Consider the following 288,358-nt stretch of genomic DNA (forward strand, 5'->3'; position numbering starts at 1 on the left):
GGCGGGTGCAAGTTCAGAATCAGTGAACATGACTCACTGGCCCAGTTACACCGACAGCGGTTAGCTTTGAACCAAGATACGTTAGTTGGTGACGTGGTGAATGTTTCAGTGACAATAACTCCCTTCAAGTGAAGCAGTGTTAAGCGTAAGTTAAGGGACCGTTGATCTCAGTTCAAATGTTAATCGGCGTTGGTGAAACCGGGCCTGAATCTGAACTTGCACCGTATATGTGACTAAAGTCCGTTGTATCCAGAAATTTCACATCCTCTGGTGTTGTTACATCAGTTATCTACATTACCCCGCGATTTTAATATTTAGAGTCAGATTTTTATAGTAAACATTATATATTTCGCGGGTACTGAAACTCGCGAATTTTTGGCGCTCGCGAAAACGCGAAAAATCGTTCCGCGCGGAAAAAACAAACGCCTTTAGAGTATTTAATATTTTACCACTTTTCAGACGAAAGAAATAGCCAAGTAGATTCTCGGCCGATGCCGAACAATGTTGTATTGGTTTCACAGATGACTTCCCGGATGTGACCGTCCCCTTAAAGTTGAGTCAACAGAACGACTTCCAATCCATTTTAAACGTGTGTAGTTTATTTAAACAACCATCTCGAGCTGGGAAATAAAAAGAACATGAGTTTAAAACACGATGCCTGGAAACACATATTGCATTCAAACAGGGATGCCATTCAGATCCAAGGAAAATGTACAGGAATACAAAAAAAGGGGATCATTAAAATAAACTACTATGTACAGAAATATGTGATGTCGTTGTCATACTCCTTTCTCCGAGATGAATCAAGTATGAAGAAGTTTACTTTCGTTGGGGGGAAGTAAGAGCTAACATTCCAAGTAAACAAATGGCCAGTCTTCTGCGACTGGTCAAGGTATTTCCTCGTGTCGCATTTCTGCCAATAACAATCATAATTAATGCCACTATCGAAGGTGTCATTTCTCCTGGTAAACAACAACAACAACAACAACACCAGGGTGACTTGTAGTGGTTGGGGCAGACTTGTGCATGGATGTAACCTCGTACCATTGCTGTCTTTGTCGCCTCATAAATATGTTATACACACTGCAGGCTACCGGATGAAACCTTACGCTGTACATTATATGTTTGTAACCGCGTCTGCAAGGCTATAATAATGCTCCATATACTCTATCCAAAGGCGGACCCCAGCACAAGTCCACGTTCAAGTCTTTAAGGCTGTAACCCGTCCAAACGTCTGTAACCCATCTACTGATTTGTCTATTAACGACTCTATTGACCTCTTTGGTGACCTATCAAATGACCTGTGTGTAGACACCTCTACTGCCCCGTCTATTGACCACTACACTGAGAACGGCTGACAACTTGGTCAACAATTCTTTCTGCAAGTCCTTCTGCAGGCCCATATACCAGTGCATTCCAGTCCGCCTGTGAGGTGTAATGCAAGTCCTTACAGATGTTCACTTTGACCCAATGGTACGATATGTCGGTTGTCGCAGAGGCTGTGAGTATAACTTGCGTTGAGCATCCTTAGTTCGATGCTATGGAGTGTCTCTGGACGCGCGGGGTGGAGGATGGAGGTCTCCAAGGCTTGGATTGGTGAAAGAGAAGGGAAACGCACACCAAAAGTTGGTTGGAGCAGCCAGCCTGGAAGGAGGATTGGCCACCTCGTGCAGACCTCTTTAGGAGTCGGTGGGAGTGAGCGGGGCGCCCATGCGACGCAAGGCGAGGATGGCGTTGACGACTTTCTGAAAAAAAGATAATTCGTGGCCTTACGTCGTGGGAGCGTTCATTTTGCCCACCCTCTTTAACGCACGCTGAAACCGTATTTACTGAGATGACATGTTGAAGCGATAGACCTCTCCCTCTTTGTAAACAAATGACGTCATAGCAGAGCCGTTCATAGGGAGAGTTTGGCCATTAGGAGGAGCCTAACTTGAAGTGCATCATGCGACGTCACGGCTAAGCGACCTGTCTCGCCGTTCTCTACTGTTGTCCCGTCGGCAGCTGGTCGCCGACACCATATTGATGCTGGTCGTTGTTTACGATGCAAGGAGGGAAAGCCCTTCGTCCTTGAACGCTTTCAGTTTGGCAACAAAGCCCCCTTATCACAGGCTAGAGTCACTAAATAAGCTTCGTTTCAGAGTATCGACACTGAGGTCCAAGGGAGAGCAGGAGCGCCACCTTGTTTCCGCACCACACCGGTACCATCCCCAGTACGCTGTGCAAGTGCGTCTCTGCGCATGAGAGGAGGCAGTGAGAGAGAAGAGGGAGGGCGCCGCCTTAGCCAAATGGGGCTTCCCGAGTGGAGTAACCGGGAGAGGAGATATGCGCAGAACGCTCGGTTACTTGCAGAGCGTGTTGAGGATCAAAGACGACTAACATAATGCTCGCTGTGTCATAGAGAAGCGTGTATAATTGTTGTGCGATAATCCATGTATTGTCCACCAGAGCGTCCCGAAGATGTCAAGGTGAGCTTAAGGCCGTCTACTGCTGCTTGTAAACGAAAGGAACATTTTACCTGCGCACGATAGATGGCATCGTGCGCTACGTGCGCAGTGCGCATGGGTAGCGTGGCGCGGAAACAAGATGGCGGATGCTCGCTCTTGGAACTCAGTGTCGATGTTCTGAAGCGTAGCTTATTTAGTGACTCTATCACAGGTGGCTGTGGGTCATAAGCCGGTTATTCCTGCAGATTACATTCACTGCGACAACAAAGCTGTCGACCAGCTGGCGGACAGCATCAAAATGGCGTGCCCCAGATGGCTGATAAACGGATTCTGCTTGGATTCAGGCTTTTTGGGCGGCGAAACCTTGACTCTGACGTCAAAACAGGCTCCACCCATGAGGCGGCAAAAATCAGAGAATGGCCAAACTCTCCCTATAAATGGCGCTGCGTCATAGTGTCCGACAGCGCCACCAATTTGGTAGAGTTGAACTATGCCTGAAGCTAGGGGCGAACAAGGTCGCACCCGAAAGCCACGGTCTTGAGGGGATTACGATGGTCCATGAAAGGGACGCGACCTTCGGACCTAGTTTTCTTTCAATACGAGGCAGCCAACAAGTGCCCGTACGTGGAACCCAGCTCTCCCCTTCCGGTTTATTTCGGTTTCAGTTTGTCTACCAACGTCATGATGACGTTTCACCGGTAGAGGTCTATTTACACGATACTACTAAATTGCTGCCATCCTCGACCACCTTGGTATTAGTAAGGGACATGTTTCCATTTTCTTTAGTGAATCCCTTTGGTGCGAAACCTGTGATCCCGTTTAGCTTAACATGGACACAAATACTAAATGCCTCCTACATCTGTCCAACAGAACCAATACATTTAAAACGCTTCTCCTACGTTTGCCTATAGACAGTCAGACTCGGACATCTTTCTATGATATTGAGTTTTGACAACTGTCCAAAATGATACAACAAAGTCCTTACCTGCCACCTGCGCCTGATGACGTACCTCTTGAGCTTCTTTTTGTCCAGTTGGGCCTCGTCCTTCTTTTTCTCTCTCTAAGTAAAAGACGACAAGTTTTTGTCCCGAGGTACGAAACAGGTAAAGTGAATTCACTACGTACTTTCCTTAGCCATGGGTGATCCAGACACTGCTTTGCTGTTAGCCGTTCTCTATAAAGAGTAAAATACAGAGTAAAATATTTCATAGCATGCACTGCTGCCAGTGAGGCGGGAGAGGTCGCATGGTTAAGCGAGCCAACCATAGTGGCTCTCTTTGCTCCGACGTCAGAGTTCGACGCCCAAGTTTGCTCAAGGGTTTGTATCTCGTCCCAACTATGGCACATAGAAAACTATGTTTCTTGCTCTGGCATGTAGATGTAATGAGCCGCAGCATCCCTTTAATGTAACTCGCATCTAATGAACCAAGTTGCTTGGCCGGGTTCCAACCCATACTCAGAAAGCAGAGCGTTTTCCGCGCTGTGCTTTCGGAGCATGCTTCACCGACTGACACAACTTCCCAGTGTTATTAAAGGATTGCTGCTGCTGTAATTCAAGGGCAGAGCATTCTTATACTTCGTCCCACTACACTATTCCCCGAAACAGATATCTTTCTTGGCTCTCGCTGTTATTCGAACTCACAGCCACATTGTGAGTCAAAACGTCACACCTTAAGCTTTTACATTTTATGGAACAGCTATAAGTGCTGTCTTATATTCACACATGTGCGGAGGCGGTATAAGAAAGCATCAACTGCGCCTTGTGCATGAGACACTGTATAGGAGTTGACATTATATGCTCACTCCCTGTCTTTCAACAATAGCTTGGCTATAAAGTCTTTGGCCTCGTTGGAAATCTCGTCGAAGCTCTCGTCGTCGAAGTCGTATTCCGCTTTGGTGACGTTGGCCATCGTCTCCAATTCGCTGTTGCCCATGAACGGTGATAATCCAGAGAGCCTAAGACGGAAATTGCAAGATTAATCCAATGTCTGTCAGCTTCAGTTACAGACAACGGGACCTTCATAACCGTTCTCAAAGTCGCACCCATTGTATCGCCCAGGTCACTTACGAGACTCCACCAGAAAAAGCGACTGAGTAGAAGGCTGGCTTTATTCCTGGTTCTAGATCATTGTAAACGAACACAATTGTTGAGCTTGTCCGGTGTAGTTTATTTATTTATTATACCTTAAAGGCCCACAAAGGCATTACATAAGGGGGGACGAAATGATAGCATCATAGCATAGCAACAGTCACTGAAACAACAATAGCGAATGGCACATCAAAGGCACACAAAGTCACGTACACAAAGTAAACGAGATACACAGGAACGTAACGCACGTATGACAAAGGTGTCTCATATAAGTATGTCGCACAGTCCTTTTTTAAACTCCGCGAGGTTGGTTATTGTAACAAGAGATGAAGGTAAGGTGTTCCATTCGGAAATCGCTAATGGGATGAATTACTTCAAAAAACTCCACGTTCGAGAGGGCAGATGATATAACAAGGATATTAGTGCGAGTAAGTCGACGATGAGGATTAGACAAATCAATGTCGACGAAAGTAGCCTGTGAATACTATAATCTGTGAAATAAAGACAGCCGTCCTATTTTTCTGCGAACTATATTGTGCGCTTAGGAAATGTAATAGAAGTTGCGCAGCGCCACCGACTCAAGGCCTGCTGGCGACCTCTCCTGCTTCAAACAAGATTAGGCGAACCTAATCGTTTGACTTTTCATGCAGAGCGACAGTTGTCTCTCGTTTCCGTGGCAACTGACGCTAAAAACGCGATCGTGATTGGAGACTCCTTTTGACGACGTTGCTTGGTGGACAGCAGAAGGTAAATGGCGTTGTCATTTAACTCGTGCAGAACGCGTGTTACAGAGCCACTCCGGCCTTTTTTTTTTAACTTTGAGGCGGCATTGAGTATAAACTGTTTCCGTAAACATCTTGCTAAGCCGTCTGTTTTGGGTGTAGAGTTCGCCGTTGCGCCTTAGTTAGAAGTACGCCATACAAACAAGTCCAAAGGACTACTTCAAGTGCTTCTGTAAACTATATGCTTTCTAGCATTACACATAAGCGCTGCAGCGAAGCTGCACAGTTCTTTTTTTTTAATTTCGTGTTAGCGCCGCGAAGCAACTCTGGCTATGAGCAGCGTACAGACATGGACAGATGGAGAGGACAGTAGGTTAGTATGCGTTCTGGGCAGACATTCGTCTGGAAAGTCTGGCGGAAAACTCAGGGTAAACATCAGACAGCACAGCCGGTGGTAGAATTCGAATCCACCACCTCACAGTCTTCAGCGCGACCTTGGTTACCACCAACTTGCAGGTACAAACCTCGAGGTTACGTCACATTTTTATCCAGAAAAAGACGGATGGCGAACTTACAGGACATAGCAGATGACCCCGACGCTCCACATGTCCGTTCGGTAACAGACTTTGTCAAAGTTGACAACTTCGGGAGCCACAAACTCTGGTGTCCCGAAGAGCACCTGCAGCTTCTTGCCTGGCTCAAAGAACCGGGCCAAGCCGAAGTCGATCAACTTGATACGATTGCCCGTGCGGGTTGTGCACATGACGTTCTCTGGCTGAAACGATTTCACATGATTTGTACGTCACATAGGGTTTTACTCTGCAGGAAAGCGTTCGTAGCGTAGTGGTTAATCAGTTCGAGGAATATTCTACGGAGGTTTTATGAGCCTTCGGAAGAGATTAAGTATATTTTTGTTTTCATTTCATTCCATTGACTTTCAAATAAGTAACATGAAATTCAAATGTGTAGGGCATCACAATGTTTTTAATAAATTCAACTGTAAAGGCGTCACCGCACTTAACCGTAACGCGCGATCGTGTGGCCAGCAGGGACGTCAGCGCCGCCAAGTGTTGACGCTGGGATTAGACGCAGGGACTCAATGTCTCGAACCCAGCTGCAACGCGTGGCGGCGCTGGCGTTTCCGCGAGCGCGCGTTACGGTTAAGTGTGGCGGCGCCTTTACTTGAATGATGCGCGACAGGAAAAACACTTATTTGGGAGCCCGCACTGAGAGGTTGCACCTAACGCTTTTGTGCGTGTGTGTGTGTGCAATTATCATCTTCCGTCTTCTAAAAGAGAACGTTACAGAGAGCGCTGTAGGAGAAAAGGACCTCCTACAGCGTCATTTGACAACTTCCTCAGGCACACTAGCTGTTAGGTTGGGCTGGATTGCAACCTCCTTTCGTCGGACTGACAACGATTGCGATCAAAAAGTCGTCGAGCGCTATGCTCTCGTCGTTCCGAAAGCATGATATTAGGCTATTTATTCGCAAGGGATAGCTCGTCAATATCCCTGTCAATTTGAGTAAATTCGGTACGCTCTTCACATTGGTGGGGTAAAAAAAGTGTCATTGACTTGACAAATTTGCGAGTTCAGCTCCCAAAAATTTACACAATAAAACTTACGTCACATGACATTGATATCAGGAGGTGGCAAAAACTTAGTAAGAACAACCGCATGATTCTAGGTGGCGTAGTGTTTTTTATTATAATTAAATGACACGTTTTCTGGGACATCCTGTATACAGCTGCCGCTGTAAAAGAAACTCAGACAGGTATGAACATTACCTTCATGTCCAAATGTAAAATGTTTTTGCTATGCATGTAGTCAATGCCTTCGCAGATCTGTCTGACGAAGATACTGCAAGCTTTCTCTGTGAGCACGAAGTCGTCGTCGATGACACGTTCGAACAGCTCGCCTCCTTCGATGCTGAAATAAGATAAACCCACATTTCTACATAGCCCCTAATTCACTCTCTGGAAATTGGATAGCTTTATGAAGACCGACCTGTCTGGAAATTACACTGCGGGCTACAAAATTATTACGGTTCGACTCTTTCGGTTAAAATGCAATTCCACTCGATATATACCCCCTGCCGGATACAACAAATTTTTTGCAGAACTGAAAGATGGCAGTTAACAAATAAAATTTTGACATTTCAGATAATTGTTTGGGCGGTGATGAGGCTTAAATATTGTTTATTAATTGTTCCTTCAGCCTCTGCACGTTGCATTAAAATTTTCTCCCAATTGCCTTCTAATTCAGTGCGAATAAAAAAAAAAAAAACACAAAATAGGTGTACAGGACATGACTCAAAGTGCAGGTTAACTGGTGATACGGCTTGGGACAAAAGTTTACGGAACATCAGGGTGTCGCATTTCTCCAATGGAGCGACAACTTATCAGCAAACTGGAGAGGACGCACATACTGAGAGATGGGTGGAATAGCCGACCACCCTTTTCTTATTCGATCTCTTGCTGATAGCTAGCAGGGGGCCGCTCCGATGAAGAAATACGCAGATGCCGTGTTCCGTAAACTTTTGTCCCAAGCTGTACATGACGAAAAGTAACCCTGAGAGAGAGGAAACACACAAACAATCCCTGCGAGTTTCTTCGCGAGCTTGAAATCACCGTCTCGCTCATATCTGCGGCCTCTAGATATCTTCGATCTCGCTTCCAAGATGGCGGACTTTATAAACAAAAAATAACGAAAACATAAGCGCCTCAAGCACAAAACCTAAGGCTATTCTGTATGCTTCGTGCTACTTCACGTCACAGTTTTTGTGTAAATGCGTAAAAAAATTAACTCCAGAATCCGCTAGGCGACACAATGTCGCAGCAAATAATCACTGAACTGGCCGATACTTTTGTGAGTGTTAAACCGATAATAAAAAATTAGGAAATTTGGATTAACTTATAAAAAACGAAAGCAATGCCGTTGTGGAGGCGCGCCGTGTACGGGGCTATGAGAACCAGTGTAGAAGACAAAAGGGTATTAAAAGCTGTCGCTGCAGAACACAGAAATAAGTGCACAAATCTGTGCGCCTGGTAGGTGCACTGAACAAAAGAGAATTCAATTCTTTCATTATCACGTTTGCACCTGTCTCTTATTGTGTACAAAGTTTAAAATATCTACCATATATAAGCCACAAGGTAATAATAATACCTAAGGTAATAATAATAAGCCAGGTATAAGCCATAAAAGGTTGGTACATGACGATGACGAGCTCAGCGACGAAGGTACACAGACGGACAAGAGACAGGTGAACGTCGAACTTTAACCAACGTTTATTGCTACTGCAAAAAAAGAAAAAGAAAAAAAAATGAAACGCACATCGCGATCAAACAACTTTAAAATATCTAGAATGGCATTATGTGAGCCGACTTAGAGGAACTACACGCATTTTGGACGACGTGATGTATACGGTATTCTCCTCCGGCGTTTCTCACGAGACCTTTGGGAACAGAGTCGCTGGACGCGGTGTCGCTCTAGTGATAGCCAGAGGTAGCGAGTCCTCGTCCTCGCGTTGCTTTCCTGCTCTCGCTGTAAAACTCGCTCGGTTGGGAACGTAGCTTTATTGCTACTAAGTACTCGCTTGTTCAGTGGGAATCGTACGTTGCGGTGCGCTAACCGATGACGATTCACATTTGTTACACATTGTCTGAACACGATGTGCCCGGTGTCCATATTGTACAACACTTACAAGCATAACTTTCCGGGACATCTATCTTGGCAGGTCTCACGCCTGCTTGATAGACATGAAAATAACTACTTGCATCAATCACTCAACACGTCAAAGCAGATGTCATTAATCTTCTAACGGCTCCAGTTGTTGATCAGTGACGGCAGGTGTGAGCCAGACCTGTTCGCATTTTAAAATGAACTCGGCACAACATGAAGCGACGCGTGAAGGGTCTCTTTTAGGTGTTCCTCAATGGAAAGCCTTGTGTTCCGCGGATTAAAAGGGTAGAATCACGTGGTTTGTTCAACGAGGAACGACAACCCAGTCGGGCCACTTTATTTTGAGAGCTAAAAGGGTTGCACGTCTAGACTTTTTTTTTCTTCTCTTTCAGTTGTAGCAGATGTCGAGTGTACAAGGAGAGATGAAATGTATAGCTCGTGATGAAAACGTGAAAGGTGTAATTGTGATGAAAATATGAAAAATAAAATGTATATATTGAGTGTTATACGTCCCATTGTACCGAAGGCTAGAGGAAAGTAAAGTGCGGCAGGACGACGTCTATCTAGATTAGATCTAATAAAAGTCGAGTGAAGACAGGAAAAAATAACGAAGTAGGAGATTAGTGAAACTGCACGACGTATTAAAACGGCAAACCTACAGCTAATGAAGCGTCCAAGAAAATTTTTATGCGTGACGAGCTATAGTGCAGAGTCTGCACCTTCACCAGCTGATGAAGTGCAGACTCTGCACTACAGCCCGTCGTCACCAAAAGCTGGTCGTTCATTACAATATTGTTCACTCGCTCTAGTTCTGTTATTAGATCTAATATCCAATTTCAAAGTCAATGGGGTTGAGTATATCGCCCCTGTCGATGAAACTCCCCATTCATCATCTCACAATAAAGTTGTTGTTGTTGTAATAGTTCTCTTATACCGTTCTTCCTAAAATTTCGCGTTCGCACCACGAAGCAACTGTGGCTTACGAGAGTGAGGTACAGGAAACATGTTGCGGGCTGCATGACAAGCTACCGGTGCGGTCCCAGTTCCTCCATCAATTTTATCTGTAGTCTACTTGAAATAAACTGATGAAGGAGTACATCATGGGGAACGGACCAGAACCGCGTAAACCTCGGACAGACCCTAGAATGTCCTCGGAGAAACAACTACCGAGCGGATGCCATATGTTCCACTGGCTAATTGAGGCACTTTGTATCACGTATATAACATGCGCGTTATGCGAAAGAAAATAAGGCGTAAATATTCTTTGCCGAGCACATTGGCGTCGAGTTTGTTTCACTGCAGCGCTTCACTGTTAGTAGGGCAAAGCACGATTTACAGGCAACGTCTGGGCAAGACCCCGGACATGGTGACACAAAACGGTTATGAACAGATAGCGGAAAATGTGTTTCGTATTGGCTGCAGCAGTAGATGATTTATAAATATGTTAACGTCGACGTTTGCGTTTTGTTGCTTCGATATAGATGATGGAGTCTAAGATGGTCATGAAGTCGCAGGAAGGCAGGGTATTGTAGGCGCCTTTACATGAATACGACACAAGCGTATCGTATCCAGTTGTCGAATCGAATCGGCCCATGTAAACGGGTCATTTCGTTAGTAGAGCTTATCGTATTCATTCAATCCGCTAAACAGAGGTTGATAGAGACGGTCAATGCGCATTCAGATAGTGAATGTAAACACAAGACGCGCATCGAGGGAAGAAGAGAGGATCATGGGAAAGGGGCGTTCGCTGCGGATCAGTTGGTCAATCGCGTCGTCTGCCACTGCTAGTCGGGTTGGCAAAATGTGGATAATAGGGGGTTCCAAGCCACGCTTCGTTTGTATGTGTAGGTTCGTCTACACTGACAGGAGCAGCACGGCTTGCGGCGGTACAGCAGAGTTCATGCTGAAGTAAGCGTGAAAATGCAGCGTAGACGCTCGTTTTCGACGTTTTGACTTTTGGTGCGAAGACATCGAAACACCGGAAACGGCAGTATTTGCAGAAGTGCGCCTCTAACTTTCCAATATGACACGGCGTGGCGCAATCTTCGTGATGGACTCAATGCGCGCATAGTCTTCTTTCCGTGTTCGACCCGAATCTATACGCTTGTGTCGTATTCATGTAAACGCGGCCTGTGTGTAGAGGAAGCATAATGGCGAAACGAAGGTTACACAAATGTAACGAAGATGCACAAAGAAATTGCGAGTGACTTACATCTCTAGAACGAGGATCATTTGAGCCTTGCCATCGTCATAGACATCGTACAGTTGGAGTAGACGAGGATGTTGCAGTGAGCGCATAATTTCCACCTCCCGTAGCACATCCTGACGGTCTTCTTTCTTCGGTGTAACGATGAATTTGGCGGCCAATACGCGACCACTTGTCTTCTCTTTGCAACGGAAGACGGTGCCGAACTTTCCCCTATTCAGTGAACAGGAAACACACACGGATGATGCTCCAGCGGTGTTGCGCTATTGGTATATCGCAAAACACGGGTCCAATCCTTTGCACGTTCCCAAAATACTCATCCCAAATATCTGCGCTGCGGCAGCACGGATATTCGCATAAAGCATCTCAACGGATGTTTTTCGTGGCAAGCCCGGTGGCCTCGGCACGGTACCCGTCCATTAATCTCCGCCAAGAATTCCGTGAGAGCGACGGGGAGGTATGTTAAGGGATAGCGCCAAGCACCTCAAGAAAATCCGCCAATATTATTTTTCATGCTCTTTTCTCCGAACGTCGTGATATCTTCGGGATATCGGGATATATCGGGATCTATCGATCGGGATCTATCGGGATATATCGGGATATCTTCGGGATATATCGTTGGGATATCTCTCCGAACGTCGTCTAGGTTACGGTCGCCAGTAAGCTGCTACAAAGTCGCCTTTTTCAGTCCTGTACCTAAGAAATACGTGTCTGCGAGAGGATCATGATATAAGACCGCCCGTATTGCTTACCAAGTCGGTACAAATGTGACGGCAAAGCAAATGTTCCTATCAAATCCTGTTATTGCCGTACAACATTAACAAAGCATTGCTGTACTCAGTAGCTTCACTTTTCCTATCCGCATTCGACCTGCGTCGCCCCGAAAGCAAATGAGAAAATGTGCACATGATGTACCAGCATACATAAATGCCTATTGCAGCGACGTTAACTTATTTTACGTAAACTTATTTTGGTGCTGCTATAGGTATATACTTTATGTCAGTTGAGCGTACAAAACAGAACAGATTCCAAATGTAGGAACATATTCTTCAGTCAGTTATTCTCGACATTCATCTTGCTGCGAATAGAGAGGATACCAAGGTTGCGGGATCGAACCCGGCAGAGGACGTCAACAACTTTAAGGGGCTATGAACTGTACCAAGCTAGCCCGCCGACTGTGTCGGCCCCAAACGGCGATTTTAACTTGTTGGCTGTGACACCTTTTGTATCGATGAATCTGATAGGCCCGTACCTTCTCTACATATAGCACGTTGCTAGCCAAATATCATCCCCAATGACAACGTTCTCGCTCCTGATTTGTTTATAACGGGAGGCGGAGCCTATTATGTGGAGCTATTATGTACTGCATTATGGCTACAAAATAGGCTCTGCCTCCCGTTTTCAACAAATCAGGGATGGGAACGCTGTCATTCGGGATGATGGTTGGCTAGGAGCGTGCCATGTGGTGAAGTCCATTTTGAAGACACTCCTCCTCTCCCACTTTCTTTTTTTTTTTGGCTATAGTCGTGACGATGCCCACTTGAGTGTGGCCAACAACGGCAAGCTACCTCGACCCCCCCCCCCCCCCCATTTTGAAGAGCGTAAAGAAGAACGTTATGTGTACCTCCGCGTTGGCGTCTGATGGGGTGCTTCAATTCTTCAGATGACGTAACAATGGATAGAGGTACCTGGATGACGGTGCGCCAACTCTCCCGTATCCGAAAAAAAATTGCGTTTTTGTATTAACGCTGCGCACGTTACGAAGAAGAAGTATCGAATAATACATTGTAAATAGAATTACGAAGCGTAAAAGAACAATATTACACCTATTACACCGGCAACTAAAAGCATGCAGATAGGAGTTCTTACCTCCTTTAATGTCTGTCTAGGTACTAGGTAACTTTTTCGGGGTTTATCTACATCCGATCACCCACTTACCGATATGCTTTTGATATGCACATCCGCAATGATTATTCGTGCTTTATTCGAATCGGCCAGAATTATGTGGACATCTGTGTGTGGTCCAGGGATTTACCCGTAACAACAAAATAATTTCCTTTCGTCAACCTGTTAATCAGTATTCCTAAGTGGTCACAATCCTTTAGAATAGAGGGATGTGTAAGGTGAGCACCCCCCACTAAGAAGAGAATAGCGTCGACCCTGGAGCTGCACAATCGCCTAACAGACTCCCTAAAATACACAGCGGGCCTTTCCGACATGTGAACCATTATCTGTTTCACAAAACAGAGCCAGAAGCTAAATAAAGACCCTCCCTCTGAAAGAAAGACTCCGAAGGAAAGACTGTGCTGTGGCACACACGCACAATAGACTTCCTGCGGCACGGAAGAAATGTCTTCGTGGCACTAGCTTCCCCAATTGAATATTTAGCACCTTTGACTATCGTGAACACGGGAAGTTTCGGACGTCACTCGAAAGATCCACATGAGAAAAATAGGTGCTAGGGTATCCAAAGATAAATTCCTTCATTGTTATACCGTGTCTTAATTTTCACGGCCAAGCTTGGTTTTCTCCCTCAATTTCAATAGGAAAAACATGGTGGTACATCGTTGTCTGATCAAGCAACTAGCGCGAGTGCCAATTTTGAGCTGCGTGTATTTCGGTGGATAGTACACCCGAAAACAGCCGGCAAAATTGATTGGCGATCTTTGATACAAATCTGCGAACTCGTCGGAGTTTCCGAAACTGTATCGGGTAATGGCTGGCCATATATGAAGCTCGGAAATTAAAATCGTCCGAGTTGCTTTATGTGATAACATTCCAAGCTATTGCCACAGAAAGCTAGATAATATGAGACCTTGTGCGAAGTTTGAAAAGTATTTGGACATTGCAGGAGGCGAAGAAACAACTGTCTACATCCTGTTTGCCTACTGATCGTTGAAGAGAGCCTTTACATGTTTGGTGCGTTAGCGCGACACCAAGAAATTCCGCTTCAACTTAATTCTTCTACAAAGTTTTCCTTCTCTAAATGCGTTGCCGGACTGCGTTCAATGCACGCACGAGTTGCTGCATGGAGTTCTTTGAACTTGCAACGAGCCTCAAGAACAAGGTCTCCCAAAAGGCGGCCTTCATCGGGGATGATGCCAGACGGGCTCTTGTCAAAACAAACTCTCCCCAAGGAGCACAACATCTTGGACCAATATCGGCAATACCGGTCCAATATTGGGCCAATATTGGACCTGTATTGTATTGTATTGAACTGTATTGAGTAGAAGAGCGTCGTTTTGCGCTTCGCCGCGACCAGCCGCGACAAAAATAAGTAAACCGAAACCAATTTATTACTGCAACAAATGACCCGCTTAGTTATCTACTGAAGGTCTCAGAAGGGGTAGTACCCATTTCAATGCCGACGGCGCCCTGATTTAGAAGTTAGCTTTTTTCACGAAACCCATTTGAATTTTTATTTAAATAATGAGCGCCTCCCGCTCATTCACGCGGTGCCCATCTTGTGGGCGATATTGGACAGATACTTGTAAAAAAGAAAGTTATTCGATTGGTGCTCCGGTTCGCGAATTATTTAGCACGGGGATTTAACTGAAACACCCGGTATATATATACAGGGTGTTTCACCTAAGGTGATAAAAAATTATAACAGGCGACGTACTCGCCGGAAGAGTGTCGGACTTTCGGCATTTACCTTCTGGAAACTTTTGCCACCATTGAGGAAGGCTTTGGACAATTTTTAATTGCGGAACATTTATTTTTTTCAATTGAACTTTGAAAATTGCCAAGCGGACCTCACTTTTTTTTACAGAATTATGATGTCATCCACGAGATGAATGTAAGAATGAGAGAAATGTAAAACAAGAGGCGGGAACACTTCCTCCTCTCCCCACAAATACCGTGCGCTGTTCTTTGCGACAATCAAGCAGGCGGGGCTAAAGCCGAGTTTTTAGTAATTTTTAAAGACTATTTCTGTTGCGATACTGTGCATAGTTTTGGTTGGGTCTGTGGTTATCCGTGGAGGACTTTATATTTCTGTTAAAAAAAGTGAGGTTCGCTTGGCAATGTTCAAAGTTCAATTGAAAAAATAAATTTCCCGCAATTAAAAATTGTCCAACGCCTTCCTCAATGGTGGCAAAAGTTTCCAGAAAGTAATTGCCGAAAGTTCGACAATCCTCCAGCGAGTACGTAGCCAGTTAGAATTTTTTATCCCCTTAGGTGAAACACCCTGTATATATGTGTTGTATTTTTTTTTATTACGTGTTAGCGCCGCGAAGCATCTGTGTGCTATGAGCAGCGTACAGGCGTGGACAGACGGAGAGAGGACAGTAGGAAGGAGTGGGAGACAGGGGGTTAATATGCGCACTGGGCCGACTCCAGGGGGAACTCTCTGTCATTCGTCCGGAACGTCTGTCGGGAAACCCAGGGAAGACCTCAGACAGCACAGCCGGTGCCGGGATTCCAGCCCGCGTTACCTCCCACACTGTTAAAACAGAACTTCACCACATAGCACGCTCCTAACCAACCATCATACCAAATGATATCATCCTGTGTCATGATTTGCTCAAAACAGGGGGGAGGCGCCTATCTGGGACAAGATAATCTGTCCCAGATAGGCGCCTCCTCTCCTTTTCAACAAATCAGTGCACAGAATGATATCGTTCGGAATTATGGTTGGCTAGGGGCGTGCTATGTGGTGAAGTTCTGTTTTAACAGTGCAGTCTCGGCGTGAAAAGCGGTTATCCTATAACCACCACGACACGCGTTTCGACAAAACAGAGGACTTGGACAAACTTTTGAGCTACGGAAAGTACAGCGTTTCAGGCAAATACGGGAAGCGTATAATACAGTATATCGTATAAGTATCGTATAATATCGTATATCGTATCGTATAATATCGTATAAGTACAATATGAATGGGTATGTAGAAAGGTAAGCAGCATCAAGCAAAGCAGCTTATGTCACCTGCCGAGTTCATCTTGCAGAGCATAGGCTTCGTTGATGTTCTCATTTCTCTTCAGGGTCACTTCACGGGGTTCGAAAGGGGGCTCAGCCTCTGAAAGTAAAAACATGAATCACATGGCTGTCTCTACACTAGTCATTGTTGCGGTGCTAATGTAAGAAAAAAGAAAAAAAAAGGGGGGGCGCATATGGTATGAAAATGGCAAGGGTCAACGCACCGTCTTTAAATAAATAAAAATATTACGAAATTGCTATTTTTCACTTTTATCAACGTGCTCCGAAGGAGAAGAATGATTGCTGGTATAATTTGTGAAAACAAGTTCTGCATATAGAGGTCTGAGCGCGAAGCGAGAAACCGACTGAAACGCGAAGCGCAATCTTCATTGCAGTTTTCGAGGCTGGTATTTTTGTCCACCTAAGTGCGTCAAACTTAGCAGTATGACGTCAGTCGTTGCTCTAACGTCTTACAGTGACGCTGAATGAAGCCCGCTAGAAAAACAACATCGCGTAGCTCACGTTACATCACACCCCTTCTCCCCCTATACTCTTCTTCAGCCATGCAGGTGGCAGTACACTGAAATAAAGCACTCCATTGGTAACGAAACGAAAAGGCTGTCTGAGAGCTTCACCATGCGTTCGACGAGGACGTACGACAGCCTCCTGGCAGCTCTTTCGAGAGAAGGCGTCCACTGGCAGACTTTGCGATTGCAAAGGAGTACGCAACCCACGCTTTGTATTTCAGACTTCTGAACGCATTGTCTGGACAGCTAGCGCTACATTTCTGGCGGCATGCGCTGAATCTGCGCCGCGAACTCAATAAGGAGTCTTTGTAACGAGTTGTATAGCCTGCGCGAGTGTCACGGCTGTTAGACGCTTAAAAATGTAAAATTTGCTTTCGTTCAGTTTCTCTCCAGTAAGTCGTGCACATGAAAAAGACTGAAAAAATTCCCGACTAAGAAGGCGAAAGAGGCATTTTCATTGAGTATGCAACTGGGCAGTGTTCGACTCAGCTGCTATTGCGTCGCCCTGCTAAGCCGGAGCACGAGGGTTCGTTTAGTTCCATAGCATCATCCTCTCTGTCGCGACATTTATTGTCCCGACAATTTTCGAGTCGCCCCCAAATTTATTTTTCCACTTGCGGACAAAACTATATACGGAAAAGCTCAACTTATTTTCATTTGCACGCATTAATTACTTATTAACTGCTCTCGATGACCGAGTGCCAAGAAGCGAGTCATGTTCGACGTTGCCAACGGCTGCTGGCAACTCCCTTCTTCATGCTTGTAACGGAGTGACAGGCGCTCTTTTCGCCTCCTGTTTGTTATGCTTCGACTATCAACTCGGCATCAATCTTTATTTTCACTGTCATCGCTGTTAGTCCCCTTATGTAAGCAAGTATGACGTTCAAGGTGCATTATTTAAGGTGTAATTATGCATTATATATCTTGCCACTTTGGTCAGTTGATGTGTTACACAGCTTTTCAGTGGAACCTGAATAAACGACCTCCTTACCTTCATCCGGGTCTGTCTCGTCTACGTAAATCATCGTAGCTCTGAAAGCAAAAAAATATCATCAAGTCAATTAAGCATAACGAACGGTTGCGTGTCAGAACGTTCTTACGCACTGCAAGGACATACTAGACACTGACATGCCATGCTCAGAACTTTTGAGTATGGATAGGGAGTATTTTACACAGTGACGTCACTTTTACACGCGGACCGAATGCTTACAAGACACGGCTGAATGTGCGGAAATGGTATGGTTCTTGCCCATTGTCGCTTCCCTGTTTCAAGTGCTGCGTTACGTCACTATCCAGAATGAGATGTGTTCCAGTAAGTTTAAATATGTCCAAAAGGCATCCGCTTTTTTACCTCAATTTTTCTACGCTCGTAATTCCAGCAATACTTGTCATTTGAAAAAAAAAAAAAAATACAACAACAACAAAAAACACATTGCTTGCTTTGCTAGTTATATTCAGAATGTTACCTTCAATTCATCGGATTCTGTGTCAAATAAGAAGGTAAACAAAGACAAAGAAAACCGCGACGCTTTCTCTCCCGCTACACTAGTGACGTCATAATCGGGGCCACATCGTAGGAAACGCAGCACATGTGTCAGAAGCAGGTCCTCACGTGCACCGGCTGGCAGCGGCCAAAAATAGCCAATGGACCATTTCTATGTACGCGTCGCTCTTGGCAGTGAAATGACGAAGTAACACCACGTGGACTTAGCTGGCATTTTTTGAGGCTATAGCAGGATAACATTTCTTTACAATGGTATAGCCTGCTTCAGTGGAAGCACACAACAGGCGGTGCACCCAAAAATGCGCACGAAAGCTTGTTGAGGCATATTCATAACATGCCATGTTTTCATGCCAACGATCATTGTGACGCTCGTACAGTCCGAGGCAACACATTACAAGCATTCTCAATGGCAGCTCCAGGCTTAGGGTTCGGAGCCCGGGATCCCGAAATCCTGGGATTTCAGCATAATTTCATGTCCCGAAATCCCGGGATTTCGTTTTGCCAAATCCCAGAATTTCGAGCTTATAAATGTCGGCTTTTTTGACAAAAAAATGGCAACAACTCGGTGGTACGAGTGAAAGGGAAAGAACGGTGTCGAATCGACTTTTTGTTTCAAGCGTCCCTTCCCGGAAAAATATCATTTGCGATCCGAAACCGAACCAACCTTGTCGTCCACGACACATTACGACGACGTTAGCTGCTGACTCATGTGAACTACGTAAGCCGTAGCGGAGAACAGCCCTCAAGTAGCATAAAACTCCCATGAAATCAGAAGGAGCCTTCCGATCCTCTACAACAAGAAATATTGCAGAAACTCTCTCTCTCTCTCCCTACAGAATCTATTTTTTGTACTTTTGATCCTCACGAATACGCATGTTTTAAACGTCATATGCATATATTTGAAAGTAAAAAGAGAAAATGGAGACAGCCTTTTCAGAAAATTATAGACTCGGCTGCTGCACACTAGAACACAACAGTCACTGTGGTTGAATAAAAGGCAAGACGAGCAAACTGCATTATTCCATGTATTCACACAAGTGACATTCCCCAGAATACTCCAGCGGATGATGCGAAATAGATAATTGGTTTTAGCGGCTGCGTAAGTAGAATTGCTGTACGTCATAAGTATGTATCCTCTCGTGCACTACTAAGTGCTGGTAATATCCTAGGGCTCAGCCAGAAGATATTCCGTAGCAGACGACAAGAAGAGACGCATTTCATTGCAAAGTTGACTTTCCGGCACGGTGTTAATGCTTGATGTAATACGCAGGTTTTGCCCCGTGAGCAGTTTTTTTTCTCGTTAGATTGTTCCGTGGGGATGACAGAAGACGCGACCTGTATAGCAATTCGTGGTAGCATGGTTGTGCAAGTGGACACAGCCCTATACGACATCCTGGGTATAGTTGCGAAAAAATCCCGATCCCGTCCCCGATCCATATTTCGAAATCCCGAAATCCCGGGATTGTAAAAACGGCTCGGGATTCCGAACCCTATCCAGGCTCCAGGCAGCTTCAAAGCGCATGCGCCAACACCGGCAATGAGAAAGCGGTTGAGGACGGAGAGCGTGACACGTAAGTCCTTCGTCACCATCCACACGAAACCATCTTTCTGCATGCGCCGAACGGCGCGAATCCAAAGCTCCCGCTTTCTTTTGGTGATGCTTTTCCGGTGGGAAACCGAACATTTACGCCTTGAATATTTCGGCAGTCGACGACGCAACAATATTAAGGCATTGCGACAAAAAGCTTCGTCAAGTCGCCTCACAACCTACAGCATGTTTTCATGCCAACAAACATGGCGGCAGCCTCCAGAAGTAGCGGCGAATTTGCATACGCGTACCTAGAAATGGTTCATTACTGAAAAACTTGGATAAGAAAAAAAGGAAACGGAAACGAAGCACTGTTCGTATTATAATCAAAGCTCAGTTGCAATTTAAGCGTTGCCCTTCTCGTTCGACTCGGGACACCGTGGCCGGTTACTGACCTCACACCGTCCTTTCCCGAGGCTAAAATCTCTCAACAGACAAAGTTGCTTCTAGTAGTTGCCACCTAAGCATAGTAACAAAATTCCACTTGCTTTGTACTGCGACACGCTGCCAAGAAGACATAGTTTCACAGAGTAGGTCTGAATGTGAGGAGTATTTTTGTATACTGCGGCCGGTTGGAGGGGAACTTTTGTTTTCCACGATCTTGGTCTCTTGGATTCGAGGAGGAACGTGCAGCTGTTCTTCTAAGACAAAGCTGCTACTGAAGGACGCGCAGGAGAATAGCGCATGCAGCGTCATTCCAGGTATAGAGGCTTTGTAGCACGTTTTATAAAGAGTTCGTGCTCTGTGGTCTCTCATCTAGGAAACAGTTACCCCAAGAGCGAACATGGACCGCGGTGAGCATTGTTGAAAGGACGCAGGGTGCGTCCCATTGCGGACCCCTGCCCTCGCTAGGCTACTTTCTGACGACCCTCGCTTGAACCCTCCCGCGAAAGCTACTCATAAGACGTATGAACACTTCTTTGCTCGCTCAACAGATGACGCTATGTAATTCCGGAATACATCCAATCCAATCCAATCCGTCATAATTTTCTTTCCACAGGCACATCTGATAGCCACATAAAGCAAGATTGCTTTTCGCGGCACCCCTGCATTGCATTGATGGTGGTAGTGACGTTAACAGCATGCCGTTGTTGGCCTCACAATTGTGGGCAGTGTCACCACCGTAGGCGGGAGATAAGGGTATTGGGTACCTACTGCGATGCTAACCATTGATTTTTTATACACGGTGTTTTTTTTTATTGCTCACAGGTTTTTAATAAAATATCTGTGAGAGCAACATTGGTGCTTGTTGCAGGTGGGTTATATACGGCCAGGCGGACAAGTACAAAATAACTAACAGACCTCTCCCTGTTTGTAAACAAATGACGTCATAGCGTTCAACAACGCTGGAAGCTAGGGGGTGAACAAGGTCGCGCCCGAAAGCCACGGTCTTCAGGGGATTACGATGGTCCATGATATGGACGCGACCTTCGGTCCTACTTTTCTTTCAATAGGAGGCAGCGAACAGGTGCCGTGGAACCCAGTCGTCCCCTTTCGACTTGTTTCGGTTTCAGTCTGTCTACCAACGTCATGATGACGTTTCTCGGGTAGATATCTATTACCTAAAATTCATTCATGAGCTCTTTAATTAGGGGCTTTCGTGTAAAAGTGAGATAGAGCAGAATCGGAGACAGCCCTCGTTGAAAGCCATTCTAATTTTTAAAACATTCTGAAACGAGCACGTGCGTTGAAATATCCATAGGCGAACAACAACAACAACAAATAAGTTAATGATAATGAATGGGGAAATTCGCCACGTAAGGTGCGGCCCACTACCCCAAGGCACAATGGGGCAGGATGAGATGTGTCCTGATGATGAGGTGATGAACGATGCTAAATAGGGTCGATGGTCAGTGGAGTCAGTAAGACATCAGAAAGGTAGGGAAAACCACAGCACACAAAAACACACACACAGCACACAGGTACGCAAGTACACAGCAGGTACACGCAGGTACACCACATCATAGGGTAGAGAGGAGACCAGTGTCCCGGAGAAAAATGTTGAAATACTCGAGAGCTTGGCGATGGTCAATCTGGTTAGACCAAGGGCCGAGAATGGTTGCCAATGGTGCAGCCGTGATCGACTGCAGGCGACACTGTAGGGGAGGGGGAGCTGCTCTTTGGGAGGTGTAAAGATGGCAGTCGAGGAGCACATGCTTGGTATCCGCCAAAACAGCACAGCGAGAGCAGAGCATCGAGTCGGAGCGGCCGATCAAATGCTTGAAATGGGGGATGAACGCAACCCCAAAACGAAGCCTGTGTATCAGCGACGCAAAATGACGACGCACACGAGAAGGCATGGTGAAGCCGAAGTCAGGGTCCACTTCACGCATCAGAACTCTTGATGGAACGTCCCGAGACCATTGCACATGTACGAGAGGCCTCACCACATCATTTAGGAAAGTTCGCCTGTCGGCTTTGGGGAGGGTAATCCGCACGCTTGATCGGGAATGATACACAGCTGCTGCAGCCTCGTCAGCTTCTTCATTGCCGCGGATGCCGCAGTGTGCAGGAACCCACTGGAAGTAGATAGAGTGCCCGCTGATCTGAAGACGGCTTAGTTCCTCCAGTATGTCCACCACCACAGGCGCAAGTGATCCACGAATACCCATGTTCGCTATACACTGGAGAGCTGCCTTGGAGTCGCAGTATATCACCCAGCTGCTGATAGCGGCGGATGCAATGTGCTTGAGGAAGAACAAAATGGCATGCAACTCTGCAGACGTGGATGAGGTGCCGTGCGAGGGACAGTATGCGTGGCAGGACGACATACTCGTAGTCGGGACTGTAGAGGCAGCAGTGGAGCAGTGTAAGTTGGTCGACCCATCTGTGAATACTGCAGTGTGCGAAGGGTAACGTCACTGCATCATAGCGCAAGTTGTTGCAACACGGGTGCTGCAACGTGATCCCTCTTGCTCTTGAGCCCAGGAATGGTAGTAGAGATCGAAGGTATCGGAAAGACCCACGGAGGGGACCTAGGGACGACTGATCGTCCAACAAAAGCCGGTAGCAAGGGCTTTACAGCAGCGATGCAGTGAGAAATGTTGCTCTGTCTCCACCTTTTGAGCTTCGAAACCAAGGGGTGACGACGGTCTTCCGCGACGAGGCGTAGGTAATGGCGTACAATTTCTCTGAGACGTAAGACCTCTACTGGCAACTCACGGGCTTCTACCGCCACCATGGGCATTGCAGCGTCGCTGGGTACACCGAGGCAGATCCTCAAGCTTCTGGCCAACATACACCGAAGCCTCTGTTCAGAAGTTCTTGAGATGCCGTGTAAGACCGGGAGGCTGTAGAGAATGGTTCCCCGAACCAATGCCCCATGATTCGATAGGAGTGCTTCCTGATCAATCCTCCATGTAGCGCCAGCGAAGTGAGAAATGACATTGGTCCAGCGTTGAACTTTCGCTTCCAGGTACCTGATATGGGCGCTCCACGAGAGATTTGCATCCAAGATAACACCCAAGAATTTGTGGCACTTCACTTGGCTGGGTGTATTATTGCCTAGCGAAAGAGGGAAGGCGCTCATGCGTTTCCGCGTGAACGGGAGCACAACTGTCTTCTCAGCCGAGATGTCCATGCCAGCCTTGGTGAAGTAATACTGAACAGCAACCAACGAGTTTTGAAGGCGGCATTGAATCGCTGGCCTTGATTTACTGGTGGTCCAATCGCACACATCGTCTGCATATACAGAAAGCTGAACTTTGCGAGGAGCGCGGCGCTTGATATCCGCCACAACCAAATTGAAGAGGATGGGACTTAATACACTTCCTTGAGGAACGCCATAGGCGAAGCTTGCTACGCAGATGAGCCGAAACCGAAATCGCGCGCATCAGGAACGCAGATAGGACATGGCTCATGCCACGTCCGAGGGCCACGTCCTTCGAAGCGATGGAGATGATTGGAGTAGGGGCTCATCTACTGGCCAGATAAACCGCTTTGCGGCCCAGATAAGGTCGTACACGCGATGTTTGGTTTCGGCTCATTTCGGCGACAACGTGCTCGTTTCAGAATTTTGAAAACACACTGGGCTTTCAACGATGATTGTCTCCCATTCCACTGTCTCATATTTGCCCGAAATCCCCTAATTAAGGAGTTAAGTAATGATTTTTAGGAAATGAGTCGTACAGTAATTATACGTTTACTCGCTTTAAGAACATTTTCGCCTGGTCGTACAACCCACCTGCAAAAATCTATGCTGCTGTCATGGCTTTTTTTTATTTATTAAAAAACCGCGAGGAATAAAAAAAATAACGATGTATTTTAACCCAATCAAACGCGAATGCCTAAGTAAGGTCCGCATTACACATTAAAAACGACAAAGCACACGGCCCACCGACAACAAAGGCTGCTTGGAATTCAATTGCTTTTAACACTTAAACTCAAACTCCTTTGAATTCAGCGGATTTCCGCAGGCAAACGGGGTTTCCAACGGGGCTTTTCGGAGTATGCTGCTGGATGTATGCGCTTGCACGCGCTTTCCGCACAGATTTGATCGCTCTCTATAGATTAAACAAAACCAGCGTTCATAAAACAGCTTGTGTGCGGTTTTCAGGCGAATTTCACAGACTTCGTACTGTGTTGCAGCAAACTAGAAAAATCCTCTGCTGTCGTCCTGTCCGCGTAATTACTTGCTCTCAACTACGAGGCACGTAGGCCCAAATGTATCTTTGGAAAAATATTCAGCGTTAGCTCCACGATAAAAAAAAAAAGTGTAAACAACGAACTTGACTAAACCGATAATAAACTAACCAACATGCTGTTCCGGCGTGCCCGCGGTGCTAAGCCTAACGGCCGCTAAAGTGTGCCTTTCGTTCGCGAAAATGACTTTGAGAGGCATCGAAAACTCGTGAAGCTGAGCAGTTAATTAGTGGTATCGAATTTTCGAACAACGGTATGTCACCTTAGAAGCAATCGAGTATTTTTTTGTTTTGTTTCGAGACTGTGAATTTCGAAACCAGGAATATCGTGGCCCTCGTCTACCTTTACACCACATACGCTGGCACTCACTGGCTTTTTCGTGAATTACTTGTTAACGTCTTCCCTTGGGCTCTTGGAAGCTGTGTGTGTTGTGTTTGTCCGTAGATGGAGGTCGCTTAGGGTCGTTTCTCTATCAGGAACGCGAGTATGCCAAGCAACTGGACCACATCAGCAAGTTTCATTTTTTACCTGAGACCTCATTCACATTGCGAGAAAGACAGGGAGACATGAAAATAAAAAGATGTCGGCACATTCCATTGTCGTACCTGCACGAATTCCTGCCTTTCCAGGTATATGGGAAGCCACAATGCACTTTCGAATAGCGAACAGGACCCGACGAGAGAGAGATGAGAAAAAAAAAAGATTCTTTTCCTCGAGCAGTGCAGGGTTGTTTGGCCCCGTTCCCAGCGTTAGTTGTTGATGCGTCCTAAACGAAACGGCGTCACGGCGACATTCAAGGACTCGGGGTGTCGAGCCCTCATTTTACGCTCTGGGAGAGGAGAGTGCACGTGCCTAGCAGCACTGAGAAGAAATACTTGTTCGGCTGACCTCGTGTTTGTTGGCGAGGAATGTCATGCAGGGAGACTGAGGCATCTGTTTTTCAGTGTCAGACACTTCTTGTACATCAGGTCTGACATTCCATTACGTTAGATATTTATCGGCCGAGATGTCAGTTGTCTGAAACTCAATTTCTTGCCTTTTAACTTTATGTGTCCTACGCCAAGTCGATACAGCATGCATCTGCTCGTTGGTGTTAGTCACTTGGATTCCTATCACCAGCTAAGGTTTTTCGTACGGCACTGTTCCTCGTGAAGTCTGCCCGGGACATATGCTACATCGCTCCTGCTGTTGCTTCCAGGTGATATTATCGAATAAAAGGAAAAGCGAGCAATGTGACCACCTTGTACAACGCCAACCTTGAACAACCTTGTAATCGACTACGACTTTGTACAAGACAAGGCCTGTACGATCAGGAGCAGGTTTTGTGCTGTTTGGAAACCATGAAAAGTGTTTGAGAATCATAGATTGGTTAGCACGGAGTAGACTGACATCTGTCTAGAAAACTTGGGGAAAAACTCTGGGAGAACAGCATGCTGTTGCGGCCCGTGGACAACGACCAAGTCTCCAAGATAGGGACACGTGCCACCAGAAGAAGTTGCTTCATTTCAAAGTCCTGGAGTGAAGCCACGGTTTGAGAAGCCCTCCGGGACGTTCCACCATCTCCTCTACAGTATCTTTAAGCGTCATCACCAGAGGGTGCTTTATCTACTCGGTCGCTCGGTTGATTGGCTATTGCCGAGCGACGTGCCTACCGGCGGAATGCTGCCCATATCCTTACTGCGTCTGAGGAAAATATAGGCTTCAAACTTGGATCACTTCCCAGCCTCCATTTCGTCGAAATATGGACGTTTCATCGAACGCTGTTTCATCGAATCGGTGGCCGCCGCTTTTTCTTGCGGCAACATGTGAAATACGTAAACGGCTCTCCTGACCTAGCCTTCACTCTTAAAAATGAACTTCACCGCATAGCACGCTCCTATAGCCAACCGTCATCCCGAATGACATCGTTATCTGCTCTGATTTGTTGAAAACGAGAGGCGTACGCCTTTTTGCGACACTTAAGCAGAAATGTTAATTGCCACAAAAAGGCGTACGCCCCGCGCTCTCCACAAATCAAGAGTGACACAGGTATCATTCTGTACAATGGTTGGCCTGAAGCGTGCTATGTGGTGAAGCTTTGTTTTAAGAGTGTTGGTCAGTCTCCCCAACGTGTGAAATACGTAAAGGGCTATGCTGACCTAACCTTGGTCATGCGTCGATGAAACGGCGTTCGATGAAATGGGCGGACACCTCATTTTATTCCTCGTGGATCGCTGACTACGGTATTGAAAACCCCATGCGAGAGAGTGACGTATAGTTTGACTGCTATTCGATGGAATACATGGCAAGAGCAGATGCCGGATGTTGAGAGTATGCCAGAATTCCCTGTCTGGCAAAAAGAGAAAATATCACTCCCTGCGAGCCAATGTGGGCGCGACCTTGAGAAAAGGACTACCGCGGCAGATGCTGGTGTCTCAGAGTCTGGACCAGTATTGGGGTTTGAGGAAACAAAACGAATTTAAATCAAATTCGCATTCTGCAGAAGACGGTAAATTAAATCCAAATCAAGTCGGGATTTAAATTTATTCGAGTAAAGCAAATCACTTTAAATGTGGGTTTTTAAAAATCAATCACAGATCCAGAAGAGGAACTAACACTGCTGAACAGCTGTGAAATGGTTTCGGAGCCGACCGCAAATTTCGAAGCTCGCATTTTTTAGACAGAATACAGAATTCCTAAAAGTTGCGTAACTAAGAACCACAGACGAAACATGGAAGACATCTACTTCAGTTGGGCTAATTCAGTATATACTGTGTCAAAAAGTAATTAAACTTGATTGCAGGACGAATATTAATGTGTTAGCATTAGCTGTGCATAAGTGGAAAAGCTGTATGTGTGTGTGTGTGTGTGTGTGTGTATGAGATGGTGAAGCCTCAACGAGGCAGAGGTATAAGTGGAGATGTAAAAGAGAGATAAGAGGGCAAATGTAAATGAAGGCAAATAATATGAAATCGAAGTAGTTGAAGGTGATTAAGAGTATGACGTAAGAGTAATTAAAGGTAGTTAATTAAATAAATTCCTTCTTCCGTTGGCTCCGTTCGTACATGAAAGGTAGGTCTCTAAGGGTAAAGGTGGGAGACAAACTTAGTTCTGCCACTTTGTTGACCAGGGGAGTCCCGCAGGGCTCCTGTTTAGGCCCCCTATTATTTAATATTTACGTGGACGATATGAGAAGGGCGGTGACTAAGTCTCTCATGTTCCAATGTGCAGATGATACTTTGATAATATCTATCCATTCCTCTTATCAGGAAGCCTCTGATAATTTACAACGTGATTCATGTTCGGTTATGGATTGGATGCATGATAATTCTTTTACTGTAAACGCCAACAAATCAAAGCTTATTTGTTTTTATAACCCCTTGAAACGGCTTGTTTGTAACCACTCTCTTTATCTTCATGTTTCCGACTGTCATGATTGTGCTTGTATGCCGGTTGATTATGTTACTTCATTTAAGTACTTAGGCATCACCTGTGATAGTAATATGAAGTGGAAATTCACTTCTTTCCTATGTTTTAAAAAAAAATACGTGCAGTTGGATGTATCCTATACAACATCAAATATTTCACTCCTTATTCAATACGAAGAACGGAATCACGATCTTTTTCAACTGCTCTTCTAGTTGGAAAGGCAGAATTGATAAATCGTTAAATTCTGCCTTGAAAAGTGTAACATACACTCTTAAAAATGAACTTCACCGCAAAGCACGCTCCTAGCCAACCATCATCTCGAATGATATCGTTATCTGCCCTGATTTGTTGAAAACAGCAGGCGTACGCCTTTTTTGTGACACTTATGCTGTTCATAATTGTCACAAAAAAGGCGTACGCCTCCCGTTTTCAACAAATCAGGAGAGGCAACGATATCATTCGAGATGATGGTTGGCTAGGAGCGTGCTATGCGGTGAAGTTCATTTTTAAGAGTGTATGCACTACCTATTTCTGTTGATGAAGACCGTACTCTTTTCCAAATTACAAGGATGCCAACATTCGATAATCTCATGTTGGAAACAGTAGTTATAAAGAATTACTGGTCCAATGATTATAAAAGAAGACGTCTATACACGAGGCCCGTTACGAAGCCGGAACCATCCTTCGCGCCCAGAATCATCACTAATCATGGGAAAGGCCAACGAAAATAATATGTACCTAAATTTTTTAACTCTTTGCCTTCTGATGTTCCTTCCCTGACCACGGTCAGAGAAATTAAGATTTTCTTAAGTGACTTGTTGTACTAGTGCTTGTGCCTTACTGAGTGGTGAAGTTTTCTTCTTTTAATTGTTTATATTGTTCAGTCTGTTAATTAGATGGTCACTTTCTAGCCGTCTCGAGCTCACAAGCCCCCTGGGGCTTAGGCCGGACGATATGTACAGTATGCCTTGCACCTTCAGTGAAAATAAATAAATAAATAAAGAATGTTGAGTTGAAAGGTAGTGAATGTAAGATATATGTAATTAGGAGAAAGATTAAATGAAATTCACAATTATCGAAGGTAACCGCAGGTTACCGGAGGTAATTAAATGTAATTAACGTCAATTAAACGAAAATTGAGAGTAATTAAAGCACGTAAACGTAATTAAAGGGAATTCAATGAAATTCAACATTACCTGAGGTACCCTGCGGTTACCTACGGTAATTAAAGGGTAATTGGAAGTAATTGAGGATAATAAAAAGGTTAATTAAATGGACTTACATATAGTAATTGAAAGTGTGGAACCGGAAGTCATGTATAGACCGTCGTTCAATAGACAGTCGCGCAAGCATGCACGTCCCAAGTCCCATTTCGCAGGCCAAATTTTTGAGGTACATGGCGAAATAATAAATTTTATTTGTGTTGATAGCGGTGGCAAACTTGAAAACGTATTTTTGGTCAACGTAGGATTGTCCCTCAATTCTGCTACCAGTATAGCTGGCTTCAAACGAGGCCCGTTTATCGGAGACTGCTGCTGTTAATGCTGTTCTTACCCCTCCCCCCCCCCAACACACACATATACATTGGATGATGATGAGGTGGGCGATTCACCACACGCATAAAACCTCCGGCGCGGACTCGAGTGAATCCAAATACGAATCTATCAGCAAGAAGCCATCCAATCCAAATCCAAATCCTGCTCATAACGGAGCCAATCCAATCTAGATCAAATCTGCCAGCTTCTTTTGTGGATTTAAATCAAATCATACACTCTTAAAAGAGAACTTCACCACGTTCACCAACAATTATGAACGGCATAAGTGTCACAAAAAAGGCGTACGCCTCCCGTTTTCAACAAATCAGGGGAAAGAACCGTGTCATTTGGGATGATGGCTGGCTAGGAGCGTGCTATGAGGTAAAGTTCATTTTTAAGAATGTAGATTTCAAACCCCCAACACTGGTCTGGATGGCGCCTTTCCTCCTGTGAGCGACGCCCTCCCTCTCCTCCGTTTAGAGAGTGAAGTCACGGCGCCGGAGATTCCGTAGCTGCGGAAGCAGAGCTGATCGTTAAAATTAGTGTATGTAATATCCAAGCACCTTTCGGACAAAAAAATTAGCTACGTATAGTGTCGACCGATGCCGCCCATATCTGTTTCATATATGGGATCCCGAATGTCCCCTTATCCCGGATGTTCCTTTCCGGATGCGTCCAGAACAGTGGTCACTAATGACGTTTTTAACCCGTAAAATTCGGTCCCAACTTACAATAAGAGTCCTCATTTTTCTTTTAGGAGACCACCAACCAGAGTCCTCAAGTACAACCCTGCTGTTGATAAGTTTTTGTAAGAGAAAACGCTCATGCAAACACTTAACATAAGCCCAAAATCAGCATCTTGAGCAGGGATCGGAACCGGTATTTTTTTCGGTCCGGTTCGGGTTCAGGTGCAGGCATATTGGTTCGGTTCGGGTTTAGCTCCGCTGAACCGAAATTATCAGCTTGAACCGGTTCAGGTATATCGGTTCGGTTCAGGTTCGGCTCAGGGAGAACCCCCCCCCCCCCTCGCACATACACAGACAAAAAAAAATCTGTCAGCGGTCGGGGCATTTACAGGGATTGGAACAGTTACTTTTTTCGGCCTCGGTTTAACCGGTCCACGGGCAGTAATTTCGCTACATGCAAGCAAGCTTATGCTCACCGTACACGATTGTAAGAGAAAGGCGTGAGATAACCGTTCAGGTAAGCAAAAAAAAAGGTCGGTCAGTAGTACAATTAATTCACCTCTGAACCGATTCCCGAACCGGTAACCGTATCAATTTTTTTCGGTTCAGTTCCGGTTCGGCTCCGGACAAGCAAAAAAATCGTTCGGGTTCGGTTCGGTTCGGGTTCGTCAGAAAATAACGGTTTTTTCCGGTTTTCGGTTCGGGTTCAGTTTCGGTTCCGATCCCTGATCTTGAGACCAAACGCCTCAATCGACCACTTCCGACAGTCAAGTAAAGCTTTGCGTCTCGCCGCGTCCGTTTATGTGTTGTAATATGTTCATAACTCCCCATAGACTCAGAGAAATGTTAGCTACACCAGCTTGCCCACATTTCGTTTCGTTTTTCTACAAACTAAAACGAGTTCATTATCGAAGAGGCCATTTTTATTTTAAAGAACGTTCCCTGGAAGACGAAGACAAAGCTCAGAATGGTGTTATTCTTGGCTACGAGAGCAAGTAAAGCGGGAAGTGCTAAGCTGGACGTACAACCGGGAGAAACCGTCCTAACGGCACTCACAGAGAATTTCGTTGGTAGGAGAAAAAAGGGAGGCTCTCCAACTGGTGGCAGAAACGAGACCAAGCCCCTAAGTACAGAGCACGACCTACTCTATAAGAACACGACCATAGCACTTGCGCCTCTCTCCAGCGCCGGGGAAGATGTTTCTCTTTGTGGCCGCAGCAAGGGCGCGGCGCCACAAGTAACCCCCTCATCAGACGCCGCTTCACGTGTTGATACGTAGTTTTCGTTCCTGATCTGGGTGCCTGTTTCTGCCGTATGAAGTTCTGGTTAACCGCACGTTGTCCATTGAGTGGTTTGTGATGGTGTACTGCACCGTCCCACTCTGCAAGTCGAAGCAAGGAGTGTCGGACTCGAGTATTTCGTACCACGAATACCCGTCGGATGCTGCGTTGCGAGAGAAGTGGCTGCGCAACGTATCGCGTGGACCAGACCCAGGTGACTATAGCTTCCTGTTTTAATGCAAGTTGCCCCAGTCGCATTTCTATATCTACGAAAGAGTCTTGCATAATTTCTGCGTATGGTATTTTCTCCTTGTAGGAACGAATCAGGCGTGGCTGCCGGCGGACCGCTCCAAAGTATGCTCTCGTCATTTCAAACCTGAGGACTTCATCGTCGGCGCGAAGTGCAAGCGGCTGAGGCGTGATGCTGTTCCTACGGTATTTGAGGAGTACCCCACCTATAAACAACCTGAAGCAAAGCCGGTACGACGCGCTTTGGTAAAGCACCCGCTAAAACCCCGAAGCCGAACGGGACCTGTTACGCTAGGCGAAGAAGTCGTACCACCTGCCGACTGTGTTCAGCTCGTGGAATCTTCGAGTCTGAACCCTGGCCCATGTTTAGCAGCCGGAAGCGCGACAGCGAACGGCACAACGGAGTTGGAACCTGTGGAACAGGTAAGACGTGCAATATGATGCAAGAGTTTCTTCAAGTGTGCCCTCAATTGTGCTGTTAATAAATTCTTTTATTATAAATTAATTATATTTATAAAAAGTCCTTTTATTACAGGAACCAAGTGCACTTTCTGTTACTTGTCAAACACAGCTGTCATCAGCAGATATATCTCGCTTGTACACTAGAATAGAAACACTGGAAAGGAAATGCAGACGAGAGAAGGCAAAGCTGAAAACCATGGAGAACCAGCTTAGGTCAGCTTCCGATGATGTTAAGAATGCACAACAGAAGTTGTCAGACTTCAATGTCACTGTTTTGGAGCGGAAGGTAACCTGAAATCTTTATTTGGTTAGGGACCACTAACATATAACCACACTTTTGCACAACTTAAGCTTCAAGAAGAAGACCCCCGTGCGCTGTTCCTGAAAGAGCAGCTGATGGTTCTTGAGAAGACAAAACCACGGTGGACAGAAGAGACGATCCGGCACTCTATTCTATGGCATGTGAGTTGGTGACTGAAGGGGAACTCATTCCCGTGCTGCACGGCCTTTCACAACTACATATCCTGTGTTTCTCTCATTTTTCTTTTCCGACGCAGGCACAGTCACCAGCTGCATATCGTTTCGTCCGCGACACGAAGCTCCTGTCATTGCCTTGCCCAGCGACGTTAAAACGTTATGTTGGACCCTGCACTGCCACAGCAATGTCATCATTGATAGAGCAAAGACTTGCCCAGGAAGCCAGACAACACTGTCCACAGGCTCTCCACGGCTCCTTGGTTATGGACGAAATGTCACTGCAACAGGCAGAGTTCTACCAGCGTCAAGGCGACGTTGTTCATGGATTAGTTGATCTTGGTGGTGAAGAAGGAAGACATGGCCTGGAGGGCAAATTAGCATCTCACCTCCTTTGCTTCGTATTGGTTGGACTCTCAACTTCATATCGGTGAGCTTTCCTGGTAACAATTAGTCATAGAATATGCCACTCTAATTGTTTTGTTACCCTTTCATCACTTTCCTACAGAATACCGGTCAGCTATTATTTCACAAAGGGTTTGACTGGTGAGCAGCTGTTTGAGCTGATCATTAAAGTGATGACAGCTGTCGAGAGGGCTGGCTTTCAAGTGACCAGGCTAGTTGCTGACAACCTTTCAGCCAACTGCAAAGCCTTTGCACGGCTGGCTGGAGGCATGTTATCTCCTGTTGTCAACCATCCCCTGGACGAGCAGTGCCCAAAGCGGCCGCTGTACTTAGCGTTTGACTACTGTCACATCATTAAGAATATTCGCTCACAGGTAGGGAATAGTTACCATATTTACTGCTAGCTGAGCAGATTGGCTAATATTGTTCGCACTCTAGTTCCTGGACAGCCGCCGAACTCTGCAAAACAATGGCGAGTACATCAGCCCGCACTATCTGCGTCGGCTCTACGACATTCAAGAAAAGTTACCCAGCAACTTCAGGCCTGTGTCATTCTTGACCAGGAAGCACATTTTTCCCACGAACTTCGAGAAAATGAACGTCAAGGTAAGGTAGCAACTGAAATGCACTGAGTTGGCAGCCCTTAATTTCTCTGCTTGCTATTTTCAGAGGGCTGTAGAAGTCTTTGCTCCTGAAGTCACAAGTGCCCTTCATTATCTTAAAGGCCATGGGAAAGAGTTGGGGATTCATGGATTTGATGACTGTCTCCCCACTATCCAGTTTATGGAGATGATATACACTTGGTTTACACTTCATAACATCAAGAACAGCACAAGGTACATCTTCACACGGGATGCTGCGCGAATGCCCTTTTACTCAGCTGATGATGAAAGGTGGGCTTACACAAGTCATTATAATACAGGTATTGGGAGCATGAAGCTATTAACTGATATGTAACCTCATTCATAGACTGAAATGGCTGGAGGAAGACTTCCTGGAATACTTTCTCACATGGAAAACAGCAGCACCAGCCAAGCTTGCCTTCCTCTCGGACAATACCTATGATGCCCTCAGAGTTACTACAATGTCAACAGTGATGTGCACACGCCACCTTCTCGATGGAGGATTCCAGTATGTACTGACTGGCAAATTCTCTAGTGATGCTGTTGAGTCATTGTTCTCAACACTACGTCAATTGAACGGTGGTAATGATCGAACGGATGCAAGGGCAGCTGTGGCTGCGTTACGCAGAGTGCTGGTGACAGGGATAATTCAGAGTTCACCAAATGGTAATGTTAAGGGGGAAAAGGCATTCCTCACCAGTGACGGCCAGGCTATGTTCTCCAAAAGGAAGAGGGAGACAGGACAGAACGTTAGTCACCTCTGCGCTCATTTCGGAACCTAATGGCTGCAACAGGATAAAAATATCTGATCTGAAATTGCTATTCAACAGGGAGCGACTACACCTTCTGAAGCAGCTAACAATGTGTCAGTGCCCGACAACTGCAAACAGTACCTGCTGCCTTTGGAAAGTTCTGGTATGCATTATTGTTTCGATATTACGAGCACTCTGTACTAAGCCCAGTTTATTTTCCAGTGACACCAAAGCAGAATCTAAAAAGTGCTACCCTAGCCCTTCTTGGAGGGTACCTCGTTAGGGTGGTAAAAGAAAAGATGCCATGTGATGGATGCCTGCAAGGTCTCCTAAGTGAACGCTCACCGTCTTTGCTGACCGGACTCATCTTTAATCTCGACCGTGGTGGTCTCAGTTATCCAACAGCTGCGTTTGTTGGCTTCATTGTGACCCTTGAAGAGGCTGCTCAGAAGCTGCTTCCCCACCTAATGCAGCACCCACACCCACTGAAGAACTTCTTGAGGTGATATACACTGTTTGTCTGAAATGTCATCTACAATGCCTGCCCCCTTCTGTTCCCAGACTTGTGCTTCCGCACGTCACACAAAATCCTCTGTTCCACTGCGTAAAGGATGGCAGCCACACCACACAGCTGGCAACATTGATTGTGACCAAGTTCATGAGGCCATGTATCTCACATGAGTGCAAAGAAAATACCAAGGAGCAAGCCCCACGACGTGTCATTAAAGAGAAACCATCATCGCGAAAGGTCCTGAAGGTGTCGAGTGTATAGCAACATGATTATAATGAAAAAGCAAAGTAGATGTGAGATTTCTGCTAGCAAAATGAAATAGCTGAAATAGCTAGCAGACAAAATTAAATGGAATAAAAAAGTGTCTGTTCAGTTATGTGTGCTGGGTTCTTTGTATAACTTTGAATTAAAACCTACTAACACTGCATGCTGTGCAGTAGTGACAATCAAATGGCAGCTAATATACCCATTCGCAAAGTCAAGTAACTACGGGTCCACGGATAAATGTTGGAGGCTCGCTGCCATACCGATGGGCACGGACGAGCACGATCGCGCATGGAAATACAGCCGCGTACATCAATTACTACCTCGCTTGTGGCGCTTTATGGCCGTGATGCTTTTACGCCACAAAACACACAATCGCATCAATCACTGATCTCCAGTTCAACTTCGTATTATCATCGGTTGAAGCACTGTGTGAATGTTTTACCAACGATGTTCATCAAAAGGGGCCCCCGGGATACCGTACATCCAATACAAGCACCTTCTCAAGCAAGGCGGCTCTAGGCGCGAGAATTCATGTATTTTGCGTAAGGTAGAACTAACTTGCCTTAAGCATGCACATTACACGTCTATCGCATCAGGATACACGAAAAGAACGCGTAGACATACGCATCAAACAATGCTAATAAACATTGCCGATATTACAGCAGCCGCCTCCCGTTCGCTCGTGGGGTGCGCACGTGGCGCCCCTAGCGAGCATGTTGATCGCAAAACCGGTTTTCCCCGCTTCGGGCCGCGGACGGCGGTCCCATAGGGGGATCGGCGAGTGTCATGGTCGTGTTCTTATAGAGTAGGTCGTGGTACAGAGTGGGTTATTTAATCTTCGGTAATTAGTTATCGGGTAGTTACGCCAATGCAGCCAATGTCCGTGTGGCCGCACCAGCCACCTGCAGAAAGAAAGAATCTGTGCGGCTCCCATAGATTTCTTATATATATAAAAAAGAAAGCATGTATCGCTGAGACGTTGTGTAATGAGAGCAGATTCGTTCTCGTGTGTGCACATAGCGTGGTGGTTGTGGCCCCACTCTGATCAGATGAAGCACCAGTGCAACATAAAAAATAAAATATAAGCATTTTGGCAAAAGGAAAAAAAAAGCTCCACAAGTAGTAATGCCCACATAACCGCCCACAATGTTACAAAGTTTGAAAAGCAAAAGTCTTGACTCAAGCTCTGCTATAAGGTTTTGGGATAATCACCGAGCTGTACCAGACTGTTTAGTGAAGCCAGATGGCGAAACATTGATATGCATAATTCCGTATTCCCAATAGAGAGAGAGGGAGAAAAAAAGAAGAAGAAGAAGGGAATGGGGGGATTTATTGGCAGAAAAAAAAAAGAAAGGGGAAAGGTCAGCCATGCAGCACGCCGGTTTGCTATTCCCTGAAAAAAAAGAAGAAAGCAAAGGAAAACTATAAACGCTTTTGTGACTCTCCACTGGTTAGCTCGCTGCACAGGGCCAAGGAGTGTTGCGAGAGAAACGACTGTCTGTCCGTCCGTGCACCCAAGCTCTGAGAGGTGTTGCCAGAGCACGGCCCGCTGATGGTGGTGACGCTGACAGTGGCGGAGTTGATGAGAGATGTCGTCTTCTACGGCGCAGTAGGGGCAAGTGGGAGATGAGACGCGGCCCATTTTGAACAGGAGTGAACGGGTGAGGGCAACGTTCAGCCGAAGACGATGTAGAAGGGACTCCTCCTCGCGGGTACAGCGGCAGCCGATGACAAACTCCAGTGAGGGGTCGAAGTGGTCGAAGCAGTGAGGGGTCGAAGAAGGGAATGTAAATTGCAGTGATAGTGTAGAACGCGACATACAACCTAAATACTTGCAATAAATTAAAGAAGAATCCGCTGTATTCTCGCTCAAGCCATCAGGTATCCTTGAGTCTAGTGTACCTTCAAGGGGCCCTCTCTTTACGCCATACTCTCGCTCCGCCCTCAGGGATCCCTAGTGCCTAGTGTACTTTCAAGCGGCTCTCTCTTTACGCCGTACTCTCGCTCCGCCCTCAGGAATTCCTAGAGCCTAGAGCTGCCTTCTAGGGGGAGCTCTCTTTCATTCTCGAAGTGTACTCTACCGCAGTGCCTTGTTGTTGTTGTTGTAGTAGGAGAAAAGAGATGTCAGCCTTCCCTTGCCGTTCCCTCCCCTAGTGATCTCCAAAGAGGCCGGACGGTAATGGTAATGGTACTGTGATGTTCCACGTAAGGTTTGTCTGCGCAGTGTGGCGACATGTTGCAGGTGCCACAAGGTAGGACTGCGGATAATTTGGACCACCTGGGGTTCTTTTGACGTGCGCCGGAAATCTCCGACACACGGTGCGGGAAGCAATGTTTACCTCCCCCACATTGCTATCGTCCTCGGCCAGGATAGAACCCGCGACGGTCGAGGCAACATTGTGTGTGTGTGTGTGTGTGTAGCGAATTTGATACAAGGTTAACAGAACACAGGTTGCACGACGGATACAGTCAAATGAAAGAAGCAAAAAGAGAGGGTCCCTAATTGAAGCACACCCTGCTTGGAACTCCTGAGGGCGATCGAGAATACCGCGGTACGTCCCTCCGAACAGCATTCTATTTTAATGATGATGCCAATGGTGCGTCATCTGCCTCACTGCTAGAGGTAGCTTCGTGAAAACATTAAATATTAATGAACCTCACAGAATGGACTGCATTCGTATACATTGTCCGCAAAGGTAAGCAGCACTTTGCGTTGATGAGCTTTGTTTGACCATGAGCTTAGGGGTCGAGAGAGCAGCCGATTTAAGGACACCCTAAAAGCAGTTCCGGAAGGTTGGTAGTTCAAACAATAGGGAAGACAGGGCTCCAGACAGTAAGAGTGGGTAACAGACTGAGCTGTCAGGAGGAATATTGTAGCTGATCGGTCAAAGGGACTTTCTCGTGAGCCTTTAACACGCCCAAAACGTTTTGTTACGAACATCCAGAGGCAGTATATCCAGTAGACACCCCCACGGAATTGCAGCGTCCCCGTAGGGCCCACTGAGATGAACGAACGCTGCATTCTGATAAGGCATATCACTCCTCAACCCATTGGTGAAAGACCAGGAATATAGCTGGCCGGGCCTCACGACGAGCACCTGCCCTGGCAGAATCTTCTTCTTCCCGTGCTGTTTTTCGTTTGCGGGACATTCTCTGCATCGGTCTCTACTGGCAACAGAAGACTTTTGTTGTGACGCCTTTAGACTCCCTCCCTGGCCTGAAACAATAGCCGTGCACGGTGCAGTCGTTGGCAGAGACACTAAGCTGGTTCTCAATGCGGACGCCGGTGATTCTTTTTGCCTGTTTGCTTATGGATAACGTGTTAGCACCGCGCAGCAACTAGTTACGTGTGCACTCTAAAAACAGAGCTTCACCGCATTGCACGCTCCTAGCCAACCACCATCCCAGATGACATCGTTCTCACCCCTGATGTGTTAAAACGGGAGGCGTACGCCTTTTTGTGACATTTATACAGTTATGTAATTTTCACAAAAAGGCGTACGTCCCACGCTTCTTGGTTGGCCTTCGGCGTGCTATGAAGTTCTGTTTAAGAGTGTAGGCTCTAGAGATCCCTGAGGGCGGAGCGGGAGTACGACGTAAAGAGATGTCCCCTTGAAGGCACACCTAAACTGTTAAAACATAACTTCGCCATATAGCACCCTCCTAGCCAACCACCATTACGAACGACATCATTAAGTGCCCTCATTTGTTGAAAATGGCAGGGGGCGCCTATCTGGGACATATTAATCACATGTCCCAGATAGGCGCCTCCCCGTGGTTTGAACAAATCAGGACACAGAATGATATCGTTCGTAATGGTGGTTGGCCAGGAGCGTGCTATGTGAAGTTATGTTTTAACAGTGTAGGCGCTAGGAATTCCTAAGGGCGGAGCGAGAGTACAACGGGGGGCAGGGGGTGCGGTATCGTTCTCTGCAATGTTCAAGTTCAAGATCAAGCGTTTTTTTTTTATTTTCTCAGCTTGCACAGGATTAATGTCGTACAGATTTAAACAGAGTAATTAGTCTACATTAAACGGCACGAGCTAAAACAATCAAAGGCCATAAACGTAAACAACAACAAAAACAACAACAACAAAACAGAAAAAGGTTGATGTTCACCGTGTTGTGTGGTGAAGTTCTGTTTTAAGAGCGTGGTGTGCAGAGGAGGGAAAGAACTGCGGGTATAGTATGTCCGTCCTGGGCCTATATCTTGGTAAGGCTCCCAAGAAAACCCGAGGCAACACAGCATGCGAAGGGAGACCGGTACTTTTCAAGGATCGTTACCGACGAGTGGATGCTGCCGCCGGTGACGAATGAGTCCGCCACTTTACGCGGCTCCCCTGTTTTTGAAAAGTAAAGCAACCCAAACAAAAAGCTTAAATTCCCATTTAAAGGGATGGTCTCGTACCCCCTGCCCCTCTCATAAAGTGTATCATTCGATTGCCCTTTGTTGAAAATGGAATACCGCAAATTTGCCCGACAAAGCACGTCACGGTTATTAAATAACCGAATTAAATTGATAAAGATTGCAGACCATGACGCGGTCTCTGTTGGCAACAACTCGAACTGCTACGTCGCCCTGCGGGAAAGTCCGTGACAGAATACAGACGTCGTCTGCTTTTGCGCGAGCCACTGCACCTGCGTGAGCAGACGACTTTCAGAAGTGACTGGGGTCCGCGACAACTCTTGTACATGTTCTTTCAGTTCTCGGGCGAAAAACGCACATTCTAAGAAGTGGCCCACATGGTGGTTTAGAACAACTAGGTTAACCTTCAGAGACAAGTTAAAAGTCGCAGAACAATTCCCACTCACAATCACATATCTGAAGTCGCAGCCATCTGCGCGCCCGGTCGCATTACAGCTCCGACCAAAAATATGTTACGCGCGCTTCCATTACACTCCCCGTTGCACACTGATCGTGTTTCGAAATAAAGTGTCGCTGACGACGTACATGGAGAAGGAGTGCATGTTTATTTAAAAAAACGCATTAAATACTCGGGGAAAGAAAACACGTGACTTAGCTTCTGCGTATCCGATTATGTGCCACATTATCGGAGACCCAACAATCAATGCACGGGCTACATTCTCCGCTCGCGGAGATATATGTCTGAGTTAGAGTCAACTCTAGTCTGAGTGTCCCCATTTTGAGAGCAAGGGGATTATTCAACGCAAGGTCCTTCTGCAGGTTCCGATTGCCATGGCAACTGCGACGTACCCGCAGGGCGACGTCATGCGTGACGTTGCATGAGAGTGAAGCGCATGTTTCGTCGTCTGCTATTACGGCACGTTTCGACAAATTCCTCGAAAACGACTTGGTTATTCTGAATGAAACTTTGACGGTTGTATGTGTACAGTACTCGTGAAGATAGTAGTGGCAAAGTTTCGGAATCGCCCCGGCTGTACGAGACCGTCCCTTTAAGCTTTTTGTAGCTTTTTAAGCACACACGGTTGAACAGAATATTTGTCCTTCCCGCGAAAACGGAAGAAAGCGCGAGTTAACCGACATCCACTCTCGGATGCCGTCTGCTAACGTCCGTCCCCGTTTAATTTTGCAGCGGTAACTGGAAATCGCTGTGCGGGGGTGATGTGGGGATTCGAGCGGTCCGCCTGCCTTCTGTCTCCTTCTTCTACCTGTTGACTGTCGGTTTCGGTGATGCAAAACAAGTTACAATAATCTAATAAAGCTAATAAAAGCAGTTTTGACACACTCAGACGTGGGTACGTTGTCTTGGAAAATGTCCCGATTTTTCGGCGTTTCCTGTCCCGCTTTTGTCCTGATTTTAGTAATATTTTTGTCCCGCTAATCACAACTCTATACATCACAACTCACTTCACAGATCGCAAGGCAGTACTTGTCACTCAAAAGTATTTGTGCGTATATGAGCGTCATATATAAAAGTGTCAACATCCACACACAACAGCTACTGTTGAAATTCGAGTTACTCAATCGTAACCGTCCTGTATATATATATATATATATATTTACTCACATTCCTCTCTCTCCGTACTACACTTAACCATTTATACTTACTGGCTGTTAAAAGTTAGATCATCAGCGCTCGTCACCTTCGGTTGGTATCATTAAATATTTCCCGAGTGAGCGAAGTCACAGACTTTCAAACCAGCTCAATATTGTTTTTGCGCAACGTAAGCCAAACCCGGACAAGCGAACTGAATCCAAACGCAGGAAGGAAGCTCCCGGTACTATTTTAGACCATGAAAATTCTCCAGAGCATTCTTCGCGACTCCACGAAGCAATGTGCTAGGGGATTCTCCTTTCCGACAGCATGAAATTAAGGCAGTACTTGGCGTACCTAAATATCTGACTGGGACAAATCCGAATGGCAACTCGCAGTTGAGGTGATCCTCGCAGTTGACGAGATCGCGTGTATTTTCATCATCTTGAGGTTTATGATACCTTGTATACGTATAACGGGAATCCTGACCAGCAATCCTGAAGCTTCCTTCCACGTTGAAAGGTGGCTACAAATGACGGACCCAAAACCCAGGACAAACATCACGGACTCGAACAGTGCAGTCTCCAGCATGACGTTGGTGGTATTTCAACTGAGCATCAGCGTATAACACAGGAAGCGTCGGTCGAGGGATTCCATCCAGCGAGGTACATGACTATTCGTGCGGCTTCGAAACATGGCCGGTACAGCCATGCAGATAGGATGCATAAGCGGTACCCGCGCAGGATTCTATCTATAACCCGGGGAGAATTTATTTATTCCCGATCGCAAAAGGACGACACTCTCCTGTGTAAACACTCGAGAAAAGAGTTTATGGAACGGGAACTCCGACAAGCTCCGTATGCATGCTTTCTGCGGCGACGGCATCTGTTTGATAGACGTCGGCTGTTGTTTCCTCAGCGATAAGTGTTGCCCCGCTTTCACAATCCGACGATGCGGATCAATTGGTAACGTTTGTTCTTCCATAAAAAAAAAAATTCAAAAACACCGTGGATAGAGCAGGAAAAATTCGATCAGGATGGAGCAGCCAACGGTCAAAAACCACAACAAAACTCCTCCACCCTCACATGGACGGTATTCGCACGCGGCATTTTGTTTAAAAATCCCTCTTATTAAAATATGTTATTGCGACTGGTGGTGTTCCTACTGTCGTCACTTGACAATTTCCCGGGTTCATGAGTCTCGTTACCCACAATTTTGTTTTGTTAGAGCCACTCCCAAGTTGGCTGAGCCCATAACGCTCTAGGATGGTAAATTGCCAGTTCCACTTACTAGCAGGGTAAAAGTTGCTTGGACATGTCGCCCACCGCGAGGGACGTTAACTACAGTGGCGCTCGTTAAAGGACCATTGAAAGCACTCTCCATGTTTTCGCTGCGGAGAACAATGCGACAAATAACGCATGCTCCTGCCCAATAACAACGATCGTATAGCTCACCTCTACGCTCGAGACTTCAACTAAATCGAAGTGAATGTTGACGTCATTTCGTGACGTAACGTGTACCCCAGAAGTAGCGTCACACCGTGTTGTGTATAACAATGGGGAATAAGGCTTCGTGGATGCTCGCTATGCTTACGTGACACTGATCTTATTATGTGATGTCAGGAGATTGAACTTCCAAATGATGGCGCACTGCTTTGAAAATTCAATAGCGCGCTGACAAGGCACCGAAAGTATGTTTTCTATGGTGGGCTCCTCGATGAATGAAGTAGGCTTTCAACCAAGGCTGTCATTTTAAAATTAGAGAGAAACATATTAAAAGGGAACCAATAATCTTATCTGGGACATATCTATATGTACAATATCGGGCTGCTGGAACACAAAAGGGAAACAAAGCACCCATGGGAACGTATCAGCAACCGCCGCACGCATACACGCGCGCGCACAGAAAAAAAGAAGATATTATGAAAACGAATATCAAAGCACTTACATATTTTTTTAAGTAAACGAAGAAAATATTGTCGAAGTAGCAGACACTTTTGGAAGGAATACAACATGAGGCTCACACTCCCGTTGGCGAGAAAGCAAAACAAACGACAATCACATAACACAACAGTCTTGTCATAACAGCAGCGTTCGTACAGTTAGCTCTGACTCTTTATTGGCAGTGGCTCTAAATCTTGCCTCCTACCATTTCCTGCATCCTACGCGCAGAGCCCGGGAAAGAAGCATTCTTACTTGGCGTGGCTCAGAATAGGCTTGGGACGGCTGGTCCAGATTCTTCCTGTTATTTCATCAATGCACTTCGTAACCTGCTGGTTGGCTCGCTTTTATTGCTCGGAGGACGGTGGCGTTTATTTGTGTTACAGGACAGTTCTCCAGTGAAAAATAGGACGGTTTCCTATCTCGCTCGCTGTGTACCGTTCAATACTGCAGAAGCGCTTTTTTTTTTCTCGTGTGGAACTATTTCTCGCCGGCCCCCGAATACATTTTTGACATGACACGACACACTTTCGATGGTAAGTGCCAGAGATAAGCATGGCTTTCTTTTTTTTTTATACTGTTTTTAGTATTGTATAACAGATACAAATAAAGGTGCTTCCCATGGTGTACCAATTACTACTTCACTAACGACTCACTAAAACTCTTTAAAAGAAGGTTTTAGTACGTCGTACGCTATCGCCTTTGCATACGTAAGGGATAGCGTTGATGGTTTTGTACTACGTACTAGGGTTATACTATGTACTAATATATGTACTATGTACTACGATGTACTAAAACTCTCTAATACGATGTCGGAAATTCATTCTACGGAACAAGCAAGCGCTAAACTGCTACGCTTTCACTGTATATTCACAAACACTCCCAGCTGTGTTTCGTCAAGTTTTTCCGCGAGGTATCCAAGTATATGCAATACACAATAATACAGATGGATACTATACAGGGCTGGCACTCCGCCTTGTGACGCCCAGTAGCCAGATCTGTGACGTCACAACTCGCTTCGAGCGCCAGGAATAGTGACACTCCTCAATGGGAAGCGGAATCTATTTTCTTCTTGTTCGTTCCTTTCAATGGATGGTTTCACGAAGTAAACTGCTTTCAGTGCTGCATTTCAGGGTCGTAATCAGTCCTGGCTATTAGCTAAGCTACAAGTTGGCTTTCAGCGTGCCATGTGGTGAAGTTCTGTTTTAAGAGCGTATAGGATTCCATTGGATGTACTCGTGTTGTCTCTCAATATACTTGATGTCGGCTCAGGACGCACATTCTCCAGGGCGTCAGTCGTGACGTTGCCCACATCTGTGAGGCCGACAACGGCGTGCCCTTTCACCATCATCACCACCACCGCCACTTGAGAATGGTGTGTCTTCTACAGGACCATGTCAGCAAGTTCGCAAACTTTTTGAAATATTTCGTACGCGAAATTTTGAGATTCAAGAGCCGATCGCACGAAGTGGACGAACCTGATTTTTCATTGACTGAATTCAAAGCAGTAACGCACCGCGTCAAATCGTCGCCTGGGTTTTCCTCAGACGCCTCAGACGCTTTCAGACATATGTCGGCACAGTTCCTTTAGAAGTCGGCCCAGAACGCACATTCCCCCAGGGCGTGAGTCGTGACGTTGCCCACATACGTGAGGCCGACAACGGCAAGCTTTATCACCACCACCACCCCCACCACCACCACCACCAAATCGTCGCCATCATCGTCGTCGTCACGTCGTCACGTCGCATCGCATGCGTGTTGTTCGAAAGCATTTCTAGTCCTCTCCATGTCAGTATGTCGTGCAGAGGTGACTAAGGCGAGGAAAGATGCCTCTATGAAACTCTGACCTGTCATCCTTTCCAGCGGCGTAGCCAGTAAAATATTTCAGGAGGGGTTCTATGGGGACTTTACATGGGAGAGGAGGGTTTCCTATCGTTTCCCTCTCCCGAATGTACTACCAAATGTACCATCTCGGGGTGAGGCAGGGACTTGAACACCCAGAACCTCCCCCCCCCCCCTTATCCTTTCGTCCAGTTTGCTTGACAAGTTGGCCTGGAGAGGTTTTTGGATCGAATAAAGGGCTGGTCCTTCCCCGTAGAAGGTGCATCGCAGCTCAATACTTTCTAACACCACTATTCAGCCAGCAAAGCAGTAGAGGAACATAGTTATGCAAGTACTCCCGTGGGCCCTGACCCTGAACTTGTCGAAACTGCTCCCGCGCTAAGGCCGATCGCGACGAACGAAATCTCGGCCTACCAAAGCGGACTTCGAGAGAGCCCGTACGACACCGTCAGAAAAGTGGACATCCAGTGGAAGAAGTTTGAAAGCGGGATATATTCAACACAGACTGTTCCTCTACCGCCACCGTCAGTCATGTGCTGTTGCTATTGTTCTTCCATGTCTCCGGTACCAGCCCTCGGTACGCAACTGCTTGTCTGCTCTCTTTCACTTTTGTTGACCGTGACTGGTTGACATTTTGCGTTCGCACGCGGGCCACGCCAGAAACTCACCCATGGGGAACATTTTAAATCTAGAAACCACCATTGGCCTCATGGTCCCGATATTATCGTATGGACTGTGAGATAGGAAAGCAAGACATCGCTGGACTTTCAGCATTCGCTGGGCAGAGTTCCTTCTAACAGAAACGGGCGTGGATAGTTGCAAACAGCAGCGCTGGTCTTTAGTCGGAAAAACAGCTCTTCCGTGATCGCTCAAGCAAGTTTCTGGGTGTCATTCCAGCTTGTCCTCGAAGTCGCTCTTCTTGCCATATACGTCTCTGTATAACCTGCCCATGTTGCATGGGGATTACACAGGTGCAAGAATTCTTGCTTCTGTCTGGGCGTCCTGTGGAAACCACGGAAACACGTTTGGTGATACCTCAAGTATGTCAAATTCATCAAATAGTGGCAAGAATTTGACGATGGAAGCAAAGTAATGTGGAAAAATGTACGAAGGAAGCGAAGCGTTCCCACGAAACCTCCGTGCCAGCTGCCATCGCTCTCCCTTTGGACAACAGTTCTCAAGCAGCTGGCATGACGCATAGTAGTCTTCACTGATGGATCCGTGTCACATGGATACCGTCTCTCACTGCATCGTACATGATCAACGTCGGCAGAGCTCTATGCCATCTTGTTGCTTCTGCGACAAATATGCATAGAGATCGGACGAGGTGCCTGATATTCTCCACAGGGCATATTTTACAGGACTTACATGCTCGTTCGAGTGAATCTTGATTAGTGCAGGCAATTTGTCACTTGGTATTGATATGTTTACTGACACCAAGCATCTGACACGAAACACATTCGAAACCTATAGATAGGGCTATACAGAATAAGAGAAGCATTTCCTCCGAACGAAACTCTCGATGCAAAAATATTCCAGAAGCCAGGAGAGGTCATGATGAGAAAACAACGAAGTTGCACACCGGCTTGACACAACAAATAACAATTTAATGCAGACGTTTCGTCTCCCATGCGGGGGACATCATCAGTGAAAGCAGAATGAGAGACAACCGCAATGTGTAATACCAATGTGTGTAATACTAATCGCGGCCCCCTCCCCCAAGTGTTCGCCGACCTGGTTAAGTAATCCGCTGGTTGCGGTCGTCTCTCAGTCTGCTTTCACTGATGATGTTCCCCGCATGGAACCCCGCACGAAACGTCTGCATTAAATTGTTATTTGTTGTGTCAAGCCGGTGTGCAACTTGGCTGTTTCCTCGAGAAGAAATGGTTTACTGTCGTGGCTGCAGGAAGTTGTCGGCTACAACCTTTATCCCAATCTCGCAAAATGGCAACTCTGCAAACAAGTTGGCAGGCAGCGGCTACAGCGTCCGGGCGGTGAGTTCAACGTACTGACTATAGGTCCTAAAGCTCTTCCGAAAGCAGGATGTTGAAAACTTGAGCACGTAACTACAGGACTCTGTTTCATTTTCCAGTTTGTAATGTAGAATATGTCCTCTACATCGAAATTCTTCCCGCATGGCTGCGTCACTAAACCTTCTGGTCTGGAAGGAAAAACTAGCTCCACCTTCGCAGCACTGGCGCCACCTGATTAAGATTACGAAAACAACGATTCACGACTCAATAAAAGTCACTTCAGCTTGCTTATCCGTCACGCTTCGTATGGGTTGAGTCTGTTTTTTTCGTTCGGGCAAGACCGAAACACTAAATATTACAAAATAATTATAAATAAGAAACACATAAACATTCTGCACTGCGTGTAGTACGTGGCGCTTTGCTACGTTTTATTTTATTTGTATTAACTTTTTGTATACGGAACGTTCTTGATGTATCAACAAACATAGCATGCACCTTTGGTGTTTCGCCTTTCATAAATCATTTAGCCTTCGAGAGTTCTGGTTTTGAAGCTATTTCCCGACAGACAAACGCAGTTTTTATTCATTATTTTTTATTCGACAAAAACGAAACTTGTAACCTGGGAAACTTTTTACGTGATTCTTCAGCAAACCATGTATAACTGAGGAACGTTTCGATGTCTGCGGTACTGCTAGTATGTTTTCACAGTGCAAACAGAAAAGCATTTCAAGTATTTCATTTCAGATATTTTCACACATTTCACAAACCTGAATTATTATTGAAGTCACCGCCATCTGAGGCCAAGAAATTTTGTGACTAATGAAGCGATGCCAAATCTAAAACGCATACCACGGGTTTTCAGAAAGCGTAGAAACATAAACCCTGTAGAGGTCGTTTCACTGCTGAACATACAAGCACGCAGAAAAGCTGAACGTGGAGACCACTCGTGAAGACATCAAGCTATTCTTCTTGCGTTATCTCCAGGTGTATTTAAACCATCAACGGTCATGTTTTTACATCAGGTGAATGAGCTGTTTGCCAAACAGGAAATTTAGCTGGTATTGTTAGAATTTGAAATTGCTGAGAGGCATGAACACATTATTATGAAACTGTGATCGAACTTCTCAATGTTGTGCGGTAAGAGCTACACTGGTATCAGCCGCGATGCCCCCACAAAACAAGCAGATCGTCTGAGATAATTCATATTAACACATGCCAGGCTTCTTACGGCAGCGTTCTACATACCACATGTTAACGTGGAATGCTTTCTTAAATTAATTATCAGCTTCGTAAATAAACCAGCAGCAGCATGTTTCCCAGAGTTCCTTTTGTGCTTCACTATTATTGTCATAAAATAACGTAGAAATTAGACCATGTTCACAAGCCCTGCAACCTGATGCACCAAAATACAGCCTTTCTTTTCTTTTTTACTAAATATTCGCCGCAAGCGAAAGCAGAACTAAATTTAGAGCAACTTCTGCACACACTTCTCAACGAGTTATTCGAACTTCCCAAACTGACAGAAAGAGAGGGGGAGAGGGAAGTGCTCCAGATTCAAAAGACCTTCAGAGGTCACGGCTGGGAAAACGACAACACGGTCCGGGACATTTACCTGATATTAGGTGACCACTGGCGATTATAAAGAAGGCACAACACTCACACCTTTGGCCGGGACCAAGTATCCAGTTTTTGAAACCACTCCACTGGTTGAGGACAGTCGAATTGGCAGACAACACGAGATGGCAGTATCGTCCGCGATCCTCTAGTACGCGCAGTTGACGAGGGAGGGCGCACTCCTGGCTCTCTCTATCTTCGTCGTCTGCCTCGCTTTCGCTGCGCCCGTTTCGGCTTTAGCTGAACGCTTGTCATTTTGTTTGACCCGGGTTCGAATCCGGGCGCCGGCTGTGCTGTCTGGGTATTTCCCCAGGGATTTCCTCAGATGCTTTCAGACAAATGTCGGCACAGTGCCCCTGGATGCCGCCACAGGAACGCAAGATCTCCCCCCCCCCCCTCCCTGCCCTCTGCGATAGTGGTGACGTTGCCCGCCTAGCAGTTCCATCAACACCATCCCCGTTTGTCATATAAGGGAAGATGATACAAATAAAGATGAAAATATTGGTGCACGTATCTATTGGGCGTATCCAGAGTTGTGCCTAACTCGTTACAAGTAACTCGTTACTTGGTAACGGTTACTTTTTTTGGTAACGAAGTAACGATTCAGTTACTTTTTAAAAAGTGGTAATAGTAACGGAATCAGTTACAAAAATTGGTAACTCGTTACTGACGTTACTCGTTCCTTTTCTTCAGCGCGGGGGAGCACATTTCGGCACTCCGTGTGGCGCAATGCGTGGACCTGCGTGACCCACGGCCACGTGTAACCCAAAGTATTATTGCAGTCCCTCGTTGGATGTGTTGTTTACGTGCTGAATCGTCTTAAACGAAGGCCCTTGTCTTTTCTCTTGTTTCCGTAATTTCCGACCATCACTCCTTCCCAAGGATGGGTACCAATTGTGCTATGGCTATAAAAAACGCGTTTCGACTTCTAGCCTTTTCTTGTCTTTGCTAAGCTTCTGAGAGCCCTAAATTATGACGCAGCCCCTCGTCTGTTTTTGGGAACCGTTGGTGATCGGTGGCACGGAAACCGATGTCTTTTCTTGTGTTTTCATAACCTCCGATCACCCCCACTTCGGCAGCAGATGTCATCACACGAAAGAGAACGAAGATCACTGATGTAAATTTCGAGTATCAGCTTCTTGTGAAGTGCAATTTCTCATTAATAATGAGTTGAAGGCAAGTGACGGCATGTTTGTTGGCTCCTTTAACTATGCGGCGGTAACGAAAACGTAACTCGTTACCTGTGAGTAGCGAGAACTCGTTACTTTTGTATGTTGGTAACGAGTAACGTATTTAGTTACTTTTTTCTGAAGTAACGGGTAACGGTATTTAGTTCCTATTTTTTGGTAACGGGCACAAGTCTGGGCGTATCCCACATATATTGTGGTGGGCAATAATGCTATTTTTTGCATTATAATACGAGTACCTAATACTGCACAAAAACACGTAATTTTAATACTAATACAATAATACTTCTGAAGCAGTCCAGTATAATACATTATGGTAATACAATGAACACATAACTTTTTGGAAAAGCTCCGGGTGCGCATCATTTATTTGCACAATTTACAGTGCCTGTTGTATGAAACGATAGATACATTACTGGCTATATTTGACTTTAATAACAACATTTTCTCAAGAATTGAATCTTCGAGTGCTCGCCTGTTTGGTGGAAGCAAAGAACGTCTTGTGCCATATGTGACATGGCTTACGGTTAGGATTGTCGCTTTCGACGCCGAGACAAGGAGGTGACGAGGGTTCGAATCCCGACACTGGCTGTGTTGTCTGAGGTTTTCCCTGGGTTTTCCGAAAACTTTCCAGACGCATGTCGCCGCAGTTCCCCCTGACCTGGCCCAGGACACATACTAACCCCCCCCCCCTCCCCCCTGTCTGCCACTCCTTCCCGCTGTGCACATCTGTCTGTCCACATCTGTACGCCGTTCGTAGCCACAGTTTCGCTAACACGGAATAAAAAAAAGAAAAGAAAAGACATTCAGCCTTGCACGTCGGGCACCGGTACTTCATGAACCACTACGAAAATTTACCCTTCAGAATGGTGGGACTTTCCATGGTGGAAGTGACAGCAAAAATGATGTATTCCCCTTCCCTGAGCAGGTCATGCATGGCAAGTTTGAGAGGTTCACAAAAGATGTATGCAAGACCCCTGACGAGATACTTACTTTGTTATGCATGATAAACGAGTGCAACGAAGACAGGACAACACGACACAGAAGAAGCACTCACTTCCAACTGACGTTTAATTCCAACTCAACGCCCACTCATACAGACCGCGCATATCTTGTACATTCAAACAGGACTAGTACACATTCCTTTTGAGTGATAGCAATCGACTCGTTGCTGATGCAGTTATCTGTTGTTCTGATAAGAGAGGCTTCAACAACTTCCCTCCGGATCGTATCTTTTGATTTATACAACACTTGAGACAATTTTCCAAGACAGGGTGGAAGCCACACACCGAAACATGTTCTTTGAGGGTGACCGGCAAGCTAGCCTCTCAGAAACTTTCGTGCTCTTTGAGTCGTGCTCTTTGAGTCGTCCCTTATCAGGGACACCAATTTGTGGTTAGACTTGAACACAACTTTGATTCCATGCTTAGCTCTGTGGTGTTTATGAGAGACCCCATGTATGTACGGTATAACAGCCATCTTTTGAGGACGTGTACACAGTACCCCGTACCCCAGTACCACAGTACCCCGCCTAGGCACCCCCAAATCCTCTCTTTGAGCATCCTTCTCACAATAGTGTCGGATACGATCATAGGGAAACCCGCAGAAAGAAGTCCGTTGATTTGATTGTTGAAGCTGCCCCTAATCAAGTGTGGACAGGATCTACTACACGCAGCATTTAAGCAGCCCTGCGCCATGCTATTCTAAAAACATTCCGAGTTTCGGGAATAAGCATTTTATTTGCAGTAATCCCACACCGGCAGCACAAGAGTTTAAAAACGAGGCTAAAATTGACCTTTCGAGACCTATACGGGTCTCATAATCAGAATGAGGTTACTCGGACGTCCGCCTTCTACTTAAATAGTGGGGCGTATCTGTCTGAAAGAGGACCCGGATGTTTGTTAAAAACAGTTAGAAAGAATTTGGAATCGTGGTACATAAAAACGAGTACAGATTGCATAAACAAACATCCTGGTCCTCTTCCGGACAGATACGCCCCACACCCTTAGAAAAAAGGGAGTCGGAAGGGAGTGAAATGATGCTCGGACACCGTCGCGAACTGAGAGGGCTTCGCAGCGGCACCCTTCCGTGTCCGTGTTTAATGTGTGCGTGTTGCGTGCATTCCCTTCATGGAGGGGTGTTAGCCTCACTCCCCCATGTTTATGACGACGTTATTCCAGACTGCGCAACAGTGCAGCCTTGTATATTTATTCATTTGTTAAGCCTATCGAGACACACATGCAAATAATGAAAAAAAAGAAAAAAAAAGAAAGTAAGAAAGAGATGAACAAGCCTGTGTCTGACATGGCCAAATTAGTTGTATTCCTGCAGAGGACATTTACTTTTCGCAAGTCCTGGCTGTACAAAAAAAGAAAAAAGAAGAAAAGACGTCGGTGGCAGATATCCTTGGAAAGTGCCCAAAATCACGCCCTGTGGAACAGCTACTGCAACTTTCCAAGCATTCTGGTGCCTACATCCTGTTTTCCTGTGCTCATAAAGATGCCGCCTCTACAATGCAGTCTTTTTTGGTATAATAGACCTCGTATTGCTAACTGTAGGATGGGACAAGCGTAAGCTTTTACAAAACCTTTTACAGACCTTGTATTGCCAACTGTAAGATGGGACAAGCGTAAGCTTGCCCACATCACGCTTCAAAAATACAGCGCCACCTGTGGCAAACCCAGCGCCACCTGTGGCACGCAAGGGCTCATGGGAACTTGTAGCGACACAGACCTTGTATCGCCAACTGTAGGATGGGACAAGCGTTAGCTTGCTCACATCACGCATCGAAAATGGACCACAAAACAGCAACCGCCTGAGATCCCTCAGAAGCCGTTGCCTCAGAAGCCCTCAGAAGCCGATCCCTCATTGGGACCGCAAGCGCCACCTGTGGCACGCAAGGGCTCATGGGAACTTAGAGCGCCTCAGAGCATTACGAGACGGTCAGAGCCGGAGGTAGAAGAAGAGCAACAGCAAGTGCCGGTGTGCGCAGCAGCAGCGTCTGGCGAGGTAAACGGGGGTAAACCATAACCGAAGCAGACGACGAAGCGGTGTCGCTCAAAGTTCCCATGCTGCTTTGCGCCACGCGCTTGGTGGCGCGCGCATCTTTTTACAACTGACTCTCGGATCGGTCGTTCATTCGAGGGAAAATATGCGTGGAAATGCTCTCTAATGACAAGCGAAGCGACAGGTCAAGTAAGAAACGCATTGTCCGATGGAAAGGGATATCTGTTCTGTAACGATAAGTGCCTTAAAGTTACTGCAAATGCACTGCGAGTTCATGAGGCGTATGTCCGTCACGTTTATGAAAGCGTTTCGCTTCTTTGTAATCTAGGAGCGGGTTGTAAAATTGTGGGTAGTGTAGTACTGCAATCCTAATGACGGCTTATGAGGGATGCTCTTCCTCCTCGATGCCAATACACACACTTGGGTAGTTCTGTGGGGCTACCTAAGTTCTTTAGCAATACAAAAACGGAGGGGCACTGCACTTGTTCGTGTTTTGGGGCAAGGGCAACATATCGCTTAATGACTGTTCTCTGCAACGTGCGTGAGTAGGGTAGGGTGAGTAGGAACGCCCTCAGGAAGGGGAGTCAAGGGAGCACCCTAAGCAAGGGACTCAAGAGAACACCCTTACATCTGTCTCATCCTCCTTTCACCGTTTGTTGATATATCCTTTACTTCCCAGTTCTTTTCTTTTTATTTTATTCTTCTTTCTTCATTCCTTTATTAATGACAAAGAAGAACCTCACTAGCTTCATTCTAAATATGGATTAATAACTTTATCCTCATTGTATTTAATTTGGTTGCCTTGTTTGTTATTTTGTAATCTGCTAGTTTGTATATAGTTATTTTGTATTGTTACTGTCATTTTGTACTACTGCTGTACGACGTACATTGGGAGGGGAGCCTTAGTCAAGCCTCTTCTGCTTTTTGCTTCCCATTCCAACCGAAAGGAAAATAAATACTAAATCAAAATCAAATCAAATCATTCTTCTTCTTTTCTTCTTTTTTAGTTTACTCTTCTTTCTTTATCTTCATTCTCCTTCATTTTGCTGCGGAAAGCAAGCCGACGTCCCGTTTGGCTGACCTTTCCCCCGTTTTTTTCCTTTCGTCTAATAAATATATTCCCCTCCCCCTTTACAAGGGAAGTAGCCTAAACACCCATAAAGGAGCAATATGTGTCACGAGCGTGAACACCCCCAAGGGAGTTTCCCATACTCTCTTTTTTCTGAGAGCCCTATATAAGTAGAAGGCAGACGCCCGAAGAATCTCATTCTGATGATGAGACCCGTATACGTCTCGAAACGTCAATTTTAGCCTTGTTTTTAAGTTGCTGTGCTGCCGGTGCAGGATTCCTGCAAATAAAATGCTACGCCATTCTTAACTAACCTAGAATGGTTTGAGGAAAACTGCAACAGAGGTTTTGCTAGGCGCTGCCTATATTCCAAGCGCAGATGACTACTCCCCTTAGAGAGCCCAATGTCTAAGAATTGTACGCCATTTTCACCCGAAGATTCCATAGTGAAAACAATGTTCGTATCACTCTTGACAAACACATCCAACACCTAGACGGGTAGAAATCCAGCGCGAACGGGTAAGGAAGTATACCGGGAAGTGCCTCAGGACGAGAGCCGCCGATATTTCGAACAGAGACTGTTTTTCTTCTGGGCACAGTTCTTATCATTGGCATGGTATTTAAAGGGTGAGGTATGACTAGAGATGCGAAGCCCCGGAAAAAACCCGGAAATTTTGGGAAAATTTTTTTCGTTTTTTTTTCCTCGTCTCCGGAAAAACTGCCCAAAATTTCCAGGCGACAAAAGTCAAAAATGTAAATTTTCGTGCCTTCGATGCGTTCGAAGTTCCAACTTAGAGCTCCGTCTGGCTGCTCCAAGCGATCACCGTCGCGTTCACATAATGTCGGAGTTCTGGTCGGAATGGATGGGTTGTTCCAATTGCCTATAGCTGAGCAGACAGCAGTCTCATGGGATGCTCTGCTCTGCATTTATGCCTAGAGGGTGAACACAACTGAAGTTTCTAGCTCATTGTATGCTGTGGCTTTGCCGGCAACCCTTAGACTCAGGAGTAACCGCGTTTGTTTCCATTTTTGCGATTTTTCGGGAAAAAACTGAGAAACAGTTTTTCTTTAGAGCGATTCAAAATTTCCGGAAATTTTGCATCATAGGTATGACGTGTTAAAGGTTCATGCGAATTGTGGGTCAACAGCTCGGGGGAAGAGGCAAAAACGGACCTTTTCTTCCCCCTTTGTGGGCTGTTGACCCACAATTCGCATGAGCCTTTAACACGTCATACCTAGCCCTTTAAATACCATGGCAATGATGAGGACGGTGCCCAGAGGAACAACAGTCTCTGTTCGCAATATCGGCGGCTCTCGTCCTGAGGCATGAGGGAGAAGAATGAAACCTAGCCAGATGTAAGGATGAGAGCCGTTTATTAGTGGTCAGTGCGACCGACTCTGGGCTGTTAACTGGAAGAATGTCAACTTCGAATTGCCGAGCCCTTGGCGCGCGCGGTAGCGATGAGGATGAGGCTAGCCGCTTTGCATCGGCGTCGGCGTCACGACATGACTCCCCCTCTCTGAATTGACGGAGTCCTCGGGATAAGAGTGGCTGGTCACCAGGTGGGTTGAACAGCGCACGTGAGGTCGCCTGGATTTTTATGGTAGGATGGGAGGTGCAGGGGGAACCAGGTGGTGCAAAGGGGCTGACGAGGTCACTGTAGCCAGAGGCGGTGGGTCGTCGATATAGCGTGGCTTCAGCCGGCCGATAGCGATGACGTCGTGACGACGTCCGACGTCGACGACGTATGTCTTGGTGTTACGCTTGACGACGAGGTGAGGGCATCGTAGCAAGGATCGAGGGGCTTGCGGAGGGCATCCTGGCGCACAACGACATGGGTGTTGAAGATCTGTTGATTAGAGGAGGCGGAAGACGGGGGGACGAACCGAGCTCGCGCTGAGCAATAAACGAGACTTTCGACGTCTGTTTCTCAACCTGAACGAAGGCTAGTTCATCTTACTCAACATAATTTTGGTGCCGAAACCCGGGAGTAAAACTGGCCTCGGCAACTGGGATGGACAAGCTGCGTAAGAATCGGTCTGTAGTCCGCGGCGCAACGACTCGACGGCTGTCATCTGTAACCGACCTCCTGAAACAAGAGATACCGTCTACCGAAGAGTTGCAGGTGGCCCTCGATGACCATCAGGACAAAGACGCGACGCTTACGAGCTGAAACGAAAAGATTGCGGACCTCGTCGACGACGAAAGTTACGAAGAGTAGGTCAGTACAACCTTTGATTACCACGAAAGGATTCTTAGCTGCATCAGTAGGATTCGACTTCGCACGCGCTCCCGTTCCGACGCCACCCTCGTACAGGCCGCCGCCACCGTTTCGCTTCAAGACGCACCAAGGGATAGTACCGAATACGTTACGAGTGGCGCGGCTCCGACCGCTCCGCCTGTTCACGATAATCCTGCGCTTGGGAGGGTCCAACGACCCTCGACGAAACGGGTTGCCCTTCCGTAGTTGCAGGTGCCCGTCTTCTCCGGAGACCTCCGTGAGTGGCATGGATTTTGGGAGCACTTTGAAGCCACGATCCATACGAATCCTGACCTACCCGCAAACGAAAAGTTCAAATACCTGCGATCCTACTTGACCGGAAAAGCGAAGTGCGCCGTGGACATGGAAGACAACGCCGCCGTGCCATCTGTCGCGTAAAGTCGGCAACTGTATTTTTTTTCTCTCCCCCAACGTGACTGTCTCTGGTTGCGCGCCGGCGCTTGCTTCTATGGACAGTTTCACCTCCTAGTCTTCTTACTCCGTGGCCGTGGAATGGATCAGGCTTACCGAGGACAACTACGCAACTGCAGTCAGTGTCCTAACCCAGCGCTTCGGTCGTACAAACGCTCTTGTAGATGAGCACATCGACATTCTGCTTGCGATTACGCCGATCCAGAACTCTTCACAGCTGGCCCTCTCCCTCGACGCAATTGGTATTTCAGACCCTGGGGAACCGCCCAGCGACAAGCCAACGACGGTGGTGCAGTTCCGTGACGCTGTCTACAAGGACAAAGGGCGTTATGTCGTGCCCGTAATGCTAAAGTCGTAAGGCCACTTCCAAAGCACGAATCGGACAGTTGCGGAAATGCGGCTAAAGCGTCGGCTGCAACGCTTCCTGTCCCTACCCGAAGTACTTCAGGAGTACGACAGCGTCATCAGGGAGTAGCCGAAAGATCATGCAGAGGAAGTGCCAGCGAACAACGATTCGAAGATGGTATACTATCTTCCACATCACGCAGTCGCACGTCGAGAAGCCGTCACCACGAAAGTTCGGGTCGTATTCGGTGCGTACTCTCATGAGCTGGGGAGTCTTTCGCTCAACGATGTGCTGGACAAAGGAGTGAAGCTCGGGGCAAAGTTGTTGTAGCTTCTGTTGCAGTTCAGATGCAGCCCAACATCGCCTCACCGCCGACATCTGCATCAGGCCGGAAGAGCGGGTCCTTCTGCACTTTCTCTGGTTTAACCGTTTACCTGCAACGACAGGACCTGGTCCTCCTTTTGTGTCCTCTTTCCGAGTGAACAGCGGATCCGACGCCCTTTTACAGCGACTGTACCCGTTGGAGGCAGCCGTAACCAGCGCCGCGGGGGAGGATGTTGAAGATCGGTTGATTAGAGGAGGATGAAGACGGAGGGACGAACCGAGCTCGCGCTGAGCAATAAACGAGGCATTCGACGTCTGTCTCTCAACCTGAACGGAGGCTAGTTCTTCTTTACAATTTTTTACAAGTCAAAAATACCTGCTTAAGCCAAACGGCGGTGCAAGTCTTCAGGTCTTGGTTGACGAAAACGAGGCTGGCAGATGGTGTCCGTGGGGGTACGGGGCGGAGTTTGGTCATGGTGTCACGGAGGGCCCCGGCGTACTGCTGAACGTCGGAAAGACCGGTGCAGCGTCGCGGTGAAGAGTTTTGGAGGAATTCGCCGGGTAAACGTAGGGTGGCGCCGTACACTAGTTCGGCCGACGAGCATTGGATGTCTGTCTTCACTGCGGACCGAATACCAAGGAGGACCATTGACAAGGTCTCGGTCCAGCGGTGTGCGCGGAGAGAGGTTTTCAACTGGCGATGAAAACGTTCTACCATCCCGTTTGCTGCAGGGTGGTAGGCAGTCGTGCGTACGCGAGTTATTCCTAGGGTCTTCATGAGGTCGGCGAATAGGCGAGACTCGAACTGACGTCCACGATCTGTAGTGATGGTAGTGGGGACGCCAAAACGCGCTATCCAGCCTGGGCTGCCAAATGGGCGGCCTTCAACAAAGAATCGTTGCGTCGTCGTCGTCACGACAGGCACTTCCCTTCATACACCCAACACCTGCTCCTTAGAGAGATAGAGAGTCCTCTCACAAAATCATCTACATACCTTAAGCTTTAAAGAACTTTCGGAGCACCAGAGACATGATGAGTTCAGCGATTTCCCTGTCAGTGTTCGTCAAATAGATATCACATATCCCATTCAATAGGAAGCAATTGAATAGATGCCCGCATTCGGGCATTTATACTCAGGGCGGAATATAGCTGCCGAAAGAATCCGATTTTTACTGAACCATATAAATGCCGATAAACACCCCCCGAATTAGCTTGAAAGAAAATGCCCAATGCCCTACCCATCCCTTGCCGTTGACATACATGTTCTCCAACAATGTTCTTGGAGACATACATGTTCTCCAAGTTCTTCAAGAAACAGAAGGCGCCGTAGTAATGCAGAGAAGAAATTATATTCACACAGAGCACCACCAAGGAACCTTGACAGGAGGAATACTTTAGAATAACTTCATTTAATTCATTTAGAAGGCAATAAATTACATATGCACGACTTTTCGTACGGAGGACAGTTCTTTTTCAAGTTGAAAAACTTGAAACTTGAAAAAGAACGGTCCTTCGTTCGAAACGTCGTGCTTATGTAGTTTATTGCCTTCTAAATGAATGAAATTAAGTTGTTCCAAAATGTTTCACCAGCTAGCCTGCGCCTCGCCCTTCTCCATCTTATTCCAAAGTATTCCTTCTGTCCAGGCTCCTTGTCGGCTCCTTGTCGACTCTTGTCCCTTGTCGGCTCAAGAGTGCCAGCAGAAAAGACGTTACTGATCGCTTTGGCATAGGGCTCTCCGACACCATTCGTGCAAGTGGCAGTTAAGTTCAATGTCACTGAGTCGGCGGCTCACAAGTGTGTATTGCGGGTCTTACATTTCCTGGAGGATATAAGTGGAAATGTCATTACTTGGCCGGAGGAAACGACACACCGCCAGCAGACTGCGGCAAATGAAATAGGCAAAAAGATACCAAATGTAATAGGTGCCATAGACGGGTCGCATACCCCGATCAAAACTCCCCAGGAGTCTCCGGACTCATACTAAAACAGAAAGAAATATCACTATTGTGCTGCAGGGCATCTGCAATGAAGAAAAAAAAATTCATCGTCGTTTTTGTCGGATGCCCTGGAAGGTCCCACGATGCGAACGTACTTAGACAGAGTTTCTTTTACCAAGTGGCACCTACTAAATGCGAGAGTGACAGAATATCTATACAGCCACGCTACTTTTAATTCTGGGAGATCTTCAAAATACAGCAACTCTTGGAATATACTTCATGTAATGCATGTTCTTCTGATAACATTGCTTTAGTGCAGGGAATTTTGCTTACATTTGAGGGCATCTGAGGTTGATAATATACCTTCATATCACACAGGGAATCCAATGAACGTGATGGTCATATTTCAGGTGGGTACCTGCTTGGTGACGCAGCCTACCCGATGCTTCCTTGGTTGCTGACCCCCTACAAAGCGTCAGGACAAGCATTGCCGCAGTGGAAGAAGACGTATAATTATATCCACAGCAGACAACATGTCATTATTGAAAACACATTCGGTCTTCTGAAGCAACGTTTCAGAAGACTGTATGGTGTAGATGTGGACACCATAAGGAAATCATGTCTGATCATACTGGCATGTTGCGTTTTGCACAACCTGTGCAGTGCTGGGACGACATGGAAGCCTTCCAATCGCTCTCCACGAATGCGGAAGATGAAAGTGAAGCGCCCCTCCCTGTGAGTAATGCTGCTGTGCATCGTGCTGCGGAGGAGATCAGGAAGCAAATAGCTGAGGATCTCTTGTAAAATGGTGTTCGGTTCATTGCAGAGCTAGTTCTATTTATTAAATTCATGAGCTACTTTTCTCTCGTGTATTCAGTACAGGTGAATGCCTCCAGTATATTTTGCGGAGTTTGCCTGCAATTCGATGGAATACATGACAAGAGCCGTCGGCACTTTGTATAAACAGGCACAGGAGGCTCAGAGCGCCCAGGGAGAGTGCAACAGAAGTTCTGCGGGAGCTGGTTAATCAACTGAAAACGATCGAGGAAGCCAGGCAGAAGCGCCATGAAGATAAGATTGCACTACTTGAGAAATTTGTGGCATCATCAGTTTGTACTGAATGTAGCTAAAAAAGAACAACATTATAAGACCCCTTAGTCTCATAAACATTCTTAACTTTTGGAAAGTTTGGAAACTTTGCCACTAACGTCTCTCGGAGAAATTAGTCGCTCAACCAGGACAAAACAATTCCTCTCGTAACTAGTTCGGGGGTCCAAGCTTTGTTTTGCTTCTGCGGGTTACCGTAACACGCCCTGTCATCGAAGCGTGTCTCGCAAGTTGCGAGCATAGCATTTTCTGGTTTTGACCAATTACACTCCATGTGATCGTACCAGGCCTCGTTAACGTAGCTTGGCATGCGAGTGACGTCTCACGTTTTTTCATACTTTGCTTGTTCTTGTTGAACGTCAAGCATTATCTTCTGGAGAAGCACAGGAGGACTCAACAACTCAAGACCCGAATCCGAAGAACCAAGACCGCCAACGTCGAAGCGGCACCAGCGATTCAACACCGCAAGACAAGTTGCCTCACGACCGGAAGTTTTCGTAAAGTGCCTTCTGAACTGAGGACAGTTCATTTTTCAACGTGGATGTTGTGTGAGCAGCAGCATTATCATCATCACTGCCACTGAGCAATAATCTTCATCATCGTGGTATCCTCCATTCACAAAAGCGAGAGAGCGGCTACTCGGCCCCCTTTTGGTTCGCTTCTCGCAAAATTGAATCTGAGGACGACGTCCGCGCGTTCCTTCGCGCTGGGTTGCCCATCCTTATCGCTCTTATCCCGACTAACGAGTCGCGCCTTTCGCCCGGGAATCCGCGGCTTATCCACCGCGAGCTTGAGCGTGTCTCTTCCGCTTATATGGATATCTGCGATGTCCGTTCTTACTCCCGTAGCGGCCTGATCTGTCGATCCTCGAACCCTCTGTCGGTTGTAGACCTCTTGAAATGCGATCGTTTTGGCGCTGTCCCTGCGCGTGCTTTCGTCCCTCCTCACCCGACGTGTGCCAAAGGCATCATTCGCGGTGTAGACTTGTCCTTGTCGGCGGTCGACCTTCTCGAGTTGTTTATTCCCTGCGGTGCTGTCTCTGTTCAACGTTGCAGCAGGCTTGTTAACGCCGTCAAATCTCCTACTGGCTCCGTCATTGTTACTTTTATGGGCCATATCCGCCCACCCGAAGTCAAACCTGGCCGTGTATCTTTCCGGTGGATGAATACATTCGGCGCCCTTTGCAGTGTTCACAATGCTGGCGCTTCGGTCATCCCGCTAAGTCCTGTCGTTCTGCTGTTCGCTGCAAGAAGTGCTCCCTTGATCACTCGGACTCTGTATTCCCATTGCCCTTACAACCCTGCTTGCCAAGCTCGTGGAACGTGTCGTCTTCTCTCGCATCTCGCTGCTGCTCACCTCCAGCGACATCCTGTCCCCTGTTCAGATAGGCTTCCGCGCCGGCTTCTCGATCTGGTTTGCGCACGCCATCCTTGACGTCCATCTCTGCAGGGCAAGGATACGGTCCGAGTTCGCTGCTCTTGTCACCCTAGACATCCCCAAGGCGTTTGATTCGGTGGAGTACTCGCTACTCTCGCGATCCCTTCAATCCATTCCTATTCCGGTGTACTTTTTAGCCTAGATCCAGTCTTTCCTCAGCGACAGACAATTCTATTGTACTGACGGTGCCTTCTCCTCCCGTTGCTGCAGCCAGAAAAGGGGTGTGCATCCTGTCCCCTCTCCTTTTCAACTTATTGCTTAGGTCTGTGCCTGCTCACCTGCGCATCGTCACCTTGGTCTACGCCGACGACATCGCCTTTCTGGCTGCTGCCTCGTCTCCGACTGAGCTACAGTCGGTTCTTCAGTCTTACCTCGATGCTATCCGTGCCTGGCTGTCCAGTGTTGGCGTCTCTGTGAACCCTGCCAAATGTGCCGTGCTTCCTTTCGCCTTCCTCCTTCCACTTCCCGCTAACATCACCTTGTCCTTCGGCAGCGCCTCGCTCCCCCAGGCCGCCTCGGTGAAGTATCTCGGAGTGTTTGATGACTCTCGGCTCTCCATGGCGGAACACATCCGGCACATTGCCTCTTGCGCGGCTAAGGCGATCACTTCCCTGTCCTCGTTCAGTTGTAGGCGTAGTGGCCTTCGCCGCTCCGCTCTTCTTCACGTGTACAAGACATATGTCCGTCCCATACTCGAATTCGGTTGGGTCCTCTTTTCGGGTCGCGCCCAGTCCAGGCTTCAGCCCCTCTTTGTCCTCGAGCGCAAAGCCTGCCTCGGTGTCCCACGATTCACGCCAAATTTCATCCTGTACGCCGAGAGCCGAATTGTGCCCCATTCGTCGCGCCTTCGCATCGTCACGGTCCGCTGCTTCCCCTCGCTTTTCTCGAGCTCTTCCTTCCGTCGCCTGCTCTTTCTCGGCCCTGGCATGCGCGGCCTTCCTGGCTTTCTTTGGAGCTCGCGGTCCCGCCCCCAGATGGTCTTCGCTGAAGAGCTTCTGGCTGTCCCCTGTTCTGCGCCGGTTTCTCTTCCAAACCTGCTGCCTTTTTCTGGCGCTCGTCCTGACCTGCTCGTTAGCTCTGTCTCGGCTTTCCCCGGCTGCCGTCATTCCCTCCCTGCCGTGCTTGCTTCTCTCCTCCACTCTCTTCTCTTCTCGTTCCAGCGGCACCTCGTGATCTTCACGGATGATTCTGTAATCGATGAAAAGTGCGGTGCCGGCATCTTCATTCCGGCTCTTGACGTCCGTCGCTCGGTCCGCCTCCCTAACTACATTCCTATTTACACCGCAGAGCTGCTGGGAGTCCTCCTCGCCCTGCAGTTGGTGCCTGCATCTGTGTCGTCTGTAGCTGTGCTCACTGACTGCCTCTCTCTTGTGTCCGACCCCGGATCCCCGACATCTCGCTTTCTGCCTCTCCTGCACTTTGTGTCCCCTTTCCGTACGCGAGGTCGTCATAGCTTGGATCCCTGGACATGCTGGGATTGCGCAAAACGAGGCTGCGGATGCTCTCGCTAGAGCATCGCTCTCCTCTTCGACTCTCGCAGCTATTCCGCTTCTCTCGCACGTCTTGCTTGCAATGTTTTCCCGCTTTGACCTCCTTGCCCGCTGCCACCTTAACTCCCGGCCCCCGCTCTCTGACCCGGCCTATTCCCACCTCCGTCTCTCTTGGGCGCCCCTTTTCGCCCCTTCCCGGCGCCTCAAATGCCTCCTCACTCTGTTCCGCTGCGGTGTGCCTCCGCTTAACTTCTACCTCCACCGCGCTTGCCTGGCGCCAAGTCCGTCCTGGGTCAACTGCTCGTGTGACGAGACTGCCGAGCACTTTTTCCTCTTGTGTCCGCGCTATGCCTCGATTCGCCAGCAATTTCTTTTTGCTGGTTTTCGCGATTGCTCTATCGCTCCCTCCCTTCACGTCATCCTTTCGTTTGGCCGCTGTTCTGTCAACACTGCGCCCCCTGCCATTCTTCATGCTGTGATCTTGTTCATTTCGGCCACACATCGGTTCTAGTTACATAGGCTTCTCCATCTGCTCTGTCCCACTATGACCCGTGGCCAATCGCCTTTGAGCTACGTGCCACTTCCTCTTGGCACTTATTCACTCACTCAGCGGCCAGCGTCGACGCATCAACATTCATGAACTCTTTAGTTCGTCCCTTTACCAACATCTATCTTGCCTTTGGCAACACGCCTGCTGTTCCGTACCTTTATTCATCAACATCTGTCCTGGCCAAATGGGGACGTTATCTGGACCACCACTTCGTCATCACCGGCCGTCAACGACCAGCGGGGCCACGCCGACTTCCCATTTTGTGCCTGACAATTGAGATATGCCTGCTGGCCCAACAAGTTATGGATCATCGTTTCCGTCGAGATGGTTCCACTGCGTACGGTCCGAAGAGGCTGCCCGCAACCTTTTTTTAAGAGAAGAGTTTAATTCCAGTGCTATCGTCAATACCGAAATCGTATGCCAAAAATTTGGGCAAGATTTATGACGCCCCCAATGAGTACTACGAAGGTGTCGTGCTCTATCTTAAAGAGGAAGGGGGTCATATCTGCAATGCGACAGATCCGGCATTGCTATAACTGCCAAAGATTTCGTCATATTGCTCGAAATTGCCTAGGTGTTACAAAATGTGGAATATGTGCTAGGCCTCACCGAAGATAAGACTGCAACCCTAAAAAAGAGCAAAAGTGTGCTAACTGTAAGCCCGGCCATCCAGCATCTTTTCCCTTATGTAATGTGAAGCCCGCCACTACGAAAAGATGCTACGAACTGATGCTACGATCGTAAGTCTGACATTCCCAGGAATGGTAACGATGGGAGTAGTAAACAATGGTGTTTACTACTGCTGTTCACAATTAATTACATACATCTATCGGCACCCGTCTTCAACAAATCAGTGCAGGTATCATCAGAGCTGGTTGTTGCCTAGGAGCGTGCTATGTGGTGAAGTTCATTTTTAACATATCTATTTTCTGTGTTGGATTCATAAAACAAAGTAAGGTTTGTAGTGTCTCTTAGAATGAAAATTGTATAGTGTTCGATTAGATTATGTCACGAAGATGATTTTATGATAGTTAAAATGATAGATTATTCTCCTCTGTTGTTTTGATTAAGAATAAGTTCTTTGTAGTGGTATAGATTTTATTTCCTCTTGTGTTCGTGTCCCATGATCTTCCAGGGTCTGTGTTGTTCACATTTAATTACATACAACTATCAGAACTTCCCGCTATTGCACTGATGGTTCTCACGTATAGGAATATTAGACTTTTTATAATACAACTTGTAATTTTGTTTGTAATCATATTGATTAAGAATATCTTCTTTAAGTAAATGTGGTGTCCGTTTCTCGTTTTGATATGGTATTGTGTAGCTATTATTTCCCTACATGTTGGAGAATACGTCAGTTAGGTTCTCTATTAATATGTGCTGATTCGAATTATTTCCTTATGTCAGCGCTATTCACTTCATAAGAAACTGATTATTTGTGTCATATTGGAATATTAAACTTAGCTATTGTGCTCGAAATTACTTACATCTATCAGGTTCTCACATCTCAGACTTTTTATAATAAAACTTATAATTTTGATTGTAATCGTATTGATTAAGAACATATTCTCTGATTAAATGTGCTATCCCTTCTGCTTAATTGAAAACGCGTGATTACCACTAATAAAAAATATTGTGTATGATGTGTGATACCCCTTCAATGCTATTGCATCATGCCTGTAATAAGTATAATCATTGTTACGTGTATTGTGTTTCTTCTGCGTCAGATTTTTTACTAAGTTTTTCTCCTTCACACAGAGTCATAACATAATTCCTGACACTAATGACTTTAATAAATATATTTTCACTTTTACTTTTGTGTATGGCTATCCTTTGCATGTAAACCGCTTACTGCACACCTGTTGTAGCTGAAAAAACAATTACGATTGAAGTCGGCACAGATTGAAAAATGACGAAAGAAGTCGGCCCGGGCTGAAAAATGACGAAAGAAATTGGCCCAGGCTGAAGGGCAAGCGCGCGAGCAGCCCTCCGGCCACGCGCCGCCCACCACAGCAGCCCTCCACCCGAGCGCCGCCCGCCGGGCGCGGGAAAAAATATGCGAACGAAGTCGGCCAAGGCTCAAAAATGTCGAAAGAAGTCGGCCCAGGCTGAAAAATGTGAGAGGGTAAGCGCGCACGCAGCCCTCCCCCGCCGATAAGCGCGCGGACAACCCTCCGCACACGCGCCGCGCGAGGAAAAATACGCGCAGGGCTCAGGGGCAGGGGTGCCGTAGTTTAGCTATGCCGTAGTTTCTCACCGTATCTTTACTACTGATGGGAATTGGCTTCCCGTCAATTGCCTTGTCTTCTGCGGACTTTGATTGCACCTGACCTGTGTCAACACCGTCAACAGCGCAGGTCACCACCGGACCTGTGCTTCTGGTGAAGTGTAATGGAGAAAGAGCCGCGCCGATGTAAGCATATTGGCGTGGCGCCGCTGTCGCTGATAGAATACCTTTCGGCGCACGCCTCTAGACATCTCTCTTCGCTTGGAGAGCGGCGGAGATCGGACTGCTTGCGCCGGCGGCGTCATGCCCATTTTTACCACCGACGGTGGCGGCGTCAGCGGCGCGAACAAACACAAGTCAAAAACAGCACAAAACCCACAGGGGTGGCATCCAATGTATTGCTCCGTAGACGAAAGCGTGCAGGGCGAACGAAATGCATCCTGGACAGGTTCTGGTCGCACGTCACAGCAAACGTCAAGGCACACGTGACCTTAAAGATGGCGGCGCCTGTGATCAGCGGCCAAACCGTATGTAAACAATGCGGTTGTTGTTTCTGCGCAACGTTTTGGATGTCTTTCGATCACGGTAGTTATTTTCATCCGATAATCTCGCACTAAAACGCGCAGGTTTGCACATAAGGCCTCGTATTGTTGATGACTTCCAAAGATGTGATGACTACCGCGCCTTAAGACTCACTCAGCCGATGCGATGCACTTAAACTAATTAGAAATGGGCTACCATGTTGCGGAAGAAGCACCGCATAGTTTACTCTGGCAAAATACGTTCATCTCTTGGCGTTATGACGACGGAAATATGTCGGTAAGCGGCAAAACGACATGTAAACAAAGTCACATGACCTCAAAATGACGTTTTCTATGACGTGCGACCATGACAAGATGGCAGTTTTGCCAAAAGCACCCGCTTGAGGGTAGTTACAACAATGGCGAATTTGTGTCACCCCTGTGACAAAACCGCAACCTACCGTCATCGCTATCGGAAAATAGGCGAATACGTGCGTGAGCGAGATGTATTTACGTCATGCCTTTAAATCTGAATAGTCTCCATGTCGATACAAACAGAAAAAGCAAATCCGACGTCATGAGAGGGCTGCAATGTGCGTTTTCGCGTCACGCAAGAGGTTCTCGTCACACCGGGTTGGAAACTGCGTCGGCGTACCGAAAAATACCGGCGGCGGCATGGCGGCTGCGCACAAATATATTCCAGCGCACTGATTAGCTGCTCTTGATGGCTACGTAGCTCACGCATAGTGAACTTATTCCGTTTTAGAGCCAGTTTTGTCCACGACCTACTCTATACTAGAGACCTGGACGGCTGGCAATGGCCTATGGGAGAGCCGGGTCATGTGTAAGTTACGCTAGTGGTCGCTGCAAGCGCCACATAGCATTATTGGGGAGAGAGAATGGCACTATCATCCTTGCCACCGTCGTTCATCTGCTACACGCTCTCTCCCTACACGCTCTCTCTGCTACACCCTCTCCCGTACCTCTTCGTCGTTGTCAACAGAGCGGCGGCGGTGGTGGTGGTGCTGGTGAAAGGGCTCGCCGTTGCCGGCCTCACAGACTCACAGAGGTGGGCAACGTCACGACTGACACCCACCATAGATTGCCGCGGTTTCGGCAAATCACATGGTAATGAACAGTGCTAGCTAGCGCCAAATGCCATAGCCAAGCGACGGTTGCCAGAACTACTACCCCGGTTATAGTGAACTAGAATAACCCTAGTGTAGCGAACGGACGCCACTCTCCATGCTTCTCCGTGTCCGCACCGGTGACGAACGTAGCGGTGGCGCTGCTGTAGACAACACTCGAAGCTGCTTCGTTTGCTTACATACGTGGTCTGCGTAACGTGTTCTGTTTCCGTGCATGTATGGGACCAAAACGAAGGCTGAATCACTGCTACGCTCCTCGATGTATAACAGGATATTCCAGAACACCGAGCGATCCCCGAAATGGAAAGATTTCACTGTTCGAAGCTCCCAACGACGAGGAAAGACGGAAAGTGTGGTAGCGAAATCTGCGTCGCGACGACAGGACACTGGATCCTGATTGTGCTGTTTGTGAGCTCCATTTTGAGCCCCGGTTTATTGCTCGCGATTATGTGCACATAATTAATGGACAAGAGGTACGCATACCACGCGGAGCTCCAACGTTGACACCAGATGCGGTACTCACAATTTTGCTGAACTTGCCAGAGAGCCTATCACGTAAGCTCGCACCGCCAAGGCCAGCACGGAAAAGACGTCAGAACGAGCCACAGCAGCCGTCAAAAAGACGTCGCACCACAGAAACAGCTAACAGCAAGACGGCTCAAGACGTGTTCACGTTAGAGGAACTTGACGGTACGTGTTCGGACAGTCAGAGCACTGCGTGCAGCGGGTATCGCCTAACTGTTGCCGACCTGCATCAGCTACAGCATCCGTCGAGACAGTGAACGCGACACGAATTCCGGAATCTGAACAGAGTAGCGTTCACATTTTGTGTTTTTGACGCCGCGACCAAGGAGATAACCGTCGAAAAGGCAGCGCTCTTTATCTTGGAAGAACTTGGAGTGAAATGCCAAATACATGTACTTTCAAAGCCTGTGCTTGACGTCGAAGTGAACACACTAGAGGATGCACAAAGGTTCCTTTCTGAGGCTGACTGCCTGCCTGTCTCTTGTGGTGCGATGAAGCTTGTCGAAATGAAGCAATATTCTCTGACAAAAGCCACACATGCAAGGACGACCACAAAAGGAGATAGCGTATTTGCTGCGAACTGTGGGAAGAGCATGAGAGCAGGTAAACCATTTGGTCATTAGCCATTAAAACTTTTTTGTCAACTTTTCCTTTCAGAGAGCTTATGTTTGACTTCTGTGTTCCAGGTCTTCCATGCTTACACCGCAAGTATCTACGAAAGGCAGTTTTGACACACACTTCGAGGCTGAAAAGGAGGGGTAAAGAAAACGTCCGTCCAACAAGTAAAATTCAGGCACTGTCCCGCAGAGCAAAGCGACTGAAAGTGAAGGTTTCAAACCTCCAAGTTACTGTGCGCAAAATGCAGAGCGAAATCTCAGTGATGAGTGAGTGTTGCCTTGAAGAAAAGTTGCTAGCCCTGCCAGAAAAACAGAAGATGGCTGCTATGCACATCTTTCGGGCTGCTAAGAGGGGGGGGGGGAGATATGTTTAATGCAAAGTTAAAAAAGAAGAGAAGGGAAAGATTAGCCACGGCGTGGACTTGCTGTTCCCTAAAGCTTTCAAGCAAACAAAAGAAGACACAAAGAGCTTGGATACAGAAAATTATGAAAAAAAAAAAAAACAGAGGAAAGAGCTCTTTCACTAATCGTTGGGCATAAGACGCATCAGGGAATGCCCAGGAGTTTAGACTCCCGAAGGAATCGTGTCAGCGCAGACGAACAAGGCGGAGAGGAACAGCACAAGAGGCATGAAGTATGAGAAATAATGGATACTTGAATACATTCTTCTAAAGATGCGAAGCCCAAAACTATATGACGACCTGCGTGCCAAGAGGATTCTTCTTGTGCCAAGTCGTACAACGCTGCGGAAGTACATGAAGAACTACCAAAGTGGATTTGGGTTCAACAAGCAGACATTTGAGATCCTGCAAAGGAAAACTGCAGAAGAAGAACACTCTCTGTTCGAAATATCGGCGGCTTCTGTCCTGAGGCAACTCCCTTCCTACATCTCTACCGGTTCGCTGGATTTCTACCCATCTGCAGAAATTGATGCCTTTCGACGGCATGGTGGTCTCATAATAGATGAGATGAAGCTGTCAGAGAATCTCTCGGTGGATGTGGTTGGAAAAATACACGGATTTGTAGATGAGGGTGGATACTCATCACAAAGTGAGCAACATCTGCTGTATGATCACGGACTAGTACTATTGTATGTGCCCTTGTTGGTGACTGGACACAGATTTTGGATGTATTTGGCACGTCCATGGGGACGTTCTTGCAAAGATGGTTGTCGATGCCACTGCCTTAGCAGAGGATGCAGGGTTGTTCGTCGATTATGTAACATGCGATGCCGCTGCATGGAACAGGAGGATGTGGAAAGCAATGGGCATTGGTGCAACATCGCGACATGTCACTTGCAAAGCTCAACACCCATTTGATGAGGACAGGTCACTTCACTTCATGTCGGATTTTACTCATCTTGTAAAGAATATTAGAAACCGACTTCTCGGCCATGATTTTGTCACTCTAGATGGGATGGTAACACATTATTATGTTACTTTATTTTGTACTTACTCCTATGTCTTTTGTAGGTCTCTCTGTCCTGCATCAAAGAGGCATTCACCTTGGACTCCAATAACCTCACATTAAAAGTGATGCCAAGAATCACACCGACCCATCTGAGCCCAAACAACTTTGAAAAGATGCGCGTTTACTATGCGTTCCAGCTGTTTGGCAATGACGTCCCGAGAGGTCTCCATCTCTACAAGCCTCAGATCGAAGCAAAGCTCTCGAGCATTAGTGGTACTGAGAACTTCATTAGGTAAGCTAGCTTTTTGTAAGCATTACTCCTTGAATTGTAAATTACTTGGTTGTGTATTACTACTCTACTACAGTATAAGTTTTTAGCCTGTTTATAGCCATGTGTTTGTCCTTTGTACCACCAGGAGACTTGAGGCACTGATCTCATTAATGACATCCAGGTACCCAGGAGAGGCTCTTAAAGCTGGGTCCTCAGCTGTGGTGCAGCTAGAATCCTTTCTGCAGTACTTGGACCAGTGGGAAGATTGTGCTACGAAGGACAGCTTTTGAAGTGCATCAACTGCTGAAGGTCTAAGGGTCAGCATCTCGAGTACACTGCAGTTGTTGCAGTATGTCAGCACCAAGCTGGGCTACAAATATCTCCTATCATCGAGACTCAGCCAGGACAATATTGAAAATTTGTTTGGCATAATAAGGCAGTCATCCGGATGCAATGGACATCCCACACCTCAAAAATTCCTAATGACAACAAACTGCCTTAGTTACTACAACCTCGCAAGGACCGTGCGTTGCAGCAACGTCAGAGAAGACATCATAAATTCGTTGCTAGACGTGAAGGACCAATCTCTGCCAGAGAGGCAGGCCTTGACCGACAGCCTAATTGATGATGGTGAACTGGAATCAGCTAACTCTGTTATGGCTGTTTTGCCTGACCACTGCTACATGAAGCGCAGCAGTGATTCTCGTCTAATATACTGCGTCGCGGGATATGTTGCCAGGAAGTGTGTCCTACCTTCAAAGTGCAGTACTTGCAAAGAGCAGCATCTCAAGGAAAAAACCTAAATGCTGCTCAGCTCGTTAATTACTGTGATAACGGTGGACTCCTATATCCCACTGTAGCACTCTACAAGTTCATAACAAACCTTGGACATTTTTACCGGCTGCTTCAGCTCTCATGGGCTACACAGAGACAGCATAGAGGATGTTTTGAAAATTGTGAGGAACAGCTTACACAGCGCTGTAGGGTGTCCTGAACATGTCCGCAGTTTAACTGCCAGTGTGGTGACGTTCTATGTGATCACCCGGCTGCATTTTTATATTAAAGGTATCAACAAATCGGCATCGCATAAACGTCGCCTCGCTAAGCACGGCAAGCTTAGCCGATTGTGATCGCCTCTTTGGTTTGCCACTGGCACTGCCTATGCTTATTGTAAGCAATAAATGACGAAAGTTTTTGTCGTTTGTGGATGGTTTTGTGTTTATGAATAAGCGCAATGGGGCAACAAAGTATGGTCGCTCTTTTCGCTCCTTACCACGTCACGAACCCCGAAAGCTTTACGAACGAAGTACACGGCGATCCCTCAGTACAGCCGCACTGTTGCGTAGCGTCGCTGAGCTTACTCAACCACTCTATGTTATTCCACTAAGCGCGTCACCGTAGACACGTAGTACTGACAGGCGTTCACCTGCAGCGCGCGTTTTCAATGGTGAGCTACCGCAGCGCCACCGCTGCTTTCAGCATTCCGTGAGCCATTCTGCACCGCCGGTCGCTACACTAGGTTTGTTCTAGTTCTCTACACCCCGGTGCTGGGAGCCTTGCGGATGTCCAGGTCTCTAGGTTTTGTCAGCGTGCAATGTAGTTTTGCTGAGCAGTGCGCAGTTGGTGACTACTTCGACACAGCGCGCATGCCCGTAATTTTCAGTATTAATTTCCTAAAGCAGTACGATTGGAATTGGGAGGAAAATTCTGGCGTAAGAGAGCTCCGAGGGCTGAGGTTATCAAATAGATAAAGTTTCTGAGATTGCAGCCTATACTGCTTTAATAATGTGATTTACGTTGAGAGAGCGACAAATTTGCTGTACTTCATGCTTTTATTATGCTATCAAATAAATACAGATTTCTCTGGTGTAATGTTAGTTTTTATGCAGTACTTGACGATATCATTGCGATAACAAAGTATGCTACATATTTGTACAATCACATGCAACGAAATGCAACGTAATTATGTACAGAAAGAGTGCGCCAGAATATGTTAAACAAGTTGTCTGGCATCAGTTGATCGACGGAGTGTCTTTCTTGAGGACCGGCTATATGTGATATCCGCTTTTCGGTATTTGGTAAAAGCTTAAAAAAAAGTGTTGTCTTTCTGGAACACAGCGAAAGACAACACGAACACAGCACTGATAGTTTTCTACCAAATATGTTGGACCACCCAGCCCACATCTCATTATTTAATTTCGGTATCGCACCGTGTGTCGATATATGCGTCGTCTGCAACCATGTTTGCAACACGGGGGATTTCATTAGACCCGGCTATCCTTCCGCCCGTGGATTTAATTTTCCAGACCTGGTCACCCAAATACATTGTAGAGATTATTTATGACTCATAAACGTAACGGCCTCAGTTTGTTGGTGACGATTCATAACAAAAAATTGCACAAGGTCTGACGAAGCCGTGCATATGTAACAGGAATTCAAAAATCCACACTATCCAAACGTCGGAGGCTTTTTCGGTAGTTTCAAAAGGAGCAATATTTTTATTCTCTCTGCTTGAGCACAGACTTAACTTCAAAGCAAGCAAACAAGGCAGAAACACACGAGACAATCACCTCTGTTTAGCGAGTACTCCAGCTGAAACGAAATTCAAAATTGATGTTCGACTCGCGAAGCAAGATTAAATATGAGAATGGATATTTTTCACAACGGTTTATGCGTATGCGCGTGGCCTTGAGGCGCCGGAGAGGGTTACCTCCGTTTTCATTAGATGGCGCAGTATGAAGACGACAGACGTGGGGACCAGTGGGGAGACCGCACGAACGGCGCGAGCTTGTCAGTCCCACTCCGGACCGGTTTTGGTCATTTGTGCGCCCTTCGTGGATTTGTTTTGACGCGCTCCGAGCGTGGTTCACTGGAGAGCCTCTAGGATACGACGTGTATGTGAAAAAGTTCCAATGGACCTTTTTCACATATGCACCTATATGGACCTATATGCATAAGAGTCGGAGCAGTGGCCGGGTAGCCCCAAGGTCAGGCTGAAAACCGACAGGTGGAGTTTTTCCACAGGCTAAGGCTGTGCCTGGATTTTGCGGCAGACTTTATAGACGGCAGAGTTCCTCCGAGGTCGGAACAGAAATCCCCCCACGTTATGGTACACATTGCAGAAATATGGCAGTGCATATACCAACACACGAATCAACAGTGAGTGATTAGTAGACCGTGATAACGTGGCTCCCGGAGTACCGTGTTTACCGCACCCAATCAAGTGATAAGAGTCTGAGTCAGGAACGCTGTCATTGGTTTCGATAGGCACAGTAGCTTAGCGGTGACGGCATCAACGGTCTGCTCACACTCGCTAATGAATGAATTAATCAATCAATCAGTTGCACTGGTACCGAAAAGCCGGTACCATATTGCACGATCCAGCGTAAGAAACAAACCAAGAACAACACATTCTTGCAAGAATCAGAGGGTGCATGATGAACTCTCGTGTAAAGAAAGCTATACGCATGGAATACAGATGAAATACAGTACAGTGTGTAAGCAATTCAATAACAAGCAACAGTCGCTGATGAAAAAGTGTACATGTTCGTGGATTTGTGTTCAGGTACCGGCCATATTATAACAGCGTGGAGGCGTAACAAATGAAAAGCCAACAGTACCAATTTGTGACAATCGAATAACTTATTCCATCACATTTGAATTTGATTATACGTAGACTTACAAAACTGCGTACAAAACTCAAATCAGCGTAACGTTTTGTCACGTTAAGCTTTTTATGCACACTGATCGCAACACCACGTTTAGTATGGTTTACAGTGCATCATAGCTTTAGTGTTTGAATCAATAGTCTTCGTGTGCCACCAGAGAAAGCCCGGTTCAGCATATCTAAACCTGTGTGTCTCGTTTCTTGAAAACATTGTACCACAGGGGCTTTTACTATACCTTCGTTATTCACTAACACATTCTATACCAGGCTAATTAACACATCAAAGCGTCTCATATTTACACTATGAGCACCGAACTGGCTTACTGCTATCCACATAAACATCTCAACGTTGTAAAGGGCAGCCAAAAATAAAAGCAACATTTTAAAAACAAAATTTACTGACATATATGGAGCCCTCTACGTTGCCATTTGTTGTAACAGCTATCAGGGTAGTAGGGATCAATCAATCGATATGAAATCATCAAGTATGCGACGATTTTTTTTCCAATAAATCGTACAGGTTTCACTTTGTCTGATATGGAGAAAGGTGAAGAAAAGGTTTCTTTCGAACTGAATTGCATTGAAGGCTCGTAAAAAGGCCCGCTGGTAAGTTCTAGATAAAGAGATTGGATAGATACAGGCATGAACCAGTAACTGAAGCGTTACTTCCTGAGGAGGTAACAGCTGCGGTGAAAAACAGGTCATGTGACCATCAACGTGCACAGTGCTACTGTATGAAATACACACACACATGTAGCTCTGTTTCCTGCAACCTACAGTATTTACCAGAACGGTAATGCATACATTCAACAGGCATGCATCAACACGTAATGGGTCAAAACTTTGTTGTATGATAGTAACTTTGAGAAACGTCACCTGGTAACTTTGCGTTAATTTTTGCTATATTTTAATGATATCTTTTCCTTTACAGATATTTTGCGTGTACTTGTTTATTGTGACGCAACGACAAGATATGAAACCTCCGTTACAAAAATATTGTTTATGCAAACGCTCATTTACCGGAAAGGATGCAGGCACTTCTATAGCGAGCAAAACAGAGGAAACATTTTTTTACTTGTTTTGCCTGATCTTATCTTGATACTGACATTTCAGAAAACCCAACTGTTGTTGTTGTTGAACCGAGCTTTAACGTTATCTGCTTCTCCTGAACAGAAAGAATACAAGGATCACAATGAGATCACTTCGATATATTGGACGACGTGCAGTAACCAGATTTTCGTGTCCCGGATTTGACGCTAGATATACAAAAACAAAGCAACGCTTAGACTGACTGTGATTGGACGCCGTATTATTTCTGAAACTCACCAACGAACGCGTTTCCGACATGAGCCATATAGCACTGCGCGGGCTGGGGTTCACCCAAAGCCTTTCAGCGGGCCTGGGCCGGGCTTAGGTTTCACACTGACAGGCTTTGATCGGGCCTTGATCGGGTGTCATGCCACTGCCAGTTAGCTATTGTCAGCTTTTACAGGCTGCAGCCCTGTAGCTGAGGCGTCGGGAAGCCTAGAAATTGTTCGGGCTTGAACCCTGCCCGGGTCAGGTACGGGCTCGGGCCGTGCCTGAGCCTAAGGATCTGGGCCATACGGTGCTCTAGACAGTCGTCACCGAAAGGCGCCAAGAGGTGTCCAATCACGGATGAGCTCCAAACGATAGTACATTTACACTTTCTTAACGCAACACAATTCATTACGGGATAGCACTAATATATTTACAGACAGCTAAACCAACAAAATGTCTTTCCGAGCGAATACATACATGTGAAATACATGACAGGTGCAGGTTTCTATACAGTACTAATGATGTTACAATATGTACACGGATATTTGTATTGATAACTGAGCACTATACAGTATAGATAGGTACATAAAATCTTTCAGGCACAATTCTATGTCAAACTTATAATAGTCTCGCGACACATGTACGTACATGTCACTATTCCGTATGCGGGTCGTAATTTTACCCAGTTCTACACCCGGTGGCGTAAAATTTATACACATTCTACACAGCACGTGCAATATAGAAAGTCCGGTATGAGTATTATAAACTGAACGAAAATTATATTTGTGAATTGCAAGATGCCGACGTGTACATACAAAATAAGCAAAGAACAACTTGACATATTAATCTGCGGCCAACAGAAAACTAATTCAGTTTTGGTTCTGAGATGCGTACTAGTGATTCAATTTGATTCTAGTCAAATTAACCAAAGTAATACTTTAATCCTTTAAAGTTCTCCTAGCGGAATGAAAGGTGCCGTTCCTTCCTAACCAAAACAAAAGGAACGGGATTTAAAAACAAAACAAAAAAACGCATTATTAAAAATCAGCGGACTCTGGAGCCAAGTATGATGCTGGGTAAACGGACGACTACCACATCGCAAAAAGTGCATTCAACGCATGCGGTTAGAGATTCTTTAATTTATACCTAATGCATGCCACTGCAGTCTATCGATGTCACATAGTAATATCACAGAATAATGTTTCTCGTAGTGTCGTGGGAGCTATTAAATAACTTTAAAAACTGGTATTGAACTGTGTACGCAGAACACGCTGCAAGGATATTTTATCTCGCATTTCGTGGAATAGGTCATCCGTCTAGCAACACTATTGCTTAAAAGGAGACTTCGCAAGGATTCGAAACACTTAGGTGAGCATCATACCGAACACGGACCGCTGCCTTGATGCCGAATACAACATGCTCATTCATTTTGTGCGAGTAATCAATTCGGAAATGATGACAATACCAAACCGAAACCAAAATGTAAAGCGCACAGCGGTTCGCCCGGAGGAAGGTACTGTGACGTCACCCAGCATTGTCGTCCGCTATGAAGCTTGCATTGTTCCATGCCGGATGGCGTCAGCAGTGTTGCTTTCAGCCCCCTCTTGCCTCACAGAGGCGAAGCACTCACTTGGTTTATAATTATTTCGAATAAAATCTGTGGACTTTGGGAACGCGATATTTCGTATGTATGTTCCTGACACTGCAAGGGTTACTACTATGTCACAATCTTTGTGGTGATTTTGCTGCGGAGTCCCACTTTAACGAGGTCCACGAGCGACCCTAAATGGCTACCAGAGCTGCGCAACTAACTAGAAGAATGTAGTTGAGTTATTTACTGAAACTAAATTAATTCCGTTACAATTACCAATCAAATGTAATTGAGTTACTCAAGTTACTCAGGCTGCGTGCGTTTTAAGCCACACACGTTACGAAGGCCCATGAAACAATTAAATGTAGTTTTTCATAGTAGACATCCGGTATGAGTCGGTGTAGTTGGTGACACGATGCGGGACGATGCAGCAGCAAAACACGGACAAAAGGGTTAAAACAAAGGAACAGAACCGGACGCCTTTCGTAGTAGAACTCTACAATCGACATCAGGCTAGATGACAAATATGTTTATGTGAAGTTGTGAACAACACAGCTCGTATGCGAAAAACAGAATACCTGAATGGAACGCAGGGAAGGACATCAAAAATTCAATTCATGAAAGCTGGAGTTTACATCGTTGACTAGGTGAGATGAGTGTTCACAGCTTGTTTGAGTATATTATTTATTTATTTATCTTACTTGTAAATATTTTATTTATTTATTGTGTTTTACTACTAGCCATCCTTCAACGTGGACTCAGAACACGCCACTTCTAACAAACGGACGCGAGCGCTATGGCGTCACGCACCCTTCCGAAACCGAAACCGTGAAAGCTGGCCGCTTCCTTAAAAAAAAAGAGAGAAGAAAAAGAAAAAAAAGCTAGAAATACATTATTTTTACTCATAGCCTTAGTACTTCGTGTATTGAGTGCCTGACCGACATTGTTTTATAATTCAAAACAAAATAAAATAAGTTTTTTTTTCTTTTGCCCTTGAAGAAGTGATCCGCTACGCAACATTATTAAGCTCAATTTAAAGATACACCCCTCAGAGTGCGACATCAAACTGACCATGTATTAAGATGCCAAGTAGTCTTTTGTACACATTACAACGCCTCTGCCCATACACAAATAGAGAAAGAAACAATAACAAATCGCTAGAAGATGCCAAGCAAGGCGTTTAATTCCTCACTGGTATATGTATATCCATAAACATCACCTGTGTATAACAATAAACGGCTATGAAAAAGTACATGAACAAAGGACTCTTAGAGCCTACGGTATCACAACACCGAGAGCAAACTTGGAGTGCTCTCATGTTTTTGTGAGTCACTCAGGCGGTTTCCTGTTCAAAACACACTGGACGTCAAACGAAAACATAAAAAAAAAGTGAAATCAGGCTGATAACGTATTTAAGTTGAGTATTTCTTTTTTTAGGGGGGGGGGGTACTTTTCAGTTTGAACAATATTGGGACCTTCTGAATACAATTTGGTAGGATATTTTTTTACGACCCACCAAGCACAGTTTGGTATGGATACGTTCACAGGGCTTTTTTCATGAATGAAGCACTGTGTATTTATGACATTTCATGTGTGTCGGATTGTGTGTGTGTGTGTGTGTGTGTGTGTGTGTGTGTGCAGAAATTTTGGACTCGCTTTCGGGTTTGTTACGATAGTCTGGTTAAAGTTTCGTTACAGTGGTGGTTTAGCCTGCAATAACACCATTTTCGACATTGTACTCGATAGAAATTACGCAAATATTAAGACTGCGCACATAAATTTACACCCAAGCCACCACACACACGTTCCATATCCTCTAATTGGAACAGTGGCAGAATTTCGGCCACAGTTATGAACGTAATCTATCTTCTGACGGGCCCGCACACAGTCAATGTAAAGTAATTATTTATGGGTTGGAAGCGTACCTACATGTTATGAAATGAAATTCACAAGTGGAAACGGCTCAGAGGTACCATTCTCCACTATGGGTAGTGAAAATGAAACCCCGATGCCTACAGAGGTGACTGGTTCGTATCACAGATACACACGCTGCTTTGTATGCGCTTCTCTTATCTAGGTACACCAGTGCAAACAGCTACTCATCAGACTCCCAGCGATATTACCACTACGTGACTCAAACATGATACGATATTCGTCACTATATCCCTAGACACAAACGTGTTTTGGCTTTCTCTATGTGCAGGCACTTTCCGCGGCCGAAACGAAACCATTTAATGAAATTTAATGAAATGCGACGTGGTTCCTTTTATTGCTCATTTTATGATAAACTGGGAGAGAGCCGTCATTGATGTGCGGATTTATTTATTAATTAATGTTGACGCGTTGAGTTGACACAATCTTGGAACGTGGTGTAATTTCATGTGAATATTTTTTCTTCCCTTTTTCGTGGATAACCACATACCACCCAACACAACTGACTTATCTGCACATGAATTGTTGGTTAACTCTTCTCCCGTACATTGATTACAGCAACTTTATGTAGGTTGTCCAGAGATAGAATTTGCAATCATTTCTCTACTTCCTGCACCTTTAAAAGTACAGCCACCGTCATACTTAAGTGGACCACACGGTCGTGTGACTCACTATTCTTTGTTCACCTTCAGCTTTGTCACAGTTAGGAAACGAGAAATTTGTCACTCATGTGCCTCGAGTGGGATGGGAGGCAATTTTCGGACTGCGTTAGCCATTGAAATGGCCGTGGCGGAGAATATAACACTATAGTCGCTTTCCAACATGACATCCCACCAGGCCAATAAAATAAACGCAAGAAGAAAAAGAGATATATAAAAACGAAGGACATTGTGCCTACTGTGGGCGTTGGAAGGTACATAGGGTTTGCATGAAGTGCTGATCGACTCGTGGACACCACAGACTTCAATTTTGCAGTAGACAATGTCGCCCTAAACTCAGTCTACAACCTCACTTTAAGCTTCACAAAGGCCATCAAGTCCGATGAGAAGTCGTACATTGTGATACGGGATAACCCGGATATAATGAACTCGTTTATCCGATACAACCGATGGATTTACCCCATTATTATTGAACTGTCCCTAATAGTCACATTCCAAGATATGATGTACAAAAATGAGATTCGTAAATGTCGTAACTTACACAGCAGCAACTCGAGAAAAAAAAGTGAGATTCGAGACAAAACGCAAATACATTTTTTTTCCTGACGCTTAACTACCCGTTGCAGCTACAGCATCTGGAATGCTCCACAATATACTCTCCTGCGGAATGCATACTATAGGTACAAGAGTATAGAGTTGTGTTGGACGTTCTAGTAGTACTAATAAGTCTAGGTCACTCATAAACAAGCATACTACGCTTTTGACAACCATATGCGTGCACATGCACCCACTTGCTATGAAGAAACATTACTAGTCAAAGCACTAAAAGTAGTTTCTCTTCCCAAAGCCTGCACGGCGCTTCATAAAAGGCTATCAGAGCAACAAGACGAAACTGCAGAATGAATTTAACAGAATCTGACATTTTATCGGTTTTGTTCTAAATGACACGTCTTTGGTTACATAAATACGAACATAGTTAACGAATTAAAAAAAGAAAAAAAGAAAGGAAATCTCTGAAAAGAGATGCTGACTCCAGAAATTGAACCTGGGTCTTCTCATGCCATCGTCAGCGCCTCCTTTCCCTGAGTTGTTTGAATTCGTTAATTTATGGGCGTTTGAGGTTTACGTGTCTGTGTCGTACCTAATTGTGGTCTGCCTCAGTCAATTCTCGTTGGTTAAAAACATAGCCTCTAATTATATTAGCTAGATTACGTGTTATTCCACTGAAATATAATTTCTCATACACTACGAGTAGTGAACAGCTGCTGTTCAGGAGCTTTAATAAATTATTTTCAGAGAGTAATTATAAATCAGGAAGAAGGATACGCAGCATGTATTTCCTGTAAAAGTAAAAATATATGTTTAAAATTATATTTAAACCAAATTTGTTGAGAAAGTTATGACAAATTACAAGCTAGTTTAGATCTGAATTGCTAAAAGGAAACAGATATCACTACATCTCAGAAATAATGTAACTGCGAAAAACTGAGCGGAACCCATTCAGTATGTATTCAAATTATGTGATTCATACAGCATTAGCGGCAAAATTGTATTCTTTCTTAATGATAATGTGAATCTGTAGTTAACCCCGATCTGCTCCATGACCTTTCGTTAGCGACATGTCTGGACCTGAACTGTAGCATCACTCCTACAATGAAAACTAAACAGTTACCCGTCCTGCTTTGTCCTGTTTCTGATACACCTGCTTCAACACGTGTTCAACGATTGTACGCGGAATACAGTGTACGGTATCTCCAGATGAAGACTACGTCAGGAGGCAGCTTAAGCATCATATTGTCGTCTCAAAGGTGTACGTGACGTTGAAGGAGGGATTGTCGAATGAGTTCTCACGTCCGATGCCGCCGTTGATGCTGCCATTCTCGTCTATGACGTCTGGCCGTAAAGACTGTTGCTGTTGAGCTGGGCCCCAGTCATCCGTGGGCCGCATCGTGGACTTTATGCGCTGTACGCAATAGAAGACGGTTAGTTTGCGGAATGCAAAGTACCCTGTCAACGTGACATTTACGTTTGTCCACTTTTCTTAAATCGAAACCTGACATCCAGATAGAACAGGGAACAGTAGAACAGGGACCAGATAAAACAGGAAGTTACCTCTAGCAACAGTACACCGGAATGCTTGTAGCCTTTAACTTGTTTAAAGTTAGTTATAGGATGTCCGATAAATTGTTTGGTAGCGCGTATCCATTGTCTCGTCTCTGTCTGTCCGTGTTCCCCCGCCTTAGCGCTCACGTTGTTTAATGAATACAGTATTTCAAGCTTCAACAACACTTTGGCTTGCAAATTCTGAAGTGGCTGTGACTTCACACCAAGATATGCCGCATAAATAAAAAGAAACGGCTATTTCCCCCGATGTGGACCTGCATTTCAATTGCCTACAGCAACGGTGGTGTCTTGTGCGAGATATCGTCATTGGTACCACCTGGTCATGTGCTTTCGTCTTTTCCTCATGCATGAAAGCCATTCATCACAGGTGATTCCGCTGTAGAGTCCAGTTGTCTGCTACATTGCTCTACAGCGGCAATAGAGGCGTGAAAAATCGGCAATGCTAATATCGAAACTGAGACACCACAGCGGACGTCTCCGCCAATGAGGCGGTCGCCTGAGAGATCACATGCTTACAAGCACCAATAGGAACAGCTGATGCTTTCACTTCTCTGATATCAAAGCGTGACGCCAAAGTTTGTTCAAGAGTTTGTATCTTGCCACAGTCATGACAGGTAGAAAGGTAAGCCTTATTTCCTCACTCTCCCGTGCACTTTGGCGCGCAATAGATGCGTGTATCATGCAACGTGCCATATTTCCCACAAGGAACGCTGAACACATGTCGCACTTGATATACGCGAAGGGAGTTCATTCCACGTGGAAAGAAACAATATTTGAAAGAGTTCATTCGTTAGTGAGGTTCTTTGAAAACATTAACATGAAAAAGTCTCGTTGGACGCGGGTTAACAGGTTCTGCATAAGTCTGCCAGTCTATCCCATACATATAGGACACCCTTAAGAATTTGAAAAATTTTAGTCTTTCAATCAATCTAAGTTAGCTATATGCTGAAGTTCCTGTATGGAATGTCTACTACCGTAGGCGTTGTGCATATATAAAAACCACCTGTAAACCACCACGAGGCACGAGACTGAAGTGCGGCCATCTTTGTTAAAGTGCCACTACGGACTAAATCTCTTCTCTTCAGAATCCTACCAAAGTTATGTTACTGAAATATTCTTGTCTCACTTTACATTCCTGTAAAATATTTTGGCTCTACGTGACGTGAAAGCTAGAGAAAATTAATTTTTATTTTATTTTATTTTTGAGAACTGTGACGTCATGTTAGGCTCCGACGGAGCGCCCGGCTCTTATCTGGCAGCGTTGTTGCCGTTCGCGTCTTCCGGGGGCTCACTTTTTGCACTTCGTCTGCGGAGCCCCACCTGACATATCCTCCAACCTTCCAGAAAACACAAGGAGGGAGAAGACATCTCTCCCATTTCCCCCTCTTTCGATCAGCGACGTCACTTCTCCACCACGTGACCCTCCCCGGACGCCGGCGTCGTTGCTAGGAGACGAGTGCATCATAGCAATTTGTGGGCTTATGATTACGTCACCCGCTCCTCATGTCATCGAAACTTGTGGAGGCGCAGCAGATCTTCAAAAATTGACAGAAATGCACAGCGTTCGTAAACAGGATTGACATTTCGCGTATAGAATACTTGAGGCACCTACTTTTCATGGACTAGATCAGATAAACGCTGTTTTCCGAGTCCGAAGTGGCACTTTAAGCACCCACATCTTTTACTTGTGGTATGAAGAGGTTACAACTCACATATAAAAGGCTCCCCTTGGGCACAGAGATGAGCTTCAGGATCATCATAATGAGAATGGCTAGAAGTGGAATTGACACTATGAACCATCCCACCCCAATGGCCCATGGAGGATAGTTGCTGCCTGTGGCTTGTGAATGTTCTACAATGTTGAAGATCAAGATGAACTGCAAGATGAGAGGGGAGGATGTTTAATATGCCAAAAAGGAAAAGTAAGAAAGAACACAAAACATGCTGTATCAATTAGCGCATGAATAAACAAAGTGCAATTGTTGGTCACTGTTCGCAGCTTGCCGGGAAGTTGTGTGTCCCTGAGAAAGTTCATTAGCGCTGCTGTCAACTCCTGTGTTGTGCAGGGCCAAGTAAGATCGGTAGGAGGAGCTTAGTACACCCAAGAGGCCCGAATATGCCTGGCTCACACTACCACTTCTCTCCGTTGCAGGTACGATACAGATCGAGTGCGGATGCGGTTGTCGTACGACACGCTGTTCAGACACATGCGTTCTTGATATACGGAAAACGCCCGTGTTTGACCAATCTACGTCTATCTATCTATATCCTTTCTCCAGTGCGCCTTCGCTTATCGGTCAGCAGCGTAGCCGGAAGTAGTCCGTGCCTCATGGAGTTCGTCGAGCCCAACTCTTGCGGTGCGTATGCTTCGGTGAAACGTAGCGTCAGTGGAGAGGGGTCCTTTCACTCTCGCGATGCGCTATCTCCCCCTCCTTCGTTGCTTTATCGCGACACAGGTTCAGTGGGGAGATTTGGAAGGATTAGAAGCGATTTAGCAGATCGGAAGGTTCCCAAAACATGATAAGCCTGATTCCTTTGTAGTGGCTGGCAGCACGTTGCTGATCTTGAACATGACATATTCCAGCTTGCCTTTTCGTAAAGCGCGTCCGATGTGCAAAGCTCCGTAATGTGTGTTTCCTTGTGTTAGCGCCACACCATGGGTGTGAGCGGCGTATACAGATGTGGACAGCAAGAAGGAGTGGGGCCACAGGTTGGGAACCACTGGCGTAGGCGACGTGCTGCGGAGCCATTCGCGCATGGATATAGTTCGCAGATCTGCTAGATATGATGCTGCGGGAGATGCAGACGCAGTGACCGGAAATGTGGAACGTAAGCAGCGGGCAGCCCATGGGTCTGTTGCAGTAAAGTTTCGTCGGGCAGCCGCAGCGCCAACTACTCTCCTCTAGTGTAGAGCGCCCTTACTAGACGGTCGTGTCCGGCGTGTTCGTTGCCTTACCGACGTACCGAGAACGTCATCTCTTTTGTGGAAATCCTTGCGCCACGATTTTTCAGAGCCGCAGTGTAGGTAATACATGCCTATGTACGGAAAAACCTCCGGCTACACGACCACAAATGGCGCTGCAGAATACGGTTCGGAGTGCCCCCGAACGTCCAAACGTCGGTCCAAACGTCGGTCCACAAGTCGTGAAACAGGCCCATATCGCTAGGGATGAAAGCTTAAAAGCGTGGGGTTAGTCGGTAGGGTTCCCTCACTTGTGTCTTCTGTTGTGCGCTTGCTGTATTATATTTCTATTATAATGCAAGGAAGCGGAGTGCGACAAAGCGTGCCACCATTACACTCGGCCAGATGTTCAGAAATGCGCACGAAAGAGTAAGTGACTTTAACAGGGAGCGAGCGCATTTGCAGGCGAAACCCGTGTTCCAGCACCAGGCCCGTACCAGCGTATACGGTCGGGCTTACCTTTGCGCCGCACGGGTATCATGTACAGTGACAGCATAGGGACCATCGTCCGTTTGCCGCAATGCTATGGCGCTTCGTACGCGTTTGGCAGTGCGCCAGAGAGTACAGTGAATTTTCTTCGTTGCCAGGACAACCGTGCCGCGCCGCAACCGTAACGTGTGAAAATACAACAGTGTGAACCATGCATGAGTCAACAGCAGGATAAAAGTGGGAATTGGGAAAATGGAAAGTCTAGTTGCAGCGAGACTCTAGTGCTAACCGTGTGCCGCAAATGAAAAGCACTGTCCTTCAATCGAGGCTTCAACATCTGAGCAGGGTCAACCCGAAAAAGAGGCGAACCGACCTTGCAACAGAAACTGGGACTTGCACCGTCAACCATGAGCCAAACTGTGGGTATATCAGTTGAAAGACGTTCTCCTGAGGTAGTTTAAGACGGTGACGGCTGCCGGTGTAAAAAGTTGACTGGAACCTTGTATGAGAGAAGGCGGACGACGTTGCTCTCTCCCTGAGAACTGATCATTTCCGAACTTCTGATTGTTGCAACGTAAATTGTAGAGGCGGAACGAACAATAATTGGGAGAACACAAAATCTAAGCCTCACCAACGCCCAAGCGATGATCTAAAAGATGGCAGTCGAGTCCCAGCACTGGGAATCGTCTTTCAGTTCTGGTGTGTTGGGTTCACTGTTTTAAGACAAGACATGTTTGGTATACAAGACTCCGTGGTGAAGGGAAAAAGGCCGGCAAGCCAGTTGTCGCCGACTGGATAACTACGCGCTACCGTCGTTTATGAGATGCGTGACATTTTAAATGCTGATGGGGCTTGCATTTTCTTCCGACGTACAGGTGGACAAGAGCTTGGGCTTCAAGGGGCATAACTGCCAGGGCGGATAGATAAACTACAGAATTACGGATTATGCTTACGTCCGTCGGAAAGTTTTTGAAGCAAAGATATTTCAAGAACGCAGGTGCTTTGCCATGTGTTTACAAGGCAAACAAACGGATGTGGACGACGGCGCGTCCCTTTTTAGAGGGTTTTTGCTGTACCTTGACCACAAGGTGTCAAGTAGGAGTAGGAAAATAGTACTGATTGTTGGTCAATGTTCCGCCTATCCTAGGAATGTGCAACCCTAGAACGTGAAGCTGGTATTCTTATCACCAAATGCTACCAGCCATTTGCAGTCCTTAGGGACAGGAATAATCATAAACGTGAAACATCATCTTAGAGGACTCCGTAGTGTGCCGTCTCCTCATGAAGATTGACCGCAAGGATGAAAACCTTCAAGTGAGCCTGCTGGACGTGCTACATATGGTCGTCGTGTCGCCGGGTGACGGAGTCTGTTGATACATACCTATTTCCAGCAGTGCGCCATTGTCAGTTGGCCTGCGCGAGCATGTGTGCAACTGGACCAGGAAAAATTATCAATTGAAAATTGGGAGCAGCTTGGACTTGAATGTTCCGCATCATATTTCTTGACCGCGGACGACAATGTTGCGGAGTGCGATCTGTGAACGAGATCATTGACAAGCCAGCACCACGGCAGTCATCTGCTTCAAGTGACAGTGGCGATGTCAGTGACGCAGATGATGAGAAGCCGCCAGCGACAGCCGAAACGCTCTCAGCGTTCCAAGGCGTGCGACAAATACCAAAGGCGGCAGCAAGGACGCTTGCATACGCTTCTGTGCTCTTCAGCAAAGTCTACTCCGCGACCTCGACGCACCGAAGACGGAAAAGCAAAGAGCGGACCTTTTTTACCGCAATTAGTAATAATAAAGCGGCATTGTCCATTTCTGCACTTTGGTCTTCTGAACTGCTCAGTTTCTGACAAGAGCCTTGAGCGCCGTCAGGATACTAACTACCAAGAGCCGCGGATGCCCATGCTTCCTACACATTGCAGGGCTGATTTTGAGTCAGTGTAGACAACCCAGGAGCGAGGAGGGTAGTTCAAGACCGACTTTAGAACTAGCAAGATAGCATACAGCTCTGCAGAGGTAGAAGAAGTGCGATGTGACAGGGACACCGGTTGACCCTACGGTGGGTCCCCGGCCACATTGGCATTCAGGGCAACGAGGAGGCAGATTTGGCGGCGGCGGCACGCCGTATCTCCAGAGCCGTACCCATTATCCTCTCAAACGGAGATAGATAGATGCTTCTACTTGTCTGCGTTGGTGTCACCTTTGGCCCGCCATCAATGGCTTCATGACATCACTCAATGGTCACTCCTCCATGCAGTGGACCCGTCATTATCATTTAAAATGCCAGGTGGTTTCCCTCGCAGCTTTACGTCACTTCTGCGGCGTCTACGACTCAACGTCACCGTCACCCCTGTGTTCCGGGTTAAGCTGGGTTACAGTAACACAGCGCTGTGGCCAGCTTGCCACACCCCAGCTACGATCCTCCATATCATCGAGGACTGCGACGGGAACACGAGTGAACGCCGGGTGTTTCGACGCCAACTTGAGGTCCTTGACCATAGACCATTCAGCTTGTCCAAAGTACTTGGCCCACGGAGCTCTCCTTCGCATCAGTGCCAGGCTCTTGGCTCTCTGTTTGCTTTCATGCAAGCCACTGGACTCCTCGAAGAGCTCTAAAAAAAAACTCCGACCTGTCGTCGCTTCGCGCTCATCATAATTCATCCTCTCATATTAACCGCCGTGAAGTGGGGTAGGGTCGTGTGGCTATCACAGGGAAACATCCCATGTCATCATCACTTCTCCTTCATTTATTTTTTTTTTTCAGTTACCTCGAGAGATTCGTATCAAAGATTCCACTGTAATTGTGTGATACTTCAGACTCAAAGTCGCGTTTACAATGTTCGAAGTATGTTGAGACAGGTATTGTGGAAGTAAAGGTTCATCTTGACAGAGAAGACATAAATCAAATGTAAAAATCTGTCGTTCCACGATTCGCTGTGATGCAACAAACGACTTACAACGAGTGTTGCTGGAGTGAAATACTTCCACATGATGTTCCAGAACATGGTCCATACGTATGACCGAGATCCAATCATTTTTTCAATATCACACAAGAACTTTTCGGCACCTAGAAAAAGGGAGGAAAAAAGATATCCAGCGTCAGTACTGTACGTGCATTAAAGAAATGATACGAGGACAGTAAGCCACACACAAAAAATAATTGTCTCATTACGACGCGAGAATGCGCGTTAGTTTCCTTGTGATGATGGAAAGAGTGCACCCCCCCCCCCCCCATGGGTAGATACACAAGTTCAAAATTAACGTCGTAAAAATGATGTGTCAGGCAGTTAACACAAACTGTCACTAGAAACATTACGTATGTCATTACGTTAGCTTGTGTCATTATGTTCAAATCTCGCAAATGCGCATTCGTGTAAGTCTTGGTGCATCGAATCCCATTATGTCATCACAGCAAAATTCAGATTTGGAAAGGGTGCTCACTCAAAGTGGCAATAATACGTGTTTCCAATTTTGGTTTATGGTTTTTGGTTTTGGTTTATAGTGTGGAGAAAACACAAGGTATCTTCTGAGAGTCATCTTGACGTGCTTTGGGCTTATACAGGATGTTTCACCTAAAGTAATAAAAAATTCTAACTGGCGACGTACTCTCCGGAGGATTGTGGGACTTTCGGCAATTAACTTATGGATACTTTGCCGCCATTTAGGAAGGCTTTGGGCAATTTTTAATTGATGGAAATCTATTTTTTTCAATTGAACTTTGAAAATTGCCAAGCGAATCTCACTTTTTTACAGAAATATGAAATCCGCCACAGAAACCACAGACCCAACAAAAACTATGCACAGTATCGCAACAGAAATAGTCGAAAAAAAAAAAGTTAAAATTCCGCTTTAGCACCGCCTGGTTGATTGTCGTAGAGAAGAGCGCACGGAAGGTGCGGGGAGAGGTGGATGTATTTCCGCCTCTTCTTTTACCTTTCTTTCCCCCGCTTTGACCTTGACGCTGGTGACAACCGTCTTATCACAAAGAAAACGAAACAAATGAAGGCGGGGATACTTCCTCCTCTAGACGCACATTTCGCGCGGGCTTCTTTGCGAAATTCTAAACTTTGGCTGTGGCCTTCTAAAAAATCTTTGGCTAAAGTGTAATTTTTGCCAATTTTTTTCGACTATTTCTGTTGCAATACTGTGTATAATTTTTGGTGGGTCTGCGGCTATCCGTTGAGGACTTCATATTCATGTAAAAAAAAGTTAGGTTCGCTTGGCAATTTTCAAATTTCAATTGAAACAAACAAATTTCCCTCAATTAAAAATTGTCCAAAGCCTTCCTAAATGGCGGCAAAAGTTTTCAGAAGGTAATAGCCGAAAGTCCCACAATCCTCCGGCGAGTACGTCGCCAGTTAGAAGTTTTTATCACTTTAGGTGAAACACCTTGTATATCCAGGAATTCCAAAACTAGCCTTTAAACGGCTATGGAGACAACTGTAACGCTACAACCTAAGACTAGCGGTGATGTCACACGGCTCGCTTCCGACTTCGTTTTCCATTTTCGCTGGTCGTCCATGCAAGTAACGATGCAACCACGAGAGTGACAGTGCAGGACATCTGGTATCTAAGTACCTCCAAGAAAAATCTGAGAACCTCACCATAATTCCACGCTATCAGCGTACACTCTCCGATGGCAATGACGAGGACAGACAAGCTTGCAGCGTATTTATCGAATAGCTCTAACCAATGAACCCCTGCCTGAAGAGAGCAAAACGAAATGTGAAAGGCATTTTCAGTGACATGCACAACGGGAGGGACACTTACGTTAGTGGTGAATATGAGGCCACCGCAGTAGCCGAACAGGGATATTCCCAATACCACTAGAGTCTTCTTTTCTCTCAAGTTTGGGAAACGATCAAAGAGGGCGGTCGAAACAGTTTCCAAAAGTGCAAACTGGAAAGACCAGAAAAGAAACAGCATATGAGATGATAAAGATTTTATGCAAGCAGCACATACGAGGAAAACCAGAGTGTATGCATTGACATGGTGTGCACTGAAGACGGATAAAGTGTAACAGCTTTCTAAGATATGCCTGTGAGCATTTGCTCCTTTTTTCTTAGTTTGAGAGTTAGCATGACGAAGCAACTGTGGCTGTGAGTGACATACAGACGTATACAGCAGGAAGGAATGGGAAACGGGAGGTTCGTATGCAGGGCTAGGGTATCCTAGGCCGGGAAACCGGTGGGGAATGGTGCCAGCATACGTCCGGAATTTCTCGGGAAGCGCAGCCAGTGGCGGGATTCGAACCCACCACCTGCTGATCTGTAGCAATGATCTTGGAACTATTTTTTTTTAATTCCGTGTTAGCGCCGCGAAGCAACTTCGGCTATGCGCGGCGTACAGACGTGGACAGATGGAGAGAGGACAGCAGAAAGGAGTGGGGGCAGGGCGGTCAGTATGCGTCCCGGGCTGACTTCAGAGGGAACTGTGCCGACATTTGCCTTGGAACTATCACCAACAAGCGGATGGACTTGGCCACTCAGCTAGTGTGCTGACTTACGAAGTGTTTTAAAATTCCCAACAGCATGTGGTGCAGCAGAGTATGAGTCACGTGGCGTAGTGCGGTGTGGTCTCATTTGGCGTGGTCTCACATTCGATCTCGCGCCGCGTTCAAGGTCGCTGGGTGACAATGGCTGAAGCCAAGGACAGCATGAAGCGTCGATCGTGCAGTCGTCGAATTTTTGTTGAAAGAGTGAACAGCGCCGGCAAATATTCATGAGCGCATGAAGAATGTGTACGGAGACCGTGCGCCATCATATGCGACTGTCATGGCAAGGAGTCCTTGGAAGACAACCCACGGGCCGGTCACCCAGTAGAAGTGACCACTGAGGAAATGTGCAGCAAAACAGAAGACATGGCAATGACCAATGGGCGTGCGATGGTTATTCAGGTTGCTACGGAACTGGGCATTACTGCTGGGTCCGCAGAAAAATCTTCCACGAACATTTGGGTACGTCCAAGGTCTGTTCGCGTTGGGTACCCATAAGTCTCGCAAGGAACACCATTCCTTGCGAAGGGACGTCTTGGCCTATGGTATCGTCTGCTTGGTTGACTGAGGGAGAATGAGAGGGGGAGCTCGGTGTGGTTGGTCAAGGCTTTTGTAATAAACGTTCTGTTGCAAGTTAGCGCTTGTCCTGTGTACTTCTTGTGCCCGTTTCGTTGTCGCGCAAAGTCTTCTTGTCATGAGTGCTTCAAGTATTCCCCATCACTGGCGTTTGCCAGTCACAGCCATGCTTTCAGCGGCCATAAGTATGCTAACTAACATTGCCCTATCAGCCACTGGAAGCTTTCTGTGTTTGAGACTGCATACGGCAATTAGCCGAAGTGTGCAAATTAGTGTCCATGTAACGAACGAGGAAGATGATCGAGGGGGTGATGGTGATGTGATAAAAAAAAAGGGGGGATGTGAGTTTCCACAAAGTCGAACTGGCTGCCCTAGTATGCTTACACACAGAAAGTATAAACAGATGATAGGTGATGAACAGAGATGATGATGGAGTTCAACATTCAAAAGTTTCGACCAAGTGAGTGTAAAATGTCGGAATCGCTGGGGGCACACAAAACAGATTCAGCGAGTCATCGAATGTCCATAAGCCCGGTTGTATGTAGAAGACCATCAAGTGCCCTCAGCGCCTTGTCGGACGACGGAGGACCTAACAGTTTCGCGATGTGGAAGGATCGGGAGTGCACACGAGAGAGGCTTGTCTCTAATACCCTTCGAGCACCAACGTATTTCCGACACCTAAGAAGGATGTGCTTTCTCAGTTTGAGAGAAGACGTGCGCTGTACGGTACATTGAGCCGTAGCCTATGAGGACAGTCGTCGTTTGCCGCGTGAAGGAAGGTGGTACTCGAAAGCGTAACTCTGGATCGAGGTATCAAAGACGTGTTGGCCTTGTTGTGGTCTAAATATTGTGGGCTATGCACACGTGAAAGACAGAGCTGGAAAAGCTATAAGCGTGGTTTGCTTTACCATGCAAGAATAGGAGAGCAAAACCTATTATGCAATCATGAGTGGAAGAAATGTACCTACCTGACTGTCAAGGCCAAGGGTGAGCAACATGAAGAAAAAGAGGAAGGCCCAAAGTGGAGCGACGGGCAGACGGGCGACCACCTCGGGATAAACGATGAAAGCTAGGCCAGCTCCTTGATCCACCACTTTCTCCACCGGAGTGTTCAATTCATGAGCCAGATAACCGATCACCGAGAAGATGACGAAGCCCGCAAAAATGCTCGTCAACACGTTGCTCACTGACACTATCAACGAGTCCCTACATTATGAAAAAAAAAAAAAATCAAAACAAACACGGAGTTTTGTAGAATATATCAATCACGTGATCAACAGCCTCATAGACATTAGATGATCAAACACACAAGTGACACAGAGTAGAAGCTGTGGTGGGGTCACGGCACATTCATGCTGTACGAGAGAGGCACACTTCTTACTTGTAACAATCATTGTGGAACTTGTTGTATGAGGATAGGGTGATGAGGCCTCCCCATGCAGGACTCAATGCGAAGAAGATTTGAACAGCCGCGTCGCCCCACACCTGTTCACGAAGAGAGACTACCTTGTGATACTTCCGTAACATTGGTTTGGAGAAACGAAAGAAGAAACACAGAGGCTCAATCACAGTTGGTAAGGAACGTAGTTAGAGGTAGGGTCACTAAATAAGCTTCGCATATGTAGTGACTCTCATTAGAGGAGAACAAAGAAGAAAAAAAAATAAGAAGGAAAACGCGGAACTACCATAGCACAACGACAAACAGCCATGGCTCCCTCCCCTGCCAGCTTCTACGTTTTCATGACAACACTTATACGCTACTTTTACGCGGCCATGTGTTCTATGAGCTACGCACACATACTGCTGTCATGCTGCGCTTCACATGCTGCAATACACGTCATGTGGGATGGCTTTAAAGGTTAAAGCGAATCCGCGAATCCTAGGCAGGGATTCGAGATTCGGGAATTCGAATCCCAGTGCCCAAAATGGCAAATCGAATCTTTCGAATCCACCAACCACGTTTGTTTGTTTCTTTTTAAAATTGGCGCCTCCGGAGTCCGCCGAAAGCCTGATTGGCCGGCATGTGTTTTCTTGTTTGATAGTTCTGAACTGAAAGAGTTCATGCAGGAACTATTACATTATAATTTTTGAAAGTAACATGGTTTTGCTTTTGATTGTTTCTTAGTTTTCTGGAAACAATTCAGACTCGAGAATTATGTATTTCGTAGTCGGTGAACAGCATGTTAAATAAATAACACTTAAAGGAGTACAGAGGGCCATCCAAAAATATTTCAGATTAAGACGCCTGATGAAAGAGTGTGTGTCATTTTACCGAATAGCGCGAAAGGTTTTGGTGTGTGCAATTTGTATTCCAGAAAAAAACTCACATAAACATGGCTCCGGGCGTTCACCCTTAACTCGCCACTCCAGGTATAACGAGGATGAGAAGGTATGATGTCACGTCACCGATGACGGTGTAAGGAGAACGCGTTCTGGTTCACCGGTCAGTGGGGGTCAGCGCCTTGTCCCTTTGCCGCCGTAAACCAGTTTAGCCAGTTCTCCCGGAGAATTGGGGGTAGAAGGAGCGGCCGAATCATTACCGAGCCAGGAGAAAGGCTTTTTCAGTACCCCGAACAGCCGAGTAGCAGGCAACATTTCTCTTGACCAATCAGCGACCGTTCTCCTTATAGCGTCAGCGCGAGGTTCCAGGCAGATCACAGGCTGGTACTGCTCTTCATCACCGTTGCGCGCGGCCGCGTTTTGCGGCATACTTTAAATTCAATTTCTGCGATAATTATGACTATGTTGTGTGAATTACTTCGCATGGTGCATCTTACTGGCCTTCTTAACAGTTTTATAGGAAGAAAACAGGGTGTTAAAAATGACTTCTGTGCTTTAACAAGAAGTATATGGTATAATTTCTCCTGAAGGTGAACAATTATTTGATTTGTTTTTCACTAAACAAATATAGGGTTAGGTGGTCTATGTTGAAGACAACTATTTTGTTAATAGCAGTCAGAATAATCGCCTAAATTTGTTGACTCAATCCCCAAACCTTTTGGAAATGATCCACAAATCACTGTGGCGCTAAACCATATATTTATTTCGAACGAGCCAAAAATGACAGGCTACATATTTTCATCAACTTACCCCAACCTATGGGTAAGTTGAGGACATCAAAAAATTAATGCCCGCTTGAAATTTTGTTTTTTGTTTGAGTCAGCCGAAAGGTCAGCCACAAGTAGTACACATGGAAACACAGAGCAATGACCAGTATCATAACGGTGAGGTCATATTTTATTGGCCGAGGAGCAGAAGTGAGCAAATTGGAAGTCAATGCTCACGAAAGAGACAGATGGGACAAAAAAAGGCCCCTTTTTTCAAGACCACATCTGCAAAACAAAGTCTGGTGTCTTTCTAAAAAGCCAAATGCAGAACGTCAACACGCTACTTCACAGCCCAGACAACAACAGTGTTCACCCTGTTGTAACAGACGAGAAAAAATTATTTCATTTTCTCCCGCTCGGGAACCGGTGTTGAACAGATATCGCATTGGCCAGCACTCCTCACGTGAACAACAGTGCATATCGCGCGCGCGGAAACAAGGAATCTTCTTGTTCCTTGATCTTTCGAACGTTGATACGCTACTCAGATGTTTACTGGATGACTAGTTATATGGAATGTTACGTTATCGTCACTCATACTCATTAAAGACGGCGGCCACAAGCACTTATCCCAAGGGAAAGAGCGGTATTGGCAGTCCACCCCTGTTGTGTCGTCGCTTGAAACGAGGCTAAGGAGCGCACGGAGACTAGTGGTCTGAGAGTAACGGGACAAGGTCTATAGTGAAAAGAAGGACCGCATTGGTTAGCAAGATGTTCCCAGCGCTCATCACTGTGGTGCTATTACGTGTGAGTCCTATATGATCAGGGAACATCACGAACTGACACGTGAGCGGCTTCATAAAGATACTTTCTCTAGTTTCGCATAGTTCCAAATTTGAGGCCATGACAAAATAAACGTGTACGTGAGCATTACCTGTGGTTTGAGCAGTAGCCTCCAGTTCGGGGTGACGTAAAACTTGATTCCCTCGGCAGCTCCTGGGAGGGTGACGCCACGGAAGAACAGGATCACAAGCACCACGTAAGGAAATAGAGCTGTAAAATACACCACCTACAAAAAGTACACGCAAGTGTTTGAAAAGGTATCACCGCTGTGGCGTATACTGTATACAACTGTGTAGGGTAAATACAATCGCAAACAGATAATTCGAACTCTAAAAATTCGGACCTCCCCATTTTTCGGACAAAACTGCTGGTACCCGTCAAGAGCCCACACAACCAATCGCGTCCAATAATGCGGACCGTTCCTGGCAGTGATTTATCCAGAGCCCCCCCCCCCCCCCTACACCCCCTAACACAAAAAAAAGAAAGAAAAAAATCTGAGGGAGACCCCCTAAAATTTTGTGAGACTGCGCAATATTTCATAAAAAAACATGTAAACACCCCCCCTTGCGGAGCCAACCCCCCCCCCCCCAAGGACGAAATTCTGGGTAAACCAATTATTCGTAGTGATCTCGCTTGAACCCCCCTACAAACCACATGGAAACCACATGTTAGCTACATTATAAATAAGGCTAATCGTACGCTCGGATACCTTAAACGTAACTTCTCTCGTGTCCCTAGTAACCTTAAACTAAACTTGTACAAGTCGCTGATTAGACCCCATCTTGAGTACGCATCAGCTGTATGGAGCCCTAGTAATCGTACCCTGATTAACGCATTATATAGCAAGTGCAGAACCGAGCCGCGCGATTCATTCTCTGCAACTACCCATCGAACATCCAGCGTGACACTAAATGAAGAATCATTTATCATTATAGTCATTACAGTCCCGACGCCACTTTTCTAGCATTTCTCTGTTTCATAAAATTTATTATCACAACACGTCGCTAAAAAAGGAACTTCTTTCTACTGCACATTATATATCCTTGCGAGTAGATCATTCTCACAACGTGTTTGTTTCCATAGCTGCAGCTAACACACTGGCAGATTCATTTATTCCGCGCACAGCACGTAGGTGGAACCACCTTCCTTCCTCTGTTTGCAACACCAGCTCCATCACACATTTCAACAATGCACTTAGTGAGTTGAGTTTGAGTTGCACTTAGTGAGTATTGTAATTGATTATACCTGCTTTGATACATGTGCTTTGTTCCATACCATATGCTTATTTGTCCACGAAACCTGTATTTGAATCAACTGCATTTCTTGTTTTGTCTTTCTGTATAATATATCTGTATGCCTATTTTCAGTGTAGTACCCACTCCCCTCTGTAATGAAGAACCCTGAGGGTAAATAAATACTGATGACATTATCAGAATAGCGCTCGCAACCAAGCGCAAACATGTATTCTGTGATCTCTGTGTAGATTTTCTTCCCTGTTAATTCTGAAGTTACTTCCCCCACGCCATACAGAGAACAACGCGGTTCTGCAACAAAATTGGTTGATTCTAGGCGAGATGAGTAGGCTTGGAGCTTGCTCGGGACTCTACAGCAACATTTGCAGGGAAGCGAAAAATCAAAGTAATGCTCACTTTTCCCGAGGACTGCACACCTTTACATAGGCATAGGAAGACAATGATCCAGGCTAGAAGCAGGCACAATGCTAGGGGCCATCGGATTTCCCCAGTCTCTCGTATACTTGGAGATTCCCCGAGGACAAAGTACCTGCAATATGCAGTAATTAGAAGCATGGCAAGGAGTAGATAATCGAGATTCAGAACGCTAAAGCAGATATTACGTGGGGCTGTAATAGAATTACTGTAATTTCATTTTGTGTCTATAGCCACAGACTATCTGCTGAAAAAAGAAAAAAAGTCCAATGCAAGGACATGGCTATACAAAGCATCTTATGTGACGTCATGTCCACTCGCGAAACTTCCATTCCACTAGAAAACGAGAGAGTGGAAGCAAGTTCTATCGAACCCCCCCCCCCCGCCCCTTCTATGGCTTCAGAGCAGGGTGTTCCACGTTAAATTATGGTACGTACCAAGGCTCCAAAAAGGTTACCTAGAGTCTAGAGCCTTGCTAAGACAAGAACTGAAAAATAAAAAAATAAAGAAACAGATTTCCTGAATTGTGATTAATACATCTGAGGGTGAAGATAGTCAGAGATGGATAGATTTAGATAAATATAGTATCATAACTGCGGGTTAAATAAGAAAGCTTATCAAAGAGCCATTTATAATTGGCGCTATACAACGTCTACAACACCCTATAACACGCTATACAACCTTAAACGCATCAGGATTGCACTACTTGTAAATACTTCGGCTTCTTTGATAGTAGGTGAAAGCCGATTGGCGAAGAAAAAAACCCTACCGAGAAATAATTCCAGTCACCTGAAGTATTCTGCAGAAGGAGTTCTCTTTGTCATGTTTTTGACGAGCTCTGGGAGGTTGAGCGCTTGTGCCATGGTTTGATTAAAACACGTCTGGTTGTAGTATGAGCCGTTCTGCTTGGTGCATGCGTCTGCATCCTCGTATTGGTAGCACGCTGAAATAGACAGAGTTTGAGCAGTGAGGCAAAAGCGGGCAATCATGCAAGACATTACTTCTATACCAAAGAGTAGAGTCACTGAATAGCTTCGGAGTACTGCAACTTATGTACAACTGCAAGTTCTACGCAAGGGGGCCTCGTGTGGGGATTAGAGCGCTGCACGGGCCTAATTTTCAGGCCCGAGCCCGGCCCTGGCCTGGCCTGGCTGCTACGGCCCGCACCCGGCCCGGGCCCGACGTCTTCTATAGATTTTCAGTCCGGGCCCGGCCCAGGCGCGACTCCGCCGGCCCGGGCCCAGCCTGTACCCGACTGTTTCCATGCTCAGGCCCGGTCTCAGCCCGCCTCTGCTCTATGTGCTCTCGAGGGCCGGAGGCGTATTTAGATTTACTAGAGAGCACAGCGCAGCGAGGAAAAGGACGCAGCTAATTGGTAGAGAGCGATGAGGTACACTCGAACGGAGCGGCTGTGTTTCTCTGCCTGCAAGCCGCTCTGTGCTTGGTGCTTGCTTGCTTGGGTGGTGACCGCCTTGATCAGCGTCTCACTCTGCTTCACGGAGAGAGCGGTGTCGTGTGCAGACATAGTACGCGGCTCCTCCTCTCTGGCTTTGGTGAAGCGAAGGACGCTCCTTCTGTTGCCCAAATCGCCCAACTCCTTTCGTCTTGTGTGCAAACATGTCAGCGCGCCCGACACACCAATCGTCCCCAAATGTGTGTGAGTGCACCTGTGAAATCCAGTCCCATTACACGAAATAAGCATGATCACATATAAAATGTGATAGCTCTCAGATGAGAATGCAATGATATCCCATACCCAATGTAAACAAAAGTGACATGAAAATTCAACTGTCCAGTCTCGTGTAATATGTTCGCGTACATGCACGACCATGGCCGGCGTTGTCAAGCCGGTACCCGGCCCGGGCCCTGTGGCTGAAACCCGAGCCCGGCCCAAGCCCGCATAAAAACGCAAAGCCCGGCCCGGCCCGCGTGTTGGGCTCGGGCTTTCGGGTAAGCCCGGGCCCGTGCAGTGCTCTCTTGGGGATACACTATTGGCTCCGTTAAGTTCGTCTGCTATGTTAATGACGGATCCCGTGTGTAGACGTTCGTTCTTTCTCTTTAATCGTTCACGCTTTTGAGCCTTCCTCGACGACAATGGGTCAATGCCCTATAAACGAAATTGCACCTGCTGTTACGGTCAGCGCTGCAACTCGCGATGTGAAGAGTTTGCCGGAGCATACGATCGTTTTGTCTGGGCTATAGAACCACTGAAGCTATTCAGTGACTCTAGCCTGGGCCGAAAGAAACTGCACTCTTAAAAATGATGGTGGTGGTGGTGGTGATGGTGAAAGGGCTCTTAAAAATGAACTTCATCGCATAGCACGCTGCTAGCCAATCATCATCCCCAATGACATCAGTCTCTCCCCTGATTTGTTGAAAACGGGAGGGGTACGCCTTTTTTATACCTCTTATGAAGTACGTAATTGGTACAAAAAGGCATACGCCTCCTGTTTTGAGCAGATCAGGCGCGACAGCGATGTCACTAGGGATGATAGTTGGCTAGTAGCGTGCTATGCGGTGAAGTTCATCTTTGAGAGTGTGCAGTTCCACTTGTGTGTCAACAAACTTGTTAGAGAAAATCTATAGAATGTCTGATGAGTGCGATGTGATGTGATGTGATAATGCAATTACATTTAATTAGACATCCAATAAAATTTTTTCTAAAGGCTAGCTAAACTGGGTTCAACTACACTGACAATCACTTGTATGTATGTATGATTAAAATCGTCTACATCAGTTTCTTGATGCAGATAACACTGAGACTTCATACATATCGTAGAGCACACAGGTCTAGATTTATCAGCCTGACCCGCCACCCACATCATCGCTTTTTCAACTATACATTTTAACGGCAAATTGCAGAGTTCGAGGTAACTCGTTACTGTAACTAAGTTCCTTTTATTGGTAACTTGTAACTTAACTCGGTACTTTCGCGCCGTGGTAACTTTCAGAGGAACTCGTTCCTTTTTCAGGTAACTTTGCCAAAGTTAAGTTAAGTTAAGTTCCAAGTTACTTTTAACTCGCTTTTCACTCACGCCCACATATTTTCTTACTTTCTCTCCGGTTCCTTCATGGCATGTTTTGCCACAAAACGTGATATTGAATCAATGACAGTATTTTATTCAGGAAGTAAGAACCGCTGCCATTGAAATGAAGCTGAACCATTGTGCGCCCACAGGGAGTAAGATGCAAAGTGTTCGAATAGATCTCTACCAGAGAAACGTGATCATGACATTGGTAGACGGACTGAAACCGAAACCCATCGGAAGGAGAGGGCTAGATTCCACGAACGGGCACTTGTTCGCTGCCTCCCATTGAAAGAAAAGCAGAACCGAGGGTCGCGCCCCTTTAAGGAACCATATCGTAATCCCCTCAAGACCGTGGCTTTCGGGCGCGACCTTGTTCAACATGGTACAATTATGGTATGAGGTTTTCGGTGAATATCTTTCGTGAAATTCGGGGGTAAACATCAGGCGGAGAACTATAACATCAAATTCACGTGGATCCGGGTATAAAATCGCGTTAACATATAGGTGGACAGTTCTTGATCTGTCGGAGGGGGGTTGCAAAAACCACGCGGCGTCTTATCCTCAGTCGGGGCCTCCATATACACAGGAGTGGCATCCAGTGTATTGTTCCGTCAGCGCCTCCTCTATTACTGAATGCCTCTCCATTGGGTCAGAGGTGCTGTACTGCGCATGCGTATTAGTTCACGTTCTCTAGTTTGACGGCGCCACTACCCTACACCCAGGTCTGATGTGCGCTGACGTCACCTGCCGCGCGTGTTCGTGCACTCCTCTCGTAACGAGAGATCCGCAGGCAGCTCGTGAAACGATACCCCTGGCTCCTTTTTCTTGGTCCCAGAAGTACAAAATGGCACAAGGCAGTACGGCATTTTTCGAAAAGTTCGAAACCGCGCTTATCGCAATCAGACGAGAGCGCATAGCAGACGACAAAGGGTACAGGGAAGTGGCGCTCTCCACGCGCCCTCCGCGGGAGAGGGAAGCGACTCGGCGCATCTGCCAATGAACAGGCACTCAGTAGTAGAGGAGACGCTGGCTCCGTAGACGAAAGCGTGCTGAGAACACGCAATGCATCCTGGACAGGTCCTGGTCACAGCAAACGTCAAAGCACGCGCCCGTGATTGGCGGCCAAACCGTTGGTAAACAATGCGGTTGTTGTTTCTGCGCGACGTTTTGGATATCTTTCGACCACGGTAATTATTTTTATCCGATAATCTCGCAGTAAAACGCACAGTTTTGCACATAAGGCCTCGCACTGTTATCGACTTCAAAAGATGTGATGACGACCGCGCGTTAAGACTCACTGAGCAGATAAGATGCACTAAACTAGAGAGAAATTGACTAGCATGTTGCGGAAGAAGCTCCGCGTAGTTTACGCTGGCAAAATGCGTTCATCTCTTTGCTATGTCGGTAAGCGGCAAAACGACATGTAAACGAAGTCGCAAGACCTCAAATGGAGTTTTCTATGACGTGCGACCAGGACAAGGTGGCAGTTTCGCAAAAAGCACCCGCTTGAGGGTGCTTTATGCAAAGATGGCGGATTTATGTCACCCCATTGTCCACATAATACATCATCAGGCCTGAAGGCTTCACGATGCTCCTATAGTTTTTTTTCATTGACGTCACCCCATCAGAGGGCACTAGTGACTCTAGAAAGGGCGAAATCGCCGCCATGATGTGCGTCCCTCTAAGTTTGGTTCTGGTTTTCGTTCGCTGCCGTATGCTATTTAAAGGACTATTAGGTTGAAAACATGAAAATGACTTGGATTAGAGTACAAATAATATTCACGCAGTACAACAACATAGAAAAACCAAATGTACGGTGAATGCGATACGGTGAAGGCCTGGACGGTCAAAACTTGGACCTATATTATGGTGGCAAATCTGCTGGCGACAGTGGCGCTCTCTTGCGGATGACGCCATGTGAATAAACCCTATAGAAAACTTGGTTTGCTTGCTTACCGCACTGGCTCTCGTTATACAGCCCAGCCAGAATGGTCGCTGGATGAATATGACAATAAGTGTAGAATCTGATGATACACCATGGAGCGCATATATATATATATATATATAAATCAATCTTAGCAATAACTGGAACATATGTGGCTGTTCATATACGAGCATATAACATGTGTGATGACGACGGTTATCGTCGTCTGCTATGACCATCCGCTGTTGCAGAACGTTCAGAACGTCCGAATTTGCATTCAGACTCAAATTTTAGTAGGTATACGATGTTCATTCGCAGCAGCATGAGTGGTGCACACAATGCTTGGAACCACTTAAAGGAGAAGTTGCAAGGTGTACATTATAACTACTCGTATTTCCCGTTGCGAATCGCGCTCTGCCTAACGACCTTCTGGGTCATGTAGAGAGCGCCCAATGCGTCGGACAAGCGAACTAAGTGTGGAACATCGGCACACCTTTTTCTTGGGACCTTTCAGGCCGCGCGATAGAAGACCGGGAGAAATCGGGTGAATCACTTTGAGGATGGTGACGATTCGGGGAGAAATCGGGAAAATCTCCGATCCAACGTGACATGAAATTTTCTCACAACAAATTCCAGCAAGCGCTATATAATGTCAGGGCCTTTTCATAGAACGAGCAGTTCATGCGGGTCAACGAACTTCGAAAACTTCGCCCAGGTTCGCAAAACGTTTGCAGATTGTATCTCATTACGGCCGAATGTCTCAATACGGCCAGTGATCCTTTAATCCCAAAGTGTCTCGTTACGGCCAAAGTCTCAATACGGCTGAAGAGGTCTCATCACGGCCAAAAGTCAAAATGTGCATTGTAACCTGTATATGAAAATATGGCTCACAATGATAAATGCTGCTGTACGGTGATGCATTGTCGGTATCTTAACATCTTAACTTCGAAGAAATTTGTTGTTCCAAAACGCGCAACCAACTACAAACGGCGCAAATCTACGAAGAGATACCGAGCTAGATCTATTACAGACACTTCGGCTGTTTTGATTCAGTCAAATTACTCGTGAGAATGCAACTATGTGTGGATAGCACACTGCTAAGCCAGACAGTTTACGAAAGCATAACTCACCAGAATTCTAGGTTGACTTGGCCTTGGTCAACGCTGCGAGACATACGTTGGGACCGTGACGTTTCATTCAACTCACGTTTAGCTGACCTTTCCCCCGTTTTTTTTCCCCTTTCGTCTAATAAATATATCCCCCCCCCCCATTCAACTCAATTTTCACCGGAACAACACGCGCTGCTCCAAAGACAGCGACGGAAAATAAAGGGCCGCTAAAGTCCGCTAATTTGCACGTTACAGCACCACAAATCGATACATAAACACAAGAAACGAGATACCCAACGTTGCTAGACACGATCCGAAGTGAGAGTAGCAAAACAACGAGATATCAAAACACGAAAGGAAGAGTATTGATCCCCCTCCTTCTATAGCATGCAAAACGTGATTAGCGCTGAGATGAACATATATGTCCATGACGCGAGCAATTCTCCTGATCAAAAGGAGGTCACGTGGGATTGCGTGACGTTTGCGAAATGGGCAGCAATGAGGATGGCGAAACGAAACTTGTGAATCGTGCATTGCACTTCATGGTAGCTGCCAGAAAATCGAAGCAATCTTATATATGAGACACTGGATTACAGGCATGTTGGCATCTTTTTCTTTCCTGCACATCATTTCACATTACACTGTACGTGGATACATGGGTATGGTGTCTCACGATGCTGAGGAAGTATTTGCATGGGGAAGTGTGCATGGTTCTAGACTTTAATTTTGATCGCGTAATCGGAATAAGAGCACTGCACGGGCCCGGGCGTACCCGAAAGCCCGTGCCCTGCCTGGCCCGCGGGCCGGGCCGGGCCGGGCTTTGCGTTTTTTATGCGGGCCTGGGCCGGGCTCGGGTTTCATCCACAGGGCCCGGGCCGGGTACGGGCTTGACAACGCCGACCATGGTCGGGCATGTACGCGAACATATTTGGCGAGACTGGACAGCTCGATTTTAATGTCACCTTTTTTTTTTTTTCATTGGGTATGGTGTATCATGGTATTCTCATCTGAGAACTATCTCTTTATTATATGTGATCATGCTTATTTCGTGTAATGGGTCTGGATTTAACACGTGCACACATTTGCGGACGTTTGGTGTGGCGGGCGCGCTGAGCAAGTCCGGCACGAGGGTTAGTTAGGTGTTCTGACATATTTCGTTCGCGTGAGTGTTCAAGAAGGGGGAATAACACCGGTGCATGCGCAATAGAGCGGAAATGAGTCTCTCTTGATCCACAAGGTACATACATATCGCCCACGCGCCACTGCGCGCTGCTTTCCCTAGCAAGCAAGCACGAAGCACACAGCGGCTTGCCGGCAGAGAAACACATCCTGTAAAACACAGAGCGTACATCCTCACTCTCCACCAATTAGCTGGGTCCTTTTCCTTCTTTCAATACGCGGATTTGAAGGGAGACCAGAGCAGAGACCAGAGCATAGCGCACGTCAAAAGAACCCCAGGTGGTCCAAATTATCCGCATTCCGACCCTGCGGCATGTGCAACATGTCACCACACTGTGCAGACAAACCTTACATGTAACATCACAGTACCACAGTACCATTTGTGCTCTTTAGTAAATCTAAATACGCCTCCGAGCCTTGAGAACACACAGAGCAGAGGCGGGCTTGGACCGGGCCTGAGCCTGGAAAGAGTCGGGTACGGGCTGGGCCCGGGCCGGCGGAGTCGGGCTCGGGCCGTGCCCGGGCTGGAAATCTATAGAAGACGTCGGGCCTGGGCTGGGCACGGGCCTGAAAATTTGGCCCGTGCAGTGCTCTAATCGGAATATCGGCATCTCTCGCGTTGTAGCCTGCATGTGACCAACCAAGCGCTGTTCCCCTACTAGCGCTTCCTACAAACGACAAAACCAAACATGTCGGAAGGTATATTTTTGATTACTCATATATAACGAGAAAATGTATCGTTTTCAGGTTGCTGCCACTGCCCCATGTGCCCGCAATTGTCCTGCGTGTATGTCCTGCGTCGCCCACGGCGGAAGTGCTTTGCGCACACGTGTTTCAACATGAAGCCTGCAGGTAACACCTGCTGCTTACCCTTCTGATACATCATCATTCTGAATTTACATATTGTAGCTTAGAGTAATTCCGAATGCCCAGAGTGACACACGCTTATAACATTGTGACATCAGTGCAGTGGCATAAGCACTAATGTAGTGACCCCCAAAAATGAACGAGGGGGACTCCTCCACCCCATGTAAAGCCTCATAAAACACCTCCTGAAATATTTTTCTAGCTATGCAACTGCATCATTATGACGTAAATGTCATTGTTGTCCATAATTTATTGAATATGTCTTGAATATATGAAAAAAAAAAGGTCTTGTTGACAACATATGTCTTATGGTCATCATCAAACATTGATTTGCACACACAAAATAGTGTGTGTTGTGCGTTTGATAGTGATAGTGTTTGTGTCATTGTGTGCATGAACCATCTGTGACACAAGCCGTGGGCGCTACAGTGTTGCCACACGTAAAAAAAATATATATATATCTGTAGATCCGAGTCCGAAAAATCGGTAGATCGAGCTAAAAATCTGTAGCCTCTCAAAAATAAGTTTCATGAACGTTTTGGCTTCAAATCTGGAATGTCTACCTGCGTCTCTAAATTAGTCGAAGAGCAAAGGCTTATTTCGTTCTACTGCTGAAGACCACAGCCGGAGGGGGGGCGGGGATATACGTTTATTTCGGAAAGGTCAGCCTGACCGAAGGTCGGCTTGCTATTCCTAAATCAAAATATATCACAAAGGTGAAGTAAAAACAAATATAAGTTGATGAGGGTGGCGTGATGTGTAGATGACATGAAAGGTCCACTCATAATTTGTTCATGAGGTTTGTCGTGTGGAGAAAGTCGAGGAAAGCTCGAGTGACGCGCCACTGACGGGAGTGTCGGACAGGGCCATGTAATAAAGGAAGGTCTATGTGTGTGTGTCCCAGAGCAGTCAGGCGTCCTTTGAGGGTGTCGCGTGCAGTGTCGTAACGTCTGTAGTGCCGGAATTTATTGCTGCAGGGCACTGGTATTACGCGTTGGAACTTTCGGTTTCGGTTTGCGATGTCGCATACTTAAGTCCGCTACAATCTCACACACACACAAAAAAAAAAGAAGAAAAGAAAGAGAAAAGAGTCACCGCATGTAGATTTTAATACTTTGACATGTGTATCCACATCAGCTGTGGCGCTCCAATGCAAGGATAAGGCGGGGGCGCCGCGTATCGCGTGTAGTATAGGAACATTTCTCTCGCTCGCTCCACCATCACAGTGGTGAGCGACGATCGCAAGGGACCACAAAAACAATAAAGCTCGATATGTTATTTCCACAAATATAATGAAGGCGTACATGGGTGACGCGAATTAAAACCAGTCATGTCAAGTCTGTGAGGCAAACTGATAACGCGCACACAAACACTCAAGAAAACTGATTTAGCGTTGAGGATCGCCAATGGTTCAGTCCCTGTAGACATCCTTCTCCTCCGGCGAACCACACCAGTTTCGTGATCGACGGATCATACTATAGTCAACGGCGAAGGCGAAGCAGCTTGACCCAACAACATGCGTTTTGTGTTCAGGAGGCCAGTTATGGTAGGAGCATCTTTGGAGCAAAAAATCATGAGATTTTCAGAAATGTCTGTAGATCTGTAGGTTTTCCAAAAAGTAGGTAGATCTCATGATAAATCTGTAGGTGTGGCAACACTGGGCACACCGCCTCGGACACACTTTGGGAAGCATAAAACACATGGATTGCTAATATGATGGACGCTTCTTTTTCTCTTTTTGGCCGTGATGAAACATCTTCGGCCGAAATGAGACTACCTTCCACCGTAATGAGATCTTGGCCGTATTGAGACACTTGGGGATTAAAGGACTTTCGTCTACAATGAGACTTTCGTCCGCAATGAGACTTCGGCCGTAATGAGATGTACCCGTTTGCAGACCGTTGTAATCAAGAGCTAAAAAAATACAACATTCATTATTTGAGATTGTGAGTTTGAAATTGAATGCTGTGAATACGTACGGGTGTCAGCTAGATTTTTTTGTTAGTAATGTGCTAGAAAGCTACGAAACGTATAGTATTCACATGTCACCATTTTTCTCTTTATCATATCACCAACACTATCACCATATGTCACAAGTTCACATGCTATGAATTTCCTTACACGCTAGTTTTTGCACGCCGGTTATACGACCAGCAGGACATCACTCTAAGACAGTGTGCAACTACTGAATGAATAATTACGTAACATTCATTCATTAACTCTTTAGGGCGTTCTAGCAAAAGGGAGACTGCAGAATGGGAGGCATCATATCATCATACCATAATGTTCGTTTCTGGGAACGACAGAGACTCGTGTGCACATTACACTTGATCCCCAGCGAACTATTTCAAATTTTTCGAATACAATGTCCAACTTTTTCGGATTTCTACTTGGGCACGTTTGTGACATCACTAGTGTCCTATGACAGATATTATCACGTACTAATAAAGTCACTTGACAACCATTGCCAACAAGACGCCATGCCGCCATGAGCACAATGGTTTTAAGGGGGAAGTATCTCTCACCTGCAGTGCACCACTCGGGGTCACAGGTTTCCCAGGGAACACTCTTCGAAAAGGAAGCAAACATGTAGAATATCGTCCACGCAATGATGAGATTATAATAGAGCATCACGATGCCGGAGACCAAGACCATGCCGTACCCGAGACCTGACAAACCGATTCACAAAATGTATCACTTGGGATGGACATATAGGCGCATTGTAAAACCACACTTGAGAACAAGGTTGTCACCACTCAGCTGTGTCACTCCCGTTGCGATGAACAAGACGCGTGCCCCGTAAACTTTTGTTTCTACCACTTTTTACCACTGTACACTTAAACGGTACCTCTTAAGCCTAATCAATGGGGATTTTCTTACTCAATGCCTATGCTACAGACAGAAATACGACGGATGCCATCAAGGCAGTAGAATCGAGACAATAGAAACGACAAGGAAACCCACGGCAAAAATGGGACAGTGTTTTTCTTCAGGATGCTTTACGGCAGGTTTTTTGCTTTTTTTTCTATACCAGGGACGTATAAGGAGGATTTTCATCTTCTGGGAGAAACCCTACACACCAGTGGCAGCGAGCTACTACCACGCAAATTCATAAAAAATATATTGATAGCAGAAAATTATGGGAGTTGTAAGATGTTTGGCGCGTAGCGCTCCGAGCGTATCGTCGGTATTTCGTCAGTCTTCAGATTTTAGCGTTTTTAATCATGAACTTAGAGGGCAGCAGTTGCTGGGAAATCCCCTGCTCATATCAAAACATTTGTCTAATGAACCAGGAACATTTTCAGCAAGCTTACAGATATTTGAGAAACACTGTAGCTGTAACAGATGACCTTGAAATCAAGTGACCTTCAAAGTTTACCTTGAAAAAGAGGGCAGAAGCGCTCAAAAATTGCGATGGGACCAAGGCTCGAGTATTGACCAAAGGAAAGCTCCATGAACATGAGGGGGAGTCCTGCCATGATCATCATGATGATGAAGGGTATCAAGAAGGCGCCTGAAATAGAAATCATAATGCGGCTTATCCTTGGACCTCTCTTTGGTTGCACCTTCCAGTGTGCACAACCAAGTCCTCATCAGTTCATTTTAATTGTACCGTGATTTCTGCACACGTTTGCATTCATACACATTTACTATTTGCAGTTGTGTGGAAATAACCTCACTCGGACCTCAAGGACCGCCCCCTTATACGATAATAATCATTTGTGGGTTTACGCCGGGAGGGGGGCAGATGTGATCACAAGAGACTGCCCGCGGATTAATTAGTAATTAGTACAATGTTATATAATTTATTATATAATTATTATTAATTTATAATTTATTTATGATATATAATTTATATATCATACAAAACAGACTTTTCGACGTAACCTTAGTCTTCATGGTAACTTGTCACAATTTATGGCGCGTGTACCTTTGACACTTAGTCTTTTTATTACATACGCAAACCGAGAAGTACAAGATTGAAATATGAGAGATGTTACGCGTAAGTTAAGAAGCTCGGGTGTGACGTGACTGACCTCCTCCGTTGCTGTAGACGAGGTATGGAAACCTCCACACGTTTCCCAGTCCGACGGAATAACCGAGCAACGAGAGAATGAAATCGAAGCGTCCGGTCCAGGTGCCACGCTCCGCATACTCCCCGTCCGAGCCCCGCTCCTCATCTTGACCTTGTGGCGACAACGGCACTTGAGAACTCACGCGAGGGAACTCCTGTTCAAGGTCATTCTGGAAAGACAAGAAGAAGTTCTCTATACCATCGAGAGTGGCGCCTTTCCTTCTTTGCGACCCCATAAAAAGGCCCCCAATTTATCAAATGTGCATCCATGTCAACTTCATGATGAAGATAGAGTGAGCTATGCAGTTAACTTGCATTCCAAGTTTGCAAGCCAAAGGACCGCTAAATACCCGCACGCTGCGGGGCGTAGCTTTTCGGGTCAATCGCTTTAACCACTAAAAAGCCAACTATTCGGCAATTTATGTGGCTCCCGCTGTGATGATTGTTAACAAGGAACTATGTCCAAAAGTGGTCTTAGTAAACGGAAAGGCTGCAAACGGGCTATATTTCTACGTCACGTTATCATTTTGGTTTCGCTTGTGCCATACGAATCAGTAAAAATTAGCTTTAATTGATTGATTGATTGATGCTATTTCTTCTCTGGGTGCCTGCCAACGGCTCGTTCTGAGCAGCGCACGAAACAGAGAAATAAAACGGGAATCAACTAAACATGCACTGAGAGGTAAATTTATAGCGAGAGTAGACAGATTAGAATATAAAAAGCGGAGAGACAGATTAAAGTAACAAAGATTTTTCCCCCAGAAGAAGAGCAGTCTTTGTTTGCAAATGTCGACTTGCGACTCTTCCCTCAACATTTCCCTGTGCGCGCGTTCGCTGAATTTTTCACCTGTCTACTGAAACGATCGAGCAGGTGCGTTGAAATATCCATAGCCGAATTTCACTATGCAAATGAGCCGAAGCCGCGCGCATCAGGGAGGACAGTGCTCGGTAGTGCTCTGAAACGATACGAAACCCTGAAACCAAACCAACCCCTGACCAACCGTAACCCAAACCAACCAAACCCTGAAACCAACCATACCCAGAAACCAACCACACCCAAAAACCAACCACACCCAAAAACCAACCATACCCTGGAAACCAACCCTACCCTGGAAACCAACCATACTCTGAAACGAAACAAGATAATCCGCCGACAGACAAGGTCACGTGCTCCTCAGGCGCGCGGTTTTGGTTTCGGTTCATTTGCTTAGCCTGGAAATTTGGGAATGTAGCCCACGTGCTCGCTTCAGGATATTTAAAAGCTATGACTTTGGACGAGGATTGCCTGTTGTCTCACTTTTGCCCAAAAGCCTCCAATGAATGAAAGCCTCCAAGCCTCCAATGAAGCAGCAATGCTGATTTATTTATTTATTTACCCTCAGGGCCGTGAGGCAATACAGAGGAGAGTGGGTTAATAATTTGTAAAAAAGATGTTAATACCAGCAGCATACAAAATATTTTCAAATTAGGTCCACAGGAACAAAGTTACACTTATTGCACAAATTGCACAGATATGTATATGTAAACAAATGGAGAAAAAAGTGACAGCAGAAATGTACAACACGTAGAATGAAAAATGGCTATACATCGAAATAATCGCATAGACACTTCTTAAATTGTTTGACGTGGGTAATGGAGGTGATGGTACCGGGAAGGCGGTTCCACTCCAATGATGTACGAGGAAGAAATGAATCGTGAAATGATCTCGTTGAGCATGAAGGAATGCTGACTTTCTGTGGGTGATCAGTACGAGCTGAGATGTATGAAGGCTGTTGGATTAACGATTTTGTGAGGTGTATATTATGATAATAAATCTTGTGAAACAAACAGAGACGAGTTATTTTTCGACGAGCGCAAAGTAGAGGGAGATTGAGGTTATGTTTCATAGCAGTGACACTGCCGGTGCGGTTGTAGTTACCAGATATGAATCGAGCTGCCCTGTTTTGTACTGCTTCTCTGGAGTTTGAAATGGTGGTATGATCAGTATCCCACACGGAGGCCGCATATTCCAATTTAGGAAGGACTAATGTCTGGTACAAAGTAACGGGATTACGGGAACGCAATACACAACGAGTACACACCGTAGAGAGCGGATCTGAACAGCCCACTATCAGTTTAAATAAAGAACTTTTAACAACAAAACGAGCGGATTCGAGCCACAGAAGGGGTCCGCAGACAGGCTGGTACATTATGATGAAAAAACCATGGTCGATCCATTGATGGATCCGGCGCAAATGAGTTGGCATTAAAACTTGAAAACCCCTTTGGAATTCCCCTTGACAACGCTACACATCCCTTCAACGACCCTTCGCAAACGTTACACAACCCTTCAGACGACCCTACACAACGCTACCGCAAGACAGCATTCACAACCATACGAGCCTTTCGGGCTTCCTCCGACTCAGCTTGGCGGCGCCGTCCCGGAGCCTCTGCCTTCTTTCGCCGGTGCTCCTACGCACAGCTTTCATAACCCATGGCGCAACCACGCTGACACGTCGGAACCTGTGACCACCACAACTGCACTAGCTGGTGCGCAGCGTCAGTGTCGCCGTTCTCCACGCGCCCTCTCCTTCCCTCTCCACTTACCGCGTATGCACGCCGCGTCGTGGCTACAGGCAGGCCACGCCGCGATTATTGCGTACCGAGGACTCCAATGCGAACGCGTTAGTAATCCTAGATACCGATTTTCAGTTTAGCTAGCTTGATTTCAGTTGACTTTACTGCCGCAATGATAACAGAGGTTTTAGCTAGAGTTGCCATCATGTACAGACACTTTGTCCGTCACTACTCCATACCTCCTACCACACATCTTTTTTTTACCACATTCGTACTGTTACAGAACTTGTTAATATCATGTGCTATTCGGCTTCGTTACGCAGTGCACGGTTTAGCGTTGTTTGACACATTGTGGTCACAGCAGCTTACGAGCAAATAAATAATTTACGTAATCACTACTCCGGACCTGTTTTCTCACGTATCGACATTTATGACCGAGGCCTGTGCCTAAACGGAGGCCAACGTCAAAACTAAAAGCGAACGAACGAGAACTGCAGCGAAAAGTCAATCTTCCTGCACAGAACACGTGGGACATAAGAATGTATGCAAGTAGGGAAATGTCACCGCAGCAAAAAAAAAAAAAAAAGAGAGAAGAAGAAAAGAAAAAAAAGCCACGAAGGTCGTTACGGGAGAAACGTGATGGTTGCAAGAATGGTCCCCATCATAGCGCGTTAGGGCATTTCTTATCGGAACACGTCGCAAGAACGAATGATTGCCGTACGTATGGGACCGGTGGTTCATACAGAAATGGAGGTTTGTGGAACATTGCAAGCTTTTTTGTAGGTGAACATTTTCTAGAGTGATCTAAGCGGTGATTTTGGTTTCGGTTGGTCGACTCAATACCCGAGCGGGCATGTTTGCCGCCGCCAGTGTCGCTATCGGGTATGGATATCTCATTCTTGGTCGTAGCTTTTGCCAGATTTCACACTCTTACGTACCACATTCATCTCCTGTATAAAAAGCTGCGTTCATATTTTTCTGAATCGAGATAAAGACGACTGCGCGCGCTCGAATTAAAACTGGACTTTCATTTTTTTTTTTTTTTTTTATGCAACGAATTCTGAGATCTGCAGCATTGCAGTTGACAGTTGTAGGTCAAAATCACCCCCAGCATTTGGAGCACCACAATCGCGCCAATTACTACAGTCAACAACTACATATGATTTAACGGAGCATAACAAAACTGCAGCACAACCAATCGCCTGCAACTGAGATCCTGCAAAAGAACAACTGCCGCACGTCACCTGCAACGCGCGCACACACACCTTTCAAAAATCCTCAGAAAGAGTACAGTGGCTTCTAGCCACTGTAGAAAGAGCGTATCAGAGAACGAGGGAATGACGTAGTCTATTCCGTTGGCATGTGACTCATGACGTATACAAGCGCAGCTGTCAAAGAAGAAAGGGTTTTTCGACTTCACGCGAGGGTGGTGCTTCCACAGACTGTGAAAATCGATTGCGCAGTGACTACATATACGCCGCACAGCGAAAATAGTATTTGGCATGGTGATTCCTGATGGACAGCTCCACAGACGGTCATAGACCTCTTGGAGGCACTCTGGCTTTGTGTGCCGCTAGCAGGGCCACCTTTTAGCCACTTATGGCAGTGCTCTTATCTTGTTTTAAGTGTGTATTTTTATTCGTTCCAGAATTTGTTATAAAAAAAAACAATGCAAGCAGCATAGATAGTTTTTGCACGCCGGTTATACGACCAGCAGGACATCACTCTAAGACAGTGTGCAACTACTGAATGAATAATTACGTAACATTCATTCATTAACTCTTTGGGGCGTTCTAGCAAAAGAGATACTGCAGAATGGGAGGCAATCCCCGTTGAAAGCCATTCTATTTTTTTTAAATTCTGAAACGAACACCTGCATTGAAATTATCGCTGAACATAAGGAAGCTATGAACTACGTCACATTGTGACGTAGCAGTGACGTGGCATGCTCATGAGCTCCTCCCACTGATGGTCACTTTTCGTGCTAGCGGCATTGAAAGATTGACCAATAGCAGAAATTGCGCTATTTTTCGATGCGACAGCCATAGTTTTCATAAAAGAAAATGTGAGAACGACAATGACGAAGCGTCTTCGGGATAAAAGAAGGGTACGGACGCGACCGGATTTCAAAACACCTCTCAAGGCTTCGTTTTTGAGCAAATTCTAGATGATCTAGGCAGCTGCGCCGAAAAAGTGACCACCACCATGCTGGCCAAACGGGTTCGTTTGACATCATGTGAAAACACCCTATACAGATGGGCCGAAACCGCGCCCATCAGGAACGCAGGAAGGACAGCGCTCATCACATCAGAGGGTCACGGGCTTTGGAACGATGACGATGATTGGAGTACGGGCTGATCTGCTGACCCTGTTTTGGTTTATTTGCATAGCAAAAGTCGCCGATGCTTTCAACGCGTGTCTGCTACTTTCAGGATTTAAAAAAAAACATAATGTCTTTCAACGACGATTATATCTCATTCTGCTGTCTCACCTTTGCCCGAAATCCCCTATTTAAAGAATTAACAAATTAACATGACGAAAAGGTAATTAGTAATCTAATAGGTCATCTAGGTAATCTAGGTAATCTAGGTAATCTAGGTAATCTAGGTAATCTAATAATTGCATACTCTCCTCGAGATAGTGTCGGCCTACCCGTATAGCTCACCTGCAAAAAACGGCTTTTATGCTGTATTCATTGCTTTTTCAACAAAAGATCTTTCACGAATAGAAAAAAAAAACATTCTGAATAACATTTGTAACATTTGTTTTATAACAACTGTTTCTTTTTTAAATCAGGACAGATTTTTTTATCAAAAGGCTACTAGAGCAACGAGAACTTTTCGACAGTGGGTTATACGGCCAGGCGGACACACTGTAGGACAGCGTATACAACCACTGGACGAGTAATTAGCTAAAATTAATTACTTAACTTACTAGTTGGATGTGTAGCGGAAGACCAGGAAGACTGGGCCGAACTGCCCGTGCCGGCACGGGCAGTTCGGCCCAGTCTTCCTGGTCTTCCGCTACAGATGTTTTCTGGGAAACGCGAGATAACAGAATTGGAGCCAGCCATTATTCTAATCCACCGTCCTTATTAAACACTCTGTGAAGCGAACTTACTTTGAGATAGAAATGGTCAAATTTCGCTATGCAAACGATCCGAAACTAGAACTATACGCGCTTTTCGAGCGCAGAAACGACGCGACCTTCACCTTACCTGTGTCGGAGAGCGGTGCTGGTGTTAATCAAAAAGCTCGCCGTTGTCGGCCTCACAGAGGTGGGCAACGTCACGAATAACGCTCTGGCGAAGTGTGCGTCCTGGGCAGACTTCTAATGGAACTGCGCCAACACATGCGGTCTATCTGGCCAACAGATTAGCGCCTATACTCCAATTAGCTCCATTGCTCCAAAGCACGTGGCCCTCTCACGTGGACTGCCTGCGGTTCTTTCTGCGCGCGAGTAGTGCGTAGTTTGGGTTTCGACTCATTTGCATAATGATTTTAGAAAAACAAGCAGTGTATTGTCATCAAGCAAGAGAACTACCTATTGAGACCCCGTCTGTGTTGTCGTTTTTTTTTTTGTTTTGTCCCCTAGTCTCGGGTTTTTAAGTTATAGATCTATACCACCAGCTCGCTTGCTACCTCTCTATCCTCTGGTTATCGCAAGCCAAGTTCGACAATTCGACAAGTTCAATTAATGAACGCAGCTCAGGAAATATTTTTTAGCATAGTAGTTTCTTGTAAGAAGAACAGCCAGTGTATGAAACCCAATTTTAAAGTAACTGCCATGTGCGAATAATCATTTTAAAACGGAAGCACACAGCCAAAGCGAATACGAAGAGTTTCAGTGTTTCTCAAACTTTTCCAGTACGTAACCTCTTTGAGTAGTACCAAACCTACCATGCCCCACACCTTCATAAGCCTTCCAAAGATTTACTTTTTGCAACGACGCAGATGCATTTACATTGCAATTTATTTAAGAGACGTTAACCACAGCTACGGAAGATGCTTATTAATGTTTTTTAACAAGGATTGATTTAATCGTGTATTTTAATGAGAAGGGCATATTTGCTTTCTTGATACAAGCAAATCAATACGTTGGTCTGTGTGGCTCAAGGCATATTGCATGTCTGCTTGGACCCTCCATGACCACCAGAAAAAGGCGCCTGACCCATTTGGGGGTCATGACCCGCAGTTTTTGAGAAGCACTGGAATAGATGTATAACCGAACCGGATACACATGTAGAACATGATATAAACATGTGTACTGCATGTATGCGCGATATTCATAGACACGATCAGAATATGAAGTAGCGCTCACTTTGTTTTTCTTCTTCTTCTGACGGCCTTACGTGGGCAGCTTCGGAGATATTACAACATATTCGACTTGGAAGAAACATCGACTCGATTCGAATATAAAATTCCGCATTCGATTCCGAAATGGAATCGAATATAAAACTAATGGCTTCGGTATTCGAAAAAGTCGAACATTCGCACAGGCCAAGAAATAGTTTCTTCCTTGTTCACTTATTGAACTGCTTGTTTGCGATTTACTCTATTCTTGCTACCCGCGGGTAATTTGTTTTCCACTTCTAATACGTCTCTCTGTTTAGTCTGACTTTAATACGGACTTTTCGAAGACGAAAACGTCGTTTATCTGCAACAGACTTTGTGCACTGTGTCACTTAAGTGCAAAACAAAAGCTTCCAATTAACAGTCAAATGGGGAAATACAATTCCTGCTGGGACTGCATTTTGTCATTGCACCTGTGCCGTTGCCTTACTCCCCGGGCACCATTATACAAGAAATTGAACAAACAATCTATAACAACATCAAACATTTTCCTGTGACAAAGCGTACCTTGTACAAGATGAGTACCATTCCGAAACGTCGCAAACCACACAGCCGAAGAAAATTAGAACCCAAAGCCCAAGAACGTGTCGATCAACGATTTTTGCTCATCTCGTCGAGCAACTCTAGTCTGGGCCCCCAACGTCATCCTTTGATATGTGAGAATTCCGCCGCAACCTTCACATGCGGAATCCCTCGTGGACGAAACCTGAACCACCTCGCCAGGCCAGGATGTACGTAAGTGCAGCCAAACGAATACGATATCCCTCACGGGATCCAACAGCGTAGCTTCCGCCTATAGAGACATGTGCATTTTTTTCCGGCGCATGACAGCCATGACAGCAAAGCGCACGTGATGCGCAAGACGGCTAAGGATATGCAAAATAATAGGGCACCAAAAGCGCAAGCTACCTCTCTCCGCTCACAGCGCCCGTCGCGGCGAACAACAGACTTACATAGATAATTCCCCTTTCTTGCATTCACAAGAAAATCGCTATCGTAAAATATAACTTTTTGTTGTTATTGTTGCTGCTCCCAATGTTTTCGGCCGATTGCAGACGACACGGCGCCGCGGGTTCTCGCCAGCCGCGAGAGTGATCTTTGAAAGCCATCTTTGGCACCCCACGCTATGTCGAAAAATAGCGTCCACGCTCAAAACCCAAGGCGCACGGTTTGTGTTCCGGGCATGCACACTGGCGAGGACGATATATCTTTGCGGCCCCAAGGCGCTCGGGGCCCCCAATTTTGAAACTTAAAAAATAAATACATAAAATGCGGCCCTTACCACGGCACATACTTTTGGAAATAGTTACCGAGACTCACATAAGTATAAGAAATTTTAACACATTCGACATGGTACGTAAGGGACAGACATAATACCGACATAATACAGCATGTTTTTTCCACTGCTATTTTTCCTTTTTCTTGTTGTCGGTAGAACGACCAGGGGATTGAACCGTGTCTGGATCGACAACTGGAACCCAACCTATTTCCCCACCATTTTGACCCCAACCGATGAAATGCACTCCATCGGTATTAACCACAGACAACAAAATATATAAGCTCCTGTGGCATAGTGGTTAAGATGATCGCTTTCCACGCCGAGACTGAGAGGTGACAAGGGTTCGAATCCTGTCATCGGCTGTGCTGTCTGAGGTTTTCTCTGGGTGTTCCGAAACTTTCCAGACTAAATCGGCACAGTTCCCCTTGAAGTAAGTCGGCCCAGGACGCATACTAACCCCCCTGTCCCCCACTCCTTCCTGCTGTCCTCTCTCCATCTGTCCACGTCTGTAAGCCGCTCATAGCCACAGTTGCTTCGCGGCGCTCACACGGAAATAAATAAAATAACAAAATATACAGACAACAAAATATGGCCGCGCGGCTAACGAGGCTGCCTGATATCATAGTAAATAAACAGGGCACGGATTTTTTCTACGTCTTTTCGATCATTTGTGCCACTTAAGAAATAACATGTCATGTTTTGGCGTTATGGTTTGGTATGTGATTAATTAAATTTCTAAATTACTAATTAACTAACTGCTAAAGTAAATAAGTTAAACTAAAAGTCATCAAGTAAGATCTGCGGCCCAGACCTCGTGAACCTCTCCAACGAAGAGAGCAGACTAAATTTTTGAGTCCGTGTGTGCACCAAAAGGACAACAGGAAGGGGTGGGAGTATGCGTTTATTAGTCATGCAAAACTATCCATAAATTCACTATCGATAGTGTCAAAAATCTATCGATAGTGTTGGAAAACTATTGACATTATTAGGATATGGCTATCAATAGTACCGTTCTTTTGTTTTTCTTTACCGTCGATAGCTAGATTCGGTTGTCATTATCGATGTTTTCGATCCCGTCTTCGTTTTCGCACTGGCACAATGACGACGAAAACAGAATCACGTGTGACACAAGTTGTTTCTTTATAGCTGTAATGTATGAATGCTGCACTGCAACCAGCGAAAGAAGATGCTCATCATAAAATCATACGTACGCACTCGTCAGACTGCAATGACAGTTAATCCAATGAAGAGAGTATCACGTGACCTTGCGGCGGTTTGAGCGGCAGGAGAGGCTCATGGTCAGCGTTGGAGGGAAAGCTGCTCCGAGTTGTATTGTAAAACCTGTAGGAGTGAGGCATTCAGGGATTGTCATAAGACTATCGATAGTGCTATCGATAGTTTTGCATCACTAGTTTAGGGTCGGCTTCAGGGGGATGTTTGCCGTTTGGAAAGTCTCCTGGAAAACCGCCGGCAGACAGTTACTGAACAGCCCAACGATGCAATACTGCATCTACTCGGCTATGTCGTTGTATTTGGGCAGATAAGGTATGCGCTTCTCAATGAGATAAGGGTGCATACAGAGAAATTTGCGGGGAACAGGTACAACACGAAGGAGAACGTGAAAGAGAAACGATGTTTGTCCCGACCATATAGGAACGTTTCTCAATGTTGTCCTTTCTTGCATCGTTTCGGCGTAGTTTTAAGCTAGCGGGGAGGTTCGATGTTGAAGTAGAAACAGCCCACCACGAAGCACGGCCACCTGGGACGGGTTCATCTCTAAATGCTCCACAAACGCTGTCACCATATTGAAGGGCGTCACCGATGATGTCAGATATTCTAGAGTGCACACATGGAATAGAGAAACGACGGACTTATGAACAACATTCACTGCGGTTGCTATAAAGAATGCAAAACACTGCGCTGCGTCGCGTTAGCTACGACGACAACGAGGAAGTAGTTGAGGGGTTGGAAGGGGGGGGGGGGATCGAGCGGTCTGCTGTACAGAGTTCTGTATCGTCGTCTTACGTCCGTGTCTTTGTCCCCGCACGGAGGGTTTTATCGATTTTAATCGTGAGGAAGCATGACACTCACTGGCTGCCTTTCGACCGGAAAGACCAGTAGTGAACTCAGCCGAAAGCGAGGACACCAGCCATGACCTGACTACCCATCGCATGCCAGCCCTGTCCTGTTCGGGCTGTCGACTACTGAGGGTGGAATAGTGTCCGTACAGGATTTTTCTGAGGGGGTCCCGGTCTAAGAGGCACGCCACATACACTGTTTAAGATCAAATGGTGACGACAGAAATTCAGGGGGATCAGGACCCACCCCGGGGAGGAGCATAATTGAAGCAATATTCGTTCTGTCCGTCGGAGGCACCAATGGTTAACGGTGGGTACGAGTACAAGAACTGCGGTATATTCGCTCATGTCAATAAACATGGCCAGCTATAGTAACAGAGCAGGACGATTCCCTGAAAGAAACCGTTGTCGTAGACCTGCTCGCTTTCTGGGTGCCCAATGAGTTATTCGAGTGGGTCCTTCCGCGGCGAGTACGGTGGTGTGGACAAAAGGCTTCTGGTGGAGTTCTAGTACTCCGTAAGATTGAATGGAGAAATTGGTGAAGGGATTCAGTTTTGCATAGGAACTGGTTCTATTAAAAAGGCTCGCTGGTCAGAGTCGAACGACCTCAAAGGCATCATGTATCATTCTCCTTTTTAAGGATCCTTCAATCCATAAGCAAGCAAGTTTCTTCTCTCCGCGGTGCATTTTAAATAGAGCCGCGTCCTCTGTTTCTTGGAGCCAAGATGTATTTCAATGCTATGTGGTCCGTGGTCAACGGCGATGGGCACTTGAAAAAACGTATCTACGAAAGGAGATGGCGATTAAGTACGGCAAAGGAAGTCCTTCCACTTCCTCATGGTTCGAGAACACAGTAAAACAAGTCGAAAAAGGTGCACAAAACGAATTAGACACCTCAGTTGAAATATCAACCGGTAGAATGCAGTGCCTGATATAGCGCTCCTTGGACAATATTGTCGCAGAAGGAAAGGAAACGGTTGTGCAGGTTGGCTCGTTAATGGCATTGTGAAATATCGACGAACGCGAACAAGGGAGTATTTTTGTTCTCACCATTATAACAGCGGTCAATACGCACTTGAGGAAATGTCCTTCTTGAGGGGAACTAATCTCGTCTACTCGCAAGTTCCTCTTTTCACATTCTCAAAGTGAGAAAGGTTCATTATTGAGACCAGTGCGCCAAATGCTAATGTGTCTAATGTGCGTGAGATGCCACCAGTATGTGCACAATGCTCGCTTGATCACTGTGCTTCCCACCAGATAATTATGCGTGTATTTGTGGATAGCTAAGAAATCCTGTATACGTTTTCACAGAGCATCTCTTCCTAGTTTCCTTTGTCATGTATTTTATATGACAATGAAACATCAAGGTAAAATATCATTCATTGCGGCCTCTTGAATCATTTCCAACCATTTCTACGGTAAGCCGTCGCCACATGCAAAATAATTTTAGTAGAATAAAATTGTGTTCGTCGACACGATGTACTGAGTAAGTAGGTGTCACAGAAACCGCGGCAAGCATCCAAGAAACTTACGCGCCAGTCGAGAAAAGGTTGAAGACGAATGGTCTCTCCGGCATCTTCGTCGGACAAACTATCGTCGTCGAAGTTTGCATTGGGGTTATCCATCGCACCCACGAAATCCAAGAAAGACACGCAGACGCACGTGAACGGCGTTTACGCTTAACCACCACAAAAACGACACCTAGGCCTAACGGTGTCCGTACAAGCGCTTCAGCAGCTTAGTCCGCGGTCCACGCTGCCGTTTAGTAGGCCTACCGCACCTCGCTTGCATTCCTACCTAAGCAGCCACAGTGAAAGATCACAGAATCCAAAGCAACGATCAGCCACGATTGTACAGAGGATATTCCGCGGGTTTGCGCAGAGCACAGAGAAGTCCGACGCGCGTAGAACGAAAGGGGAGGGACGATTTGTGTTTGTTGCGCTCCACTGGAAGTGGGAGGGTGCGTCATGTGACGAAGCGTCTACTTCCGGTGTTGTAGGACAGATCAATGATGGTGTAGGTCTGATTCTGCGCAGCAGATAGAGGCAGAGATCGAACATGCGTCGGCATCTTTTTCTTTTCTGAAACAGAAAGCCTTACGTGTGGAGCGAGTGAAAAAAAAAACGAAGAAAGGGGCCGCATGCGTCGTCTGGAAGGCTGTGACGTCACAGTGACGGAGGCCCTCGAATTTGCGTCTGAGGGGGTTAACAAGTGGGACATTTATTGGTATACATTTTTTATGAAACCTGCGCGGGAAGCAGGTTTCAGTGGGGTGCTTGTTTAGCAAGCAGCCTGCATTGTGAAAGATAAGATATGAATGTATGGGTGAGACCCTCCCTCTAGTGAGCCAATGAAGTGATAGAGGGAATTGAACATGGAACCTGTTATCAGACGGATCGGTTCGGTGAATTGGATTGGCGCTTCATAGGCAGTGCGTCTACAACGTGAAAAGGGCAAAACAGGATCGCCATGTCTCCAGCTCATTCTAGCCATTGCTGTAGTGCTAGTCCACCTGGTTTCATCACGAGACAAGCCTAGGCGAATACTAAAATCTGGTGGAGCGCAATTCCTTCTCATGTCCACTGACCTGAATGCTATTTGGACGCAGAGGAGTGTATATAGGAGTTTTCCTTGTTTTCTTTTTTAACTTGACGCGCACGAAATGTCAGCCTCCTAATGGAAGCTCCACCAAGCAACGTTGGGCTAGTTGGTAAGGATACGGCATGGTAGAAAAGCGCACAGAAGACACGGACAAAAGAAGACGACACCACCTGCGCTTCTTTTGTCCGTGTCTTCTGTGCGCTTTTCTACCATGCCGTAATGGAAGCTCTACAGAATTCACGGCACCTTTTGTCCCTCTGACATATATCTGGTCTGTATCCAATCTGCAGGCGACAGAGAAAAGACAGAACTAGTCCCACTTTCAACCGTTTACTACAAGCTACAAAACACTATCGCAACCCTAAGGATGACCCTTATCAAGAACCTCGAGCCGCGCTTCCGCACTGAACCGGTTATCCAAACCACGTGCTACTGATGATTAAGTGACCCGCTTTTTAGTCAACGCAGCAGTTGAGGGGCTAACACGAATACCTTTTCATCTTTTTACAATAATCGTTTCTGCAACCTGAATGTCTCGAGTCTAGCTGCATCTAACTCAGATTTATATATGCATTCCTCCACGTGATTGATGAACTAGGAACCACGCACATCTTTGGATCCCTATAGGACAATTTGCCAACTTCTCCCTAGCCGCGTTTACATGAACTCGACAGGTAAGGGTGGAGTTGACTAGCGGGTTGAGTCGAACGCGACCCGACGCTGTTTACATGAACTCGCTCCAACCGGAGGCGACCGCAGCGACGCCCAGCGAGTCGAGCGTCGAGCCTATAGCCCGAGCGAGTCGAGTCAACCTACCCTCTGCTGTGGGGTTGACTCGACCCGACAGCGTTTACATGATCGAAGTCGACAACCCAACTCGACCCGCTTCTGTCGAGTTCATGTAAACGCGATTCTGTGTTGAACCTCGCCATTTTTACCATTGAAATATATCCTGGTGATGGTGAACATACCGTTCTTCGTTGCAGCTGCGTTGAGGTTGCAATTGTCACGTCGCCAAGGTCAAAGGGTGCACTTATGGGGTGCCGCACAGCAGGAAGGGGTTTCGCCACAGGAGTAGAAATCAAATAGAGAAGGAAGTTGCCGACAAGCCGTTAGACCGAGACCACCTTCTGTAAACGTGCGATATGAGAGGCTAACCCTTCCACATATCAGACGCACAAAAGGGGGCTCAAGTTGTGGTTAAAGTTATCTCGGATAAACGTGGCATCGGTATAAATCAGGGCTTACAGCAAAGGGGTCGAGAGACGTAACGACACGAACGACAGACTTTTCCGCCGGTGATAGGTAACGCCTCTGCGAGGACCAATAGGAATAACCGCTTCTCTGACGTCAGAGCTCGATGCGGAAGTGTATGTCCCGCCAACTATACCACGTCATTTTCTTTTTCTCTTTTTTTTTTCTTTCGAATCTCGGGTCTTTCGTTTTGGGTCCATGTCAAGAGTTTGCTTGCTTTTGACTTGCTTTGCTTTTGTGCGCCATTTCAGTGGAAATATCCTGAGTGCTCTGTTGTGCAGTACAGTGCGTGAACGATGTAACCAACTACTTGGGTCAGGGTCACAGCCCCTTTAGACAAAGACTGCGAGAGGGAACATGCACAGCTCCAGTTCCACGACTTGTAAGCGTTGTAGAGCGAGAGTTTAAACAATGTTTGTGTGCGTTTGTGTTGTAAAGTCAAAGGTGATGTTAAGAAAAGGCCATATTGAAACCTATTCATGCCAAAAAATATATTCGCAATGTAGACCGCGCTCAGAATTTCTCACAGGACAAAGAGCTGGTATTGGAAAAGCAAGACGGACGATCCATCACAGTTACACCAGCTAGCTTGCACGCTGCTACTATGGGCAATCATTATACAATCAATCAATTACACGTGATCATTACGGAGTGGTACTGCAATCGTACGAATATTATTTTAATAGCGTTTGCAGCCTAAGAAGCTTCGCCCCATTACTTAGCCTAATATAATCCGAATAGCTCGGCAATATTGTTGGCACGTCCAATAGTGCGCTGTTCCATGGATCCACTTAGACGGATGATGTTCCATTAATGCGTCTTAATCCTGGTTGAGTAACGGAAGTTATCTGTCGCTCTTATGAAAGCGCATTCAACAACACCGTAAGAGATTTTTAACAGCAAGCGAATGCAATTAGTACATAGAGAAAAAACTAGACAATGACAAATGTGAGTACCGCTACTATCTAGTTATGTAACACCGCAAACAGAAGTATACGAGTCTAACGCATCGAAGAAAGAGTACTGTAGGGAATCATACAACTGTAGAGACACATAGGCCGTAGACCATGGGCATACAACTGTACAATCATACAATACTGTAGGAAGCACAAAGGCAATACGTTAGAAGTGCCATCAGTGGTGGATTCGGGGGAGGGGGACGGACCTCCCCTCGGACAGCATTCGAGAAAGAAACCCCCCTCCCCAAAAGTGAGGGTCTGGATCCATCCCTAAGTGCCGTACATAAAAAAAAAATAATAATAATAAGAGAGAGAGAGAGAGAAAGGTAGGTAACCTAAGTGGGCTCTGCCACATGCTGCCCCACATTGCGGGGGAGCATGCTTTACAGAGGAAATTCCTTGCGATTCGTGATTGTCGCACACGCAATTGCCACGTCATCGTGTCGTAGATACGCCCACTAGGTCTCCCGTCAAGCATGTACATATGCCACCTTCCTGCAAAGTTCTAAACAGCTGCAAACATGATATACTCACGTTTGGAGATGCGTCACCTTGATTCGTAAACGACTTCAAGAGTACGAAACCTTGAACGTTGTTTCGCGATATCGACGAACGACGAACTATGATCTGCTTCGCGACACTCATCTTGAAATGAATGACTACAGCATTTGCTGACTAATCCGTAGTCTCATTCCCATCTTTCCCGCCTCTTCATAGCTGGTAGGACTATTTTTAGTCAACGCTAACCTTGACGAGGGCGAAGCCGACTTTTAGCGACCACTGCCGGCGCGCTTCTATGCAGACCGGGGCTCTATTTACTAACATTGATGACGTCACGGTGACGGAGCATTACCACGTGATCCAGTCTCGCGCCTTTGAAGAAGAGAGAAGGGAGGAAAAGAGAATCATCGACCGTATTGATTGCCGAAACATGGCAGACGGATGCCCGGCAATGCAATGCGACTTGCGCGCACTGCTCGTGCGGAGGCGGGCAGATCGTAGGGTGCCCCCCTCTGTGTAGTGTCGTTCCGCAACCGAGGAAGAAAGAATGTTAAGGCATGCTGAGAAAAGCCAGAGGTTCTCTCATTGCATTGCCATTTCTTTCGGCTAAGCAACCTCCTCTCACATACCCTCACCCGCGTAACATGGGTGTTGCAAATATTTGAGCCGTGTGGCGCAAAGGTCGCTCCTCGACCCCGCTCGTTTGCCCGTAACAAATGGCGGCGCCCATCGGCTCTGAATTTCGATTGGTTTAGCTCACAGAATGACGACGTCAGACGTGCTTCTCCCACATTTCTCGCGGGCCTCGGTAGCTCACTTGGTAACGTGTTGGTAACGCTTACTGAGCTCAAGATCGCGGGTTCGATCCCGGCCGAGCAATGTGGGGGAGGTAAACATTGATTCCAGCACAGTATGTCAGAGATTTCCAGCGCACGTCTAAAGAACCCCAGGCGGTCGAAAGGTGATACCAAGCAGCTCAACCCACGCAAATAGGCTGACGCAACGTTACGTGTAGATCTGCTGCCACATGTCTCTGTGGTGCGCACCCTTCCTAGGAGTGTGATCCATGTCTTCCGCAGTGTTCGCTATTTTGACTTCCACGCACTGACGAAGTTATATGCTTAAAGCTTAGATATACGAGTTACAGTGAAACGCTTAAGTAAAAATCAGCAGCAGAGGAGGCTGAAGAAGTTGATGAACGAAAACAGTGCAAAACGGCACAAATGCATGCTTGTTTGCGCATTCGTCTCTGATATTGAAGTACGTCATCTGTGAGCGCCAAACTGTATGTTGAGCCTAATCGCCATTATAATCAGTGTGCAATGGCGCCACCACAGTATATAAGCGCATGCTCATATCATTCTTCGTTTGTCATACGAGTATTTTCACCGTATCGATATGTATTGAAGCTTTTCGTTAGCCAATTCAGTCAATTAATGCCCAAACTGTTAGGTAATGTATTTGCATTTGCATTTTAACGTACCATCCATGAGTTCAGTGATTCCGTAAGCCGTATTCTTACACCTTTATTAAGCTATGAAGGCATAGAGTTTCCTCAACGGCACTGGTCAATCCCTCGCCTTCCGGCCTCATGTTGTGCACTACACAGGTTCAACTCGAAACGCTTGCGTTGCAGGATTGCTTATCCTTGAAAGATGATTCACTCAACGATGAAGAAGATGAAGGCGGCATGATGGGATGATTGAAAGATGAAAGACACTGAAAAGGTTAGCCAGCTGTAGGTCTCGAACCCACATCTTCTGGATTACAGGCTTTCGTCGATTACGACTTACGTGACTTTCATCTTTCATCGTTAATTTCTTAGGCAATTTGAGGCTTTGTGTGCATATTTGTCCTTTTTATGTTGTTCCAGCCTCAGAACATCAGTTCTCTCATGTACTTATCTTTTTCAACGTTTTCATAACATTATTAACCATATAGGCAATTTGAGGCTTTGTGTGCATATTTGTCCTTTCTATGTTGTTCCAGCCTCAGAACATCAGTTCTCTCATTTACTTATCCTTTTCAACGTTTTCATAACATTATTAACCATATCAGTACCGCGGAAACCTCTTTTTTTCCCCTTCCCTTCCATTTTGTTTTCTATAATCAAACTCAAACTCGACTGTTTTTTCTTCTTCTTATGACCTGATTTGCATGTGGTTGGTTTGGATTGATTCCAAGTGAACAACAACAACAACAACAACAAATAATTTATTTAAGGTCTATTGGAGCCTTGGGGGAAGAGAGCCTCAGTCCCGTTATGTGGGCATAACGGGACTGAGGACAGGTGACCCTTGCCGGGAAGCACTAAGGCTTCCCTCCATTTCTCGATTATTTTAAAGGAGTTGGGACACTTTCATGGATGGTCCATTACATCATGGACGCATTGTACTGCACGCCAGAATACTGAGAAAAAAAAAGAATCATTATTCTACGTGTCGTACTTAGCGAGATACAAGACCTCGAACACACTCTCGAGCAAAGCGCAGACTTCAGAGAGCTCAGAGGCGCGTCCATTCCCATTGGCAGCCGTTAAGCACGTGACTTCTCGTGTGCTGCCTCACTGGCAGCAGCGAAGGCTGTGATGTCAGAGCCGCAAGAGTTTCGGAATTCGCGGTGGCCCCATTTTTTCCGCTTCCGGCTTTTTTGGTTCAAATGGGAGCAAAGAACTGTTTGTTACGTTTATCTGGGATAACCTGGGACGACCTGTCGCAGCCCTACTAGGCATCGTGCAAGACAGCAGCCATCAGTCAGGCATGGTTCAGATTTCAGATTTACTTGACAAAAACAATATTATACAAGAGGTTACAACATACATATAGGGGTCCCGTAGTTAGTATATATGGCTGACAGAGACCGATGTCTGCGTACACTTCTGCAGAGGATGACTCCACCCTACACAGAAGGCACTAATATTGGGGCTCCCTCAGACACCCTATAGATCAGTGTTTCACAAACTTTTCCAGTACGTGATCTCTTTCAGCAGCACCAAACTTACCATGACCCCTCCCCCCCTTAATAATCCTTGTGAAAATTTACTTTTTACAATGACGCAGATATATTTACATTTTAATTTATTGGAAGTACATTAACCACAGCAGAGAGAGAGAGAGAGAGAGAGAGCTACCAAAAACGCTTATTAATGTTTTGAACGTGGTTTAATTTAATAATGTATTTTAATGAGAAGGGTGTATTTGCTTTCTTGATAGAAGCAAATCATGGCTCAAGGAACACCACATGTCTGCTTCAGCATCCAACCTATTTCTGGAGTTTGATTTGATTACTAGGAAAGTCGTGAAAACACTTTCGAGGATGTAAGTTGGTGAGAAAGGAAGGATAATTTTCAGGGCGAATTTGGTGGTCTTTGGGGCAAGCGGAAAGCATTTTCGCCCAGCAATTAGAGTGCCTGAACTGTTGTTATTCCTGGAACTCCTCTTTCGCTGCGCTGTTGTTGATGAGTTCCAAGAATTCTTCTTGTATGCCATCAGAAAGATGGTAAACAGTGCATGGGCCTCCATCTATATATGGTTATATGACTCTCAGAGAAAACGGCGTGGAAAGGGTGTGGGCCACCTTTGTTACGGCCAGCAGAATGCACAAATTGTTGGACCCTCCATCACCCCCAGAAAAGGGCTCATGGCCCATTTTCGGGGTCATGACCCACAGGTTGAGAAACACTGCCCTACATTATCGTGATGATGACGATGCGACAGCGGTGAGGAAGTGGAGAGTGAAATTTCTCATTTCTTTTGATTATTGCTTGAAATAGAGAGCATGTTATCCCACCCAGATGGGCCTTGTACATGGGCCCGTAGTGTTCAAGCAATGTTCGCGTACGACTCGCGGAATCGTTTTGAACGATTTGCGTTGATCCTAACAAACATATTTATGTTCTAATGATGTCCACGCATAACTTACTTCTTTTCTTTTTTTTAGTATATAATATTCTTGTCGAAAACTGTTATATTTGTAAATGTTGTTTGACCTTGTCTGTTGTACGTCGACACTTGATACACGACAATCTTGCTGGTTTTCCTGTCAATGGATTTTCTGAGGACTGAAATGTCTTACGTCTAGAAATGATGTGTGAGGTCATCCTTAAAGGAAGGCACCTTGAACATATCTTTTTTGACCGTATGACGGGAACATTCAAGAACGCAAAACATTTCCTTCGCGTATGTTACCCGAGAAAATGCGAACTCTCCACGCTTTGTGCGTGACATCGACTGGTGCGAGCATTTTTATTGGCTAGCGCGTTTGCTGCTCCGTGGCTGCCGTAATGTGGGAGCAAGGCGCCCTGTGGACAATAAACTGCATTGGTGGCGTCAAATAAAACCGTATCGTTCGAGGCAGTGTTCCGGTGAACGTGCTATCGGTATATCTCGAGTCGGTAGCCGTTTCTAAGAAAGCATTTGTATAGGCACTCCCGCACTACGTTTTCGCTCATTCGCCAAGGACATCATGCTCAACTCGAGACATCTCCTGCCATTTCCCGTGCCTACGCACGCGATCTTCAAATCGATACCATTTTCACCGGGAGGCTCGGTTCGATCTGAGACCGAAGAACCTTAATTGCCTCCTGAGCCATCGTTGCTTTTGTGTTGCACGAGCACTTCAGTAATGAAACTGACGCACACTTCCCACAAGGCACTTAAAAAAGAGCAGAAGACACAAAACAACGTGAAACATCGTTTGCGCGGGAAGCCCCCCTAGCGGCGGCAATAGGAACCACATAATCGCAGAAATGTTCTGACGCCAACACAAGCAGAGAGGACTGGAAGAGGCGGTCGCCATGGAAACCCCAAGAGGACTCAGAGCTGTGGAGGTGAGAGAGGTAATGACGTAGTGGAAGATTTGGAACCAAGGACGGGCAAAGGGGGTCACGGTTTCCAGGTCAGGCCATGCAAACACGACCGAAAGAGGGTTTGCCGAAAGGAGGTATGTGAGGCGAACAGATAGCGTTGGTAGAGGAGGTAAAACGCAAATGGGTTCTTGCCGCGGCATATGTTCAATACGAGCTAGTTCGTAAGTAACGGAATTAATGAACGCATGTGTAGTGCAGCCGTCATTCATTTTTCTTTGTTAATGGTTTCCTTGCGCGGATGGAGGAGAGATCTCGATGACCTGGCTGCAGGGAAGGATAACGGACGTATTTTGGTTACCGTTCCCATTTTCGTTACTGCTATATTTTCGTTTCCGTTACGTTTCCGTTACTGTTTCCGGTAATGGAACAGTTGTTACAGGGCTGCAGGAGGACGGCCCGTCCGGCTCTATCAGCACCCTGTTTTGCCCAAGTGCTGTTTCGGTGTCACGCGTACACACTACACAAGTAATTTTACATCGTTGGGATGCGCACATCTTGCAAGATAAAAAATAAAAATAACAAAATGTAGGAACATGTCTTCAGTCACTCGGAGTCCAGCAACTCAAGCTGGGCGTAACGTTCATCCAATGTAGCATTTATAAGCGAACGCTCTCAGTAGTAAATAATACTGCCCTGGTCACAGTGAAATGAAAAAGAAAGTACAAAAAAAGTAACAACAAATCGTAGGCTGTCACCCTCGTGCTATGGTGGAGTATAGTCATGTGTTGATGTCATGGAGTTATGAGGACTGGGATGAGGTAAGCGGCGGATGCACCCTCAAGATCCAATAATGCGCCTTCTTCCCACGCACTCGTGTAGTATTTAGAGCATTACAGAGAATGGAGTCATCAAAATATAAAACCAAAATATGAAACCAAAATATGAAAAGACACTCAAATGTCATCGCACAACAGTAATAGCCATTACCCGAATTCAATACCGGACGATAAATTCGTTTCCGTTTCTGTTTCCGGTAATGGAGGACCGTGGTATGCGTTTCCGTTTCCGTTATCGTTACCATCTCCAATTTCGGTGATATACCGTTTCTGTTTCCGTTACCATTACCGTTACCCTTCCCTGCCTGGCTGTGCAGTTTGGGACATTTTCCCGCAGCTGTGAGGCCATCAACGGCAGGCTGCCTCCACCATCACTTGTGTTATGATAATTTAAGGCAAATGTTGTCTCTGAAGTCGGCCACGGACACCCTCTATATCAGGGATAGGTAACGACATCACTGCAGAGTACGAATGAAGTGAAGAGCACATCCTAACACGTATTTTGCGAGACGCAGTTGAGAGTTGCCTACCTTGGTTTTCTTTGCTTTAACGGGCGGTATATTAGGGCATTCAACCGATATGGGCAACAAACAACGCGGTTTCTAAATGGCCATTTAACACAATCAATTCAAAACGCGTCGCGCACAATTTCTCAAACGTGCTCCGCCTTCCGAGTTCTCACAACAACAGCGTCGACGTCACTTTGACGTATCACGCGGGCCACCACTCACATCGCTGCATTTTTAAAGAAGAGTTTTCCTTTTTTTGAGCAACTAGACCATATTCACGAGCAATGTCCTTCCACAACGCATTATCTCTTCCAGAAGCCCTCGGCAAGAGAAGCGAGATAAGGTGCACTATTTCTTGGGAGTGAAACCTGTCCGCAACGGCGGAGCCACAATCAATAAACAGGTTGCGTAGGCTGTAGCATGACTCTACGTTCCCGAGATCTCCCCACGCAAGATCGGCTTACCTTGTGGGAGTCTGGGATTGGTTGACGACGCAAAACGTCATTCGGCACTGAGACGGGAAATACAGAGTTCTGATACGTCGGTCCCGTTTTGCGTAGCTCAGTGACGTTTGCCGACGGATTAGCACTTTGATGATGAGAGCACTTTGGTTACGCAGAGTCATGTACATATTTAGGTAGGGGTTTAGGGGGGGGGGGTGAACTCCTGCTTTCACTCTCTGCGGTCTTTGAGTCTGCCCAGCAGTTTAGTGACCCTCTAAAAAAAGATAGAGCAATGCTATGCCACAGAAAAGTGTTTCTTTTTGCTATGAGTAAGCACAGCGAAGCAACTATGGCCGTAAGCGGTGGTGGTCGTCGACAGATGCTGGGAAGATCGCAGAGGGGAATGGAAGACAGGCGGGTTTAGTACGCGTCCTTGGACGACTTCAGGAAGAGCTGCGCCTTCTGGAAAATCTTCCGGAACACCCACGGAAAACATCGCACAGCACGCCAGTGGTAGAAATCGAAGCAGTGTCATAAGTTTCATGAAACTACACTCCAATATAATTATGCACAACGTTAGATTTTAAGAATTACGATTATGCTTCTTAATTATGGACCTTCTATGATGCATTCGAAGCAATGGCAATAAGAGTGAGAAACGTAATAACAACAGAAAATGGATTGCATTACATACATTGCCAAGGCATTCTATAGAATGCGTACGCCGTGGCATGCAAAGTACAAAAGTCACTACGGGAACAAAAATACACTAAAATACAAAAATACACTAAAGTACAAAAATGTCTGTTTTCGTCGTTGCAACCGTGTCGCGTGTTTACGCAAAAAGAAAATACAGTCCGAAACTAAGCAGGTCAGTCACGACAGCTCAACAGTGTACTTGGACCCACTCTGGCCGTGTGTTTATGAAAAAAAGTCAGTCAAGACGGATGAACAGTCTACGTTGACCCACTCTGGTCGTATATGTACGCAAAGACACAAACCAAAAACACATAAAAAATAACATAAAAAGTAGAGTATCCATTCACCAACAAGTGTTTGCTGTCGAGAAGAAACATGTTTCATATTTTCCCCCAAGTGGCTTTGGTAATGTAATGCCTAGGCAGAGTGTGAAAGACGTTTATCGGACGAGTTCAATTTCTTCACTCCTTTGTTTCCCTTAGAAACAAATAAACAAACAAACAAACAAACAAACAAGCGCTTACCGGGAAGCAAGATTTCATACTTTGCCAAAAAGAGCTGGATATTCTACAGAATGCCTAGGTATTCTATAGATTGCCTGGAATTCATACTTTGCCGGTAACATACACGTAAATATTTCTGCGCATTCGCAATACCTTACCGCACATGGGTACCGATACATAATACCGCACATGTTTATTCCACGCATTTGATTCGAAATATGCGATTCGGTTCCAACGCACATATATGTAAAATTTTATGGTGGATATTCAATGTGCACACACGAGTTTCCCATTTTTCGTTGAGCCATGTTTCCTCCTGCATCCACTCCAAGCACAGAAAGAAGATTATTGAAGATTGCTCTTGTCGATGTCCAATTCTATTAACACAGGGTTCGTTTCGTCCCAAAGGACCACCGCCAGCAAGGATAACATAGTTTATCTTCCAACTTGGAACTCCTTGTAATCATTTTTCCCCCGTCTCAGTATAGGGATCTGAGTCTGTCTGCGTCGTTCCTGGCTCCTTTTTCTTGCGCAACTGAACTTCTAGATTTTAGCAATGGAAACGTACGACGTTGAGCCCTGTGAGGTGACGTTCCTTGGGTGGTACAACAACACATGCACTGAGAAGTCAAATGTACGATCCTGACCTCCATATAAACAATGGTTGCTGCTCTAGATTGAAGTTGGATTTAGGTACGAAGCACTCTGGTAGGTAGAATCGCTACACAATGCTGGGATACAACTGCACCCTCAAAGTATATATTTTGGGGACTTTCGAACAAGGAAATATAATAAAAGGTCGTAACGCGACCAGTTGCGTAACCACAACAGCCTTTCATAAATTTCGCGAAGAAACGTTCCGATTTGAATAGACGCCGTAATAAGCTCGGCAATCTAACCGCGTGTTGCTTTCCAGTTTTTAACTCTTCTTACAGTGTGCGGAATATGACGAACTACGACAGCGTGCATCTGGCGTGTTAGAGGATTTCATTCGAAGAGAGACTACCTTGTTGTGCTCGCACTACCAACGTCAAGAGCGTGTCTCCGCGAAAACCTTCTGGAAACAGAGCACCCCCTAGGTCAGTGCTTCTCAAACTTTTCCAGTACGTGACCCTTTGAGTAGTACACAACCTCCTATTACCCCACCTTACTAAGCCTTCCGAAATTTTACTTTCTTCAATGACATTGTAGTTTATTTAAAAGATATTAACCACAGAGAGAGCTACCAAAAATGCATATTAATGTCTTTTTTTTTTAACAAGGATTGATTTGATTATGTATTTTTGAGAAGGACGTATTTGCTTTCGTGATACAAGCATATCAATACGTTGGTCTGTGTGGCTCAAGGCATATCGCATGTTTGCTCGGACCCTGCATGACCCCCAGAAAAAGGCTCACGACCAGTTTGGGGGTCATGACCCGCAGTATGAGAAACACTGCTCTAGGTGTTCGTACAACAATGAGCTTCAAAACCATGAACGCGTTCTCAAACGGTAGTAAAGAACGCTACGCTACAAAGCAACAGCCAACAGCTTTTAGTGTGCAACAGTTTTATGTGTCATTGCCGACATGAGCCTAAAGTCGACAAATGACAGAGGCCCCCTTGTAGTGGGTGCACACGAAAACGCTTGGGGGTGTCTCCAAACATTTGGAGGTGGGATGTAGAGGGGGTATGGATAAAGTACTGGATTAAGTAAAAGCACGTGGCCCTAGGAAACGATCTGTCGATGGAGACCAGGGGCTCGATGCTCAACTTTTCATTATTCCATAGCGCACGAATGTGACTCGTCTTGCTCGATGACCAGTCCGAAAGGACAGCCGCACTACGTTTGGAGCGCACGAGCTTAAAAACAATACCGATAACGAACGCTACGTTCAGTTCAGCATCGGGCACCAGGCCAGTTCTCCAAGCACCCTTTCATGACATGAAAAGGTGTATCGATTCGCTCGGAGCGCCAGCTGTCTCGTGCGGTCACATTTCATGAGAATGTGTTGCGAATCTCCCCTCACGGCACAGGTTGGCCACGTTAGCGAGGCTTCTCACGAAGAAACGCACTCGCGATTCAGTCGGAGCTGGCAGCCAGTGGTCCGAGAGACCAAGCTGCGTTTCACTCACTGACGCTTTACGTTTTGCTTCTACAACTTTCCGAAATTGTCCCCACTTCGTTTAGATAAGCCAGTGGGGCATCATGTGAAGGGTACGACCTCCTCCACTTATGATACGTCATCTTGGCAAACAGTCGCACCCACTTTTAGACTGTGGCCTCAGTCCAGGATGCTGGTTTTAGCCTTGGCAACATTTATACACCTCTGACACATCTGACGAGAGCGCGTGATATAAACCTTCCATTGTTTTGACGTCCCGTCAAGACTAGGTGTCAAAGCTGCGAAACCTTCTGGCGATCCCGCGTTAGCGCCGCGAAGCAACTAGGGCTGCGAGTGATGTGCATATAAACTCCGTAAAACAATTGCAGATTTGGATAAAGCGCGAATATTCGTCGGTGTACGAATTAACTATTTCGCGGAGTGAGAACACTGCTAACACGGAATCATTGTTTCGGATGCGAATCGGATGCGCTCGAGACGCTACATCCGTTTAGTACAAACGAATGTTTTCTACCTCACGATAGTCGGGGGCGTCGGAAGTAAAAAATAAATAAAAAGCAAATGAAAATGTAGTAAAACTGAGACATACTACAGAATGAGTGCAGAATTACTCGCAATATGCTGCTACGAAGAGCAGGTTCACTTTGGCGCATTCAGTCACTCATATTTCTCCTATCTCACTTCACTTATCTTTCCTGATTCATACTATATTATACAGAGGCCGGCCGTCTAATTGGTGGCTTTACGTGGTCAGAACTATGGCCAAGGGAGAAGCCGTATGGATTGGAAATTGGATTAGATGATATAAAAGAAAAGAAACGAAGAGTCTCGACTGGGTCAGGACGCCAATACTCGTAGTCCGGCAACTTGAATGTTCGCGAACAGGAAAATCTCAGAAGAGGAAACTGCGTGAACAGCGAACCTTGTGAAAACCCTCGCCCCTGGACTATTCGATCTCCAACTACCTGTAGAGGCGTTCGCGTCGTCTTCAAGATGGCGGAGAAAAGAATGATTGCCGATGCAAAATTAACCTGCTTCGCACAGTCTTCCACAAGAGGCACTCCGAAACTTGCACAAATAACATAACTCACGTTCGTTCATGCCGCTGTGACATCATCTTCTTCATCTTTCCCTTCTCGACATTGAATATTCTTCTCAACAGTATTTTTGCACTGCGGAATAGACCATTTTACAAATGCAAGCGCCACCTGTTATGTATTGGCATCGTGGCGGAAGTCCAGTCACAAGGACTGGCTTTCATATAATTATCTCAACAAACTAGCGCCACCTTTATTGTCGTCAAACCTGCGCCACCTGCGGCACGCAAGAGCTCATGGGAACCTAGAGCGCCTTGTAGCATCACGACACGACCAGAGGCGGAGGTAGAAGAAGAACAACAACATTCCGCAATGTGTCCGACAATGCGCAGCAGCATTATCACCTGGGGTAAACCATAACCGAAGCAGACGACCGAGCAGTGTCGCTCAAAGTTCCCATGTTGCTTTGCGCCGTACGCTTGGTGGCGCGCGCATCTTTGTAAAATCGTCTATTCAGCAGTCCTGTTGCCGTTTCACTTCTGTAAGCAGGGAAACTCGCACACGAAGGGAAGTTGCGGCAGTTTCGGGTCGGCGCGAAACATAACGGTCGTCTGCTGTTACTATCATTCATTAAGTGCTTCTGCTGGGGTCCGCTAGGTGGCCAGCAGCCAGTTGGAGAGGCGAATAGTTTTGGGAACACATGAGGCTTCACCCTCTGTACACCCTATCATTCGTGGTGGGCGGTGGATGTTAAAGGGACACTCAAGTGCGCCCAGTGAAAAATGCCGTTAGCTTGAATTCATCCGTTTCGTGACTTATGAGCGAAAGGAACCGAAATCTCTCCCTCTTCTTCTCACGAGAAGGTTGACAATGTCGCTCTCATTGGTCTCCTCGGACGATTTGTACAATCATCGTCGAAGATCGTTTGAGGAAACCAATCAGAGGCCGTTATCGCGCTTTTTGAGAAGGAGAAAACATACACTGCGGTTTCTTTCGCTCATAAAAGTGACGTGTGAATCCCGTTCCTTTTATATTTGTGTCGAGGTAACGGTATATTTTATTCCGCGAGAATTTTGTTGCCTTTTCAAAGAATATGTACGTAGCTAATCATACGTAGGATAAAGATGATCATAAATTACAACATCAACAAATATGTGATGTGAACCGGATATAGCCATATATAGTTTTCGAATGTGTTTTCGTGTCAAAGGGGCAGCGATGAGGAAACATTTTCGTGCTAACTCATGAGCTCTTCTCACTTACAAAACGTTACCTGCAGTAATCAAAACTCATGCTCAGCAGCGTGCAAATCCTGTAAAAATATGCATTAATGAGATAATATGAGGAACTTCATCCGATGTCTATGCATGAATGCGTGGCGCTCGTCCCCCTTGCCCCCACCTCCCGACGCCTGTGCTTTAAATGGAATTCTCCACAAACTGTTCCCACAGACAACAGGTGCCGGCGACCGTCCGTGCTCGTATTTTCCGGGTTCGAGTGCCCAAACCTCTCAAGTCTTAAACTAAATATGAGGCCGTCTAGAAAAAACGAGCGTAACAAAAGCGAATCAAGGTTTTGAGAGTCGTTCTTTTTTTTTTTTTGTGTGTGTGTGTGTACGGCTTTCTTGGTTGCGATGGCTGTTCTCTGATCCGCTCTTTCGTCTCTGAGAAGGATCGAGATAAGTGGTTGGACCAAATTAATCATACGTAATTGGAATTGCCATGCGGAGCAATATACCCTGCGCTGTGCTGCGACGATGATCCCAAACACGAAGAGAAATAATAAAGAGGTCGGATACAAAATGGCTGCCATCATTGTTCCTTGGGAAACTGATCGCTCCCTTTGGTTACTTACTACGAACCGCACTTTCTACCTGTGCACTCCAACCATGACACGCCGTTGAAAACAGAAAGAAAAAGTACTTTCCCACTGGTTGCAAGAGAGTCCTTGAACGGCGTTTTCATTTCCCTTCGGTACTCGACCGGGATGAAACGGAATGTGTTTCCAGAAGCCACACAGATGCTCTTTCTCAATAGAAGCTCTCTTTGTCCATAGGTGGCAGGGAAGACAAACACCCTGCAGGTCAAATATGTTTGCTTTGTCTAATTGCGCGCAAGATACGAACCAGTTGAGGTTTCTTGCGTCGTCCTTTCGTTTCCAAATCAAGTTTCTATTTTTCACTCCGCGTTAACCCAGCGATGTTGAAAAGACACTTGGAGAGAGGACAGCTAGAAGTTTTGGGAAGCGTTAGATGAACAGCAAATTTCACGCGAGCCCAAACAGAGCCAAAGATAACGAAAAACTTGTTGTGCCACCACTTTCTGTATAGAAATAAAATATCTTGGCATTATGAGAAGTTGGACGTACTCATATTATAATGTGCGAACTGGCTTACTGTCTTTCGTAGTCACCGTCTTCTAGTGTGCTGCATTGGATACTCTCAGGGCCCTTGGCTCAAAATATCCATCGTGACCGTGCATGTGTTGCACGTTGGGCTATCAAGGGGTTGACGGAACTTAACAGCCCAAGGAGAAAACGTCCCCTAAAGAAATACCTGTTTGTGGCTAAAACGAAATGGTGCTTACACAGTAGTTCTTAGAAACATAAGCCAAACAAAAGAAAATAGCTCAGTCCAGCAGCTGAAGGAGACACTGAAAAATAAAAGTAAATAAATAAAGTAACTAACTAAAAGAAACAAATAATGAAACATCTCGAAACAGCTTTATTGAGCTCTCCTCTTGGTCCGTTCAACGGACGTTCCACAAGTCATTACCCAAGTGTCGTTCTTCTTTGAATATCATCGCTCGTAATGTATAGTCTTCGGTGTCGTACTTGCACGAATCGTACACAGCACAGAGTCGTATAAAACGAGCAGCACCACGGTATAGAACACAAGGGGGTTACCACAGCAACAAAGTATTCGGCGTCGAATAAACAGCCTGCCACCAACAGACGCCACGAACACTCGAGGACCGTGTTATCTGCCGTGCAAATGTCACTACGTATATACGCGAAAGAAAAGATGCCGTGAAAGCGGAATTTTTGAGCGGAAGGTTTAATACACTTAATACGAAGAGTGCTCAGTATGGGTAGCCTTAAAACAACTTTTCTACAGGATACAGTCAACAGAAGGTATTCTACAGGAGTCAACAGAAGGTACTGTTTGAGTCATGGAAAACCTCCCCACTTCATCGTCAAAATATAATTCTTTGGTTTGTTGTTGTCGAGCCCTCCCCGTGAATTTCCATTGCGTGCCACGTGATGAGTATCCCAAGCAGCAGATCTTGGCCCTATATTGGACCGATACTGGCAATACTGGCCTAATGTTGGTCCAATATTGGCCCGGCTTTGCCAATACTGGCCCATTATTGGCACAATCTTGGTCCAATATTGGACCGATATTGGCAATACTCGCCCAATATTGGCCCAGTCATGGTTCAATATTGGTCCGGCATTGCCAATACTGGCGCAATATTGGCCCAATCTTGGTACAACATTGGACCGATATTGGCAATACTCGCCCAGTCATGGTCCACTATTGGACCGATATTGGCAATACTCGCCCAATCGTGGTCCAACATTGTACCGATATTGGCAATACTCGCCCAATATTGGTCGTATATTGGACCGATATTGGCGATACTCGCTCAATCATGGTCCAATATTGGGCTGGCATTGCCAATATTGGTTCAATATGGGGCCAAGATGTTGTGCTGCTTGGGATGACTCTCTCTTGTGATTGGGCACGTACTCCACTTCGTCGTCGTCATAAGTGACAGTGAGTCGTGTGTTCGTGCTATCCCTCTAGTTGTGGACTATCTCCCGAAACCTATATAGTAGCTACGATGACGGCATTTCACGCCGAGACTGGAAGGTGACTCGGGTTCGAATCCGGGCGCCGGCTGTGCTGTCTGGGTGTTTTCCCTGGGGTTTCCTCAGACGCTTTAAGACAAACGTCGGCACAGTTCCCCGTGAAGGCAGCCCAGGACGCACTATCCCGCCTGCGATAGTCGTGATGTCGCCCGCCTGAAAGTGATCGACTACGGGAAGCAGATCCACCACCCTCTATAGTTGTGCCCACACTCAGGCTTTTCACATTATGGAGTTTGTCCACCAGCTGACCTGTATCTATGCCGTACTCTCAGTCCACAGCAAGGTAAGGTTTCGGTTTGTACCCCATTCCCGAGTCGCACCACCGACTGAGGCTACCCCCCTTTCTCCTCCATATTTTCTGGCAGACGTTTCGGACGATATCGAACAGCATCTTCTGAAGACAGCTCAGGACGCAAGCCTCCTGTTTCTGCTGCCCCCCCCCCCCTCTCTCGCCCCTGTACACCGCCCACAGCCACGACGGTACTAAGACAGAATACAAGAAATAAAAAAAAGTACAAATAGCAATAGACGTAATAGCAAAAATAGTGTAAAAATAAAGATATAAAGTAACTAGCAAATAAATAATAAATCCATGGGTGACTATCCCCTGCTGATGAAAACTAAGGAAAATGTTCATAATCATTATTTTTAAATGAACGCGCAAATAGAGTAAATAAATAGGCAATAAACGGAGCCATGGGAGCATGTTGTTCGTTTTCGAGTGTATTTACGCGTAAGGCGGGCTTTACTTGTGTCCAACTCAAAATCCCTACGCGATGCAATGGCAGGAGTTATTGAGGAAGGAACTTTCCGTAAATACCGGTTCGCTATACAGTCGAGGCGCTACACAGCAGCTTATTGGGCCGCAGATTTTTCTGAAAAGACATTCATCTCTGCAGCATCGAGGCTCCAACGATTTTTTTAAAATTCATTTCGTGTTAGCACAGCGTAGTAACAGTGGTGTGAGCGATGTACAGACGTGGATAGCAGAGTATGCGTCCTGGGACGACTTCTGCCTTGAAAGAGCCAAAGCGTGAACCTTGGAGAGAACGAGCGGACGTATCCGTTTTCATGTCGACATTGATGTTCACGTAGCAAGACGATTAACTAATCTATTGGTGAAGATTAGTGTGTTATGCAGTGCCTCTAACTTATTAGAAGTCCTAATTTTTATTTTCAAGTGTTTCGGAGTAGCCGGCTCCTGTGTTTAGTAAGAGCCACCATCTCCATGTTTTTCTTTTCCGACTCCAACTCTGAGTCTGGTAAGGTTGCAGACGAGACACCACCACCAGAATCCTACCAATGACACAAAAGCTGTAGTTATAGGTTGGTGAGATAGAAGTAAATAGGGCAGGTCTTCTCTGATTAAAAGCTTTCGTTTGTGGAGGAAAGTCCTCGTCTTGAACTTTGGCACTCTAATATTGACCAATGTGTTTCACCAAGAAGGCAAAAGTTCTGCCTTGCTCAGGTCTGAGAGCTCATGAGATGAACACGTTCGAAAACGCAAAACCCGATACAACGTCTCAATAAAACGGGTCCTTATGGATCTCACTGCTTTGTAGCCATTCTCTGCTTCTTTCGCGTATGGCATGGAGGTATGAAACCGAAACAAGCTTTTGCTTTCTGCGGCAATATCTCGCACAATCTCACACATAATGCGCAAAAAAAAAAAAATAATAATTTGCTAAGTTGTAGCTTCCACAAGACAGTTGGAACTGGCTCTCACACAGCGCTTTTTAACAGCTGCGTGACCGCTACACTGGGAGCTTCAAGTCGCTTCCTCGTCAACGTCACTCTCCGTGTGGTGGGTCTAGGTTCATCGCTGGTTTGAGTGAGACGGCTATGGCAGTGATACACAGGGACATCGAGAAATCATCCTTCAGGTTTGTGTGGATTTTGGACGCTTCTGAAGATACAGTTTCATATACACATCACGGTTTGCGTATAAAGATTATGATGTTTGTAATGCAATGACAGACATTGGAGACGCATGCAAATCACTCACCGTTGGAACCCCAGCCGAAAGGATGTACACACTGCTGCTTGCCGACACACTCCGGGGAAATTGAGACTTGTGCGTCACTACCGCACTCAGTGTGTTTCGCTTGGCCATCGCTTCTTCAACTTCTTTAACCACTGACAGAACGTCGTCCCGGAGAGTTTCAGGACTATATAAACTAAGACAATGTTGCCAGAAAGGAAACTGCACCGCGTGTGCCGGTAACTACATAGTGCCACAATCAGTCGCCAAATCTCTTATCTAAATGGTAAGCGACGACAACGCAGAGAAAAGCACAAACGGAAGATTACGGTCGTGGTTATGTGGCACCAATTAAGTGTTATAGTGATACATCGATTATACTGACAGCGTACAAGTATGGTTATTACACAACAACGGTTCCGGTACAAAATGGGAGACACTTGGAAGACCGGTTATAGCGTTACAACGCTATATTCAAGCTCGATATAATTCCTGAAGCGAATCATGTTAACGCGATGATAAGTTGTCACCAACGCGACACGCACATGGAACGAGAACGACGTTGTATACTACAAACGCTACTATCAAAGCATCAAACAGCAATTAGCGACACAAACGCCACCTAGCGAGGACAAAGAATTGCTTAAAAACCAATATCAACTTCGAGAGATCCTGCTGTCAAAGTCCAAAGAACGTCGCAGTAGCATCGTCGAATGAATGGAGGCGGATGAGACCGATGCCGGTTCTATTCAGTCTCGGATGTAGTCCAGCGGAAATCGAAACATAGCTGCACGAAACTCATCGAATATTGACCGACCTGCGAAATAAACGTAGTAATACACCCGAAAGCAACAGAAACGCCTTCTCGGCCGATTCGCGCGCAATTAAACGTGCCAAGCAGCGGGCAGCCTGTCGGCGCGGGGAGCAAACTGGCAACAATGAGGGAGGGATGGCGCTCCAGCGTGAGGCGGCGGAAGAGGCGGCGCTGCCGTCGTAGGTCGGGTCGGTGGCGGAGAGAGAGATACGGGTCGCGATTGTGTTATCGTGACAACGACTGCTCATTCATGGTTATACGAAATGAGAAAATGTAACGAATTGAATTTCTCACCTTCGTATCATGTCAAGTAACAGGCAGGCACACTTGTTTCTAGCGTCAGTTTTGTTTAGTGAGCATTACACACCGATATTACCCTTTTCCGAACGAGTTATGTAGCAGGTTGCCGAATATAGTGTTACGAGTATAACGAGACAAATAACACGAGACATGTATGCTGCACATGCTGCTTTAACAGATACCTCAGCTCCCCAGATATAGGACACCGTTAAACGACGCGAGCAGTATATTGAAAAAAAAGGCTTCCCGGGAACAACACCGCAAAAAATGCCGACGACCGTTTTATAGGCCTACTTCCTGTAGGTTATATATATATATATATAGGGCCCCCTTTTGTCCTGACAAAGACAGTACCACTGTCGAAACGTCGACCCTTTTTCATTTTACTTTTATTTCTGCCTATTAAATTAACTAGTGTTCCTAACTTCCCTAAAATCTGTTGTCCGCGTCTTTTTCCTTCCAAAACTCTCTCTCTCTCTCTATATATATATATATATATAATACTCGTTTGTGTGTGTGTGTGTGTATGTGCGTGTGGTTAAACGCGTTTCCACCAGATGCCTTCCACTTTAGCAGATTGATTGTTCCACGAATTACGCTTTGACTTAGTGCGACAGAATTCCTGTGCAATTTGAAACATAGAGCACCTGGTAAAGCAACAGACACTACTACCTCTGTACAACACTGCATGTAGACGTTCATCAAACTGAGAGCACCAAAATTTCATTTCATTCTTCAGTGGCGTAGTACACTCTATACAGCATAAACTTCAGAACATGTAACTTTTCACCCTATAGGTTACAAAACAGCATCTAATGTTGAAATCTGTGAAGCGAGAGAAACAAATAAAAAATAAATAGAAACACTAAAGATAGAGATGCCCGCCTAGACTTGCACGTTTACGCAACTCTGTAAGCTACCGACAAGCAATAACAACCTATCATGCACGAAGAGTAATTTCTTTGCAACGCTAAATCGGGATTCGAAGCTCACTGGATAGACTTTCCCGCAGGACCAAAACACGAAGGCTATCCAGACGGTGACCCAATTTCGCTCCGTGAGAGAAGCTTCAATCTGCTACATCCACCGAGCATGCGCACAAAGTCCGTTCTCATTGATCGCTCTCCAGTCTGGCCGCACTCAATGGTTTCGCCGTAGGAAAAATAAAAGAGCAACCAGGGGGCGCTCAAAGCGTAATTTTACCTGTGGGAGAACCGCGAAAATTGTGGAAGAAAAATATCTTCAAAGGACGTTTCGGAAACAGACGAGATGGGAGCAACTGTTCCGAATGTGGATCGAAAAATTTCCAAATCTCGAAAGAGATGTGAACGAAGGTCATATTTCGTGGGCAGACATTAGATACGTTGAATTGGATGTATATTGAATGACCTCCAGAGTAACTTTCTAAGTGTTGCGACCGCGAAACGACTGTGGCTACATGAGCGATGTAAAGACGTGAACAGAGGACAGGAGACAAGGGGTTAGCAGTGATGGGCAAAGTACCTCAAAATTTTACTTAAAGCAAAGTACCAAGTATGCGGCGTCATTAGTACTCCAAGTACAGTGCAAAGTATCATACTGAAAATGCACCACTTTAAGTAAAGTACAATATACGTCGCGAATTACGTTACAGTATACACACCAACTAAATATATAGTAAATATACGTAGTTTCATCGCTTCACGCTCCGCGGTTTGGTGTTCGCAATAGGTAAGAAAGTAATTAGGTTCAGATTTTCTAGCAAAATTTTTGCAAGCATTTCTGGCAAATGCTACAGTTAGGGAGCCCTGCTAGTTCACCGGTCTGTCATGTGAATAAGAACGGAACCAGATGGCATGATTTACATTTGCATTCGTGCAGGCAACCAGCTGCGTTAGTGCAAAGTGTTATGTCCCGACTTACCCATCTATATACTGCGCAATAATCTGGAGCTAATATGTGGGTATAATGTGCATAAAAGGCATACTTTCGGACAGGAAACACAGGAACCAACAGATGTTTCAGAGCATACTGCACTGTGTTCTGAAATATCACGGGTTGTTTAAATCAAAACAAATAGAATTCCCAAGAATTAGGGACAAAACGTAAAGCGCGTTTCACCTAATGCATCCTTGTGTTGGGTGAAACCTATACCTACACGGCCAGTAGGCGCCATGCATTTTGAACGCTTTTTGTTTAATAACTTAATTTCGTGTACATACATGGCAATGCTCTCTGAGATGTCTGGATTACGTTATCAAACGAATATGTCCACGCAGCTTGAACAGTCTACAACTAATTGCCTTGGTTCCACGGACGTGCACGTAAAATGCAAAGGCTAAATGGGAAAATGGGTGGAAACACGCAAGCGCAGGGAACCGATAGTTTTCTATAAAAAAAAATGATGATAATAGTATTTTGGTTTAATGATGCAGCTATACCTCTAGTATTTATATCCCGGAGAGCATTTTGATCAACGGGGATGTTCACGAGTTATGAGGCATGAAAGTTTCTGGCCTTGCCCACGTAGGGTAAACATTTTGAGCAAGCGCGCCAGCACAAGGGACTGACATCTTGTACCTATAAGCGGCTGCTTTGGAAAAAGATGCAACTGTGCCTCTATCATTTAAATTCTGGAGAGCATTTTGATAAGCGGAAGCGTTAATGAGTTAAGAGGCATGAAAGTTGGTATCGTCACCCGGCACCACGCAAGCATAGGGAACCAACGGTTTTCTACGTAGAAAAGAATACTTTAGTAGAATGATGCAACTATACCTCTAGTATGAAGTGAGTAGCCTCAGGACAGGAGCCGCCGATATTTCGAACAGAGACTGCTCTTCTTCTGGGCACCGTCCTCATCATTGGCATAGTATTTAAAGGGTTAGGTGTGACGTGTGAAAGGTTCTTGCGATTTGTGGGTCAACAGCCCAGAGGGAAGCCTCCGGGCTGTTGACCCACAAATCGCATGAACCTTTAACAGGTCACACCTAACCCTTTAAATACCATGCCAATGATGAGGACGGTGCCCAGAAGAAGAACAGTCTCTGTTCGAAATATCGGCGGCTCCTGTCCTGGGGGTACTCCCTTCGTACTTCTCTATACCGGTTCGCTGGATTTCTACCCGTCTATATACCTCTAGTATGTATATCCCAGAAAGCATTCTGATAAACGGAAACGTTTACAAGTTATAAAGCATGAAAGTTGCTGGCCTTGCCCACGAAGAGTGAAAATTTGGACAAGCTCGACAGCACAAGGAACCGACAGTTTTCTACCTAGAGACGAATACTTCGGCAAAATGATGCAACAATATGCCTCTACCATTTAAATCCTGGAGAGCATTATGATAAGCGGAAGCGTTAATGAGTTAAGAGGCATGAAAGTTGGTATCGTCACCCGGCACCACGCAAGCACAGGGAACCAACACTTTTCCACATAGAAAAGAATACTTTAGTAGAATAATGCAACTATACCTCTAGTATTTATATCTTGGAGAGCATTTTGATAAACGGAAGCGTTTACGAGTTATGAGGCATGAAAGTTGCTGACCTTGCTCATGACAAGTGAAAATTTGGGCAAGCGCACCGACACAAGGAACCGACAGCTTTCTACCTAGAAACGAATCCTTTGGTAGAATTATGCAGCCATGCCTCTAGTATTTAAATCCTGTACAGCGTTGTGATAAGCGAAAGAGTTCGTGAGTTAAGAGCCATTAAAGTTGGTGTCCTTACCCAGCACTACGCAAGCGCAGGGATCCAACAGCTTTAGCTGAAAAAAAAAAATAGTTTGGTAGAATCATGCAACTATGCCTTAGTACTTAAATCGTGGAGAGCATTTTGATTAGCGGAAGCGTCCATGAAAGGAGGTATCAACATTGGTGGTGGTGGTGGTGGTGAAAGGGTTCACCGTTGTCGGCCTCACAGAGGTGGGCAACGTCACGACTGACGCCCTGGCGGAATGTGCGTCCAGGGCCGAGCTCTATTTATTTATTTATTGTAATGCTGCAGGGGCCTCGCGGCATTACACGTAGAAAACATAACTGCAATGAAACAGATGACAGAACAGCAACAACAACAGCAAAAGAAAAGAAAAAAAAAGAAAAAAAAAGACATTTCTAAGGGAACTGTGCCGACATATGTCTGAACGCGTCTGAGGGAAATCCCCAGACAGCACAGCCGGCACCGGCATTCGAACTCGGGTACCTCCCAGTCCGCATGTGACTCGTGGCTACGCCTACGGCAACTAGAAATTGTGGTAACCATGCCGCGCCATTCATGTGAACCATATCAATGCGAACGTGAACCAGACAGAGAAAAATGTCTCATGTAGCGGTTCTTGGTGCTGTGCAGGCTATAGGAAATGCATGGGGTGGAGAATTTGCTTGGTTTCGGCCTTTTTTTTTTTTGTTTTTCAACAAAATGATACCGCTTGAAAAGCATATCAATAAAATTTAACAAAAATGACTATCAATCTGCAAAGCTTGAAGTGACACCTTTCCATCATCATCAATTTCCCGTCCCTTCCACAAGACAATGGGGCAGTGTACCGCCGTAACGGCGGAGAATGACCCACCACATCATCATCCCATTTATGTGTGTGTGTGTGTGTGTGTGTTGAAGAGCAAAAACGTCATCTTCTGTTTTCCGACGCGATGAAGATGTTGCTCAGTTCACAGTCCACCCTGTAAATTATCTGACGCGGTAGCAGAGCACTAGATTGCAGTAGCAAGGAATAGAGTGTACTCATTCCCAACAATCTGTACCAAAACGTAAAGCACACTTCACCACATTCGCCTGGGCATCAGGGGAAGCTTGAAGCACAGGCCCCATAGAAATACATGTATTCGGCAGACAATGTTGCCTATAATTCTGTTCCCGTACGTAGGACGGCAAAGTTCTCCCTTAATATGAAGTGAAGGGTTCATGGTGACTACCTTCACAAAATTTGATGGCGATAGCACCATTCGTCTTGGTTCCCCAATGACTATCGCTAACACATTGATCTCTATGGGGAAAAGGTGACCGCCAGGGAACCGACAGTTTTGCGTCTACAGGAAAATGGTCTGGACGGCAGGTACATTAAGTCATGTAGTCCCAGAATCCGGGAGAACTTTTTCATAACGCGAGTAACGTGGGAGATATCGGCTGCAGAAGTAGCTCCTCTCACGTGCATTCGACAGCTTCGTGCATTCAGGGAACCGACAGTTGCGATGGTAGGTGGAAATGGTACAGGTATATTAGGATATGTAGACTTGAAATCTTGGATAACTTTTTTACAGCGCACGAAGGAGATACAGGCTATAGCAGTAGACCTCGCAACCTGATTTTGACAACCGCGTACGTGTGCGAAAGGACTGCCGCAATCTATGGAAGCTGCTTGCGTGGCGTTATTCTGACATAATATGGCCGAATGATCAGTTAAAGTGGATCTTACTGTGCACTATTGTCCAAGAAAAGGCTGCTGTTGGTGGTCAACCATACGCTGCGGGCAATGCTGGATACACGGAATACACAAATAAATAGTTTTACGTGTACAACTGCATTTTTCGAGAGAGACATGCAAGGTGCGGATCGGTAGTTATTCATTACTTATCAGTCGGTTTCTGTTGCCCGCCCCTCAGGGTCAGTGATACCATGACGTCCACGAGCATGCGAAAATATCTGCGTTACTTGAACAACTTCAAGCATGAACAATGTACTCCCGGTACCGCGACGGTCACTGAGGGACAGTGTCTAAGTTGACGGTGTTGAAAGTCTTCGGTGACTTATCGAGCATAACAACAAGTGTAGCGAGTGTTTCGATGTCCAAGCACGCCGTTGTACGTGATACTGTCAAGTTGAAACGAAGACAACGGGACAGTTGACAAGATAAAAATCTGAAGCTTGTAACGTGTTAGCTAAGAAGTGTCTGCCACCTAAATCAGTAGTGTGCATCATTGCACTCCATTGTTCGGTACATTTGACCTAATTAGGCTGAGAGAAGTCTACAAAGTGAGGAAAATGTATTTTATTTCTTCAAGAAGAAAGCCCCAGATTTCGGTCCCACCGTTTCACTAATAAGTATACGGTTTTCGGAAGTTATCCACAAAATCCGCTGACAATCGCCGCTCATCCGGTGTGCTGATTTTTCAGCCTACAGCATGATAAGGCGAAATAGCCTCCTGGTTGCCGCCAAGAGATAAGCTTGTGAAGGTGAAAAAGGTGATAGCACTGTCCCAAGCAGCACAATGTACTGAAAGTCGAGTGCAATAGGGGTGGACCGTATGTGTCTTATCAATGTTCTTAAGTGTCACGAGTCTGTTCAAGGCCTTCCACTTACCCGTCCACCCCTATTGCACTCGACTTTCAGTACATTGTGCTGCTTGGGCGTGTTCTAGCTGCGGGCTCCTTTCTCGCTGCTGCTTCCTTTAGCCGATCGTGTGCCTTCGCGCGAAGCTGGCAGCTGCGATGATAGAAAATCTGAAAGTGCATTGCTAAGAGGCGTGAGGTTTCAGGTGTGAAACATTGATAGTAAAAGAGTTGAAAGGCCTTGAAAAATGTTCCTAAGTCTGACAATTTATCAAGCGGAAATAAATAATTCGGCTCATAATACCTTATGCACACCAGCGGTCTGGGTCGCAAATAAAACTTGGCATCATGCAACCAGGTTACAACTTTTACCTCATGCATTCTTTTCTTTTCTATAAAATGCTAAGTTACAACTAATATACGGGCGTCCTCATCACCGACAGGAATGAAACTAGTTTTAAGTTATGTTAATTTAATGCATCCTATTAACACAGACAACTATCCGGCCTTACGCCCTTCAACGCACAGCGTTCTACACAGCACTCTGCATAACAGACATGGCGTGAACTTCACAGGGAGGGTCATGAAAAGTCAGGTTGCAAACTCCACCGCCTGTACTTTCTGCTCGAGAATTCGTTATATGATATTTATTAATGCTAACAGGTCGGCAGCCTGACCTAGTCCATGACGCTTCTTCGTAAGTGAATCTCGTAAAGCGCTTCCAGTTCAACCTCTGATCCTATTTTAACCTCTCGTTTTTACACTACGGCGACCTTGGTGGCTTGGTTGGTAGCGCGTCGACCTTCCAATCTCGACGTCGCTGGTTCGAACCCAGTCGAGGAAGCTAGCGATTCGGTGGCGGGTACGGATTGTATGCGCCCGCCGTCCCCGGGAAGGACGTCAAGCCGTGTGCCCGGTGTGTGAGGTTTCACGAATGTTAAAGAACCCTCGGGGGGGGCAAAATTAATCCACAGACCGATCACTATGGCGTCGCTCATGATCTCAGTTCTCTCGCGACGTAAACCTGGAACTATTTTTATTAATAATTTTTTACACTACTTTCGTGGCACCTTGAAAAAGTAACCTCGGCAAATCGCTTCTTAAAACGATATTCTATACACTATGAGCGCATGTATGCACCAAGCTTCGTCGGCTTCTTCGTTTCTTCTTCGGCACCCGCTTCCGTTGTATCCAGTAACACCCACATACAAAAATAAAGAAATAAATAGTGATACTAATTTTAAATATTTTAAGCAGCAGTAACATTTTTACTTGAACCGCTGCGACAAGCAGTCGGTATCAAATGTCTTTGTTTTATTTTTATTTTTTTCCTGTCTTCTATTTTAGGGAGGTAGGCGGAAAGCAGGTCAGTTTTCGCGCGGTGGTCATTCGCGAACAGCGCTGACGAATGTCAATGACCGTGTGGTAATGACCGTGAGGGCTCCAAAGGTTGTGCCATTAGGGCACGGAACATAATACTGTGAAGATATATGCCAGTCAGTCGTATGTTGTCATACTCTCGTTCAAGGGGATCGTTTTGGCCTTGACCGAATCACCACCATTTACATTTCTCAGTAGTTTAGAAAAAAGATTAGAAAGTATATAACAGTAAATTAGGGAACTACTGTTTCTTCGCGCTCATTATCTGTAGTGAAGGGCGCGGAGCGGGTCGAATAATGGTGGTTCACTCTGACACCTGACAGTCAAAGACCTCAATTAAAGACCTCCTCTAAAGAATATGCCTATTAATTGTTAAAAATCTGATAACCGCCACTTTCTCATTATCCTCCTCTCTCCTTCTGTGATATGCATAGCAATCCCAGTCGGAATGTCTCCTCATCTACACTGTAAGGAAAAAGGGTGTTCCGTAACACCTTTGGGTTGTCACATGTATGAACCCCAAAAAGGTGTGCCTGAGACTCCCGTAGGGAGATGCCTGTACACCCTTCGCGCTTCGAAGGGTGTCTCCTCGCCTCGGTGTCACGCTACGGGAGTCTCCGGCACACGTTTTTGAGGGTCAGATATGTGAAGAGCAAAGGGTGCTACGGGGACTGAATGGACATTCTGTCATGCGCGTGCGCAGAACGGCACCCTCGAACGAACTGACAGGCATCTGATTTAAATGAGGTGTTGCCCGGATAGTTACGATATGAAATATCAGAGCGGAAGTTTAAAAAAGCACTATAGAATCACACGATACCTCATAAACCTGTAGATGTACGTTTGGTGTAGCACTTCCGCTCACGTTTCCATTTATCCATGCGTCTTTTCTCTCCATCTGTTTTCCGCTTTTCGAAGTAAGAGTTGCCTGAAAGCCTAGCTAACATTTCGTCGTTCTTTGCGTTGGTGATTGGCTCGTGTATGCTGCTCAGCAAAACCCGTTCAATGCACAGAAGTTAGTGCTTGTGAGTGTGGGGCACTCACAATATGTGTAGACACACGAGTGGCGTATAGGCCAGTATGCTTCCCATATAGTGGTACTCCGTGTATACGCACGCACTGTGCACGATCAACTTGAGTCCTAACTGTGGCCCTAAAACATACTCACTGACATTAGTTCGGGCATACAAATACGCACGATTCACATTTTTGTGTGAAAACGTTGCTCAGACGAAACGTTCCCACGGCGGCACTTACGCGAACGGAATTCCGACAGCTTTCATTGCTACTATCAGTCTATCCTAAGGCCTAGCTACCCTGCACAGCCTGGGAGTGTATAGGTGAAGCCAAATCAAGTTCCTGTCACAGATTGTTGGTCATGATTGATTTATACGAAGAGGGGAATCAAGTCCTGTAGATCACATAAACAAAATACAGAAACCGACTCTAAAGATTTTTGTTTAAGAGCGAGAGAGAGAGAGATAATATGTCTCCGGGCTTTGAAGAAAAACCGAGATCTTCTCATGGGTGACTGGGTGTTGGATGTCTCCATGAAAGTAAGGTTTGTAGCGTTCGTTAGAATGAAAATTGTATGGTGTTCGATTAGATTAAGTCAAGAAGATGATTTTATGATGGTTCAATGATAGATTATTTCCTCTGTTGTTGTTTACGTGGCGCCGGTTAGAGTGTTCCTGTGTTCTTCAGCGTTAAGTGTGTGGTATTCACAGTATTAAATTCGTCATGTTTCATGTTTTGATAGATTGTTTCGCTATTGCATGTATCTGTTGTTTACGTGTTGGCTAGGAGTTGCAGGCTTGGCTCTCTATTAATGCTAGCTGATGATTGTGATGTTTCTCATTATTTCCTTATGTCTATGCTATTCACTTAGTAAGAAATTGATTAATTAAAAGTTGCGTCTTGTTGGAATAATCGACTTATCTCCCTATTGCGCTCGAAATGTTCACAACTGGGTCATTCCACGCCAAATCACCCAAAGGTGGTGTTCGACCCCCTCAGTTTTGCTTCCAAAAATTATCATAGACTCCTTATTGCAAATAAAGATATTTTCCCGAGTTTTACTGGACAATGTTGAACCGTTGTCGATTTAGGCTGGGTCAAAGTTCGTCAGAATCGCGAAAACCATGCTACAAAAAAAGTTACCTACTGAGCAGGGTTCGAGTCTAGGTAAACTTTAGTGACATAGAATTAAAGAGCGTGGTCCTAACATTCTGCCAATATCAAGTTCTTCCCTCGTGTTTCATTTTCGGCCAGCGAAACAGGGCTGCTTTTTGGCGCTATTTCTTACAATTTTGCGCCTTGCTAAGGGCACTTTTCGCACAAGGTGGAAGGGACAAATAAATTCAGCGTGTTCTGCACCTTCCATACTTCAAAATCCCATGTTTTGAAGGCCGATCCCACAATACTTTTTGCCCCATTTAATCCCAAATGCCGTGCTTTTGGTAAAGTTGGCCGTTTTCAACGCCATTTTTGAAAATGAAGCGGTCGGCCGAGAACAATTCAAATAGATGGAGATGACAGATCAATATCAATACTATAGCATATAAAAAAATTGAGTATGTACTTTTTGATAAGGGCGAGAAAATAATTTTTATATCCCACCCACTCTACACATAGCTACGCTGAACGGCGCACGGGTGGGTCGCGAGGCTTGGTTCGGCGAATAACGTTTTTCCGTGTGGTGAAGTTTTCCTATCCGTTATGGAGGACCAGAACAGACATTATATACAGCTATGCTACAACCGTGTACTAGAACGAGACGTCCATGTGGTGCTTGCTAATCTATCCACACTGAACAACTGGCTGCTGATGGTCACCCAAGCAGGCTGGAATGATAAAAACAGTTTATTTGCAATTCAGACAGTCTACATATTTTATTTTCGCGATTGTAACAGTTTGAAGTAAGAGCAAAAAGATACCCACATAAATGAATGCACAACGGTTTCATTATTATGTCATATTTTCTTTTCAAACGTTAAAAAGCAATGGCGACCATTTGTAGGGTATCTCATTAAAAGTGACCACTACAATTTCCTCTGCACGGCGAAAAGATAGGTCTTGAACGCTGTTCCGACTGAAGTTTACGTGCGTGCCACGCACTTTCATACCGCAGTCCTTCATTTTGCACGCGCGCATTTGCTGACGTCCTTACTTAGGCCATTGTTCAACACAACGACTTCAGCAAGAAACTTGGAGCAATAACAACCTTTTTGTTAACCCGGCATGCATCACATGTGAGAAAGACGACCATACACTAATCAGCTGAGCCGCGGATGAGCTCTCGTAAGTAGATTTGAAGGCCATGTGTTACAGGTTACGTGGATGTACGAGCGCGTTTTTGGACGCTACAATGCAGCAAAAGCCATCCGCTCACAACGTGACCTGCGTTCCTATTACACATAAGAAACGCGCATTTGAAGGGATAGTAGGGTTTACTCATAATGTTCCTTGTGAGTGTGAAAGCATCGCTGTCGTTTGTCATGACTACCACTTTAAAACGCCGCGAATGAAAGACTCTCAGAAACGCCTCCTAACAATGCTTACCAATGCACTGATAACAATAAAAACTACACAGTTTATTAACAAAAGGGCTGGCAAAAAAGAGGACATGCTCATATCCGGCCGCAGGACGCGGCTTGTGAAACCTAGGCACGCGATCTGTTCGCGCGCCTCACAGGGAGCCGTCTCGTGCGGCCCTCGCGTTGTAGGACATAAAAAAAATATTTTCTCGCTCTTATCAAAAAGTACCTTCTCAATTTTTTCATACGCTTTAGTATAGATTTTGATTTGTCATCTCCGTCTATTTGGATTGTTCTCGGCCGACCGCTTCATTTTCAAAAATGGAGTTGAAAACAGCCAACTTTACCAAAAGTACGGCATTTGGGATTAAATGGGGCAAAAAGTATTGTGTGGTCGGCCTTCAAAACATGTGACTTTGAAGTATGGGAGGTCCAGAACAAACTCAATTTATTTGTCCCTTCTAGCTTGTGCGAAAAGTGCCCTTAGCAAGACGCAAAGTTGTATGAAATAGCGCCAAAAAGCAGCCCTGTTTCGTTGGCCGAAAATGAAACAGGAGGGAAGAACTTGATATTGGCAGAATGTTAGGGTCACGCTCTTTCATTCTATGTCACTAAAGTCCACCTAGACGCAAACCCCTGCTCAGTAAGTAACATTTTTCGTAGCATGGTTTTCGCGATTCTGACGAGCTTTGACCCCGCATAAATCGACAACGGTTCAACATTGTCCAGTAAAACTCGGGAAAATATCTTTATTTGCAATAAGGAGTCCATGATCATTTTTTGAAGCAAAACTGAGGGGGGTCGAGCACGACTTTTGGGTGATTTGGCCTGGAATGACCCAACTGTCACAAAACAGGCGTACGCCTCTCGTCTTCAACAAATCAGTGCAGATATTATTAGAGCTAGTTGTTGGCTAGGAGCGTGCTATTGGGTGAAGTTCATTTTTGTACATATTTTCTGTGTTGGATTCATAAAACAAAATAAGGTTGGTAGTGTCTCTTAGAACGAAAATTGTATGGTGTTCGATTAGATTAAGTCACGAGGATGATTTTATGATAGTTAAAATGGTAGATTATTTCCTCTGTTGTTTGGTTGAGAATATCTTCTTTGATTAAATGTGGTGTTATAGATTTTATTTCCTCTTGTGTTCGTGTCGTTCTTGTCGTTCGTGTCCCATGGTCTTCCAGGGTCTCTGCTGTTCACAATTAATTACATACATCTATCAGAACTTATAATTAAAGCTCCATTATGGTGGTCACGTATAGGAATATTAGAGTTTTTATAATAAAACTTGTAATTTTGATTGTAATCGTATATTGATTAAGAATATCTTCTTTGTAGTGTTATAGATTTTATTTCCTCTTGTGTTCGTGCCGTTCTTGTCGTTCGTGTCCAATGGTCTTCCAGGGTCTCTGCTGTTCACAATTAATTACATACATCTATCGGTACTTGTAGTTATAATCCCGCAATGGCAATGATGTTGGTCACGTCTTAGACTTTCTATAATACAACTTGTAATTTAATTTTGATTGGAGTCGTATTGGTTAAGAATATCTTCTTTGATTAAATGTAGTGTTATAGATTTTATTTCCTCTCGTGTTCGTGTCGTTCTAGTCGTTCATGTCCCATGGTCTTCCATGGATTCAAGTATGGTTGTTGATATTAAAATGTACCTTTTCCAGATTATCCAATGTGGCCTCAGTATTGTATGTATTACTGAAAGTAGAATATGATAATAAAGAAGATTTTCTTTCAGATTATTGGGATCCACCGCCGCTGCCGCCGCCGCAATGTATGTATGATTGAAAGTGGAATATTAAATGAGATTCTCTTTCAGATTATTGTTGCTATAATGGAAGTATGATTGTATTAAAATGTGTATTTTTCAGATTTTCCAGTGTGGCCGCAGTTTTGAACGCGAATGTAGTTTCATATAATAATAAGTCATCTTTCAGGTCGTTGGTGCAGGGCTTCGTAAGCGAACAATTGGTAAGCAATGTGATGACCGTTGATATTATGTTTTCTTTCAGAATCTGATGACTTGAAATATTAATAGCGAATAAATTATGTATATTCTTTACACGTACTGTCCTGTGTTTTGTTTCTTCTGTTTCAGGTTGTGAAGGCTTTTCGGCTGTTTTTTTCTCCTTCACCTGGCTGGCATCACAATTGGCAGCACTATTGGCATTACGATTGGCACAATTCCCAGCACTATTGGCTTTAATAAATATATTTCAACTTATACTTTTTGTGTATGACTCCTCTTTGCATGTCTATGCATGTTATAACCGCGCGGACAACCTTCCGCACACGCGCCGCCCGCCGATAAGCTGGAAAAAATACGCGAAGGGCCCAGGGGTCAACGGCACACGGTCCAGGGGGCCCAGGTTGCTAACTGGACCCCCCGACAGTACGACCAGACCAAGTACTACTCATGTGGAATGAAGGCCCTTTGTAGGTGGCTATGAATGAATGAATGACATTTAATTTCCACTTTTAGTGGGAGCCGTGAAAAAAGTCGCAGTAACGACTAATGCCTAATGACTCAGTGATAGCGTGATCATGATGGTAGCTTTGAGCTTGGGCGATGAAGGAAAAAATACACAGTCCAGTCTGGTAGTAATGGGAACACAATAAGTCCAGGGAATGAAGCACTCTTTGAAATATATACACAAGCTTTCGTGCAGAACCTGCACTTCATCAGGTGTGCAGTGCAGTGCATCAAGTGCAGGTTCTGTTCATCAAGTGGAGGTGCACGAAAGCTTGTGTATATTAAAATTTTATTTCAAAGAGTGCTTCATTCCCTGGACTTATTGTGGTAAATTTGAGCTAAGAGAATTCGTGCTTTCTTCCCACAAAAGTCAAAAGAAAAAAAAAAGGGAATCGGGATTGCACATAGGAAAAAAGGGGGAATATGTTTGTTGCGAAAGAAAAGAGGCAGGTAAAAAGGAAAGGTCAGCCAGGCAGAAGTCGACTTGCAGGAAAAAGGCAACGAGCGCAGGAGACAGGGACAAGCGCTAAATTAACGACCTGTACTCCTACGTCATTGATTACGTAACGCCGCCGCGCAAAGCATGCTGGTGGGCACTATCAGCCTTATCAGCCTATCAGCGGACGCGGTCTTCCCGCTTCTTGCCCACCACAGCAAACTAAAATCTCGAACCCAGTGTTCTCGTGACGTCACGTGTTTGTAAACAGAGGGTCGTGTATACCTACATAAAGTTGTCGTGCTTACCTGAAGCAATAGCAGCCCTGTGTGACTCAGAATCTTACCCATTGATTGGTTCCGGTTGATACGGTTCGACGCAAGCCACGTTAACGGTTTGCTGTAAACCGCTTAACCGTATTGAAGAGACACAGAGGACGCTTAAGTGCAACTTCAGATGTTATCCCCTCCCTCCACTCATGAACATTGCCTTTTCGGAAGCGACAGACGCATGGCCTCGCAGAAATGAATGTCTGTCATTAGTAAGTGTTAGTACATCGTACGACATCCCCTTTTCGTACGTAAGCTACAGCGTGGGGGTTCTGCACAATGTGCAAAGCTCTGTTTGTTGCACGTGCGCAGAACCACACGCTCTCCCTAACGTGTGCAAAGGCGACAGCCTACTGCATACTAAAACTCACTATTGTCTCGAAAACCGTGCCGCGAGCGGTTTTTTTTATCTACTTTTACTTCGGTCTTTAGTCGGCTGTCACTGCCGCCCCACTAGGCAGACAACTCTTACGTGTAGCATCATGCGGCACTATTATTAGTAAGTTCTTATCGTACACTGTCGCCTTTACGTACGTCAGGGATAGCAGGTTGTGCGCGATGCTGAGGGCTCTCTTTTTCTTCCGCGTGCATAGAACCGCCAACACTAACCCTTATGTATGCAAAGGCGACAGCGTAGGACATACTAAAGCCTACTATTGTCACTAGATCGTCAGCAGCGGCGTCAGCAGGGGGATGTAAGGCAGGCATTGGGTGACGGAATAGAAGGTGGGTAACGCGCCGTGATAGTCTACCCAAGCAGCACAATGTACTGAAAGCCGAGTGCAATAGGAGGTGGACGGGTAGGTGGAAGACCTTGAACAGACTCTTGAAGCTACGTAACACTGATAAGGCGCATACCGTCCACCCCTATTGCACTCGACTTTCAGTACATTGTGCTGCTTGGGTACCTCATTTCCCGTCAGCGACCTGAGCAGCCCTTTGCGAGCACGAGATTTTTTTTCTTTTTTCGCCTGTGATATGACTAGAGCCCGGATTTTTAGGCACGAAAAAACATTGTTTTAGGCGCCTATAAAAGGCCCTAAAAATCCCGATTTAGGCACCAAAAATGGCATTATAGGCACTATAAATTGTACATTTTTGTTTCATCTGTAGCATTGAAAGTGCAAAAATGAAGTGAATGAATCAGTTCCATCTGGCAAGAACAATACGGTAAATGGTAGTTGTGACTGTTTCGCTAATCTTTTTGCTGCACGAAATGCTAAGCTTATCCATCCTACTACGGTCAGGAGGCTTGCCACCGTTCCACGACACTTTTCAGAAGGTCTTGCCGCGGCCAGCATACTGGCGATATGCGAGATGGGCTTCGAGGCTTATGGGCAATACTATGGTGGCTAGATGAATATTGTCTGGTGTGAGGAGCGCCAACAGCCTCCTATCCGACGGAGCGGGACTCTTGCGGAAGACGGCAACCAGGCGCTGCTCCACGGATGTATGCTAGTTTCTGGGCGCTCTGGCTGGTCCCCGTGCGGAGTTCTTTCGCCGTGACATATCAGAGGGTGGGATAACGACGCTGTCGCGTCTTTGAAGTGCTTTATTTTACTTTATCGTCGGCTGTGCACTGTTTCTGTGGAATGGTGAACCTTTAGCAGACTTCTGACGCCCCTGTGAAGAAAAAGCGGCGTGCAGAAACGAACAGAGCGCCGACCATCCGTCGTCGTACATGAACGAATTCAACAGGGGGGCCCACGCTACTATTCAGAAACACTCTTCAAGCTTGTCTCCAAGCTTGAAGATACCATCACAATGCTGTTTTCATATCATAAAGGGCATGCAGACAGCCTACTAGAAGTTTTGGCATGTGCTTGGGGCAGTAATGGGCAGTACAGTAGAACTTTATAAGTACATTTCTGTGTACTTGTACTTTACTTTAAGTACATTTTAAGCCGCGTACTCTGTACCGTACTTAAAGTACTTTTTTCCAAATACTTTCCCATCAAGTACTCAAGTACACAAACTTGGGCTCCAGACAAAAAGTCACAAAAGAGTATCAAAAGTGCTCATCAAATGCCCATCAATGCTTTTAGTGGGATGCTGTACCAAGAGTCCGTCTGACATTTTACCAAAAAGGATTTTTGTGCTGTTAAAGAGCATATTTGTTGAAGCAAATTTATTGTTGAGAGGCTTGGAACGTTGAAAAAGTATCAACACTTCTATGATTATGTAAAACGAATGGAATGCACAGACATCCCACATTATAACACTGCAACCGGCAGCACAATGACTTGGTCAATTGTTATTTCAGTTCTTCCAATGCAGGGTTCTATGCTTTTTTATATTGACATTCATTAATTCATTCATTTTATATCGCTCGTGTACAGATGCATGTTCTTTGTTTTCATTGTGTGCATATGTATGTACATATATATCATGATGAGGGGACGAAACAGGTTGTTGCTATTGCTGTGTATAATAAATCTTGTTTTGACATTGCGAGGTTGAAATTTGGAGATGATCGTGTCTTCATTGACTGATAGGAAACTTTATACATCGAGGAACAAAAAGAAAGATTAACCGGCCTCGTTGCTGTGACATTAAAAAAAAGGAACTAAAAGTAAGAATGAACAAAGAAAAGTAACCTGACAAAAGAAAGATACAAAAGTTGAAAAGGAGGGTTGCCATCAGCTTTGTGACGTCCAAGCTACGCATGGGACACAAAGCTGAATACCCGTTCCTTTGCGTGCTTGAATAAGCGGTCTTCAATGTGTTTTAAGCTATTACCATTACTGTTTTGTTTTCCATTGATATTTACCCCCCACCGTTCCATTTCTCCGCAAAACTTCTCGGCCACATGGGCGAAAACGGCCCGTTCAGCAGACGCGCTTCGGGAGCGTTCGGGAGAATCTTCGCATACATCCGTGTTGGCGCGCCACCTGACGGTGTCTTCCGCGAACGGGCCGCCTCGGCTGCGCCGCCCCTCACACCAGACAATATTCATCTAGCCACCATAGCAACAACACCACGAGCGTGCCCTAATGGAACTCTCTATGCAACGCATTGACCAGCGGCCGTTCAACCTAGCGAAGATCCTCGGTCCGTGGTCGAACGCTGCCCACCAGACGCAGGGCCTTCGTTTTCTGGCGGAGTACTTGTACTCCACCGGTCTGGCGACGGCTCTTTGAAAGCCCCATCATCATCCCTTCATCCTCCCTCAACGCGGAATAGGGCAGTGTACCGCCTCAGCGGCGATGAATCGCCCACCCCATCATCATCCAATGTATGTGTATGTGTGTGTGTGTTTTTGTCTAACGCACAAGTTTCTTAGTCCTCGAATTTGTAAAGCCTCGCCTTCTAGATTTTGTTTTCGCCATTACCACAAGGCTCTCAACAGCTAGCAAATGTGGGGGATCGAGTCTCCTCACACTGGACCGGGCGTCATTTTCGCTCGTGTTACTTGCTGGCACTGACTGCACGAAAGGAGGGCAGCATCCTCAGGTTGCCAAACTGTAGGGATTGTACCTACCTTCGTAAGTCACATCCTCTCCCCAGCATTTTATCACGTGTCAAATTTGTTGTAAAAAGAAAAAAGGAGGAAACAGAAGGAAACTAAAAATCTCTTTTAGATGTAAGCACGGAATAGCACTGAGAGCTCTAGATTTCGACAAAATCGTTACGAAACGTGTCTATATTTTATTATAGCGAACCACGCAATAACAACACAATTCTGGAAGCGAGAGAAAGAACGAGTAAGCGGCTGTACTGAGTAACCGATTTGCAATTCCCACCTTAGACTCCAGTACCTTTGGGATACTCAGTCCTTAGAAGCGATATGGACGGTTTCAAACTGACGTGCGAAGTGACCGATGTCGATTTCGCCTGCACAACGGAGTATCGCCACTTCTTAAGGGCCATTATATACTTTTCGATGTTTAATCGGTGTTTTCGGCACCTACGCCAAAATAGGCACTAACGTCGGAATAGACGTTTAGAGGCACTATCAAAACGGTACAGGGGGTTCACCAGCCCCCAATTCGTGCTCCTGTATTGAAAAGGCGCTATCAGAACCACACGGAAAAATAGTCATTGGCCAAGGAATCCGGGCTCTAGATATGACAAAGAAGAGTTTGAGTCATCGTACGCTATCGCATTTGCGCCCATAAGGGATACCGTTGGTGCTTCTGCGCACACCCATAACCGAAAAAGACACTTGGGCAATGCGTACAACCACAACGATAGTGAGTCTAATTATATCGTACACCGTCGCCTTTGCGTACGTAAGGGGGGGGGGGGGATATATTTATTAGAACTAAGGGGAAAAAAGGGAACGGTCAGCCAAACGGGACGCCGGCTTGCGATTCCACAAAGAAAAAAAAGAAGAAGAAATGAAAGAAGAATAAAATACGTAAGGGGTCGTGCGGTGGTACTGCGGAAAACGGAAAGCACTGTTTTTTGTTGTGCAAAGGAGACGTCGTACGATATATTAAAGATCTCAGATATCCCTTGCGTACGATGTACTAAAACTATCTATTATGTATCGCGTACAATTTGTGTGGAAAGGAATTCATTATGGGGGGGGGGACGCAAAGAGCTCCTGTACCGGATGACGCGTACTCTAGTGACACCAATGATCGTGATTTTTCTTTTGTTTCTATTGCTTTTTTAGTTCTATGTTTGCGCCGCGAATCACCTGTGGCTATGATCAGCGTGCAAACACGGGCAGGTAGAGAGAGGACAGTGGTAGTACACGTCCTGGCCTGGGCCGCCTTCAGGGGAACTGTGTCGGCATTTCTCTGAATCGTTTCTCACAAAGTAGCGTCACAAAGGTCCGTCACATCAGTACACCCGTTGCAGCGGTACATTCGGTACACCGTCAGGTACCCCCTCACCTGTGACCGGGTGACCTCGATATAACCGGTTGCGAAATCCCCGATCTCGAAACAAGGAAAATCAAGGAGAATGCTCGATTGTGAGAGAACTGATGTTCTGAGGCTGGAACAACATAGAAGGGACAAATGCATACAAGCCTCAAAATGCCTAAGAAATTAACGAAGAAAGATGAAAGTCACTGAAAAGGTTAGCCAGCTGTAGGACTCGAACCCACATCTTCTGGATTGCCGGCCCAGGGCTAACACGCCTTCTCAGCGACTTCCAGGGTGCGTCATCTGAAGGGACAAACCAGTCACTTTCTCTCACTCATCCTCCTTTCACTCTTACATTTTTGCTCACTCATACACAGATTCGTACGACAGGGATCGACGCAAGCGGCAACTGTTGAACATGAGAGAACTGAGAGAGCAAAACGAGAGAGATGAGTGAGCAAAAATGTAAGAGTGAAAGGAGGATGAGTGAGAGAGAGTGACTGGTTTGTTCCTTCAGATGACGCACCCTGGAAGTCGCTGAGAAGGCGTGTTAGCTTAGCTCAATTGGTAGAGCCCTGGACCGGCAATCCAGAAGATGTGGGTTCGAGTCCTACAGCTGGCTAACCTTTTCAGTGACTTTCATCTTTCTTCGTTAAATGCTCGATTGCTTCGTAACGTGGTATGGTACAAACACGGGTATAGTTTTAATTCTGAAAAAAAAAGAAAGAAATACACGGTATCACTGTTTAACCACCCAAATTCACGGGTTTTCGATGTCTGTCAAAGCGAACAAAAGTCAAATTTTAGCGGCGGTTAGGCTTAGCAGGGCAGACACGACGGAACATCACGCTGGTTTGTTTATTATTCGGTTAGCTCAAGTTCGGTGTTTGCATTTGTATGTCCAGGTTAGTCTAAGTTCGCTGTTGGCAGTTTCCCGCGCGCGACTGTGCATTTTATAGTCATATAACGTTTATTTCCAGTAGTTTATTTTGCAGGGAGAATTTCGATCACTTTATTTCCAGGTACACCCCGTGGCCGGTATTTCACCGGCTCGGCCGATTATTTGCGCGTTCTACCGGCTGCCGCTTGAAAGGTAATACCGGCAGCCAGCCTCTTGTCGGTATGTGAAGGTGAAGGCCTGCCATAGAGCCTTTTTCCAGGCTTCTCCTTCAACAGTTCACATGAGTACGAAGAAATCTGGAGCGGAGGTTCAACTCCGCCGTCACCCGATAAGGAAACTGGAATTTGGACACAAGGTAAACAGAGTTCCAGTTTCGTCGTCATGGCTACGTTCTCAAAACATCAGTTCCATGGTCCCCCAATTTTTTTTATACATTTTTTTCTTTTTTTGTAAGTGATGTGATATGATAAAGAAAAAAACATGGGGATGCGAGTTTCTTTTTCTTCTTTCTCTCTTTTTTTGCAGTTGTTCACAATATTCTTGTGTTTCGATGGCACAGTATAGCAATGGCTGTACGAAGCCAGTTAGGAGTCTGGTTAGAATGTTCGACCACCATGAGTTCTCCGCCTACAAAGAAGGTGCGCCTGCGACGATGCGTTTTCTAAAGTGAGTGGCGATTCACTCGGGATTTTGACTCTTGTTCTCTTACGTGTTTCCTCTTTACATTGCAACTTCCAACATAAGAGTCTAGCCAAACACAGTAATAGCTATTTTCGCGCATGATCCTGAGAGAGCACTTGCTCTGTGCGCCTCCTCTCCTCCCACCATTTCTCTTGCCCCTCACATATCCTCTTCCTCAACCTTACCCTTTCACGTGGCCGGTATCTTTCACGGTGTAAAGTGGCAACCCTATCTGCTAGTCAAGTTGACGACGTGATCCAGATGATGAATAAAGGCAGTCTTGTGGGGTCTCCAGTCACGAATGTTCTTATTCAAACTTCTTGCATTGTTATATGCATATGCATATTGCATATTATGCAATGAAGGCAGTCTTGTGGGGTCTCCAGTCACGAATGTTCTTATTCAACCTTCTTGCATTATTATAGCATACATCAGCAGCTGCGAAAAAGGATTAAGTCAAGGTGATCCAACACTTCTTTTGAACACCGTCAAGTTACGTCCCAGCCAGATACGAACAACACGTGTCTGCTATCAGTCTCCAACACTGCAATCGACATGCAACGACATCGACTTAAGCGCCCACGGAGCAGCCATTCTTCGCAGTGTTGTTGGGTCTCCAGTCACGAATGTTCTTAGTCAACCTTCTTGCATTGTTATAGGTGAGCAAACAGTCTAATATCTTTGTGTACATGTGTGTTCCCCCCACAAGACTGCACAACACCTGTCAAACATGTTTTCCTGTGATAAGGAACTGTGTTTCTCGTGCATGTTGAATATTAAGAATGATGCCTTTGCTATTCGTTGCTCTAAATGTACAAATCAATATCACTCTGGAAAGTGTTCGAACGTGACAAAAACGACCCTGAAAGCTTTCACTGATGTAGAACACAGTCAATGGACTTGTACTACATGTCAAACCAGTGGAAAAAGGGGACCAAAAACTTCAATGGGGGAACCTACGTTAGCGAGTCTCCTGTCGGAAATCCGTCAGAACGGGCAAAAGATGAGTCTGGCTTTAGAAAAAATGGACTCACTATAAAGGAAAGTTGAAAGTTTATCTGCAAAATATGAAGCGCTAGCGACCCGTGTGATCCACAACGTGGCTGAACCCACTTCCCAAAATGAGCGTTTAACAGAGGCCTAAGAGTTGTTGAAAAGAAGAGATGCCGATATAAAATCGCTAAGCCTTTCCTTGAATGAGTTGGAACGATACAGCAGTCGCCTTAATATAGAAATTCGTGGCGTCACCTTTGAGCCAGGGGAAGATATTTTTGGGCCAATCAACAAGATTGCGACACAAATAGGCGCGTACCCTTGATATCTTCTACAGATATTGAAGCAGCCCATCGTGTTCCAAGTAAAGTAGAAAGCTCAAAGCCGCCAATACTCATGAGGTTTAAAGATCGGCAAGCAAGAGACTCGTGGCTAAAGATTTCAGGGAAACTTCGAAAGCACCAGAGCGAAAACGGTGCTGTCATTAACTCCACGTTCATTTGCGAAAATCTATCAGCCTACAATAAGCAACTCTTGCGGCAAACGCGGGCGTTTGCAAATGAAAAGCAGTTTGCATATGTCTGGGTCAGAAATGGCAGGATCTTCATTAAACAGCACGAAGGTGGAAAAATCCATCGAGTAGCTCACACGGATGACCGTGCGCCTATAGTGCACTAACACACCAATTGTTGGGGATGGGGAATGTACTTTTGTTTGTTTTGGGTTGTTTGTTTGTTTGTTTGTTTGTTTGTTTGTTTGTTGTTTTGGGAGTAGCAGAACTAGTCAGGAGACAAGTTCAATTTTTCCCTGGTTTTCTTTTAAATAATCAATCAATCAATCACGGATGACCTTGCAGTGCTGTAGGTTGGGCTGCTCAGTTGCATTTTCTCTGTATTCTTTCTACTATTTTTTTAGTCATCGTTTTCATTTAATTTTGTTATTGTGACTGACTTATGAACTGTATTTTGCTGGATGACTTAGCTGAAGTTGTCAACACAAGATTATCTGCTATTCATTTGAATATAAGAAGCATAAATAAGCATATTGAGGAACTGGCTGTATTAGTTTCTCAAATTTTGAAAAACAACACATCACTTATAGCCATAAGTGAAACGTGGCTGAATGATATTCAAGGGATTCATTTTATGCAATTCAGGGCTATGCTACTGAGTTTTCCCACCGCCAAAATGGAGGCCACGGAGGTGTCGCCCTATACATAAAGAACGAAGTATCATACATTCGTCGAGCGGATGTATCGTTTAACATTCCGCTATGTGATCCTTATTGAAATCCCAAGTAGCTCGCATATGCTCTCACATCGTGGAGTTCAGACATCGATGTTTGCAGCACGACCACTTTTGATTGGATGTGTGTATAGGCCACCCCATACATCAGTTGTACAGTTTCTGGGTGACCTTGAAAGGGTCATGTACTATATCTGGTCACAAAGGTATAACGCAGTTATACTTGGCGACCTTAACATTGGCCTACTGAATGATGGTACAAGTACGGCCGCATACCAGGAGATTTGTAGTAAGTAACTATGGGTTTCAACTGGTAATAGACACACCCACAAGATTTGGAACATTCAATGGCACACTGATAGATCATATCCTTGCGAAATTGAAGGAAGATAATTTGAATCATGGCGTAGCTGCCTCCGATATTAGTGATCACGAGCTCATCTACGTGTCCATTAAATCATATGACGACACCAATCCTCCAATTATTGAACGATCTAATGTTGATTTCTTGCTCGTTGAGCGGTATATGGCCGAGGAGGCGTGGTCTATGCCTAATGTTGGCAACGTGGAAGAGAAATTTAGAATTTTTTTGTCTATCTTGCAAACTATTATCACAAAATCCACGCGTCAGATACTGGTTTCTAAGCGAAGTACGATAAAGAAACCGTGGATTACCCCAGCTATATTACGATCCATAAAACATAAGAATAATTTGTATAAGAAACATCGATGTAACCGAGGGAATCTTGTTTTGTGTGGTCGCTACAAAAAATATATGCTCGGAAAAGTGCTCAAGAGAGCAAAAGAGAAATATTTCTCTCGATCTGTAGCTGATTGTAATGGCGACCAAAAGAAAATTTGGAATCTGATTAATACAGCACTAAATCAGGCACTACGCATCCCTGCTTCACCGCATGCAGCTGAATGTTGCATTTACACCAGTTATGAGGCAGCGTCTTGGCCGTGCGCCCTCGGACCTTTGTGCAGCATGCAGTGTGCGTGCAGACCTGCACCACCTACTTATGGACTGCCCAGACTACCAGCGGGAGCGTGCGATCTTGCAGCACGAACTGCATGCGATCGATCATCGCCCCTTTACCATAGGCAAGGTGCTGGGCCCATGGTCCAGTCCAGCTCATACACGCCAAGGTCTGCGTCACCTCCGGGACTTCTTGTCATCAACAGGCCTCTCCACCCTGCTTTGATTACCGGACCCTCATCTCTCATCACGTACAAGGGGCACTGGGGCAGCGCCCAGCCTGCTGGCCGGCATCAGCCCCGTCTCATCATCGTATCTCTATTTGTGTGTGTGTGTGTCAGGTTAATGCTTTTTCCTCCACGGTAGATGCTGATGGTAACGCAGTTAACGATACAGTGCATATTTGTAGTATGTTTAACAGCTGTTTCTCTGACATTAACGATCAAGTACAATACATACCTCCCTCAAGAGACATCCCACTGTATTACCTGTATTAACCAACCTGTGAGGCAGAGGTTGAAACGGTCATCATAAGCCTTAAAAGTAAAAAATCAACAGGCCATGATAAAATATCAGTTGCGCTTGTAAAAGAATTTCGCCACTATCTTTCTAAGGTTCTCTCTGATATTATAAACGATATCTTCCAACAAGGCATCTTTCCAAGATAACTGAAAATAGCTAAAATAATACCAATACACAAGAAGGGTGACAGACGATCTGTTCTGAACTATAGCCTATAGGCCCGTGGCAGTGCTTTCAGTATTGAGCAAGGTAGTTGAAACGCTAATCTTGCGCAGACTGACATCTTATCTTGAAAATAATAACATTTTGTTCGACTCACAATTTGGATTTAGGAAGGGTAGATCCACAGAATTAGCCCTAGGCAATGTCATTGAGAGGATTAGAGAAAGCATTGATTCAAAAAGATTAACGATGGGTATCTTTGTGGACTTAGCACGAGAGTTTCACCTTATTAATCATGATGTATTGTTACAGAAACTTGAAAGATATGGGATAAGAGGTTTACCACTTCAATTAATCAGCAGCTATTTGAAAGGTAGAAAACAATATGTCACGATTGGAAAAGTCCAGTCAACTTTTGCCGAGTGCACAATGGGTGTTCCTCAGGGGTCGATCTTGGGCCCACTTCTGTTCTCGATATACGTAAATGATCTCCCCGAGTTTCTATCAACAGACTGCACCCTTTACGCAGATGACACCAATCTATTCGTTCACGCAGATACACCAGAAACTCTATATCGAGAAGCGAATAGGATTCTATCCGAACTATCACTATGGTTGTCCTTGAACCGGTTAGTACATAATTTCACTAAATCAAATTATGTGATCTTCCACCCAGCTCAGAGGTTAGTAGATTCAGAAAACCTACAAGTCCACTTTGATTCCCATATACTTTCTCGCGTCCACTCAGTGAAGTTTCTAAGGGTGACACTAAATGAACACCTCGCATGACAACACCATGTAAATGCCGTGAAACGAAAAATGCTGGCAGGCCTTCAGGCGCTCTCGAAAGTGGCATCAGTATTTCCTATTAATATTCTTCTTAAAATTTATTATGCACTAGTTCATTCACATCTGCATTATGCGTTGAAAATTTATGGCTTAACTTATCGGAGTGTTCTCCAACCTCTTTTGGTATTGCAGAAACGCGCCTTGAGAGTAATACTGAGAATAGAACCGGGACAGTCGATTTCCTTTGCGTTCTCCGTATTATCCGTCATGGACATTTTTACGTTACTGAAATACAAGGCGCTACTATTCATGCACCGTACGGTTTATTCAAAGCATACTTCCTGCGTGGTTCAGTTGGAGTATTTTACCTGCTCTTACAGTTTAAGAAGAGATGATATGTATCTCAGAGTGCCACAACAAAGGACTAACGTTGGACTACAAAAATTGGGGTACAAAGGTCCAAAGCTATGGAACGCATTCTCATTACAATTAGACAAATGAATAATTTCCCAGCTTTAAAAAAAAAACACTTGAAGGCCTTCCTTTCGTCGGAGATGTTGTAGGATCGATGTCAGCCTTGTTCTATCTTTGTGTATTTCTATATTTGTGTATACCTATGTGTATTAATCGATATAGATATATATATATATATATAGATAGATAGATAATGTCTCCCCCCTTTTGTGGTCAACGTTATTTTTGCGTGTAATTGATGCAGATATCACACCTTTTTCTCTCTCTCTCTCTCTCTCTTTTCTTCTTTGTTATTATAGTTTATGTTTACAAACTGGTTATAAACCGGTAGGCCCACAAGACGTGCGTCTATTGCTCTGTTCTATCATGTTCGGGACAGCAGCACAGGCATTGTCCTCGCTGTCCGACACCTGTCATGTGTATCTAAAGCTCCAAATAAAAATATTTTGATTTGATTTGATTTGATGTGCACCTACCAGAGACTGCCGATACTTCGTGGGTGACCCAGGCACCCAGCCTGTAGCGCCGACCACAAAGAAGCCCGCCAACAGGCCTTCCGCGCTGACCCACAAAGGGGATCTATAGGAGCGCAAGGAACACCGCACCGACAAGAAAAGCGGTCATCGTGCCCTGCGAATGTGTGATTGTAAGCGAAGATCTTTGTTGTTTCTGTTGTGGGCACAGTTACATAATATTCCATAGAGTGGAGTAAAGAATGCTGTTCTGTCGCACTTCAGCCTCTTGTGTGTTTCATCCAGCGTGGACCCGTGCCAAATTATGCCACCATCCGAAGGATATACTATTTTCAGTGCCCCAGAATAATCTCATAATCGTTTGTGAAGAACTGCGTATTTTTCTCGAATAGTTCTTCATATTTTCAGTATCAATACCCTATTTGGAAGGGCAGAGCTCTTACTTATTTCTCTTGTGTTGTGTGAAGTGGGAGGTTTTCAGCAATGAATTGTACACACAAAGTCCGGCTACACAATAACTACGCCGCTCCTATTCTTTGTGTATATCTGTATTTTGTGGTATTTAGGGTATTTTAAGGTGATTACGGTCATTTCTTTTCTCCGACCCTCCATGCCGTGGTAAGGCGCCCCGAGACTCAATCTAGAGTTTCGGGTCCCTGGCCTAGTTTTTAACCACTTTCTGCGAACAGCAGGCAAGGGAAAATCTATCCGATCCTTGTAAAAAGCGTGACGCGGGGACTCCATTACCTGAAAGGGTGATTTTACAATGCGGCCGCCTCGTTATTGATTCAAATCGAAAGAGGGGTATGGAAGATACAAAGAAAGAGAACATAGGTAACGCGCAAGTGGACATCTCACACACCTGCGAGACGCGGCGCCGTCTAGGCTCAGGCCGGACACGCGGATCGATTCGAACCACCCGGTCTTGCAAAAGCTCGCAAGCAAAATATACAGTGTAGTTCTCGACACAGGCGGCAGATGGAGAGACATCGTCTGTGAATCGCAGCTTGGGTGTATCTCCTCAGCGTCACATACGAATGCATGCTCATGGCGAATTCACTTGGTTATTTCGTGGCAACACGGCCTAGCGCTAGGAAATAGCTGGGTCGGCGCACGCGCTGGATCACGTGACCGTTGCCACCCGAACATGAGTGCCAGAAATCTGGGGTTTTTAGGGGCTTGGACCACGCTAAGGGAATCTCAGTCGCACGTCTTCGGGTCGCACTGCCACTGCACTGCGCACTGCCGGTTCCGGACTGGCAAGATGGCGGCGATGGCAGCGGCCCGCACGAAGAAAACAACATGGGCAAACGCCGAAATAGTAATTGGATTAATGTGAATTTCTTTCAAGTAGACATCGGGACCAATGTTTTCTTTTCATTTGAAACTTCAGTGGGTATTGTGTAAAGCTCTCGTCAGACGGCGTCAAACGAAAACCTGGATCACGAACGTGAAGTGCGGATGGCGCAGCGTGTCCAGCGGGATTGCGCCGACCAGGATTGCGGGCCGATCCAGATTGTGTGCGACAGTGCGTTTACTTTGCGTAGACTGTCTACTACGCATCTCCGGTTTGTCTTATATAACAGCACACACAGGACAAATGGATTTTGTAAACAACATTTCGTTTCAAGAAACGAACTGGATCCTGTGTTTGGTGTCACAACATTTTTTTTCTTGTTGTTGTTGTTGGAGTTACTGGTGAACGGGGTTAAGGATTGCATTCTATCATGGACGTCTTCCTGCATTGCTGGCCAGCCATGTTAGCACGGCGACCTCTGCCACGTCGTCCTGGCTTGTGGGCAGTATCACCACGAGCGTGCACTGATGGAAGTTTCTATGCAACGTATTGACAAACGGCCGTTCAACCACGCGAAAATCCTCGGACCGTCGTCAAACGTTGCCCACTAGATGCAAGGCCTTCGTCTCCTTGCGGAGTACTTGAGCTGCACCGGTCTGGTGATGGATCTCTGAAAGTGCCCCCCATCATCCTCCCCCCCCCATCCGTTCCCAATGTGCAATAGGGCAGTGTACCGCCCCAGCGGCGGTGAATCGCGCACCTCATCATCATCCAATGTATAAGTGTGTGTGTGTGTTGGGGGGGGGGGTGGCACCAAAAATCTTCTCTCATCCGTTTGATCCCACCTCTGTGATGCCGACAACGGCGAGACCTTTCACCAGCACCACCACCACCAGACATCCCAGACGTCGGTAGCCAAGTCGGTCATGTGTTGGTTTGCTGCGCAATAGGTCGCGGGTTCGAACCCGGCCGAGCACGGTAGCAATGTGGGGGAGGTAAACATTGCTTCCAGCACCGTGTGTCGAAGATTTCCAGCGCACGTCAAAAGAACCCCACGTGGTCGAAATTATCCGCAGTCCTACCCTGTGGCACGTGCAACATGTCTGCCATACTATAGGCAGACAAACCTTCGCGTAACATCACAGCGCCATCATCATCATCATCCCAGACGTCGAGAGTGGGAAGTACCCGGGTTCGAATCCCGGTGCTGTCTGTGCTGTCTGGGGATTTCCTCAGTCGCTTTCAGACATATGTCGGGACAGTTCCCTTAGAAGTCGGCCCAGGACGCACATTCCCCCGGTGCGTTAGTCGTGACGTTGGCCACATCTGCGAGGCCGACAACGGCGAGCCCTTTCAGAAGCTCCACCACCTTAAGTCTGCAGCCAAGTCTGACGACAGCCAACAAACCGAGCACTTCTCCCAACCATGCCCCGTGAAGGATCTCAACCGGAAGCGAGTAATCCTTCTCCACAGGCTCTGATGCAAGTCCATTATGACACCCATCTTTCGCTGCAAACTGGGCTTCGCATCATCGCCACGCTGTGATACTTGTTTCTGTTTCGGTGATCTGGTGCGCATCATCACCGGCTGTGTAGAGTCTCAAGCAGCGAGAGACACTTTGACCGAGTTTCAGAGCTCTGTCACTTCCCTGTGGCTCTAGAGCCACAGGGAAGCACGCTCCTAGCAAACCACCATTCTAAATGATATCATTCTGTGTACTGATTTGTTCAAAACAGGGGGGAGGCGCCTATCTGGGACAAGCATAATGTGTCTCAGATAGGCGCCTCCTCCCATTTTCAACAAATCCATGCATAGAACGATACCATTCGGAATGATGATTGGCCAGGGGCGTGTTATGTGGTGAAGTTCTGTTTTAACAGTATGAGGAGATTTTGTAACCGCAGGATGCCACCCACATCCGTAGAAAAGCACGAGACGCGCTCCTAGCTTTCGCTTTCTCTGTGGGTCTGTCGTGAACGCTTTCCCTCTCTCTTTCTCTCTCTCTCTCCCCCCTTCTTACTAATTTCTTTCTCTCTACTTTTTTAATTCCTCATTTCTTTTTATTTCGGACCCTCTCTATCCTTTCTCTTTTACTCCCCCTCCCCCGTTCACAAAGGAGTGAAACTTGCCGCCTTGTCTAAGCAGACAGCCTCACTCTTCTTCCTTGGAACATCGTACCACCACCACCACCAAACCGAGCGCGCTATCGCTAGAGGCGACATGGGAATACCAAAACTGGTTGGTATCGCTCCCTGCGTTCGTAATCGCTCCCTACCGATAGTAGAGCGTTTTAGTGCATCGTACGCTATAGCGTTTGCGTACGTAAGGCATAGCGTGGTGGTTCTGCGCAATGCGCGAAGCTCTCTTTATGTTTTTGCGCATGCGAAGAACCACCAACGCTATCCCTTACGTACGCAAAGGCGATAGCGTACGATGCACTAAAACACACTGAAACACACAACTCTCTACAAACTCCGTCGACACTGTCGGTGGCGCCCGACAGTGCCTCGGAATAGGGCCCAAGGGAAGATAAGGGTCGAGCAACGAAAATCGAAGGCTGGCTACACGTGGAGTGAATATACGTACAGTCTCGGGTTTTTCGTCATGAATATACGTAGTATGCCCCTATTACCGTTTTCTTGTTTTCGATTTTGTGTATGACCCCACCGGATGGATGGAAGATTACATGACGCAACATGCTTCTTTCCCCTAATGTACCACCCTAATGCGTCACCAACGGCGGTGGTAGCTTTTGAAACGGCACTAAGCACGCCTTATCAAGAAGCCAAAAATTCGAAAGTATTCACTTACATATTGGTTATTCGCTTCTTGCTTATTAACAAACGTAACATTACGTACCCATTGTTTACTCACCTATCGAATAATACATGGTGGAAGGAAACACAAGGAACGGCTCTTCGCGCTGACTAGCGTAGCCACCCTCTAGCGGTCGCTCGAGTCAAAATCGCCATTGCTTCCTGCCCACCACGTGATCCCCTCTAAAGTTTCGGTTTTGCAAGGCTTTGTTTCTCGCGCTGCTCTCCATATGAATTTGATTTTTGAAAGTAATTTAGTGTGAAAATGTGAGCACCATCGTAGAAACGACTTATGGTAATGTGTTCGTGTCACGGGAACGCGTTTTGTTCGTAAGTACACGGCAAGTTGTTTTAGTCGCCCGTGTGTGATCGAGTCATCTTGAATTGTTCATTGGGGACCTCAAACTGTGCCGCAGGTTCATTTCACATCTTCTGTTGTTGTACAAATCTGATTAATGGTATTTTGAGAATGGCATTCTTTACCACTTAATCAAGGAACGTACATATGTTGGAAGTAACCGTTGCCACACGTGATGTTTCCGGTCCCGCATGCTCCTTTTGCGTTCTGCACACTGTGACTGGTCTTGTAATTGAACAGTAAACATTCGAACGCGCACAAATAAAGTGCAAGCACGCGTTCAACGTAATACTGCCATCTGAACTGTGACACAACTACAGCTCGCGTCGTTTGCCCTGCTGGCACCATGTTGTCTGGAGGGTCATGTGAGCGGTCACGTGGTAGACAGGACCATCCCAGAATGCAATGCGAAGCCGGCTACGCTCGTCCCGATAGAAAACTGTCGGAGGGGCCGCTCCTTGTGTTTCCTTCCTCCACGGTATATGGTTACTTATTTATCGCTCAATAACCAATATGTATTTTTACATTCAAACTTAAACTCAACCAAGTCGCCCCCTAGCGATGTACCTCCCCACTCATCATCATTCAAATAAAGTTGTTGTCGTTGATCGCTCATTTCCTACATACTACGTACCGCAAACATATTGATCATTTACTTAGTTGTTGATCACTTATCAGTCACATACTCGCTCGTCAATCACCTGCTACCATAGGTGGGGAGTAACGCGTTACAAAGTAGTGCGTTACCGGTAACGCGTTACATTCGAGTAGTGAAATATAGTAACACATTACATTTGGGAGAAAAGTAATGAGTAACGTAACGTCATTACATTTTTAACAACTAACGCGTAACGGCGTTATGCGTTACTGCGTGTTCGGGAACTTCAAAACTTGAGCGAGGACCGTGCCTGCAGAATCCGGGAAAATCCCCGATTTTTTCTATTCATCTTCAACAATGACAAGAAGGTCACATCGACACCCACGAAGAACGCAAAAGAGGGGTTGTTGACCTTCCCTGGTTGAGGTGTCACCTTTGTTTACCACCTCTGTTTTACACTCCCTCTGGTATTTTTCGGACGAATTGGGCAAAAGCGGCAGAAAAATAGCCTCTACCCTCTGAACAAGTAACAAAGTACAAAGGAATTGGCTGTTTGGATTTGTACTGTATGAGAAAAAAGGTCACCGTCTCTATCAACCTTGACAAGGAGCACTCACTGGTCATTAGGCGTCCTCTCAGCCCAACGGGCGAAGCTCACCGATGAAAATTTTGAACATCAACTACTTCTGCGTTGCAATAAATCGTACATGTAAGTTGTGTTCATGCGTGACCCTTGTTTGTGCCCAACCTTGCTTGTATTGATTTGCGGAATGCACTTATGTGACTCAACCAAAAATGGTACATATTATAAGGACAACTGGTGAAGTAATGCAAAAGTAACGGCATTACTTATCAGAAGTAACGGCGTTAGTAACGCGTTACCTACTACCGCAACAGTAACGAATAACGTAACGCGTTACTTTTTGAAGAAGTAGTGAGTAACGATAGTGCACTACAAAATAAAAGTAACTTCCCCACCTATGCCTGCTACTCGGTGCTGCATAGTCGTATGATTATTCCTTGACGCCAGTGATTCCACTCTTTAAAAAAAAAGGTGTACTTTAACTCGTTTTCCTTTCCACATATCACTCCCTTTTGGAGAGTACAATTGAGCCTCTGTATGCAATAAGGGGATAAGCCGACTTATCCTTTTTTTTGTATTTTTTTTTCAGTGACATCTACATACCAGTATGCACATGCCAAAGAAAATTCAGGACCGTATTACAATTTATTGACCCGCTACAGGGGGGGGGGGGGGGGTTAAGAAACGGGAAATGCGTGTGCGTCAACACATCAGGCGCCTTTTCTACACACGTGTGCAAATGGTGTAGCTTAAATTTTGCGACGATGCGGAAATGAACTTTGATTTCCATTCGAAAAACACGTTCTTCCTACCTCACCTGACCGTGTCAGCTCTGTTACAGAGTGTTGTAATCGAAAAAAAGAAAGAAAAGAAAAAGACGTTGGAGTTGGACGGACTAAAAAACGGAAAAGAAAACGTGTGCACTAAGCTAATATGTCATATCATGCTGGTCATCCAGGACATTAATTTCAAGATTGTGCTCATTTTGCAGCACGATAAGCCCGATCCAGGCTGCTCCACTACACACAGGTGACTTCACCCTATAGCTGGCATCAGGTTGGTTCAGCCATCAATGTTCGACTCGTGAAAACTGTTTTTTTTTCTTTTTTTCTGCACGATAACCCTGTGCATGCGGTGTTATATTGAAGAAGGGGACATGTCATGCTCCTGGATTTTGTTCAATTTCAGCAATTCACGCACCCAAAAACGACGCTAACAGGACATTCATGTAGAGTAGACGCATACATACATGTTACACGTTTAGCATTTGCGTTATTCGAGGAAACCCAGCTGCAATTACTTTACCAAATATTCACTTGAAGTTTTCTCGGTTTGGGATTTTTCGACTTATCCCCTTATTACATACAGAGGTTCAATTACTTTCAAAAAGGAGTCTCCTCACTCCCTTCAGGGAGCGAGAAGGCCCCTTAACTCCCTACTGGTGAGTTAATTGTACACTCCCAAAGGGAGTATGGCAAGGGTGTACTCCCCACAAAGGAGTTACTGTACACCCTTTTTTTAAGTGTGTATACTCGCTACTCCCTTATAACTTATTACTTCTCACTCCCAGGTGGGCTCTCTACCAGTACTTCAATACTCCTTTCTTAAGATCACGAAAAATGAGAAGAACTGAACTTAAAAGAAAGCATATGGGATTGCTGTTTTCATCTCAAACTACAGTTTCCTCTGAAGTTGGCCCGGTGTCGCCCGAACAGTAAACCTCTCGCTAAGACACTGTTTAGAGGAGTAAAGTGACGATTATGCTGCCCAAACAATTATCATTATATTTATAGTGAAGTCGTTATATCACGGGGGGCAGTTGAGGATGGGGCAGTTGAGGATGGGGCAGTTGAGGATGGGACAGTTGAGGATGGGACAGTTGAGGATGGGACAGTTGAGGATGGGGCTCACCACTCGCTGACGCTTAAATATGCGCTTTCACAAAGTATAATTGCAATTTATGCCTTTGGCCGAACAAAGTATCACCAATAAATACACCATCCGCAAGAACTTGACACAGAGGGAACCTACATATTGGCGTTCGTGCGTACAATATCCCACGAAACCTTTCTATGGCATGCCATTCCGTGGAGGTGACAGAAATCCACCAGACAGAAATGACAGACTCACCAGCAGCTGGAAGCGTGTCATCCGCTTATCCACCTTCTTAGTCATTCCTTCCTAAAGCACACACTCTGTGGGTTCCACACAGCAGGTCAAGGTGTCCTCCCAATATGTTCCTAAAAACTTCCCAGTTATAATGTTCCGAAATGCAACGTCAAATGCGTCGGTAGCAGCACAACGGTATGTGTATGCGTTTTGCAAAAAAAGGAACCACGTGCAGACCGTTATTGATTGACGCTGTCTGGCGCCACCGTAAACGGCGTATTTTTTGCTGCGCATGCGTTCTTTGGATACGTTTATTTCCGGCTAGCGACGCTGCGTTTCGTTCGGGCACACACCGTGCCAATAATAGACAGGCACGTTTCCAATGGGGGTGGGGGTGGAAGAAGGAAAGTAACTTCTAGAAGGCTTTAAGTTGAGGTTAGTTCCCGTCTGCGATTCCTTTTTTCCCTCGTTTTTGCTTCTGTTCTTTCTTTATTGGTTGTGTCTAGTTTTAATGTGTGCATCGAGTGCGACTGTTTTTGATGCGGTGTCTGCACCGCGAAGCAATTGTGTCTATGAGCGGCGTACAAACATGGACAGATGGAAAATGGATAGCAGGAAGGAGTGGGGGACAGGGAGTTAGTATGCGTCCTGGGTCGACTTCAGGGGGAACTGTGCCAACATTCGTCTGGAAAGTCCTTGAAAACCCACGGAAAACCTCAGACAGCACTGCCAGGATTCGAACCCGTGTCACCTCTCAGTCTCGGAGTGGAAAGCGATTATCTTAACCACTATGCCACGGGAGCTGGTGAGACACATAAGTTCAGCCTGAACCCGACTTCAGGGGGAATGTGACCTCAGCGCTAACAAGGATGCGATTGTGCTGGTGGGGATGACGGTTCAACTCTCGTAAACACATATAACAAGAAGAGGAGGTGAGATTACTGCGAAACACGATCGACGCTGCGCTCTATATTTTAGGATCGACAGAGCAGTACGGGACTGCATGTTCTGATGGACATGCTACGCAAATTCAAGCTCTCGTTCATTAGGCGCACCGACCACTTCACAATCTGTGACGATGTTGTTTCATGGAGCATTTTAGATGACAGCTCCGATCAATGTTGCTGTTAGTATATGTGCATGACAATCGTTTATCCAGGCTACGTTTATTTATGTTGACCAGACCATAGTTGTGACCAATCCGTGTAATGGCCATATCAGTGTTTCGCACTTCTCAGCATAGCCTGTGGGAGTGCGTTCGGTCAGGACGGTAGGGAATTGAGATGAGAATGCCGAATATATAGAATGAGGATGGGATAGCGCAAGATCGAGGTGAGATACAGAACGTGTCAGACTAGCGAATCAGCGCTGTGCTTGAGATGCTGCCAACTCAACGGCAAAGAAAACGCGTTTCGTTGTGCGTTCATTTCTACGCTGAATATCCACGGATCAGAGCCGTAGCGAGAGGGGCAGCTGCCCCGGACGCCATCACCAGAGAGGGCGCCGAACGGCAGGCCCTTGCAAGTTAGTTGGACAGTATAAAGCGGGAATGAGGAGAATTTGAATTTACGATCTCGGCACTGCAAATAAGCGTTTTCTTTTCTTTGTTTACAGAGCTTCTGGCGGCAACGGGAGACGGGGGTGGCGGGGGGTTCAGATTTTCCCTGCCCCGTGTGCAAACTCGCCTCGCGACGGCTCTGCCATGGACACAACCTGTCTCTTTTGCGACAGTGTGCACCCTCTGTCCGACAATAATAACGAAAACGAAACAATACCAACTTTATTTGAATGATGGTGGGTGGGGAGTTTCATCGCCAGTGGCTCTACCCTATTACTGGCGCTAATGTGGTGAAATGGAATAATGATTCCCCTCACAGTGAGACAACACCCCAATAGGCAGAACCATAGAATGTGGGGTCACGTGCTTACGACTACCAACTACCTTCTGCGGCGCGGTCAGCCTGCTCATTCTTCAGGACTCGCAGTGGCCCGGAATAGAAAACCATGGAACCATGGAATGTTATAGGGAGTGAGAACCCAAGTTCTACGTTGTTCAAAAAGGTCACAAGTGCTTTTAGGGCAGAGCGTCGGTGCGATGCTGTTGTACTGCCGAACGGTCTACCTGTTGATGTGGCGGCAAGTTGCTCGGAAGGCGTCCTGAACCGACTTCACCACCTTACAGCATATGAGCAAAACCCAGGAAAAGCCGGTAGAGCTTATGCCGTGCTACGCTGGAAGCAAGAAATCCGCCAATCAGTGCGTTCTTACTTCGTCAAATGCTCCAGGCTCAGTGTGATTGCATGACATGGAAAGCTGTGGTACCAGATTGACCAGAGGAAAATAGCGCCTAGAACAGCAACTTAAGCCCCGAGCCGGCGAGCGCCGGGAACTTCAGAACAACATTACAGATGGGCGCCGACAGGTTATTTTGAAAAGCCCCGTGACTCAGTTGACGCCCATAGATGATGGCGACCTCATTTCCGGACGTTTCCATTGCCTGAAGGAGACACCTTATATCACTCAAATAAAGACCACCTTGATGGAAGGAGAGGAGGATGTGTCCGTGGCGTGTAAAAATTACACAGAAAATGACAAGTGCAAGTCCCTCTCGATGCCTTTTAAAAGTAGCGCCATACTTGGTGAGTTCCGAAATAGCTAAGTGTTGATCCCATAATCTCTCTCTCTAGTTTCTAATCTCAGAAGCAGAGTTGCTAAGTGGAGTTACTGTGGTGCTAAGTTCTGCGTGCCATTCCACCACCCCACCCCAGTCACACACAGTACTGCTAACTGCCAAGCAACGCAAGATAGTCATCTTCTATGCGCCTTCTGGAACACCTGAAGACACACACAGTGCTAGACGAAGCCCTCACGTGCAGTAACTCCATCATAGTCTCCAGCAAGGACTGCGAACTCTATCGCTTTGAGGAATCTAAGATCTAAGCGACTTGCTCTCCCATCTGCCGGCGGAATCCGGAAAGTCTGAGCACTGAAGAGCGCCGACACGTGTGCAGATGGCAGAACAGGGCCACTGTGACTAAAAGCGACGTGAGGCTCGGTTTGCTTTGCTCGGTCCTGAAATGGGATATTTCCTACGTGGCGCAACTACACTCTTAAAAATGAACTTCACCGCATAGGACCCTCCTAGCTAACCATCATCAGCTAACCATCATCATCTGGAATGATATCGTTAATACACTGATTTGTTGAAAACGGGAGGCGTACGCCTTTTGTGACAATTATGCAGTGATGGCCACTAACTACTTCTACAGTAGTTTAACTATAACTACTAACTACTTTCTGATTGAGTAGTTTAACTAGTAGTTCAACTACTTTTCAGGGGAGTAGTTAAAACTACTTTTTTAACTACTGCAATGTAGTTTAACTACATCTATAACTACTTAAGGTTGTCCACCAACACCAATCCCTTTAGTGTTCTTGGACACCTAAACGTGAATGACAAGCAATAATAAACTTTGGCTCAACCCATTGCGACAATCGTCAAATACAAACCTTGCGGCGGGATTCTTTCTGTGCCTACGCGATAAACTAAGTTGCAGAATTATTTCACAGCATATGAGGCTTCGCTAGACGAGCATTAAAAGTAGAGGTGTGCGAATATTCGAATACGAATCGAATATTTGCGATATTCGATTCGTATCGTATTCGAAAATTTGATATTCGAAGGTTTCGAATATTCGGAAAAGTTCGAATATTCGATTTTTTTTTTCGCATATCAAAGCAGCTTATTCCGAGGCTGTTTCGGGCTGCGCACTGGAATTTATACGTTGCGGCGACGAACATGCATAGTAGAACAGCTGCAAAGCGACGCGCGGAGCTTCCGAGGTACGCTCGTTTGCGAATGCGTCGATGTACGTTCGGTAACCGAAACTGAAACTAGTATGCAGTTGTGTGCAGTCACCATTTTAGAGTCCGCCCTAGCGAAACCCGAGACCGCGGTACGTTTCATACATCGTCAGCACTGTCGCGGCTTTAGTGGATTGCTAGTTGAACGCTGAACATTCGTATGGGGCCTACAGTTCGGTGAAATTACGGTTAAATATCGAAATTTTGTTGACGTTGAGCTGGACACCGCTGTTCAGCGTCCAATTGCATGCACAGCCAAAGCCTGCGTTTCGAATGCGTCTTCTTCGGTTTCGATTTGTGGTTGTCAGCGATATATGACAGAATCATGGTCGCTTGCGATGACGCCGATAATCGAGGAGTGGGACGTGTTGATATTTCGACATAGTTTCTCCAACTCCGGCGCTCTACGACCGTATGAAAGCGCCAGCTAGGACGACAGTAACGCTGCAGTCATTTGAAACTGCGCTAACTGTTGTTACAGATGATAGCAAAACGCATATGTAGCCTTAAGCCCGACCTTCATGGAGCGATTTTGCTCGCGACTCAAGCGTGTTGCCGTCGGCGCGACAAAGTTTGAGGCCCGCGCGCAGGTTTCCGCCGTGAAATGAAAGGAGCGCTGAACACGAACGTCGCGGAAACAATCACGCGTGATACAGTCATACAACATCGTCGAGGATCGCAGTTTTACTGCGCTATAATGCATGAGGCCGTTCCAAACTATGCATTACCATCAGTAACGATGGTCTCACGCGTGACGTCACGCGTGAGGGCAGTGAAACCGTGCAGTTTCTCGCCTTCACGACAAATGCGGAAGGCATTGTCAGTGCAAGAAGAGACCACTTGCCGCCATCATTTTCCGTCTGAGGTGCTCATCACTAAATCATCCCACACTCTGAACATGTCAATGCTCTTTACTTCCATTCTGTCTGTTTCACCAGCACTTTACAATGCCAACACAGGTGCTCACAGTTCATGAAAGATTTTTGAAATGAACATTTTTTCTTGCGGTTTTCAGCTTGCCTCATGAGAACAGCACACTGTTTCATTGTAAAAAATAATTTTAATAATAATAATAATAATAATTTTTATTAGTGCCCAAGAACGGCCGCTAAGGCCATGGTGTTGGCGCACACAATACAATTTTACTGTACATGCGCATATAAGCATGTATGCCCTATGCTAAGCCAATATATTAATACATATTCCTCATTAGCACTTGGGACATTTTTCTAAGGATCAGCAGAACACAACTGTGACGATGCTTGTTTTCGGGGCTTAATTAACTTAATTAACTCTTAGAAGCCGTTATCCTATGACGTGATATTCGGAGGACAATTTTGTAGATATTCGTATTCGAAAATTTCAATATTCGCACACCTCTAATTAAAAGTGAAGATTTAGTACACATGCACGACACAATTGCCCTGCACCTCCGTTCTCATCAAAGAAGTAGCTCAAGACAAAAGTGGGAAGCACAATCGTGCCGTAATGCTTGCGGAAAAATCGGTAGTAGTTGGCGCCTTCAGTAACCTAACTACTGTAGTTAACTACTTAAAATAGTAGTTTAACTAGTAGTTGCCACTACATTTCTGCAAGTAGTTGATAACTACTTTTTAACTACAATCAGGTAGTTTAACTAGTAGTTTAACTACATGTAGTTAACTACTGGCCATCACTGCAATTATGAATAGCATAAGTGTCACAAAAAGGCGTTAGTTAGTGTTCAGTACAATGGGGCATTCCTGGTTTACTGCATTGGCACACCTGGCTTGCACTTTTCTATTCGATTGGGCTCTAGTATACCTTACACGAGGGCTACACCTGTCGTGCACTGTGTGTACACTCCCTTACACTGCCCCATGCACTTTTTGACGAATCGAATACAGCGGATACTAACGTGCATAACGCACGAAAATGAAAGCTGCAGATCGCGAAGCAACAAAAAACGTCGCGTTGACAACAATGAATCTATTTTAATGAAGGGGTGATTGGGGGGTTTCATCACCAGGGGCGATACTCTACCCTATTGCTGACGGTAGTGCTGTGAAATATAATACCGCCAGCGCTGCATTGGAAAAAACATTGCATGCGTAAGCGTGTTTGTGCTCTTGTTGTTAGCAATACCACGTAGAACCAAGCTTCCATTCTTCAGACTCGTGAACGCAAGCAAGAGCGCTATCTGCATGGTGCCCTTTGCGCGAGCACGCGTCGTGCAATGGACCTTTTCACAACGGCTTATGCGCATGTGTATGACCTTGAGGCGCCGGAGAGGGTTATCTCTCTCTTCATTAGATGGCGCAGTATGGGGACGACAGAAGTGGGGACCAGTGGGGAGACCGCACGAACGGCGCGAGCTCGTCGGCCCCACTCCGGGCCGGTTTTGGTCCTTTGTGCTACCCACGTGGATTTTTTTGACGCGCTCCAAGCGTGGTTCGCTGGAGAGCCCCAAGGATACGACGCGTATTGCAAAAAGGTCCTCGCGTGACATCATGGCCGGCCATTTTCGTGCAGTATTGCACATAGAAATGTAAACAGATCAGAAATTAAACTCAGCGTTTCTCCAAGTTTTTACAACGAGAAAACGAAACTTTCTGTTTGACCGACGAAAAGCAAGACATTTTAAGAGGAGAAGAATCAATTTAAAATTTATCCTTTACAATATGTATGTCCGTTAAAATAAACAGCGCCATGAGACTTACTTTCTGCATGTTCACCGTATACCACACACCTCGTAACAGCATACAGCAGAGTACTGACCGGAAGTCTCACCGACATGGTGGTAATTAACAAAGCTGCGAGGTTGGCACACAAACGCCAATAACGTGTAAGAACCTCGAAAGTTCGAAATAGGGCAGTTGTCGAAGATTGATTGTCGAAGATACATGATTGGGCTTGTTGGTACGAAAGCATGATAATCTTCTGTTCTTCCGTCTGACTTGTCATAAGTTCAGTGCTTCGTGTTGATCATGTCGTCCAAGCAGTCCTGCTTTTTCGACCACTGCCTTAATTCAATCTTTCAATCTCACAAACAGTTCTCTATGGTCGCATAGTCTATGATTAGCCATGAGCGTGTTAGCTCACAGAGGATCCGTCGGCAACTTGGAGTCGATCGGCTCTTGCGGTAGCGTGTTCGCCCACTGATCCCAGGGTTGCCGGTCCCATCCTAGCGGAGGACGCCACCAAGTTACTTAGGGACGCTGTTGTCCTCAAGGGGCGTTAAATACGGTGTGCCGAGCGCTAAGCTTTCGGCACACGTTAAAGAACCCGCATGTGGGCACAATTAATTCACAGACTGCCCAGCATGATCACAGTTGTCATGCAGCGCCACGAATTATGAATTGCTAGAGTCGGCTTGGAAATTCGCGTTCTGGTTCCAGGTGGTGCGGATTCGAACCCAGCCGAGGAAGGCAATGCCAAAGACGCCACTAAGGAATGTGCAGCGGACCCAGAACAGGTCCATATATGGTCCACCATAGCACGTAGCCGTGGGTCAGGAACGTCACTTCTTCTGGCGGTGGTGCGCTATTTCCGAGAGATCTGTCTTCTGCTTCCACTTGATGGAGCCACGTATCGTCTTGGCCACAAACGGATCATCATCTTCTCATTATACTACTTCTTGGCGTGCCGAAGGGTCACGGATCAATGGTTGGGTAGATGAGAGGATGAAGGGTGAGGGATACGATTAAAAATTAAAACGATGAATTGGCGAGATGAATGACACAACTGCATAGAAGACGCCCCATGTGGCGTATGCGGTATGGCCAAAAACAAAACAGTGGACGGCGATAAGGGAACGGAAAAGGTTTGGAAAGAATTGATTAAAAATTGACTGCGGATGTATGCATAAAAGGGGCAAGGGAGAAAGAAGTGCTCCATTGTCCCATAAGGGGGAGAACCCCGCAACAGAACTTTGTGAGAATGTTGAAGGGGAAAGTAGGAAATACCAACTGGATCCTAAGGTGATAAAGACCATGACGGGATAAGGACTGGTGAGATGGAGATCGGCGACTAAAGTGGTCGAAGACACAGAACCCGTGGAAAAAGTGAAATAGCAGCAAAGTGCGTATAGACCGTAAGGCTGCCTTCGCAAGGTCGTCGGCCGTCTCTGTTATTGTATGTGGTGATCGGTCAACGCGACCATCACTGAAGGTTGGGACGAGGTGCTAGCGTGACACGACTAGGAATTGCGACAGAGAAGCAATCGTAAACGGGTTTAATACCACTGAGTGGTGAAAGATGTTAATGGAGATGAACCTGGGCCGCGCGGACTCCGTGCATTGCCGAGATGATCGACAGAAAGATGGAAACAGCAAGACCTGAAATAGTGCAGATCAGTAGTTGAAAGGGTGCCTGAAAAATATATCGAGGCGGTCCGGAAAAGGTCTGCGGCGGGTGCGGATAATTTGGACCACCTGGGGTTCTTTTGACGTGCGCCGGAAATCTCCGACACACGGTGCGGGAAGCAATGTTTACCTCCCCCGCATTGCTACCGCCCTCGAATGGGATCGGTAGCAATGTGGGGGAGGTCTCCCCCAGAATGTCTTTGCCGCCTTGATGAACGTATCGATGCTGCTTACCCACGCACCCGCACTGTCTCTCGGAACCAGCTCATGACATCGAGATTCCAATTCGGAAATGATAACAGGCAGTCAGTAAATATGAGAACGTGCTTGAAGGACCTGGCCACCATCTGAAGAGAGCTAGTATAACGCCCAATAACTCTTTGGTGAAATAATTTAGGAACTTCTTTTCGTCGTCCGCCTGCTAGTAACTTCAGCGAGAGCCCGTGCTTGCTCAAAACGTTGCACCTTCCACGCGCTGCCGCATCATTCTCTCAATCATGTCTCAGAAGAGCTATCCTGTGATTCTGCCCTTGTACGTTCACCAATAAGTCGTATCGTAAGCCATGTCTGTTACTCCGGCAACGGGGTCTAGCTCAGGCTATGGTTCCGGTAGAGCAGCTATGCTAGCCCTGAAAAATATGCGAGTGCCTGCCAAGGTGAGTCATTTCTCCGGTTATCGCCTACCGGTATGAGAGCCTTGTATCTAACCTCACAATACCACCTGAAAACTGAGCCAATCTCTCATAGGAACCAGAGGTTATGGACGAACTTAACTGCTCCTTCGCCAAAAATGTGTTCTAACTGTACACCTTGAAGGAAGAAACGTTAATCAAGGTGTTCCATGCTGCCTTACATTGAGGACATTTCAACTTACGTTCGAGCAAAGTCATACAACTTTTCTTCCTTCATTTTTTTTTTTTTTCGTGCGGGAAAGTTCGGTGGATATTTGTTTCGAATGAAAATACTTGGTGCGTGCTTCTAAGGCTATAAGCATATTCACTTTGCTACTCCGCTCTGTGTTTGTGCCGACGGCTTCACCGAGTATACAGCATGGCCCAGAAGACTGATTCCACCGCGAAGCAACAGTAGCCATAAGCAGTATACATTCGTAAATAGGGAGAAGAGTAGGCCGATTTCAAGGGGAAATGTGCGGACATGCCGGAAATCCCAGGGGAAATGAGCATAGCCGAAGCCGCCACTTGCATTTCTTTCAGCGTGATCGTGGACCTAGATCTAATGAGTGAATGAATCCGCTCGAGCACGCCCTCCCGTCTAAACGAGAATATGATTACCTATCCTCATTGCAGGGCGCTACGCCTGTATCAGCAGATGAGCTCCAAAGGCAAAGCGGCGAACACGTGCACTCTATCATGACGGCGTGTCTCTCTTCTTGTTCCTTGGGTACTGGGATAGGGTACGCCTCGATCGCTGTGCATCAGATAAGGTCCGAAGGATATTTCACGGCGGAAACCTACTTGTTCACCAGCCTCCTTCCGTTGCTTGCCATATGTGGTGCCCTCGCTTCCTGTAAGTATCGGAAATCACGGCAGTAACGTGCCCAAATCGACTGATTTGTCTGCTGAACGAATTTCTACGACGGGGAAAACAGCCGTCATTAGTGAGTTTTAGTGGATGGTACGCTATCGCCTTTGTGTACGTAAGGAATAGCGTTGGTGGTTATGCGCACGCGCAAAACATAAAGAGAGCTTCGCGCACTGCGCAGAACCACTACGCTATCCCCTACGTACGCAAAGCCGATAGCGTACGATACACTAAAACTCTCTATTGTGGACCCACAATCGGAAATTTTGTCATGCGCATGCTCATTACGTTTCCATCATATCTCCGTTAACGTTATTTCTCCGTAGTAAGTTTGAATGGTGTTAGACATTATAGGGATGTCTCCTGAACGTGTCATTACGGAGGAAAAAAAAAGGTATTCACTGAAGACCCAGTACGCAAAATCCGTCAGTGAGCATTACGCCCTTCCACAGGGTGTCTCAGTACATATGTATGTGTCTCATACTATATACAGGGTGTCTCAGTCAAATCCCCGGGTTAAAAATTCGCGAACTGGTGCACCAATCGGAGAACTTTGTTTTTTTTACAAATATCTGTTCCGATACCAGCTACAAGCCGCGCACTGTGTAAATGAGTGCGAGGGGCTCATTATTTAAATAAAAATTCAAATGGGTTTCGTGAAAAACATGACTTCTAAAGCGGGGCGCCGTCGGCATTAATATGAGTACTACCCCTTTTGGGACCTTCGGTGGACACCTTTTAAAGAAAAATCTGCCACTGAAGCGGGTCATTTGTTGCAGTAATTGGTTTCGGTTTACATATTTTTGTAGCGGCTGGTCGCGCTGAAGCGCAAAAGGACGCTCTTCCACTCCCTTATCCACCAATGAATTACGTGTTCTTGAGCTTACTTCGCAATGGGGAGTGTTGAATTAAGTGCAATTAAGTGAATTGAGTGCACATTATTTAGCCCGGGGATTTAACTGCGACACCCGGCACATATAAAACTGCATACATTTAGATTCTCAAAAAGGGTAAGTGACGTCACCGAGACTTAGATCGACTATGAGTTCACCATAAATGGACCTGCGGGGAGCAATGTTGCCAGACGCATTGCAGATTGTGATTATGATCGTTCACATATTTCGGGAGAATACAGTGTGGATTGCAACACACGAGATTTAACCGGCACCGACCTCGGTGGACACCTTGGTAGCTGTCCACTGACCCTAAGGTTGTGAACTGGAACCCGTTCAAGGACTCCAGGAAAGTGGTTGTGCCAGGGTGTGATGAGAGTTCGGTTGGCGTAGCTCATGAGAAGTTCGCACAGCGTAACGCCATCGATTATTACTGCATATTTTAGCTGAACGATCCTAGCTAGTTACCCAACTGGTTTTGTTTGACTCCTCGAAGGTTGTGTTCGTTTATTAGGCTCCAACAACTTGAGAGCCGAGAGAGTCGACTCACTGCGGGCGAAAACAGAAGGACGCGGCTCTCGTGACGTCAGCACCGTGGCAGCGACTTCCGTCCCGTTCGAAAATTCGAGGATTCAATGCTAGATGTGCTAGAGGGTCGACTCCCAGCGACTCTGTTCTTGATGCAGCTTGACTCGCGCGAGTTGAATACACGAACACAACCATAGACAGTGTACACAGAACACCGTTGTCCTCTATACTTCTGACTGCGAACGGACCTATTTAGGAGACTGCAATGACACATGTACTTTTCTTTCATGTGTCCAAGGGGTGCTGCTCAACACGTTGGGCAGTCGCCGTACTCTGATCGTCATCTCCTTTGGGTTTATCGCCAGTTGGATGGCTATAATGATAGCCACTCAGAACATAACGCTCTACGTTGGTCGTGTCGTGGGCGGATTCTGCAGCGGCGTTGTCTCCGTCTGCGTCCCGCTCTATGTAACCGAGATCAGCCCCGCTCGCAGAAGAATTTTCCTCGGAAGCTCCGTTCAGGTATAACTCGCTTAAAGTGGCCTTACTTGGGTTCCGTGGGGATGGTAACTGATGCATTATATCTATGCAGATAGCCACCAGCTTAGGTGTCTTGATTCCGTTTATGGTGTCTCCCGCGATGCACTGGCGTTGGATCGCAGGAGTCTGCATGTTACCTGCGATAATCATGCTCTCCTTCACGAGCTCCCTTGTCGAATCTCCGCAATGGTTGCTCGACAAAGGACTGCGTGCTGAAGCTGACAAGTCTCTCCTTACGCTCTATGGCCCAGAATTTCTGGCTGAGTTTGACTACCGGTGCATGCAACCTCCCGTGGAGCCGGAACAGAAGTCCAACGCTCCAGCAGTGACGGCACCACGGTAACTCCTGGGAGGAGGTTCACTTTACACTGTGCCAGTCTGTGTACAGCTGAGGGTTCCTTAGCATGCGCTGCAACCTGCTCACGCGTCAGTACTATCGGGTTGTTGACTGGGCTAGTTGGTACATCATGTGAGTGCATGAAAAGACGCGAGTTCAAAGAGGAAGGGGTAGGCTGTAGTAGAATTATCAGCTCACAGCTCCAAGAATGGAACCCATTGTAATGCGCGCCTCCGATATTTTCGAATAGTACAAGTGCGCGGTACGCGCTCTGGAGGTACGTCCTGTGTGTAGGTTCCTACACTCTTAAAAATGAACTTCACCTCATAGCACCCTCCTAGCCAACCATAATCTCGAATGATATCGTTATCTGACCTGATTTGTTGAAAACGGGAGGCGTACGCCTTTTCTGTGACAATTATGAGCAGCATAAGTGTTATAAAAAGGGCGTACGCCTCCCGCTTCCATCAAATCAGAGCAGATAACGATATCATTCGAGATGATGGTTGGCTAAAAGCGTGCTATGCGGTGAAGTTCATTTTTTAAGAATGTATCATAGGGTCGAAGCCCGTGACACGTGTCATGATACGAGCGCAACGAATTGTCTGGCTATCTGGCACGATAACCAATGAAAAGACGAAGGACGCGCTTGTCAGGAACCTGGTCCCATGTACAATCTTAGAAATGAACTTCACCGCATAGCACGCTCCAAGCCCACCAGCACCTCGAATGATATCGTTATCTGCCGTGACTTGCTGAAAACGGGAGGAGTACGCTTTTTTGTGACACTTATGCGGTTCATAATTGTCACAAAAAAGGCGTACGCCCCCCGTTTTCAACAAATCTGGGCAGATAACGATATCATTCGAGAAGATCGTTGGCTAGGAGCGTGGTATGAGGTGAAGTTCATTTCTAAGAGTGTAGGACGCCAAGCTATCCTTAGCCATTCTTTCATTCTCGAAGATAGGAAAAGTTCAGAAGGTTTTAACACGGTGAAGAACTCTTGAAGAACGGTTATTTTTTTCGGTGTAGCCGGTCAGAGATTTTTACCACATGCACACTCACCGGCACATTAGGCTTTGTGACACGAGTAGCCTGATTTGTTTCGTTTGATAATTGTTCACTACCATTCACATAGGATGAACACAATTGACCTTTCTGAAGTAACGTAGCTGAGGTCAGTACAACACATAGGACGGCATCAGAACGCCCATGCAGTCCCGTTAATGAAGACGTGACTCCAGCTACAGCGTTTTGATTAGCCGCGTCAGCTGCAACTTCATTCGAATTCATAACTTGCTTTCCCGGTGTCCCACCGAAGTACCAAGGCCCTTGTGTCTGTTCTTGGGCACGAATGAATCAATAAATCAATAGTTGTACGTCGCTCGCGTGTTCCGTAAACTTTTGTCCCATCGCGTACCATGGTAGTTATGCAGTAATAAGATCGCTCTCCATGCCTTTGCGTGAATCCGCCTTCCGAGGTCTACTCTCCCTGCGGTTAAGATGATAGATATGAGATAACTAAAGATAAGGTGCTAGGGCATGCATAAACTTAGTCGTGAGGTATCTTTTTCTTTTTTGCGGTTTTGTGTATGTTCAGCCCGTGTGCTATAGTGGTCCTTCTGTTCTGTGTAGCAAGGTTGCGATCTGCCTGGCCCTCTACATGCTTCAAGTTGCAACATGCGCCGACCTGGTCCTATTCTACACTGTCCAGATTATAGGAGCCTCTCCCGATGTCCCGCTGGATTTGTGCTGTGTCATCGTGGCCGTCTTGCATTTCTCTGCCACCTTTTTTGCTGTCGTGCTGACGGTCGACATCGGACGCGGAAGGTATAGCTTGGCATTTTTAGAACACCGCAGGACAGAATCGTCGTTTCTGAACACCAAAGAATTGGCGAAACAGAATTCGCTATGGTGCCAAAGATCAAGCAGCAGAGCAATTCTCCAAAAAGCTGCATTTGGCCGTTAGTGATCTGTCATTTACACGTTTACTATATCGCTGCGTAATATTCATGTACGTATCTCGTTGTCATGGTAACCGAACTGGACTATCCATTGTTTTTCGGCACCATAACTGACTCTTGTGGCGCATACCATGCATCCCGTGTGCTTGGTGGTCTATGGTTGCCATAGGCAAGCTGCAGGGACACGCATTCGTGTCCTAAGCACTAAAGCACTAAGAGCACTAAAGAGCACTAAACCGAAATTTAAGTAATTTTGTTTCCTTTTCATTTGCAGAATAGTCACCAACATATTGATCGTACGTAATATCTAGTGCACATTCTTTAGTAGATGGGTAGGTTGGTACATGATCATTCGATGCAGCGGAACAGGAACGAGGACAAACACGAGAGACACGCTACTACTACTACACCGCCTGTTCCCGCCCGTTCCTGTTCCGCTGCATCGAAGGATCGAAGGATCGAAGTATGCACATATATATACAGAACATCCAACATCCACACATACAGTACATACATACAGACTATCTAGTCTTGCACATATAACGTCTATTGCATAGGTAGTAGCCATATTAGTCGCAACAACATAGGATAACTGGCCAATTGATGTAACACCAACGTTTAGCGGCCGATCTAATTGAGTAAAGCAACTTTGTGCAGGATGCTCGTCATGTCAGCAGCGATCATAGCGGTGGGCACAATAACTTTCGGAATCCTGAGCCACCTTCGCTACGGCTTTGAGGGCAAGACGACCGACGAGAAAGGCGGCTGGTCTACATTCTTCGCCGTGTGCTGTATCGTCCTTGGCCACTCGGTGGGACTTGGTTGGTATTTGTTCGTTCGGTTTAGAAGAGCTATAGTGCTTCGGCGAAATTTCTCCCTGCTGCAAGTGTACTTTTTGTACTTTTCCCGTTACGAAGGCACAGTAAAGCAATTCGCTACAAGAAAATACAATGTACCCTTTTCGCAATGGCCTATGCGCATGCGCATGACCTTGAGGCGCCGGAAAGGGTTATCTCAGTCTTCAGTAGATGGCTCAGTATGGGGACGACAGAAATAGGGACCAATGGGGAGACCGCACGAAAGGCGCGAGCTCGTCGGTCCCACTCCGGACCGGTTTTGGTCCTTTGTGCTACCCACGTGGATTTGTTTTGACGCGCGCCAAGCGTTGTTCGCTGGAGAGCCGCTAGGCCGCGTATGTGAAAAAGGTCCATTGAATGATATGGGTGGGATAGCTTCATGTCTAGTAGAGCAATTTTCGTTTCTCTTTCTTCCGTGTTCGGTCTGGTGACGTCTCTGTCTGGCCAAATTGCTTCTGGAATTTCTAGGACTGTGCAAATAGTCATTTTAAAACCAACGCGAATCGTTATTATAGCCAATCCGTACTTATATGCACCATATCCGTTTAGGTGACGCGTGCACACAAATCTTCCAGTGAAAGCTGCATTCCCTACGTTTGGTTTTATACGCTATGTTACAGCTCACAGCTTGTTATGACATAGAGTGCAAGTTTGGTACCATTCCAATGTATTCGAACCGAATACACAATTCGGAAGGTCCGAATATTTAATGTTCTATCAGCTAGTGTGACTGTTCTGATAACAAAACATGCGGTTTTCCAGGCCACATTCCATGGCTGCTTATGGGCGAGCTGATGCCCCTGAAATTTCGCTACATTGGCAGCGCAGTGACAGTGGCTTTCCGGTGGGCCATTTGCGCTGCGCTGGTCCAATATAACTGGTCCATACTTGGCCTTCTCGAGTACCAGGGCACCTTCTGGGCCTATGGACTTGCCGTGCTTCTCGCCTCTGCTCTCCTTTTTCTATGGATTCCAGAAACGGACAACCGCTCTCTGGCCGTTATCGACGCCTCGTAACATCCTGTGGAGCTGTCGGCGTTAAAATGTCAAAATGCTGATTTGTAGGTGATAGGAGTCGCTATAAATGGTACTATTACGATGACTGCACACACAATAAAACGAACACTACTGATCGAGCTAAGGCTGGCAAATGTCGTTCTCTGTGTGTGAGGAGACAGTGGGTTAGGTCCGATACGTCTCCAGGGAGAGGGGGTTAGGGGATAATTCCCCCACCACCTCCAAGACGTCCACCGAGGGGACGCAAAAATGTCGGCCGGATGGATCGGAGTTGACGGTGTTTGGCGTCCCACAAACCGATGACAGTCGTCTGTCGTCTGTATAAAGCTCTGCTGTATTGTTAGCCGGTCACAAGTGTGGCCTTTGCAATAACGCATTGTGTACGCATAGTACGCTTTTCGTTCATTACGTTGTGCCGCGTTTCATTTCGAGGCGTCATGTGCTTACACTCGACAAAGGGTGTGAAAAGGTGGTAAAAGGGTGTAAAGAGGTGGTAAAAACAATTATACATCGAAAGTGCTACAAAAAGGCGCACGCCCTCCCCCCCCACTCGCTCACTGAATCAGAAGCGGTAACCCTATCATGCGTAGGTAGTAGGTAGAACCTTGCAGCCTCCAAAAAGATGTAATGGCTCCGCCATTTTTTCTAAAAGAGTAGAGGTCACCTACGGAACGCATGGCCAAATTAGTTGTGTGGTACGGGCGGCGGGGGGCGCAAATATCGGAGTGTCCCCCCCCCCCCCCGACCAAAAAGTAGGCGGCGGCCCTGTACGTCCTCTCCCCAAGCGACCTGCCAGCGAGGAATGTGGGTTGCAACCCTCGAGGAAACGAGGTTTCTAATGGACAGACCTTCTCAGTCTACGCTCGCGGATGGCACATACGTATATAGGCTCCTTCACTGGGTTTGAACTATATGGTACGAGTAAATGGTGTCGTTGCCAGAAGGTGGCGTTACATGCCCCACTCACCGTAACAGAATCTAAGGGGGAACAAGTCAAAAATAACCTAGCGTCGTGCAGGGCTGAAACGAGGCATTCACAGCCGCGAATAGCTCACGTGGGAACACGCAAGGACATAACACGCTTTTCATGGCAGAAGACATGGGTTTCACTCTGAAACGCGAAACGGTGCACATTTCTAAAGCCAGCTCTCTTTTGCGTGTCCTGCGCTGTCGGGTTGGAGGGCTCTGCTCAACGTCAATGTTCATAGGTTGTTAATCGTGTCTGCAAAATGGTTGAAATTGTAAAAGCATACCTTTTTTCGTAGCAATGCAATTTTGTCAATTCATTTTTTTCACCCTTCCTAACGTATTCGCTCCGAGATCGAACGGCGTCGACGCGCTGCGGAGAAACGATGAACTACCGTAGTGTGGATAGCTTCCTCGCGTCGTCTGCTTATACACGTTTATTCCGCGTTCAGTGCAGTAGGTGGAGCATTGGGGAAGCGAACAGTATCGTACCGTCGTGGCACAAATGATCTTCCTGTGAATATACACAAGGATTACTGGAAAGAGCCATCAACTCCGAACATCGGCCAGGGTGTTGTCCACACTAGAAAGGTGATGGTGTCGCCCCCTATAGGTCGATCTCGCAACGGATAGCATTTCGTTTTGCTTCGTGCGCGAAATCTAACATCCCTCACAATGGTCGACATGGCATATCATGTGTTACGCCCCCGTGTTGCTACGATCCTCGCCCAGGTTCAGCATACGGATGTTTCCAGCCGATCCAAAGAGCCTCACGCGTTTTCTCGGGCATTCACGAACACATATCAGAATGTAATCTTATCTCTCGTGTCACAGTATAATCCGCAACTTAGTTCCATCTAGTGATCTAGTGCAGTGTGCGCAGCGCATTGCTAATTGCGCATCAGTCGCAGCTCTGTGGACGCATTGAGTGCCAAAGTTAGCTGATGGTCTATTTCAGTGGAGGCTTCCCCCTCCCGGAAAGACTCCAAAGGCATGTGATGCGAAAAAGATATACCCCGAGTTCCGATGCCAAGAAACCTCATTTCCACGCGTGTATGGGAGGAGTCATCAAAATGCGTCGTTAAAATGAGTTTATATTGTTCTATCGTCATTCATGTAGTAGTAGTTGTTGTTTATATTGTACACTATAAAAACAGAACTTCACCGCAAAGCACACTGTACACCAACCGTTGCCACGAATGATAGGGTTATCGCTTCTGATTCGAAGAGAGATGGGGGCGTACGCCTTTTTGTGGGAATGAAAATTGAAATGAAAATTCCCACAAAAAAGCGTACGCCTCCCTCTGTCTTCCAATCACACTCGACAACCCTATCACTTGTGGCAATGGTTGGCGCACAGTGTGCCATGCGGTGAAGTTCTGTTTTTAGAGTGTATGATGAGTGAGGGAGCTTCGATGTGTACGGAACGATGTCAGGGAAATGAGTGTTTCGGAGGGATTATCGGGGGACAGTGCTACAAAAACGGCGCGTAATACCTCAAATTTGGTTTTGGCACCGCGAAGCAACTATGGCTATGAGCAGTATACAGATGTAGTGGTAGCTGGGTACACTCTTAAAAATGAACTGCACCGCATAGCACGCTCCTAGCCAACCATCATCTCGAATGATATCGTTATCTGCCCTGATTTGTTGAAAACGGGAGGCGTACGCCTTTTTTGTTACACTTATGCTGTTCATAATTGTCACAGAAAAGGCGTACGCCTCCCATTTTCAACAGATCAGGGGCTCAATCTTGATCTGCACATAGCGATCGTTATAGCTATTTTTCAAAATTTGCGCGTTCATTCCGTCACGCGCATTTGCCGTCAACCGGGGAGCACGAGCGTTTAGCAAGCGTTACGGGATAGCGAATAGTTCAAAATCTAGCCCCAGGGCAGATAACGATATCATTCGCGATGATGGTTGGCTAGGAGCTTGCTATGCGGTGAAGTTCATTTTTAAGAGTGTATCCTGGTTCGACTTCAGAGGAACAGTCCGCCACAAATTCTAGATAAGACAACATAGCTCTCAGACTTTAGCATGAACTTCAGTACCCCACACTCTTAAAAATAAACTTCACCGCATAGCTCTCTCCTTGCCATCCACCATCTTGAATGACATCGTACTTTCCCCCCCGATTTGTTGAAAATGGGAGGCGTACGCCTTTCTGTTGACACTTATGCAGTTCATAATTGTCACAAAAGTAGCGTACGCCTCCCATTTTCAACATATCAGAGGAACGTACGATGACATTCAAGATGGTGGGTGGCAAGGAGCGTGCTATGCGGTGAAGTTCATTTTTAAGAGTGCAGCCACGAACCCCAGCATTATAAAGTAACCTTCCATGCAAGTATATTTTCAACTTCGCTGACTGATCATGAAAAGAACGAAATATCTCAACTTCCCGGCACTTATGTTTTACGAAAAAATAAATAACAGTAAAAAAAATGTATTCATTATTACGTAATTACGGCGCTCATGACGCTCATGTATTACCCTGACGAACAGACTTAATGTAATGAAATAATGCATCGAGGCAAATTTAAGATTAAATAAAATTGTCCGTTGCGTTTGTTCCTCTGCATCTTTCTTGTCTCTATAGTCTCGCATTCTTTCGTTATGGCAGCTTTCTTCGTTATTTTCGTATATTTCGTTACTGCAGGCGCTCTTAGGGCAGCCACCTAGCCTTGGGATTGCGTGACCGTGTGTGTGGCTTTTCAGTTTTAGTTTTGTCTTCTCCTTTTCTTTTCTTCTTTTCCTGTTCAATTTCTTCTCTTTTTTTCTTTTCCTTTCCTTTTCTTCTTTCCCTTCTTCTTTTCTTTCCTTCCCCTTTTCTTTTTTTTTTTTTGGAATAGCAAGCTGACCTCCGTCTGACTCAGCTTTTCTTTCTGTTCTCTTAATAAACATATTCCCCCCCTCCCCCCTCAACCTAGCTTCAGTACACCAAAACCCAGTTCAACTTATCTATCTTGAGAGAACTGATGTTCTAAGGCTGGAACAACATAGAAAGGACAAATACATACAAAGCCTCAAATTGCCTAACAAATTAACGATGAAAGGTGGAAGTCACTGAAAAGGTTAGCCATGTGGGTTCGAGTCCTACAGCTGGCTAACCTTTTCAGTGACTTCCATCTTTCATCGTTATATATCTTATCTATATCGTAATGGACGCCCCGTATCTTTGCTTAGATCCCGTTCAACATGCGCTCGCTTATTGGTTCTTTAAATAACTCTAAAGCCGAGCAAAAGGAAGTATTGTCATCTTGCTCTTGAAATTGATGTAAGTACATTATTTAGAATAAGAATAACGTAGGTAAGAATAATTAGAATAAGGTGATAGCATTGAGTTAAACCATGGCAACGAACAGGCCGTTGGTTTGGTTCCAACTTAGCTACCTTCATATCGATTACATGATACACGCACTGAGCTGCACAACGAAATAATATGTCGACTCTGACGAACCTCGGCCATCCCTGTTTCGTCCTCAAGTGAAGATCGATTCAGCCGCCATAGCGCCGCTATTACACCCTTTGCTGTAAACATTGCAATATGTAACTTGGGGTGTAATCTAAATTTCTCCTGCAGAGCAGACTATAGTAAGTGACCGCTGACCTGCAAGAAATATGCAACGCCTGGAATACGAGTAAAGCAATTTGTCTCCAGACAGGTAAGTTCCACACCTAACAAAAATACGAAAAACGTGGGTGTCGTGCTAGCGAGGGAAACTTGCCTGGATTTCGTTCGGGACTACACTCTTAAAAATGAACTTCACCGCATAGCACGCTCCTAGCCAACCATCATCTCGAATGATATCGTTATCTGCCCTGATTTGTTGAAAACGGGAGGCGTACGCCTACTTTGTGACAATTATGAACAGCATAAGTGTCACAGAAAAGGCGTACGCCTCCCGTTTTCAACAAATCACGGCAGATAACGATATCATTCGAGATTATGGTTGGCTAGGAGCGTGCTATGCGGTGAAGTTTATTTTTAAGAGTGTACAAGGAGGTTTCTTGGGCGGGGCTGAACAAGCAAGACTGCAAAATGACAGCATTTATGAGCGAACCCCACGGAGTTTAGGTGAGGCGGGGTATATGTAGCTACATAACGGCGGTAGAATGTATACACTCTTAAAAATGAACTTCACCGCATAGCACGCTCCTAGCCAACCATCATCTCGAATGATATCGTTATCTGCCCTGATTTGTTGAAAACGGGAGGCGTACGCCTACTTTGTGACAATTATGAACAGCATAAGTGTCACAGAAAGGCGTACGCCTCCCGTTTTCAACAAATCACGGCAGATAACGATATCATTCGAGATTATGGTTGGCTAGGAGCGTGCTATGCGGTGAAGTTCATTTTTAAGAGTGTACTTGCGACGCCTACGTACTTTGTGTCATGGGTATCGATCTGTCGATTGGTGGCTAATCAATTAATAGTTAATCAATAGTTATTAGTGACTAATCAATAGTCAATAGTGACTAATCAATAGTCAATAGTGACTAATCAATAGTCAATAGTGACTTATCAATAGTTAATAGTGACTAATCATTAATTTGACCATTAGTTAACAACTACTAGCTGATTAACTAATCAGTGATGAAGTAACTATCACCCAATTAGTTACCTAATTAACTCTTTAACTAATTAGTAAATAATTCGGGGTTTTACGTCGCGAGACAACTTCGATCTAATTAGTAATTCACTAGCTAAGTAATTACTAAACTATCTAATTGCACATAGCCAGTTAGAACATTCATTGATTGGTTGATTGATGTACGCGCCGTTAATAATTGATTACGCCGGAAATGTAACGCACTCATCATCGGTAACATTTTCAATGGAACGCTCCGTAGCATTCCACTCAAGTCGCCGGAAAAGCACAGGTCTACGGAATCAGCCAATGGGGGCACGGCTCGGAAGAACCCGTCTCAATGTACTTTCGGTTAGCTTAATAAAAAATACTTAGTACGAAACGGTATTTAATGTCCGCAAAACAAAATTATGTTCCGTCGCTACGGTTTTCGTCTCCGCAAAACTAATAAATTATTGCATCGCATTTCACGAACAGTTTCTGCCGTACCTTATTCATACGTTGAAGAGTAATTTCTTTGTTATTATAGCGTTACGTAATGACGTATTAGCACAGCAGTTGTCACCGCGCACGTGCATTGCTGCATACCAAATGATATTCACGTCGTCATAACGGTTGTGTCAACGTTGTCTTAGTTGTTCGAGGCACAGACCGGGCCAAGTAGAGACTTGGCTTGACGTAATGTTTCTATGTTTATCTTCGAGTGCCATAGAAAATCCTCAAAGTGCGCAAAGTCGTTTGAATGTGACTGAACGGGTGGGGCATGACAACTAGATACTTTATCCGTATTTGGCCTTCTACGCGAAATGAATGAATCGTATACTACCGGACCTTCCTATTCATTGGACTCTAACTCAAACTGAGTCGCGGGACGCAGATAGTGAACGTACACGAAACCTGCCTCTGATTTAGGGGACCGCGTCGCCGAGGCCGAGTGGCATAGCGCCAACTTTCTCAACTGTCTTTAATATGACACAGAATTCATTCTCCAGGCGATACATGGATGTCATTGGCTACAATCGTATCGTCTAGAAGAGAAGCCCCAAGGAAATACGCAGTGGGACAGACAATATCGGTTTTATTACAGCCAACGGAAGGAGGCCATGCACCTCGGGATAAACAAAACGCGAACAACATGCGCTGACGACACTTGAAGCCTCCTCTTCCTCATCAGATTCCAGAGGTCCACTTGTAGGTTGACCGCAGTGGGAATTCTCAGCTGGGCTCGAAGATGGTCATCAGACAGCTGGGACCTCAGCTTAGTCTTGTTGATATTCACCATTGGAAAGAACCACTCGCATACGTATCTACTTCCAAACACCGGCACAACACGGCTGACGTCAGACATCAGGCAGGGAAACGATTGCCTGTTTACATATTTGTAGAACTTGGGATCGCCGATTTCGTCAAACTTCTGTCGCAATGTGGAATTGCGCTGGAGATCTCTATTAGTTCCATTTGGAGCTCGGGCTTAATGTCTTCTGAAAGAACTGAAAAGGGGTCGGCGAACGGTATAAACATCGCCTCGAGGATCTCAAACGTCATGAAACCTTGATACGAACTCGCGCCGCAGCACCAACACTCTCGAGGAGTATGTGCGAAGCTTTTCCTCGTTCTTGCAGTTAACGGCTTTTAGACAAGGAACGCGGAAGAGATCCTTTGACGTTAGCTGTTTCTCCCAAAGTTTCAACTGTCTTTCAAAGTTTCAACCTTTGACGGTGTCGTACATCTCTGTAATCCAGCGAGCTTTCCCCTGCGGGGCAATATTCAGAATAGTCTGGTGGTTAGTTATGTCGACGAGAAACGCCACGTCACGAAACCATTCAGGGTCGGGCATTTTAGGATATTCTTTCCCCTTATTGTGAAAAAATTCCTTCCTTTCTTTTTCTTCTTTTTTTTTCTTTGCTGGTAATAGCAAGTCGCCGTAGCGCAGGCTAACGTTTCCCTCTTTTTTTTTGTTAATATAATAAACATATCCCCCCCCCACCCCGATTTCATCTCGAAGATAGAAGAAACGTTAAATTACTTTCCCCCTGCTGAGGCATCTGACATCTGTATGATAGGGCAGGACTTTGTACGTGGCATCCAAGTCTTGAGGGAAATCGGCAAACAGACGATGATTCAAGCCTCTTGACCGAATGAAGTTAACGGTCTTGACGACAACGTCCATGACGTGCTTAAATTTAACTATACGCGGCAGCACAATTCCTCTTGATGTCGGATACAGTGAATTGCTGGAAGGTTCGAGGGAACGCCTTCCTCTGCAGGAGTTTCTTTAAGGCGGGCTACCAGATCTAGGTTGCGACCAACCATCGAAGAAGCTCCGTCAGTCATTATACTGACGCGAGATTCTCCCACTTAAGACCTGCTGCTTCGATGCTGCCGTTTACCGCGCTCCACAGGTCACGCCCCGTCGCTGTCCCTTTCCGAGGAAGCAGATCAAACAGTTCTTCGTATGTCCAAGTCGTGCGTGACACCGCGGATGAAAACCACGCACTGAGCAATATCATTTATGTCCGTGGATTCGTCAAGTGCTAAGGAATATGCACAAAAATTCATCGAAATATCGCGCAGCTGCATTTCCAAATCTGCACCGATGTCGTCAACCCGCCTAGCGACAGTATTTGTAGAAAGGCTAATCGTCTCAAAATAATATTTTGCGGTTGGCCACACAATTTCAGCTGCACGAATGAGACACTTCTTGAAAAAAGGACCTGCTGTGAAGGGTTTGACGCTTTTGCGATCAACTGCGACAAGGGCGAAGCTTGCTTCAACGGCGACATCACTTTGTTAACCTTACGAAAAATGTCCTTTTGTCGAGCGGCTGCCAATTTGAGCCGCATCACCTTTTCTTCACGGGTCTTTCCAGTAAATTCCGCGTACTGTCCTTTGTGAAGCGCTTCGTAATGACGTCGGAGATTGTACTCTTTCGGACCCAGGCAGAAATTTGAGCTGGAATCCCAAGTGGATCCGCTTGGAATTCCAGCTCAGATATTTGCCTGAGGAACAACAACAGTTCTTTTGGCACACCAGGCAGTCTGGGACGTTGTTTATATCCGCGAACAAACACTTTACCTCACAATCCTTTTGGAAGGTACGGTTCTCCTCCTCTACCGTGCATTTCAGATGTGGTTTCAACTTTCGAGCAGGCAATACTCCCTGTGCTTTTCTTTCTTCTTCTTCTTCTTCTTCTTCTTTTTTTTTTTTTTTTTGTAATCGGTCGCAACGACATGGAACACTGCAGAGCGCAAACCGACGTCCACCGGGGGCTTGATACAACAAGTGATTATAGAAGAGACGATTTGGTGCCTGTAGGTGTTCTGAAACTACAGGTATAGGACGAGCTTCGACCGCTCGGTCCTTCCGAGGAAGCTTTGGGCAGCCACGGCAGAGCTCCCGTGTATTGTAGTGAAGACAGCTCCCATGTGAAGTGTATTATTTTAAGTGCAGTTCTGTGAACGTTGTGATTCGACGTTATCAAAGAACTAAAGGGCTTTCAACGGACCCACGAATGCCCATAGCGTCTACTAGCTTCTTTTTTTCTCTTTCTCTCTCATTGCCATTAAGTTTTCTCGTTATCCCCCCCCTTTCTTTCTTTTTTTTCTCTCTCTCGCTCTTTCGTTGCGGGATCCCCGCAGGTCGCACAAAGGGGGCTCGCGGTGCGCATGCGGGCCGCGTGTTGGAAACCCCTGCAAAACTGTACTTTTTTGGCGCATAAACTGCACAATAAAACGCAACTCCATGACTCGGTTTCACCGATACTTGGACCGAAATCTGACTTCCCTGTACAATCGGTGTTAATCGTTAACCCTGCTTTACCAACACGGGGTAGCGAGGTTTCTCGTCAAACATGGTCACGTAGAGTCGTTGACGATTAACACCATGCTTAGGGGAGTCTAAGCTCGGTTCGAGTTTTTCGGGTAACTGGTGTTGCGAACCCAGAAACGCCAAGCGGGATAATTCTCATGGGTGTTGATAAACAGAATTCCCAGACAACTATATCACATGCGAGTCCTCTCGAATAAGCACGCGAAGCCAAAGAGGCTGCACCCATTCTGACCCCATCCTCTCTAAATACTTTTCCGCTCACTCCTTGAACCTCCCACGAGGAGGCGCTCGAAATCACGGTGACGTCATGCTGCTGCATCACGTGAACGTGCTGAAGATGGCGAAGGGTGCTCCATTGGGCGGTGTTACGTTTCTCCGCTTCCGGATCCTAACTTCCGCTTTGCGTCGGCGAGGGGTCTGGTTGCCTGGAGCGCTCAGGTCTAGTCCCGGGGTTGCACGTCAGACGGACCTACCGTAAGCCAGCTCTAGACTCCGACCCGTCAGGTAAATACGGACCTCTTTTTTCACGGCGGATCTCAAGTACATCGACGACACACAATCTGGATAATACGTTGTAAAGATCAGGAACGCGGTCCAAGTGATCAACGTGAGCGAGATTCTTTGTGATGGGCAAAAGATGAATGGAGGACGCTGGCGTGGTGTATATCCGATGTTACTAAGGTGACGAGATAACGGCGATGCCTGAAGTGTAGCACGAGGTACAGTTCTACTCACTAGTCGCTGCAAATTTTCCGTTAAGGTACTTATCTTCGATCCGCAAGAGTTGAGACAGATAACACAGCCGAAGAGTCTCTCGATAATGCGAAAATGAAATTAAATAAGTAAAAGCATTTTTTTCGTAAGGAACAATTTTAGCTAGATAGTATATCATCGCTTCGTGAACACGAAGCGATTTCATTTATTTTCCACGAGCAGCTTTCTGCTGATTGAGTATATATAGGACAGCGTATCATAGCACCAGTAGAGACATACTTTCTTATGGGTACGATATAGTCCACGAGAAACGTCAAAGGTAGGAAATGAGCTACAAAACAATTATTTCATGGAACAACTGCATAACTTTTGGCAAAAACGGTCTGATGAAAAATACTGGACTATTGGATAACGCTTGTGTGTGTCCAACTTGATGTTTGCATCAAGTTGGAAAGCAAGTGTAGTGAGAGTGACGTCGTTGGAAAACATATTATCATCCTGTGTTCCAAGTACGACGACAGTGGTAGTGGCCGTTCACCGTTCAGTGAACGTAAGGTTAAACCCACACCACGCGCAACACCAAGTGACTGTGCACTGGCGAGGTTTCTTGAAATGTTCCTTTCCCGTCCTTAAGTTACCTCTTTGTATTCTTAAGTTAAGACACACTGGATTAAGTTACCTCCTTCGTATTCGTAAATATTCCTAATGTTTTCTTCGTTATCACAAAGTACTATGTCCCCCCTCTCGTTATCATTGTCGTCGTGATCGTCCAGTAGGAATGCTACTATTAGACGCCCGTAGAAAGACAAACTTTCGGTTTTTCTTCAAGGAATGTCCTGCAGCGAAAGAAAGAAAGAGTTTGATCTTCGGCGACAGACCATATTTAGAGCGGCGGGTGAGCCCGGGTCTAAATTTAGCGCGACCAAATTTGCCTTCGAAGCTTCGCCGGCAGTGTTGTTTAGTGTTTTCGTCTGGATCCACGTTTCTCTGCGAGTTTTTCTAAAAATACGAGAACAAAAAACATATTTGAGTGTATCACATGACTGTACCCGCTCGAGAAATGTGGTACTAAGGGGCAAGAGAGACAGAGAGAGAGAGACAGAGGAAGCATGGTGCAACTTTAAAACATACGGTTTATAGTTTTTATTCTGTTTTCAATGGGAAATTCAATCGTTTCAGGCTAAATCATTGCTGTTTATGGACAAAAATTTGGTTGGTTTCCCGGCTTCGTTTTAAGTGTACGACGCAATGCGTACAACGCAGGCAGAACAGCTATGTAAAACACGTACTCTTGTTCGTGGCTACCAGAAGTATAAATACTCCCAGATAAGTACCTCACATGGCATTTTCAAAGGAAAGACAGCCGATTCCGATTGTAGACGACTCCGCATCTTGTGATGGTAGCACGATCAAGTTATAATCGAGTTATGCTCTGGTCTCCCTTCAAAACTGCATGCGTACGCGGTGAAGGAAGGGCAATGGGCAGCCGGTCCTTCATATATTGGAGATGGCCCTTTGATAACGAGCTCTGCCCCCGGGTGGGCTCTGTCTTTGAATGCGCGGCCTATAAAACGGTCTTCGGGACAGTACCCTTGGTGGTGCTGTTCCCGGGAATATTTTTTCGTAAAAATCACGTAGGTTTGCTACATTGCATACCACTTAGCAGCAACTCTGAAAAAACAGAAAACGAAAAGGTAATTCACTTACATTTATATACATAAAAAGATAATGAAAAAAAAAAAAGACATATTCCATGTGTAACGAGCGACATTGTTTCTCCGTGTATAGAGAGATGTTTCTCAAAGAGAACCCCGAGAGCACATTATTTTCCTAGCATACCGAAGTTATATCTTAAACACTACGTGGAGTGGGTTTTTTGAAATCTTTACATATCGTCTTTAAGAAATCGCCATTTGACTGAAAAATTTGTGTAATTCCCTTTCATAAACCCGGTGATTCACGCATGATTTCTAACTATACAGACCGCACACCCGTATGTGCTGTAAAGTCTTAGAAACACATATTGTTCGCGGCTATTATGACTTTTGCATAGGAATATCATCCCCTTTCTCCGGGAAAGCATGACTTTCGATTAGTATCATCTGCTGTTTTCCACCTAATAGAATTAACTCATTATTTGTCCTCCGTTATTGATGGCAACGGACAGACGGACTAAATACAGCTCGACTGGTCTCGTGGAAACTTTCGTACAATGTAAATAATCAGTTCCGAAATGATTATGTCTTAAAATGGCTGTCGAACTGGTCGTTCCCAATGTGTTGAGGTACCGGAGGATTACGCACTCGTTCCCGAAGGATCTGTCCTGTTGTCCATGCTGTGTGTCAATAACTTAGGTGATATACAATGTGATATACACTGTGATATACAATGAAAAAGTTTCTGTGGAATATCGAATTAACTTAAACAGTTGTCTTGCAAATATATCAGTTTGGTGTGAGCAATGGCAAATGTTCTCCAATATCGTCAAACGTGTTGCCAAGAGTGTTACTCGTAGAAAGAAGAAGAAGAAAAAAAGTCTATGATTGTCCATTCAATGGTACGATGCTTGGTTACGTCGAACGTTACGGGTATCTTGGTGCTTACATGCAATCAGATCTTTCCTCGAATCGAATTAACTTTTAGGATAAATGCGACGCTTAAGCCCCACCTACGCCCTAATTACAACGATTTCCATGGATGCCACTTGGCGCCGAGTGTCAATCGTGTACCCACCGGCCTCTTTTTTTTCATTTTTTTTTTCATGCACATCCACGCATGCACAAACAAAGACGGGCGGCGCGTAGTGATCTAACGGCATAACTCGTCAGCACAGACCAATATAACTAGAAACCTGCGAAGACGGATGAAACGATGCCATCATTACCACTCTAGGAGATTTGTTGGAAAGCTCAATACTGATTTGTTAACATTTTCTGCCCTTCATTATGTGTATGCTTTCTCCTTTCTAGTTCTTTGTTCCCTGTAAAAACACAACCGAACCGTCAACATGGCAGATGCCAGGTGAGTAAAATTGCGTTTTTATCTTGTTTTTTTTTCTGTAATGGGCTTACTCAACACTGGTAGCCGCTGAGTTAGAAGGTATACTTCTTGCCAAGTCTAACATTGTTTTTATTTTTGCCAGTACAGAACAGTTCTGTGACGCTAACAGGAACACTAGCTACTCGTGTCCGTCCCTGCCTGTTTCGCGTTGCTTCGACAGGCCCACAGAAATAATGTCCGGGTTCCTCTAAGATGACTATTTTAAAGGTCTTATTGTACGGTATTACTTGAAACGACGTAAAAGTACGACGTATATGACTTAAAAGTATAAACGGAATGCCTTTTCGAGTGAACGCTTTTGAGGCTGATACCCTTTGTCATCTCGTTGCCAGCCAGTATTATCCTCCAAATGTAGACTTATCAGGACTATATCGGACGTTGTCGTCGTGTTTAATGTCGATTATGTAATAAAAAAACAAAAAAGAGAAAAGAGAAAAGGACGCTATTAAGAATAAAGCGAGTAACGATAACAAGTATTGCTTCATCCGCGAAAAAAAAGAAAGGGCCAGCAGAGTTTTTGGAGATGTGTCTAATAATGGGGGTCACCAGCATGTTGAAAATAAAGTACTTAAGAGCATGGAAGGCACTTGGAACATACATTCTTTCTTGCGTGATACGAACATGCTACATTGAGGAACCGTGACGCAAAATATTTCCTTTAGGAAAAGCGAATTTCCTGAAAAAAAATCGTTTACGAGATTACGCGTAGCGGCTGTGTGCTCGCCTCTGTGTGCTGTCCTGAACCGCTACACCTGGCGTGTGCTGACAACAAGTCCGTCAGCGCTTTTTAATGGCTGTCGAGAATGGTCTGCTAGCGAAAGCGACCTGTCGCGACGAGGGACGGGCCGCGCCAAATGGAAAAAGAAAGAAAAAGAAACCTCACCATTGGGTGACTGACATGACGTCACGGCGTGCCAGCCGAGGGAAGGAGCATTTCTGAACCACAAGGTCGAAAGCTGCCTTGAGGACCACAACAAAACCTTTATTTAAATAATGATGAGTGAGGACTTTCATCACCAGGGGCGACACCCTACCCCACACTTTTGAAAATGAACTTGACCGCATAACACGCCCAATTATGTACTACATATATACTGGGTACAAAAAAAAAAGAAGAAATGAAAAAGTGAAAAGAAAAAAAAGAAAGCGTACGCCTCCCCTTTTCAACAAATCAGGGTCGAGAACGATGTCATTCGGGATGATGGTTGGCTAGGAGCATGCTATGCGGTCAAGTTCATTTTATAAGTCCATTGGTGAAATGAAATGCTGATGCACCAGGATTGCACGCTGCTGTCATACTTTATGCGTGAATATATAGTATAGTCCTTCCGTGCTCCTTTAACTCTCGAGTGTACAACTGAGCATTATAACGAAGGGGGTGATTTTCTTTCCATTTTTCATGTACCTCGTTTCCCGTGCCTTTCCGTGATCAGCGAGGTGAGCTCATGTTTTAGACCATTAAATGTGGCATCAAAAGAACGCCTTCACCTTAGTTGCGTATAAACACCCACCCTAGCACAGTGTTCCAGTTCAGTAGTGGTACATAGCATGATCTAAAAAAAAAGATTAATGTTAGGAGGGAATGGCATTACGATAAAAAACGACACTGACTGATGAAAGGATTCGACCTCTCAAAGATTTCAGCTAGATAACAGTTTGCTTGGCAATCTTTTATGCGGCTGTCGTTCTAAAAGTATATGCCAAAATGTGAGCCGTTTCGATTCAGTCATTAGGCTTGTCACAGTTTCTTTTTGCAGATTGTTGTGATGAATGAAAAAAATTCTGTTCTCCCCTCTATGAAAAGTACCTATTCGAAACGTTGAAAGCGTACTTGAATAGTTTTTAAACCTAAGTTGAATTTATCAGTGTAACCGGGACAGTGGACTATTGGAATAGACACCCGATTATACCATAACGGAAAAACATTAACGTTAAATGTTGTGGCGAAACCCCGCAAACAGGCGTGTAGCAGAATTTCTGAACCCGCCACGAATTCCTTCAAATCATGTTGCTATCAAGATTTTTGAACCTGTTGCACTGTACAGCCACAAGTGCATGTAGCTGCGTTAAAGATGAGCGATTGATGGACCAGTAGTTGGTGTTGAATCCTGTGATACCAGTTAGAGATAATACCACCATGCACACCAAGCCCACCAAGATGCACACCAAGCCCAGCTCGGTACACAAGGACCCACCACATCATCTCCAACGTGTTTCCCGCTCACTCACACAATCGATGCGGGCAGATCTACTAACGTAGTATAGTCACGTAAAAACTTATACACTACACTTTGCCAAACATCGCAAGCCCCTGTTGGATATTTCGGTTATAATTAGGCACAGCTATGTATGTAATTCGTCGGGGCTCGATTAGTTCAAGTGCCGCCAACTACGTGAAGGTACAAGAAGTAAAAAAATGCATATTTTACCTTCTAATTGAGTAGCTCAAGTTTTTGTTTAATAGTCCCTGTATCGTTATAGTCTCTGATACGAATCATACCCTCGGAAAATAGTGTACGTCCCAACATGGCACGCCAAGGAGGGCAGACGGAGTTCTTCTCTAGTGCTCATTTTAACCAGAGAGGACGCTACCGAAGGGTAAAAAACAGAGCCGCCGTCTATTTAAAGGCATTTTAATACACGGCTCTGACATAAATCACGTTGTGCCACATACATTTTAAAAGCAGAAATACCACTTTGCGCTATTCCCTCCTAACATGAGCAAAACATACTTAGTTTTCCTGCATATATCCCTGTACAGAGCTCTGTCGTATTTCCTTTTGCTATGCACCTTACTTTAGCTGATGAGCAAAAAGCATGCAAAATTGTAAAAAAAAATATATATATATATCGAGCATGAGAAACGAGGTCATAGGATGTCGCTTAGGAGAGCAGACAAGGATGCCAAATACTACAAGAGTCTGACATGCTGGGAGTCTCCGAAGTCAGGTAATTACAAGTTTGTTTCTTTATTTATCGGTTATTAGAACTCTATGCAGGTTTGTACAAATATATATATTAGAACAGTTGGCCGTGTATATTAGAACGTATATATTAGACAGTTGGCAGTCTACTCTATGCAGGTATTGTACAAATATATATATTAGAACAGTTGGCCGGTCTTTGGACTATATTGTCATATCATCACTGTCATGACTGTCCCCTGTCATCATCACCTTGCCCTCATTCATTTATTGTCGTTCTTCTTGTTCGGCTATTGTGAAGCACAGTAATGTGTTGGAAGGGAGTTGCCTCAGGACAGAAGCCGCCGATATTTCGAACAGAGACTATTCTTCTTCTGGGCCCAGAAGAAGAACAGACTCTGTTCGAAATAGAGCTAGAAATAGATCTAGTTCCTAGAGCTGAAAGAAATAGATTAAGCGCGATGTAACAAGCAAACATTTGGCGCGAACGCATTGACACTCCACCAAAGCATTAACATTAGTTGAACGTCAAACTACTCCAGAATTCTACAGTTATGGCGCTCTGGTTCTTCCATTTCAGACATTGTGACTGCGCTCCCTCAGGGTAAGTGCATGCATGCAGAAAAGAATAAAGTCCAGACACAAAACCAAAGCTGTAGGTCATCATGCAGGTAAGTGACAGCAGGATCCGAAACATAGACGTTAAAAGCTGCAAAAAAACATAAAACAGGCTCTCAAGGCGACGATTGAGCTCTGAGGCAGGACGAGACTTCGACTTCTTTGACAATTTTTACAAAATTTTCTAGACAAACTTCACAAAATTTGTAGACCAAGTTCGCATCATGAAGTCTCCAACAGATCAGTGGGCTTCTTGTTTTTGGTACTCCGATTCCAATACTGAAGAGCGAAAAAAAAGCACACACACAAAAAAAAAATACACACAGCTGAGCTGGTAGCAATTAGGACTCTTCAGATTCGGCATATATTGGTGTCATCTTTTTTTCTTATCATTTATGCGGGTAAAAATTCGACTAAGAAGTCGATGTCTCTCGAGATGAATTCAAGGCTATTCGAAGGAATATCGACGAAGCGGTAACCGAGCAGGAGACGGTGTTGCCAAATGAATACTCTTCTTGATGACTTTCACTTGTTCCCTCTTCGAAGGATGCCGAGCGCAGGAGGAGGGAGGCTGAGGAAGCCCACAGGAGGCTCAAGGAAGTACGTGCGATAATAACAATTTCTCTAGCGTAATATTATCAATTCATATACATATATACAAATGAAGATACTATGAGCGTATAGTGTTGGCCCACGGCAGCGTATACGCGTTTCCAGAACTTACGAATACATTTCAAAGCGCAATGCAGCGCAAACACTCCAGATGAAAATATCCTTGCGATAGCACAAGTAAGTATGTAGAGTAGCGCTGTTCGATGTTCCCTAGGTTTTCCGTAGTCCCCCTTAGACTCCCCCTTAGACTACGTCAGCCCACGTGATGCTGTAGCGTTTTAACTCACGTAACCCTTTTTATGCACGTGTATTTGGAATGGCCTGTCTTGATCCGCTGTGTGTGTCGTTCTCCACTGCTGTCTAACTTTTCTCTCTTTTCTAATTTCTACTTCCCACTAACTTTTTCTAATTTAGTTTCCTTCTCGGTGTGAAGTTATGTCTTTCGTTTCAAGCTTTATTCACGAATGTTTCGTTTTTGTGATGTGTTCTTTTGCGGGAACTGCGTAATACATTAAACACCGCAGGAGAGCCTCTGCAAGAATATTAAAAGAACAGAGTGCAAACTGCTCTAACTTGCTTCGTTCTTTATTTCCTTTTATTTTTGTTCAAAATCTAACTGCGTTCGGACTGCTTTTAAGCATATGATGCGTGACTAGCACATTTTATTCAAGTTATGAAGAAGCTTTTCAGCGGAAAGTTTGGCGTTACCCTAACAGCTCAGAATGGCAGCATCAAGTGGCCATGAAGACGAATTATTCGTGCATCTGTTACACACAAAAGTTTTACGTGTTCTTTCTTTCAAGTTTTTATAGTATCTAAACTTTCTAAGCCGGTCAACGTAATTTATCCTCCCGGGAGATTTCAAATTTAGACGCGCCATTCACACTGATCTCTCCACTTCCCAAAATATCGCAATCTGTAAATCTAACCGTATATTCACACGTGCGACATCCTCACGGAATATTCTAGTGGAAGAAAAAGCGAGAACACTGCTCACAGTGCCGAAGTTCCGACCCGTATTATGTTGAGAATTCACACGGTGTGGAACATCGTGAGTGGCTTACGGCGCATTTCGCAGATGACACCGCCAGCGTGTTTCCCTGTCGTCTGCTACGGAATATCTTGTGGCTGTGTAGCAGGATATTCCACACGGCTAGCAGTGTCACAATCTGTAAAACTAAGCGACTTCTGCATGTGCAGCTTTCATCTTATTTAGATTATTTTTAAGCGAATATCTTATGGGTGTGTAGGAAGAGAGGAGAAAGATGGAAGACAAGGAGCGCAAGAAGGCCGAGGTGCGAAAGCGCCTCGAGGAAGCCGCCAAGGCAAAGAAATCCGGTGGCAAGAAGGGCTTCATGACTCCCGAACGCAAGAAGAAGCTCAGGGTGAGATATTTTTTTTAACAAGTGCAGGGGAGTTCCTCCGGGGCAGAATCCCTGCCTCGCCTACTATGGGTGAGAAGGGAAGTCTGGGAGACCATTTTCTCAGAAGGCTTCAGAATTACACAACAGCAGCTATATGATGGTGGGTGGGGTGGGGTGATGTAGGTGGGGTCAGCCTGCTCTAACAGCAGCTATAACACGTACGACTACACTCCTTTTTGGTGTAAGTTTCACACCCAAGGGTGTTTTCGAACACACCCTTCACAACAATGCGTTCTATAATAAAAAACACCGTTTCAAAAGGTGCATTATACAAAAACACAGGTGTGTATTCCATTCAAATCACCATTTCTTCTGATGTTTTGAATCGAATACACCTATGAAAAAAAAAGTGTGTTCTGTATAATGCACCTGTTGCAAGCGTGTTTTTTTATATAGAATACACTGTTGTGAAGTGTGTAAAAAGGTGTCCGTAAGAGGACAAGCTGTTCGCACACGAGGCGTAAAAAGTTCACTGTGAACAGCGCATATATGTGAACAAACTATATATATTTGGCGTATAAACTACACTTAAGGTAGAAATATCAGTGCAAATAACTTTGCGGCGAACTCTGCTGATGCCGCGACAAGGCGAGTGATGAAGATTCAACGCGGTTAGTGTCCTCTGTTGTCTCGTCTGCTGACAGATAAATTGCCCTCGTCTCCGTTCAAAGACGACATTGACGTCGATTAATGTCATGTAGATGCTGCTGAGGAAAATGGCAGCTGAGGAGCTGAAGAAGGAACAGGAAAGGAAAGCTGAGGAGCGTAAGAAGATCATTGCTGAACGTGTAGGTGCCCCAAAGCCCCTGGACAGCGCCAACGAAGGTATGGAGAGAGGCCCGCTACTTCACCTTATCATGTTAACTTTATGACTGATAATCAAGGTATCATGTCAATGATATACATATACAACTTTAAATCCACTACACATTTTACAATACGCTAGTCAAGCTAGAAGAAAGGAGTGTCTGTCACTCTCGACCCTCGGACCTTAATGTAATTTTTATGTCCTGCCTCAATATTACTGTGCTGCGTGGAACAGACTTTATGAAACAGTAACTTTAACAACAAAGGCGGATCAGTTCCATGTTAGATGTAAAAAGAAAAACGGGAAAAATGATTAGTTGTTTAGGAACACCAGCACTGATTTTTTAGTTGCTCACAGCTATTTCGTAGACTTGTGTGTACATGCCATATCATTTAGACTTTGGCTGGAGATTGAGTGGCCCAGGATCAGCAACTTGTCATTGCAATACCCCACTTAATATGTTTATGTCTCTGATATGTACTCGATCAACTCCAGCTGAACCTCAAATGATCTGGTCTCGTATCTTCATGTAAGCGCTTCATTTTCCCTCACATTTCTGCTGTCGTATTTTCCGGTGTAAAACGCGCGCCAAAGGAGAATTCCCTGCACACCGTCTACTGATATGTTCCAAGGTTCCAGAGGGAAATTAACTATTGAGTGTTCAAACGGTAATTTCCGTGGAGATGTCGTATGTCAAATAGGCCTTCTCATTGGCTTTCTTACAAGGCTTCTTTCTTCAAGCCCACTTGCAGGGCGCTCCGCCCCCCCCCCCTACCCCTAGGCGCGTCCTGGTTTTCTTCATGACTGAAACCACAGGTGGCTGCAGGACGTTTAAGGGCATGTGGGACGTCATACACCGGAACATACGATGGCTTTCGATCCACCGCCATTCGCCTTTCCGGTCTTCCCTACAACCACAGCACTTTATCCACACAGACCCGTAACGTTTCTTGCTAATGTAGGGTAGCATGCATTCCATGTAATCCCTTCCGTGCACAGCCACTCTTCAGGGCATCCTCAAACAGTATCACCAACGGATAGCGTCACTGGAAGACGTCAAGTACGACCTGGAGTATGAAGTCAGGCAGAAAGATTTCCTGGTACGATTTCGCAGCGACACGGGCTTCGCTCACAGGGCACGCTGCTTGCTTATGCACAATCATAAGGCGCTCACACTCGGACAAATCACAATTTCGCAACGAAAGCAGGGCGAGACATTATACTGTTGTCATTCCGGCAGGAATACACGTTATTGGATTACACATGACTACTGTAAGGATACAGACTCGCGACATTATTTGCCCCAATTATGCCCCAGTTATTCAATTATTTGCCGCCTAATGCGTTATACCCTTCTTTGGGCATGTCACCAACTATACAAAAAACAAAAAAAAAGAACCAAAACAGACAAATCAGAACTGAAACGGAAACCACCGTAGCTGTTCTTTATGCTACGACAAGCGATGCGAGTAGGAACTAGGTAACATAGCCTCCATGTACACTTCAAAGCACATAAGTTACCAACATTTAGCGACACAAGTTCTCCTTTCGCATCTGCTCTTCTCTGAGAACAACAAACACGGCGGATACCTCGGTAGTCGCGGAGTTTCAATTCGTCCATAGACTAATAACGCTTATTGCTTTGTTGCTTGTTATATACTGCTGGTTTTCTGCGAATGACGCTTGGTTTTTCTGCCTGATGCTACATCCCTTTTTTGCATCAGCTAGCATTTTGCTTGCAGGAGTTCTTTAAGGTTTTTTTTGTGTGTGTACGTTTTGACTCCTTTTTTCACTAAAGCGTCACTTTCGACGAGCTTTTTGTGGCGTCTTCAGTTTCAGCTCTGCCTTCATACCATGACTGACTGATGGCACCAGTTTCACAGGAATACCTTCCCTTGCTATGCTTCAGTTTTATTCATCCTCAGAACCAATTTCACACTTCAACCCTTCATTGAGCAGCTACCCGATCTTTGCTTCCCAGAAACTTATTCCTGAATCCCCTCCTTTTTGACCATTAAACCGATGCTTGTAACATAGGACCGGGATGTTATCTGCTAGAAAATGCAAATGTCGCACGGCGTTGATAGATGGAGCGCGGGGCCGACTGTTGTCTGCCAATATGGCTCGCAGAGTGCTCGTTTTAGAGATCCCGTTGGAACGGTGCATAACCAATGGGTGCGTTAAGCTGCGCCCCCAGAGCTCAGGGAGTGCGCTCCGTTTTACTAAACGGTGTCACTCCTTTTCTCGAGCGTGGCGCTCTTAATGAACCCTTACGGTCCAGCTTGTAGGTCGGACCGCGTATGTGCTGCTCCTGCTCCGTGACGTATGGAGGAAGGGGAGGCCGGAAAACCAATAAGCCGCCTTGGAAACTTCGTCGGGGCGCGCATCGCGCTCGTGGCTATGAAAGACCGTTTAGTAGAGGGACCGGAGTGCGAGGAACAAAGTACACCGAGCACGTTGGGTAGAGCCGCTATTTAACGCGCCCAGTGTCTTCGAAACAACTATAGTTTCTGGTTGGGTAACGAATAATTGTCGTCCGATAGCAAACACAACTATCGCACAACAGCGCGGAGTGGTATGCCGCTACAGAACTATCATCTGCTACGTTCACTGCATATGGGCGCTCGACCGGAAGACGCAGGCGAGAAGCTGCTTCAAAAAATTCTCACACAATTATGACGAAAAAAAAAAGCATTCTAACTCGCCTTCGTTGTATGCGACGCCAACAAGCTAGCAGACAATCCAGTCTGCGCATGTTGAGACGATAGCGGTCCTGTGCTGCTTGCATTGTATCATTGCTGGAACCCCCGCTGCTCGAACCAACCACGAACGTATATACTAAATGCATAATGAGCGACGCAGTAACGGTCTTTTGTTTTTCCTGTGCTTTTTCTGCTTTGACACCATGCAGCAACGCTTCAGGCAATCTGCAAAGAATACCACGACCGCTTGGTCAAACTTGAAGGCCAGAAATACGACATTGAGTACATTGTCAGACAAAAAGACTACGAGGTTAGTAACAGGCATGCATGCACACATTACAAGCCAAAAGGGGGCGCTACTGCACGGCAAATGCTGCAATCTAATGTGTGTGCATGTGAAACACGTGTCATATTGTTCGTATACATTTTTAGTGTTCATTGTTGTATGTTGTAGCAATACTCAAGAACTGCCCATAGCAACAGGAGTTAAACCTGCAGTCATATAGAAAATTAATGAAAAAAGATTTTGTCGCACAATGCTGCGCCGCATTTAGTAACACCGGATAATCTTGTCGAGAATCCTCAGCGGATTTGATGAAGCAGGGATTTTCTATTAAAGTCGCATTATTGGAAGACGAGAAAATCGACTGCCCTTTGTGGGAACCTTTTGCTAGAATACCTTCATGGGCGGTTTTTCAAGAAATTAGGCTTATTAAAACAAAAAATAAGAAAGGTCGCGTGGTGATATTACAAGTGTCTTGTTGGCGTTTATAAGATGTGTCGTATACTATTCCCGTAGTGAAATGTTTGATATCAGGTGCAGAGTAAGGTCATGGGCACTTGCCCCACATCATTAGTTGAGAGTGCATGCATACTATACACTCTTAAAACAAACTTCGCCGCATAGCCAATGACATCGTTCTGGCCCCTGACTGGTTAAGAGCGATACGTGTACGCCTTTCTGTGAAACTTACATTAATTGCAGTTATGCGTAAACGTTAATTGAGGGATAACGGTATCACTTTGCGCGATAGTTGGGCTTCAGCATGCTATGTAGTGAAGTTGGTGAAGGCCGGCTCTGCTGTCTGCATGGGCGCTTTCCCTGGGTTTTCCTCGGACGTTTTAAGACAAATGTCGGCACAGTTCGCTGTGAAGTCAGCCCAGGACGCACGGTCCCCCTGCGATAGTTGCCCGTATAAGTTGGGCCGACTGCGGCCAGCACCTGTTTTAAGAGTGTAGCATGTCACAGGCCATGTAGTTATGGACGTTTATCGTGTAGCCATCAGTCACATAAAAGGGATTTGTTATCACACAAAGGGCAAGACACTTGTTGAATTTGAAAATCCGCATAATGTACGCATACAAAATGGACACGCACGCAAGGCTTATCGAAGAGGACTTTTTAACCGTGTTTTTTCCCTACAACCCTGATATAGATCAACGAGCTTACAATCCAGGTGAATGACCTCCGCGGCAAGTTGTGAGTTCACCTTCTAATTGATTTGTAATTAGTTGAAACAATGAAAGTAACTTTTTTTTTCTTGTTTCTCCTATAGCGTCAAGCCTGCACTGAAGAAGGTCTCAAAGTATGTCACAGTCTGTCTTCTAGTATCATATTTTTCCTTCAGGGCCTATCTCAAGGTTCAGGAAATGTGACCGAGAGGATGTATGTAATGTCAAACAGGAGGCGTACGCCTTTTTTTGTGTGTGTGTGACGATTATGAAGGACATAATTGTAACAGAAAAGGCGTACGCCTCCTGTTTCCAACAAATCATGGGAGAGAAAGATGTCATTCGAGATGATGGTTGGTTAGGAGGTGAAGTTACTGCCATTCCGTTTAATGCATTAAGTTTGCCGCGTGGCAAAGGTTAACTCTTAAAAATGAACTTCACCGCATAGCACGCTGCTAGCCAACCATAATCTGGAATGATATCGTTATGTGACCTGATTTGTTGAAAACAGGAGGAGTACGCCTTTTTTGTGACAATTATGAACAGCGTAAGTGTCACAAAAAGGCGTACGCCTCCCGTTTTCACCAAATCAGGTCACATAACGATATCATTCGAGATTATAGTTGGCTAGGAGCGTGCTATGCGGTGAAGTTCATTTTTAAGAGTGTATAGCTCGGCTTCCAAAACTGCATTTTACTTGCTAGTCATAATCACGCATTTATCACGCGTACGTGAGCAAGAGTATGCCGATTGCTATGTATTTGTACCCATATTCACCTGCATTCTGAATGCTTAGGTTCGACAAACTGAAGATCCAGGCCAAGGCCAACACCGAAGTCGACTTCCGATCAAGCCTCAAGTCCGTTAAGAAAGACACCTTTAAGCTGGACGAAGAAAACAAGGCGGTAAGATTGACCATTCAGGGCAAACAGCAAGCGCCCTGATTAATGCAACACTGTAATGCTTCGTTCACACCGACGCTGTATAGCACTACGGCAGACCTTCCGTGCGAACGAGTCGGTTCGCCCGTAAAGGCTGGTTCACACTACTGCGTTTACGATTGCGCTTGCGTGTTACGTAAGCTGACAGCGGATCATTACAACGGAACATCATTCACGATAGAACGAAGGTACACGTAAGATGCTGTACGCAACCGTTAAACGCAGTAATGTGAATCAGCCTTAATGGAAGGCTCGAAGAATGCTGCACGCATTCATGCACATGAGTACATTGGGACACTCTACTGCCATTGTCTGTGGCACCAGAGGCATTCAGGGATACATGGAGCGATAACGATTCCATGCACAGAACATGACTGAAGGGGATGGACGCTCATTCCATCGTCATTCATGTGCTTGTTGTTGTTGTTGTTGGGGATGGACGTGCACTCTCCCCTGTAATATGACATTCGAATAGAGTCCATAGAACCAAAAATGAATACACAGGGAACAAAAGTAGGGAGACGAATAAAAAAAAAGGGGGGGGGCGTTACTGAGCGTTAAATTGAAGGGAGTGTAGAAGGACGTCTACATTATGGTCAGGCCAGATGGTCCTGGAGAAGGCAAAGCCTCCTACCGTAATGCAGAAATCCTTATAAACTTCCCCTTCACACATTTCAATTACTTTAACCCTTAATAAGCGCCACTTTCTATTAATTTCCCGGAGTGTGTTGCCGGAATCTTATTTATTTTGTACTTCGTGCACGCCTTCGTGGCCGTCCGACAGCTCATCTCTTAACGCGCATAAAAAGTTGGAACATTTCTTGCGCACGCACAAAATCAAATACCGTAAATATTGCTTCTGATTCGTATACTTGGTTAAAAAACACTGGAAACTAATTCCAGACTCGCTTTGCACTCTTGCCCAATTCTGCATATGTGTGAATCATAATTATATACAGGGGGCTCATTTTTATCCGCTACAGATTTATTATAAAAATGTTGCGAAACCTATACAGATGCCGTTTTTGCACGTGGGTTCTACGGCCAGGCGGACATCCTTTGGCTGTCCTCTCTGCACTCCCGATCTCCCTTTCTGCTATCTCGCTTTCCCCCGGAATTCCCTAATTAAATTTAGGTCATCTCGTATAGTTAGTTAGTTAGCTAGCTACTCAACTGCCAAAAAACGACATCCATGCTGGTCTAGTAGCTTTAAATAACAGAATCTGTTACGTATAAAAATGAACACCCTGCATATGTCACGTAGTTCCGCATGTTAACCTTTAGTGTTTTGTGTGTGTGTGTTTCTGAATGTGAACTGTCTTTAGTACCGTGTAAGTTGCATCCAAGTTAATACGTGTCTGACATTTTGAGTTCAATGTCTCTTTCTCTGTTTTGTGTTCCTCAGGTGAAAAAGGATGTACCAGAATGGTCTAAAAAATAAGGACCTCGCAAACCCTGAAATATAAACTCAACTGAAATCTGTCAAAAAATTCCACCTTGATCTTCCCACAGTAGTTCCTAAATTTCTCATAAAACAGCTGTACAGTCTAACACACTTACACTAAACCCTCTAACGGCCGTTCTTGGAAACGTCGCCCTTGACAGTCGATAAACTTGAGCAGCACAGCATTTTTGGTGAAGTTTTCCGAGCGCTGACTACACGAGCAACATTTGCTCTTTTGATGTCCTGCTCCTAACACGCAACTGTATTTTTTCATGTTTTCACATCGTGACGTGTTGTGTCTCACTCACAATGTTTTCTACATGTTGTGTGTTTTCGCACTTCCGGTGCGGAAGTGAGCGACGTGTTTTTGTCAAAGCGAGGCGCTTTTTCCATCCGCTGAGTTGGCTTCAAGTTGCAATACAATTGGCATTTTTTCAGAACATGAGATGCTAAAAAAAGAATTGCACTTCTGAAGGAGTAATCGGTTTTGCTCTCGAAAATGAGTACCTGAAATTTCAGTCGGCTCTCTCATATATGCGACCCGTGTCAAGTCCTCTGAAGGGGTAACTCTCAGGCGTGTAACCCTTCCTTTAGTCCAGAAAAGGAGGTACTCTCCCCATGTTTCTCGTAGAATTACCTCCGTAATGGCTTACTGTGGGCGCTTTGATTCTGTTACTCCTCTGCGGGAGCAGCCCCGATTTCTCCTTCGAGAGTAACGTCGCAGCAGCTACGTGTCGCAGCTTATCGGCTTTAGATTCTCACGTCTAACACTGACAGCTTTCCTAAAACCCACTGAAAGCCACAAGGCCTTCTTTTCCCCCTGCGAGCCTTTCCCGTAAGCAACTACTATTTAGCCAATAACGCTGGGGTTTCGTGCCGCCTTGATTGGATTGGAGGAAGCCCTTCAGTGACGTCACTGGTACAAAACAGAGGTGAGGAAAGGCTTTAGCTGCTCCAAGTGGCGAAACAGCTGTAAATATAATGTCCTCCATGGCATGCTCAACTATTTTGAGACATCATCATGTTCATGTGATGCGTGAATATTTGATGTCCAATATTTAGACATAACATGAACATGAAACTGGGTGTACAAGCTTGAGCGTATAGCAATAAACTAAATGCTTCAGCGTTCTGCTGCAATGAGAAGAGAGGGGCTCCTGCTGTATTAGGCACAATAGCATCTCGATTTGTTCAATTAACTATTTAATGAATTGCGTTGTATAGACTTTGTTTTTTCAATCAAAAGCATGCGCCGTGCAGCGCTTTCCGAAGCGCTATCAATGAATTTTACTTTCGTCTTCTTCTGCTTCTTTTGTTTTTTTGTTTTTGCCAAACTGTGTGTGCGCATTGTTCGTTGTGCTAATAATGTGAACGGAACAAAGTTTTTGGCAGCATGCGCATTCGTTTTATCGTAACAGTGTATGGCCGCTTTCTTGTGTTCGCTTTTGATGTTTTAACAGCTGTGTCATATCGCTCAGCAATTGAATACATCACCGCTTCCGGTTTGGGGCCAAAACGACATCCGGTTTCACAGCAAACACGCTCTGCGCCAACCACTGTGCCGATTGATATAGTTATCGCTTCTGATTTGAGGAGAGAGAGGGTCGGATACGCCTTTCTGTGGCAATTCCAATTGCCACAAAAAGGCGTACGCTTCCAGTTTTCACCAAGTCAGGAAAGCGAAAGATATAATTCGGCATGGTCCCGAGCGTTCTTAGTCGCGGATGGACCGGAAGTCTTCGTGGCACCGGAAGTTGTGGCGGGGACTTGTTTATGTTTACCCGAGAATGTCATGTGTACATTGATGTCGATCACATTCTGCGACTGCCCCCAAATGGTAGAAAAATAGGGTTATCTCGTCGTTATTTTCAGTATTTCTGCTCCATTTGAGTTAATACTGTATGACAGTGTGTCCTTGTGCAGAACCAGGGAACCAGTTATAAGGCGTACGCCTCCTGTTTCCAACTAATCAGGGGAGAGAACGATGTCATTCGAGATGATGGTTGGTTAGGAGGTGAAGTAAATGCCATTCCGTTTAATGCATTAAGTTTGCCGTGTGGTAGGGTATTAAACACGCTCTGTTATTTCACTTTGTTCTCTTATTACCTCATTGAAATCTCTCGCTGAGTCACACAGACTTGAACCAAGGCCTCCTATACACTCCTCTCCCTGCTTCGTCACGTGGACGCGCAAAGTCGCCTCGTCCACCCAACCACAGTAGACGACTTAAACCCGGTGGTTGGCCGTGCGGTTATTGGCTACAGTCTAAAAACAGAGCTTCACCTAATAGCACGCCCCTAGCCAACCATCATCCCGAATGACAACGTTCGCTCCCTTGATTTGATGAAAATGGGGGGCGTACGCCATTTTTGTGACACTTATGAACTGCATAATGCCACAAAAATGGCTCACTTCCCCCCCCCCCCCCCCCACCGCGTTTTTAGCAAATCAGGGGAAACAACGATATCACTCGCAATGATGGTTGGCTAGGAGCGTGCTATTAGGTGAAGTTATTTTTTATTACTTACTCATTTTAAGAGTGTACGGTCACTGTGGCTCTGATTCTTGTTTGGGGATTCGCGATCATGTCTCATGTAGTATAGATGACGTTTTCCGAGCAGACCTGTTTTCTCCTTCGGATCTGTCGTAGCGAAGAGTACTTCACGTGACCTGGTGCGTGTTCAAATTTTAATCGTCACGGTACTATCTTCGCAGCGACCAGAATGGGCCCTCGGTGGAAAGAAGGAAGCCGAAGAATAGGCGTATTCCTCAGCGCTACCAGACGCCAAGCCATGACAAGACAGTCTCCAACCTACAACTCAGTGACATCGTATTGCGTATCAAAACAGGAACTGGGTCGTCTTCTTCTTCTTCTTCCGTTGGGACTCGCACAATATGGAATAAATCGCAATCACTGAATCGAGAACAATTTTGCAACATACAAAATCCCGTTTCTGTCCATTACTTTTTTTGCAACGTTGCTGTTTTGTCAGACAAAGGCAGCTTGTGCCGAGCCAAGAATCAAAGGGATAAGTTGTGTTTCTTTCTCTATGTTAGATACTGTTTATTTCATCCTCTCACAACGATAGCTCTGCTTTCTGAGCCAGATTTTTTGCAATCGAGAGGACACAACTGGTGTTATGATACCGATGACGATATTCGATGCGACGAAATAAAAGATTGTGTCCCCGGTTCGTTCGCTGTGTTGTCAGATCCATGGAAGTGATAAACAGGTTGCCGATGATGACTGGAAGACTGCTTCATCTATTCGTTTCGCGCGCCAGAGAACGTACTATCATAGGCAGTGATGGGCAAAGTACCTCAAAATTATACTTAAAGCAAAGTATCAAGTACCTGGCATCATTAGTACTTCAAGTACAGTACAAAGTACCCAATTCCACGTGTACTTCAAGTAAGGTACAAAGTGCCAGGCAAAGTACTTCAAGTACTCATCAAGTACATTACCAATTTAGCTTGTATCACTTTGCATTTCACTGTTTAGTATCTGTGACTTGTTTTTTGGCAAAAGTTTAGCGAGTATTCTTGACAAATGCTTTGAAGCCATAAAGTCTTAGGTTAAGTGCTAACCCGTGAATATAAACTTAATCAGAGGTCATAATTTGCAGTTACATGTAGAAAGGTAATCAGCAGCTGTGCTGTGATTATGCAAAATAGTATTACACCCTGACTAGTCTAGTGCCTGACTGATCCAGGATCACCGGCCTAGTGTGGTGTTCTGGTACTAATCTTCTGCTCTAACAGACTAGGAAATTTCAAGGAGAAAAAAGTACAAGGCAACAGAAATTACATATTTCTGGGCATTTCTTGCTGCTTTTTGTTTCGAAAAAGAATATGAAGAAAGTAAAAAAGGATGAAGCACAGTATAAGCCTTCATTTTTATACGACTGTGATCTGCTGCAATGTAATCCATGTGACCAATTTAAAAAAAAAAAAAACGTCAAATGTAAAAATGAAAGCCGGTGTGTCTTTCAGAGTGTTCATCATGTAATACAATCACACATATAATGTGATAAAAATGCTTATTAATTGCGAATGCAGGAAACAATATAAAAAAGCATAGAACTCTGCATTGCGAGGACTGAAATGACAATGGACGAAGTCATTGTGCTGCCGGTTGCAATGTCATAATGTGTGCTTGTCTTTGTATTCCATTCGTTTTACATAATAATAGAAGTGTTGATACTTTTTCAACATTTCAAGCCTCTCAACAATAGATGTGCTTCAACAAATATGCTATTTAAAAGCACAAAAATCCTTTTTGGTAAAATGTCAGACTGGGACTCTTGGTACCGCATCCCACTAAAAGCGCTGAAGTGACGGCACGAAGACGAAAAGAAAACTCAGAGATAGCCCTACCTGTGTGCTTTCGTCGTCTTGTTGTCATTTTAGCGCTTTTAGTAGGGTGTATTTTTGATACTCTTTTGTGACTTTTTGCCTGGAGTCCAAGTTTGGGTACTTGAGTACTTGATGGGAAAGTACTCGGAAAAAAGTACCTGAAGTACAGTACAAAGTACACGATTTAAAATGTACTTAAAGTAAAGTACAAGTACCCAGAAATGTACTTAAACTACTACTTGAGTACTTGGTACTTCAAGTACTGCCCATCACTGATCATAGGTCAGTTACTCAAAAAATGTAACTATAAGTTGCAGTTACGGTTAGCCTGCGAAAATAGCAACTGAGTAAACTACTTTTTGAAATGTAACTCTACATTTACTGCATTAAAGTAACTTAGTTACTTTACGTGACTTTTAAGGGAAAAAAGCTGAACAAATGTAGGTAAAAAACTTGTTTCATCACTTGTACTGTTCAGGCATAGCCATATATCGTGTTATAAACCGAGGATTTCGCATGGCCTCTAACAGCATGGTGGTGGTGCGGTGTCTAATGCCATCCTAGCTGCGTATGAGATGACAGAATTAGCGGTAACTAGTTACAAGTTACTTTTCTAGAAAAGTATCTAGTTACTCTAACTTATGTTGCTAACTTAAGTGGTTAGTTACACTTACCACCCAAGACTGCTATATCGTAAGCTTTATATGGACGCCTTCTGAGTGCAAGTGGAAAGGGCGACTTGTGCCATCCTCCAGGTACACACTGTAGGCAGCTGATTTTGACACACGTTGCCTCTTTTGTCTTGTGGTGTCTCCTCAAGGAACGCGTACCGACAATTTCATGGGAATACGTCATCGTCGCGGTCCTCTTTACTGTCGTCAAGGCAGCTGTCCTTCGCTTCCTGCACCCTTTCAGCTGTTCAGTGAGAACTCTGTAATTTGATCACTGTCGAGCATTTTAACTATTATCAGCAGCAACAGGCGTCTATTCTGAATGGAACTTTCCCAGGGATTTGCACACTTCGAACCGTAGGTCATTGGAAGAAATAAAACAAAATACAGGACGGTTACGACTCGTGTAACGCGAAATTCAGCGTCAGCTGTGCGTGTGGTGAAATGAGGCCGGACGGTAGTTGTAGACAAATTTATTTAAGCTTGATGAGTATTGATTTGTGGTCGCTGAAATGGTTGGAGAGGTAAGTGGTGTCCTGAACGAGGAGGGTGTCCTGGAACACCAAGTCTATGCATTAGCCATGTCTGGTTGTGGGTTGGCGGATGTCGGTGCACAGCGTAAGGTCCAGTTGCTCGGACATATCACTTAGGAAAGTGGTGTTCTTGGCCAGTGAAACGTCCAAACGTCCAAACGTGTCGCGCCGCATCCGTAACGCATGAAAATGCAACAGTGTGAACCAAGCATAAAAGTCTCCGACGACGAGAAGGTTGCGCGTGCGGTAAGGCGCGAGTACATACACGCTAAAGCGCAGCGCAACATTTCCCACGCCATCGGCAAACTTTGCTGACGTACTTTGGTTTTTACCTCACTTTCGATCGATAGCGGTTGTAAACTGGTGGGATTCTCCTCCTTACTCCCAGCGCTGAGCGCACATGCGATAAGACTTTTGTGCGGACATGCGAATGCCGACGACGCCGACGCAATCTCGGGGAAGTCTCTACTATACAGCTGACGCTGTAAAAAAAAAAAAGAAAGAAAGAAGGTCGTCATCGTCAACTACCGATTCAAGTGGTCGTGTCTGACAGCATGCTACCTATACGGGAAAACGATGGCGTGCATGACCGGCACCAGACAAAACAGCAGAACGGTTTCCGTGCACCCAGGGTGAGCATTCTGGTCCACTAGAGTGTGTCGCCACCAGAGGTCAGCACTCGTGACTGTCGCTCACTCATGCTCAGCTCTCCGCTTGCTCACTGACTCCCCACTCAACTGTTCGTTTTGCTCATTCACTCGCTGCTCAGTTCATGGTTTGCTCAGTCATGCTTATTCACTGCGTTTGTTCACTCGTGCGTGCTCACTTATCCTCAGCTCGGCTTCGCGTCCTGAGCTCTCTGGGTGCTCACGCTCGCGCGCATGGAGCTGCCTCCGACCCTCGTTTGCCGTCTCATATCTCACAGCTGTAGGTTGTCAAGAGCGTGAAGATCATGACATGAGCAGAGTTGGGCCCAACCATGTAGGTTGTGATGTGGGTGTAAGGCAGTGGTTTACCTAAAATCGCAAAGTAAGGTGGGGGCATCAGACTTGCTCAGTTCACCGTACGTGAGCGTTACTCAAGTTCGCTCATGCTCAGTTAACCCAATTTGAGCATCCTTTAAGCCCATTCTCAGCTCAATCGCCACACCGAGCATCAATGAGCATTCCCATGGGTGAGTTTTGCTCATGCTCATCTCCTGGGGGTTTCGTTTCACGCGTTCAACTTAACGGCACGAGACAGCTGAACGAGTCGTTCAGGCTAACGAAACGAGGAACTTTATCGATGCTTTGCGTGGTCACAATCTGTGCTCCTCGTTAAGCTTCTTCTTTGTGGTTATTTTGCACGTTGCGAGGGCTCACGTGTTGTGATGTCACCGCCCTGAGCGAAGAGCAAGGTGGTGGTGGTGGTGGTCGTGAAAGGGCTTGCCGTTGTCGGCCTCACGTATGTGGGCAACGTCACGACTGACGCCCTGGGGAGCGAAGAGCAAGCTGGCAGCGAGGCTGCATCTCCTCCGACCAATAAGACTGTTTCATTTGTTCCGATAGCTCGCATTCTCGTGCTCTCATACATGCTCATTGCGTTCCAATGTTCGTTCCCGCCTCGTTCATCATCTTCTTTTTCTTCCCGTCCCAATATATGGTTCGCTAGTCGTGTGAAAATAATGAACAAACATGTACGTCACTGCAAGGATAATCGTCGAGCAATACGCAAAAAATTGTAAATAATTTTCCTACTCTGACGATGGTGTCGGGTCAGAATGATCTTAAGTATGATACGAGAACTAATGTGTACTGAGCTCTTGGGCACGTGGGAGTCCGAGACCAGAAAGGAAAGACGTAGTAGTATCAGAAGTATCAAAAGAAGAAAGAGGAGGAGGCTGCTCGTTCTCCTCAACGTATATACTTATTTCATTAACTTTATGTGAATTTGTCCTTCAAGCATGGAAGTACAACGCGCAGCCTTACTGTCAGGCTTCATAAACAGTAGACTCAAAATAAATTCGCAGTGCAACGTTTTTCTAGTGCGCTTGAACAGAACGTTAGTGAACAGTTTTAATTCCATGTTAGCACCGCGAAGCAAGAGAATGTTATGGACAAGACAATCTATCTATTCAAGACAATCCACCTCAGAAAATCCACAGAATCCTTTGCTCTTCACGTTCATTACTACATCAACACTATGTCCGCAATGTACTATTAAAGAAAACAATTAGAACACTACTATATGCATTCATTTCGCCTTTGTTGTTCATCACAACACCCGTAGCTATCAAGACGGAGTGAAGTACACGGTCGCAAGTCCTCACAACCGGTGCGGAGAGCGCTTCTTGGCGGACGGAAGAACTTTCCAAAATCTGTCTCGTCCAGTTGAAAGGCATCCTGACGGCATCACGTCCATGGGGCACAGTTAGCCGCTTGTGTGATCGCTCAAGCGAAGGATCCCTCCGCCATCTTTCTTGGGCAGCTTCAACGTCAGCGAGTGGTTACGAAGAAACTTATCGACGCCCTGCTGTGGCACAATCTCTGCTCGTCGTTCAGCTTCTTCGTTGAGGCAATCGTGCTCGTAACGAGCCGTTACGTGTTGTGATGTCACCGCCCTGAAAGAACTACAGCTGCCAACGAGGCTGCAATCTTGTCGACCAATGAGGTTGTTTAATTTTGTTTGGATAGCTCGCATGGTTTGTCTATGGCTTGTCGTTGTCACTTCTTCGTCTTCTTTCTCGTCTTCATCACGACCTACTCTATACTAGTCTAGTATATCTCTATACTAGTATAGTAGTAGGTCATGGTCTTCATCTGCATCTTCTCGAGAATATCTCACAGGCCTCATGTAACCACTGGGGTAAATACGATGAAAGGGAGAGCATGTCATTTTGTACGCAGTCGTGGAGCAATACATGTTCGTTTCTGCAGAAATTCCGTTTCTGCAAATCTCCAAATGAAGATGTTTCACATTCTAACGGGTGGAGGCAAACGATCTCATTGGATCGTAACTGGACGGAGAGATTACGCCTCTGTCACTTTAACGAAAAGAGCACATCATACACCACGTGCTCGAGCTCCCGGGTGCCTCGCGCTTCGTTAGATCATGAGCCATGTAGGCGATGAAGCTTTGAGCACGTGAACATTAGGCAGACGACACCGTCGGTCGTTACGCGAGCAAGAGATTACGTCTTTGTGCCGTTAACGAAAAACGCGCGTCACGTGAAACGTGTCACGTGTTCGTGTTAACGAGAGCTCCGCCCCTCGTTGGCTCGCGAACGAAGGAAGTGATTAAGCCCCCTGGTTTGTTTACTCATGCTCATGAGCGAATTTTGGTCATGCTCATCTCGTTTGCTCAGTCATGCTCACGAGTGAGTTTTTCCCGCTCATATTCTCGTTTGCTCACTCACGCTTACTCATCTCCTGCTCGGCTCTTCGTTCGCTCACTCATTCCCTGTTCAGCTCTCCGTTTCATCACTCATGCTCAGTTCATTCGCCACAGTGAGCATGAGTCAGTTTTGCCAAGGTATGATCCGCACACATCCAAATAGCGAACATATGTATCGTCGTCTGGCACAGAGCGTGAAGAAGTGTTGCTTTCGATGATTGAGGCCAGGCGCTTTTTCCTGAATCGCTAGCATGGGTGCATGTTGCAAAACGTTAGGGAGTGGGGTGATCTTTATAGGTAACGACATGTGTTCGTTGCTGAGATAACGGCACCCCTGTATGTGTACAGGCAAGAAGGAAAAGGGGACAGAATCGCTGACGGAGGCTCTGGAAACGCCACAATTTGTAACCTGAGTAGAGGATGAACAGTGTTTGCTCTTTGCGCAAGCGAATTGGAGCCTACTTGGCTATTCGTCCACGTGACACTATGCGAGATTTTTCCGACGTGGGCATCGTCGGACGGTTCCTCAAAGAACCTTGCATCGACGATTGTTGCCATCTTCTCTCCACGCATAGCGCTACTCAATGTATCCGCTGAAAGACTACGTAGAGCCGGACCAGTCAGTCGTATCGTACTGAGTTAAAGGGGCACTAAACTGCAAAAACAACTTGGTCTCAAATGAAAGTCAGTGTTTCAATTAGTATAATGCAAGCAAAATTAGCTCACACAGTGCTACCGTTTAGAAGAAAAACGCAATGACAACGGAGCCGTCTTTGTCGGCAACGAATGGTGGTGGTGGTGGTGGTGGTGATAGGGCTTGCCGTTGTCGGCCTCACGTATGTGGGCAACGTCACGACTGACGCCCTGCAACGAATGGGATACCCAGGAGGCAAAGATTGGCGGCATCCAATGAGACAGCAGGAGAACCGCGCGCATACCTATCATGGCTGTGTGGATTTGGAACGGGTCCGATCGTAGTGCTCCGTATATACGTGGCATAATGCGCACTGCGGCATTTTTCAATACCGATTCACTCAATCGTAGCCCAGAACAGTTCTCGCGAATGTTCCACTGACAACATTTACCTTCACGTCCATCGGAGAGCGACGCCACTGGGCTTCGCAACGCGCACTATGTTTTTCACCTAGACTGCTCCATGGCGTGGCACGCTTGTGGACGCGCAGCATGGACTAAAAACACCGATGCACGAGCTGAAACCACGTTCACTGCTTAGCGCCGAAGCAAAAAAGAGACCGGTATAATTTCGACTGTAGCTCCGTAACAGCATCAAAGTTTTGAATTTTGATAAGAAATACGAAATTAACACAGCGCATAACGTAATTTGAGGTAAGCTTGTTTTTGAATTTTAGTGCCCATTTAAGTCGAGGATATTCTCGGTCATCGTGGACATGGGGAACTTTGCACCGGGAGAGACCTCTATGAAGACTGAAGGACAACTGGGAACTGAGAATTATGCCAAGAATGAGCACTATCACATCACCCGCAGCGCTCTGATTTCAACGACTCAGTGGTCTTACAGCAGACTTTCCAGACAGATGTCTGCTCAGATCACCGAGAAGTAGCAAACGCCAAGACGCATACTGAACTACTTTTATCCCACTTTTGACAACTACCATGCCATCTACACGTGTCCACGTCTCGTATAGCCACAGTTTCTTCGTGCTGTACCATGGAGAAAAGCTTGGGTGGCCAGGGTAACAGGGGCGTCAGGAATTAGCCTAGATAGATCCCAAGAAGGTGGGTAAGACAGGATCTTGATGTGGCAACGGCAGGGGTGGGATATGTTTATTAAGAAAAAAGAATGGAAAGGTCAGCCCGGACAGGGGTAGCCCGTGGGAGCATTCAGTAAGACCCACGTACGGGTCCCCTGCAGAATCCTGTACTTCGTCCCACGGCCACCACGGTTATGCCATACGTATACTAGAATAAAAGTATCGGAATTTCTCTTCTGCGTACCTAGACAACTGGTTTTGACACTTTTTCAAGACAAATGAGAAGTTTGCTGACTAGTTGCTGTTTATTTTGCGTTAAATAGCGGGAGAAAACACCCGTGAAATTAAACGCGGCACAATAAAAGTGCTCAGAATGAGCTGAAATTGAGCACGCGTGCTCAGTAGAAGAGATTCTTTATTTTGCAGACGGAATTGCAGGGGAAGAAGAACATTGGAAATTTGGCATCAGAAAATGCCAATAGGTTAGGTTTACCTGCTCCTCGATCTTCATCAAAAAACAAAAAATAAAAGTGCTCACAGTGAGCTGAAATGAAGCACACGTACGAAGCAGAAGACGTCCTTTATTTTGCAGGTGGAATTCCAGAGGAAGGAGAACATTGGAAATTTGGCATCATAAAATAAATACCAAGAGGATAGTCCTACTTGTTCTTCCATCTTCTCACTTCCTAATTCAACGATCAGTGGGAAAGATCATGGCCATCGTTTTCTGGGACATAAAGGAGTTTTGATGACTGACTGACTGTCTCCAAAAGGGTGAAACAGTTAATGCCACGGCGCGGGAAGCTACCGAAAGGCGTTCTCCTTTTTCAGGACAATGCACCGGCTCACAAAGCAGGCAAGACAATGCCGGTTCTGAAGGAATTGCGATTTAAACGCAGTGAACATCCGCCGTACTCGCCGGATCTTGCCCCATGGGACTATTTTTTGTTTCCAAACCTGCAAAAAAAAAAAAATATTGGAAAGAAAAGAGATTCTTGGAGGTGACCGGAGCAGACGTCACGTTTCTTTTACCACTGTTAAAGAAGCTTCGGAACGATGTGCCAAGTGCGTTGAACTTCCAGGTGAATATGTCAAATTGTAGTAAAGGTCTAGGACAGTATGGGGCGCGTTCTTCCTTTTTGGGACGATAACTTTTCAGCACCCCCTCGTATACTAATTTTGGAAGGAGGTCTGGTTGCGCTTATCTACATTCTAAAGACAGAACTACACCGCATAGAACGCTGTGCGCCAACCATTGCCTCGAATGATAGCGTTATATTCGAAGAAAGAGGGAGGTGTACGCCTTTTTGTGGTAATTTTCATATATCCAAATTTCCACAAAGGCTCCCTCCGAATCCGAAGCGACAACGCTATCATTCGTGGCAATGGTTGGCGCACAGCGTGCTATGCGGTGAAGTTCTGTTTCGAGACTGGGAGGTACCCGGGTTCGAATCCCGGTGCCGGCTGTGCTGTCTGGGGTTTTTCCTGGGTTTTCCTCAGACGCTTTCAGACATATGTCGGCACAGTTCCCCTAAAAGTCGGCCCAGGACGCACATTTCCCCAGGGCGTCAGTCGTGACGTTGCCCACATACGTGAGGCCGACAACGGCAAGCCCTTTCACCACCACCACCACCACCATCTGTTTTTAGAGTGTAGAGTTGCTGGACTCAGAATTTCAGCAGGGCACGGGATGAAGACATGTTTCTGCAGTTTCTGAGTGAAATATACCGTAATTTCACGCGTATAAGCCGCACCGCAGATAAGCCGCAGGACGCGTTTTTTAGGACGTTTTAAAAATTTTCTGGCAGATTAGCCGCACCCGCAGATAAGCCGCGGGCAATACGAGACGACTGATTTGTGCGACAAAGGAGACCATAGAGAAGGCCATAAACCCCGTGGTCCATACTCCGGGATCGGCACAGTGTACAACAGAGGAGGTCAGTTCTGGAGTTCTACCAAGATCGGATTGTGCCCTTGTCGGTGTTTTTCGTGGACTGATGGGTCAGTGATCTTCCAGAAGACGTGAATCACTGTCACCACTTTCCTTACTGCTTGAGGGAATGCACCAGGAAGATCAATCTACTCGAATGTGGACCCGTCCCTATTACGCACTGTTCGTGCATCGGCAGGGCAGTGCTCTTCCAGAGACACTGTCGGCCATTTCGTTAAAATCGGCGTATGGGGAAAATACCAGGAAAAAATAGCCATCAGATAAGCCGCACCGGTGGATAAGCCGCAGGGCGCCCGTGAGAAAAAAAAATCGCGCATAAGCCGCGTGAAAATACGGTAGTCGTGCGTTGGAAAGATTTACTGTATGAAACCGCACTCAGCAGGCGACTTACATAATCGGCCCGTTTGACGACCACTAGTGATTCTGCGCGACTTCCTTAGATCCTTCCCTCCATGCGCGAGGAGCTACAACGCAAGAACGAAACGGGTACAGAATAAATACCGCCTCTCTCCTTGAGTACCTGTCAAGCATGAGAACCTGGTGACATGCCAGGAGACGACCCTTCCACTTTCTCACGTGGAAAGAAGTACACGCCGGCTGTGAAGTAACGAGGCTACCGAAAGTAGCGACGCCAGGATAGTATTTCAGGAGGGGTTTCACCCTCGTTTTTCCTCTCCCAAATGCACTAATACAGGTACGATTTTGGTGGTGTCTGAACCCCCGAAACCCTCCGTGGCAACGCCACCGAAGGCTGATTTCGTTTGTGAAAACGAAATGTTCCACTGTAAATGTTAACCACCGCGAACGGATAACCTGATGATAAATCGGTACTTTCCTGAAGCTGAAACATAAATACGAAATTCCAGCGACTCATTTTTCGGCCTTACAGTATGGAGGTGCTCGAAAGCAGGGTCGTGGCCACAGGGAGGCTGCGCCACCTATCCGCCACGGACCGATCCACGTAAATCGTGCAAATCCAGGGGAGAAAAAATGATGTATTTGTGTGTGGTCGTGGGGGGGGGGGGGGGATCCAGTGTGACGATCGCGAAAGCTCTTGCAGTTCCTGGCGTCTACCTAAGCAGCAAATTTCCCAATAGTAGACGCCGGGAATGCGTGAGATGATGGTCCACTTTGTCATCACCACCGCTATTCCTCCTGTTTGTTAGGCAGGTTTCTGTCCCGTCCAACTGACCCCAAGGTTTCCAACTCGACCGAGAACACGGGCGGTGGATGGTGCTCCGCGTGTTAAGAATTTGAGCGCACGTTAAAGGATGTGGGCAAAATTAGTTCACTGCGGTGTCGCTCATGATCATCTCGTCAAATTATCGTTACGGTAGGTTCTGTAAAAGAATACGTTATGATGTTAACGTAGCCGCACATCAGCAGATTCATAAACTTCCTCTTCTATCTCCAAGTTTCAACTCGACGTACATCCAGGGACTTTACCGCCACCGGTCACCCATGCAGCGCTATAGATTTAGTATAGGAGCCAATCGCCAGCGCCATCCTTCTGCTGTTCTACGCACTTCTCACCCGCTACAACCCCGTCTCGCCAGATGCCAGTCGCTATTTTTGGCGCCGAATTCGGAGCCAGGAATCGCCGACCCACTAACAACGCTCCATAACCTGCATTCCACCAGGCAATCAACGTTACAGTATCATGCCTGCTTTATAGGAGCGCCAAACCAAACTTAAAGGAAAGTTATCTCTCAAATTTCCAACATATCTGCGTGTGCTGGACGTACTTATTTGGTGATGAATAGGCTACAATACATTTTCCACTGTGCTATAACCCAATTACCTATACCTTATAACTACCTAGCTACCATTGTGTAGAAGGAAGAAGAATGGTGTAATTTTCAGACGTCTAGCTAGAAAATATTTTAAATGCAGTGGCCGTTATTCGCGAACATGTTGTCATGTGATCTCTCCAAAGCACCGCAGGTAAGCCCCTTTTACAAGACCCCCTGTTTGTAGGAGGACACACACACACATAAATGGGATGATGATGTGGTGGGTGGTGTGGTTGACGTATGATGTCTGGTGTGGTATGTAGGAGAAGCTGGTTATGTAGCCCAGGGATAATTATATTCTCGTTTGTTCCAGCTACTAGACCTTATTGCGTCGTAACATGAATGCTATCGTTGTGCTGTTATTATTAATCCGTTTTTTTAATTCCATATTAGCACAGCGAAGCAACTGTGGCTATGAGCAGCGTACAGACTTTGACAGATGGAGAGAGGACAGCAGGAAGGAGTGGGAGGTTAATATGCGTCCTGGGCCGACTTCAGGGGGAACTGCGAAGACATTCGTCTGGAAAATCTTCGGAAAACCCAGGGAAAACCTCAGACAGCACATGCGAACCCGTGTCACCTCCCAGTCTCGGAGTGGAAAGCGATCATCTTAACCACTATGCCACGGGAGCTAGTATATTAATCCGGTAGCCATGCCAACAGACCGATATAGCTTTGAAGTGTTTTACATCAATATGACTGAAAAAAAGAAGAGAAAAGAAAAGAAGAAAAGTGGCAAAATGTAGAATTGCTGATGACACTCTAGGAAGGTTGAGGAAAATGAAGATTTTGGCAGCCTGACACGCGAAGATGAAAGAGGAAGGTTGAACACAGATCGAAAACTTCGCGTAATCAGAGTCATTGCAAATGCGAAACAACAACTATTGCCTCTGGTAATGGCGTATTTGCTCCCGCACGAAAAACCGCTCACCCGGAGTTCCCGCTACGGGGCGCCACCTTCTACCTCTCCTCTCCAGCTCCATAATAGGAGCGACACCACGCTATTTCTGAAGCCAGCCTTCCCTCCAACGAGAGACAAAAAAAAAAAAAAAGCAGCCAGGGAGAGAGGAAAAATAGCGAGTATTTTCAACGCCAGCCAGGAAGGGGTGGACTCTGAGGTCGTCGTAAACCGTCCGTTTCCTACAGTGACGTCACGGGAAATGTTGCTGCTGTCATCAAAATCAGTACATGACGTCAATCTTCGTATCGGGAATCACCGTTAGCTGCTTCCTTGCCATTGCTGGGTCTGTTTCAAAGTGTGATTCATGAGCGAAAAGAAGGGGAAATAGCTAACGATGAATCAACAGGTCGTTATGGGAAAAATATATTACGTAGTGCAGGATTGTGGTAATTTAGTAATGTAGTCATTACCAATGTCTGCGTAAAGCAATCTTTGTTTATCAGGGTTATTACTGAGCAGGCTCGAGTAGTAGCTAAGTTACAAGTAACTTGCATAGAAAACTGCTTTTTATTTTCCGGACAAAAGTTACTTTCCTTGGAAAGCAACTTTTTGAGAAAGTTGCTGAGAAATGTAGAAGTAATGAAGCTACTCAAGTAGCGGATTATATTTCCACGCGTCAATTTCCAAGTGGCGTTTTGCCGTGCTTGCTGAGAGAGAAATCCCATGATGGGTAAAACCTGTACTTGGGCGATACAAGCTCAGGCTTCCCGCCTTCATCCAGCTTCCCTGCGTCCATGTTATTTTATCTGCAGAGAAAACGCCTGGACAGGAAGTGATGGGTAAAAACGCTGTGTTGGAATTTACAAAAGGAAATAGAAAAGAGAGGGAGAGAGAACTGCTCACGTGTTTCAAGCATGTTATGGAATTACGGCTGTAGTAAAAGTAGTAAAATTTTAGGGGCTTCCACTTACACGATTCTCGTTTCGTCAAACCTAAAGGCGAAGGGATCCCGTCAGTTTACCTCGGGAAATGTAACTTAACTAGTTACATTTTTGAAAAAAAAAAAAAACGCTCACTAAATTATTGTTTCCACGAGCTAATTATACGTGCAATTCGTGGAGCCTTTTTTCTAAAGTAGCTTATCCATGACAGACATACTGAGTATGGAGTGGTGAAGAGTGTTACCTTCCGAAAGTTAAGTGTGGATGATGGAAGTGAACGTGATAGTGTGTTGTGAAGTATAATGTCTGGGAAGGAGTTCGTTTAGAGAATAATATTTTTATATTCACCGTTAGGGAGCGCGCAACAATTGTGGCGAACAGTCACAGGAAGGAGGGGGTGGGTGATCCGATGGACTCTAGGGGAAACCGCTTGCACTCTAAGAAAAAAAGGAGTAATTTTACTCCTTTTAGGGACTAAATGCATTGCCACAAAAATAGTCCCTTTCGGGAGTAAAAGCATGGGAGTAAATGAATGTCACTGAGTGGAGACTGCATTTCACGCTCTGTTCTAAGAGCCCCAGGTACAAAATTCGTAAGCATGCATCAAAATACTTCGAATCAAACCGCCAACCGTAATATATCGAGTGATATAAAATCTTGCGACATACATAGGGCGCAATTTGCGAAGAAAGAAGCGCTAACTGTGTCTTACTCTGTGTGGGTAGAAAATCGTAAAGTTGGCTGAGTTATACAGCCTTATGCCACCAAATTGACCAAGAGCACATATTTACGTAGACTGTTGCATTCGGAAGCCCATTTGCGAGCTTCAGTGACTATTTGTAGTCCTGGGGGGTAAATGTCGGGGTTAGGGGACTAAAATGGGGAGTAACTGCAGTCTAGGGGACTAGAAGCTGCAATTACTCCCCATTTTACTCCTTTTTTCTTAGAGTGTGGGCCAAAAGCTATGCCAGGGAAAACAGGATTGGAACCACCCAGACCTTTAGCGTTACCATAACGGTACCACCGACGACCAAATGCCGTATCCACTGGGTCGCTCATTCAGTGAAATATTTATGTTCCTGCTATTAATGACTTGAAAAACGTTAAACTCAGACAGCGTTTTAGAATAGCGTCTTTTGGAAACGCAAACGCAAAACGTAAGCGCTATATCGGACGGAACCAGCCTGTCCGCACAGTGCTAATGGAATAGCGTTTCCGTGACGTAAATGCTGCTGGTTAGCGTCCGTCGCTTGCAGCGCCGTTACGGCTGGAAATGAAGACTTAAAAAAGAATAGAAAATCAAAAACACAGAAGAATCACTTTTTCTAAGCATGCTTTGTTGTTCGTGATAACAAAATATGCTATCGCAAGACAGCTAATGGTTTTCTTCTGAGTTATTTGGCGACGTTTAGCAGACGCCGGAATGCTCCCGTAGTTTCTCGTCGGCCGCGAGACCAACGCACAGCCGCAAAACCAGCTTTGCGTGGCCGTGCAATTTCGAATAAATAGCGAGTTCGCGCAAACCGTGAAAGCTGAGTTTACGTTCTAGGCATGCGGCGACGCTATTTCGCGCGCACGCAAAGCTCCTGAGTCCGCTATTCTCAAACTCCCTAATGACACTTTCGTATTCATTCCGACACTTACCCGACAACAACTCTCCTCGTTTACCGAGCCTGCAAGCACGTACTTCACTCTTTAGTTCGACATGCTGCAGCAAACTTGCCAGCCACTTACCAAAACTTTCGGCCCTCCCACAAAAAATTCCCAGGGTTTCCAGCTATATTTACCAGCCGGCATAACGCAGCTGGCTAAAAAATATGTTCCATAAAAAGGTTTTTGGCAGACGAAATAAAGAATAAAAGAGTCGAGTAATCGTATAAAAAATGTAAGGAGATTTTTCCCTCTCGCCTCCGCTGGCTGAAATTTTCATCCGCATTTGCTTGCAAGTGTATCTGAGCAGAAGGTGTGGCTTGGGTTCGTACTGCGTAAGTTCGGACTACGAGAAATCGCCGCCGGAGATCGGCTCAGAGGGATTCACTGTGTCTGGTGTACGGCTGAACAGGTAAGTTCAGTCGTGGCAAATTACTCGCAAAGTAAGACAGTAAATTACGGTTAAGTTGGTTAGGGTTACGGTTAAGTTGTGAAAATAGCAGCTTTTTTCCCCGTATCTAACTATATAGTTACGTCAGCTGCCAGGTTAATTTAGCCGATGGCAGGCACCGAGACAAGAATAAATAAATAAAATCAAAGTGATTCAGGCGCTTTAGAGTTACCTAAGGCGTAGTAAACACTACTCTAAATATTTTCTTTAAAGATTCGTAGCACGCAACCGCTGTTACATGCATGCCTCGTTGCGCGTAAGAAGTAGTCTTTGTTTATTTTATTGTATTTCTAGTTTCTCGTCAGAAAGTACCAATAGCTTCAGTCCAAACACATCCCACACTAAAATACCGTTCAGTAGGAGCGCTTTCTTGTTACAACGTTCTAAAGAACAAAACGACATTTTCTAAACTGATGCCGGGGAAAATGTGGCACCGCCCGAGTAACTTACTAGTTACGGTTACATTTTATAGACTGTATCTTCACCAGCAGTGGGTAACTAATTGTAGTTACAGTTGAACATGTTTCTATAGCTAAAGATGAAAGGGCAGGAACCCTTCCCAAGCGCTGGAATGACGATGGCGAACGTGCACTCCATGTGCTCGTCGTTCTGCCAGTATCATCAGTGTTAACTGCCGGCTCCAATGCTGTATTTCAATCCCTGTTTCTATATGACGCTCTTAAGAATACCAAAGCAGTAAGTACAGTTTACACCCAGATCTGTCACGCGGGTCACACTCTACAATGACCATTGGAACCATGTTGGAAGTTGACGTATGAAGGCACTACGCACGTTTCCAATGGCTATTCGTTTCAATGATAATTGAAAACTGCCCCCCCCCCCCCCCCGTTGTGGGAACAAGAACAAGGGCTGTTTATAAAGTTGCAATTGCTGCGGTTGGGGCTGCGTTCGTCCATTAGAAGCGCTTATTTAGCTTGGCATACATAAAGGGTATAGGGTTAGTCGACTCCTCAAGGGACACCATTTTGATATTTTCTCTTCCTAGACCTCAGTAACCGGCCTATCCGCTTATCCGCTTTAAGTTACACAAACTACATTATCCACAACTGGGTAGGCTAAACAGCACGTAACAACTCATGAGTGTCAAGTAGTTCTATCGTGTTATGTTCATCGGTTTTAATTTCTTTTTTTTTCTTCATCAGCAGGGGGAATGTCGGAAGGCGACATCGAAACTAGGTAAGTAACATTTCTGTACAAGTAACAATCCTTTGCGAAGATGCAAGTGAAAACCAGTCTTGCGGGGAGGAACGTAAAAAGCGTAACGTATATGTGTAGAGGAGGTGGTGTTCCTCTACATGAGCCCAGATCGGCGATGATGAAATGTCCCAGCGCGCGGCAGCAAAGGCGCGTCGTCGTCTACGGGCCGCCACATCACTCCCCTCCCCCTCAGACGCGGAGCGGTGCCTGCGGTTGAGGTCCGCGTCGATACCATGACGAGGAGAATGAGGACGACTCGTGGATGGTGGACGACTGGACATACGGCTTGTGATTGTGGCTGTTGATGCAGCAGCATCGGGATGGCGGGAACAAGGGCGCTGCGATCCGGGCGGGTTCCAGTGATGAGATGTGAATGCTGAGTGATTGGATGCTTGAGTGGTTGCTGACTGTGTTGAGCGGCGCTGAGTGAGTTGTATGGCGTCGAGTGATCGTTGCTGCGCTGCTTGTTGCTGAGTGTTGCTGAGTAAGTGCGCTGGGTGGTCGTTGCTGAGAGCTGATTGTTGCTGGGTGAGTGCGTTGCTGAGTGGGCGACAGTGCCGCGACCGGTACGTAAATGTGGATGTTTGTCGCCAGAGGAGTGCCGGGGAGGACCATCGTGAAGCATGTAGAGGCCGGAAACTCAGCTTACTGTGATCTCCCTGCGATCTCCCTGCGGGTCCCCGGTGGAACAGTGGTCCCGGTGCGCCTTGCCTGCTAGAGGGTGGTTCGCTGCTGGTTTGCCGAAACATTTAGGGTGTTGAATGGCCGAATTGCACCGAACATGGTGTTCGTTGTTCGGGCCACCAAATGTAGATGAGGTGGTGTTCCTCTACATGAGCCCTGACCGGCGATGATGGAATAAACCCAGCGGGCAGATGGACGAGGCCTCACGCTAGGACGGTGCCGGTAGAACTGGCTGCCAGGCGCAGTAGCGCGCGGCAGCAAAGGCGCGTCGTCGTCGTCGTCTACGGGCCGCCACATATGCGTACGTGACCAGACCGACTCAACGGATTCATATTTCGAGTACTTGCAGTTTTAGGTTTTATCGATATCCTCGTAATTTTCACGAGTATCGAGGTCTTCCCCCCACCAGCTTGTACTGATTCACTATGCACGGGACGACGTATCTGCTTCCTCTGTCCTGCCTACTTGTGTTTTGCGTTCCTGCCCACCACCGCACGCTCAAGGAAACGGTACCATTAACAGTATCTACCTACGTGATTATTGAGTGCTAATGTGATAATTGGAGTAGTTTTACACGTGAGGTGCGTCCGCCTATTTCTTCTTCTTCAGCCACAAAACCTATTTGTGAGGGGACACGCTGCACGTGCCGCAGGGTAGAACTAAGGATAATTTCGACCCCCTGGGGTCCTTTCGACGCACACAACACACGGTGCCGGAAGCAATGTTTACCTCCCCCACATTGCTCGGCCGGGATCGAACCCGCGATCTTGAGCTTGGCAAGTGAACACGTTACCGAGTGAGCTACCGAAGCCGGACGTGATTCCTGTGTGGACGTGAAATACGACGTCCTAACACTTCGGCGAATGTTAATGAAGAGATTCCCAAAAACTTCGACTTATCGGCGGAGAATGGTTCCTAAGGATGACTTTACTTGACACATATGCGACACCTGCCATATTGCACGCTGGGCGGGCGCAGTTGACCCCCCCCCCAACACACACACACGCACACCCCTACAAGCGGCCTGACGTCAAAGTGACGTCATTTACTTACTCAAAGCCAGTTCATACTCCGCATGGTGAATGTATCAGAGCATAGGAATACGTCAGAGGTGATTACAGGTTCTCTGAGGATCCTATTAAATGGCGGCCTCAGGCGGGCAAAATTAATACACGGAGTGCCGCACCTGATTATAGTTGACTGGCGGAAAAGTTAATTGGTAACGTAAGCATGGAGTAACTAGAGTAATTAAAGTAAAGTAAAAGGGAAATTAAAAAGAATATAAATACATCATGCTGCGAGTTTTTCATACGTCTCTCGTATTTAACGGTACATCTTAGACAGCGGACAGGCCAGCCCAGATAAACCTGGTACAATAGCGTCAATTGAATATGCTGTCGAGCACCTCACACATCAGAAAAAGTAAATTCCAAGAACGGGAAGGAAGACAGATAAACCCGAGAGAGAGACTAAACACTCGACCGATTGCGTGCCAAATAAATATACCGAGTGTTCAGTGTTGAATTTTTCATGAAAAAGCTACGAACGCAGCATATAGTTATGGTTATCTCCATATTTTTCTTCCCTAATTCCAACTCCAACTCCATCGTTTACGCAGGAGGGTTCTACGGCCAGGCGGTGTACAGTGCGGACTTACAGACATCTGCCTAAGTAACCCAGTCACCTGTTTGTAAGCCCGCACAGTACCATTCACTCTGATGGTGGAATGCGCTGGAGCGCGTTTCCTGAACTTTTATCCAGCACTGTACCAAGACAGCCAGTACAATATGTCTAATTACCCAAAATTCATTAATTTACCCTTTAAATAGGGAATTTCGGGCAAAAGTGAGACAGCAGAATAGGAGAGAGCCCTCGTTGAAAGCCGTTCTATCTTTTAGATGAAACGGGTGCGTGCCGTGAAATATCCATCGTCGAATTTCGCTAAGCAAATGAACCGGAACCAAACCGCGCGTCTCAAGAGCGCATGACCTTCGCCGAAGGGACGCCTATCTTGGCTGCAAAGCGGCCGCAAAGCAGATGAGCGCCTACTTCAATCATCTCCATCGCTGCAACGCACGTGACCCTGTGACGTAGAATGAGCGCTGTCCTCCATGCGCTCCCGATCGGCACGGCTTCGGTTTCGGCTTATTTGCATAGGATTGCATTTCAACGCACGTACGCGTTTCAGGATTTTTTTTTTAAAAATGGAATGACTTTCAGGGAGGATTGTCTCACATTCTGGTATTTCGCTTTTGCACGAAATCTCCTAATTGAAGAGTTAATTAAACAATTTTACGTAGTTAGTCATAGTTACATACTTCGAGAGGATGTCAACCTGGCCGTACAGTTCAGCTGCAAAAACGAAATCCCCGAAAGGTGTGCTTTATAGGCACGGTCTTGATAAAGACCGCAAAAAAAGAAAAGGAAAAGAAACACGAAACTAATTTGACACTTGACAAGGAAAGCTAGTTGGCGTACGTGAAAGGGGCAGACAAGATGTCAAGCAGGGAGACAAAGAAGAGCGTGAACAAAGCAGGACGAGGCAAGCAAGGTACAGGGCGTGTTAAGATAAATCAAAGTGGCATTTGCACATGTAACTCCAGTGGCGCACGATACCGTATTTATGCGTGCGAAAGCTACAGAAAAATCGTGGAAGCTACCCAGCGTAAAAAATAAACAGAGCGACGAATGCATCGGCTCCCGTGCATCAGAATAGGGCAACATGGCGGTCTCATGGGAGTTGCGTGCAGGTAGCGCTAGGGGCATCATCGATGAGCATCCATATGGGACATCGTTTGCGTTTCTGCACCGATAGCTTCCCTAGCGGTATCTGCACACAAATCCCATGAGACCGCCATGTTGCCCTAGATTCTAATGCACGGAAGTCGATGTCTTCGCCGCTCTGTTTATTTTTTTAAGGCTGACTATGGCTTGCACGATTTTTCTGTAGCTTTCGCACGCATCAATGCGACGTCGTGCGCCACGGGAAGTTCGTCAGTTAAGTAGATAACGAGCTATACAGGGTGTCCCAGAAAACGTGTCATTGAACTATAATAAAAAAACTACACCACCTAGAGTCATGCGGTCAATGGCATTTGTTCTTACAGGGTTTTTGCCACCTCCTCAGGTGAATGTCGTGTAACGTAAGTTTAATTAAGTAAATTTTTGCGAGCTGAAGTCGGAAATTTGCCTAGTAAAGGTCACTTTTTTACCCCACCAATGTGAAGAGATTGCCTAATTTAGTCAAATTAATGATAATTGACAGGGATATTCAGGAGCTATCCCATCGGAAAAAATAGCCGAACAACATGCTCTTCTGAGATCGCACAGAATTGCGCACGATGAATTTTTCAGCGCAATCTTTGTCAGTCCGGCGAAAGGAGGTTGGAAACCCAGCCTTCCCGACATCGCAGAAAGAGATAAAACAGGCACGGCTTATCACGTCCGACTTTCGCTGGGATAATGCTTATCTTTCCCAATTTTAGGAACTGTTACTTTTTCTACTATCACTCTGTAGCATGGCTTCGGAACCTCCTTTCGTCGCACTGAGAGCGATTGCGCTCAAAAAGTCATCGTGCGCTATGGTCCGGTGCTCCGAAGAGCATGATATTCGGCTATTTTTTCCGATGGGATAGCTCGTGAATATCACTGTGAATTATCATAAATTTGAGTGAATTTGGCAAGCTCTTCTTATTGGTGGGGTAAAAAAGTGACCTTTACTTGGCAAATTTCCGACTTAAGCTCGCAAAAATTTACATAATTAAACTTGGAGTACATGACATTCACATTAGGAGGTGGCAAAAACCTAATAAGAACAAATGCTGTTGACCGCATGATTCTAGGTGGCGTAGTTTTTTTATTATAATTCAATGACACGTTTTCTGGGACACCCTGTATGTGGAAATACCACTTAAGTTTATCGGCACATATCATGTATATTTTCGGAGCGAATATCGCTTGCATCAGTATACGAGAGAGTTATGATAAATAATTTCTCGACAACAGAAGTCGTGTTGGTTTCGACAAGGTACACTCTAAAAAGTGAACTTCACCGCATAGCACGCTCCTACGAACCATCATCTCAAATGATATCGTCATCTGCACTGATTTGTTGAAAACGGGAGGCGTACGCCTTACTTGTGACAGTTATGCTCTTCATAATTGTCAAAAAAAAAAACAAGCGCACGCCTGCCGTTTTCAACAAATCAGGACAGAAGACGATATCATTCGAGATTATGGTTGGCTAGGAGCGTGCTATGCGGTGAAGTTCATTTTTAAGAGTGTAGGCGAAGCCCGAGGTGAGCAGGAGGTACACGCAGAAATTCCTGCACGTTAGCAGGCGGCGCCATGTCCTCAAAATAGCCCGCAAGTTGGCCATTGCGATGTTGAGCTCAGGAAAATGCCGTTCAGCGTCGCTTCGACGATCGAGGCTAATTCTAGAGCAACGCAAGAAAATTCAGGAACGGCGATGCAAAACCCTTCCAAAGTATTTTGACTATTGAAAACACAGCAGCAAACGCGAAACTTAAGAAAGCATCGCCAACAATCAAGAGCGTCAACGTGCGGAGAAAGTTGAGATCTACTCTCGCAACCAGGATAATTTTGGCATGGGAAAGGGAAACAGCTTCTTAACCTCGTTCCCGTACGCGTTGTGCAAACGAGGCGGTATCCTTTTTGCGGTTTTGTTTTGCGTCGCTTTTTTGTTTCGAGAAGCGCCCAAAATCTCTCCCCGTCTGCAGTTGCGCTAGCGGGTGCTGGTGGTGCGAGGGGATATTCTTGACTCCCTTAAGTTGTACATCAAGTCATTTTCTTTAGAAGACCAGAAGGTAAGGAAACTTTTATGAGTTAACCTTCAACTACGCTCTTTTACATCGATACAAGCGACCAGAATATCCTTACGACAGAGCCTGGTTTCTGCCCGTGTTTCCTAGAGTACAAAATAACACACGTAAATGCTTCCAATGACACGTTCAACTTTTCGAGAAGCGATTGGTAATGCACCGAATAGAAACGTAGCGAGTCAGTTGTATAACTGCATAGTATGTATAATTAGAAACTTAAATTTGTCTTAAAAATGAAATGGGCGGCCAGTGGGCCCGGAAATGTACGTCAGGATAAACTGTCACTGGTGACCAATTTTTGAAGAAATGGTTATAAATGTTAGTACAGACACTCCAGTCTATAAGGCACGACGTTTTGCTGCTCTGTTTAACATGATGAGGAATTTTAATTTATTTATACCTGAGCGACAAATTGTGGTTTTTGAAATTTTTACTGTTCTGGTTTATTTGTGTTGGTGAATCACCTCCGAACGACGAGGAAGGGGGGCGGGGTGTCGAAGTAGCTTGCCGTTGCTGGCTGCACTCAAGTGGCTTCAACGACGAAGAAGAATTACTTGAAAGCATCCGAGCTAACCAATAGCTAACCATTTACAAGAGGTGCGGCACAGTTACATGGAGGCAAAATCCAATATGTTATCAGATGCATAAGAATTAAGATAATTATCATTCACTATGATAGGGAGGGAGGTTACTATACGGAGGGCCTTCAAGACGGCGCCAGAACGATGGTCAAAATAAGATAAAATATCCAGTAACGCAATCATTCAATTCAATCAATTACAAAATAATGGTACGAAGACAGAGACTCATTTGTTTTCTGCTGCACACATACGCCATTTGGCCTCAAAGTTCAAAATCCAGTAAGCCAAGTGAAAGATATTCGTACGCTCCTACTTCGTGGCCGTAATTTCCAAGGGATTTTCAGCTTACCACGGTTTAGTTTCAAAATGTACTCTATCTGTTGTTCATTGCGTAACTAACGCGTATAACCTCATTATTAATATCGGTATCGTTCGTCTTTCGGCTTCAACAAAGAGGACAGCAGGTAAGATGCTGTATTCGCACTTCCCCAACAGAGTTTTCATGCCCAAACAGACTGTGATAAACGAAATGCTAGGGAACAGACATAACTAAGTCGCAGTGAGGGTCACTTGGAACCAGTCTCTGAGATTCCCTCGAATAAACACTTTAGCTATGTTTACTTGCCTTTTCGGGAAACGAAATTACGTGCGTCTTAGTTTACTTCTTTGAAACAACACAGTGATAGTTCTTGCGCGACCAAAAAAAAAAAAGCATAGCCTGGTCCAGTTTTCGTTTCTTTCCCTGTGACACTGTAGAGTACAACAGGCTTTATGCTGGGCACTATACCTAAAATGGATTACCAGTGATAGGATTTCGAACGAGAAAAGGTTGAGCCCGTGTCCAGAACCCCTCCCCCCCCCTTCCCAAGTACTACGCTGGGACCAACCCTGCACGGAATGGCTACTATAATGGTCACCAGGTTATGATACGAGATGTGTATCTGGTTCATTCGTCAGTTTACACTCTTTTCTTATCGGGCCCTAAAGCGACAGTGAGAAACAATATTGAGATGAAAATCGGATATAACGTTATCGAGAACTATACGGGATCAAAGGACGACTTAATTAGAGGCAGCAGACAATGGCTGGGCTAAGCCTCTTGTTTTCTGAACGGAGAGCAGCGTCGGATGCCAACATTCCGGCAGCTTCGAGAAGGGCTTCGGGGGCGCCCCGAAATAGCGATGCTGCCGGCACCCCGTTTATGGCTACGGCATCCTATTTCGTGTCTCTCGTCATTTCCCCAATTTTCCGCGTTTCATTCAACAAAATAAAAAGTTAGACAAGGGATTTCCTTCTTAGATGCAGGTACAAGGTCGATTACAGAGCTGAAAATTGGTAATTGTAAAAAATCTGCACGAAATATTGCAGGGCGTAATTTTTCGTAAAGAATGAAAAGCCATCCAACTTGAGCAGTTCGTCAGCGCTGTGTCTTTCGATAGGTATATTTGCAAAAACCGCTTTAAAACGCATAATGAAGTTGTCAGATACTAATAACGCGAAACTTTCGTGTAATTCGCTGCCCAGTGGCCAATATCATGTATGTAACGGTTTATTATTGTCACACATCTTGTATCATTATCAACCGGTAATGACAATCAGTAAGTTATGCAGGCACACTGTATGTTAAACCAACTATACAGCGACCGGAGCAAGCTTAAAAACAACGCAAAAACTCCGGGGGAGGGATATGTATATTAGAAAAGAAAAGAAGAGAAAGGAAAGGTTAACCACACTCCTAAAAATGAACTTCACCACATAGCACGCTCCTAGCCAACCATCATCCCGAATGACAACGTTCTCGCCCCTGATTTGTTGAAAATGGGAGGAGGAGCCTATTTTGTGCCATTATGCACGGCACAAAATAGGCTCCTCCTCCCGTTTTCAACAAATCTATGGCGAGAACGTTGTCATTCGGGGTGATGGTTGGCTAGGAGCGTGCTATGTGGTGAAGTTCATTTTTAAGAGTGCAGGCAAATAGCTGGCTTGCTAAACACTCTTAAAAATGAACTTTACCGCACAGCACGCTTCTAACCAAACATCATCTCGAATGATATCGTTATCTGCCCTGATTTGTTCAAAACGGGAGGCGTACGCATTTTTTGTGACAATTATGAACAGCATAAGTGTCACAAAAAAGGCGTTCGCGTCCTGGTCTCAACAAATCAGGGTAGATAACGATACCATTCGAGACGATGGTTGGCTAAGAGCGTGCTGTGCGGTGAATTTCATTTTTAAGAGTGCACTTAAAAAGGGGGAAAAAAATAAGTGGCCACAACAACGTGACAATGTCGCAGACTTGCAGTACGTTACGTTACTATGCCGATTACAAGATCAAAAAAAAAAAAAAAAGAAAAGAAGAAAAGTCAGCCACACTCTTAAAAATGAACTTCACCACATAGCACGCTCCTAGCCAACCATCATCCCGAGTAATATCGTTCTCTCCCCTGATCTGTTGAAAACGGGAGGCGAGGGTTTTTGTAACACTTATGCAGAAATGTAAATTGTCACAAAAAAAGGCGTACGCCTCGCGCTTTCCACAAATCTGGAGTGATAGAGGTATCACCCTGTACAATGGTTGGCCTTGCGCGTGCTATGTGGTAAAGCTTTGTCTTAAGAGTGCACTGTAAGATAAAAGGAATACATTTTACTCCTTTCGGGGACTAAATGCTCTGCCACCAAAATTGGTTCCCATTCGGGTCAAAATGAATGTCACAGAGTGGGGTCTGCATTTCACGCTCTGACTCAGAGTGCCAGGTATACACTCTAAAAGGAGATCTTCACCGCATAGCACGTTGTGCGCTAACCATGCCACAAACGATAGGGTTATCGCTTCTGATTCGAATGAGAGAGGCGGGCGTACGCCTTTTTTTTTTTTTTTGGGGCAATTTGGATATATGGTAATTGCCACAAAAATGACGCCTCCCCCTCTCCTCGAATCAGAAGCGAAAACCCTATCGATATCGGCCAATCAGTGCGCCAATCATTCGCGGCAATGATTGGCGCACTACGTGCTATGCGATGAAGTTCTGTCTTGCTCAGCGACCCATCTAATACTTTGCCCTCCCCGACGAACTCACTGCACCCTCTACGCCACCTCAACCCTTCATCCTCTATCCTCCACCCGTTCATCCTTCTGTCTTCCGTCTTCTCTCTTTTTTATATATAGTCCTTTTTTATATATAGCTACAGTCGTGACGACGCCCACTTCTGTGCGGCCAACAACGGCGAGCCGATCCTACCATCCCCCCCCCCCCCTCTGTTTTTAGAGTGTGTGCACAACGTGCACGAAGGAAAATACTTCGAATTAAACAGGGAACCGTGATATGTCGAGTAATAAAGTCTCGCTACATGAATAGGATACAGTTCGCCAAGAAAGCGAGCGGATAACCATTTCTTACTCTGTGGGCAGAAGTTGTTCAGCTATACAGCCTTATTCCATCATATTTACTAAGAGTACACATCTACGTAGGCTGTGCATAAAGGGTTCATTTGCTACGTTCAGTGACTACTTCAGTCCTGGGGAGTAGACTTCAGGGTTAGGGGACTAAGGGCTGCAATCGCTCCCCAATTTATACCTTTTCTTTTTGCTTAGGGTTTTTCTTTTTTTTTTAGAGTGTGTACGTGTGTGTGTGCGATGCAACGTTACTCGCGCACTGGAGCTAAATTGTTATTAATCTAAATTTGCATCATTAATCTTTGCAGAACCGAAGAAACCAGCAAAATGACGGAAGCCGAGATGCTCATGGAGGTAGGCAATTCATAAAACCCGTCACGTGACTCCAAATATAGTAATTGGAATACGTACGGGGAATCCCGTTTGATCTATAAGAACTCATTATTATTATAATTATAAGCGTAACATAAGACAATTCATCTTCCTTCGCAACACATGTTTATGTTCCGCCTTAAATGATGTTTCACCCTCGCAGGAAAAGCTCCGCAAGAAGAAGGAAGAAGAAGAAGAAATGTGGGCGGAGTATTTGGAGCAGCGCAGGAAGCAACGCGCAAAGGAGGAAGAAGAACTACGCAGGCTCAAAGAGAGACAGGTTAAACTTTTTCCACGAAACCATCCAGACAATGAATGTCACTCATAAGCATTAATGATTAAAATAAGCATTCATGATGGGGCGTGACGTCATCCTCACCTGTCAAGAGCATGAGATAAGTCATAGACAATTGTAAAGCGACCGTTGTGTGCGCTTAGCTGAAATCAGCTTAGCTGAAAATAAAAAAAAATGAGGATCTCGTCTGGTAAAGTTGACGAACGACACTACAAGTATGTACCCCTTTCTATTTTACTCTACAGAGTTTAAGAACGGTAAGTGAATGCAACATCCTGTTAGTTTAATGTTATCCATCGATACGCATTGAGCCAATCCTGAAACCTGTTCTAGTTTCGAAAATATTTAACGTAACATATCCATTCTGGTTTTGTGGGTCGTTATGCAAGAAAAAGGCGTTCGTTTCCCTCGAGGTCACACCACATGTTTCAAAAAGAGGCTCTTATTCCTTGTACCTTCAGGCGAAAAGAAAAATGCAACGGGCAGAACAGGAGGCCAAGCTCATGGAATTGAAGAAGAAGCAAGAAGAGCAGAGGATCCGAGAGATGGTGAGTACGGTTAGAGGAAGATACGTCGTTATGGTAACACTTCCTCAATGGAGTTATGGATAAACGTAAGCCTCGACTTTCAACTCGGTATTTACGCCGAATTGCTTTTCACCTATTTCATACATTAATACCGATTATTTTTTCCGAGCTCACCAAAAAAGCAGCAAAACACAACAGCATAAACAGCAAACTATAACATTTGTCTGCATGATATAGATTGTGCTCTAGTTGTACAGCCATGTAAGTTATAGAACTCGATGGCAAACATATGCGCTTTTTTTTTTCACATATGCGTACACAGTAGTTGTGTCCTGATACACTGATGCCCAATAAATATTCATTTGATGAGCTACGAATTTTATTCAGGCTATAGTGGGTGACACCCATTATAACCTGAATAGATATTTTTTCCCAAAAATTGCAAGGGATTACTCTATGCCCTTCACACTTTTGAAAGCCTTTTATCCCGAAAAGTTTCGTGCAGCCCGATTATCATCATCATCATCATGACAATAATAAAGTGATGTATCATCATCATGATAGTTCCTGCATTCGAAAATAACACTTTTCAGTATGGCGCGTTACTCGGCTATGGAAATTTCATTTTCTTTTCTCAACAACAGGAAGAGAAGAAGGCTCGTGAGGCCGAAGCCAAGCGCAAGAGGCTCGAAGAAGCCGAACGCAAGCGTCAGGCCATGCAGGCCGCTAAGGAGAAACGCGAGGCCGAGCCTGTTAAGCCTAACTTCGTCATCACCAAGAAGGAAGGCGACGACATGGGCTCCGCTCTCGGTGGTTCTGGCTTCGACAAAGTACGTGGTAACGAAGCGACTAGTTACACGTCCCACTATAGGCCTACCAGATCATGCCAAACAAATGATCAAGGCTGTGGCTAAGGGTTTCTCTTATGTTAGGTTCCTCCCCAGTATAGTACCAGGTCGTGTTAAGTAGCTCCAGAGAAATTCTGTTAGAAGGGAATCATTTGGAACCATCCTGTTGTATGCAGTTCGCCAACATCATGTACGCCCGCGGTGAGATGGGCAAGACAAAGGAGCAGCTGGACGACGACAAGAAAGCCATCATGTCCTTCCGTGTGAAGCCTCTGGAGATGGAAGGCCTCACCGTCGAACAACTGCGTGAGAAGGCCAAGGAACTCTGGGAGAGGATCGTCGGTCTCGAGTCCGACAAGTACGATCTGGAGGAACGCCAGAAGCGCCAGGACTACGATGTAGGTCCCGCTTGACGCATTTTAAAAACGATTAATACCACAAAGATGACCCTTACAGCTGAAGGAACTGGCTGAACGTCAAAGGCAGATCAACCGCAACAGGGCGCTCAAGAAGGGTCTCGACCCAGAGTGAGTTTTTCTTCTACTTTCCTAAAGGCTGTCCTGTTCCTCGAGTGAACGGAATTGCCAATCTAGTACAGCTCCCGTCAACCTTAATAATAACACTGAAAAAAAATATGGTCTTGGAGCGCGATTACAGCAACCCTTGGGGCTATTAGGAAATCTTAATTGAACAAAATTATTCTCTTAGTTTAACGCAAGGATTAACAGGGTTGACATAACATTCCCCCAGGGTGGCTGCTATCGTTCTTCGAAATGAGAACAATTTTTTTTCCGGTGTTATTATTAAGCTTGACGGGAGCTGAACGAAGTGTCATGGTGAGATCTTCTAAAGGGAACATCACCGAAGGAAAAGGAAGCAGCAATTAAGCCTCGCAACTCGCAGCTGCACGTTACAGGGAAAGATTGGCATTGATGCAAAGGGTGACTACTAGTGGGGTCGAACCCACAACCCCTGATTTGCGGTAGTTCAACTATGCATTTCCGTCACACTCAAAATCGAACAACGTGACGCGAACCGCGAGTGAACTGTAGAGCGGGTACGGAATTTCCTGTCTTTTCCTCTGGGCGATTCATAATCCTGACATTGTCGTAACGTCAAAATTTGGGTTAGCCAATCACTGAATTCCTGTGCTAAACATGGAAAGTGCTGGGAGATGTGCTTTATTTTTTTGCCGCCGCCGGTATTCGAACTTGTATACTCTCACATGAATACTGAGATACGACAAATAGTGACTTTACGTCGCGAGACAACACTGATCATGAGCGATCCAAGAATTTTTATACTGTGAGGCACAGCTTCCCTCACCCCAAGTAATCCAGTTTTTAGTGGTTGGAAAAAACGTTTACGAAGACGAGTATTCATACAAACACCTTAAAGGAGCACTGGGGTAGACCCCTTTTTTTTTTCGTTTTTCGGGGCAGACTGTTCTCGAACCAATAAAATGAGTTCCTGCGAAAGAACGATGAGCTCAGGTGATGTACAGAGCGAGCGCGAGGGCTCTGTTCTATACACCTTTGAAAAGTCCTTTTCCTCGTGAAAAGAGCGCATCGTAGAACGAGAGGACTTCGTGACGTATACTAGTCTCCTCGTGTGACCAGTGACGTACAGTAGCACAGCTCAAGCATGTACAAGCGGCGCGTGCACTGTGAAGAAAGCCTTCACCACGTGCCACCAAGCGGAGCCTTCACCCCGTCACGAGCGCATCGTATCGGCCGTCTGCGACTGCTTTCTGCGGCTGCTTTTCGTAAATTCGATTGCACGGCTATAACGCGCGGCAGAGCGAAAATATTTTGTATGGTGACTCCTGGTGGACAGCTACTGGTTGCTAGAATGATGTCACCTCTCCCACAGCCGCCCGTCGCGCCAGTTTCTCTTCTTTCTTCTTTAATTTAATTTATTTATTTACTTTCGTGTCATCGACGCCCCTTTGCTGTAAAACTTGGGTCGCAAAAGCGCAGTAAAAGCACATAGCCGCCTCTTACTTCTGCTGGTGGGGGATAATGATAAGAGGAGTGTCGCAACTCCTCTCCCCTCCATGTTTCCTCAACGGTTCACAGGATTTTCTACCTTTCTACGTCTCTTCTAAGGTTGTCCAGATGGCTTATCGGTTTGTTTTGAGTATAAGAAAAATGTGTTGTTACTCTAAAAAACCTTTAACACTCAAAACAGTTAAACCTTTAAAGGTTTAACTGTTTAGATTAAGATTAAGATTAATTAAGATTAAGGTTAAGGTTGATGTCGAAACCTTTTAAGAGGAACTCCGTTCGACAATGTAGGGGACGTTCTGCGTTTGTAAACACAGCTTTTTACAGTTTATTTTGCACACACTCGAATATCGTTTCTGTTGTTTTCACAGGGCTCTGCAGGGAAAGCACCCGGTATGTGAACTTTTTCTTTTTTGCTTTGGGGTGTGCATAGTATCTCCGCGTATTTTGAACTTTTGAAAGATCTCTAGGATGCTGCAATACATGAGTATAAGTTTTTGCAATAACATTAAACAAAACACATTAGGAATGTTGTATTGCCTTGTCGACTTAGTTGTGTTGCAATAAGTAGCATTAAGCATAGCTATGTAACGCGGAATATTTCCCCGAGCGTACACTCCAGTGCTTCCTTTTCGAATGCGACACTGCCGGGTCGGAGTACGTAATGTAGTATATTGTAGCTAAATCCATCCATGAAATCCACTGCATACGTTGCACTGGAAATGCGAGCAATTAAAATGTCCTTTAAAATAGCTGTATTTTTTTTTTAAAAGATATTTACTGTCAACGGAAAGGCCTTACGTAGGGTGGAATCATACACCTCTCAACGTCAACCAAAATCGCAGGCAGACAAGGGAAGGCCTCAACAGTGTCTAAATAGGGGATATGTTTAATGAGGGGCATGAAAGGAAAGACTAAGCAGGCTCGCTTAAGAGGGGATAAAACGGGTGAGCCTTCCCACCCTTCCGGCCCTGAATGCAAACGTGAATCTAGGAAACCAGAAGATGCTGATTCAACTTTGCCGTATGACATTTCGAGAAGTTCATGAAGTCAATCAAGTATGCATTTGTATGTATAAAGACTTTGGCTATATAGTGGTGAGAAAGATGTGGTGGGATAGTGGTTCAGATTACTGCATAGTAAGCTTTGTTGTTGTGCGAAATGTAAGCCTAAGTGACGTATTCAGCCCAAGATCCAAGTGGCGAGCAAATATGAGCGCCGCCTGGACCGACGGTCTTTCGGCGACAAGAAAGAAATGTTCGAAGGCGTGAGTATGAGGTAGCGGTGTTGTCTAACGTGTCTTCGTCGTCTGCTTTCTCTCTCCCTCTCTCTCTCTCTCTATCTATCTATCGCCTGTTTCCATCTGTGTGGTTGCCATGGTGACGTATAGCCCAAGATCCAAGTAGCCAGCAAGTACGAACGTAGGACTGATCGTCGCACCTTTACCGACAAGAAGGACCTTTTCGCTGGAGTACGTATCCCCCACCATCTTACCATCGTCACCATTGCTGAGACCATCACCGCACCAACACTCCACCGTGTTAGCTATTCCATATGTGAAGCGTCTCCCTCTCCCTCTCTCTGTGCGTATTTACTCCTAGTGAGACGCTCTATATACACCGTACAATTTCCAAAGCATAGCAATTGCGGAGTATATATCCTCATTTGGTGCCATTTGGTGGTGCCATTTGGTGCCATACTCATTTGGTGGTGTCCATCAGTTAAGGTAAACGCACGAAATAACTATGCTCTAGGGAATGGTCATTCTAGAAGTTATTTTTTTCTCCGTTCGGTTTCTTTCAATATTATAATTCTTATAAAACGCTATCTTTCTCAACAGTCCGGAATGAGCGACATATTTAAGAACTCTTATATGTCGCGTGATAATGATACGACATCGCCCCCTATTCTATATATCAATAAGAAATTCCTCTATCATAACCACACACGACACTCAATCTTACACTATGCACTATCACGTCATCTAACCGTTTCAGACTAACGTCTCCACAGTTGTTGCTCCATTTTCTGCTTCCATTAACACTTTGCATGCGTGTACATCATCGTATCTTCGTTGTCATTCGTTACATTATCAAGCTATACTTCAGGTGCACGGCACTTTCTTTAAAGTCTTCTAAGACACACCGAGAATATACCTGACAACTTTTAATGACACTGGGTCTTAATGTAACGCTAAACACAACTGACAGAGTCAAAGGCGTGTTAATTTACGCTGAGTGCAGACGCAGATAAGGTGCCATTCTATAGTGCTCGACTGTACGAAAGATAATCGAGTATGAGAAGCATGAACTTGTCGAAAGAATTCCTGCCAGTGCATGTTCATGGGAATGTAGCGATACGACCAGGGGAGCGCGCGTTTCGGCACAATATGTTTCTCTCGTAGTTGAAGAAGCCACGTGGCAGTAAGTTTAACTGTATGAGCGCGGTAAGGATGACAAAAGACAGAAACGGGACAACTCTCAGTCGTCTTGTGGCGAATTCCAGTGATCGATATGGGGATTTTTTTTTCTTGTGCTCCCCGGCGCCGTCTTTCGTCGGTCGATTGGGAGCGCGTGGTAAACTTGGGATTCAGTAAGAACAACAAGAGACTACCGTGGTCACCTCCGCGCACTGTCGGGCAACTGCAACAGCGATCATGGAGTGCTGACTTCCCCCATGCAGGAAGGCTCTTAGATAAATTGTTTTTTGTCTCTCCGATTTTGTTGCTTTGTAGCGGACAGGTGCGATGAACAAGTGCAATTAATGTCTTTGAAATTAGCGTATCTCGTTAGCAGTCGACTATCAAACGAGATATAGCTGTCGCTCTATGTCATTAGATGCTTCCACTGTAAGCTGTGCCCAAGTTGACCACTTTAAGACCAGTGCATGTTGTTGTAAGGGGTCTTAGAATTGGGGACACAGTGTTAGTGTGTTAATACGCTACGGACGGAAATGCGAGAGGGTTTCGGAATAGCGTTTCCGCAACGAAACCCAATACGTAACACCATCAAGCGGTATTCATTTCGTGTACGGAATTCATCTAATTTGAATAATACGAGTTTTGGTTTCAAATATGTGTTTGGAAACTAAACGATGTGCGTTTTTTTCGCTCTCGGAACATCTCGTTACGCAAGTTCAGTGTGGAGCGAGTTTGGGTTCTCGCGCTATTTCAGTGGGGCCTCACAGTGCTTGGGTACCGTATTCGAAAACTAAACTTATCTTTTCTCGTCCACGTTTCTTCTGCTCTCATATGGTAGTTATATTCTGCTCAAGGCGACACGAAGCCTGCTTTTTACCAAGTCAGTGTTACAAAAATAACACAAATTATAATAATGCTCACCTGAAGGTTCTTCAACATCGGATCCACATATTTCGCGTCCAAACTCATACAACTGCATCGAAGTCGTCGCCTTGGTTCATACTTGCTATATTGAATGGATTGCTAGCTGTGTTTACTGCTTACGAAAATTCTCTCCGAGTTAAATTACGACACCATGAATAGCGTTTCGGATGGGGGCTCTGATCTGATGTTGCTTGACGGGAGAATGTTCATAATTATGGAAAACGACAATATTTGCATCACTTCTACACTACGAGGAAACTCGTGGGTACTCGAATACAAGAATGCTTGCGACATTTGCAGGGCTTGGAAGCCATGACCGACGCTGAAATGGAAAAACAATGGGAGGAAAGGATGCTGAACTTCAAGGAAGCAGCCCGTGGAGGTCTGCCCAAGTGGGATCCCGAGAACCCAAAGAACAAGCAGGTGTGTTTATTTTCCATTTGTAGTGCTAGATCTTCAATAGACGATTTGAAAGAGATGCGCACGCCACCAAGCGCGCGGCGCAAAGCAGCGTGGGAACTTCGAGGGACACTGTTCTGTCGTCCACTTCGGTTATGGTTTACCTCAGCTGACGCTGCTGCTGCGCACACCGGGAATGTTGTTGTTCTTCTTCTACCTCAGCCTCTGACCGTCTCGTAATGCTTTAAAGGAGCATGGAAGTGACCCTAAAAATATTCGAAGTTTTTCGCTGCAACGTCTTTGGCATTGGCAGTTCCGCGGGACTGCCTGCCTAGCACTAGTTGATCCTGCTCTTCGTTTTTAGGGCGAGAGCAGTACTATTTTTGAAATGTGATGTGGGCAAGCTTTCGTTTGTCCCATCCTACAGTTGGTAATACAAAACGTCTTCTACAACAAATAAAATGAGCTGCTGCGAAAGAACGATGAGCGCAGGTAACCCAGCTAGCACGCGCAGGGCTCTGTTCCGCACACGTTTAAAGAACGCTCTCCACATCCGAAGAGCGCCGAAGCGAAGCCGAAGACGGCCTGACGTATCACGGGCTACGGCACGTGACCAGTGACGTCCAACGGCACAGCTGAAACATGTATAAGCGGCGCGCGAGCCGAGATGAAAAAACAAAGAAAAAAGGCAACGAGCAGCTTCTACGTCACGCGGGGCTCGTGTCTCTCGACCGCGACTGCCGTTCTTCGACTGTCTTTTGTAAATTTTATTGCGCAGTGACAATACGCCGCAGATCGGAAATATTTTGTATGGTGACTCCTTCTGGACAGCTACACAAATGAAGCAGGATTTCAAGTCATGTTAGAGGTCACTTCCATGCTCCTTTATAGCGCTATAAATTCCCATGAGCCCTTGCGTGCCACATGTGACGCTAGTCCCATCCTACAGTATTTCCTATTGTAATTCCTGTCTCCTGTATGCACTCTTCGGTTGTTGATTTATGTACCACCAACTTGCCCAAATTTGCATTGCGCTCTTAAGCAATCTGGAATCAAAAATGAGTACAAACTATCGTATAAACTACGGTACGATGAGCACCGTATGGGTATATCCTTAACTCGCCATCACACGTTTAATAATGTAGGTCGCACAACACCTTGGAGACTATTCTAGCATTGTCCCGAGTTTTGCAACACTAGGTTTAATATCCATTTCAAGTTTAATCGTGCCCAGCGAATACTGTTTTGCATCTTGCAGATTAGTTTTGCCCGTTGGGACACATTCCGAGAAAGAGCAACCCTTCCGTTCGAAGGGTTCAAGAGACACGTAACATGATTTCAACGACAAACTCCCCCGTTCTCGGCGGCCGGGGTCTTCACCTCCTGGGTGTCCCAATTTAAAATATACTTCATTTAAAGCACATAACGTACTTTTTGTGTGTGTTTGTTTTTCAGTCTGTGGTGCACAGGCACGTGGACGACGAAGAAGAAGAAGAGGAACTTGCACCCCCAGTGTTCGAACCACCACCAGCACCCAAGCCCGCACCAAAACCTGTCCAACAACAGGAAGAGGAAGAAGAGGAGGAGGAAGAAGAAGAGGAGGAGGAAGAGGAGGAAGAAGAAGAGGAAGAGGAGGAAGAAGAAGAGGAATAAATGCTTTCTGGTGAGCACCACTTATGACGCATCATGAGTGCTAATTACCAGCACAGCTGACGATACTCCCTTGAGACTTAGTTATCGGTCTGTAGCCCAGTACGAGATAGCACTTCACCGCGACCAGCCGCGACAAAAATATGTAAACCGAAACCAATTAATTACTGCAATAAATGACCCGCGTCGGTTGCAGATTTTTCTCTAAAAGGTATCTACTGAAGGTCCCAGAAGGGGTAGTACCCATTTTAATGCCGACGGCGCCCTGCTTTAGAAGTTAGCTTTTTTCACGAAACTCATTTGAATTTTTATTTAAATAATGAGCGCCTCCCGCTCATTCACGCGGTGCGCATCTTGTAGGCGGTATTGGACAGATACTTGTAAAAAAGAAAGTTATTCGATTGGTGCACCGGTTCGCGAATTATTTAGCCCGGGGATTTAACTGAAACACCCGGTATACATAGTGAATAAGACAAGTACTTTGAGATTGAAACATTAAAATAATGTATTATACTTATGAATAAGCTTTCGGACGGAATCCGTCCTTCATCAGGTGCGAGGATTAGTCGCACCTGACGAGACGGACTCCGTCCGAAAGCTTGTTCTTTAGTATAATAAATTATTTAAACGTTTCAATCTCTCTAAGTACTTATCTTTCTTTTAGTACGATGTCAGCCAGGCGTGGGCGATGTTCAATATTTTGAGCTCATATTGATCGTTGAAAGTGATTCAATTATTATTAGTACCTAGAACTGGCAGAAACCATTCCTCTGAAGTTTCAATTTCTGAAGTCTTTTCTCCTTCAGGTCTTGTATTTTCCTCTGGCCCTACTCTCCGTTCAAAAGCGAATCTTCACTTTCTTGACTCTGACAAGAAGACTTTCGAAGCAATCAGCCAAACATGGACGAATTGTTTATTCATCAGTACGTTTGACTATCCCTCCTCCTTGTATGGCTGCTCTCTGCTATAGGAAATAAACGTTCGAAAGCGTATGGCGTTTTGTTATGTTTCGGGCGTGCACTGGGGAGGGGTGGGGGGAAGCGAGTCTGGTTGAAACAAAGATTTATCGGCTGATTTCGCATGGTAACATTATATCGGTGTGATCAGCTAATAAAATTAGGTACCAGTTAATATCCCATCTGCAGGATGTGTCAATTATATGTGTGTATCTATGATATGTAGGTAGACATTGAAAGCTAGAAAACGTCTCCAGAATCAGACAATAACCTTTCACGGCAGTTTCGTTCTCAATTCCTCCGCTCCTTCTTTCGCTAAATGAAGTCACATGTGCTGTATGTGCAGCTGAAGGCGACTGGTTTTCATAGCAACGGTCGTTATAAAAGCGTGCTTGGGTCCTACTGACGCATCGTACTGGCCTTTGTCTTTATAGCGATGGTTTCCCTTAACACCTTCGAAATCCTCAGGACAGATCTCCCCATTTCACTTCCATTTAAATAAAAGTGGTCTTCCGGAGGTAAGGCAGATTTCATTGGCTGGATTATCAGAGAGGAAAATCAATGACGCAAACAAAGTAACCAGACAATTATAGCTTCCTTTGCTGGCCCGCTTTGGGAGGCGCTTATCTATCTCAGGATGACATCTCCCGCATGTCTGGAAAAAAAATTCCTGTGACGTAATGGAGCGACCGAAAGTATTCCTACGGAGAGGAGATTTGGCCCCTGCAACAGGCACTGCAGTGTGTGTCAGTTGCATCGTGCGGGATTTGTTGTATTCAGTCGTATGGTTATGCGTGGAAAACGTAAAATGTCTGAAAAAAGAGTATACCCTTGCCCTTAAAAATGCGAAGCGCACATTTTTCAGTGTGACCTTACCTTCTCTCTTAAATAATAACCATAGAAAGTTCTGGAAGGTTATCAACCCAAGTACGGACTCCCATATACAATTAAGAGGTAGCTCTGGCGACGTGCTGCCCTCAGAGCAAGGTGCCGCCTTACTAAACAACTATTTTTCTTCTTTGTTTGTTACTGAGAGAACTTTTGATGCTTACACATGTTAGACAATGTTATAATGGCCAGTATCACCATTGACAATCTTGGTGTTGCTAAGCTTATCGAGTGCACCCGTTCTTCATCATCACCCGGTTTGGACAACACTAGCCCCAAAGTACTCAAGAATACGTCACCAACATCTAGTCGGATTTTGTCGCTCATCTTCAATCAGTCCCTTCTAACCAGTCAGTTTCCGGACGATTGGCGCGTCGCCAAGGTTATTCCTATATTCAAAAGTGGTGATACCTTCGCCCCCTCGAACTACAGGCCAATTTCATTAACTAGCATTCCCTGTAAGTTGATGGAACATATCATGTGTTCGAACGTCGCCCGGGCATCTCACTTCAATTAACCACTTCTACGAGTTCCAACATGGGTTTAGGAAGGGCTACTCATGCGAGACGCAGCTAGTTGAGTTTATACATGACATCCAAAGTTGTCTCGATTCAAGGGAACGCATGGACGTCATCTTCCTTGATTTTTCAAAAGCATTGGACACTGTTCCTCATTCTCGTCTCTTGGCTAAGCTCTCAACACTAGACCTCGATCCCTTTGTTTTATCCTGGATAAGAGCCTTCTTGGCGGCCCGGAAGCAGGCCGTTTTCACTAACAACACTCTATCGAACTTCACTTCCGTAAATTCAGGTGTACCTCAGGGATCCGTTCTTGGCCCTTTACTGTTTCTTGTTTATATAAATGACTTACCTCAGTGTCTTAGTAGTACCGTTCGACTTTTTGCGGATGACTGTGTCTTATATAGGAAGATGACGTCCAGTGCTGACCATGATCTTCTTCAGGAGGATTTGCTCGCGGTGGGGTCCCGATGGTGTAACACTTGGTTCATGTCTCTCAACATCACTAAGTGCAAGGTCATGTCCTTCTCACGTTCCCCTTCACATGTCTCTTCATCTTATCAGCTACACGGCTCCCAATTGTTATGCGCTCCCACGTATAAATACCTAGGCTTGCATTTAGATTCAACAATACGTTGGTCCCTGCATATTGATAACATTGTGCTGAAGTTAACAGGACCCTGGGATATCTTCGCCGCCATCTTGCACTTGCTCCGCCTCACATCAAACTCCTATCTTATCGGGCATTCGTGCTACCCAATTTAGAATACGCTTCTGCTGCTTGGGACCCACACCAGGAGTATTTGATACACGCCCTGGAATCAGTTCAGAACAGGGCCGCACGTTTCATCACCTCCAATTATTCATCGGATTGTAGTGTCTCGGGACTAAAACAAGACCTTGGCATTTATCATCTCGCATTCAGACGAACGGTCTCCCGTCTGTGTCTTTTCCATAAGTTATTCTACAACAGAAACAGTCATGATCGTCCCCCCCCCCCCTCCTGCGGAATACGTTTATTCACGTCACGACCACGCTCACAAGATTAGACCCCCACAATGTCATACTAATTCTTTCATGTACTCCTTCATTCCTAAGACTATTCGGGACTGGAATCACCTGCCGGAGTCCCTCGTTTTCATCCAAGACCTGCCCGCTTTAAGGCTGTCATCATCCAACACTACAAAACATAGTCTAATGCCTCATGATCGATCCAGTGTCACTTTCTGCCACCTCTTTTTTTCTTTTATTTTCTCACCTCAACCGTCGCGTTCTTTTCCTTTTGTATTCACCCAATGTCATTTCTGAGTGAGTGCTGCGCATCTATTCTGTTGTGCGGCGCCGATAGTGAATGTTTGAAATATTTTAGCTTTTTTTTTTTTTTTTGCATGCTTGGCTTGCTTGTCTTTTTCCTTGTTTGTCTCTTACCCCTCCGTTGTGTAATACCCCTTTGGGGTCCTCAGCGTATGGAAATAAATAAATAAACAAATTGCGTAGAAATGAGCCAAGTTAGATAAGCCCACACAGAAAGAAAACAGAGAAAACGCACTCTAATAATGAGATCGCCTCTGCTAAGCTGCTTTTCTGCTTTGTCTGTCATCTTTACTATAGATTTCAATAATCCAATAATACTCGCGTGAATCCATGTTGTTGTCCATGTTATGAAGACCGCATTGTATAACAGTTACCGGACGGTAGAGTAGGTGGTTGGCGATTGCGAGTGCGCAAGTTTTAGTATAACGTACGTTGTCGCCTTTGCGTACGTAAGGGATAGCGTGGTGGTTCTGCGCTATGCGCAAAGCTCTGCTTGTGTCTTGCGCGAGCACAGAACCACCAACGCTGCCCCTTACGTAAGCAAAGCGATAGCGTACAATATACTAAAACTCACTAATAGCATGGTAACTGGAAACTGGAAAGACTGTAAAGTAGACCGTAATGGGGGTGGAGGGAGCACGACAAATAGAAATAACTGAATGTACTGCAGCTGCCTCTTCTGTTCAGCACAGGACGGGTAGCGACGGGGGGGGGGGGGAGGGGGGAGGCAAACACAAAGTGATACTAACTGATAGGTTGTCACTAACCAAAAATGACGTCTTTCAAGTGGTCGCCTCGTGATGCTACACAGCATTTAAGTCTTTGTCTGAAGTTTAGTATCACATGCATCAAGACGTCCTGTCCAATACTTTCAACTACTTTCCCCAAAGGAAAAAGTCAGGAGGGCTAAGGTCTGGAGATGACGGAGACCAATTTAGATCACCAGACTGATAAAGCGTCCTGGAAACTTCTGATGAGGAGCTTCAATGCTCAAACGTATGTGGTCGCGCTATGTCTTGTTGAAACCATGTGTCGTCCTGGTTAGCGATTTTGGGGGCAAGGAATTCATTGATCATGGCAGTGAAGTGCTCTGCATTCACGGTAACAGCTCTCCTATTGTTATCTTCAAAGAAGTGCGGCCTAATAATGCAGGAAGATGAGACGTCACACCAAACAGAACTTTTGGGCTATGTAATGGTCTCTGGTGAAGTTCACGGGGGTTTTCAGTCCTCAAGTACCGGCAATCTATTCACCGCCCCATGAAGACGAAAATGAGCCTCATCTGAGCAGAACAAATTGTTCAAAATATTCTCGTCGGCGATCAGATCCAACATTGCCTGACAACTATCGCCCCGTTGTTGCTTCTGTGTATCATTTAGTGATCGCACAACTTGGATTTTGTAAGAATGAAACCGTAAATTTTTCAGCATGCGGGACAAGCTTCGTCGTGACATGTTTAACGCAACAGCATGCCTCACTATTGATCTCGTGGGACTCTGGGTTACTGCCGCCAACACGCGTTCCTCATGTTCCGCGTTGCATAGAGAACGACAACGTCTTCTTCGATGTGCGTCTCTAACGGAACCTTCATCACGAAACTCGGATGCCCACAAAAGGATCGATTTGCGTGACGGAGCATCACGACGATGAAACTGTTTTCGGAATTCGCGTTGGGTGGCTATAACTGGCTGTGTTAAAAAAAAAAAAAAGAACAGCTCTACTGCTGCAGCGCGATCCCGCACGTGCCAATGCGTCACAGCTAACAAAACTCCAGAGTGGCGTCCGTAGCGTGGGTCGAGGATTGTCAGTGTTGCCAACTCGTACTGACAAGAATATCACACCGCAAACAGTCAGCAAATTATGCCCACCCTTTAGTAACGGCTCATGAGTGCTGAAATGCCTATTTCGAGGGCCATTCATTTTAATGATCTGAAGTATTCATATTAAACCTGCGGGGATGACGACGGGCCTAAATGGATTTACTGCAAAGCGTAGACAACAGCCACCAACGTGAGAAGTCCGAGAACGACCATTTGTTCATGTCGGCAAGCCCACGCCATGACCAAGGACGGCGTCGCTCCCCCGCCTTGGCAGTCTCGCTTGACGTAGCATTCGAATGCCCGCAGCTGCGCCGTGATAACCTCACCTATAGCGAACACGCACGGTGCTTTAAACTTTACTAGGCGCTCCTAGCCACAGCGGGTTTTCAGGCAACCCTCCACACGTGAGTTGTAGACGAGCAAAGGGGACGCCACGTTGAATACCCTGACTATGTGAGGCATTGGTATGGCGGCCATGGTAGGCACACCCTGGCCTAAACTTTTTAGCGTGCACTGTTCCCGTGGCGCTATCTATCGTCCGAGCTGAGTTTTCGGCGCGGACCGCCGGAATTTCTCTGGGGCTAGGCCAATAATATTATCGCATTAAAAGTTAATAACTGACATAAAAAAAACAGCGCACACCGTTGCTTTGACTCAGTAATTAACTGAATTTGCAGGTAATTAGTCGTCCAGTAGTTACATCCGCAGGATGCCTACCGGGCCGCATGACCCGTATGCAAAAATGGTATCAGTGCTGCTCTGACAGCTCTTCTTTTCATTTTGACCTGTAAAGAATAAAAAAAAACAAAAAAAAACAGACACCCTCTATATTGGCGCAAAACCTGCTCCCGTGGCATAGTGGTTAGGCTGATGGCTTTCCACGCCGAGACTGGGAGATGACACGGGTCGAATCCTGTAACCGGCTGTGCTGTCTGAGGTTTTCCCTGGGTTTTCCGAAGACTTTCCAGACGAATGTCGGCACAGTTTCCCCAGAAGTCGATCCAGGACGCATACTAACCCCTCTGTCCCCCACTCCTTCCTGCTGTACTCTCTACATCTGTCCGCGTCTGTACGCCGCTCATAGTCACAGTTGCTTCGCTGCGCAAACACGGAATTTAAAAAAAAAATGTTGGGGCAAAAAGCACGAGAACAGCGCGAAATTCTGGAGAGCTTTCAATGTCGCGGATCAGAAATGCTCCCTTCCTCGGTACCGCGACGTCAGTGCAGTCGCACCAATAGGGGGCCTTCTTTCTTTCTTTTTGCGCGCGTCCCGCGTCTCGAAAGGTCCTTCTCGCCAGCTATTCCTAGCAGCCAATAAAAATTGCTCCGTTGAACCGACGTGACCACACACTCGAGGAGTTTGTGGGCGAGACCGCCGCAATGTATAGTAACTGCTAGAGGCAATTAAACATACAAGGGCGAACACAACGCGCAGCGCCGTACTTCAAAGAATGCGCGCATTCTTGTAAACTAATTTTCTCGGGCAATTCGCACTTCCCGAAGGAAGTACCTTGCGTGACATTTCCTCGAGTTAATCTGTTCATAAGACGCTGTAAAATGTTCAAAGTGCCTTGTGTGCTCCTTTAAGTACGCCGATACTATCGCAGTGACGTCATAATCTAGGTCTGGAGGAAATACAGAAAAAACAAACAAACAAAAGAAAAAGAAACACGAATATCCCGTTCCACAATGTTTCGCCGATATTTCTGCGGAGCAAGAACTTTTCACTGCACGAAATTTCAGCGACAGCTTCGTAGAGACGCAGAAAACAAAGAAAGTCATATTTATTAGCTCCATATTTCACAACGTGAGCAAAGAACCGCAGAGGCACGAGAGCAATTGACACGCGACTCCGGTGAAAATCACCTAGCCAGTCATACAGAATGCAGTCTGGAGAACATGTTTGATGTAGAACACGTTTTGATCCGGAAAACATACTTTGCGTATCAGCGGTGTCTTTTTATTATTACTATTAACGCTATATGATGTGCGCATAAGGTGCTCTCCGACGTAACCTCTTCACGAACGTGACCTCTTGAACTCACCAAGATGTTTCGTTTTGGACCATTTATGTTCGTATTCGGTGCGCAGTACTTCTTAGTGATTGAAAATTGCTCTTTGCGAACACCACCTTAAAAGCGGCAATAAATAAATATAACTGGTAAAACAAACCGTTCGTAATGACAGCGAGAAGTATTGGCCAGTTGAAGTGCGAACCAGCTCAACGTGTGAGGCAGGCGGGTCAGGATGAATAAAGGCGCAAGATCAGGGAAGTCCTGGATGCGTCCTGGAAAGTCCTGGAGGCTGGCAACTTATAGAAACTGGATCGACCAGCTGGTCATTGAAGGACACACAGTAACAGGGCTCAACAAGTTTAAGGACACAAGTGCGAGTAGACAGAGAGCGTGTTGGTATACACTTAACACTTGAACGCTTCCGTTGTCTGTGTCCGTGTCTCTTGTCAGCGTTCCCGTCATGTTAAGTGTAAATCAACACGCCCTACATCTTTTGGCAGGATGAATGAAGTTTTGGTATTTATAAACAATTCCATGTGCACTCTTCTGCTGAGGGTCCATCGCAATGAGGGCGCAACACCTCATCCGTTATTGTATAGTAATAATTGTAACTTCATACTATACTCTTCCCGTTATTTTGTAATGGCACAACTTTGCATGGCGTTACATGGGTCGAGAGAGAACGGGGTTGAAGCGGGACCCTTTAAAGCGTGCTTTGTCTGCGTTGCAATACTGCATGCAGGCATAGCCATCCTTACGGAGCCCCGAAGCACACGGGACCACGACAAATTTCGTATGGACTGTAATAACGCAGCTCGAAACGTTACGACAGCTTATTCGCACTTGCGTAGAGACCACGACACGACGCTCACGATCACGACGCTACGACTCCACGACTGTCAAGTGTCGGTACATGAAGACAAAATGCAGATGGTGCCTCGAGCGAGCCAGAAACCTACCTCGGTACATGAACCACGAATAAGGAAACAATCAGTTACCTAACGAGAAAATTAGACGCATTGGTTGATATTCAAACTGACGCTGGAAGATTTGCAGATGGATCTGGAAACGGAGGGAAAAAAAGAAAACGGCATAACTATCTATTTCCTCTTCTGTGCGTCTATTATGTGCCTAGGCCATTTCAATTGCCATCATTCCATTGCAGTATGCAACTGGGCATTGTAAAGCTTGTGTTGGGTTTGTCCTACGCTTAATTGCCTCATCCACTACAGTGCCTAGACGCTCGTTACGGCATGTTAAGGGAAAATCCTCAGGAGGGAGGACAGCCGATGTTTCGATACTGCTCTTTTTCGTACCCAGAAGAAGAACAGCGAGGACAGCGAGGACACAGGCAGACGCTGTTAGTGCAGGTCATGGGTGAGCGTCAGCGCAACATGTGCCGTATTTTTCTAGAGGTAACCGTATAGGAAACCCCATCTACTCAGCCTGCAATCTGTTGGACGGCGCGCGAGATCGCAGGACAGACCGAAACCCGTGCCTGAGAAGAGCATGCGTTGCTGGATGCACCCGGATACAAATGTAACTGAGCTGTGCATGAGGTCAACCGGTTACCATTGAACATAGTGTATACGTTCTTACCTTCGCAACGGCGAACGTTGTGAGCATCAACAATCAAGGTGCTGCGAAGCACAAATGTCAAACCTTCAGCCACGAGAACGTGTCAGAATATCGTAGTCTACTGCCTCAGAGCACCAAGTAGGAACAGTGTGTTATTCTCCACGATCTAGTCATTTCTTATTAGCGTTGAGTGTCCAGTAGCCTAAGAGGACACCGTAGTCGCACAAAAAGAAGTATGTTTCAAAGTTGCTGCTGCATATATTTCGTGTAGTGTCCCCAGTAAGAGGTTACAGACACACAGTCCGCCCTTAGTATTTACAAAGGTTGGTTGCCGAAAATGATGTCCTTTCCGATTCTTCTTTTGGCACCTAAAAAACTTTGTTTCCAGACGACTTTCGGTTGGGGTTTGCCTTTCCGTTTTTGTAGCAAAATTTCGTTTCCGTTTCCTAGCTATTTTCGATTCCGATATCGTTCCGTCTGCTTCGTCATTACGGTTTTACAAGGATTATGCGCAGCTGCGTATATGCTACGTTGCCATTTCTGCGCACGCACTACGCTGTTATTCTGTTCAGTCTACTGCCATACCTGACTTCTGAACTTTCAACAAATGCTTTACAAGAAATAATGCTCACATTACCTTCATTGCTTTGCAGTCGGGGCTTGGGTTACATATACTCTTGTCACTTTCTACGTCATAATTAAGGTAGGAAAAGACAAAAGAAGATGTCGGTCTTTTCCCGAACCTAGCCGGTCCCGGTCGTCGCTGAAACTTTGCTCGAAACACGAGCACGGTGAAGCACAGTGATCAACAGTTACGGTTTTGTGCGAATGGGATATCTTAGAAGTCTGTTTTGTTCTGTTTTGAAGTAAACAAGCGCCGCTCATGTGCACTAGTCGTCAGCCCCCTACTGAGACCTGCCAGTGTAACTCGCACAGTCATTATGTATTTTGTCATAAAGTTAAGGTGATGAATGAGAAAATAATATGTATTGAATTGATATTAAATTAAAAAGACGGAGAAGGAGGATTCGGAGTCCACCCTTGAATTTCGTTTGTTTCGGTTGATGGTTATGGAAACGAAAATAATTTTGTTTCTGTTCCTATTTTCGTTTCCTGCCGAATTCAGAAAGCTAAAGGAACTGTAAAGTGAAATATAACCATCGTGTTTACGATACCATCGTGTACAACTTGGCTGTGTGGCACTCCCACCACCACGATCACGTCCAGCATCGTCATCGCCACTTCGATCATTCCCGTCATCTCTCATCGTCATCACTGATCATTGTCACCACTCATATTAGACCCCTAGCTATGGGGTAGCGTTCCACTCCTAGAGTGGAAAACCTCCCCACTTCATCATCACAATATATATGTTGTTGTTGTTGGCTGTGTGATGACATACACAAGTCGTGATCTCTCATATCTTCGTACATTTCGCACTAATTAATTTCGAACACTTACAGAAACTGAACGGTGGTGACCAACTACGTTCTACGTTTTCCGACCACAAAGTGGGGGTCGGCCAGGATTGGCGGACAGATATCACGTTGGCATACGTATCATATTGGCATACTACGTAACGCATTCGAGACAGGTTACTAATTTTATATCACTTGTCTTGAAAAACGACAGCAACAAGAATTCTTCAGACAGTTAGTACGGAACCTATATTGCTCGATGTGCTTTGAGTGCTTCAGACGTGCACTACCCCGCTGATAAAAACGTACATATTCATTCGCCTGGATACAGGTTTGGTCATAGCAGATACTCAAAAGTAACTTTAAGCGCTGAATTTTGGTTCTCACTTCGAGGGAGGGAAGACCTGCCGCAGCTAAGAGTTCAGTCGGAGAAGACCTACGAGAAAACTGGTTAAATATAAAACGAGCAGCCCTTCTCTGAACTTTTTCTATGCCCTGTATTGCGCTGTTAGTCACGGGAAACCATACTACCGATGCATAATCTAAGACAGAGCGGACAAGTGTTACATAAGCAAGTTGCCGAGATGTACGATTAGAGTCTTTCAAGGTCCTTCTTAGATAAAACAGCCTCTGGTTAGCCCTACCTATTACGGTGCGAAGATGACGGTCCCAGCGGAGATCATCTTGTACGATAACGACTAGATATTTGTACTCTCTGGCGGAAGCCAGTACTTCGTCCTTTACCTTGTAGGGGTAGTCAAATATCGATTTCTTTTTGCGAGTGATGCTCATCTTCACACTCTTTGCCGCATTCAAAGACATCTGCCACTTAGTACACCAAGCAACGACAGAGTCGATACCATTTTGGAGCTCTACTTGATCACTTGCACTGTTAACCTCCGTGTACAGGATGCAATCGTCAGCGAAGAGTTTGACATTAACACAGGTGTTCCTAGTTATATCGTTGATGTAAACGAGGAACAACAGCGGGCCAAGACACCCTTGCGCTACGCCCGAGGTGACTGGTAACACGGAGGATCTTCTCTGTGAGACTCTAGGCAGGCGAGAAGCTGGGGATTTTTGAACACTGCACGAAGTTTCAGAAGGAGCTTAGCATGTGACACCCTGTCGAATGCCTTTTCAAGGTCAAGGAATATTACCTCAATTTGTTTGTTATTGTCAAGAGACACGGAGAGATAATGAATAAACTCTACTAACAGAGTGACGGTGGATGACCCCTTTCTGAAGCCGTACTGGGCATGACTGATAAGATTATTCCACGTCAGAAACATTTGTTTGACATATGTGAATGAAGAACGTGCTCGAACACCTTGGAACAAGAACTAAATAACGAGATTCGTATGCGGTTTTCAATTGCTGATTCACCAGGCTTTTTTGGGATTGGAATTATTTTGGCTACCTTCCATTCGTCTGGGATCACACCAGTATTCTATACTTTTGTAAAACAGACCTCTAGATAAAACAACATCCACTGGACATAGCGCTTCAGAAATGCGTTCTGAATGCCAGCAGGACCAGGAGACTTTCTTGCGTCAAGTTGGCAATTCGATGAGAAGTGATAACAATGTCATCAACAGCGGGCCCATGGGAGGATTCACATGGAATGTGGGTGCCATCATCCCGGGAAAACACGGATTTTTGCTCTTATCTTAACTGTTAATTCTATTGTTGTGTCCATACACAAACCGGACTCACCTGAAGTCCACCTCAAGCTACATACCGATATTCCTTCGAAGTTCTTCGAGAAGATCATGCATAATAGCCTCTCTTCGTTTTTCAGTTCCCTGTTGAAACGTACCCAGCATGGATTTACGGCAGGCAGAGAAGCTGGATTAAATCTAGTTGCGTACCTCCATTAAAGTTGTAATAAAGATAAAACAAATAAAAACAATGTTTGCGAGTTAAAATATACGTATCATGCGCCAACATTTTCTGTCCATATTCCCACTTGTCCAAGCTCTTCGTGGATAAATCGTGAGAATTGAAAAACCGCCGCTCCAGTGTTTCAGCTTAATCCGTCAGATGGCGACGCGGTCGCAGCACGGCGTTGCAGACGATATGGCGACAAACAGGATAAGTAGAACTGAATACAGAAAACTACTGCGCGAAGTGGGTTGGTAAGTGGTAAATCACGTTATCACCGTACGTATCGCAAAAACGAACGCACAAATTACTTAATGACAACAGGATACATCAAATCAATAAGCAGAGGATTCTGTCTACAGCGATCGTCTGCATGTCGCGCTGCAAGCTTTGCGACTTGTACCAGCTTTTCTTTTTTTCTTAGTTCCTCGTGAGCGCCGCGAAGTAACTGTGGCTATGAGCAGTGTACAGACGGTGACAGCAGGTGGAGGACAGGGAGGAGCGTTTATTTTTCAGTTCCATTTTCTATGTAATCTTTTGCAGTTTATGCTTATATTTACTGGTTATCGCTACTGCGCCTTTCCGGTGTTGTTTCCGGCAAGATTTTTTTCCTAAAAATCGCTGTTGTAACTGGTACTGTGCGCCAGTTAACCATACAGGAGCGCGCAAATGCCGTGCTCCTTTACACGGAACGGGATTGGCTATGGATGGCTACTGTGAAGTGAGTGTAGTCTAATCTAATATCCTTTTGGAATATATGTGTCTCTTTTTCCATTACAGTGCCCACAAGCTTCTGAGGACATTTTGTAAGCTAAGATAATTAATTGGCAGAAAGGCCGTTCTTGCAAATACCGCTAGAACGAATGTTATTCTTCTTTTCGAAGCACTCAAGAACAAGTGGGGTAATCCGGGGCTGCTGAACGCGAAGCTACGTATGCTGGTTTCTCGTAATGAGTCAAAAGTTTTGTGTCGTTCCCTGTTAGAAATGTTAAATTTCAACCATAATGATTGTCTTAAGCGCTATTACAAAGCCACTTGGGCTCAAGTTTTAGTTGAGGTAAGTTTTCCCCAGAGAATTGCGGTCTACTTGAAGTTCTGCAGCTTTTGTTATTTTTCTTTCTACGCGTTCGTTACCACGCTTGTAATCCAATTAGTCAGGATTACAAGAAGAAACAGTGTGTGTGTGCAAAAGAAATTCGTCAGCTTCTTGCGTTACGTTTTCCTTCTCTCTCGTACAAGCTGATACATTTTTCTGAAATACCATCTGTGGCGCCGAGTGAATACAGCGTCCGCTCCATCCAAGATCACAGCTAGGAGGTACCGTCTCAGACATTCATCTCAGACATCTAATGCAGCGGATTCCTTCGCGTGTTGGGATAAGCGGCGACGAACACGCTGACCGTCCCGAACGCGCGTCTGCTAACACCTGATGACAACGACAGACATGTGCTCGGCACGGAACTACTCCAAGCATCTGTGACATTGCCGTAATTCAACGGTAGGATCTACCAGTTACACAGATAATACAAACAACGCCCCAGAGGATCTGGACCGGCTCAGCGCTTACTTACTCGACCGACGCTGCTCAAAATTGGCGTCGTGGATGACGTGAACTGCAGGAGATTGTATACACTTCAGCGGCCCGCTCTCTGAGGGACGCATGAGGGCCGGGAATTGAGAACGTCTTCTTTGCTCAACGAGGCTCCCTTGGGGGCCTCTATAACGACATAGGCGAATGCGGGACAACCACAGATCCTACTTGTTTGACATCTTCATCTCATCTTCAACTGTATCCTGTTACCGGCTGTGCTGTCAAAGGTTTTTCCGTGGGTTTTCCGAAGACTTTCCAGACGAATGTCGACACAGTTCCCCCTGAAGTCGGGCCAGGACGCATACTAACCCTCCCTGTCCTCCACCCCTTCCTGCTGTGCTCTCTCCATCTGTCCACGTCTGTACGCCTCTTATAGCCACAGTTGCTACGCGGCGCTAACACGGAATAATAATAAAAATTAAAATATCATCTTCAACTGTAGTTCGAATGCACAACTGTGAGGACAACGACGTCCACCAGCGATAAAATCCTACCACTTGCTAACATTTTTCATTGACTCAGCCTACGACTAACCCCTCCAAAGATTTCCTGCTTTCCTCGCGCCATATTTACCGCGAGCATGGCCAATGCCATGGCCGTGAAGCCACCGCTCTAACAAATAGTTCTCCTCGCTCCATAAAGCAACTACGGTATAGGAGTCATGTTTGCAGCTAGGAGTAATGCGCTTCGCAAACCGGCGCTCTTCTCTATCATGCTGACTTTTTTTGTTGTTGTTGTTCGACAAACGATCTTGTCACATTACGCGATTAAGTGGGATTAATTGATCCATCGCGAGGCACTCGTCCTGTTCTTCTTGTAACGTGAGGAAAGTAAACGTCAGAAACAGGTTTCCGATTGCCAGATCTCGCTAGGTAAACAACTAGCAGAGGAAACGTCCGGAAATGGAAGCGGTTTGCCTTGCCACTTAGGTTGCACACGCAGGTCAAGAAAAGCATCGAACGCTGGATACAATCAATGGGTCCCGTTTCCATGAAAGCGTTGTCGTTCGAGGTCCCTTTGTCTGCAAAGAAAATATAAGCCCCAGTACAGATTTTCTCTTCAGGAGGTAAGAAAGATTTGATTGGCCCCGAAATGGGAGAGAATGATCAGTGACGAAACCAAAATAACAAGAAAATGAACGCGCTGTTCCAGCCAGCCTTTGGACGAATGTCCGCGCTTATCGCAGTCTGCTGATCTAGCGCGGAATGATAGAGCAGAGTCTTCTCCTCGTCTGGAAAGATAAAATTGCGGAAGTGACGTGCTCGAACCACTGAAAGCATTTCAATTCAGGAAAAGCCATTTTCGAGCCCAGTGTCTACCGCAAGTTTCCTTCTATCATTATTTCGAATGGGACATGTTGTATTGGTCGTACCGGTACAGACGGGAGTGGAAGATGCTCGAAAAATAAAAGGAAGGAGAAAGAGCCCCACTGGATGACGCATTTGAGCACGAAAACACATGTTTCGATAATGTGACCCCTAGGCTCATTTAAAGTGTGCCCTTGAGCATTCCTTGTCATGACTAAAATGAGGTTCCTGGCTAATCTCAATAGATATCCTATTTCTCATGAATTTGATGCCTCGGAATGGCTGTTTCGACCTTAAAACATGAGAAGTCGGATACAGCAAGCACACGACACAAGCAGCATGAGTAAAGTATGTGCAACGCATAGATGAAAGCTTAGAAGGGGATGCGTCCCCTTGTCATAATCCCGAGCACTTCCCTTCCTGGGTTCCTCAGCTTCCTTGTCGATACGTGCGCTTGGTGTCCCGTGTCGGAAAATATACACTATATACATTTCTATGCACTACAGCGCAGCTCCAACCTTCACCAGGAACAACAAAAACGTATTCATTTCGCGTGCGCGAACTTCCAACAATAAAGACAATGATAATGCGACAACATTGAATGTTCATCTGTGGACAGCAATACCGAAGCTGATCTATCCTTCCATGGATGCAGAACGAACTTTCTACATGTTAGGAGTGGAGTATCGCCCACCGGCGAAGAAATTACCCAATCGGCATCATAAAACAAATTTGTTGTTTTTGTACATGTGTACATGTCTACACATCCGGTGTAAACATCAGGTTGAATCAGGTTTGGCACATGTTTTACCAACTGCACATGGCGACAAGGAAGTTGAGGAACTTCAGAAAGGAATTGGCGGGGACTAAGACAAGGAGACGCATCCCCTCCTAAGCCTTCATCTTTTCATTATAAGCCTTCATCATTAATCATGAATTATTGATCGCAAGGTTGTCACTATTTGGTGTCTCATTTGAACTCTGCAAATGGTTTTCTTCCTATCTTTGCGGCCGGTGAAACATAGTTCGATACAAAGATGCATATTCTCATCCATACTACATGACATCTGGTGTGCCTCACGGATCTACCCTGGGACCATTATTATTTAATGGAGATGGGACGAATCCAGAATTTTACGAATCCGAATCCGGATTCGAATCCAAGGAAGGTTCTGCGAATCCACGAATCTTACGAATCTCGAATCTTTCGAATCATTTCTTTAAAAAGAGTTTAAAAAGCAAGAAAAAACTTCTACTGAAAAGAGTTTTGAAGCAGAATATGATACATATGTTTAGTGAAAAACAAATTAAATAATAGTGCAGTTTCAGGAGAAAATATACACGTATAATTCTTCTTAAACGTAATTTATTTAACATGGTGTTCAACGACTACAAGAAATACATAAGTTCTCGTGTCCGAATGATGTCCAAAAAAACTAAGCAACTATCAAAAACAAAACCATGTTACTTTTAAACTTGTAATGTAACAGTTCCTGCCTGAACTCTTTCAGTCTAGAGCAACGTAAACAAACAAACATGAAAACACCCGTCTGTCAATGAGGCTTTCGGCGGACTCCGGAGGCGCCATTTGAAAAAGAAACAAACAAACGTGGTTGGTGGATTCGAAAGATTCGATTCGCCGTCTTGGGCACTGGGATTCGGATTCCCGAGAGATAATACCTGTTTATTTACAAACATTGGAACTGATCGGATTCCCGAATCTTTTTTATTGCATTGCATCTTTTTTATTGCATGCCCGAATCTCGAATCCCTACCTAGGATTCGGGGATTCCCGGATTCGATTGGCACATCCCTATTATTTAACATGTTTGTTAACGACTTGCCAACCTGTGTACGAAACTGTCCCGTCCTGCAATATGCTGATGACTTCAAGTTAGTTTGAGTCATTGATAAGATTCACGACTGTATCGCTCTGCAAGATGACATTTCCCGGATCCACCATTGGTGCTCAAAGAATTTGCTTAACCTAAACATTTCCAAAGCAGCCGTCATCTCTTTCACTAGAAAGCCGTATTCATGTCATTATATTTACTCCTTCGACTCTGTTAATATTAGATGTGAATCGTCCATTAAAGACTTGGGCCTTTATCTTGACAGCTCTTTAACTTTCCACACACACGTAACTCATTTGTGCACTTCTGCGATGCGTAAACTCGGCATCATCTCGCGGATCACTAAAAACTTTCGTGATCCATCTTGCTTCTTTCGCTTATTCTTCTCTATTGCACTCCCTCTTCTTGAATTTGCATCCGTGGCCTGGAACTGCCTAAATATCACTCAAACCGCTGCAATAAAAAACGTTCAGCGACGTTTCATCTCTGTTTTTCATCTTCGTCATCTTGGTTGCAGCATTTACTACGACTACGATCATATTCTGAACAAACTTGCTATCCCCACATTATCTCATCGCAGAACGATTCGCGACTGTCACTTCCTATGTAAGGTAATACTTGCTGTCATTGACTGCCCCGAGTTACTATCGAGCATCAACTTCCGAGTGCCCTCACGTACCCCGAGGTCTCATCTTGTTTTTTATCCTCACTGTTTTGCTAAGCTTCATCCCATCAACCGTTTACAACTAATCTTGAACTCCGCGTCACAACATCATGGCATTGACATTTTCGCTCGTTCTCATGATTTTCTTATAAGTTTTAGTGCCGTTGTTCCTGTTTCACTTCGATGTTACACTGTTTACTCTGTTGCCATTTTGTATATTTGAAAGTCTTTGTTTTTCATAACCCACATAAACATGTATAACATTTTGTGGCGCACCAATAAGGAGACCCTATTGGTTGTTTTTGGGCACCGAAACATAAATAAAGTTATTATTATTATTATTATATTTATTAAGAAAAAAAGAAAGGAAAGGTTAGCCAGGCAAAGAGCCGGCTTGCTATTCCGAAAAAAAAGGAGATAAAGGAAAAGAAAAGGGGAAAACAAAAAAGAAAAGGAAGGAGGAAGAAAAAAGAGGGAATCGAAACAAAAGGAAGGAAGGAAAAAAGAAAAACCCTGACAGTGGTTTATCCAGCACGATATGGTGTAGCCAAAAATTGGGGGGAGGGGATAGCAAGGTCCCCGCTTTGTACACTCTTAAAAATGAACTTCACCACATAGCACGCTCCTAGCCAACCACCATCCCGAATGACAACGTTCTCGCCCTAGATTTGTTGAAAACGGGAGGAGGAGCCTATTTTGTGCCGTGCATAATGGGCACAAAATAGGCTCCTCCTCCCGTTTTCAACAAATCTAGGGCGAGAACGTTGTCATTCGGGATGGTGGTTGGCTAGGAGCGTGCTATGTGGTGAAGTTCATTTTTAAGAGTGCAGGGACGTGCACAGATAAAAAGTTAGGGGTGTGGCGCCAACTATTTGGGGAGGTGTTCAGGGTGCAGGGGGTTTTGGATAAATTACTGGTCCTCGGCTTCCCATGGCTTCCTTCCTTCCCTCGGCTTCCTTATGGTCCCAAACAGTCGTTATGGGATAACAGAAATTCATGGGAAATAGCGTAACAGTTGGAACTAGCGTATCAGGAGTTTCATTATTATACCTATCATAGGGAATGCTTTCTCAAGCATGTTCCACGCCCCCATCGACACCGGAACCGGTACATAAATGACGACCAATTCAACAAGCCCCCTCCAAAATAATGATCGGAGGAACCTCGAGGTGGACTCATGCCGGAAAAGGACCTTTCCTGAATCGAAATGCTTTCAGTCGTTCATTTCTATCTTTCTGAACGAGAAAACCCTGGTCTATAGCATTCCGCGGTAGATTAACAGATTATGATAACCGCGGACGTGGTACAAAATTCGATCCGATATAGAGCGCTCATTTTCTTGTTATTTTGGTTTCGTCACTGATCATCCTCTTCCATGTCGAAGCCAATCAAATCTTCCTTACCTCCTGAAGAGAAAAATCTGACCTGGGGCTTTAAATGCTGGGGTGGAGATGTTGTCAAACCGGCCGTGCTATGCGAGGTTTTCCGGCAAATTCCTGCCTGTTGTCCTCACCTCTCTACAGCACTCACAACCAAAGTTACTTCGCAATGCTAGCGTGGAATTTATGTAAATGCCCGATAGATAATTACGCAAGTGTTGGAGAGCCCTAACATAATGCGACGCGCATTTTTTGGAAAGGCCGTCGACGGGTACGAAGGCATACGCGAAAAAGCTCTCATTGAAGAGCCTGAGAGACGCCTACACTAGAGGCAATTTGGAGCTCGTGCAACCCCACACACTTAGGGTCACTGCACACGTTGCGCCACTCACCGGAATATATAGGAAACTCCTAACTTGGTGTGCTCCATAGGAGTGGCCATTAGTGCTTGCTCGTTAGGTTTGTCTATTGTACGCACCGCATCCCATGCTCTGCTTAAAATCTTGCGCTATCTATGTATAAATAAAGATATAAAAATTGTGAAAAACATTAAAGGCTGTCTAATATTTGAGATGGAGCGATTTTTTAAAATTGAGCATCGCAAAGGGACAGCGGTTATGCGCTGTGCACGTAGACAGATGAAGGGTTAGTCTAGGGGATAGGATAGGGGATAGTCTGTTGGCAGGCACACTGTCAATAAAGGATTATTATTATTAGTAGTAGTAGTAGTAGTAAGCGTGCTCTGCAGACTTCACTGCCCACGTGGGAAGTGTGCTAGAAAACCGAACGAAAACCTCGCACAGCAGAGGTCATCTTTCCAGTAGGAACGGAAAACATAAACAGAAACGGTATGTTACCAAAATTGGAGATGGTAACCATAACGGAAACGGAAACGACTACCACCTCGATTACAGTAAACAAAAATGGAAACGAATACGAACGCCCGGTATTGAATTCCGGAAATGGCTATTCCTGTTGTGCGATGACACGAGTGAGTTTGTATTTTGTATTTGTATGTATAGGAAACACACACAAGAAGTTCAAAAAAAGACGCGGAAACAGATTTTAGGGAAGTTGCAAACACTAGTTTATTACATAGGGAGACGTTAAAAAGGGCAAGGGGTCGACGTTTCGACAGTGGCACTGTCTTCGTCAGGACAAAAGGTGCGTAGCTGGTTACACACAACTTCCCTAAAATATGTTTCCGCGTGTTTTTTTGAACTTCTGTAAAACTTCGTGGCCGTTTGATAATCCTTTTACCTCACCCTATATATATATATATATATATATATAGGAATACTAAGGGCTTTTATTGCGGCCCAATCTAGCTCCTGGAATCGGAAACGGTGACGTATTCAGTGCGTGCTCAACAGTCGAAGGAGGAGGCACCTGGCATACGACCAAGTTGCCCTGCATTTGGGCATCCTCTCTCACCTAACTTACACGTGTATGCTTTGCCCATATGTGCTTTCCATACTGTTGAACACAGCTGGGGAACCCACTAAAAACTGTGGATTAAAAGCTTCATCCGTGTCGTCCGACAGGTCGCTATACCTTCGCTGTCCGCACCCGTACACTTCTCGTGGGTGTCGTTGCACTTCCATAGAAGGTTTGAGTGTTCATTGCTGCAAGCGATAATGACGACATATAATAAGGAAAGAGCTACAGTGCTGAAGAGTGCCATCTGTGCCAGAAATTATCTGTGCACGATATTACATGATCAAAAACTTCAATGTGGGAAGTAGTTTTTCGCCTGACTGCATGTTCTGCCATATGTGGCCCACACATAAAACTACGCCTACACATAAAATGACGCGTTCGAATGTTCTATACTCCATGGTTTCTGCGCACCCAGAATGGCTTGGAAAAGGGAGAGGGATATCCGCATAATACAGTCTACAGTACAATGCATACATACAACAATAAAATGCAGCAATACATACAATGCAGCAATACAGTAGAATGCCAACAACGAGCGATCTACCGGATCCCACTGCAGTGCGGACGCGTTTATATAGGGCAAACCGGAAGATGTATTAACGTTAGACTTCAAGAACATGGTGCATCCATTAAGAGAACACCATCCGGGCACCTCGCTTTGCACTGTCGAGACTGTGGGTGCAAACCAGACCTCACGCGAACAGATGTGCTATCAGTACACAATGAGCAGCTAACGAGGGAAATAGTAGAGGCCTTTTTCATTACTAAACACGACGATAATCAATGCGTAAGCGCTCCGTCACTGAGCCTCTCCCCCGCGGAGATAAGTTATCTCGGGAACACGTTGCAGTTTAATCCGATGTTGTCACGTTGCTAGGAACAGGCTCCCCCCTCCACCCCCTTCTTTTGTGTATCTAAACATGTTTTGTTTACTAAAAAGTGTCAGTTGAGAGTTAGCAGTCGTCCTGTCTTCGTTACTTGTCCGCGTCCTTGTGCTGCTTAGTGACCGATGAATGTACACCAACTACCCCGCCTCCACACACTCCTACAGTATGTTTTCCGTTTAACTCGTGGTGCTGTTTGTGCAGTATAGATTTGAAAGGAGCAGCGTTTCTCACTGTGTTGGGGTGCCAGTTCGACTTAGCTAAAATTCTTGGGCCATGGTCGGACCCCTCACATCTGATGCAAGGCCTACGAGCTGTTGCCGAGTTCCTCTCCAGCACTGGACTAATGGACGAACCCTAATGGGACACCTTTCTATCATCATCTCTTTCTCATCCCTTCGACAAGCGCAATGGGGCAGTGTACCGCCGTAACGGCGGAGAATGACCCACCACATCATCTTCCCTTTTGTGTGTGTGTGTGTGTGTGTGTGTGTGTGTGTGTGTTGGGATGTTGAACCACTGCATAAGTCTTTCACAGGCACGAGCACAGGCACGATGGCATATCAGCAGTGGTCACAACAGGTGGCGTGGGGCCATCACGAGTGTACACCTACAATGTGCAACAAGATTGTGAACACCACCTAAGGAATAATCGCTGAATGACTATTCTTGGACTACCTGCGAATCACCGAATTCGAGCAGAGAAAACCCGTGTCTATACGCCATTGGCGTGCGGGCGTTCAATAGCGATCACACCTTATTTAGTCTAAATGGCGCTCACATATCAGAGGCTTTGATTGATTTTTAAAAGAAAGAAATGGAGATGTTAGTCTCGAGCCACTCGGGAACGGCTACTCCAGGACACGTTATTAAGAAAAGAAAGGGAAACTACACAAAACTCGACGCTTTGAAACGGAATGGAAACATAATAAATGAGAACATCACCACCTAGCTTGGCACCAAAAGCGAAATCTCAATGCACAAAAACAAAGAGCGTCACAATGTGTCAGAGAGGTCAGTCGAGACGAGAAATTGCACAAGGGCGCGCATGGCAGGTATGAGCTGATTTGCTGGCCAGCACCCAGGAACCTTTTCGGTGGAGTATGGCCGATTATCCAGGCGGGACAGGGACGACACAAGGGTACAACGGTGTGCACTGTACCTCGGGCAGTCTGGGAATATATGATCCACGTCCTCAACTACATCACACAGACCGCAGTTGGGGGCGGGACCATGCCGAGCTTAAACGAAAGTCGTCCACTGTATGGCACGTTGAGGCGAAGCCTGTAGATGAGTGACGTGATGGGTCGAGGAAGCGCTGACGACATATAAAAACGGAGATCTGGGTCCACCTTGCGCAGGAACGACGTAGAAGGGACACTTCTGCGCCAGTGTTCACTGCACAGACGTCTCATAAGAGTACCAATTGCTTGCTTCGCGTCCGCTTGGGTGAAATACGTAGGGTGCGTCGGTACGCTGCGTGCCACATGAGACCGTCTCGCAAGTAGATCGGCAGCCTCATTCCCAGGGACGCCACAATGACCTGGGATCCACTGCAAGGTGATGTTATGTGTCTGTGTGGCAGCACACGAATACTCCCTGAGGACGTCACACACCAGTGAAGCGAGGGAGCTCGAGCCTATGGTGCACTGCAGAGCTTGGAGGGCGGTTTTGGAGTCACTGTATATGGTTCAGTGCATGGGTGGTTGACGGTACACAAGGAAGGAAAGCGCCATAAGAATGGAATGCAGCTCGGCAGCAGCAGGAAATGTCGGGTGCGACAGCCTAGCGCTTCATTCAATCGACAGCTCAGGGATTACGAATGCACAGGTAGAGCCGGTCTGTGTCGATGAGCCATCAGTCAAGGTTTTAATTCTGCCTTCATCGCGATGAAGCAGACTCAGAGTCAGTTGGCGAAGAACAATTGTTGTAGCCGATTTTCTAGAAGTCAAGCCAGGGACATTGACATGCATAGGTGGTGCCTGAAGGGCCCATAGTGGGACTGCGGGTACAGTCAGTTTTTTATGCTTTCGAATATCAGAGGCTTTCCTTTGGTGCATGTCATGTTCTTTTCGTTGATGTGACTATTCGCTTGACCAACATCTGCGGCAACGGTCGTAGTCATATTAACGAGGTTTGACTTCATATGGAAAATTGTACGATGCGAGAAAGCACAGGAAAGAGGGCGCTCCTGCCGGTACATGAGAAAATAGCGAGTCACCAAAACCGTAAAATCCAGTAGCTTTGAATCCAGATGAAGCGGCTGGGATGACCGCATTTATCTTACTTATGCATAAATATATTCCTTCTGATTCTGCCTTGAAAAAAAAAAAAAAAACAGTATATTTTTCTGAACGTCTACTACTAACTCCTCCTGAAATGTCATCGTGACTGGCGGTTCAAATCCTACCCCATCATTTTGACGTTTTTCCATGGTTTTTCTTGAAGTCTTTCCGCAGAGCGCTATCCCGCCCACTCCTGCACGAGCTGTTCATGGCTTCAGTTGGTTCACGGTGCCAAAGAAAACTTTCTGTCAACCGAGATAGCCATGATGAAGTGCGTTTCTTCTTTCTTTCTTTTTCTTTCTCATTCTTCTGCCTTTCTTTCGTATCTTTGTGGCGAACAAGTGCCACATACACAAGGAAATATTAAGGCTGTGTCACAGACATTTTCCAAGGGAGGCCTTCTGTCATGACTTTATCGAATATCACATTGGTGCAGCCATCAAGTTAGCCGGCCTCGTCGAAACGTGCCTCGAGCTTCAAAAACACGTAACTTCCTGTGCGGCTTCCTGCGCGTTATTGCCAACTAAGAGAGAAACTGAAGAGTGGAAATCAAAAGGGTACACTTTCTACGGATTCTCTTTTAAAATCGAGTTTTTTAATCGATCGCGCGAATTTCATGTGCTGCGCAGTTAGATCGAGAGCACCCCGGCCTGGTAATCATTCCGTGGGCGAGAACTTTATAAGGATTCTGCTTGCCTATTCAGAATATTATACGAGCTACTGTTCAATCGAAGTTATGAATAACACGGGGCCAGGCAAGTCTCAGAGCAGAGTGAACATGAGATGGAGGAATGTTTTGCTGCAAACGCGATGTGCTGGTTAGTGACATCCTCAGTCTTCGTGGCCCTTCTTGTGGAATTGTGGAACCGCCTTCACCCAATAAGCCACTGTGCAAGTTAGTACCCGTAGATTTGATTCGGAAACAGAAAATGTCATACGTCGCTCCCCTTACTGATTAAAATACTACGGGACTGTACTAGCGACTACGTTAACCGAAGTTACTGTTTAACTGAGATCATCGATACCGTCTCCTCCGCAAATTAATGTCGAGCCAGTAACGTAAAGGAGCACAAAATTATGAGCTTTACAGGTACAAACATTTCATCCCATTTCATTGTTTATTTTCAGCGCCAATGAACAGCCGAAGCACTATGGTGCTCTTGCAGTTGGAAAGCACAACAACAAAGCGTTATAGTACTACCTGATACGATTACGAAACCTACTAATATCAGAATCAGAAATATCTACAGTTGTGTAGTACCTCGTATACAGGGTGTCCCAGAAAACGTGTCATTGAATTATAATAAAAAAACTACGCCACCTAGAACCATGCGGTCAACAGCATTTGTTCTTATTAGATTTTTGCCACCTCCTAATGTGAATGTCATGTACTCGAAGTTTAATTATGTAAGTATTTGCGAACTGAACTCGGAAATTTGCTAAGTAAAGGTCACTTTTTTACCCCACCAATATGAAGAGCATGCCGAATACACTCAAATTCATGATAATTAACAGTGATATTCACGAGCTATCCCATCGGAAAAAATAGCCGAATATCATGCTTTTCGGAGCACCGGACCATAGCGTGCGATGACTTTTTGAGCGCAATCGCTCTCAGTGCGACGAAAGGAGGTTCCGAAGCCAGCCCACAGAGTGATTGCAGAAAAAGTAACAGGTCCTAAAATTGGGAGAGGGAAAGCATCATCCCAGCAGCGAAAGCGGTGCCTGTATTATCTCTCTCTGCGATGTCGGGGAGGGCTGGGTTTCCAACCTCCTTTCGTCGGACTGACAAAGATTGCGCTGAAAAATTCATCGTGCGCTATTCTGTGAGTCCTCCGTAGTGCATGATGTGCGGCTATTTTTTCCGATGGGATAGCTCCTGAATATCCCTGTCAATTATCATTAATTTGACTAAATTAGACACGCTCTTCACATTGGTGGGGTAAACTAGGCAAATTTCCAACTTAAGCTCGCAAAATTTGACATAATTAAACTTACGCTACACGACATTCACATGAGGAGGTGGCAAAAACCCAGTAAGAACAAATGCCATTGACCGCATGACTCTAGGTGGTGTAGTTTTTTTATTATAATTCAATGACACGTTTTCTGGGACACCCTGTATGTACATAAGTATGCAAGCGGATTTCGTAACATAGGTGATGAATGAGAATCAAGAACAAATGCAGCAAAAGTATGGACGCGCTTTAATGGACGGACGCGAATTGCAATGGATGCTAATAACTCAATGCAGTCAAATATAGTATGCAGGCACTTAAAGAGGAAAGTAACATCAGACGTCGTTCTACTTGAAACCAAAGCAGGTACTACAGTTCAACTCCTCCAGTACATCGAATAAATGGGACGACCAATATACGAGTATGTACCGTAAAATATTCAAACAAAGCATTTCTGTACCCGCTCAATCATTTCAGTGTTTCTAGTGATAGAATTCCAAGCAACCGAAGCAAAATCAAGTGTTGTTCGTACCAAAGATACGTAAAGTGCTAGCAGCATACGTCTCTAAAACCAAAGCAATACGTCAAATGATGCCCATGCAGCATACGGTAACTGGCATCCACAACATAACGTGCCGATCAAATTTTAGAAAAGCATCTATGTCAACTCTGAAATCTCGAGACTCGAGTACAATCGACTTTCACAATTTGAGAGTCGTTTAAAGTAGGGTAAGGTGGGGCAAGATGCGACATTTTTTTGCTCGACGTCGCCTGTCTCGGAGACGCGTTGCTGCATGCGCTTGAAACTTTATTCGTAGGTGACTCTGCATGTCCGCTTTATTGCACGTGAATTTTGTCCGGATTGGTGTTTGCATGGGATGGCAAAAGTGATCTCAAGAAGATGAAAAAAAATATGAAATATGTTTTGAGCGAATCGCCCCTCTCAGACGACGAGTGTCACGGCCTGCCACAAATTGAGGGCCCTGGAGGTCCACTTAAGCTTGAAAGACACGACCTTGTACTTGTAAGATTCAGCGATAAACGATCGCTTGTCTTTTTTACACATGACCAGAATTCAGGGACACCCCTCTGATACAGGTTCTGCCTGATAGCAGAAGGACGTGTAAGAAAGCCAACTTGAAAGAAAAGTATGAGCCGAGGAGGAAGGAAGATGGAAAGAGGCGTGGGCAGACGAGAAAGGGAATTTGTATATCAGATATATATAGCGTGCGGAGCCCAGCTATCAGCAGCAATTGCCCAGCGCGGAACAAAACGTGATGAATCAGCTCTGATAACTTTTGCCAAGCTTTTCTTTGCTGTACTGCTGCTCAGAATTCTGGGCTGCTGCTCGTAGCGTGCGGGACGGGGTGATTGCTACTCGCAAGGCAGCTCCTAATCCTTTTTTTTTGTTCTCTCTGTGGGGAACGGAGATGCCGTCGACGATGAGAAATGTGTGTCCTGGGGCGACTTGTGAGGTAAATGTGCCGGCGTATGTGTGACAGCCCCTGAGCAAAAACCCAGAAATTATCCTACATTATGATGAAAAGAAATTGTACTCGATAAGCTACGAAAACGAATTGTTCTTGAATGTTTGAATGAAATTGTGAATTGAATTGAATGTTCTGCGCTACCTCTGCGGTACCCGGTGGGGGCTCACTTCTAAGGCTCTTTTCGGTCTTCACCGGTCCCTTGTAGACCAGGTGTTGGCTTACAACCTACCGGTACTGCATCGTCCCTGTCCCACATCTGAGCAACTCATGACCAGATTTCAGGGACACCTCCTTTGGTGCAGGTTCTGCCTGATAGCAGAAGAACATGTAGGAAAGCCAACTTGAAAGAAAAGTATGAGGTGAGGAAGAAGGAAGATGAAAAAAGAGGCGTGGGCAGACGAGAAAGGGGGCATAAGATATCGCGTGCGGAGCCTGGCTGCAGCAATTGCATAACGCAGAATGAAAACGTGATAATCAGCTCTGATAATTTTTGCCAAGCCTTTGTTTGCTGTACTGCTGCTCATAATTCTGGGCTGCTACTCGTAGCGTGTGGAACGGGATAACCGGCACTCGTAAGGCTGGTCAATATCCATTTTCGTTCTCTCTGTGGGAAATGGGGATGCCGTCGACGATGAGAAATGTGCGTCCTGGGGCGACTTCTAAGGAGACTGTGCCGGTGTATGTGTGACAGCGTCGGAGGAAAACCTCAGAAATTACCTTAAATTATGATGAAAAAAAAATTATACTCTATAAGCTACGAAGACGAATTCCGTAACTGCACTTCATTTTGTTACTTGCACCTTGTTACTCCGTTATCACTGTATCATACGCTTGTTTGTTCTTGGCCTTATCATGAGGACATTTCAATGCTTAATTCCAAATTTTGCGTGTTACAGTCTCTTCCCGCACCATCAAGAAGGTTCCTGGGTTACCAACACCCTCCCCTAGAAAAATAAAAGTAAACAAACAAACAAGCGGTAGAGTGCTTATTATCAGAACATCTAGAGGTGGCAGCAGAGTAAGGCCCGACACAAAAAGTTATTGGTAAACGAACACCTCCTAGATAACTCGGGCATGCACGTTTACGTCACCTTTGGAGGCCTGTCCTGCTTTGCGATCTGCTTCGAGCTTTCTTCACGTTCGTTCTTTCATTTACTTCATAGCAACATCCACAATAGTAACGCGCATGCCTTACAGTGTGACGCAGGGCACAGGCCTTCTCCATATCTTGGAGGTATTGCTCAAATAAGCTCCAGAATCAAAGACAAAAGGAAGAGAGATGTAATCGCAAACTGTGGTGATAAGATCGTAGGGACCAACGGACGTCATGTCAAAGATTCCTTTCATAGCACCAAGAGTAGAGTCGAGGAAACGTCCGTAATGTTTCTCGCAGATAATCGCCATTCTTCTGGAATTCTTATGGGCGTCTGATTGGATTTATTGTGAAATGGGATGAACACGATTGAGAATTTTAGAAAACCGTTCATATAACGTGGCTTCCCTGAACCAATCAGTCGATTGTGAGTCTTACATAGCTGCAAATTGGCGCCGACAAGCATGACAACCTTACAAACCGTCTGCTAAAACTACTTTTATGCGCCTTGCTACTGATAACGTGACATAAGAGACTTGAACTAGCCAGTAACGACAGTCCTCGCAGTCCCATATGAAGACATTTTGAAATATGCGAGAAGTGGTAAAGAAAAACACGGATGCAAGTACAAATTTTCTCACTCGTCGGAAGCACTGTAATGCTTAATCCGCAGTCTCCGTGGGACGTGCATTACTTGATATGACAGTTTGATAAAAATGCATGGAAAGCCTTGTGAGTGCGAACAAGAGCACATTCTTAAGGATGAACAAATAAAATTTAAAAAGAGAAACACGAATTTCGACTCCACGTGCGTTGCTGTTGTGAAGATAGCGGTTAAAGAAGCTCTGTCTGCTGTTGTTCTGCAATGTTAACACCTTGGCATTCTGCAAAGCGGGGACTTCCTGTAACATTGGAGTAGGTTCGGATGCGATGAAAATTTGTCTACGTTTCACATACTACTCATGTTATGTCATAGTGCGTAATAATAAGTCATATAGGAAGAAAATTGTGATGCCCTTGCATTGCCGTAATCTCAAAACTCTCTTCATAAAAAAAGAAGGAAGGCATGACCCTCAGATCGAACCAGGGAACATAAGCTAGAACCGACATCTGCACCACTGAACCAACAGCCCAGAATGTTGTCATTATGAGGGACCACGACGGAGCCGCTTCGGAAAGCACACTGATTAGTCGTTACTTCTTTCGTCGTAGAAAACAAAAAGCAATAAAACTGGGGCCGCACACTACAGTTGCACTAAAAGAACTGTAGAAGACAGGTTCGGCCTTTCGTGCATGACATGAACACTTTCGAAGAGGACGACACTTTGTGGGGAACACATTGCATTCCCGAAATGCAAGCACAAAAGCACGCCAATGCAATTGGAACGGTGAAAATAAGTACCACAAGAAAAAAAAAAGAAAAGAACTGACGCACTTGGGTTTCCATTCCAGTTGTACACCACCGTAGGACCTCTCATATAATACCTAAATGTTGACATACTTTTCTAAAGCTGAGGGCCAAAGAATATTCCAGGTGAAATGCTTAGCTTCAATGAACGGCAGGGTGTACGCCGGTCAAGGCAACTTGAGGAGGGTGTGTCATGCAATTCTGGGAGTGACTGAAATATCGGAATCACTATTAAAATCACAGCACCTAAAAGCCTGTTGGTATGGCGAGTGCAATCCGCAGAGTTTCCAATTGAAAATGATGACCTGTATTGCGATCATGCCCTTGCGCGAAGCCTCAAAACGCACTATATGATGACTTCCGCATCAGTAGGAAACAAGAGGTGTTCAAGCCACAGGCCTGAAACTAGAGTGAGTGATATATACTGGGTGCGTCCCTTGAGACTGACAAGAATTTTATTAAATTCGCGGTTTGTTTTTCTTTCCGAAAGTCGTTGAATATATCTGTGAAATCGTTCGTTGGGGAGCTTCGCTCAAAGACAGGGACTCAAGCATTCCATCGCAGCATCATTTATTTGCGACCATGTCTCACGGTACCCGAACCAAGAATGACAAAAGTAAACACCAAAAAAACAGTTCACGTGCTCCCCGCACGATCGTTGTCTTCTTCCCTTTGTAACACGTTTACAACTTCAGCCCAAAAATGTTACACGCAAAAAATGTTCTAACACACTCCCCCCCAAAATGGGCTAGCGCGCATTTTTAACCGTTGGCCAGTTCTAGCGGATACAGCAGTTGCACCGGTCTTCTTCGCAAAGTCCCATCAGGTAGGCGTACGGTGCAAGCCCTGACTTTCTCATCCCTGCCGCAGAATACGTCCACAATCCTGCACAACTTCCAGAGCGGCCGTGGTTGTTTCTCATCGTGCAAGATGACTATGTCGCCAGGTTTGAGCGCTGATGACTTGAAAACTCTCGACGAACGAGATGACTGCAGTTCGGCCAAGTATTCCTTGTGCCATCTTTTCCAAAAGTGGGCAAGACCCCTTTGTCGACTTGTCCAAATTTCGTCTAATGATAGTTTCGTTGAGGTAAGTTCTCTGCATTGTGGGGTAGGTAGAGACGTCAGACGTTTACCGACGAGGAAGTGCGCTGGGGAAATTGGCATTTCTTCAGAGCTGTTGCTGTAGAGGAACGTTATAGGCCGTGAGTTAATCACCGCTTCCACTTCAGTCAGGATGGTGACTATCTCTTCCGTATCAAGGAGCTTCCTTCCTAGTACCTTCTTCAGCGATGTCTTGACGGATCGCACAAGTCGTTCGTAAAACCCGCCCCACCAGGGCGCCCGCTCCATAATGAACCGCCATTCTATTTTGCTCGTCGAGAAATGATCTTTCACCACCGGATCCCTTAAGGCCAACCACAGCTCTTTCAGTTCGCTCCTACTTCTCTTGAACGATAAGAAATTGTCAGAATACACAATGCGGCATAGCCCTCTCCGTGAGACGAACCGTCGTAGAGCCTGTAGAAAACTCTTGCTGGACATGTCCTTGGACAACTCGAGATGTATTGCCCTCGTGACTGCACATACAAAAAGGACGATGTAACGTTTCTTGGTACTGCTAGCTTCCTTCACCATCAGAGGTCCGGCAAAATCAATTCCCACCACTTCAAACGGTAGGCATTCCGTTACTCGGTCCGCAGGCAAAGGAGCAACCGTTTCGCTTGCTGCCTTGGCGTTCAAACGCTTGCAGGTCACGCAGTCGTGAA

At 45.7% G+C, this 288,358-nt stretch overlaps 7 protein-coding genes and 2 long non-coding RNA genes across 18 annotated transcripts in view; 5 read left to right on the plus strand and 4 right to left on the minus strand.

Annotated features, from left to right (window-relative positions):
- Nucleotides 1-577: 577 nt before the first annotated feature.
- Nucleotides 578-50,500, minus strand: LOC135394173 (myosin light chain kinase, smooth muscle-like). Of its 2 annotated transcripts, none has more exons than XM_064624754.1 (10): nt 50,480-50,500; nt 17,581-17,621; nt 16,072-16,162; nt 11,152-11,358; nt 7,046-7,187; nt 5,834-6,033; nt 4,251-4,403; nt 3,573-3,621; nt 3,433-3,507; nt 578-1,745 (listed from the first exon to the last, which is right to left on the minus strand). In XM_064624754.1, the coding sequence occupies exons 2-10, from the start codon at nt 17,612-17,614 to the stop codon at nt 1,680-1,682; spliced, it is 1,017 nt and encodes a 338-aa protein (XP_064480824.1). In that variant the 5' UTR covers nt 17,615-17,621; nt 50,480-50,500; the 3' UTR covers nt 578-1,679. The 2 variants fall into 2 exon arrangements, with proteins under 2 accessions (XP_064480824.1, XP_064480823.1); XM_064624753.1 differs by lacking the exon at nt 50,480-50,500 and adding an exon at nt 48,298-48,451.
- Nucleotides 31,310-31,832, plus strand: LOC135395623 (THAP domain-containing protein 5-like). The gene is made up of 3 exons (XM_064626721.1): nt 31,310-31,445; nt 31,548-31,711; nt 31,776-31,832. Exons 1-3 carry the CDS (start codon nt 31,310-31,312, stop codon nt 31,830-31,832), a joined length of 357 nt encoding a protein of 118 aa, XP_064482791.1.
- A 28,530-nt stretch (nt 50,501-79,030) lies between the features above and the next one.
- On the minus strand, nt 79,031-176,543 carry LOC135394174 (sodium- and chloride-dependent glycine transporter 2-like). 5 transcript variants are annotated; one of them, XM_064624758.1, is made up of 14 exons: nt 176,384-176,543; nt 108,606-108,813; nt 107,948-108,082; nt 107,094-107,237; nt 97,250-97,403; nt 96,443-96,575; nt 94,885-95,019; nt 92,288-92,391; nt 91,875-92,112; nt 89,607-89,735; nt 89,441-89,540; nt 87,794-87,903; nt 83,153-83,317; nt 79,031-81,279 (listed from the first exon to the last, which is right to left on the minus strand). In XM_064624758.1, the coding sequence occupies exons 1-14, from the start codon at nt 176,426-176,428 to the stop codon at nt 81,106-81,108; spliced, it is 1,974 nt and encodes a 657-aa protein (XP_064480828.1). In that variant the 5' UTR covers nt 176,429-176,543; the 3' UTR covers nt 79,031-81,105. The 5 variants fall into 5 exon arrangements, with proteins under 5 accessions (XP_064480828.1, XP_064480826.1, XP_064480825.1 ...); XM_064624756.1 differs by lacking the exon at nt 176,384-176,543 and adding an exon at nt 141,042-141,903; XM_064624755.1 differs by lacking the exon at nt 176,384-176,543 and adding an exon at nt 124,257-124,490.
- On the minus strand, nt 132,195-135,219 carry LOC135395361 (uncharacterized). Its single transcript, XR_010423038.1, has 2 exons — nt 135,092-135,219; nt 132,195-132,615 (listed from the first exon to the last, which is right to left on the minus strand). It is a non-coding gene; the product is annotated as an uncharacterized LOC135395361 (long non-coding RNA).
- Nucleotides 176,544-185,017: 8,474 nt separating the features above from the next.
- Nucleotides 185,018-196,880, plus strand: LOC135395362 (facilitated trehalose transporter Tret1-like). 4 transcript variants are annotated; one of them, XM_064626604.1, is made up of 7 exons: nt 185,018-185,225; nt 185,877-186,096; nt 187,831-188,054; nt 188,125-188,411; nt 190,045-190,239; nt 191,031-191,184; nt 196,799-196,880. In XM_064626604.1, the coding sequence occupies exons 1-7, from the start codon at nt 185,133-185,135 to the stop codon at nt 196,808-196,810; spliced, it is 1,185 nt and encodes a 394-aa protein (XP_064482674.1). In that variant the 5' UTR covers nt 185,018-185,132; the 3' UTR covers nt 196,811-196,880. The 4 variants fall into 4 exon arrangements, with proteins under 4 accessions (XP_064482674.1, XP_064482672.1, XP_064482671.1 ...); XM_064626602.1 differs by having other exon boundaries at nt 191,031-191,194; nt 196,799-196,846; XM_064626601.1 differs by lacking the exon at nt 196,799-196,880 and adding an exon at nt 191,993-192,366 and having other exon boundaries at nt 191,031-191,194.
- A 4,916-nt stretch (nt 196,881-201,796) lies between these two features.
- LOC135395363 (uncharacterized) lies at nt 201,797-205,368 on the plus strand. The gene is made up of 2 exons (XR_010423039.1): nt 201,797-202,142; nt 205,322-205,368. It is a non-coding gene; the product is annotated as an uncharacterized LOC135395363 (long non-coding RNA).
- Nucleotides 205,369-209,448: 4,080 nt separating this feature from the next.
- Nucleotides 209,449-221,531, plus strand: LOC135394175 (troponin I-like). Its single transcript, XM_064624760.1, has 8 exons — nt 209,449-209,554; nt 210,817-210,951; nt 211,692-211,815; nt 212,798-212,898; nt 215,937-215,980; nt 216,057-216,086; nt 216,749-216,857; nt 221,053-221,531. Exons 2-8 carry the CDS (start codon nt 210,832-210,834, stop codon nt 221,095-221,097), a joined length of 573 nt encoding a protein of 190 aa, XP_064480830.1. The 5' UTR covers nt 209,449-209,554; nt 210,817-210,831; the 3' UTR covers nt 221,098-221,531.
- A 21,744-nt stretch (nt 221,532-243,275) lies between these two features.
- LOC135394176 (troponin T-like) lies at nt 243,276-257,836 on the plus strand. Of its 2 annotated transcripts, none has more exons than XM_064624762.1 (12): nt 243,276-243,417; nt 247,716-247,761; nt 247,943-248,059; nt 248,536-248,622; nt 249,246-249,431; nt 249,626-249,847; nt 249,906-249,976; nt 251,827-251,848; nt 252,642-252,722; nt 255,099-255,221; nt 256,653-256,860; nt 257,654-257,836. In XM_064624762.1, exons 2-11 carry the CDS (start codon nt 247,735-247,737, stop codon nt 256,848-256,850), a joined length of 1,134 nt encoding a protein of 377 aa, XP_064480832.1. In that variant the 5' UTR covers nt 243,276-243,417; nt 247,716-247,734; the 3' UTR covers nt 256,851-256,860; nt 257,654-257,836. The 2 variants fall into 2 exon arrangements, with proteins under 2 accessions (XP_064480832.1, XP_064480831.1); XM_064624761.1 differs by lacking the exon at nt 252,642-252,722 and adding an exon at nt 252,846-252,926 and having other exon boundaries at nt 243,277-243,417.
- Nucleotides 257,837-287,351: 29,515 nt separating this feature from the next.
- LOC135395625 (uncharacterized) overlaps nt 287,352-288,358 on the minus strand; it is a 2,835-nt gene continuing 1,828 nt past the window's right edge. The window contains exon 1 of the mRNA XM_064626722.1: nt 287,352-288,358. This exon is cut by the window's right edge and continues 1,828 nt beyond it. Coding sequence (XP_064482792.1) covers nt 287,352-288,358 — 1,007 coding nt within the window.

The sequence above is a fragment of the Ornithodoros turicata genome, chromosome 5 (assembly GCF_037126465.1).
Source record: "Ornithodoros turicata isolate Travis chromosome 5, ASM3712646v1, whole genome shotgun sequence".
In the NCBI taxonomy this organism is placed as follows: domain Eukaryota; kingdom Metazoa; phylum Arthropoda; class Arachnida; order Ixodida; family Argasidae; genus Ornithodoros; species Ornithodoros turicata.

What these genes read in the sequence shown, in the direction of transcription:
- LOC135394173 (XM_064624754.1), bottom strand. Translation starts at nt 17,614, where the DNA reads ATGATTTACGTAGACGAGACAGACCCGGATGAAG. An exon ending in CTGCAAGATGAACTCGGCAG is followed by an intron (nt 11,359 to 16,071) that starts GTGACATAAGCT and finishes TTCACTGAATAG; the next exon opens with GGGAAAGTTCGGCACCGTCT. An exon ending in GGGGTCATCTGCTATGTCCT is followed by an intron (nt 4,404 to 5,833) that starts GTAAGTTCGCCA and finishes TTTCCGTCTTAG; the next exon opens with GCTCTCTGGATTATCACCGT.
- LOC135395623 (XM_064626721.1), top strand. Translation starts at nt 31,310, where the DNA reads ATGGTGTACTGCACCGTCCCACTCTGCAAGTCGAAGCAAGGAGTGTCG. An exon ending in ATCGCGTGGACCAGACCCAG is followed by an intron (nt 31,446 to 31,547) that starts GTGACTATAGCT and finishes TTCTCCTTGTAG; the next exon opens with GAACGAATCAGGCGTGGCTG. An exon ending in AACAACCTGAAGCAAAGCCG is followed by an intron (nt 31,712 to 31,775) that starts GTACGACGCGCT and finishes CTGTTACGCTAG; the next exon opens with GCGAAGAAGTCGTACCACCT.
- LOC135394174 (XM_064624755.1), bottom strand. Translation starts at nt 124,367, where the DNA reads ATGAGTGTCGCGAAGCAGATCATAGTTCGTCGTTCGTCGATATCGCGA. An exon ending in CCTTCTGCAGAATACTTCAG is followed by an intron (nt 96,576 to 97,249) that starts GTGACTGGAATT and finishes TGCATATTGCAG; the next exon opens with GTACTTTGTCCTCGGGGAAT. An exon ending in TCACTCCAGCAACACTCGTT is followed by an intron (nt 83,318 to 87,793) that starts GTAAGTCGTTTG and finishes CTCATCTTGCAG; the next exon opens with TTCATCTTGATCTTCAACAT.
- LOC135395362 (XM_064626601.1), top strand. Translation starts at nt 185,133, where the DNA reads ATGTCTGTTACTCCGGCAACGGGGTCTAGCTCAGGCTATGGTTCCGGT. An exon ending in ATGTGGTGCCCTCGCTTCCT is followed by an intron (nt 186,097 to 187,830) that starts GTAAGTATCGGA and finishes CATGTGTCCAAG; the next exon opens with GGGTGCTGCTCAACACGTTG. An exon ending in TCCTCGGAAGCTCCGTTCAG is followed by an intron (nt 188,055 to 188,124) that starts GTATAACTCGCT and finishes ATATCTATGCAG; the next exon opens with ATAGCCACCAGCTTAGGTGT.
- LOC135394175 (XM_064624760.1), top strand. Translation starts at nt 210,832, where the DNA reads ATGGAAGACAAGGAGCGCAAGAAGGCCGAGGTGCGAAAGCGCCTCGAG. An exon ending in CCTGGACAGCGCCAACGAAG is followed by an intron (nt 211,816 to 212,797) that starts GTATGGAGAGAG and finishes TTCCGTGCACAG; the next exon opens with CCACTCTTCAGGGCATCCTC. An exon ending in TGGACGAAGAAAACAAGGCG is followed by an intron (nt 216,858 to 221,052) that starts GTAAGATTGACC and finishes CTATCTTCGCAG; the next exon opens with CGACCAGAATGGGCCCTCGG.
- LOC135394176 (XM_064624762.1), top strand. Translation starts at nt 247,735, where the DNA reads ATGACGGAAGCCGAGATGCTCATGGAG. An exon ending in GTGGTTCTGGCTTCGACAAA is followed by an intron (nt 249,432 to 249,625) that starts GTACGTGGTAAC and finishes TGTTGTATGCAG; the next exon opens with TTCGCCAACATCATGTACGC. An exon ending in AAGAAGGGTCTCGACCCAGA is followed by an intron (nt 249,977 to 251,826) that starts GTGAGTTTTTCT and finishes TTGTTTTCACAG; the next exon opens with GGCTCTGCAGGGAAAGCACC.